We start from the raw sequence: 288,358 nt of genomic DNA, 5'->3' as shown, positions 1-288,358 counted from the left end.
GTGGCAGTCGGATCTCTGAGTTCGAGGCCAGACTGGTGTACATAGTGAGTTCCAGAAGACTCAGAGCTGTTACACAGAGAAACCCTGCCTCAAATAAATAAACAAACAAGTCTTTAAAGTAAACATGCTGGTTAAGCATTAGAAATAGTTTGAGGTATATAGAGGGTGGTAGACAAGGAAAATGGGTCTGATAATGAAGACCAACACTTGTTTCTGAATCTTTGAAGAGCTCTCCAACATGTCCCCTTGTCCGTGACCTTCTGTGGTGACCAGGCTTAGGCAACTCTACCACCAGGTGGTGCACTCATCATATAGTACAGAGTTCGAGCCTCCCAGCCTACTTGGACAAGAAAGATCCCAGTGAAGCAATACTGGGAATGGGGTGGGGAGCGTAGTGACCAATGATAAAAGAAAACAATGCATGTGTGCGCAAGGACCAGGACTCCATAAAGAATGTGAGACTCAGAAAGGGTCTGTGACTCATTATTTGCAAAGATAATCAATCTACAGTGGTGAAACACTAACAATTTAGTTTGCTCAACCTTCTATCCGGCCAACCATCCTGTCAGTGTTCACTGAGTGTCATCAAAGACTTAACAAGGTCACATTGCTGGTTGGTAGCAGACCCAGCTAGTGGAGGATAAGAATTCCTAGAGTGATAATGCAGTATTATAAAAGACTGACTTGAGCCTTTCTGACTCTTTCCGGGCGTCCAAGATGTCAGAGTGAGGAAGGACATGGTGGGTCCTCCAGAGTGAAATTCCGGATTTCCCTGGGTCTTCTAGTAGGAGCTGTGATTAACTGTGCTGACAATACAGGTGCCAAAAATTTGTATATCATCTCTGTGAAGGGCATCAAGGGACGACTGAACAGACTTGTGCTGCTGGCATGGGCGACATGGTGATGACCACAGTTAAGAAAGGCAAACCGGAACTAAGGAAAAAGGTCCATCCAGCAGTGGTAATTTGACAAGGAAAGTTGTATCGAATAAAAGATGGGTGATTCTTTATTTTGAAGACAATGCAGGGGTCATAGTAAACAATAAAGGTGAGATGAAAGGCTCTGTGATCACAGGCCCAGTTGCAAAGGAATGTGCAGACTTGTGGCCCAGGATTGCATCCAATGTAGGCAGCATTGCATGATTCTCCAGTATATTTGTAAAATATACTCATTAAAAAGTCTTTGCCCCCCCAAAAAAGAGACTGACTTGAAAACATGCTTTTCAAGGTGTGTGTGTGTGTGTGTGTGTGTGTGTGTGTGTGTGTGTGTGTGTGTGTATGCAGGCACATGTGCCTGCCTATGTAGACCGCTATTGGAAGGTGTGGCTTTGTTGGAGTGGGTATGGCCTTGTTGGAGGTAGTGTATCTCTATGGGGTTGGGTTTTGAGGTCTCCTATACTCAGGATACCACCCCGTGTCTCAGTCAACTACTTGTTGCCTGCAAGAAAAGGACTTTCATTGGGCAGTGGTGGTGCACGCCTTTAATCCCAGCACTCGGGAGGCAGAGGCAGGAGAATCTCTGTGAGTTTGAGGCCAGCCTGGTCTACAGAGAGATTCCAGGACAGGCTCCAAAGCTTCAGAGAAATCCTGTTTCCAAAAACCAAAACCAAAACCAAAAAAAATCTGCTTAATCTACACAAAGACATATAAAGGTATTTTCAGTTTTCCGGGTAATTCAACATGTTGTATCACATCATAATATAATTTGTATTTTACAGTCTCTTTGGGTCACCAGCTCATCTTGGAACCTTTAAATATAAAATAGGATAAAATAATTTAGGTAAAACAGTTCCTTATTTTAAAGATTTACATATTTATTATATACACAGTATTCTGCCTGCACATATTCCTGCAGGTCAGAAGAAGGCACCAGATCTCATTACAGATGGTTGTGAGCCATCATTGGTTTCTGGGTATTAAACTTGGGACCTCTGGAAAACCAGCTAGTGATCTTAACCACCGAGCCATCTCTCTAGCCCCTGGCAAAACAGTTCTTATATAACATTTTCCTATTCCCCTGACTAGACCTGCTATAGATCTGTATGTCCATTTGTTCACCTGGACCTGGGATCCTGATCTTGACTGTGTCTCACTTCTGTAGCTCAACTCTACCCTTGTGGTATTAGTGTCCTATCTACAGAGATTCTAGCATCCCTGCCAGTTTCTCAGCCCTGGCCTCTTGGGCTCCTTTGAAATCTCTTGCCTCTTTCACCCTTTGTGGTCATTCTTTAACACATGCACAAGGGGATACCCCCCCACACACACATACACAAACCATGTGTATATTAACCATGTAAGTTAAGACTTAGTGATTAGAATGGTATAAAAGAATCTGTGTTCAGCTCAGCCACAGCTGTCAAGCAAAGCCAGGGCATCTGGCTAATTGCTACCATGGATGTGCCCTTCTTGTGGATTTATTTATTAGTCAATAAATTCTGACAGTATGGAAAGACACAAACATGTTCATATACTGTGCTGGTTGGTTTCTTGTAGACTAAGTCGGGGTTATCTAGGAAGAGGGAACTTCAGTTAAGGCTGTGCCTTCATAAAACTAGCTTATAGGTAAGTCTATAGAGTATTGTCTGGATTAATGATTGATGTGGGAGATGCTACCCCATGGCAGATGGTCCTGGGTTGTAGAAGAAGGCAGACTGAGCAAGCTGTGGGGAGCAAGCCGGTACACAGCATTCCTCCATGCTCCCTGTTTCAGCTCCTGACTCCAGGCTCCTGACTTTAGTTCCTTCCTCAACTTCCTTCCATGATATTGGTTTTTTGTTTGTTTCTTTGTTTCTTTGTTTGTTCTGTTTTTTTTTTTTTTTTTTTTTTTTTCTGAAACAGGGTTTCTCTATGGCTTTGGAGGCTGTCCTGGAACTAACACTTGTAGACCAGGCTGGTTTCGAACTCACAGAGGTCTACCGCCTCTGCCTCTCAAGTGCTGGGATTAAAGGTGTGTGGCACCACTGCCTGGCCCGTGATACTGCCTTAGTTAGGGTTTTCTATTGTTTTGAAGAGACACCATGATCACGGCAACTCTTTTAAAATAAAACATTTAGTTGGGGTGGCTCATTTACAGTTTCAGAGGTTGAGTCCATTATCATCATGGTGGGAAGCATGGCAGCATGCAGGCAGATGTGGTACTGGCTACATCTTGGCTTGTAGGCAACAGGAAGTTAACTCAGACAGTGGGCAGAAAACCTCAAAGCCCCACAGTGACACCAACAAGGCCATACTGACTCCAATAAAGCCACACCTCCTGATAGTGCCTTCCCCTATGAGATAATGGGGCCAGTTATATTCAAACTACCACAGATACATTATAGGAGGAAACAATCCCTTTGCTTCAGTCTTAGTGGTTTATGACAGAAACAGAAAGCAAACTAAAACACCCATGCTTCTGACCCACTACACTAGCAATGGCAATTATAATCCTATTATAGTTGGATCAGTTCTTTTTAATCCAAATTGTGCAAAATTCAATGACTCTATTGGTATCAATATTCATATGCTATTTTATACCTTAAGAATTGGTGTTGGGGGCTGGAGAGATGGCCCAGTGTTAAAGAGCACTCGGTGCTCTTTGCAAAGGACCTGAGTTCAGTTCTCAGCACCCATGTCAGGTGACTTGTAACCTTCTGCAACTTCAGCTCCAGGAGATTCAATTCCCTGTCCTGGTCTCCACTGGCTTGCACATACACAGCATGCAATTACAGAGACGTAGACAACACACACACACACACACACCTAAAAAAGACAGAGAAAGAACTGATATTAGACATTCGGAATGGATACTGGGTGGGAGGACTTGGGTTGGAGGAAGATGAGAAGGTGGGAGTGACAGGTCTGTGTTATATACATGTTTGAAATTGATAATAAATAAGCTTAAATTTTAAAAGATGGGCTGAAGAGATGGCTTAGCGGTTGAGAACACTGGCTTTGTTTTTGAGGCAGAGTCTTATGTATCCCTGGTTGGCTTTGAAGTTGCCATGTTACTGAGGTGATCTTGAACTTCTGGTCCAAGAAGTTTTCAAAAATCACTTTATTGTAATGAACTCACAAATTTTAAAACATCATAGCTAAAGGTAGTGATTAAACAAATTCTTGGCAAGTCTCAGACTCTGTGCATCACAGCGTTAGGACTTCACCCTTTCAGTATCAGTTAACATTTTCAAAGATTCATTTTCCATTTCAAGCCTGTGTCTCTCATCTCCTGAGTGCTGAGACCAAAGGTATGTGTCACCACACCTTGTCCCTGTTACATTTTTTATGGACTTACCATACACACCAAACCAAAATACAAACAAACAAGACCTGTAACAGAGTTGAAAACAGGCCAGCAATTAACTTTATATCCTCTCTCACGGCTCTTGTGTCTTTTGCCTGCCATTGAGGATGGACCGTACCTCCTGTTTCCCCAATGACACTAAATGAGAAACATCAGTTTCTTCCTGGACCATCAAAAGCTTTGGTACCATCACCACTGGACTTAGGCACCTAAGGGCTGAGATGATCCTAGAAGAAGTCAGCAGTTGAGGCTCCACTCATTAAGGGACGGACCCAGGCAGAACAGCCAACTCCTCTTCTCTGTGCTTTCCTGTTTGTTTTGGTAGCTTGTTTTTATTTAAATAATCTAATTTTTTAAGATTTTATTTATTTATTATGTATACAACATTCTGCTTCCATGTATATATGCACACCAGAAGAGGGCACCAAATCTCATAACGGATGGCTGTGAGCCACCATGTGGTTTCTGGGAACCGAACTCAGGACCTCTGGAGGAGCAGTCAGTGCTCATAACCTCTGAGCCATCTCTCCAGTCCCATAAATAATCTAATTTTTTTTAATTGGCATATGTCCTGCTTTGCTTTTGCTACTGTGATAAATACCATGACCAAAGGTGACTTGGAGAAGAAAGGGTTCCTTCCTTCCTTCCTTCCTCTTTCTCTCTTGCTATCCTTCCTTTCTTTTGTCCCCCCTCCCGCCAGACAGGGTTTCTCTGTGTAGCTTTGGAGCCTGTCTTGGTACTTGCTCTGTAGACCAGGCTGGTCTCGAACTCACAGAGATCCTGCTGCCTCTGCCTCCCAGGTGGTGGGATTAAAGGCATGTGCCACCAACGCCCGGCTCCCAGCCCCCCTTTTTAAAAACATATCTGCATAATTTTATGCTGAATTTATTCCAAGGCCATAAATTGTCTTTGCTTCTTCAGTTTCTTTGGGATATCTTTTTCATCTGTGTACCCTCCTCTTCTGGCTTTGAAACAATTTATTCTTTTTTAGTGTGGATCATCCTCGATATGGCAGGCGGAGCTCATGTACGGGTCAATCCAGCGGTAAACTCTGTAAATTCATTGGCTTGTCTTAGGTGCTTTGTTCACCCAGATTTGCTCAACTAGAGAATCTACATCTAAAGCCTTAAGTTTAGCGTTACTCTCTGTGTTTTTAAGCACATGCATCAAAAATTCAGCATATTTTTTTGGCCACTGACCCTGTGTCCAGCTCCACTGTTTGGCCTGGGTGCTCCTACCGACTCCACCATTATCCTGCCAGAAGTGAACACTTGGTTTCTTTAAAGTGACATCTTTCAGACCCTTGGTGGCTTTTCAGATATGCCCTTCATGGCCTGGGCAGTTTCACAGGCGTACTTAAAATGAACATGAAAATTTGAACCTCTTGATGTGCATGAATTTGTAGTTTTCTGGGTCATGAGAGTAGCGGACCATCTTCACAGGTCACCTTAGGCCACTTACAGGAAGAACGAAGAGATTTATTCCATCTCACACTTTGAGACAGTCCATCAAAGTGGGAAGCCAAGGCATGAATTTGAAACAGAAACCATGGAAGGAATGTTGCTCACTGGCTTACTCCCAGGTTCATGTTTAGCTATCTTTTTTCTTTTCTTTTTTCTCCCCCACTCCCCTCAAAGGGTTTCTCTGTGTAGCCCTGGCTGTCTTGGAATTCATTCAAACTCAGAGATCCGATTGCCTCTACCTCTTGACAACTGATGTTGACTATAACATTCTACCCTTTGGCATAGGAGTACCACATTATAGCCTTTCCTGTCTTATTTATCCTCAAGATCTCATGAGAATATCATAATATAAAATATAGTATAGATTTCAAAGCCTCAGTCTTTAAACATTTCAGTACTTTAGAGCTGGGGATGGTGGCACATTGCTTTCAATGCCAGGACTCCAGAGGCAGAGGCAGGCGGTTCTCTGTGACTCTGAGGCCAGCCTGGACTATACAGTGAGTTCCTGGAAAACCAGGGCTATATAGTGAAAACTTGTCTCAAAAAGAAACATTTCAATACTTTCAAAGTCCAATATCTCCCAACCCCAAGTTCCTATCAACATCAAAAACAAGTTACATACTTTCTTATTCCAAGAGGAAAGTGAAAGGGGAAAACTAATAAAAGTCTAAAACCCAGACTCCAAAGCCCAAAAAGAAAACTCTGAGTTCCTAAAAGGCAGCCCAGCAGACAAGGTTAAACAAAGGTTCACAGGACTCAAGTCCTTAAACCAGATTTCACACACTAGAACGGTGTCCACATTCCTCTGGTCCAAAGAGGATCAGATATTTATCAATTGTAGAAGTCCCCAGCCCAGTAGAGTATAACGAGAAGTTACAGGTTATGATATCTTTATTCAAACAATACCGGCCAAGCACAAGCCAGAGCGTGCCCAGAGGCAGCAAGGTGGGGAGGCCAGAGACAGAGCCCCCACGTGTCTGCGGCCCTCTTAAGAACTCCATATGTGTCATCCTGAACCTCCCCTGACCATGCCCTGACAGGCGTGGTCAAGCACACCTATAGCTAGCTCCTAGGAAGCGTGGCTTCAGTGTCTCCCTACAGGACACAATTAACAAACTCATTTCCTCTGCAGCATCCTGCTTCATTGCACCGTGTCTGAAGTATACAATCTTTGTTCTGTCCTGTGTAGCCACTAAAGTTTTGTAATCTTGGGGCTTCCAGCCCGACAATTTTCCCTTATAAAAACACCCCTCAGTCGAAAGTGGGTACTCCATTTGTTATCAGTTGTAGAACGAATGGGGTCCTTGCTGCAGTTCGTATCCTCAAATCAATAAAGAAACCTTTGTCCTTGCATTCAGTGAGTCGTCTCCTTGTTGGCAGGTTCTTTTGGGGTTCCGAAATCTGGGCACAACAGAAAGAACTGGGGTTTAGGAATGATCAGAAAACAAAAACAAAAACAAAACAAAACAAAAAAAAAAAACACAAAAAGCCCCTAAACTACAGCAATGCAAATCAAATCCTGTACTCAAATCAAGTCTTGTAGTGCAGCATCTGGAACCCATCTTGAGTGGTGTGTTCAATGTTCATTGAGCCGATGTGGAGACACGGAAGAGGAAACTTCCACCCTGCTGGGCCCACAGTAGTTTTTTTAGAGTGGTAAATGTTGGCTGGATTTGTTTCTGTTTTTGTGACTGAAAAAAATAAAATAAAAAGGAGGAAGATGTACGTGACTACTCCTAAAGTATGGAGATTTTTACTGTAGATATAAGGGAGAAAGCAGGCTGAAAACTGCCAGCAGACTAAATTGGACCATGAGAGGAGAGAAGGGTAGGGAGAGGAAGAGAGGAGCTGCCTACCAAGATAGACACGGGGACCGAGAGGACAAGAAAGCCAAAATGGATGAGTTATAGAGGAAACAGAAGTTGGAGGAAGGAAGTGAAAGACCAGCCCCTTAGAGGGCGAGGTTTAGGGTTGGGGGTAAGGGTAGTGCTGGGAGGAGCCACAGGTATTGAGTGAGACTTGTCCCAGGTTTCTTTGAGAACTAACCTCGACAGTCTCTGCAGTCCAGAATAGCTGTGATCTTGAGTGCCAGTATCACAGGGGGGAATCATTCACGTTTAACTTCAGTGTTTTGAGTCCAGCATTTAAAGGCTACTGATGACAAAAAGTAACCAAGGCTTCAATAACGCTACAAACTGGATTCATAAATGTTCTGGGCTGTTTAAGGCATCACAACAAAACATATACAACTGAGCTGGGTATCACAATATTGCCATTAGGCAATTCTAATTTTGTCTTTGATAAAAAGAACATTAGCATAGGAAGAAGGCCCAAGAAAACACCAAAATTTTAGGGGTGACATCAGCTTGTTGTAGATTGGATTTGTCTTGCCTGTCTGTATGAGTCCACTTTTTTCCCCTAAGTGCATATGTAATAGAACAATGGAAGCAAACTGAACACTCATAACACACACGTGTTTGTTGTGTGAATCTCAGGATCACAAAGAAAGAAAAGCCACCGGGACACTACAGTCACTAAGTCCCTGAGCTGGCAGAACCTGTCTGACAGAGAACAGGTTTAGGGAGGACACTGAATTCTACTTTGTTTCTTCAGGTGTGAAGGAGGGTGGGTAGGGTTGCAGCTGTCCTCACAGTACTGGGGAAACAAAGCCCCCACAGCAGAACCTGGGGAGTCCTTTGGCTTAGGGATGGGGTGTGCGTGTGTAAGTGGCACACAGGGGTGGGGGACAAAAGCCTGTAGTCCAATAGGTTTGACGTGACAGCTTGCTTGGCTCCTTTCCCAAGGCAGCCTGAGCAACTTGCACATGGAAAGCAGTGTAAAGTCCAGGAGTGAAATCATAGTAAAATTGTTCTATGAAGAAACCTCCACAGGGTTTCAAGCGACCCAGTGTGGCCAAAAAAATAAAACAAAACAAAACAAACAAACAAACAACAACAAAAAAAAACCAGTTCTACTCTTAAGTGGCTGCAGCCCACAAAGCAGAAGGGAAGAAATGCTTACAAGGAGCCTGGAGGAATATTAATGTAACAATAATACTATTAGCAACAGCTGCCATCCACTGGGCTCATCATCTACCATACCCCAGTATTTGTTAAGATTATAAGTCAAGTAGTCTGATTTTGTCATTTGATATCAACTACAGCCTGTTGTTCAGAGGACTGACATTCCTCCCTAGCCAATGGCTCAGCTTCTCCGTAACCTCATAAGAAGGTCCTAGCCCTGGTGACTTATTCAAAGTATCGCTTGGCCACATTTTGGCACTGTACCAAGGTTGAACTGGTTCACCAGTCCTTGCTGAGATCCCTGTAGCTATTTACAGCCTGAAGACAATAATTCAAAGAGTCCACAGTGATACTTTCAAACAGCTTAAAGTCCTGGAAGCTGTGCTGAACAGTTCAGTGGCCAGAGTGTGGAAATGGTTTTGATTTTAAAGCTGTACTTTCATTTTTATTCTCTCTCTCTCTCTCTCTCTCTCTCTCTCTCTCTCTCTCTCTGTGTGTGTGTGTGTGTGTGTGTATCAGATATGTCTGTGTCTGAAAGGGTCAGAAGGACATTGGGTCCCCTGGAGCTGGAGTTACTGCTGGTTGCAACTTCTAACATGGGTGCTGGGACCTGAACTCTGTTCCTCTGGCTGAGACTTCTCTCTAGTCCCTGGCTGTGGTTTTGTACTAGACAGGTTGCAGGCAAGAATGGCATCATTGGCTATAATGCTAACACCTGACTCTATTTAACTTATTTAAATATTCTTGAACCCTGTGTGATCAGATTGCTATTTGAATAACGGAAGTGCCATCAAAAGGGTACGGGGAGTGCTAGAGAAACAACTCAACAGTTTAGAACAGTTGTTGCCCTTGCAGAGGACGTGAGTTTGATTCCCAGGACCCACATGGCAGCTTACAACCATCTGTAACTCCAGTTCTAGGGGATCCAATGCTTTCTTCTGACCTCTGAGAACACCAGGTATGAATGTGGCATACATAGGTACGTGTTGCCAAAACAGAGTAATAGACTTAATTTTTAAAAAACCCACAAAACAACAACAACAACAAAAAACAAACCAACAAGCAATTAACCACATAGTGCCAAAACCCTTGTCCTCTCAAAAGATGAACTGAGAAATTTTGCTACTTGAAGCTGTTTCCAAGCCTGGTGGTAGTGGCACACGCCTTTAATCTCAGCACTTGGGAGGCAGAGGCAGACGGGTCGATGTGAGTTTGAGGCCAGCCTGGTCTACAAAGCTACACAGAGAAACCCTGTTTTGAAAAATAATAATTGAGAAAATGAAGCTGTTTCCATAAAAGGAACATCCCGTGCTTGCTTTCGAGGTTGTGAGCCATGTGGGCTTCCGTAACAGTGTGGAGCAGCTTAGATTTCCAACCTCCTTTGGATCAGGTAAGGGGCTTTCAAATGACATAAGAAACACTGAGCTTAATTTTGTAGCTGTCAGGAGAAAACTGTGTGGCTTTGTTGGCAGTCAGACATGGTTTTCTATGTTTGTTTATTTATTCCTTTATTTACATTCATATGTTTATTCTCTTGTTTATTTGCTTTGTATGTGAGGTTAGAGGCCAACCTCTAGAGGAGTTGGTTCTGTAACATACCCCCAGACCTTAGCACAACTGACTCTATGATGGAAGTACCATTCAGGTCATAACACTCAATACATAGACAGTACCACCTACCAAAATGAAAACAAAGACCCAGTCCGTCAAAGTCCATAGTTGTGGGAACTATGTACTCTAAATGTACTAACCTTGCTTTTTGGCTTTCATATGTCCGCTTCTGGCTAACTGTTCTTGTTAACTGAGGTATGTCAACCCCGTATAAATGGAGTTTTTAATTGGTCTAGATAATAAAAACATGGAGTCAGATTTAGAGGAAAATGCTGAGAGATCAGAGAGAAGGAGCAAGCTACAGCCTCATCTTACCTCCTTAGCATTTCAGCAGAGTTTCTGTTTCTCTCTGCTGATATCCTGTCTCTGCCAAGCTATCTCACTTCCTATACAGATCTCCAGACCTCTATAGTGGCAAGCTTCATTCTCTGACCTTCAGACAGGCTTTATTTGTACAAGCAAGATATCACCACAACCCTGAACATGGTTTTTGTGCTTAGAAGCTCACCTGAGAAAGGTTCAGGGCTACACCAGAATCCCAAGCACCCAGTGTAGTTGCTAGCTGGCTGATAAAAGACTCTTAATTGGCTTAAACCATGTTGAGCAGTATTCTTTGGTGGATACCCCACAACAACAGTTCTCTCCTTCTATCACATGGGCTCCAGGAACCCAACTCAGGTCATCAGTGGTGGCAAATGCCTATATCTGCTTGATCATCCTGGCTCCCAGACATGACCTTTCTTCTTCTTCTTCTTCTTCTTCTTCTTCTTCTTCTTCTTCTTCTTCTTCTTCTTCTTCTTCTTCTTCTTCTTCTTCTTCCTCCTCCTCCTCCTCCTCCTCCTCCTCCTCCTCCTCCTCCTCCTTCTCCTCCTCCTCCTCTTCCTCCTCCTCTCTCTTCTTCCTCCTCCTCCTCCACCTCCTTCTCCTCCTCCTCCTTTTTCGAGATAGAGTTTGTCTGTGTAACAATCCTGGCTGTCCTGGAACTCACTCTGTAGACAGGGATGGCCCCGAACTCACAGAGATCCCCCTGCCTCTGTCTCCCCAGTGCTGGGATTAAAAGTGTGTGCCACCACTGTCCAGCCAAACATAAACTTTCTAACAGAACCTAGAACAGTGTTCCTGAGGGAGAGTAGCCAAAGCCATGTGACCCTTTAAAGTATTGCCCTTTGCCCTTTAAAGTATTGCCTTCTAGGCAGCAGCACACTTTGCCCCTGCTTCCTGAACTAAGATTCCTGGGAAATGTGACTTTGACACTGTCCTTGTTCCTAATGATACTCCATTGAGAGCTGTCCCTGCTCTCCAGAGTTCCAGCCTGACTCAGTGCCCTAAGGCCCTAATCTTGTAAATCCCTCCTCCTTCCAGGCTGGAGTGCTTCACCATGTGTGTTTCCTTCCCATCAAATTAATAACACTAGCTTCATTTTACTGTAAGCACACCCCCTTCTCCATTTTCTGTTGCTGGTAGCAACAACAAAAGGTGGGCAACTCACAAGAGACAAAAGGTTTAGTTGGTTCACGGTTCAGGTTCTGGGTCAAGGGGCTCCATCTGATAATAATATTCTTTCTGGACAGAAACTCTCGAGGTGGCACAGGGCATCATGTATGTGCCAAGAGATTGTCAGTGCTCCAGAGGCTTTGCCAAAACATTTTTTATGATTCACCGGTCTTTGAGATAACCCATTTATCTGTTAGCTGCTTGAACAAATGAATCCATTCTTGTTTGGTTTTTTGTGTGTTTTTGATACCAGGTTTCTCTGTGTAGCCCCGGCTGTCCTGGAACTTGCTCTGTAGACCAGGCAGGCCTGGAACTCAGAGAGATCCACCTGCCTCTTGAGTGCTGGGATTAAAAGCGTGCACTGACATACCCAGCTAATGAACCCATTTTAGAGAACGTCGTCAATGTCACATCTGGTCTCACTTTGTTTTGGACAAGGTCTTGCCCTGGCTGTCTTGGAACTCTCTATGTAGAGCAGGCTGGCCTTAAATTCACACATCTTTGTCTGTCTCTGTGTGCTCCTGGCTTCCACCTCCTTAAAAAAATATTAGAGTTTATTTGCTTATGTGTATGGGCTCAAATATACCAGGGTGTGTGCATGTAGAGGACAGAGAAAATCTCTCAGGAGTTGTTTTTCTCATTCCACCACCTGAGTCTCAGAGATTGAATTAATCAATCATCAGGTGTGGTGGCATCTCAAGAGTCCAGGTCTCATTTCTTAGTACCTCGTAATTCGAGTTAAATTTCAACAAGCGTTTCAAAGAGGGCAATCTGCATTCAAACCACAGGCGTATACTCTAGTGGCTTTTTTTTTTTTTTTTTTGGTTGTGTGTGCTTGTTTGTTTTGAGACAGGGTTTCCAGGGTTTCTCTATGAAATAGCCCTGGCTATCCTGGAGCTCCCCTGGTAGACCAGGCTGGCCTTGAACTCTGCCTCCAAGTGCTGTGATTAAAGGTGTGCTCCAGCATGCCTAGCCTTTTTTTTTTTTTTTTTTTTTTTTGAGGAGAAAAAAAAAAACATTTAATTTTGGGAATTATCACAAAAAGGGACCTATCTCCAGTGGACTTCATGTACCTAAATGGGGGCACATCTCAACTCTGTGACATATCATGCTGCTATCCTCACATTTAAGATAAAGATTCTGAAGCCATCTGTCCAAATCACACTGCTAACCATGGTAGAGGCTGGTTCTGCAGCCTGGCCACCCACCAGAAGGCTCATTCCTAAAGCCACTGTGTTAGGAATCTGTGTTGAGGGTAGAGTCTGGAATGTGAGATGGCTTTGGGAAGGTCAATACTCCAGGGGAAACAGTGCATCCAGCTGTCTGTCTGTCCATCACTGAGTGTAAAGGAATCCAACCATCAGGCAGGTTTCCATACAGATAGTTGGGAAGAAATGGTTGTCATTGGGCATAAAATTGACATGGATAGTTAGAGTTGTGACTTGAAACCTCAACAAATCACTAAGAAACACATGTCAAAATTTTGTTTCAAACTTGCTACAAGGTAGGAAGCGTTCTAAAAGAACAAATAAATAAATAAATAAATAAATAAATAAATAAATAAGAGCCAGGTGGTGTTGGTGCACCCTTTTAATCCCAGCTCTGGAGAGGCAGAGCAGGTGGATCTCTGTGAGTTGGAGGCCAGCCAGGTCTCCAGAGCGAGTGCCAGGATAGGCTCCCCAAAGCTTCACAGAGAAACCCTGTCTCGAAAAACAAACAAACAAACAAACAAAAACAAACAAACAAACAAACAAAAAGAGTAGAACACTCGAGGCCAGCTTGGTCTACAGAGGGAGTGCCAGGACAGCCAGGGCTACACAGAAAAACCCTATCTTGAAAAACAAACAAAAAAAAATTAGAAGAATACAGCCACTATAAAGTCCTATATCTGTGGTTGTGTTATTTCTACTGGACAGTACTGGTTTAGATAATCATTGTTAGGCTACAGACACCGTTAAAAAGCAGCCGAGGAATGTCTAGTTCAAGGTTACCACAAGCTTTCTAGGACTGGTGTTGTGCCAAGTTCATGAGACCCCCAAAAGACCACCAAGGAGCAGACTCACTGATGCAAACACACAAGGTTTATTGTTAAACTACAAGCCTCAGAAAGGACCCTGTCCAGAAAACTGGCACAACAGCTGCAGGAAAAGGGTGCCTGTCCTCAATTGTAAAAGGTTTATAAAGGAAAAAACAGCAAGCAGGGTGGTACATGCCTTGGCTGTTCAGGATTGGGTAAGAGTAGGTGACCTTTGGATTCATTGATGTGGGGCTAGGGAAAATTCAAAATTGTTACTAACAGTTGCCCACAAGGACAGTTGTGGTGAGAAGATGCTATCTATCAAAATTGTCATTGCCTGACAACCTTGATGGGGTCACTTTGACCAGGGTGGGCACAGTTTGGGTGATCCTTGGAACTGTTTATATTTCCTTGGCTGGAAATGAATCAGCACTGAGCCACACAGAGAATTTCACAAGGTGGCTTTTTCTGAAAATGGAGTTAACTCCACAATCTCCAGTTTACCTTGCTCTTACACTGGTTACAGGTCCTTGAGCTTCTCCCAGGACTGCAGATGGCAAGGGGAGCATCCCCTTAAAGGCTTCTTCAGTTCATCAATGCCCATTAAAATCTAGCCATACTGTTACATACCTGTAATGCTAGAGATAAGAGAATCACGGATTCATGGCTAGCTTGGGCTACATAGTGAGACCCTATTTCAAAACAAAACAAGTCGGGTGGTGGTGGTGTACGTCTTTAGTCCCAGCACTCAGGAGGCAGAAGCAAGTGGATCTCTGTGAGTTCGAGACCAGCCTGGTCTATAAGAGCTAGTTCCAGGACAGCCTCCAAAGCCACAGAGAAACCCTGTCTCAAAAACCAAAACCAAAACCAAACAAAACAAAACCAGCCTAGCAGAAAATTGTTCAAGTCCTTTACTAGAAGACAAAGGTCCCGTTTAGACCACAGAGTTCCACTCCGGTTGGGATTTGGGACAGTCTCTGGTAAATCTGTTGCCATGGGTTAAGGAAGGCACCCATTGCTAACCAGACTTCCCTCTGGGGCTTGCCCCTGCTGCTGCTCTGAGTTTCAGAAGCACTGACCTAGGAGTCCCTTGCAGTTGGGCATGATGTTCAACTTCTACAGGTCCTTGGGAAGTGGGAGCTGAAGGATCGGTAGTTCAAAGTCATCCTGGACACTGTAGTCAATATGGAACCAGTTTGGGCTGGCACAGGCCTTTAATCGCAGTGGGAGGCAGAGTCAGGGAGATCTCTATGATGCCAGCCTGATCTAGAAAGTGAGTTCTAGGACAGCCAGGACTGTTACATAGAGAAACCTTGTCTCCAAAAAAAACAAAACAAATCAAAATAAAACAAAAAAGATTGTAAGACCCTTGGAAAGCTCAGGCTTCCAGAATCTTAGCCTAGGACCGAAGCCACCCCAATCACAGAATGGAGGCGAAAGCTTGATGCAAATTGCATGAGGCTTTATTGCAGTTTAACGAGCTAACCCCATGTTAGCTTGGGTCTTTGAACCACCTGCCAAGTCGGATGGCTAGCAAAGACAGTTTGAAGCCGCTGCACACAGATCTTTATAGGGCAGCGTAAGGGGAGTGTCTAGGGGTATGCTCAGGCCCAGGATTGGTGTGCCTCCAGGCTTGGAGGGCTTGCCCTGTGTTGATTGGTCAATGGGTTGTTATGGCCCATAGGCCCTCCCAGGGTGGTTGCTATGCTCTATGTGTCATTGCTGTGTGCTTGTCCGTAAAGCACACCCAGAGCCAAAAAGCATAGCGCCACCAGCTAACTTCTGATTGCTTCCTTGTCACGAGGTAGGCATCTGACTTTCTAGTGTCTAGGACAAGATCATAGAAGCACGTGTTCGGCCGTTATTGCTGCCAAAAGGGAAGCTGGTCCCTTCAAGATCTGCTTGGGTTACATAAGACTCTGTCTCAAAAAAATAAAAAAAAAGTGGGAGGGGTTGCTGGAGCCATTAAGAGCACTTGACTGCTCTTGCAGAGGTCTTGAGTTCAACTCCCAGCAACCACATGGCGGCTCACAACCATCTGTAATGGGATCAGATTCCTTCTGGTGTGCATGAAGACACAGCATTCATATACATAAAATACATGAATAAACTGAATCTTAAAAGAAAAAAAAAAGGGCCAGCGTTGGTGGCACATGCCTTTGATCCCAACACTGGGGAGGCAGAGGTAGGTAGATCTCTGTGAGTTCGAGGCCAGCCTGGTCTCCAGAGCGAGTGCCAGGATAGGCTCCTGAAGGGACCAGCCCCCCATTTCAGCAGCCATAACAGCTTGTCTGACCTTGTCTTAGTCACTAAGGTCAGATGCCTGCCCTTGTCGGCAGTCATAACAGCTGAACACATGCTTGTTTGACCTTGTCCTAGTCACTAGAAAGTCAGATCCCTGCCTCGTGGCAAGGAACCAATCAGAAGTTAGCTGGTGGTGCTAATGCTTTTCGGCACTGGGTGTGCTTTACGGACAAGTGCATAGCAATGACACACAGAGCATAGCAACCACCCTGGGAGGGCGTATGGGCCATAACAACCAGTTGGCCAATCAACACAGGGCAAGCCCTCCAAGCCTGGAGGCACAACAATCCTGAGCCTGTGCGTACTCCTAGACACTCCCCTTACGCTGCCCTGTAAGATCTCTCAGGAGCCCCTAGGAGCTGTCTTTGCTAGCCATCTGCCATGGCGGGTGGGTGAAAGACTCGAGCTAACATGGGGTTAACTCATTAAAAAACAATAAAGCCTCATGCAGTTTGCATCAAGCTCTCGAATCTGCCTGGTGATTGGGGTGACTGAGGTCCTGGGCTGGGACCCCGGATACCTGAGTTTTTCCAGGGGTCTAACAATGTGATTCATATACATACATGCAGGCAAACACATACATACACACAAAATAAAAATTAAAAATCTTTGAAAAAAAAACTTCATAGTGTAGAGTCTCACTTTGAGTTAACCTTGACTTCCTATATACTCTCGCATCTCCCATGATCATTTGCAGCTGTAAGGGAAAACAGTAATGGCCTGTGATTCTCCCTTCACTCCTAAGAGGAATGTGTCAGTGACTCCGTTATCATCACCATAGACTAGCTATCACTGTATTTGTGCTGCTCAAGTAGTTGCCATGACTACTTGCCATGGTAATCTCTGCAGCAAAATAGCGTTATGTTCTGCGGACAGAAGCCATACTATGAAAACAAGGCACAGGATTTCACCCTGCTGGTCTCTCCATTCTGTATTATAGCCTATCTTGGCCCAGAGGAAAAGAAAATGGGCTTTCAGTTTAGATGGGTTTGGTTTGAATCGCACACTGTAGCTAGTAGTGCTGAACTTGGGAAGTAAACCCCTTGGAACATCTTTCCTTTTCCATCAAACAAAGCTAACAGTTGCCATCTTAGGGCTCTTGGGAGGAGTGGGGAGATCAGATGAGATAAACCAGTGGAATGAATTGGACAGCATCTGGCTTACAACAGGCCTCCAATTACTCCTAATTCTACAAGGTACATAGGTAATTATTAAGCTATCTTGCTGTGATAGGCATAATGAAGAAAATTGGCATGACTGGGGTAAACTAAGTGGGTTTATGCATCTGCCAAAGCAGAGCCTTATCCTGGGAGGTAGATAAGATGGTATGCACTGTTCTGCTAGAAGGTTAATGGGTAGTTACTAGTTACTGTTATACCCAGATCACAGAGTCCCCAGAGGACCAACAAGGAGACGGGGTCCCATACATAAAAGCAAAGAGCCTTTATTCAAACTTAAGCTTGGACTCTCCCTCTGCTCCACGCATCGGTTGAGAGTAGAGAGTGCCCAGGTGGGGTAGGGTTTTTGTCATAATAGAGGTTGGGGGTGAGGGGATTTTCAGGGTTCAGGACCCTGATTGGCTGACATTTGTCTAGGGGTGTCTTAGTGAAAGGGGATAGGTGTGTGCTGGGCTAAGGGACATTAGGTGATTGGTTGGAATGTTAGGAATTTCTTTTGGAACATTCCTGCAGATGGTTCGTTCCTGGGTGGTGCCCAGGTGGTCCCAGTTTGTGGTCTTTCCTGGAGTCAGGTGTTGCCCCAGGGCAAACTGAAACTTCAGGCCTACTTTCTGGTTGGTCTCAACTGAGCCTTGGCATGGCAGCAGTACAGCCAAGCCGAAGGTGTTGCCCTCAGGCCCACAGTTACAAGTTGTACACTGGGCCCTACACGGATCCAGGCCAGTTGAAGTTGAGTTTCCTGTTTATTCAACACTTGTGATGCCAACTGTTGAGATCAGGCTACCCTGCCTTAAGTTACTTTGTGTTGTGTAAAGCAGTGCCTGTCAGACTGTTTATTTTATAAACTTTTGACTCCATTTTGGAGACGGAGAATGAAATGAATAGCATTGATTGTAGACTTGACAGGGTGGTGGGAGTTAGGGTCCTCCGGACATACCTGTGGGGAGTTATCTTTATAACATTAATTGAGGCCTGGAGACCTGCCCACTGTGGGTGTCACCATTCCCTAGCTGGGATCCTGGGCTGTATAAGAGGAGAAAGGGAGCTGAGTAGCAGCATTTGGTCATTCACCACTCACTACTTCCTGATTATGGGTGTGATGTGACTAGCTGCTTCAACCTACTGCTGCTGCCTGACTTCCCTGCTGCGATGGACTGTGTGTCCCTGAACTGTGAGACAAAACAAAACCTTTCTCCCTTAAGCTGTTTGTCAAATCATCTTTATCTCAGAAAAAAGAAAAGAAACTTAAGACAGATGATGACTGAACACCTGAGTGGCACCACCAGGAATGTGGTACAGACTGATAGTTGATTATTCTTGGAAGTAGAGTTGGTGCCATCTTATAAATTTATTGGAGAAAATTGGGACAGTATGGGTGCATAAGTATATTAAAAACATGTCAAGAAAACCAGGCCTGCCAGAGAATTTATCAGACACATCAGCCTGAAGAAAGGTCATTCCCTTCCCTGGCCCCCTTAAAGAGGTGGACACCTAGTACTTCAATGGCAGTGAGCTCCTGATGTCCCAGGAGCCTCAATGCAGCTTGGTCCTGTTGTTGACATAGCACATTCAAACTGGAAATAAAATTTTGTTCCTATATCGATTTACCCTGTCCAATTGATTACCACATTGCTATAATTGGCCTCATCAACATTTCTCCAAGTTGTCCCTTCCCATTACCAGTCACACCCATCTCAAGTGTATTATTCAATGTTCATTAAAAGACAAAGAAACAAGCAGGGCATTGGTGGCGCACGCCTTTAATCCCAGCACTCAGGAGGCAGAGGCAGGCAGATCTTTGTGAGTTCGAGGCCACCCTGGTCTCCAAAGCGAGTGCCAGAATAGGCTCCAAAGCTACACAGAGAAACCCTGTCTCGAAAAACCAAAAAAAGAAAAAAAAAAAGACAAAGAAACAAAAAACAGGATTTTTTTGTTGTTGTTTTGAAATTTAGAATAGGCGACTTTCTAGGGAACTAGCCCTCATGATCACAGGGGCTGAAGGTCCTGCAATAGGCTGTCTGTATGCTGGAGAGCCAGAGAAGTGAAGAGATGGCTCAGACCAAGAAGCCAGGGGCTTCAGAACCAAGAAGGCCAACAGTGCACCCCCAAGTCCAAAGCCAAAGGCTGAGAAGCCAGAGGGTAAAGGGCACAGCAGGAGACATTACACCTTACAACAGATGGCAGTGCCAGAGTTTGCCCTTCTCCTTTCCTGTTCTGTTTGGTCCCAGCAGTTGGGTGGTGCCTGTCCACACTGAGCTGATCCACACACTGCCCTCTGGAAGCACTCTCACAGACACACGCAGAAGGGATGCTTTACTACTTCTCTTGACACTCCAAAGTAACATTACACCACGGCTGACTTAATGCACTGCTATTGTTTCACCTCATTACCTGTTAGTTTTCTGTTGTTATATGACAAATGGAACCACTTAGAAAACAATACCTTATTCCAATTACTTCTGTGGGTTAAGAGTCTGTGAGCATCTTAGCTGGGTGGCTCAAGCTCAGCATTGCCTCCAGTGTTGTGCCATCAGTGAGGACAGCAGTCTGGTATCAGAATTTGCTTCCAAGCCCATGAATTCCTCTTCTTGCTAGCTATTGGCTGAAGGCCTCAGTCAGTCTTTCCATAAGCTATCTTATGACAGCTGGCTTCTCCCCAAGCAGGGTGTGTGTGTGTGGGGGGGCTTTTGTTTGTTTGTTTTTCTAGACAGGGTTTCTTTGAGTAGCCCTGGCTGTCCTGGAACTTGATCTGTAGACCAGGCTGGACTTGAACTCAGAGACCCATCTGCCTCTGCCTCCCAAGTGCTGGGATTACAGGCACAAGCTACTATGCTTGGTGAAGAGGTCTTTCTTTGTTTTAAGTCGTTCACCTCATATATTTTGTCACAACTGACTAAGAGAATGATAAATTTCACTAGCACAACAGTCAGTCTGGTATTGTGGGATAGTTGTACAATGTGTGAAGATGTTTTGCTGTGATTGGTTTAATAAAAAGCTGAACAGCCAATAGCTAGGCAGAAGTATAGACAGAACTTCTGGGCAGAGAGAGATCTCTGGGAAGAAGAAAAGGCAGAGTCAACAGTCAGAGGAAGCAGGATGTGAAGGAGGAGAGATAACAACCACGAGCCACATGGCAGGATGTAGACTAATAGAAATGGATTAATTTAAGTGATAAGAACTAGTTAGAAACAAGCCTAAGCTATAGGCGGAGCTTTTATAGTTAATAGGTCTCCAGTCCTCATTTGGAAGCTGGCTGGTGGGACAGAGAAAGACTCATTACAACTGGCCTTAGTGGTAGATTCAAAGAGGAGTAGATAATTCAACTGAAAACAATGAGACATCAGGAAACATTTGACAGAGCTTCTGGAAAAGATCAAAGCAGCCTCAATGGAAAGGACTGGAGAGAGATTTACCAGTGAAGAGTGCTTGCTATGCAGTCATTAGGAGTTTGGATCCCAGCACTGGTGTAACAAGCCATGTGGCCCACGCACACCTGAAACCACCCTGGTTCCACAAGGGATGGAGACGAGGGTCATTTCAGCTTGCTGGCTTCCAGCCTAGTTGAGAAAACACAAGCCTCAGGTTCAGGGAGAGACCCTGCCTCAAAGGAATAATAGATAATGAGAGGAGGACACTTGACACCCTCTTCTGGGTTCCTCATGTGCATGCAGGTGCACACAGCAGCAAACACACATATGTACACTCTTGCATAGATACATACAAATAAATAAACAGGTTTAAAAAAAAAGAAACTTCAAAAGAACTCAGGAGAGGTTGGCACACACTGTGATTTCAGAATTCAGGAGGCTGAGGCAAGAGGATGAGATCAGGGGGAGGAGGAGCTGATGAAGCAAAGACAGCCCCAGGGTGAAGCTGATTTTTGTGGGAAGCAGAGGCAAAAGTGGGTGGAACCACTTGGACTCTAGATTAAGCCTACAACTAAGTAATCAAAGTTAATCCAAGACGGCTTAACCTGTCTGTAAAACATTCACTTACATTAGCGCTGTCAGTAGAACATTCACTTATATTAGCCTTCTTTTCTATGTAGGGCTGAGAGTGAGCAAAGTGCCTTGTGCATTGTGGCGAGTACTGTTGTAATTTAAAAAGTGGCACAAGAAAGAAAAACCCATGCATCAGAACTCACATGGAGGTGTTTTGTTTTTGTTTTTTGTTGAGGGAAGGGAATGGGAAAGGGGGGAAGACAGGAGGAGACTGGCATCTGGGGACAGGAACAGCAGAAAAGAGAGGCAGAGAGGATCAGAGAGGGAGAGGGAAGGGGGAGGGAGGGAGGGAGAGAAGAAGGGGAAGGGGAGATAGGAGGTGGACAGGGCCCCTTTAAAAGGGAAAATAGTGAATGCACACAGGTGGTGCTCTTAGTGCCTGCAGCTGAGGGTGTGTCCTGTCAGAACCCCAAGGACAGGTCAGTACAGATGCCTGAATAGTAACAAGCACTATCACTGTGCTAAATGTTCCAGCACCTTTTTTTTTTTTAACGTGTACCAGATTGTACTAGAATTATATTTCTTTACCTATAGAGTCTCTGCTGGTTCTGGCAACTGTCCCTCTCTCAGCTTTTTCCACCTAACATATAAACTTGATCATGTTATTTCCTTGTACAACACCTTGCAGCTTCTATTGACACTCCTTTGGTAGAGTCCAGGCTTAGCAGCATACCCTAATTAAAGCCGCAGCTACCTCCGCCTCTCATTTCTTCCTGTTTCTTGTCTTGATCATCGCTCAACTTTTATACCTCATATCCTTGTTGGGTGTGGTGGTACACACCTCTAATCCCAGCACTTGGGAGGCATGGAGAGGCAGACAGTGCAGGGCTGCATAGTGAGGCCCTGTCTTACAAACAAACAAACCCAATAAATATCAACACATACCTTATACCCTGCCCAAGAGGGACATTGACATGGAATTTGTGAGGTAAGTCATCGGTAAGACAGTAGAAACCATGAGAGAGATGATCATACTTTACCTAATCAGGATAAGCTTAGATACCTAAGACCTAGTTCCAGAAGTTGGGCCAGTTGTATGTTGCAATTAAATCTAGGCCTCAGGATGTTTCGGTCTGAATTTATATGTTTGGAACTTAATCCCCCCAGTGCAATCGTGTTGGGAAGTAATTGCCTCATGAGGACTCTTTCCTTGTGAGTGGATTGATGCTCATTATAAAATGGCTTGTTACAGAGGGATGTCATCCCTCTACCCTTCCATCTGCCATCCACTTTGAGTGGATGCAGAGGGTCCCCCCTTCCAGCATTTGGGGTACCATCTTGGGAGCAGAAAACAACCCTCAGCAAACACAGCCGCTGATCGCAAGCTTCCAGATTCTCAATCTCCCTGAGTAGTGAGAGATAAATGCCTGTTCTCATATGCAGTATTGTTACTACACAGGTGGCCTGAGGCACTGGCCTCTGCCAGGCTCTATGCTTCTGCAGGGCTGTGTTCCTAATGGCTCTCTGTGACCTCAGCAAGTTTTCTACAGAACTTGACATGTTAGTGTTTCTCCAGTGGAGTGGCTAAATTCATTCATTCTTAACCCCAGTCATGGATGTTTGTATTATGCCTGGTATCCAAACTCACCAGGGAGGAGGCTATGTAATTTATTGTAATGTCCAGGAAAAGTCTGTGGTAGAACAGCCCTTTTCTTTCTTTTTCTTTTCTTCTTCCTCTTCTTCTTCCTCCTCCTCCTTTTCCCTCTTCTCCTTCTCTCCTTCTTTTTCATTTTTTATTTTTTTTGAGACAGGATTTTTGGTTTTTCAAATTTTCGAGGCAGGGTTTCTCTGTGTAGCTTTGGAGCCTATCCTGGCACTTGCTCTGGAGGCCAGGCTGGCCTCAAACTCACAGAGATCTGCCTGCCGAGTGCTGGGATTAAAGGTGTGTGCCACTACTGCCTGGGTCATTCCCTTCTCTTTTTGTTCTACAGAAAGCTATTTTCTTCACTCCCCTTGCCCCTTTTCAATTTTTTTTAAATTTTATGTGTATGGGTGTTTTGTCTGCATGTACATGTGTGCATGCAGTGTCTGTCCTCAGATGCCAGGAGAGAGAGGCAGATCCCCTGGAACTAGAGTTATAGACAGTTGTGAGCCACTATGTAGGTGCTGAGACTCGAACCCTATCTTTTGGAAAAGCAGCAAAGACTCTTAATCACTGAGCCAGCTCTCTGGGCCCTTATTTTTGTTTTTAAGACAGTCTCACTATGTAGCCTAGTACATTCTATGTTGCCAAGGCTGGCTTTGAGCCCGCTCCAATACTCTGGTCTCTCCACAGGTGCTGGGATTGCAGATATGCTCCAACTTGCCCGGCTTCAGTAAGTCCCTTCTTCTGGAGGAAATGGAGCCCATGACTGGATATTCTGCTTTATTAACAGCTAGGATGACTGAATGAAAAAAAAAAAAAGAGAGAGAAATAGAAAGGAAAGGAAAGGACTTGGCTGCTCCTAGCTGTGGTGGAGCAGAAAGTTAATTGTCGATATGAGGGAGAGCAGAAAGGGACAGGGACATCTGGGAGAGTCTGGAGTGGACATGACCAGACTGATCTGGGCCATGTGGGGAGAAGCCGAGAGTAAGAAGAGGGAAAAAAGGGGGGAACTAGGTATGGCAGCCAGGAGGTCAAAAGTACAAAAAGGGCGGGTAACTAAAGTGTCTGGATTATATAGGAAAGAGCCTCTGGGGCAAGGATAGCCCAGTCCCTGGCCCAAAGAGTTTGGGGTAGGGGGCAGGCGGGATATGCCAGTCATACCCTGTAACAGGTAGGGACTAAAAGAATGCTGAGAGAACCTGTGTTCAGGTCCACATTGATATGTTAAATAGTCACCTCAGCCATTTGTCCTGGCTGTGAAACTTGGATAAATTCTGCTTGCGCCGGGCGTTGGTGGCACATTTCTTTAATCCCAGCACTCGGGAAGCAGAGGCAGGCAGATCTCTGTGAGTTCGAGGCCAGCCCGGTCTCCAGAGCGAGTGCCAGGATAGGCTCCAAAGCTACACAGAGAAACCTTGTTTCGAAAAACAACAACAATAACAACAAAGTTCTGCTTGCCTTGATCCTAGAATCCCTATCAGGGAAAGAACGATTAAGAACTGACCCTGAGTTGACAGGTCTACAGTGGTCCTGCTAGGAATTAGGTAAGGCACTGGTGTTCCGAAGCTTCATTCTTGATATCAAAGATGGCATTAATTCAGCAATTAATCAGTTCCTAGTGTTGATTGGCATGGTGAGTGGAGGAAGATTAGATCTAGGGCAGCATGGAGTATGGTTCTTTAAATAGAAAGAACCATTTACAGAGTTCATTGCAAAGGGGCATGGAGCTGGGCAGTAACTACGGTACTGACTGCAGCACAGGGAAATGGGGTTTCTTTTATATGTGCAATTTGGTATTTTTATTAGACCTCCACTTAAAAATCAGCTTCAGCCGGGCAGTGGTGGCGCACGCCTTTAATGCCTTTAATCCCAGCACTTGGGAGGCAGAGGCAGGCAGATCTCTGTGAATTCGAGGCCAGCCCAGTCTACAAGAGCTAGTTTCAGGACAGCCTCCAAAGCCACAGAGAAACCCTGTCTTGAAAAACCAAAAAAATAAAAAATAAAAAATAAAAAATCAGCTTCAATTAGGAAAAAATTATACACAATAAAATGTACCTATTCATACTGAATTTCATACATGTATAAATGTTCTGATCAAACTTACTCCCAATTCCTTTTCCTCTTGTTAGACCCCCGGAAAACTCAGGTATTGGGTTCCCAGGCCACGACTGCGGTCACCCCAATCACAGAATGGAGGCGAAAGCTTGATGCAAATTGCACGAGGCTTTATTGTAATTTAACGAGCTAACCCCATGTTAGCTCGGGTCTTTCACCCACCCGCCATGGCGGATGGCTAGCAAAAGACAGCTCGAACCCGATGCGTACCGATCTTGTAGGGCAGTGTAAGGGGAGTGTCTAGGGGGTACGCACAGGCTCACGATTGGTGTGCCTCCAGGCTTGGAGGGCTTGCCCTGTGTTGATTGGCCAACTGGTTGTTATGGTCCATAGGCCCTCCCAGGGTGGTTGCTATGCTTTGTGCGTCATTGCTGTGCGCTTGTCCGTAAAGCACACCCGAGGGTCGTAAAGCATAGCGCCACCAGCTAACTTCTGATTGTTTCCTTGTCACGAGGCAGGCATCTGACTTTCTAGTGTCTAGGACAAGGTCATAGAAGCACGTGTTTGGCCGTTATGGCTGCCAAAAGGGAAGCTGGTCCCTTCATTCCCCCATTTTCTTTTTAGGAAATTCCAATCATGGAATTGCTGTCTCTCTAGCATCCCCATCAGGGAGTGATAGATATTGGCATCCCCATGCAAAGGAGTCCCTCCTGACTTAGCATTTTAACCAGGGAAAATGGGCGGCGAATTCTTTTCCAAACTACTTCCTGCTGACTTTGGGACGAAGTTAGGGACCCCAGAAGGTTGAAATGCTAGTCAAAAGCAAAAAGGAATTTAGGCAATGGGGAATCCATCAGGGGCTTTTGGTAGACTCTGTTGCAGAGACGGGGGTGTCCACATCAGCTGGACTGGTTCACATCCACAGCAAGTCCATGGCTCTCAGTCTACTTAGAGCAGCCTGTAGTCAGCAACTGATACTCAGATGTCTGCCAGAAGCAGAAACCTGTTTAAGACATGTTTAAACTAGGAACAAAGGTTAAAACTTATTTACTGAAGCCCACAGTGCAGGAAAAGCAGATATCTGGATATCTGTTTAAACAGCAGGAACATATTTATAACTTTGAGTCCTAGCATAAACTACAGATTTGGGCTATAAGCATGTCCACTTTTCTTCTGTCCAGAGAGCCAGGTATGGATTGGACAGAGGTGCCTTTGGCCTGATGAAAAGCCCTTTAAGTTTGTACTTAGATGACAACCAAAATAAACTTGAAAATCTTGAGCTTGTGCCTGAACAGTAGATAGTCATTATTTTATCAGCTAACATGCTGACTAGAGTCTATAGTGGATCTGACTGTCTGATGCTGCCAAGTTGACAACCATTAATATTTCAGAGATCTGAGAAGGGTATATTTTATTGGAATCTACTAAAAAGTGACAGAAGCCAGTCCATATACAGTTAGCCACACCCAAGTTTCTCCGTTACCATTGGAGGCAGCTGTCTCAAAGAACAGCAATCTTCTCCAGGCCTATAAGGTGAGAGGTTTTTTTTTTTTTTTTTTTTCACCTCTGGAAGAGGGGCATGGAAAAGACTGACCTTGTTGTGTATAGGCAAAGGGGGTGCAATCAATTTTCCAGTGTCCAGAAGCTTTGCCCACAGTCTCGGCCAGGTCCTGGCAGGTGGCAGGTATCACATCTGAGCATCTCACTCACTGGTCCAAGTGCAGGAACTGGGGTGCCTCATAATCTTCTTTGGAGGCTTTGGGTCACTGTTAGGATCTGGCAATCTGTCTGACATTATAAACTTTAAAGATAACAATTTAAATGCCATATTCTGAAGATCTCTGAAACATTAGAGGTCTTAGTTACTTGCCTTAAGCACACAAGAAACATACAGGTGGCCAGGTAAGGTCTTATTTCTGTAATTAATTTCCAGCCTGACTGTAACTGGTTTTAACTTAGTAAAATATTTGAAACTTAGCACAGCTAAATTTAAGACTGCATAGGGTTACCTTATAGTCCTTAAACAGTAGCTACATGTACATATTTTAGCTGCTTGCTCAAATGAGAGAGTTTTTTTGTGGCTTTGGACCCTGTCCTGGAATTCGATCTGCCGGACCAGGCAGGCCTTGAACTCATAAAGATCCATCTGCCTCTGCCTCCCGAGTGGTGGGATTAAAGGCCTGTGCCATCAATGCTCTAAACTTAAAGGCGTGTGCCATCAATGCCCTAAACTTAACTTCTGAAAACACAAACTGTAACATCTTATAATAGATTAGCATCTTTTATAAAACAAGAACTTTACATTGTCAGGCTTTGCTTAAAAATAATTCTAAATTGAAGCTCTTTAAGTACAAACATTAATAAAAACAAACATTTAAAAAAACTGGTTTTAAAAAGAAATTTAAATTCCCTTAATGTCTTCTGTAATATATAGAAGCATTAACATTTTAAATCTTAACTGAAAAACTTGTTTCTAAGATGGTACCTCTAATTTCCATGCGTTCACCTTTAGTCAAGATGGCGGTTTAAGTATCCTTTTTTTAACTTTAGCAAAATGGCTACCAGTCAGCCATGTGACCAGTTTGCCATGTGGCTGGTTACAAAATGGCCGTAACTTGCACCCTTTGCTTAACTACATGCTTGTAAAAGAACTTAGGTTTATACCAGGAAACAGAACATTTTAAAACAAGTATACATAAATTACTTGAGAAATAAACAGGACTTTTTAAAAACAGAATTAGCTTAATATGGTTAAAATTTTAACTTATATTACCATTTTTAAAATTTACTATTTGTAGACATGAGAAACCATAGCACAGTTTACATTTTTTCTCTTTTTAACAGCCTTTTCTCTGACCTTCGACAACTTGCTTTAACTCTCTATAACCTTTTTATATACTTTTAGTTCATTTCTCTGACTTTCTTAGACATTCTTAGACAAATTTCCTTTTTTCCTTTCAGGCTTTGCTTACAGAAGGTGTGTACCAAGTTGCCCTGGGTTCTATAACAGATGGTTGTGAACTCCATGTGAGTGCTGAGACTTGAACTCAGGGCCTCTGGAAGAATAGTCAGTACTCTTAACCGCTGAGCCATCTCCAGCCCAATCACGTCTCAGCTAGGGGACTTTTTTTCTTTTGGTTTTCTTTTGTTCTGTTTTATTAGAAGTCAGAGTCTTACATATCCAGGCTGGCCTTGAACTTGCTATGTAGCTGAGAACGACTTCTGCCGAATTTGCCAAGTGCTCAGAGTACAGAAGCATGCCGCCTCAGCCAGCTTCCTTGTCTGGTTCCTTTTCTCCCTCTGTGTGTCTCAGTCTCTGTCTCTTCTCCACCTGCATTTCGTTTCTGCTTTTGTTTGTTTTTTATTTTTAAGTCCCCTGAGTGGTTTTGCTTTTGAAAAGTTTCATTTTTTTATATTTTACCTACAGAGAAGTTGGGGTCCTATAAAGAAGTGTCCAAGTTCTTGTAGCCACTGCCTGTATCTCTTGGTTACAACAGCTGAACCACTTACTTTTGTCCTTTTCCCAGTCCTTGCTTCCTGTGTTAATTATTGTGGCTGAGTTCGACAGACTTGTTTCGTAACAACCCAGTAAAGTATGCTGTATTGACCTACTTTTCACTAAGGAAATTGATCCTTAGGAAGGCCCAGAACTTTCCTCAAATCATAGATCCACTCTTCAATGTTGTCAGAGCTTACAATAGCATGTTGGACCTGAAACACCAGCACACACATCTGATCCTTTCTCTTGCTTTTAGATGACTGGTTCAGTTGCTTCCCTGGTGTGATTTGGCCTAGGAATGTCATCTGTCACATTGTGTAACCATTTACTATGCTTTGGTCTTTATTAGTGATTGCTTATGCTGAATTCATCTGTACCTTAGAGGTCAGAACATACAAAGATTCGAGGAAACTTGCAATTGACATGGAATGTTCTCATCTTGAAAGTGCTGTGAAGTTTTTAAAATATACATATTTATTTTTTATGTGACCTTGTATGTGTGTGGTGAAGGCTAGAAAAGCAGGAAGTACTCTTAACCTCTGAATCATCTCTCCAGCCCTACCACGTCCAGCTACTTCAAGTTGTTTTGTTTATTAAGATTTTAAAATTTACTCAGGAGGCAGAGGCAGGTGGAGCTACAGACAGATCTACAGGCTTAGTCTACAGATGTGGGGAGGCATGAATGGACTACAGAAAAAAGATTTTTGAATTGTGTGTGTATGGGTATTTACCTGAATGCATATCTGTGTTCTGTTACACCCAGTCCATTGCGCACCACAGGAAGGAGAGAGACAGCATTTATGGTTCCATAGATTTTAATAACTCACCTTATAAGCAGGTCACTGATTGATCAGAGCTGCTGAGCAAGGACTCAGGACTTTTTGTTTTTGAGACAGGGTTTCTCTGTGGCTTTGGAGGCTGTCCTGGAATTAGGTCTTGTAGACCAGGCTGGTCACAGAGATCCGCCTGCCTCTGCCTCCCAAGTGCTGGGATTAAAGGCGAGTACCACCAACGCCAGGCCGAAGCGGGGTTTATAAGCACAAAAATCACAAATTTGTTGCCCGGTTACAGTTACAATTTTCACCCACCAGAAGTAGAAGCAGTAGAGACTTTCCTAGTGTGTTCCGTCATTGTCAACCGACACAGAATGGGAGCTTTTCAATTTAACTAGATTCATTTGTTCTTTCTGTTGTAAGGAGCAGCCATGATGTTTTAAAGGACTAAGGGGCATGAAAGACAATTCCTGTTATTTAAGGAGGAGGTTGGTCAGCCATTGGAAAGTTCTCGGCTCCCCTAGGGCTTGGGAACTTGAACTGTGTTCCACCCCTTGGGTAAAATGGAGTCTTAGGTCAAAAACGGCAGATCTTAGGCCAAGGTGGTTTTGCCTGCTCCTTTCATGCTCCACATTCATGTAATGCCCACGGGGGAGTTACAGAGGACTGTCAATCCTGTGTGAGTGCTGGGACTCCACTATGGATCCTGGGTCCTAAGTCCTTTGGAAGAGCAGCCAGTGCTCTTATCCATTGAGCATTGTCTCCAGCCCCTACTGTTAAGGGTTTTGATATTCCCTTGGAGTAACTCCTTGAGAAAATCTTTCAAAACTACAGAGTTGGCCTCACTTCCAGGCTCTGCCACTTGCCAACCATGTGACTTTGAGCTTTGGTTTCAACTTTTCTTTAAGGGCCGGCTGACTGGTGTTAAGGAGTTGTATAAGGGCCAAGTAGGTTAATTAATCTAGCACTTCAGCTGCCATGCCGTCCCATAGTAAGATGAATGGCCGTTTTCATGAAATAGTATGATCGTTATTAAGATGCCACAGGATTTTGCAATTAGGTTGCAGGTGAACTTTGAGACCTGTTCCGGTGGGAAGGGCGGGCAGGCGGAAGCAGTGGGAGGTGAAGGAGAGCTTGAGAAAGTGGCATTCCAGAGAGTAAAGCCCAACAAACTAATGGCTCTGATCCCTGGGAGTGGTCAGGGGGCTTCATGGGTTAAGAGGAGCTTTATTATGTCAAGCTTTAAAATGGAAACTAAGTATATTTGAAAGTCCAGATTAATGTGGTTGTGGACAGGGTGGGACTGAGGCTAGAAACAGTCAGGTGTGTGCCTTTAGAGTCAAAGCCTTAGCTGGGCCTGGTGGTGCATGCCTGAGTCCCAGCACCTGGGAAGCAAAGGAAGGAGATTGGGAGTCTAAGTGATGCTTTGCTGTGGGGGAAATGTGAAGGGAGCCTGGACTGTGTGAGAGCCTGTTTCAGATACTGGGCTAGTGAGATGACTCAGCACATAAAAATGCATGCCATGTGAGCCTGATAAGCTGAGCTTGAAGCTTGATCCTGAAACCCACAGTGGAAGAAGAGAACCAATTCTAAAAGTTGTTCTCTGATCTCCACATGTATACTATGGCATCTGCATGCTTACACACACACACACACACACACACACACACACACACACACACACACACACACTAAAATAAAATTGTTTTAGAAATAGCAATAAGCCCGGCGTTGGTGTCTCATGCCTTTAATCCGAGCACTCCGGGGGCAGAGGCAGGTGGATCTCTGTGAGTTCGAGGCCAGCCTGGTCTCCAGAATGAGTGCCAGGATAGGCTCCAAAGCTACACAGAGAAACCCTGTCTCAAAAAACAAAACAAAACAAAACAAAACCAAAAATAAAAACCAAAAAAAAAAAAAACCCAACAATAAATAGCTGGGTGTTGGTGGCTCACGCCTTTAATCCCAGCACTTGGGAGCTAGAGGCAGGTGGATCCCTGTGAGTTCGAGGCTATCCTGGTCTACAGAGTGAGTTCCAGGACAGCCTCCAAAGCAATACAGAGAAACCCTGTCTCGAAAAACAAACAACCAAAAAATAGCAATAAAATAAAATAGAACAGAGCTCTTAGAGGTGGGCTTGGTATTATACACCTGTATTCCCAGCCTCCGAGAGGCTGAATCTAGAGGATTGTGAGTTTGAGGCTAGTTTGGGAAATTCTTTCCAAAAATGAAAGAACAAACAAAACTTCCTCTTCCTCTTCCCCTTCCCTCCCCTTCCCTCCCCTTCCCTCCCCTCCTTTTCCTCCTCCTCCTCCTCCTTCCTTTCCCCCCTCCTCCTTTTCCCCCCCTCCTCCTCCTCTTTCCCCCCTCCTCCTCCTTTTTTCCCCCTCCTCCTTCTTTTTTCCCCCTCCTCCTTCTTTTTTCCCCCCTTCTCCCTTCCCCTCCTCTTCCCTTCCCTTCCTTTCCCTTCCTTCCCCTCCCCTCCCTTCCCCTTCCCTTCCCTTCCCTTCCCTTCCCTTCCCTTCCCTTCCCTTCCCTTCCCCCTCCCCTCCCCTCCCCTTCCCTTCCCTTCCCTTCCCTCCCTCCTTCAATGAAGCAGGAAGCACCATGCTGGCTACTTTCCAACATGTCCTCTAATCACCCTACTTCCTGCTATTCCTGCCTGGGTCTGATCCCTGGCACTGAATAAACCAAGATTGGTGATACATACCTGTTGTTGGACCAGGGCTGACATATGCGAATGGTAGGTATATGGTAAAAGCGATGTGTCCTCACACACACACACAAAATGTATGCTGAAATAAATCCTACCCTTTAGTACCATAGAGAATATGGCCTTATTTAGAAATAGGGTCATTACAGAGGCAGTTGAGTTAAAATGAAGTCATTAGGGTGAACCCTGGTCCAATAAAACTGGTGTCCTTTTAAGAGGGGAGGACATTAAACACATTAAAGACAGACATGCACAAAAGGAAGATGACATGATAGCATTCTGAAGGGGCAAACCATTTGCTTGGAATGCTTAAATCTACAATCCAGGAATACTAAGGTATTGCCAACCAATACCAGAAGCTAGGAAGAGGCAAGGGAAAGCTCTGCCTAGAACTGTCATAGGGGAAAGACCCTCCAGACACTGAGTTTAGACTTCAAATCTCCCAGAACTGCAAAACACTAAGTATCTGTTGTTTGAATTCATGGTGTTGGTGAAAAGGAATACATACACTATGTTACAGTGCATGAAGACTTTGTCTTTGAAATTAGAATATAATGACTGTAGCTTCCATCTTAGATGCACTGTCTCTTGGAATGCTCCCTTGGGGACAGCCAGCTATCACACAATGGAGACACTCAGTTTACAGAAAGGTCTACGTGGACGAGAACTGACCAGCAGGGTTAGGTCAGCAAGGAACTGAGGTGAGGTGCACAGATATTCTGAATGAGCTTTGAAGGAGATTCCATTCTAGTTGAGAAACTGGATGAGACCACTTCACGGCAGAACCAACAAGTCACTACTGAATTCCTGAGGAGGAGAGAAATGGCAGAACAGCTGATAAGATAATGAGTAATCCTGGAGTGAAGTGGACAAGGCAAACTGAAGTCCTGAGGGACGTAATCAGGTGGCAGTTAACTTATGCATACCTGAGTGAGAGCTAGAGATCCTCTTTGGGGAAGGTAATCTGGCACCCATCCAAATGAGCCCCGCCCCCCCATGTACATTGTTGTTTTGCCTGCATGTATGTCTGTATGAGGACATCCCATCCTCTGGAACAGGAGTTACAGCTATGAGCTGCCATGTGAGTGCTGGGAATTGAACCTCGGTCCTCTGGAAGAGCAGCTAGTGCTCATAACCGCTGAGCCATCTCTCTAGCCCCACCCATCCTAGTCTTTTAAATGAGAGTAAAAAGTGGAATGGAAGGAGAGGCTAAACAAGAATTGAAATTGGTGTTGGTATGGAAATGTAGCTCATTTGCTAGAGTCTTTGCCTACATGCAGGAAGCTCTCGGTCTGATCCCTGGCACTGGATAAACCAAGATTGGTGATACATGCCTGCAATCCCAGCACTCAGGAGGTGGAGGCAGCAGAATTATAAATTCAAGGACTGGAGAGCTGGCTCTACCTTTAAAGACTAGATTCACAACCAAAATGCCAAGAAATTCAAGGTCATCTTTGAACCACGAAATACCAGGCCAGCCTGGGATATATGAGAGACACCCCGTCCCTCAATAAGTCAATCAATTGGTGTTGATTCATAGCAAACATTGACACCCAACACTATGCATGGCTCTGCAAAAAAATTTTAAGTTTTGTTAACAATTTCTGAATTACTGGGAATTGCTGCTTTCTATCTCTGCTTAAGAAGATTTTTTTTAAATGCAAGCAATAAATAGAGAAAAACAATAACATCAAAAATTTGTTTTTTCTCCGTGTAGTCCTGGCTGTCCTGAAAACTGCTCTGTAGACCAGGCTGGCCTCAAACTCACAGAGATCCGCCTGCCTCTGCCTCCAGAGTGCTGGGATTAAAGGCGTGTGCCGCCGCCGCCAAGGCAGCCACCACCACGCTAAACTCAGAAGATACTTTCAGGCTCCCTAATGTTAATCTGCTCTCCTTCCCATACATGCCTATGTCTCTTTCGCTGCAGCTTCTGCTGTACTTCTTCCATTCCATCCCTTTAGAGATGTTCTGTTATCTTGGTTCTTTGCACCAGCCCTACTTCTCTGGCTTTGGTGATAAGGGTACTGAACATTTGTCATTGTTGGTTTCTGTTTGGATCCCTGGGGCCCTTTTAGTACACAGGAGGTGGTCATATGATGGTCCTGTTGCTGCTGTTGTGACCATGGCCTAGGAAGTGCAGCCAGGAACTAGGGGTGGTTGGGCAGAAAGATTGTTTCCTCTTTCAAACTGAAGGGACCAGCTCCCCATTTTGGCAGCCATAACAGCCGAACAAGTGCTTGTCTGACCTTGCCTTAGTCACTAGGATGTTAGATGCCTGCCTCGTGGCAAGGAACCAATCAGAAGTTAGCTGGAGGGGCTATGCTTTACGGCTCTGGGTGTGCTTCATGGACAAGTGCACAGCAATGACTCCCAGAGCATAGCAACCACCCTGGAGGGCCTATGGGCCATAACAACCAGTTGACCAATCAACACAGGGCAAACCCTCCAAGCCTGGAGGCACACCAATCCTGAGCCTGTGCGTACCCCTAGACACTCCCCTTATGCTGCCCTATAAGGTCTCTATGCAGCCGCTTCGAGCTGTCTTTCCTAGCCATCTGCCATGGTGGATGGATGGAAAACTCGAGCTAACATGGGGTTAGCTCATTAAACTACTATAATAAAGCCTTGTGCAGTTTGCATCAAGCTTTCGACTCCACCTGGTAATTGGGGTGGCCTTGGTCCTGGACCAAGATCCTGGGGGCCTGAGCTCCTGGGGGTCTTACAAAACATTTCAGGACACCTCTGTGAGAGCCAGGAGGTGTTGTGGCAGTTTGTAATATCCTTAGCATGGTGCTTTTGTGTAGTGGCTTACCAGATGGCAGCTATCGCTATCTGGAGGGCTGGTGTGGAAGTGCATAGGCACCCCAATAGAAGTTTTTTCAGTGTTAAAGTGGTTCCCTATGACTGTTCCAATCAGGCCCCAGTGAGGAGACAAGACAGAGCCAGGCATTGAAGTTTCGGCAGATCACAGCTGAGTGATAATAGGTCTCCAAGCCCTTACTAGCAAATGGTGCCCCTCATCCAACCATTTAAATCAAAATTTCTCCCAGTAGGGACCTAGGCAGCAGGATGCTAGAAACACAGCTCAGGTGACACCGTCTGAGAACTGCCTCCAGATGGTTTGGTCACTGTGTGAACATCATAGAGGGTACTTACACAAGCCTTGATGGAAGAACAGGCGTGTGGGCTGCTGCAGTGTGGCATGATATGAAGTTACATGGTGCGCCAGTTAGTTTTTGTCCCCTTGACACAAACTAGAAGCATTTGGCAAGAGGGAACCTCCATTGAGAAGGCGTCTCCATCTGATTGGGGCGTAGGCAAGTTTGTGGGGTACTGTGTTATTAATGGTTGATACAGGAGGGCCTAGACCACTGTAGGCAGCGACACCCCTGGGCAGGTGGTTCTGTGTTGTTTAAGAAAGGAGACTGAGCAAGGCCTGGAGAGTAAGCCAGTAAGCATGGCTCCACCATGGTCTCTGCTTCAGTTCCTGCCCTGACTTCCTTTCATGATGGACTGTAAGTTGTAGGCTGCAATAAACCCTTTCCTTCCCAAGTTTTTGGTTTTTGGTACTTTATTACACTACTATAAAGTAAACTAAAACACATCTTTAAAAAATATCTTTAAAAAATAAGTAAATAAGTAGAGGCTGGGCAGTGGTGGTGCAGAAGACTGTATACATAATAAATTAAAAAAAAAAAAACAAAAAAAGTAGAGGTATACTCTAAACCAACAATACTCAATACCTAGTCTTTTACTTCCACGATCAAGTACTGTATACTGTACAGTACCGTGTGTACTTTCTGAGTGGCTGCCAGGCAGGCGTGTTTACAACCGATTCGCCACAAACATGTGAGGAATGCGTTGGGTGGGAGATGCTGTCCCGGCTAGGACACCTCACTAGGCAACAGGAATTTTCAGCTGCTGTTGTGTTGTGTGATGCTTTCTGTGTCAAGAAATAGGAACATCTGTTTACCTAAGAGAGAGGGCTCCAGTGAACTGAAGAAAGGAGTTCACTCAGCTCTAGCTTGGCAAACCAATGAGCTTGTTGGGTTACTTATGGGAGAATGTGTGATTCAAAGGCAGCTGCAACCAGAAAGTCTCCTTCCCAGTAATTATTTACTACTTGACAACCTTAGAGAGGGGCCTCGTGAGCTTCCTTCATCTGTCCATTTAGGACTGTAAATAGGCCTGATCCCCCGAGAGTCTCCTTGCAGGTGATCAACAGCTGCTCTTATTTGAGATGGCAATGTCTAACCCAGAGAAAACAGCGTTATCACAATCAGGGAGGGCCACCCTCACCTACTGTGGTCTACAGTTGACAGAAACGAAATGTCTATATTGTATGACCGTAGTGTTATGGCATTTTAAATACTATGTAGGTATTTTTAGTTAAAAAAAATCGATATTTAACAAGAGAAAGATAGGCCTGTCGGGGTGATTCTGAGTCAGAAACAGAACATTCTTATTTTCTTTTCCTCCTTCCCTCTGTCCCTCCCTCCCTTCCCTTCCTTTTCCAGTCGGTCTCATTATGTAGTTCTGTCTGACCCTGAACTCACTATGTAGAGCAGGCTGGCCTTGAACTCACAAATACTTGACACCTTTGTTTCAGAAGTGCTGGGGTTAGAAGGGTGTGCTACCATGTCCAGCCACAGTTTCATTTTTACACAGGGTCTCATTCATTCTGTATCCTAGACTGAACTCTAATACTTGGCCACCCTCTTGTTTCACTCTTCCAAGGTGTGGGGATTACAGGCAAAACCCTGAACATAACATTTTCAAATCCCCAAAGAAGTTATTTCAGATTTATTCTTTTGAGAAGTCATTTGGGCTGGAGAGACAGCTCAGTGGTTAAGAGCATGTACTGTTCCTCCAGAGGACCCAAGTTTGATTCTCTGCACCCACGTGGGGCGGCTCACAATGTTCTATAACTCTTAACTCCAGGAGAACTGGCCTCCAAGTACCCTTTTATCCTTGTGCCCATACCTACACATATACACAGAATTAAAATAATGAAATAAAAGAAACTTTTGGATAAAAAAAAAACTGGAAGGAAATGAAACGTTTCTTTTGTTTTCATACAGGTTCTCACTATGTAGTCCTGGCTGGCCTGGAAGTTGCTATGTTAGACCAGGTTGTCTTCAAACTCAGAGACCTGCCTGCCTCCAGAGTGCTGGGATTAAAGGCATGTGCCACCATGCCCATCTTGACTTTTTTTTTCCCCCTTACTGCTAGAATTTTTAAGAATCTGGTGATATTTAGGAAACTGTCAAAAAAAAAAAACAAATAAAACAGACTATCTGGGCAGAATGACTTGTTTCCTCGTGAATATAATAGTGTGAGGATGAGTGGAAAAACAGCAGACACTTGACTGCACATGATCATGAATATATTGAAACAGAGATAATGGAAATGTACACAATATAAAAAATACTTGTGATACCAAAATTAAATGCAGAAGGGTGTGCACATCTTGAAAATAGAATTGTGCTTATAGAAGAAAAACTAAATGCTTAGTAATGTTACTCCTTTGGAAGTTAGGAGTAGAGATTAAAAAAATTACATCTTTTTTTTCTTTTTACATGTATTAACAAGCTGGGTGGTGGTGGCATATGCCTTTAATCCCAGCACTCAGCAGGCAGAGGCAGGTAGACTTCTGAGTTTGAGGCCAGACTGGTCTACAGAGTGAATTCCAAGACAGCCAGGGTTACATAGAGAAACCCTGTGTCAAAAACAAACAAACAAAAAACCCAGTACTGAAAAAAATCTATGAAATTTAAAAGTAGGTATCCATAAGTTAAATCTGTTTCTAACACAGGGGCTTCTGGCCATTTACTTCTTGTTTAGGTCTACTGTCACATCTCAATGGCAGAGCTGAGTAACTGCATCAGAGATCATGTGGGCCACAAAGCCTAAATTATTTGCTGTCCAACCCTCTTCAGAAAATTATTTGACAAAGCCTAAACATTAGACTCTTTAAGGTGTTCCATGAATACTCAATCCAACTTGCCTTTTCAGAGTTGATTCCAGCTTTACTTTTAATGTTATTTATTTCTAGTATAAAAAATATCCTGAAGGGAAAATTATTGAAGAAAGAAAACACTCCCAATCTTATTAATCTATCCTCACCAAACTAATCTCTGGTTTTGAATTTTTAAAATTTTTTTTTAAGATTTTATTTATTTATTTATTTATTTATGTATACAACATTCTGCTTTCATGTGTATCTGCACACCAGAAGAGGGCACCAGATCTCATTATAGATGGTTGTGAGCCACCATGTGGTTGCTGGGAATTGAACTCAGGACCTCTGGAAGAGCAGTCAGTGCTCTTAACCTCTGAGCCATCTCTCCAGCCCTGGTTTTGATTTTTTTTTTTTTTTTTTTGAGACAGGGTTTCTCTGTGTAGTTTTGTAAACCAGGCTGGCTTCAAACAGATCCTCTAGCCTCTGGGATTAAAGGCGAGGTTTTGGAGACAGGATTTATCTCTTTGTTTTCTCTTATTGAGGGTTGAATACCAGGGCCTCACACATGCTAAGCAAGTGCTCCTCTACTGAACTACACCCCAGTTTTTTTTTTTCTCTGAAATAGAATTTCTCTGTATAGCCCTAGATGTCCTGAGACTTTCTCTATAGACCAGGCTGGTCTTGAACTCAAGAGATCTGCTGCCTCTGCCTCCCTAATGCTGGGATCAAAGGCATGCCCCACCATGTCCCAGGACTGGGGTTGTAATTTAAGGGTAGAATTTTTTTTAGCATGTGTGAGACCCTGAGTTTGATTTTGCGCCACCCCCAAATACTGTGATTTTCAAGTATCAGCACCTGCTCCTTGCCCCTTCTTCACTGCTGCTAGCTGGAACTCATTATGTAGTCACAAAGAACCTCCTGCCTGTCTCCGAAGCGCTGGGATTGGAGGCACGCTTATTCACCAAGCCTAGGTACAGTAAGCTTTCTTAGCAACTCCTACAGCTTCCGGGAGGGTGTGACCTGATTTCTGGGAAGAGGGAAGCTGCTAGCAGATCTGTGATATGTGGGCAATAAACTTTCTTTTAGTCTGTGATCTCTGTATCTTTTTTCCTCTACTAAATATATGTTATGTGCTTGGATGTCTTTGGAAAGGATACCCATGCACCTATAGAATGACTTGGGAGGAAAATGTTTATACAAATGCAGGTGTATAAGTTGTTCTCTCCCTTCCCCAGGCGTTTCCGGAATGATACATATTGTTTTTTAGTGTGTGGTGTAAGTGGATGTGTGTGGGGCAGAGGTTAAGCTCTCAGTCACCATCTTATATATTAGGGCAGGGTCTTTCACTTGATCCCAGAACTCAGTGATTCTGCTAGCCCAGCCAGCCAGCTTGCTTCAGCGACAGCATGCTGGGGTTACAGGTGGCCTGCTGTGTTGGGACTGATACTTTAGCAGGTGCTGGGATTCAAATTCCTGATTGTACAGCATCCCTCTTAACCACTAAGCCCTCTCTAGTAGGCTTTTAAATTTTTATTTAACAGGTATACATCTTGTTTTAAATCCATCTTTAACTTTTCACACTAAAGCTAACTATAAGTTTTTTATGGACCCACTGAAGCTGTTTTTATTTGCATCACTAACTGAAGTGAAAAGCTTATCCCATGAGAACAAATAAGGGTCCCAAGTGCTTCTGAGGTCAGAGGTAGGGTTGCTCTTCTGCTTCCTGAGCTACTAATTATCTCCTTGTAACCCTGACAATCTGTGACCCGATTCTAGGGACATATTAAAATTTAGATGATGCTTTGGGTTACAGATAAAAACATCAAAGAAGCCCAGTGCTGGTGGCCCAGGCCTTTAATCCCAGAACTCAGAGGCAGAGGCAGGTGGATCTCTGTGAGATTGAGGCCAGCCTGGTCTACTGAGTGAGCTCCAGGACAGCCAGGGCTACACAGAGAAACCCTGTCCCAAAAAACTAACAAAACAAAAACATTAGAGAAACTAGCCTTTTCACTACAATTGTCTTTTATTGCTAAAGTTTCTAGATCTCCCGCCCTTACTGGGGAAGGCAGGATGGAGTTAAGGATGTGGAGAGCTTCACTATGGAAACACATTTTCCTCTTCTGAATAACGGTTGACATTTTATGTGTTAGATTACAGAAAGAAACCTCAACAGAAAGGATTGGACAAGGGTCCGCTGGGTTGAGAAACAACTTGAAATCTTTCCCAGCAAGCCGAGCCCAAGAGTGGCTTCACTATAGGGCCGTTTCTACCCACAGTCTCAATCTCACTGTTTCATCATGTAAAATTCCTCCAGTCATGGCAACAATTCAGACTCAGCAGAACGAAAGAGGAATTCACTGGTGCCTCGTACACTCTCGCCTTGAAGCTCATTATAGTGAACAATTTGCAGGCCTGGTAGCTCAGGCCTGTAATCCTAGCACACTAAAGGCGGGGACAGGTGGATCTCAGCGAGTTCAAGGCTACACAGGGCTGCTTAATGAGACTGTGTAAATTAAATTTTTTTTTAAATAAACGGATGTTTGCGTCAAGCCTAGGTAATAATATTCGAGATAGCTATGAAAAGCTTTGGGATACATCTTTTTTCTTGTAACCCATAGACGCGTCACGGTGTATTTTCGGAGGCGCGGGCGGAGCGAACGTTTGCAACCACCGCTCCCCCACTCCCACCGCTCCCCCACCGACCACCCGCTGCAGTCGCCTCGGGGTCACGGTAGGGAAGCCCCGCCCCCCCAGGGACTTCCGGCTCTGCGGAAACTTCCGTTCTTGGCACCCACGGGGCGGTACCCGAGCGAGCGTCGGGAGCCGCCCTGGAAGTGACGCAGCGACGTTCCGTCCATTTTGTGCAACGCCCGAGCTGCCAAGTGCGTCAGTTGTGGAGAGACGTAGACGGGTTGAGTTCGGGTCTGTGGGGAGGCAGCCAGCTCCGTCGGTCGCCGACTACGGACCTCTCCGGGTCTCAGCCGCCAGGGACCCTGTCCGGTAGGTGAGGGGCTCGCTCTGAGGGCAAGGCTTCTCGGATGGAGGCTTCTTCATGGCCGCCCGGGTCGCGAGGGGCCGGGGCTTCGCTCTTTGCGGAGGACCGCGTCTAGAGAGCGCGGTTGATTGAGGTGGGCGCTGGGGCTCGTCTCCCCTCTGGCGTGGCTTGAGGGGGACACAAGGCGGAAGGGCGAGCGGCGGGGAGGGCCTCCGTAGGGGGAAGCGGCGCGCTTCTCCCCGCCACCCTTAGCTGCTCCGTAGCCGGCGTCACTACGCCCGTACGCCGGGACGCGGCCCTGCCCCGGGGCCGCTAAGGGGCTCCCTCGTGGGCGGCAGGCGCGGCTCGCCCGGGGCTGAGGACGGAGCTCGGCTGGCTCGCTCCTCCCCCGCCGCAGACGCCACCGCCATTTTGTGCTGCGAACGCGCCCGTCGCCGACTGCGCAAGCTCGTCTGTGGCGTCGCGAGATTCCGGCTTGTGACGCTCGGGGGAGGGGCGGGAGGCCGCGACGCGTGCGCGGCCGGCTGCTATTGGGCGAGGCCTTGCGGAGGGCGGGGCCGGCTTCGCTGGCTTTTTTTTTTCCTCTCTCGGCCTTTCCGAACTGCGGCAGATGGGAGGGGGCCCGGGAGCCGGGAACGAAGAGCGGCTGCGCAGTCTGGAAAGGTGGCGAGTGGGCGTTGCGGTTGGTTGCGGTGTGGAACCTGGGGACGAGGGTCGTTTGGGGAGTGGCGTTTCCATCTGAGTTTTGAACGTGAGGTGGCCCGAACTGTTTAGTTAGAGCAGTTGGTGAGCGTTATTTTTTTTTTTTAATTTTTTTCTTAAGGCCCTCTGTGCGTTTGGCCGCTTGACGGATGGTTCCCCTGGGCCGTCCATTGACCGTTGTCTCGGTTGATTTTTTTTTTTTTTTTAACTGCCTAATAGGAAACACTAGCCGGGCATCATGAGTGGCTGTCGAGTGTTCATCGGGAGACTAAATCCAGCAGCGAGAGAGAAAGATGTGGAAAGATTCTTCAAGGGTTACGGACGGATCAGAGATATTGATCTGAAGAGAGGTTTTGGGTTTGTGGTAAGTATTTCGAACTGGGTGAATTATCGGTCAAGGGGGTAACCGGGTGTCGGGGTCCGGTGGCAAGCTTGCTTGGGAGGCTGAGGCAGTGGATCTCTTTTGAGTTTGAGGATAGCCAGGGCTACACTGAGAAACCCTGCCTCGGAAAAACAGAACAGAAATGTAGGTAGAGCTTTTGTGATGGGCAGTGATTTTTAAGCTGATTGAGTCCATGTGTAATTTATTTTCTTCCAGAAAAATGTTAGTTGCAGCCTTGAGGTAGTGAATTCCATTAAGATAGGGTTAAAAGCCGGGCTTTGGTGGAGCATGCCTTTAATCCCAGCATTCGGGAGGCAGAGGCTAGTGGATCTCTCTGAGTTCGAGGCCAGCCTGGTCTCCAGAGCGAGTGCCAGGACAGGCAGGCTCCAAAGCTACACAGGGAAACCCTGTCTTGAATAAAAAACAAAACAAAAAGATAGGGTTAAAAAGAATAGCTGGCTGGAGCTCATTCCCAGTCACTCCCTGGTTAGGTTTATATGTAGTTGAATTTCAGATACGTCTCTTTATTTGTTTATTTTGGCTTTTTGAGACAGGGTTTCTTGGTAGCCTTTGAAGGCTGTCCTGGAACTCAGACCAGGCTAGCCTGGAACTCTGAGATCCACCTCCCTCAAAGGCGTGAGCCACTACCGCCCGGCTTATATATCGCATTCTAACACTGGTCATGATTTTAGTATGCTGTAGAATGCAAGTCCAAATGCTTCCACTAAGTGTCTTATCCCGCCCTGGGACAGGTACCAGGTGGACCCGGGACTCGCCCATAAGGGCATGGTGTAGGAAAGCCAAGGTGACGTAAGGGAAGTAAGGGAAGCTTCTTAAAGACAGGCTCGTGGAGACCTGAGCCCCCTTTTCTGGCCACGCTTGCTGGGTTCCTGTAACCTCACTCTGGCCTGCGTTTTGCCCCTGGTATTTTCTTGAATAAAGAGACTTTAATCATCAGTCTTATGTAATGTAATTGTAGGAATTTGAGGACCCAAGGGATGCAGATGATGCTGTTTATGAACTTGATGGAAAAGAACTTTGCAGTGAAAGGTAGGTATGATCAGTATAACTAGTTCACTCAGGATAACAGAGCAAGCTGTTGGAGTATGTACGTGCTCTTAGATGTAGTGTAAGCGTGTAATAAAGCAGTTTTTCATCTTTTCATAGGGTTACTATTGAACATGCTCGGGCTCGGTCTCGAGGTGGGCGAGGAAGAGGACGATACTCTGACCGATTTAGTAGTCGAAGACCGAGAAATGATAGACGGTATGTGGTGGGCAAGTGATGGCCTCTAGTGTTTAGGATGGAACTTAAATTTGTCTGTAAAATGTGTCCTGGCACATCTGACATGGCTTGTTTTCTTCTTAGAAATGCTCCACCTGTAAGAACAGAAAATCGACTTATAGTTGAGAATTTGTCATCAAGAGTCAGCTGGCAGGTTTGTTGAAATACAGTTTTGACTTATTTTAATGTGGCATTTAAAAATGTTAATGGGTAGTTAATGTTTTATTAATATATTAAAAGTTTTATCTTAACTTAATGGATGTAATTGAACTATACTATTAAACTTTAATTAAATGTAACTGGGGGAATGTTTCAGATTTTAATACTAGTGATCAAATGTAATTGTTTTGAGGTTATTTTTTTCATGTTTTTAAAAATCAATTTTAACCAAATATTAAACCCTTTATTTGCCAGCCTATCTGTGTCGTTGGCCTTATGACGAGGAGTGCCTGTGGGTTATCCTAATCGTTGTCTTGGTCACTCTTGGTTGGGCCTGGTTGACTTTGCCAGTCAGCTCCTACAGTGATCAGTTGGCCACCTCTAGATCTGTGTTTGCCGGTCTAGACGTAATCGGTGCACTTACTTGAAGTGCCGGGTTGCAGCGATCCCAGAACGTTGATAACGTGATCTGATCCCTAAGTTGAGAGCTGTCTTCCTGTAACGCTTCCGAATAAGAGGTCCTGGTCGAAAGAGTTGAAAGATACGCAATTAGTTGGTCGTTGGAATCCTGATCGCAGTAAAGTGGTCCTTGGTAACTGCACAAGAGTAAAACATGTCTGCATCGCCAGTAGTCTGCTAATAGGGAGGGCTGTGCGATTAAAGGCTTCCATCGATTGGGTAGTATCCTTCAAGTGGGTGGCGAAGAGCCAGTCGGGCCTATGTCATGAAGGTTTCTCCGACCGCTTAATGGTTTGCTGCTTGACTAGCCTAGGGAAATGTTAATAAAGGTAAAGTAAATTTTTTTAATGACATATGGGGCACAAAATAACTGGTGTCTTTGTAAATGTTTTTTTTTTTTTAAATATAAAACTTCTACTTTAGTCTTTAAAACATGTACTGTTCCTTTTTGGTTTTTTTTGTTGTTTGTTTTGTTTTTTGTTTGTTTTTTCCCCCTTTTGTACTGAGCTCAGTTAGACTAATACTATAATGTTAAAAATTGGAATTTTCCTCTAGCATTTTGCTTAAAAGCAATATGCTATTTGCTTATTTCGTGCCCTAGCATAATTTTTGAACTCTGATAGAATACAAGTGTGGTATACGCCATGTTTGTACTTTATCTAACAACTTCTCTTTCAGTAGTCTTGTTTTTATACCATGTGGTTGTTTGTCTGTCACTTTGCCCTTTCTCTCCTTAACATAATTGTCTTGTGTTAAGGATCTCAAAGATTTCATGAGACAAGCTGGGGAAGTAACCTTTGCGGATGCACACCGACCTAAACTAAATGAAGGGTGAGTATGCACTGGAGTCAATGGCCTTTTAATTATCTTGGGAATTTCATTGTGGCATTGCTAGGCATGTGCTTGATTGTGGTAGTTTTTGCATTTGGCAGTTTTATCACAAGGGCTGGTTGATACTGCCATTTAGTAGAGACCTGTCATAGTGCTGCACATTTCACAATAAATGGGAAGACACCTCACACTTCAGAACCGTGCTGTGTATCATCAGCGATACTGGAGTGAGCAGGAATGGACTTGTCTAGGTCTGTGTAGATAGTCTGCAAGGCTATTGGGTATATGAGCTTTAAAGGAATTCTTTTCCCTCCCATTTTAGGGTAGTTGAGTTTGCCTCTTATGGTGACTTAAAGAATGCTATCGAAAAACTTTCTGGAAAAGAAATTAACGGGAGAAAAATCAAATTAATTGAAGGCAGCAAAAGGCACAGGTACCCTATTATTATTTTTGAACCAAAAATCTTACTTAACTGGCTTTTAGAGCCTTGTCATACAGCTTAATTTCCTTTTTTTCTGTTTCCTCCCCATTTTTCATAGCAGGTCAAGAAGCAGGTCACGATCTCGGACCAGGAGTTCCTCTAGGTCCCGTAGCCGATCTCGTTCCCGTAGGAGCAAGTCTTACAGCCGCTCAAGGAGCAGGAGCCGGAGCCGGAGCAAGTCCCGTTCTGGTAGTAGGTCTCCTGTGCCTGAGAAGAGCCAGAAACGTGGTTCTTCAAGTAGATCTAAGTCTCCAGCATCTGTGGATCGCCAGAGGTCCCGATCTCGGTCCAGGTCCAGATCAGTTGACAGTGGCAATTAAACTGTAAATAACTTGCCCTGGGGACCTTTTTTTTTTAAAAACAAAACAAAACAAAAAAACACACAAATTCCCAAAAAACCATACTTGCTAAAAATTCTGGTAAGTATGTGCTTTTCTGTGGGGTGGGGTTTGTTTGGAGGGAGGTCGGGCTGGATTTCTTTGTAGATGTGGACCACCAAGGGGTTGTTGAAAACTAATTGTATTAAATGTCTTTTGATAAGCCTTCTGCTCACACTTTTGTGACTGTCTGAAGTATATAGTTTGTGTATATTGACAGAGCTCTTTTATAACTAAAGCATTTAATTTTTTGTACTAGAAAAACTTTTGAACATTTTAGTTCATTGTTCAGATATGTTAAGATTAGTTTAATTACTCCAATTAAACTAATAGCTTTGGACACTTTAAAAGAGCTCTAAATTTGCTTGTATATAAAGGCTTAATATGAGTTTTCCTTGTTAGGGTCAAGGGTGCCTTCTCACCCATTAACAGCTGTAGGACAGATTAAAGCAGCTGTTTGTTGTTGATAATAAAATATATCAAGTATTATAAACTGCTTTTGGTGTTTTCTCTCAAGTCCTGTATGGTTTATTATTTCATTCTGTGTATTCTAAGTTAAAAACTACACATGTAGAACCCTGAAGTAGTGTGGTGTGGGCTTTTAAGTATGTTTTGCTATTTGAAGTTAGTGAAAGAGGGGCTAACAGTAAACTGTTAAACTGACAACTAAGTTGAATGGCAGCTAACCTTATTTTGTTCCTTCCATGCTTGCTTTCCTATTGCCACCTGACTTGTATTACCCTAAGAGCAGAAGCGGCAGGGCTTTGGTATACACATAAGATGCAGTGCAGGTATTGTCTTGGTTTCTTGACAGATGTCACACATTTGGGATAGTCATGGTGTAATTTCTCAGAGATTGAGTTTCTGGTTTTAGTTCTGAGATATTTGACTATGCATGTTTTAGTTTATTAGAATTTTCCAGATAGGTTTCTGTGTAACCCTGGCTGTCCTGGATAGAGCCCGTGCTCTTGGTTATTGGGATTAAAGGCATGTGCTACCACTGCCTAGCTAATATGTGACTATTTCTTAATGGGAAGTTAAAAAAAAATGTGGCTCTCTTAGCAGCATGTATGTGTGTGTACAAATGGTGCAGGATTCCTTGGAATTCAAGCTCAAGACAGTGATTGCTGGGAATCAAACTCCAGGTCCTCTGGAAGAGCATCAAGCCTTAATGCTGAGCCATCTCTCTAGCATAACATCTTAACATCTGAGTGCTGAATGTTGAGTCCTCCAAACTGCATTACTACTTTTTAAGGGCTTTTCAAAGGACAAGTTAAGGGGTTAATTGTTAGGAATCTAAGTTTTTTTTTTTTTAATTTTTATGTATTTATGAGTGCTCTCTCAGCATATAGGACTTTATACCAGAAGAGTGGACCAGATCTCATGGATGGTTGTGAGCCATCATATGGTTGCTGGGAATTGAACTCAGGACCTCTGAAGGAACAGCCAGTGTTCTCAACCTCTGAACCATCTCCCCAGCCACCGTGCCCCCCACCCCCCCCAACCCAGAATTTCTGGTTCCAGTGATGCCTCAGGCATACTCATTCCTGCCTTGTGAAATAGAAGTAGAAAAAAGATTTGGGGGAGTAGGTTTGGGAAAGGTAAGAGCTTGCTAGGAAGCTGGCTACTAAGAGTGACCAGTGACCATGAAGTACTGCTGATCTTACAGCAGGCTAGATCTAGGATTTAGTGTGCTTGTTTACTTAGGGAATTTGCCATTACTAGCAGAACCTAGCATTCTCTGTACTGGCCATCTCCCCTGCCCTTTCGTGGGAACTGCATCAGGTTGAAGTTATATGCTGAACGCTAAGACCTGAGATTTTGAGAAGTTAGGAACGGTGAGATTCTTTGACACAAGATTTCACTGTGGGCCTGGCATGTTTGGGGCTTGGTATGTGCTTCCCTTAAACTCTGATGCACCTGCCACTGTCTTTGAGTGCTGTGATTTAAAGTGGTGCCTTAAGGGAGGTTTTAGGACCAGTTTTTGGGTTTTTCTTTATCTGCTTCTAAGGATAGTTTTGAAGTCCCAGTTCTGCCTTGCCTGAATGCTAGATTATTATATTAATCACATCTTGCATAGTGACAGCTGATTGTTAGAGAAGATATTGAACAGATGAACACTAAAATGTTAGAGATAAATATTTTGTGGTGAGAGTTGGTACTGGCTCTAGGCTGGCTTTCATCTGTGTAGCCGATAGCCTCAACTTGTCATTCTTTTGTGACCCCTAATTGCTGGTGTTAGACTGTCCCAACACACCTAACTTTTTGTTGAAAATTTGGGCTTGCTTTATAGCTGTGGCTTGTTTGGAACTGTAGCCCAGGCTGGCCTCAAGCCTGAGGCAAGCTACCTGCTGTCTTAGCAGGCATGTAAACACATGCTTTTAATGGCAAACACATATGCCATTTTGCTTTTTAAAAATAAAAACATGTAAACATGAGCCTAAATCCAAATGATCATTCTTGTTGTGGTACTGGGGATGCTTGTTAGTCTTGCACCTTTGCCGAACAGGTGCCCTAATATAGCTTTCACAGAAGTAGAGAGAGCCATGTTCAACTGTATGCAGTAGTTCATCTTTCTTGGTTTTTCGAGACAGGGTTTCTCTGTAGCTTTGGAGCCTATCCTGGCACTCGCTCTGGAGACCAGGCTGGCCTTGAACTCATAGAGATCCACCTGCCTCTGTCTCCTGAGTGCTGGGATTAAAGGCGTGTGCCACCAATGCCCGGCTTAGTAGTTCATCTTTCTGTGTTTTTTTGGCATGTGAGTAAAATGCAAAATGTTTTAGGTATAGAGAAAATAAAGGTTTAATTTTTTTTTTTTCTGTATAACTAGGTATTTTCCCCAAGTTTTCTGAGTGCCTGATGCCACTGACAGGTTAAACTGGTGGAGTGGATATGAAGTGTAATTGTGCTGGCTTTTTAAGAATTTCTCTTCTATTTGAAACCCTTTCATTATGGTAGTGGATGGTAGTTTTGTCCTGTCTAATTGCTTTTGTGTGTTTTTGTTTTTCGAGACAAGGTTTCTCTGTAACAGCTCTGGCTGTCCTGGAACACTTTATAGACCAGGTTGGCCTGGAACTAACAGATCTGCCTGTCTCTGCCTCCCGAGTGCTGGGATTAAAGGTGTGTGCAACCACCGCCTTTATATACTTGGTTATGGGGCAAAGGAAAAAGAATTAAGATTGGAAATTTCATAAGTTAGAACTATTAGTGCTATAGTTTATTTCATTTTGAGTACTTGAAACAAGTTGGGAATGTTTAATGAACAAAACACCAACGTTTATATTACATACTGCTGTAGAGAGAGCAGGGTGAGTGCAGGTTTGCTTCAGCCTTAAGAGTTCATAGCCACTGAAGAGTATTTTTGGTTTGATGGTCTTGGTTCATACCTTAAGATTGACTTTGTTTCTGAGCATTGAAATTATAAACATGAACCACTTTGCCTGGTTCTTATTTATTTTTTGAACAAGTAGCGAATTCCATGTTGGGATGGGTGAGGGTTCCTGGGTAGATTGCCCCTCTAGCTCAGGTTATGGCTTCATGATTTCTGCTGATAGGTTTGCTTTAAGTGCTATACAAACATTCAGGCAAGCTTGGTCTTCGGTTCTTGACTTCTCATTTTTCACATAGGCATACTAAATTGCCACCTGACCAGAATCCAGGCCATTGGGGGAAGGGCTAGGTTGTGTAGAAGGAATATTCCCATTGTGGGTGCCTTTTTCCAGAGTTTCTGGAGTAGCATCTTCAGTTGCAGCAGCCTTGTAGATGACTTTTGTTTTCTCTGTGAAGTTAAAATGGAGAAGGACTGAGTAATACTGTGGTTTGAAGGAATGGCCCCTATAGGCTGCTTTGAATGCTTTGCTTCTACTTGGAACTGTTTGGCATTGTTGGAGGTGTGTCAGTTGGGGGTGGGCTGTTGAAGTTTCAAAAGCCTACATGCTTCACCATTCCTAGTTAGCCTATCTCTGCCTGTTTGTGCTCTCAAGCAATGCCTGCTGCCATGCTCCCTGTCATGATTGTGAACTCTGAGCTCCCAATAAACCCTACTGTAAATTGCCTTGGTCTGGTGTCTCTAGTATCCCAGTGACCGAAAGAAAAGTAACTAAGACAAACACAAAACTTGTTCAAAACTCCGGAGGGTATGCACTAAGTAATAATAAGATGATTTTGCAGGCTTTTCATCATTGTAACAATTCATACAATGAAGCAGTAGAGAAAAGGAGGGTTTAGGTGATGACTTAAATTCTGAAGGAAGGGAAGGCAGGAGGATGCTTTAGGGGAATGTGATCAGGCATTTCAGACTGCCAACCCCTACCTTCCTCAACCTCATGTCTGTGTGGAGTGGTGAACTTTGAATGGGAGTTAACATCTATCTTCCATGCTCTCCCACGTAGTAGAAGTGGGTCGAGCTGTTTACGCTTAGTTTTGGTACTGGGGTCTTGACTGAAAATCCATGGAGTTTCCCATTGAAAGTTATTACTAGTCTTCTGGGACTACAGCTTTAAGCCCGGAACCTAATTGGCTCTAGAAGTGCCATCCCTTGCATTATTGAAAGTGTTATCTACTGGGTAATAAATGAGTTGTTTAGAGATAAGACTTAGACTTAGGTTCAAAACAAACAAAAGGCTTTAGTGGTTCTATAGTGTGATAGCATTTTCCTTTCCTTTTTGGCTTCTTGAAAACCAGGATCACATCCTACTTGAAAGGGATCATTGGCATTTGCTGGTTTGGTAATGGTGAACTCTACCAAGCAAAGTTTTGAATCTGTCTTGAGGTGCAAATCACAGTTGCTCTTGAGCTTTTGTTTAAAAGGATCTGGGGGTGTAACTAGGGGAATGCTTTCCTAGCATGCCAAATTCTGGGTTTGATATCAGCTACTAAAAAGATGCCTGGACATGGTACTTGATGTAATTTGATCTCTTGGAGGCTAGAGATTAGTTTGAGGATAACCTGAACTACATACAGAAAACAAAAGGGAGCTACTCAGTTCAGTGCCCAGTGCCACAAAAAATGGTACACTGATGGCTGGTGAGGACTCGGCAGGTGAAGGTGCTCACTGCTAAACATATTTGAACCCTGAAATCACATGGAAAAGGGAATTTACTCTGGAGTTCTGACTATATGGGTCTGTGCACATACCCATGCAAACAATTTAAAAAGTACTGTATTTACACATATGGGTATCACTGCATCTGTGTCTTTGTACTGCATGCAGTTTCAGTGGAAGCCAGAAGAGGGCAGCTTTGTGGGTCCCTGTGGAAGAGCAACCATGTGTTCTTAAACTGCTGACCCATCTCTCCAGTCCCTGCAAATGTTCTTTACTGTCTAACCACTCAGAAGCACTTTGGGGGAGGGGTTAAAAGTGCTCTCAGCTATGTGGTGGAGCACACCACACCTTTAATCCCAATATCGAGGTAGGTGAATTGAAGGCAAGCCTAGTCTACAGAGTAAGTTCAGGGCTACACAGGAATCCTGTGTCAAAAAACAAAGTGCTCTATTCTAGTAATGAGTGTAAATCATACCAGATATGTATTTAAGAAGCTTGTGATTAAATTACTGTGTAACCAGAGTGGACTCTTTGGAATCTGTGGTATTAGGGCTCTTGTGCTTTCCCTGGGGAGTGGGGATGCAAGGACTTGACTTTGTTAACAGAAAACTAAATACTTACTGTAAGAATGCTGAAGCTTCCCAAACACCCTAGAAATACCTTAGAGCTAATGTAGTTGTGTCCTATTATAGTGACAGTTCTCTTGCTTAGACAAGTAGTCCACTCTTCAGTCCCCTGAGAGAAACTCCACAACTTGATTTTCTCAACTTATGACAGTGCTATTGATATATTTTTAGTGCTACCCTGGGTCAGGTCCCTTTTGGGAACCTTTTGTTGGGAGCTCAGGTCCAGTGTGGCAGTATTCAAAGGGGAGATGATTCAGTACTCACCCTTGGGAGGCTTGATTTTCTCATAGCACCGGAAGATAATAATGAAGAGAATTGCTTCCCCAAGTTGGAAAACCATATAGAGAAGAGGAAAGAAGAACAGTGGTCCAATGACTTGAGGGGGGAAGGTCACGTTGAGGATGGTAGAACAGAGTTGGACATTTTGGAATCCTGTTTCCATGCTGATGGTGCGTCTGCACCTGTGTGAGTGGGGAAAAGTGCTTAACGGAGAAGATGGTTGGCAGCTGCTATGCCTACCCTTTCTTTCCCCTTCTAACTTGTAGTCCTATAGCGTTCAGTGTGGGAAGGTGGGGAGAAATTGAGTTGAAGTACACAATGGGTTTGGAAAAAGTTAACCTGATTCCTACTGCCAGTCTTAACTCTGAGAAGGATGGGGATGAAATGGTACAGAGTTTATAAAAGCTGTGTTGTGTGTGCATACATGCATGTGCCGGGGACCTTGTATGTACTAGGGATGTACTCTACCACTGAGCTAATTCTATCTGGCCCCAAGGAAGGCCTTTTTGAATTGCTTAGAAATCTGGATTGGTCCTCTTTTATAGAACTGCTAAATTAAAACTTGAAAGTAAATGGCAGATAAGTGAAACTAGGAGCCAATATCATGCATTAGCTTGTTATGATAGTCTTATATGACAGTTGCACTTTTGACTAGATAGCAGATTGAAATGTCAACTTATCTTGTGCCTGTTTGTTGCTAATGTATCTTTAATTCTAGAACTTGTCATTAAAAGCAAGCGTCAGCCTCACTATGTATCTTTGAAAGCTTTATTCCCTAATTTTGCTTTCCATTTTGTGGATTAGTGTTTATATTTGGTGAATACATATTCCAAGTGTGTTAAAGCTTTAGTGCAATATGAGAATGCTGGGATTACCCTTCGTGCTGTGGCCATTGTGATATGTAGCACTGTGGTCATGGGCAGCCTTTTCCCTTGAGTGATAGGTGCACAGTAATTTTATCTTTATCAACATGGCTATAATAGTGGATTTTGAAAACGAGCATCTCTTAGGGTGTAGGGTAAGATTCTATTAATGCAGTGGTTCTCATCTTGGGGGTTGAATGAGTCTTCCACAGGGGTTGCCTAAGACCATTGGAAAACACATTTCCATTATGATTCATAACAATAGTAAAATTACAGTTATGAAGTAGTAATGAAATAATTTTATAGTTGGTGGTCACCACCACAAGAGGAATTGTGTTACAAGTAGCTTCAGCATTAGGAAGGTTAACTACTGTACTATAGACTCCCACGTTAAGTATTTAGGCTAACAGGCCTCTGATGTTGCCACTGACCCTCAAGTTGATCTTTTACAGTGGCTGTATATGTGAGTTGGGTTCCACTATAGCTAAAGATCAGAGCTAGGAGTACAACTTAATGTAACTTCTGTCCTACATTGTTCTTGTCAGAAGAGCAAGAAGAGTGGACAAGGAGGAGAATAAGCAGTGGCATTAAAAGCTGCCCCAGCACCACAAATTGTCAGGCAGCTCCAGGAGGTGGGCTCTAAGCTGGGAGATGGTAGACTCCACTATTAGTGCAACACCTCCACCCCTACCCCCAACCTCAGTATTTCTCATTGTCCACAAAGTCCTTGTTCAGTTGGTGCCCCACTATATGCCAGGAAATGCTCTGCCCTTACAGAAAGGCCCCGAGGGAAATGGAACCTAAGAGACCTACCTTGGACTGAGCTGGAAGAGAGCAGAGAGAACATAGCCCAGCAGGAAGCCAGAGAAAGGCATCAGGCAGGAGGTGGCCAGTAATGGCGGGGTCATGGCAAACTTGATGACCTACCTTGGACTGAGCTGGAAGAGAGCAGAGAGAACATAGCCCAGCAGGAAGCCAGAGAAAGGCATCAGGCAGGAGGTGGCCAGTAATGGCGGGGTCATGGCAAACTTGATACTGTCGCCCACATTGATGACAGACAGGACTGTGACAGCCACACTGAGTAAGAAAGTGATGGTCATTCCTCCCTGGACGTGGGGACAAGAAGAGGCCATTAGAAGGGTGGGAGTGGACAACAGGAGTGGTAAGACACACAGGAATTGGGAGCAGAGGTCATTCTTATTAGAACAGGAAGGAGATACGAAAAACCTTTATCTTCCTTTTTTTTTGGATTTCTTATAAGTAGCTAGAAAACTTAAATATTTGCGAATATTTTAATAACTAAAACATAGCCAAGCACAGTCAGCTGCTTTTGACATAGCTCAGACTGCTGTGAAATTTTCAATGACTTTCTTTTGTGCTATAGCTGTGAGGAGATGAGATTCCCTGGTCCTACGAAACTGATACTTATAAGTGACATTTTCAGTCCATAAACATTTGCACAAGACTGTACCCAAATGTATTTTGGAGCTTTTCTCAACCTACATTACAGAGAGGAACCTCACTGTTTTAGGGCAGCACTTCTCAACTTATGGGTTGCACCCCTTTTGGGGGTCAAATGACCCTTTCACAGAGGTTGCCTAAGACCATCAGAAAACAAAGATTCACACAATAGTAGCAAAATTAGTTATAAACTAGCAAACAAAAATTTTATGGTTGGAGGTCACCACAACATGAGGTATTAAAAGGTTGCAGTGTTAGGAAAATTGAGAGGCACTGAACTGGACTTACGGAAATTGCCAAGAAGCACAGATGGTTGAACCAGGTAGCCTAATGATGTGTAACCCTAAAGAGAAACCAGCGCAGTTGTGTGATCTGGAAACAAGGTGGGAAAGTCCCAGGAACGTGTAATAGCATGATTATGAACTCTGTAAATCCATCTTTCCCACTCCAAGAAAGTGAGGTAGAAACATGTATTGGGGGCAATAGCATGTTTTTATCCTAAAGTTAACTTTGTAGTTGCATCTTCTATACACTACTGTGAACCTTTAATAGGTAGGTTCTAGTGAAATGACTGCTCAGGGTTTTCATTATGAAATAAAAGGATGTAAATTTTCTTCCATGCTCTTTGCGGTATGTTTCAAAATGGCAAAAATGTGTAAATTTGTCTTGGTTTTTCATCTTTTAAATAAAGAAATAACAAGGGGCTGGAGAGATGGCTCAGAGGTTAAGAGCACTGACTGCTCTTCCAGAGGTCCTGAGTTCAATTCCTAGCAACCACATGGTGGCTCACAACCATCCGTTATGAGATCTGGTGCCCTCTTCTGGTGTGCAGATACACATGGAAGCAGAATGTTGTATATGTAATAAATAAATAAAATGAAATCTTTAAAAAATATATAGCAAAATATTTTTCATTATCAAGTTATTTTGTAATGATTATGCTGTGACTTGGCTCTAGTTTCCATTTTATTCCTGTGTGTGATGTTTACTTGATTTTTTTTTTGTTGTTTTTAATGGGGAGGTGGTTTCCAGACAGGGTTTCTCTGTGGTTTTGGAGGCTGTCCTGGGACTCCCATTATAGACCAGTCTGGTCTTGAACTCACAGAGATCCACCTGCTTCTGCCTCCTGAGTGCTGGGATTAAAGATATGCGCCACCAATGCCTGGCGTTTACTTGATTTTTGTGATGTGTTCTCGCAGTGTGGTCCTGGCTGGCCACCTAGAACTTTCTGTGTACAGGAGACTGACAAGGGTTGAACTACAGGATGAAATTGACCAGTTTCATGTTCTTCTAAGGGCAAGCAAGCAATGATAGTACCCTCTCTGTGACTGCAGTGTTTTTTCAAACTTCTGTGAACTTACATCTTTCTGTGAAATTCTGGAAGTCTTTATGCTTCCCCTTAGTCTCTACTAGCTAGTTAGCCAAGGTTGCCCTGTTACCTCCTGTTTTCTATTTGGCCTCTCTCCATGCTTATGTAAATCCCAGCCTATGTATCTGGCTCAAGCCCCTCCAAGAAGCCTAACCACTCTGGCCTTCAGTAATCTCTTTTTTTTTCCCCCCAAGACAAGGTTTCTCTGTGTAGCTTTGGAGCCTATCCTGGCACTCGCTCTGGAGACCAGGCTGGCCTCGAACTCACAGAGATCTGCCTGCCTCTGCCTCCCGAATGCTGGAATTAAAGGTGTGCACCACCAATGCCTGGCGGCCTTCAGTAATCTTAAAGACCACCAGACTTGTTTGCCTGCTATTGTTGGATTTTATCCCTTTTTTGAATTACCTTTTTCAAATGACAAACTCTGGAGACAGTAAGCCTTCAAGGTGTATGGCAGAAACTTAAGCAGCAAAGAGGAATTATAGGTTTTTATTTTATTTATACTAGAAGGTGTGTGTGTTCATTTTTTCTCCCGATTCTTCAAAAGCATTTGTTCATATTACAATTTCATGAAGTAGTAGATATACCAAGAGTAAGGGTTTGGATGAGTGCAATCTCTACCCACCTCTCCACATGTCCATAGATACTGCCATAAAGTACTGTGGGCCTCAGGGTGGGAGCCTAACAAAAGGTTAGGTCATATCGGGCATGGTAATGAAAAGGGTTAGGGGTTTGATGCTGTCCTCTCTACTGGAATGTGAACTTCCCTTTGCCAAGTGACCCAGCATCCAACTAGAATCTCTAGGACAGTGAGTCAAAAACAAAACAAAATAAACAAAAAACCAAAACTCTAAGTAGCCTATGGTGGCAATTGCTGATATGCTTTATTTAAACAGGACCTTCAGTTCTTACCTTGATGATGTAAGGAACATACTGTGGCTTTTTGGTCTTGAGGAAGATCCCTATGCTACAAGGAATGAGAACCATGACCAGTGATATCATAATGCCTCCATAGGGCACCTTGTCCTTAAGATCTCCATCATAGATCCCTTTTGTGTAGATGTACAAGAGGAGAGGCATCATACCCAAGGCAGCAAAGGTAGAGCAGGTAGTCATCACAATGCTGAGTGGGAGAGAAGAACAAAGAAAAAGCCATTTAGATGTTTGAGTACCTTCTGTGTGCTAGACACTGTGTTGCATGTCTTATACCACTTTGTTGAGCAGTAAACGTGGTGATACCTTGCTTGTACAAATAAAGCCTGTCTGAAGATCAGAGAGGAGCAAGCCACAGCCACACCTTACCTCCTTAGCGTCTCAGCAGACAAGAAAGTGAGTTCCTGTTTCTGTTTATACCCTCTCTCCACCCAGCCATATCATTTCCTATTTTTGCCCAGCCATCTCAAAAGAAGCTGAATAAAAGTTGGAAGGGTTTTTGACTTATTCCAAGTAGCGCATACTAAGTGGCTAATAGAAGATACAAACACAGGCCTGTCCAGCTTCTTCTAAACCCATATGCTTTATCCAAGAAGATGCCATTCCAATTTAAATAAAATCACTTTTTCTTGACTAATGATTGAGTTGGAGGGCCCATTTCACTATGCATGCAGCCCCTGGGCAGGTGGTCCTGGATGCTTAAGAAAGACTGAGAAAGCCATAAGCAGCATCCTTCCATGGCCTCTGCTTCAGTTCCTTGCTGCAGGTTCTTGCCCTGACTTCCTTCAATGATGGCTGTGATTTGGAAGTATAAGTAAAAGAAACCCCTTACTCCTCAAGTTGCTTTTGGACATATTACAATATTAGAAACCATAATAGGATAGACACAGAAAATTAAAGATTCAATGTTAAAAAGTTTAGTACATCAACAATGGTAAATTCTAATTTTGAAAGTGATAGCTACTAAAAGTTTATCACTAAACAAGTTTAGTGGTAAACAAAAAGATTTCTTACAATAAATGGAATAAGACATTGTGTTATCACCTCTTTTATATATTACAGTAGACAGCAAGAGAAATAGTGGATAGGAAGAGAAATTTTTTTTTGTTAAGGATTGATTGATCATAGAGGAAAATTTCCATTATAACTAAAAAATTAAAAGGGTTATAAACATATGAGCAATATAAGATAATAAATTGGGATCAGATATGCTACTAATAGAAAAATGGTGATTTATTTTTATTTTATTTGCATTGGTGTTTTGTCTGCATATATGTTTGTACGAGGGTGTTGGATCCCCTGGAACTAGAACTATAGACAGTTGTGAGCTACCCTGTGGGTGCTGGGAATTAAAAACCCAGGTCCTCTTGAAGAGCAACCAGTGCTCTTGGCTGCTGAGCCATCTCTTCCAGTTCCTCAAAAAGTTTTTTTTAAGATGGCATTTGTAATCAAAATTATAAAATATTTGAAATAAATTTCAAGGAGGTGACAAGATTTTTTACTGAAGAAATTATCAAACATAATGCTGTTTAATAATTCTCTTGTAGGGCTGGAGAGATGGCTCAGAGGTTAAGAGCACTGGCTGCTCTTCCAGAAGTCCTGAGTTCAATTCCCAGCAATCACATGGTGGCTCACAACCATCCATTTTGAGATCTGGGTGCCCTCTTCTGGCTTGCAGGGACACCTGCAGACAGAACACTGTATACATAATAAGTAAATCTTAAAAAAAATAATCCTCCTGTAGAGTGTACAGATTTGCCACTCAAAGCCAGGCTTTGGTGGTGCACGCCTTTAATCCCAGCACTTGGGAGGCAGAGGCAGGTGGATCTCTGTGAGTTTGAGGCCAGCCTGGTCTACAGAGCGAGTGCCAGGATAGGCTCCAAAGCTACACAGAGAAACCCTGTCTCGAAAAACAAAAAAAAAAATACAAAAAAAAAGTTTTGCCATTCAAATTGGTTTAATAAAAATGGCCCATAGCCAGGCAGGAAGTGTAGGCGAGACAACCAAACCAAGAATGATGGGAAGGAGAAGGGCAGACTCAGAAGACGACAGTCAGTCACTGAGGAAGCGGGACATGTAGAAAAAATGAGGTAACAAGCCCTGAACCAACCACATGGCAAAGCCTAGATAAGAAATAGGGGTTAATTAAAATGCACGAGCTAGTTAGTAACAAGCCTGAGCTATTGGCCGAGCATTTATAACATATATATTAGGGAAGCAGCTGCTGGTTATTTGGGAACAGGTGGGGAGGAACAAATTTCCAACTACAACACCATAGAAAAGTATGGAAGAAGGCTGAGGGCGATTCTATATTCATGGCAGAATGGGATGGCAAGATTATAAAGGTGGTGAGGTGGTTTGGGTGAGAGATGTCCCCTATGTGCTCATGTAGTTGAAAACTTGGTCCTCAGTTGGTGGTGCTATTGGGGAAGGTTATAGATCCTTAAGAGGGAGAGATTTGATGGAAGAAGTATGTCACTGGGGCTGGGCTTTGAGGTTTTGGAGCCCCGCCTACCTCCTGTTTGCATTTACTACTTCCTGTATATGGATGATGTGATCATCCAACTTCCTGCTCCTATCATGCCTCCATTATGATGGACTATCTCTTTGGAACTATAAGTGAAAATAGTCTCAAAACTTGTGTGTAAATGCTGGGGTAGATGAGATGGCTCAGGGATTAAGAGCACTCGCAGCTTCTGGAGGACCTGGGTTCAATCCCCAGCACCCACATGGCAGCTCACAACCATTTGTAACTCCAGTTCCAGGGGATCTCGTCCTGTAAAGAGGACATCAGGCAGGCATGTGGTTCACAGAGATGCAGGTAAAACACACTCACACATACACAAACCACCCCCCCACACACATTCAATGGAAAGCTCATCAGAATTCTAGAAATTTTGTAGATTTGAAAGCTGATCCTAAAATTCAAGTGCAAAAGTAGAAAGGTGAAAAACTGTAAACATTTTCATGAAGTGACCTGTAAAGTCACTGTAATTAAGAAAATGCACTGACAGACAGCCACATTGACCAATAAGAGTCCAGATGAAAGCTCAATCTTATTTGACTAATAAGAGAGGTGATACTAAGTAGTATTGGAGGAAAAAAGCATGAATGGTGCTTAATATTTATTCAGATGGAAAATAAAGATTGGGTCACTTGTAAAAATAAGTTCTAAGTTGATTTAAGATTTCCTTGAGGGCCAGGCGTTGGTGGCGCATGCCTTTGATCCCAGCACTCGGGAGGCAGAGGCAGGCGTATCTCTGTGAGTTTGAGACCAGCCTGGTCTACAGAGTGAGTTCAAAACAAAAACAACAACAACAACAACAACAAAAAAGATTAATGTGAAGCCGGGTGGTGGTGGTGGTGCACGCCTTTACTCCCAGAGGCAGAGTCAGGGAGATCTCTGAGTTTGAGGCCAGCCTGGTCTACAAAGCAAGTTTCAGGACAGCCAGAGCTGTTACATAAAGCAACCCTGTCTTGAAAAACAAAACAAAACAAAAAAACAAATTTCCATGTGAAAGGCAAGTATTTTTCAAAGAAAATATAGGAAATATCTTTATAGACAGTATAGGATTTATTAAAGCTCTGACTAGTCAAGACAAAACAGTATAGAATTGACTAAGTTAGAAGCACTTACTAAGTGTATGATGATGACATTTTCAATATATATATTGAAGTGATACATTCAAATCACTTTGGAAATCAAAAAAGTTCTTTCAGAACAACCCCATAGAAACACAGTCCATCCCATTTCCAGATGAAAAAACCCAGTGATTCCAAATAGAATGATGCTGAAAAGTGGGGCGGTGGTGGTACACGTCCAATCCTAGATTTAAGTTCTAATCCTAGAATTTTGGAGTCAGAGGCAGGCAGATGTATGTGAGTTCAAGGCCAGTCTGTTCTACAAAGTGAGTGCCAGGACAGTCAGAGCTGTTATACAGAGAAATCCTGTCTCAAGCGTGCGCGGGAGCGCACGCGCACACACACACACACACACACACACACACACACACACACACACACACACACACCACACACAAAACCAAAAAACAAAAAACAAAACCCCCAAAACAAAACCAACCAACCAACCAAACAAACAAACAAACAAAAAACAGATTTCCAGGTAAGGAAGTGTGAAGTGGAACAACTCTGGAAGCTTCCTTGCAGATGATGTGTGATTACCATAATCTCCCATTCCTGCTTTTATTTCTCATGATCACACCTGGGAACAAGAAAGCCATGCACACAGGGCTGTCTATAGAAGCAGGCTATGGAATCAGGAATGTCTTCCAAGAGATAAGTGCAGCAAACCACACAGCAGTTTAAATACACTCGGTAGGTGTTTTACTGATATGCCTAAGTTAGTTTTGGTGTCAACTTGACACAAACTAGGGTCATTTGGGAAGAAGGAATCTTCATTGAGAAAATGCCTCCATATAATCGGCTTGTAGACAAGTCTGCAGGACATTTTCTTGATTGAGGATTGACATGGAAGGACCCAGCTCACTGTGTGTGGTGCCATCTGTAGGCTGGTGGCGCTGGCTGTCAAGAGAAAGCAGGCTGAGCAAACCATGAGGAACAAGCCAGTGAGCAGCACTGCTCCATGGCCTCTGCGTCAGCTCTGGTCTTGAGTTCCTGCACCAACTTCCCTAGACAATGAACTATAAGCTGTAAGGTAAAATAAACTCCCCAAGCTGCTTTTGGTCAGGAAGCTAAGACACCAGCTCTCAGAGCAAATTTGCCAAATGTATGATCTGTTGATATCAAATTTAAAACTTGCAAATACAGTAGATTATCTGTTGGTGCATGTAGTACACGTGGTTTGAAAATATCTTGTGCAGGGTGGTGATGGCGCACACCTTTAGTCCCAGCACTTGGGAGGCAGAGGCAGGAGGATCACTGTGAGTTCGAGGACAGCCTGGTCTACAGAACTAGTTCCAGGATAGGCTCCAAAACAATACAGAGAAACCCTGTCTCGAAAAACCAAAAAAAAGAAAAAAGAAAAAAGAAAAACAAAAACAAACGAACAAACAAAAAAAAAAAAGAAAGAAAAGAAAAGAAAGCAGGGCAGGGGACATGATGAGAGACGGTCAGTGGTTAAGAACACTGGCTGTTCTTCCAGTGGTCCTGAGTAACTACATGGTGGCTCGCAATGGTGTAATGGGATCTTGTGTATGAAGACAGAGCACTCTTGTACATAAAACATACAAATCAATACATTTTTAAAGAGAGAGAGCCAGGGCTGGTAATGGCTTTATACTTAAGAATGCTTGCTGTTCTTCCAAAGGACCCAAGTTCATTCCCAGCACCCACTTTGGGTGGCTTAACCTCCTGTAATTCCAGCTTCAGGAGTTCTGGAGTCCTTTTCTGGCCTCAGCAGGTATACACACACACACACACATACACACACACACACACACACTCACACACACACACACACACACACACACAGACTGAGAGAGTCAGGGATGATGATGGTAGCATGTAATATCAGCAGTCAGGCTGGGACAGGAAGATCAGAAGTTCAAGGTCATTTTGGCTACACAGTGAGTTCAAAACCAGCCCAGGCTACATGAGACTCTGTCACAACCAACCAACCTAAAACAAAACAATAACAACGGATGGGGGAAGTCCTTCTGTGTATATGTTTGTCTTATTGGTTGATAAATAAAACACTGTTGGCCAATAGGGAATCAAGATAGGTGGGACTGGGAGTCGAGGAGGATTCTGGGAAATGTAGTAAGGAGGAGGGTTGCCATGTGATCTTGTGAAGAGAGGATGCATGCTGCTGGTGTCCTCGATAAGTCTTTATAAAATATATAGATTAATGGTTATGATTGATACTTAAGACAGAGCTAGCAAATAAGAAATCCTAGTCATTGGCCAGCAGTATTGTAACTAATATTATTTGGGGCCCTAACATGGCGGTGGAACCCAGGCAGCTGGCAGAAAGAGTTATCGTTACAAATAACATATAAACAAAATTTTAAAAATGTTCTTGGAGTCCTGGGAGTTACACTCTTTGAGGTGTGTTAGAGGGAATGAGATAGAGAAGTGTATGGCGGCTTCTGTGTAAGCTATTGGTCTCTTTGTAGAAGACCAATTTACAAGTTGTGTGTTTGTCTTCCTGTCCAGAGATATCAAGCTTACTCTGGTTTTGTGTCAGGAGTTCTAGAGTGTATTCTGGGACTTTGTGTGCCTTGCCCCTTAGATGTGTAGAGCTGTGTTCCCAGAATCTCAGGCATTTTCCTCCACAATCACAGATACTGGTATCCATTCCCGACCTGCTGCCACCTGTGACTGCTGTGATCCTCAGTTTACCATGAAGGATCCCGATTGGGAGGTGACCTGCAGATTCTAGCTTCTAAGATTGGGACTATTGCAACACTGTGGACCTTGGGTCTGGTTAAGATGGGATGGCAGATTTGTGTTTCCAGTCTTCTTTCTTGTTTGTTTTTGCTTTTTTTAGGCAGGACCTTATATAACCTATAACTCCATGTGTAGTGGAGGGTGACCTTGAACTCCTGACACCTTCTGCCTTCACCTTCCACATGCTGGCATTACAGGCCTGTGCAACCACATCAGGCTTACTTCCAAGTTCTTTTATTTGAGACGGACTCTCAAGCATTTCCCCCCCTCAGCCACCTGCTGGGATGACAGATATTCACCACTGCTCCCAACCCCTTCTTGATTAAGAATGAGCTCATTGCACAGGCCCTCCTTTTTTTTTTTTAAATTTGTAAATTGGAAAGGAGTAGAAAGATCAGAGGCACAAGCTGAGGACCCTGTGAAGTGACCATCCAGTCCCCATGGTGAAGTGGGAAATGTGTAGGAATCACAATGGCTTCCTGTGTCATAGTGGGGAACTTGTAAGGATCCTGGGGTGGTGTCCAGGCCTTTTGTCTGCCTGGCCACTGGGCTCTGTTTTGGGACCAGCAGGTTAAAGGGATCAGAGGAGCTTGAGGATGGCAAGAGTCAAGGCTGTTCCTAACAAGTTCACTTCCTCTAGAAAGCTGTCATGCCTGGCTGTCTGGTGTCCCCCCTCAGACTTAAATCATTTTGAAGACAGAATAACCATGGGAGAGGGCTCTGACCCCTCTTTTGCTCAGCTCTTAGGAGATATTGGCAGGTTTCTTTACTTCCATTTCCTAGCAAGTAAAATGGAACAATAAGTCTTACCCTTTAGTTCTTTTTTGTTTTTTTAAAAACTTATCTTCTTATTTATGTCTTTACTTTTCTATCATGTGTATTGGTGTTTTGCCTGTATTTAAGTTTGTGGAGGGTGTCTGATCTCTTAGAGCTGGAGTTACAGACAGTTGTGAGCTGCCATATGGGTGCTGGGAATTGAACCCACATCTTCTGGAAGAAGAGTCAGTGCTCTTAACCACTGAGCTGTCTGTCTACCTCCTCACCATTTACTTCTAACTCTTAAGTAGAACATAGTGAGCTTAAATAGAGGCCTCAAAGTAGACAGCGGGGCCACATCTGGCCCTTAGACACTGCTTGGTTTGCACAGCCTTGTAGATGCATTCGGATGATGTTTGAAATTTTGGAGATTTCACCTAAAAATGGAGACTCAAAATCCACAGAAACAGTTGACCTGACCTAGTGAGGGCACAAAGACCCTAGTCATAAAGCTGGGGAACCAGCATTGGACCTAACCAAGCCCTCTGAATATGTGTGCCAGCTATGAGGCCTGGGTAGTCTATGGGACCTCTAACAGTGGAGCCAGTGTTTATCCCTAGAGCACAAATAGACTTTGGAAGTCCATTCCCTATGGAGGGGTAATATTGCAGCCCAGATACATGAAAGAGGGCCTAGACCCTCCCCCAAAGGATATGACAGACTTTGATGATTCCCCCATGGAAGGCCTCACTATCCTTGGGGAGTGAGTGGGGAGTAGGTTTGGGGGGTTGGTGGAGGGCATGGGTGGGAGGGAGAGGGAACTGGGATTGATATGTAAAATAAGATTGTTTCTAAAATAAAAAATATTGCTCAACTAAAAAAAAAAAAAAGGAGATTCAATCTTCTCTCAAGAAGCAGAAAGTGCCAGGTGTTGGTGGCTCGTGCTTTTAATCCCAGCACTCAGGAGACAGAGGCAGGAGGATCTCTGTGAGTTCGAGGCCAGCCTGGTCTCCAGAGCGAGTGCCAGGATAGGCTTCAAAGGGTGGGGGGAAAGAAGCAGCAGCAGAAAGCTTGGGGCTGGAGTGGTGGCTCAGTTGTTAAAAGCACTGGCTGCTCTTCCCAGACATCCAGGGTTTGATTGCCAGCATCCACATAGTGACTCACAACTGTCTATGGCTCTAGTTTCAGGGGATCCAGTACAGTCTTCTGGCCTCCATGTGCTCCAGGACATGCACACAGTGTGCTTATATACATGTAGGAAAATGCTCAGACATATAAAATAAAAAATCCTTAAAAAAGAAAGGCAGGGAACTGTGATGACTGCATTCCCCTCCTGTACAATACTCATGTCCGATTAGAGAGGCCAGCATCTTTGAGCCTGGCGGGCAGCCTCCATTCACTCAGTCAAGGAACAGGCTAGCTTGACAGACATGTGAGTAGATGCACCAGCTCTGCAGCCAGCCAGCCTGTCCAAAGGTGTTAAGTTCTAAGACTGTTTCCTCATCTGTGAATGTGGTCAGTTATAGCACTCCGCCTTGTAAGTACCCATCCACGTCTGCCACCAAAACAAGGACCACTGCAGGATGTATACAGTGGACAACAAGGGTATTAAGAGAATAAAATGGGACTTTGTGGGGGTGGGCTGCAGAGATGGCTCAGTGGTTATGAGCACTGGCTGCTCTTCTAGAGGACCTGGGTGTGAGTCCTAGAATCCACATGGCAGCTCAAAACCACCTACAATTCCAGTCCCAGGGGAATCCAGTGCCCTCTTCTGGCCTCCTTGGGCACCGAGTGCACATGTAGTGCAGAGGCATATATGCAGGCCAAACCTTTATGCAGGCATACAATAAGTTTAAAATTTGACTTTGCTGAAAAGAATGTTTAGTGCAAGTTCCCACCACCACTGTCATTGCTGTAATACATGTAGGAATTCTCAGGACAACTGGCATTCAAAATCTGGCAGGGCATGAGGGTAATATTCACACTCAGCCAGTGGGATCTGAGGCATGGTTAATGTGTATGAGTAGGGCAGGTTTGTTTGGGAGGAAGGGACTTTGACAGAAGGTGGCCATATCAACACCCATGGCTGAGTCTGGAACTTGGAACCAGAGGTTGAGCAAGCAGCAGAGCCCAGGGGCCATGCTCTTGATCTCACCACGAGCTGGGTATAGTGGGAGGGTCTCCCATCTTATAGAGCAGCTAATGTTGGAGAGGACTCAGTAGCAGCCACCAGTTGGTGAGAATGGGACCCTTGGTTACCCTTAAAAACTCACCCGTTGAAGGGAGGGAGAAGCGAACTGGGGTCGTCATGTAATTCAATCTTGTTTGTAATTCAAATATATAAAAAATATTAAAATTTAAACATAGAGTAAGGGATTACCAGCCTACAATCCACACTGCCAGAGAAACTAGTAAACAAGGAGGACCCTAAAAGACACAAACTTTGTCCCCTGGAGAAGGGGAAAGGGTCACGATCCCTTGAGCAAATTGAGAGCATGGGAAGATGGGGGAGGGAGCTACCAGCATGAGAAGGGAAGAAGAGGAGGGATGCAGAGGTCATGAGGGAGCAGAAAGGTTGAGTCAGGGGAAGAATAGAAGAAAGGATATGTGATAGGTAGGGTTTTAGTTGGGGGGGTGGTAGGGGAGGATGGGAGGGAGAAGGGAACTGGGATTGTCATGTAATTCAATCGTGTTTGTAACTCAAATAAAACAAAAAAGAAAAAAATATTAAATGGCACTAAACAAAATGCATTCAAGACCTCAGTAATAAAGGGTTCGAGGTACTGAAAAACAAAAACAAAAACAAAAAAAACAACTCACCCGTTGTCCTTCATGTGGTCCCCAGCCCCATTCCTGTCCTGTTCTGTCACTTCCACAGCTACACAGATCCCCTCAGAGTGCCCCTTCTCTGACTACTGTGACTCAAATTTCTTCTGCATCAGAGCTGACTTTTAACCTGGATTTCTTGGGACACATAGGTGTGACAAGCCTTGCCCCTCCCCCCAGTTGCACTAGTGTTGCCTCACTAGGAGAGGCTCCTTGGTTAGTTTTCTCTCTAAAGTTCATTCACAGGCAGGATGCACATGGGCCCAAGCAGATAGGCTCTGGGTTCCCTGCATCACCTGAGATTGAGCATCTCTACTAAGGACAGATTCAGAGGAGACTGGCTTAAGCTTTGCTTGGGCTAGTGAGCTCAGCCATGGCACGATGGCCCAAGCAGGCCCAGAGGGCCTCCTCTGGTAGGCATTGACCGCAACAGTCATACCTGTGTGAAGGACAGATAACTTTGCAAGCCAGAGGAGTCAGGCTGTTTGGGGAGGGACCTTGCTGGTTTCTGGTTAGGATGCTCTGAGATCAGGCTGTTGTTGGCTTTCTCTCTGCTTGTTAGACTGAGTGGGGCGCTGCCTAACCCGGGCAAGTGCTGGGACCTCATTTTCACCTGAGGTGTCTTCTGGTGGCAATCTCACTACATCTGACAACAGGATGAAGGGTCTCTGACAACTGGGTGAAGGGTCTTAGTATACCTCGTATACCCAGACACTGGGGGTGAAGGGTCTTGGCATACCTTAAATGGCCAGAAACTGGGGGAGAGCCTTTGGAGTCTCTTCTCTGCAGGGATTTGTGATGTTCATTTGGTCCCAAGTCACCTTGGTCTCCCTGGAATGTGCAGAACCCTTTATGTCCCTTCTAGATTTTCAGCTTCAGAGCCAACTCCCTGTCACACAGTTAGGTGGCTTCAGTTCTCAGAGACTCTGGTTGAAATCTGCATTCCTTTAAAGCAATCCTTGAGATACTTTTATGAATTCAGGGGTGTTTAATACCTCTGGACCAGCTCGGCACTTTTCACTTGGTACTTAAACCAAAGAGACTCCAGAGCCTGCCCCAACTTAGCATAAGCCTTTGACTATAAACACCAACCTTAATCCAACTCCTACTTCCCCCTTTCCTGGCTCCAGCCCAGATCTTCCCCAGATTATGACATCCCCTCCTCACCCAATCCCACACCCCTCCCTCCTAACCCCGAGTCTTACCTGAGGTTCATGTCTCCCTTCATGGCCAGGGTGAAGAGGTTGGACAGGTTTCCCCCGGGAGAGCAGCCACAGATGAGGATGGCCAGTGCCTCAATTGGTTTCAGATGGAAGGCCTTGCCCAGGACAAAGGCAGCGAGGGGCATGATGCCATACTGGGACAACATGGCAATGACCACCCCTTTGGGCTTCCACAAGTGAGCCTTGATCTTGCTGAACTCCATGGTGCAGCCGAGTGAGAACATGACAAATAGCAGCATGATCACTAGGATAACACTCAGCGCCTTGTCTGTGGGGCGGTGGCCAAAGCCAGGCGGCAGAGAGAAATTTAATGGGACCGTTACATTGTGTACCTCCATCCTCTGGCACGGCGGGGACCACCCTTGTTCTTTGCTGCTGGCCTTCCTTGCCCAGTGCTTGCTGAATGTTTTCTTTAGTTTCCTTTCAGGATAGAGTTTCTGGACAAAATGTAGCTGTGGGTAAATAAAAGATTATGCAATCTGCAGAACCATTGCTCTGGCTATGACTCCAAAGGGAGGAGAGCCACAGCCTTATCTCCCTGGATCCCCTACCTTGTTCAAGTTCCCTGACCTCTGTGCCTGCTGGGTGCCACTCATACCCAGGCCAGGGTTGATCCTCTCCTCTGACCTCTGCTGAGCATGCTTCTCTAGCTTTCTGAGACCTGCAACCAACCAGGGTTACCTTTCCCTCTTCCCTTCCAGCTCAGTTCCTGTTGCCTCAGGTTGTTTGCCTGGGAAGGTGCCCTCCTCGTGCCCAGTTAGTCATCATTTGTCCCCAAGTGAAAGGGACTGTGCTACCTTTGGTTCCCTCACATAGGCAGAGCCCGAGATCAGCAGGACGGTATAGGGGTATGTGGTGTTGCTGCCTCCAGGAGGGGATGTTTCCACAGCTTTTCCTCCCATGAGACTTTGTTTTGTGCCCATACCTGGACCATATGTGTCCTGCTGGGGTGTGTGTGTAGGGGGCACAGTGAATCCCTGAAAGGCTTCCTTACCTCCAGAGGGAAGAACTTTCTGGAGTGTGGTTGGATTCTTGGAAGACTGGAGACTATGCAAAGCAGAGCCCAGAGGGAACTCTGGCTGTGGAGATGAGCTGGCACCTAAGGCACCTGAGGCTTGAGAAACTTGTGAGTAGGAAGATCAGTCTTTTCTTGCTGAGCTCTTGGCGGCTCTACTTTTGGATGCTGAGCCTATGTGTCTCAAGCTGGAAGCCAGGTTTGAAGCATGCAATATCAGTAGCATCAAAGAGGTGGGTGTGGCTGTCCTGCACGACACTCCTCCCTCCCTCTCAGGGGTGGGATAGAGTGGGTCTTTCAGAAGCAGTTCTCTCTTGGCTGGTTGGAGCCCACAGGATCTGGTAGGGGCCTTGTACATTCCTAATTGCTGAGATCTGTGGCAAGGCTTATGGTCACTTTCTTTTGGTTTTGAGATAAGGTCTTACTATGTAGCCTACACTGACTTTGAATCTGTGACATTCCTGTCTCATCCTTTCCCATGCAGGGTTTATTGGTGCGAGCCACCACAACTAGTGTGATTAGGCCTAGGTTGGGGATAGTGACAGACTTTTGGCTTGGTGTAACTACTTGAAAACGAGAGTTCCTTCGTATACTACTTCTGTAAGGGTCCCAAGTTTGGTTCCCAGCATCCACGTTAGGAGGCTTAAACCACCTGTAACTCCAACTTCAAAGGATCTGATGCCCTCTTCTGGCCTCCACAGGCACCCATACTAACATGAACACCTCCCCATATGCATATTTTAAGTAAACTAAAAAAAAAAAAAAAAGACAGCGAGAGGCTCTTGGACAATGTTATTGGTGGCCTCTGGAATCCTGCATAGATGAGGATTCGAAAATAGTCCATACATCCCATATCATGCCCATGAGGCAGCTGCTCCGTGGAGCTGTGCAGTGCATAGAATGGTCACTGGCGTGGGTGACATGAGACTGACATCCTTTCCCCTTAGAGAGCCTTTGATGTGAATGCTTTCCTGATGTTTGAGTTGGACTGGTCTCAAGAGAAGGGTGGTTAGAGTGCTGGGCAGTGCATGTGGATACTAGCCATTCTGTGGGGATACTAGCCATTCTGTGGGGGGTGCTAGCCATTCTGTGGGGATGCTAGCCATTCTGTGAGCATGCTAGCCATTCTGTGTGGGGGTGTGTGCTAGCCATTCTGTGGGGATGCTGGCCATTCTGGAACATTGAGGGTGGCCTGAAGGAGGCTGCTTTCTCCCTTTGGGGAAAGCCAACAAACACAGACATGCCTTCTGCTTCCTGGCCGCCATGATTTGAGTGCTCTGCTTGCATTGAAAGACTAAAACCTTGGAAACTGTGAAATGAATAATTCTTCCCTTAAAAGATAGCTGAGTGCATCCCAGTTTGAGGGAGGGGAAAGCAAATTGCATCTCTGAATGGGAAACTGCACCTCTGCACCATCACTCATCACCTGGGGCTCCACCCAGAGTCACACAATTCTCAGCAGTTGCATGGAAAGCCAGCCACAGTGACAGAGGCACATGCAAATCACTCATCTGTTCAACGACCAGGAATGCAAAATTCCCAATTGAACATACTTAGACGCTAAAAGAGTAGCAAAGGCTAACAACTGAAGACTGCATCAGGAAAATGCCAGCACTATGCAACTGAATTTTAACACTGGTCACACTTTGATCTAGACCCAAATCAAATATCAGAAAAAAGACCACCTGATTACAGCCATCTAATGTAGTAATTGATGAAAGTGAACATTACCAATAGATGCTAAAACTCTTGGTGGGGGGGTGTGGTTGGTGATTAGGATGTTCACATGGGATAGGGTCTCCCCTACAGATAAATCATTAATTATAGTGGGAAGGTATGCACTGAGAACCTGGGCAGTTACTGTAACCAGTTTAAGTTAGGAATTACTGACTCTTGTTACGTGACTCCTATTATATGAAACATAAGACGTCATTACAGGCACAGTGTTGAATCCAAGTCTAACTAGTCTTTAAACCCAGCTGGAATTATAAATGCTAGAAAAAGGAAAGAAATGAAATATATGGAAATAATGAAATGAAATATAAAGAAACAATTTTAGATCACAGGGCATTTAATGAAAAATAATTGGAGGCCGGGTGGTGGTGGTGCACACTTTTATTCTCAGCACTTGGGAGGCAGAGGCAGGTGGATCTCGGTGAGTTCAAGGCCAGCCTGGTCTACAGAGTGAGTGCCAGGACAGCCAGAGCTATGCATCAAAACCCTGCCTTGGAAAATCAAAACCAAACCAACCAACCAATCAACCAACCAACCAACCAAAACTGGCATGTGCTTTTTAAGAAAGTAAAATGAATCCACTTATTATTTGTGTGTGTGCACATGGCATGTGTGTGGAGGCCAGAGGACAACTCGTGGGACCAGTTCTCTCCTTTCATGTCTGTGTGATTTCCAGGGGTCAGCCTCAGGCCATGAAGCTGGTGCATCAAATGCTTTACCTGTGACTTCACCTGCCCTCAACATGCGTTCTTGAAAATAGAAGGTCAATGAAACAAAATCAGGGGAGGCCTTTTCTAGAATAAAAGGAATTGAGACATAATCATTGAGTGGTTACTGAATTGAAAACGTATCTAAAAACATTCTCAGGGTAACTGTGGGTATTTGAATAATTATGGGTGTGTATTAACTGATTCATGTGTAATTCTTGTTGTGTAAGTATTGGTGTTAAGCCGGGCGTTGGTGGCGCATGCCTTTAATCCCAGCACTCGGGAGGCAGAGGTAGCTGGATCTCTGTGAGTTTGAGACCAGCGTGGTCTACAAGAGCTAGTTCCAGGACAGCCTCCAAAGCCACAGAGAAACCCTGTCTCGAAAAAAAAAAAAAGTATTGGTGTTAATGTGTTAGTATCTCAATGTTTCTGTCCTTCCAAAACTTGCATGTTGAAGTCTTACACCAGTGTTACAGAAAGTTGGCCTTAAAGTCTTCCCTTCATGAATGGGATTCGTGGCCTGGTCTCATGCCCCCCACCATGGGAGCAGCCCTTACCAGATGCCAAATACACCAGGTCCTGGACTTCTCATTCTCCAGGAACTGAAACCGTTGCCTGCCTCGTACATAAGCCTCACCATTAGTTATGCTTCCAACCCCGAGAATAAACATTGTAACTGTGAGGAAAATGTTGTTGGCTAACATTGGGTGAAAGAGGAAAGGAAAGGGAGAAGAGAAAGATGCACTTAAGCTTTCATTGTTCATTGTGATGAGCAAATAGATAGCTGCTTAACGATAGGAAAATAGAGATATCAATTCAATTACAAAAGTAATAAGTGGAACAAAGATTACAATATTCCAAAAGCTGGAACTGCATATAGTTCAATAGTAGGATACTTGTCAGTGTGCAGGAGGCCTCCATTGCCATCCTCAGTGTGCTGAATAGCTTTATGTCAGCTTGACACAGCTAGAGTAACTGAGAAAATGGCCTGCATAAGCCATAGGATCTAGGTGTAAGGCATTTTTTTAAAATCTTTTTTTCTTTTCTTTTCTTTTTTCCTTCTTTCTTTCTTTCTCTCTTTCTTTCTTTCTTTCTTTCTTTCTTTCTTTCTTTCTTTCTTTCTTTCTTTCTTCCTTTCTTTTCTGTCCTAGAACTCACTCTGTAGACCAGGTTGGCCTCAAACTCACAGAGATCCGCCAGCCTCTGCCTCCCAAATGCTGGAATTAAAGGTGTGCACCACCAACGCCTGGCATAAGGCATTTTCTTAATTAGTGATTGATGGGTGAGGGCCCAGCTCTAGGTTCTATAAGAAGGCAGGCTGAAGAAGCCATGGCATCTGCATCAGTTCCTGCCCCCAGGCTCCTGCTCTGTTTGAGTTCCTGTCCTGGCTTCTTTCAATGTTGGACTATAGTGTAGAAGTGTAAGTCAAATAAACCCTTTCCTCCACAACTTGATTTTTGGTTAGGGTTTTTCACCACAGTAATAATAGCACTAACTAAGACACCTCATACCAGGAAGCAGCTGACAAACCAATCAAAACTCATAAAAACCAGCAACCCTTCTGAAATCTGAGAGTTACTTACAGAAGCAATGATAATAGACCACATAGTTTTAGTTTCTCCAAAGTCACAAAACAGAAGGAGAAACACGATATTAACGTGACAAAAATAAGGCTAAGGTGCCTGTCCTATAAATAGATGCTGAAGTAGGCTTTAACTCACGTATCAAGAGAAAACAGACATATAGAATATATCTAAGTGATGCTTTCCTTTACCCTGGGATTAAGCAATTGACCATTTAAGAGATGTTTTCAGAAAGATTGTTTGTGTGTGTGTGTGTGTGTGTGTGTGTGTGTGTGTGTGTGTGTGTGTTGCTTCTGGCCAGGCTGACTGCAGAATTTTTTTTGTTTTGAGGTAGAGTCTTAATGATGTAGCCCTGGCTGACCTAGAACTCATTACCTACTCCAGATTCATCTGCCTCTGTCTCTTACATTCTGGGATTAAAGGCATGGGCCACCATGCATGGTCAAATTTTTTTTTGTTTTATGGTTCTGGGAATTGAAGCCAGGTTTTCTCATGTGCTAAGCATGTACTGTGCTACTTAACTATGCTCCCCGCTCTGCTTGTAATTTTATTATCATCTAGAGTGGAGATGAAGGGAGGCTTATTATAACCCAGTTAGCAATAATTGGATAAATGGTCTTCCGAGCATCAAATGACAAAGGGCAAAAGTTACAAAGTGGAAATTGTAGGAGATGCAGGGAAGCAAATGCATAGCTGGAGACGGGAATTCGCCTCTCTGACCAATGAGAGATCACTGGAAAAGTGATCGAAACATATTCATAGAAACAGAGAGGCTTGTTGTCTCCCTTCCAAAGAGCTTCACAGTCTCTCCTTTTAAAAAATTAATAATATGCTATATTAAAAAAATAGCTTTACATGGATGTATGCTTGTCTGCTTGATTTGTGTGCAGTGTGTGTGCAGATGCCCTTGGAGGCTAGAAGAGGGTGTTGTATCCCCTGGAACTGGAGTTATAGGCAGTTGTGAGCTGCCATGTGGGTACTGGGGATTAAACCTGGGCCCTCTGCCAGTACACACACATTCTTAGCAGTTAAGTAATCTTAGCAGGTTCTATAATTCCCCAAAGTGAGAAACAAAGGTGATATATTGATATATTATACACACTATATCATGTCTTATGTCATGTCTCATTTGGGCGCAATTGTCAACTGTATTGATTCTTTTTTTTTTTTTTAAGACAGGGTCTTGCTATGTAGCTCAGGCTGGCCCAAACTTGTGATCTTTTTGCCTTGGCCTTTAGGTGTTACCATGCCTGGATAGGATGGCTCTTGCGGTGAATCATACAGGGAAGGGCGGGGGGTAAATGGAGACTTTGAACAGTCACCAGAAAACGTTTAGATTTTAGAACACGTTTGACTCAGGACTTTCAGAGTAGGGAAGCAACCCTATTTGTTTTCACATAAGGGAAAAAGCGAAACATTGTGGAAATGGCAATCTCTGGGGCTGGAGTGTGTGAGAGTCAAAGTGAGGTGACCATTTTTGCAGGACTCACACTCCAAGTGGGGAGCTGGACAGGAAGACTCTGGAGCCATCTTCCAGTCTGGGAGAACAGAGTGAGACTGGCTGGGAGAAGGCAGCCAGAGAAGAGTCCAAGCACCGCCTCTTGGCTGTCTGTCAAAAGGAGTGCAGGCCTCTGCTGTGTGACTGGGGCATGCAATGAGGAAAATAGGTGAGGAGCTTTTCATAAACTCAGCCAGAACTGATCCCGTTCTACAGACAGTGTGTCATGTGCTGAAAGGTGGTCACAAGAGAGGCTTTGAATTTTGAGGGTCATTACTGGGACGGAACCAAGGACCTCACACATCTTGGGGACACTGAACCTTGTCCCCAGTCCTAAGATAGCTACCTTGTCCTTATATTTCCCATGGCTGGACACACTGCTCCTAAGGCACTTCTGAACCCTGTCCCATAAAATATTATGTACAAATGCCAGAGTCTAAATCCAGAAGGCTGGGGCCAACACCAGTTCAGGCAATTGATGGGGAAGTCCTTCTGTATATATGTTTCTCTTATTGGTTGATGAATAAAACACTGCTGGCCAATAAGGCAGGAAGATAGGCAGGGTTAGGAGATGAGGAGAATTCTGGGAAATGGAGTCATGTAAGGACAGGGAAGAAAGGATGCACCAGAAGTTTGCCAGTAAGATATGACCATGTAGAAATACGTAGTTATGGGTTAATAATTAGACAGATCTAGGCAATAAGAAGCCCAAGCCACAGGCCAACAGTTTTATTTGTTTATTTGGGGCTCAAGGGCAGTGAGACGGCTGCAGGAACAGGTGGGGCTACAGCAACAGGCAATAGTGTCAGTGATACTGATCATAAGAACATGGCCCATCTCTGAAAGCTGTCAGTCCAGCAATCCTGACAAGGCAGAGCGGGGCGGGGTGGGGGGCGGGGTGTCGGGGATGGTGGCTGGTGAACACTAGGTGTTGCCTGATTTGATGATTACCAGCTAGACGAGAGCCCTTTGATGCCCAGTGTACTCTGTGCCATGCGTCAGTGTCCTCTTTCCCATGCATAGGGCTTCCGAATGGCTATGAGCTGTTCTTTAATTTCATTCATTACCTAATTAACTAATTAATTAATAAGTGCCCAGGACATTGGACATGCCAAACACGTGCTCTTTCACGGAGCTTATCCCTTTGTAAAACTTCCCAGCCTCCTTGGAAAGAAAGTTTTAATACTTTCACTGAACAAGTTCTTGCAGTTATTCTGGAATCACCCCAGCTGTGATTATTGCCACACCCTGATCCTCCACCCCGTAGCCTGGAGGATGACCTTTCTACCTCCTGAATGCTGGGTCTTAGACAGGTGTGTACCCCCATGCCCAACTGGACAGGAGTGGAGGCAGCTTTCAAGGCCTGGGTCTAAGCTGGGGACAGTGGCATATGCCTGAAATCCCAGTACTTGGGAGGCAGAGGCAGGAGGACCAGGAATGTGAAGCTTGTTCTCCTGTGCCTTCCCCAAGGTGCTGACCAAGGCTGGGTCAGCAGAGGGGAGCTTCACCCTGAAGTGCCTTGACCCTCTTGCAAATTTCAGCAAGCACTTCACAGCCTGGCGGGAGCAGAGGTCATGGGGGTGGGTGGTTAGCCAGCTGCAAGACCCAGGGGGTCAGAAGTCCTCTGCAAATATTGATCTTCTCCCCTGGCTTACACAAAATGAGGTGGCTTACAGCAGCTGGGTTAGAGGCGGCAGAAGATAAGTATAAGTGCGACATGAAAAACACAAACCTTGCCATCCAGAAAGCTGTCTGAGTTTGGTGGTTCCAGTTTGAGCTTTTAGGAACACTGGGACTCTGAGGGCCTTCTGAGACTCTGCAAATTCGACTTAGTATTTAATAATAATAAAAAAGTGGAGATTTGGGCTGCATAAAACCACGCTAAGCAGATGCACAGGTGATCCGGTCGTGAGCAGCAATTCTGTAGAGACCACAAGCACGTGTGTCCCGCAGTCTGCCTCCAGTCCCATCTTGGTGTTTATTGCAACTGTCAACGTGCTGAGTGAGAAGGCTGGAGCCTGGCAATTGCCAGGCTTGCCTGGGTGCTCAGAATTTGCTCTTCTGTACATGTTACATAGTAAGTTTAAGCCAGTCTAGGCTACATAAGACCTTGTCTTAAAAAAATGAAAATGAGCTGGGCAGTGGTAGCACATGCTTTTAATCTCAGCACTTGGGAGGCAGAGGCAGACAGATCTCTGTGAATTCGAGGGCAACCTGAACTACAGAGAGAGACTTCCAGGACGGCCAGGGCTACACAGAAAAACCCTGTTTTGAAAAAAAAAAATCAAAACAAAACAAAACAAAAAACCCAAAGTGAAAAGAACAACAACAAAGCCCTTTTTTGGCCCAGGGGTGGAGGTTGGGGCATAGAGGCAGGAGGATCACCTCTAGTTCAAAGTTGGCTTTGTCTACATAGTAAGTTCTGGGTCAGCTTGGACTACAGAATCAAACCCTGTCTCAAACAAAACAGAACAGAACAAAAGAACACAATGAGGGTCTCAACAATGGTCTCAGAACAACAGCCGGTCAAGGGAGAGAAAGAAAATCAGATGACAGGGAAATAAGCTCTCTGCCTCCGTCCCCACTTTCCACTTGAGTTGGGGACAATAACCTGGATAAATCTGGGGACTCTGAGTGTAGAGGACTTGTTCTGTCAGGTATGGCCCGGGACCATTGTTTGATATGCCAGACCTTTAGTGGTCAGTCCTAGTCAGGTAGAGATGGACAGAGAGGTCCCTCCTGCAGCCCCCCTGGCACGCCCTAGGTTGGCTTTGAAGGGGCTTCCTAGCTGGAAGATGATGATAAGAAGGTTCTGGGATGACTGAGATTGAAAGACTATTCTGGAAAAACGGAAGAGTCATTGTGGAGGGCTTGGGCAGGGTTCATTGCCTAGCTTGATGACAACAAAGGGGGTGAGGCTTGGAAGTAGAGGAGGACAAGGAGCAGGTGACATGGAAATGGAGAAGAGACTAGATTTTATTCTCAGAGAGAGAATCAGCGAAGATTATGAACGACGGAAGTGATATCATCTGACTGTTCCACCCTGGCCGCCTGTATTAAAACTTCTTCAGCAGCTTCAGTTCTCCACTGTGGCACAGGATCAAGGCGGGGATTTTGGAACCCCATGTGGGAACTTCAAATCAGTCAGCTCTGTATCAGCATCTGTGTGGGAGAGAACGGAGACCGACCTGGGCAGCCAAGGTGTTGGAGTGGATCACAGGCCAGGGACCTGCATTTTCCCAAACTAGATGCACGGTTAGGTCCTGTGCATCTGGAGAAATGAAAAGATTGCTGTTCAGTGCAGTCTGTGGAGCCAAGGCAGAAGAGAATCTGGAGGTCTGAAGGGGTGGGAGTATGAATTATGGAAAATAACTTCTCGGATGTTGGAAATGTTGGTTTTGGGATTCAGGAACACATTGCTCTGGGCATCAAATATGACCCAGCATCAGGATCTATCATGGACTTCTTTGTGGTGCTGGGAAGGCCACGCTGCAGCATCAAACACAAGCACAGGACAGACTGGATTGGATCCAGACACAGACTCATCAATGGAAGCCACGCTCTGGTAGAAGGATGCCGGGACCATCATTCAGGGAAGACCAATTTTATAAAAGGCCAACAGGATTTTCCCAGAGGAAAAAAAACAAAGCAAAGCAAAAACTGAACAAAACAATCCTTCAGGAGACTTGGAGTTGAAGCTGAGGTGGGATAAAGGACTGTGCTCTGTCCACCCAATGTGGAGGTCCCAGCTCAGGCTGGACTGAACTGACATATGCTGTTGGTATAAAATGCACATTGAATGTCAAATCCAGTACACAAATAAGAAAATAAAATATCACAATGATATTTTAGCAATATAGAATACATGATGAAATGGTAGTTACCTGTTTTTTTCTTACATTTAAAAAACTTGTTTTACGTGCTCATTTGGAGGGTAAGGATATCAACATAGACACTGCTTTCCAGCTCAGTGCCAGCAGATGGTTTCCTTTGGTGACGTAAAAAAGGGCTGGAGCTTCCTATGGAAAGGTGTTGGGAATCTTTATTTAATCAACATGGGTGATACGAGGTTTTTTTTGTTTGTTTGTTTGTTTTTTCGAGACAGGGTTTCTCTGTGTAGCTTTGGAGCCTGTCCTGGCACTTGCTCTGGAGACCAGGCTGGCCTGGAACTCACAGAGATCCACCTGTCTCTGCCTCCCGAGTGCTGGGATTAAAGGCGTGTGCAACCAAAACTGTGATACGAGTTTTTTTTTTTTAAATACAGTCACAGCCCTGCTGTGCTAGGTGTTGCACACCTGTAACCCCAGATACACAGTGAATTCAAGGCCAGCATGGGCTACATGAGATACGTTTCTAAAAAATCAATCAAAACAAAGCAAAACAAAACCCAAGGAAAACCACAAATCAAAATCAAACAAGCAAAATAAATACAAAAAAATCAATGAATCATCAAAGAAAAATAAAGCCCCACTAAACAATAAGAGAGAAAGATGTATTCCAGCTAAACATATATTGCACCAAATTGAAGAGGTCCCAAGGGTGGTTGTCAGCGTCCCAGAAGCCCTGTGTGGTGGTTTGAAAGAAAATGGCCCCCATGGGCTTATAGGAGGTGAGGCCTTATTGGAGGAGGTGTGGCCTCATTAGATTAGAATGTGTGCCACTATCACTTCCTGCTGCCCGCCAATCCTTTGTAGAACTCTCAGCCACCTCTCCAATACATGTCTGCCCTGCCTGTGTGCTGCTGTGTTTCCTGCCACGATGATAAAGGACTAAACCTCTGAAATGTAAGGCAGCCCCCATTAAACGTTTTCCTTTATAAGAGTTGCCATGGTCATGGTGTCTCTTCACAGCAATAGAAACCCTAACTAAGACAGAAGTTGGTACCAGGGGCTGGGGTATTGCTATGATGGGTCGAATCATGTGTTTGTTTGGAGGAATATGGATTTTGGGATTTTGAATTAGAAAAGCAGTTAAATGCTGTAAGGGGGCCATACTTGAAGAAGCAAGGAAGACAGTGGTGCTGAGTGTGATTTGAACTGTGGGGGCCCAGCTCAAGAGGTCCCAGAGGAGAAGAGTATTTGTATGTAGCCTAGAGACCATTCTTGTGATATTTTGGCTAAGAATGTGGCTGCTTTTGGTCCTTGTCCAAAAAATCTGCCTGAGGATAAATTGAAGAGTTTTTGGATTAATTGCATTAGTGGAGGAAATTTCAAAACAGCCCAGTATTGACTCTGTCATGTGGTTATTAGCAGTTACTCTTGAGATTTATAATGAAAAGGAGCAAGCTGAGCAAGGGAAAAAATACAAAATGTACAGTTCAAGTAGAAACAGCAATCAGGAAGTGGCATGGAGCTAAGTCCCATGTTCAAGAAGATAAACAGACTAAAGAAAAGCCTGATGTTAAATGGACTAAGGGGAGTGGTGAACACAGGGCAAGACCACACTCAGCTTAACTAAGTTTAGAGCTAGGCAGTGGTGGCACACACCTTTAATCCCGGCACTTCCGAGGCAGAGGCAGGTAGATGTCGATTTTGAGGCCAGCCTTGTCTACGAATTGAGTTTTAGGACAGTCAAGCTTAGGCAGTGAAGGAGACCATTGAAAACAGAAAGCTGGTGAAGATGTAATTGAACAAGGGGGCCGTGTTCCAGCCCCAGAAAGCAGCAGAACTTAGGCAGCTTTGGCCTAAGCTTTAGAGTCAACGTAAAAAGAAAGGGATTATGAAATCCTCCATGACTAAGGAAAGCTGCTGAGGCCAGACAATGTGTCAGGGGTATGTTCCTGCATGGAGGCCCAGAGAGGTCGTTGCAGGAAGCTGAGAAGGTGAAACCTGGATTGCCTTGGAGACCCCAAGATTCTGGAGATGCTAAAAGTGTGGGATACTTGCTAAGGAGAGCTACTAAAAGGGAATGGAACCAGCCCAACAGAAAGAAGTGTGTTACAGTCAGCAAAGTGGAAAGGCGTTGGAGATCTGAAGACAACAGACACAGAGATGCAGCGTTTGGAGTTTGCCCAGCTGAGTTTTGGTCTTTCTTTGGTCCAGTATTTCCTCACTATGCTCCCTGTCCTCCAATTTGTAATGGTAATATATATCCTGCGTCATTGTTTGTTGGAAGAATGTGATCTGCTTTCCATTCTTGATTTTACAGGGGATTACAGTTAAGAGATTGAATGGGTCTCAGAAGAGACTTTGGACTTATGAAAAAGTTTGAGAGTGTTATAGACTATGGGGCCTTTTGCAGTGTGATAAAGCTATAAGCCTATGGGGTCAGGGAGAGAATATGGTGATTTGAAAAAAAAAAAAAAAAAAAAAAAGGTCCCCATAGGCTCATAGCCTTGTTGGGGTAGGTGCGGTGTTGTTGGAAGAAGTGTGTCACTGTCACTTCCTGATGCCTGCTGACCCTAATGTAGAACCCTCAGTTGCCTCTCCAGCACCATGTCTGCTTGCTTCCTGCCATGATGATAACGGACTAAACCTCTGAACTGTAAGCTAGCTCCAATGAAATGTTTTCCTTTGTAAGAGTTGCTGTGGTCATGGTGTCTCTTCACAGCCATAGAAACACAAGCTAAGACACCCCATCTCCATGTGGTTCCACGAAGGAGTATAGATTGGTCTGTCTCTGTGTTCAAGTAGCTCCACCATGGATGCTGTTAAATGGTTACACACACGGTGCATCCTCCACACACCAAGGTACAAAAATCGTAGCTGCTCTTATCAATTCTGCCACTAGATGGCGGCATGGCCCCACAGACGGATTTCTCCAGCCCCCCCCCCCCCCCCCCATCAATGGTGCGAAGGGGCAGGGATGAGGTTTAGAGATGGAGAGCCATGAACAGAAAATAGAAGATTCTGTTATAAGTACAACTCAATTTTAACAAGTTAATGCACCGTGAATAAACAACTTTCTTGTAATTTTTTTCTGTGTCTACACTCTGCCCATCTACCCATTTCTTAAAATCGTTTGTCCAGAGTAGTGATGAAATAATAATACGTCTCTTGATTGCATAGCTTAGACATTCTCTTCAAAACCCCGAGACTCTTTAATTCATTCGTTCCTTTAAGAATATGGCTTTCTTTCTTCCCCATTTGAGGACCCCCTTTAATGACCGAGAACCTGCCGTGTGCTGGGAATGTGAATATATTGAGTTCTTTAGTTTTCACACAACTTTGTGAAATAATGGCTGTTGGTCCAATTTTACAAATATGAAAACTGGGGTGGGGAGCAATCAAGCAACTCATTCCAGAACAAGATAGTGGCAGCATTGGTTTGAACTCCCAATTGACTGGCCTCCACATTCTCCTGCTTCTCATACCATTTCTCCATCTTGGCACTGTTGATATATACAGGCCTGGATAACTCTTTGTTGAGATGAGTGCTTGGACAGGGGTCCTCGGCCTTCCTGATGCTTCCACCCTTTAACACAGTTCCTCATGTTGTGGTGACCCCAACCATAAAACTATTTTGCTTCTACTTCATAGCTGTAATCTTGCTACTGTTACGAATCATAATATAAATATCTGATATGCAGGACACCTGACATGTGACCCCAAAGGGGAAACAACCCACAGGTTGTGAACCACGCACTGCTCTTGGCTATGTAGTACTGCAGTACTGTGGATTCCTTTGTCTCATAAACTGTAGGGATTCTCACTAGATTTGAAGCCATGTTGCAACCTACCTCCCTTGTATCTAGTCTTTCCCATTTCCAAGATGAAGCCTTCTCCTTTCCCCCTTCTTTCTTGACCCTTTAGGACCATTTTTCATATTCCCTGGGGCTTACACGAAAAACTCTGGATGGGTTTGATTTTGGAGGTTGTGGTGGAGGTGGGTGGTGGGTGGGAGCCAGCAGTGAAATAAAATGAGCCTGAGGCTTCTTCAAGTCTTAGACACTTCTCTACCTGCGTCTTCAGCTGCTTGGAGATAGTTGAAGCAGCTCACACTGGACCAACGCTGAGACCTCATTTGGCCAGTCACAAGCGGGATCTTGCTGCAAAGGCTCATCAATGCTTCCGCACGGCTGGAGCAGAGCTACGTGCTGCCAGCACTGGCCAAGATGCTCCCAAGGCTGGAGCTTGGAGAAGGCAGAGAGGTGGAAGTGAGGGCAAAAGGGCTTGGAAAGCCAGCTTGGTTTGTCACGGTCAACACTCCAGGGCTAACATTTGTGTAACATTTGCATATTGTTTTCATTAGCTGAAATTCATTCTTAAAGTTTCCATATTCTGGGAAATTTATACATTTAGTGATATAAGCAACGTGTGCAAAGCTTTCGTGTTTTGCTGTTGTTGTAAATCTGTGTGTGTGTATGTGTGCACGAACGCTCATGTGTATACTTGTGCATTGAACTTGGTGCCATAGCCTGTGCTCTGTGTATTTTCTGTTTTGCTAAGCTATGCTGGGGGTTGAATCTTTGGCATGTGAGCCAAATGCTCTGCCACTGAGCTATGCCCCTAGCAGCAACTGTGTATTTTTCTTTATTGACCATTTAAATTGAAATTTCAAGAAGGTTTACTATGTTAATTAAATTAAGCATTTGGCAGTTTATGCAAATTCTTACTCTGTTGTGGATCAATGCAAATATCAGCTGTCCAACTCATAGTAAATGGACCCAGGGCTGAGAAATTGCTCAGTGGTTGAGGGTGCTCGCTCAGGAGAATGAAGTAAGGGTCCCAGCATTCGAATAGCAGGCCAGTGTGCCCACAAACTCCTCTAACCCCATTCCCTAAGGAGCAAGGCCTGGAGGATTGCTGGGCCTAGCTAGCTTCCAGCCCAGCTGAGAAAACATGAACCCAGGTTCAGAAGGAGACCCTGCCTCAAAGAAATAGGTTGACAGTGATAGAGAACACCCTGCCCTCTCCCGTCTACCCTCTGAATCTGACCAGGCATGTACACGTGTGTGTGTGTGTGTGTGTGTGTGTGTGTGTGTGTGTACACACAAGTAAAAGAAGAACCATACAAAGTTTAAAGATAAATCAAGCAATAGAATCTGCCAAATGGACAAAACAATTTTCAGAGGTGAAGATGGAACTGAGGGCCTGGACTGTGAGCTGTCAGGTGCACATGGCACCTCACCTTGATATCGTATAGATACAGCTCTGCCTACATGTAAGCTCGTAGGTGTTGAGGAATAATTTTTTGGTACACTGTGAAGATGTGACTTTGCCAAAATGCCTTCTGATTGATTTAATAAAGAGCCGAATAGCCAATAGCTAGGCAGGAAAAGAGATTGGGGGGGGGAACTTCTGGGGACAGAGAGGCTCAGGAGAAAAAGAAAGGTGGAGTCTCTAGCCAGACTTGGAGGAAGGAGGATGAGCAAGATGGAGATGAGGTAATGAGCACTCGGAAGAGTGTGAATTAAAAAAAAATATGGGTTAATTTAAGTTATAAGAGCTAGTTAGAAACAAGCCTATGCTAAGGCTGAGCTTTCATAATTTATAATACGTCTCTGTATCATTTTTTTTTGTGGCTGGCAACCCAAAGAGAAAAATCTATCTACACATAGGCAGACCTGGGAACATTACTGACCATGATTTTAACTAGAGCAGATTGATAGTTACCTCAGATAGTGGAAGTTTGCTCTTCAGAGGTGGTCACAGACCAACATTCCTCCCACCTGAACTTTTCTTTTATGTTAAAAAAATTCAAATGGGAAATTTAAGACATATATAAAATAGAAAATATATACAAAAATAGAAGAATAAGTTATGAGACTCTGCCTATTGCTCAATAACCAAGTTTGTTCCCTACATCTCACCTACCCTTTCCTACCCCAGACTTATCCTTTTATCTGTAAATATTCTATTAGCTTTCTCTAAAAGTTAAAAAAAAGACTTAAAAATCTTAACACCATTTAAAATTTTTGTCATTTATTTACTCTTTAAAAGAGGGCTTATTTTTAAAATTTTATTTTTGCTTGCGTGCATGTATGTGCCCCCTGTGCATGACCAAAGCCTGTGTGGGCCAGAGGAGGGCACTGGGTACCCCAGAACTAGAGTTACAGGTGGTTATGTGGGTGCTAAGAACTAAACTTGGGTCCTTTGTAGGAGCAGCATGTGCTCTTAACTGCAGAGCGGCCTCTCCAACCCCTTTTATTATGTATGCATTTATTTATTTTATTTATTTATTTATTTATTTTTCCGAGACAGGGTTTCTCTGTGGCTTTGGAGGCTATCCTGGAACTAGCTCTTGTAGACCAGGCTGGTCTCGAACTCACAGAGATCTGCCTGCCTCTGCCTCCCGAGTGCTGGCTGGGATTAAAGGCGTGAGCCACCAATGCCTGGCGTATGTATTTATTTTGACAGGTTCATACATGTACACATGGATCATATTCACCTAACTCCTCCTTCCTACTCATCCTAGATATTCTCCCCTGGCTGTCCTGGACCTCACTCTGTAGACCAGGCTGGCCTTGAACTCAGTGATCCAACTGCCTCTGCCTCCTGAGTGCTGGGACAAAAGGCATGTGCCACCACCACCACCACCACCACCACCACCATCACCACCACCACCACCCTTGTCTTCTACTTTTTTAAACTGAAAAAAAAAAAAGAAACATTCTTCTAACCCAGAGTCCAGTTCTTCAGCTCTCTGGACACTGGCTGGTCTCCTTGCTTGATCTTGTGCAGGCAAATGAAGCTGCTGTGGGCTCATGTGTGCAATCGCTGCGTGTCTCACCGGGAAGACTGAGTTTCACAGCACTCCTCCCTGTCCTCTGTCTTTTACCTGCCTTCTGCTCTTTTTCCTTAGCAATGGTAGCAATGGGCACATTACTACAGATGTCCCATGTAGGGTGGGGCACTTTTTGTCTCCTTATTCTCAGCATTTTCACTAGGAATGAGTCTTTACATCCTCTACTTCCTACAGTGGAATGACCAATACTAAGAGGTACACTAATCTATGGGTATGAACACATACACACACCATTTAATTTACATGTTTGAGAGTTTTGCCCACATTTATGTCTGTGCACCATGCGCATGCCTGGTGCTGGAGGAAGCAAGAAGGTGTTGGATCTCCTGGGTTACATATGCTTGTGAGAGACCACGTGGGTGCTTAAGAAATCAAACCCAGATCCTATGGGGGAGCTGCCAGTGCTCTTAATCCCCGAACCATCTCTCAGGCCAAATATAAATATTTAGAAAGCAGTTTGAGACTCTATCCATTTAGCAAAACAGCAACAGCTCTACCCTAGGCCTGTGCTCTCCTGAGCGGTGGGCTTTTGGAGCTGGTTTGCAGTACCATATGTGGCTCATTCTGTGGAGGAGGCCTCAGGTGCACTCAGGAGTTGTTGCCCTCCTCCATAGCCTCTGTGCCACTATTGCACCAGTGGCCCATCTTGCCTGCCAAGTCGGCATTGTAGTGGTAGGGTTCACTGCTGGGTAACACCATTGATGCCATTGGTAACTTTCCTACCCAGTGGCCTTCATGGAACCTTACTAGCGGCGGTGTGTGTGTGTGTGTGTGTGTGTGTGTGTGTGTGTGTGTGTGTTCAGGTCCACTCCACCTTGATTTCTGTTATGCCTTGCAAGAAAAGTGCCCAACACTATTTTTACACCTAGATAAGTTAGTTACCACTAGTCATTATCAGCTGTCAGTACACATACACCTTGTTAACTGTTTTTTTCCAAGTTTATTGGGATCAGGGTTAGGAAAGGTATCCAGTGATTGTTCAATATGGCTCTTAGCAGGTATTAATCTTTAAGTTCCATGTCTACTTTTATTTCTTTCTGTCTTTCTATCTCTGTCTATTCTTGAATAAGCTATTTCTTTCCCAACTTTTTGCTGATTTCAGAGCTGTTGAATTACTTAATAAGTCTCTCTGTCTTCTATGCTTCTTTTAAAGTCAGGCTATTTCAGATATCTCTCTCTCTCTCTCTCTCTCTCTCTCACACACACACACACACACACACACACACACACTGCACATGCACTGCACACACACCTCTCTCTCAGGACTTCCTCATACAATGTGTATTGGAAGGTGCATAAGGTCCATTTCTTGTGTATGTGATACTGGTACCTGAGTCTTTTGGGAACAATCTTAGTAGTTTTTGAAAGTTTTCTTATTATCTATTACCATTTAGTATTTCAGATTTGTTTTGTACATTTCCTGCTCCAGAATTCCTTCTAATGGGAGTGATGTTTAGAGATCTCATTCTGTGTGTGAGTACCCATTACTCTTGAATCAGTTATTATTGCTAGGCCTTGTGTGGACAGAACTAGAATTTGGAACCACTGCAAGAGAAGCCAGTGCTCTTAACCACGGAGACATCTTTCCAGCCTCCTATATGACTTATAACCATCATTTGGGCATAAAGTCATGTGGAACTAGAGTTACAGACAGTTGTGAGCTGCCATGGGGGTGCTGGGAACTGAACTCAGGTCCTATGCCAGAGCAGCCAGTGATCTTAACTGCTGAACCATCTCTCCATCATTTGTTCTAAACCTTATAGTTAAATTATGCTTCATTTTTTTCCAGTACTTGTGCAGTTATCTTCCTAGTTATATTTATTTTCTGAGACTAACTTTCTAGTGTATTCTCCAGGAAGGGATCATAGCAAACATATTCCTGAGTTCTTGAACATTATTAAAAGTTTCTCTGTGGCCTTTTAACTTGAGGGTCAATTTAGCTGGGTATAAAAGTCTGTATTGCACACTTTCTTGGGTGTTTTGGTGTAAAGCATTGCTGTTGAAAGGGCTCACTTTCTTTTTCTTGCTAGTATTTTAGTGTTTCTGCTCTGATATCCCAATTGTACTGGTTGGTTTTTTATTATTAATTTGACACAACTTTGAGTCACCTGGGAAGGAAGGAACCTCAGTCAAAGTATTGCATTGATCATATTGGCCATGGCCATGTCTGTGAGTAACTGGCTTGGCTGATAGGATCTTGGAGGTCCCAGCCCACTGTGGCAACACCATCCTGAGGCAGGTAATCCTTTGGTATGTAGGAAAGCAAGCTGATCATGAGCCTGTGAGAGCAAGCCAGTAATCATCATTCCTTAATGGTTTATTTTTCAGCTCCTGCCCTGACTTCCTTCCATGATGGACTTTGATGTGGGATTACAAGCTGAAATGAACTCTTTCCTCCCCAGGTTTTTTTTGGTCATGATGCTTACCACAACAACAGAAAGCAAACAAGGATACCAACTACCCTTTTCTCTCCCTCCCTACCCCCCCCCCCCCCGCTCCCGTGTGTGTGTGTGTGTGTGTGTGTGTGTGTGTGTGTTTGCAAGCATGTGTGCGCACATGATACTGGAGGAGAGTGAACCCAAGGTTTTGTATACCAGGCAAACAATCATTCTATCATGGAGTTACATACTCAACTCTCTTCTACTTTTAATTTTTGAGATAGGGTCTCAAAAGTTGTTTAGTTTGGCCTTGAATGTACTCTGTAGCTAGGCAGGCCTTGAGCTTGTGACTCTTCCAGTCTCAGCTTCCCCTTCCAAGTACCTGGGAGTACAGGCTTGTGCCACTAATCCTGGTACATGTTCCTTTCTCTTGAGGACAGAACACTACATAAATTATTTTATATTCTTTTGCATGGGGGAATCTCAGTTTTCTTTCTAATTTGTATTATTTATTCTATAATTTATTCATACCAGCATAGAATTCTGACTATTTGCATTTTCAGTGAATGCAGTTACAGTTTATTTTGTGGTTCACATGGCTGCAGGTTGGGGTGCTGGGAGCTCTTTTAGTTGATTTGGGTTCCTTTGATCTGTGCCCATCATTGTGCAAGTGAATAGCTCTTTCTTGCTTTCTGACCTCCCTGTACTCTCTGGGTACCACTTCCTTCCTGTTTCCTTTCTTGCATAGATTCCATAGCCAGGAATTCCCAGTGTACTCTGGTCTTGCCACACTTGGAGAAGTGAGTGTCATAATCGTGGCCACTTTGATTTTAGAGACAGTTGAGCTCCCAGTGTGACTTGGTAAACTCCCATTCTCTGCTGTTGCCGCTTTCCCATACCCTTGGCAAGGGCTATGGCTTCCCAGTTCCCCAAGAGAATGGAGAACAACAGGGGCTCAGTGCCTTTCTTTGAATTCCAAAGGGAACCGGCTCTTCTCTCTACCTACTCACTCCCGGTCCTTCTCTCCCTTCTTGCTTGCTTTTCTTTTTTCTCATCTCAGAGAACATTTTTTTTTTTCTTGGCCATTCTCCTCATTAGGTCAAATCATCAGGAGGATGTTTTCTCTTTCCTCCTCTAGAATCTGTCTCATCAGTTGTCAGCTTTTGCATTTCCTCCTTCAATACTGTTTGCTTCTACCCACCTACGAATATGCATCTTTCTCATCCTAAAGGCAAACACACATTTAAACATTTGACAGGGCCATGCAGATTCTGTTTCCCATTTCTTCTTTCTCTTTCCTTCCTCCATTACACATCTGGAGAAAGCCAATTGCAACAGCTGGCTTTGCTATTGTCCCTTCTTCCTGCTTGCAAGCGTGTGTCCTTTCTTGCCACTTAAAGAATCACGCATTCACTAGTCTTTCCTTCTTCATCTCCCCCCCCCCCATTATCCTCCTTCTGACACTCTAGGGGTGAAGCCTCCTTTTACTGCCTCCTCCTTCCTCCCCCACTGCTTGTCTAGGTGGCTCTTCTTCAGGGTTGCCATCCTCTGTTCTGCTTGCCACTACTTTCTATCTGGGGAGAACAGAATTGCCCATCTGGCTTTCGCTGGATCCAGGTCCTTCTTAGACCTGTGAAGTCAGTCCTTCACATACTCAACCCAGGTTCAAAGCTGGATTTTATCAGCCTTTATTGAAGGAGGTTCTGGGAAGCAGGGTAGGTTCCGTGTTCCAATTCCCTGGTGGAGTTCAGGTCTTTCCTCCCCACCCCCACCCCTGAGTTTCACGGCGTGTATCCATCTGCTCACTGAATGCCTTCCCAGAGCCTCAAGTCAACAGACCAAAGTAGAAGTCATTCCCCCATCATCCGGCTCTGCAGCAGACCCCGCCCTTCTCTGCTTCTCTCTTCCCCACTCTAAGGCTGGAACCTTGGATGCCACAGGTTGACAGAGTGCAGCATGTGCTCTCCCTTTTCTCTCTTGAACACCCAGTTGGTGACACTGCCTGCCCATTGTCAAAGGCACCCCCTCTGCCCCACCCTCCCTGCTTTGGTTGCTTTGGTTCTGTCCAGCCCCCAGCATTTGAATCCTCATCATTCTCTTGTTGTCTGGATCCGAAAACTTCTTCAATCCAAAGTTCCCCAATTTTCCTTCTAGAAAACAAATGTCAAGGTCTTCTCGCACTGTGAAAGTCTCAGGGTGGCATCTAATACCTTCCTGCCCATGTTTCTCCAGGCTGGTCTATCGCCTCTCCTGTGATGTCTGTTGAAATGCAGATGCCCCAGAGCATCTGTGTTTTGAAGATACTCCAGGTGGGTTTTGATTTCTGGTGGTGTTTGAGAACCATGGCTCTAAGATGTAGCCCATGCCTTTTTTTTTTTTTTTTCCTTTGAGACAGGGTTTACTCTGTGTAGCTCTGGCTGTCCTGGAACTCACTCTGTAGACCAGGCTGTCCTTGAACTCAGAGGTCTCCCTGCCTTTGCCTCCCAAGTGCTGTGATGAAAAGTGTGCTCCACCACCACTATCCGGAGCCCTTGCCTTTTATCTGGCTATAACTCCCCCCCCCCCCATCTCTAGACACTTAATTTCCATGGATTCATGGCTACTAGATTATCAAGCTCAAGGAGAACTCTACAGGGACTAAGGCCTGCTTCTTGTCCACTGAAGATGCCTGATCCTTTGTTGCCTGTTGGGAGTCATCTGCTTGGCTCAGAGAAACTAAGACTCAGAATGGTTAAACACAATTGAAGATCCCAGAACTAAACAGGGGCAGGGCAGGAATCAAGCTCAGGCATAGCTGATGTGGGCATCCGAGCTCCAAAGCACTGTAGCGCGCTGATTGTAGAGACTGATACCTCCATAGCTAGCTAGCTGAGGCCCTGTACTACTTTCCCCTGTCTATGCCTGAGTTTCAGCTGTCTTCCTCCTCCTGAGCCTTCTCGCCAGGGGGTTCCCTCATTCCCTTTTATCTTCAATTTAAATGAATGTCTATTCTTCCTCCCCATCCACAGTCCAGGCCATTTCCTCCTTGCCCACCTCCTGCTATCAAACAGCAAAGGGGCCTAGGAATGGGAGGTGGGAGTGGAAGGAGAGGTAGAGCCAGGAGCGGGAGGGAGAGGGAGGCAGAATCAGGGCAGAGAGGGATTGGAGTGATGGAGTGTGAGCTGAGGGCCAGAGCCACAAGCCTTAATTTAATCGCAAGGCCCCATGCTCAATTTAGCAGACACAAGGGCTCCGCCAGAATGGGGTCCCTGTGTGGTGGCGGGGGTAATCAGTCCCTGCAGTTCCTTAGAAAGCATTAATTGCGGATGACAATGTGTAAACAGCAGGGAAGAATGGAGTGTGCAGGTGTGAGCTGCTGGGGCCAACCCTGGGCTGTTTTCACATGAGCCAGTGAGCTGCAGCTCCACTGTGGTCCTCTCCCAGACCCGATTAGAGGCAGCAGTTGGGACACTATTGAGGTGATGGAGGTTGGCTTGCAGAAGGTGCCTGGGAACAGTATGGGAGAGTCAGAGGGCCTGGGAGGTGGACTGTGAGGGCACCTTCCATGCCTTTTCACGCTCCCACACGTTCCTCTCATGCTATGTGTACGTGTGTTTTCTGGCTTACCCTCGTCAAGTCAAGGGGTCTCTAAAAGTCAAGGCTAGATAAAATAGAATAAAAAAAAAAAGATACGAAGTTGTCAGGTCTGTATAGTATGGGGCAGAGTTGGGTCTGCTCTCCTTGTGGGCCAAGAAAGCCTCATTGCTACTTCATAACTGTAATTTTGCTACTGTTATGAATCATAAACTAAATTTCTGATATGCAGGGTATCTGATATGTGACTTCCCCCCACCACCAAAGAGGTTGAGAACCTCTGTTTTATAGTAAGATTACTTATTTGTTTCCTCTGTAAGGTCCAAGTTTTTTACTTGAAGTGAAGTAAAAAACTTGAGTTGCCAGGTGTGGTGGCTTATACTGACCCCAAAACAAGGGAGTCAAAGGCAGGTGGATCACTGTGAGTTCAAAGCCAGCCCAGCCTACATAACTAATTCCAGGACAGCTGGGGCTACACAATGTGACTCCATCTCAAAACAAACAAAACAAAACAAAATCCAAAATATTGAGGTCGGTGTCAGACATTTGTCGTTTTGACCCCCAGACTTGCTTTGGGTAACAGCTCTCGAGTTTTGCGTGTGTGTCCCTCTCCCTGTCCCCTCATCAACCCCTGCCTCACAGCTGCAACAGATGGCAGGTATAAGGCAACCTGGGGGCTTTTTGTTCCTGGGGTCCCAGTGACTGATCATGTGCTCAGCCAGGAAAAATGACGTACAAGAATCCTTGGAAATGACAGCTCTGACCTGATGACCTCTAACCAGAGAGGACACAGTGGTGGCACTGTCACCATACTCTGCTATAAGCCTCGGATAAAGCAGAGTCTGGAGAGGACGTTACTTGAGTTCTAGGTCTACTGACAACTGAAGCAACTGGCTATATTTTTCTTCTCTCCTTAAGAAAAAATATGTTTATTTATTTTCAATTATTTGTATATGTGTGTGGAGGGTGGGTAGATGAGTGGGTGCTCATGTGACCGAAGCTACCTGTAGAGGTCAGAGAGCTTGGATTCCCCAAGGAGCTGGAGGGATGTGGGTGCTCGGAACTGAACTCTGCAAGAGCCGTATGCCCACACAGCTTTCTCCGGTTTTTGTATCTTTTAAATTTTAGGATGGTTTTAAGTTTATAGAGAGAACACAGGCAGTTCCCAGGTGTCATACACCTAGTTTCTCCTGCTATTAATACATCATGTTTGGTGTTGTACCTTGTCAGAATTAATGAAGTGATGTTGGATATTATTATTAAATAAAGTCCATCTTTTATTTGGATTTTCTTAATTCCCTCCCCATGTTCTTCTTCTGTATCAAGGTCCTCTTCAGGATGCACAAAAGCTCTATTCATCATGTGTCTTCATTAGGGTTTCTATGGCTGTGAAGAGACACCAAGGCCATAGCAACTCTTCAAGGAAAACACTTAACTGGAGTGGCTTGCTTGCAGTTCAGAGGCTCAGTCCATTATCAGCATGGTGGGACATGGTGGCATGCAGGCAGATATGGTGCTGGAGAAGTAGCTGAGAGTCCTACATCTTGCAAGCAACAGGCAGTAATATTGAGTGTCACACTGAGTGAAGCTTGAGCAAAGGAGACCTCAAAGCCCACCCCCACAGTGACACACTTCCTCCAACAAGGCCACACCCACTCCAGAAAGCCACACCTCCTAATAATAGTGCCACTCCCTCCTTTGGGGGCCATTTTATTTTGAACCACCACAATCATGCTTCCTTGGGTTCCTCTGGGCTGTGGCAGTTTCTACAGCTTTCCTTATTTTTGACTTTGACAGTGTTGATGAATGATAGCCAGAAATGTTGTAGAATGCCCTTCAATTGAGGTCTATATGTTTCTGCCTCATAATTGGACTGGAGTTGACTATTATTGGACGATGGCCAGAGATATTAGAGTCTCTTTACCACATCACATGAGCATGGCTTGTTGCTGCTGATGTTGGCCTTGGTCACATGGCTCAGCCATGATCTGTCATTTGTCCACTGTCATGTTACTTTGCCTGTGGCCTGCTTCATACTGTATTTTGGAAGGAAGCCACTGTGTCCATCCTGTTCTAAACCCAGTTCAATTTTTAACCAACGGGTGCTATGTGCCCCTAATTATTTGTCAAGCTTCTGAAAGGGAGATTTCTCTCTTTTGCAATATCATCTGTTTAGTTGTTTTTATGTAAATAAGTACTCCTGGGTTGTTTTTTTTTTTCCTTAAATTTTATATTTGTGGTATTTGGCTGGCATGTGTATCTGCACACCTCATGCATGCCTGGTACCTGTAGAGGCCAGAAGAGGGAGTCAGATCCTCTGAAACTGGAGTTAGGGATGATTGTGAGCTGCCATATGGGTTCTGGGAATTAAACCCAGGTCCTCTGGAAGAGCAGCTAGTGCTCATAACCTCTGAGTCATCTCTCCAGCCCTTACTGATGTCTTATTTTTAAGATGTATCCCAGGTTGTCCTCAAGGTTCCTGTGTAGCCAAGGAAGAACTCAATTCCCTGATTCTCCTACCTCCATCTCCCAAGCATTACAAGTAGCACCACACCCAGTTCATGGGGTGCTGGGGATGGAACCCAGGGCTGTGTGCGTGCTAGGCAAGCACTCTACCAGCTGAGCCACATTCCAGCCTGATCTTTGAGTTATCACCCAATGCCGCATCGTTCTTTTGCTCAAACTGTTCCACCTCTGAGCACTGACAGCGTCTCTGTGATGTGCTCCCACCAACATGGTCACCTAGAGTTTTCAGTTGACATGAGCAATCAATCCCTTCTTGTAGCTTATGGTAAGAGTTCTGCCACTTAAAACCAGAAGAATCTTAACGTATTTTAAAATAAGAGATTGTTTTTTGATGTATTACTTGTGAAAAACCGCACACATTGTTCACATCTTTCTAAAGTTAGTGCAGGTGAGTGACCATTTTGTACTGGAAGGCACACATTCCCTCTCAGGTCATAGTGAGCACTTGACTGGGCTCTCTAACAATTTTAGGAGTCTTGACACTGTGTGTAGCTCAGATTTAAGCCCATGATCTTGTAAGTCAGTTAACGCCTGAGTATATGGGGCTGACAAAATGGCACAGCAAATAAAGGTGCTTGCTGTGCAAGCCTGGAGACCTGAGTTGGATCCCGTGAAACCAAGTATAGGTGAAAGGAGAGAAGTGACTCTCCAATGTTGTTCTCTGACCTTCATACCCAAGTCATGCATGCATCTATTACCCCTATACATCATGAATACATACTATAATAATCAATTTTAAAGAGAGATGACTACACAATTGTGATGCAATCTGGTGGCTAAGAAGTGCTTACAATCATCCAGTGACTGTAAATAAATATCTACCAAGTCAGAGTTGTCAGATAAAACATATGGCACTCAGTTCATGTGGAATTTCAAATAAGTAATGAGGAATATATTTTTATTGTTTGAGACAGGGTCTCACTATGTAGCTTTGGTTAGCTAGGAATTCTCTACATAAACCAAAGTGGCCTTGAACTCATGGAGATCCTTCTGCTTCTGTCCCTAGAGTGCTGACATTAGTGTGTGCCACCATGCCTGACATAATAAAGAATTTTAAGCGTATCTTAAATATCGAGTGAGAACACTTTTTTTTTTTTTTTTTTTTTTTTCTGAGAGACAGGGTTTCTTTGTGTAGCTTTGGAGCCTATCCTGGCACTCACTCTGGAGACCAGGCTGGCCTCGAACTCACAGAGATCTGCCTGCCTCTGCCTCCCTAGTGCTGGGATTAAAGGCGTGCACCACCAACGCCCGGCTGAGAACATATTTTTATACTAAAAATCTGTTAACGGTTTATCTGAACTTCACATTAATCAGGTAGATGGCCTGTTCTTTCTCTTTACTAAACCTGGCAACCCTACCTCAATATTGTCCCCCGCTTTCTGCAGTTCCTCAGGACATACACAGGAAGGTGACTCTGCATCTCATTTTTTATGGATAACAGCACCACAGCATAGAGCAACCTGGGAAGAGGAGGACTTTGTGGTCAGATTGCCATGAGGCCAGTCCTTCAAGTGAGCATCTGATTCAGTTTTTATACCTGGTTACCTGGTGGGTTGATGATTCACAGATGTCATAATAACACTTTGCAGGGTCTAACATCTGGTGGGGACTTGGTCAGTGGTGGCTGCTAATGACAGCACCACTTATCTGGACAAATACATAGAAGGTCCAAAGAAAGTGAGGGAGGAGATTGATGGTCGTGGGAAGACAGCATCCTCACTTCTACCTGTCCCCTTCTTTGAGCCAGAGGAGATGCTGAGTCCAGAAGCGAAGGCTGTGCTGTAGATCTGGGAGGATGGTTCTGGGTACTCAGCGTCTCCCCAGGTCCTGCCTTCTGAGTAAGGAGTATGTATGGATGAGGGGGTCTGAAGGGGCTGGTCCTGAGAGACATTCTGGGGGAGGCTTATCCTACTCTACAAATGGTCCAGAGGGACTGGGAAGCTTGACTAGTGACATATACTCAGTAAGTGGGACAGTGTATGCCGCCACACGCTCAGTGCTGTGGATGGTGTTTACTGCGGCCCTTTGAGGATGCTGTGATGGGCTCTGCCACACACCTGAGGGCTCTGAGACTTATATTGTTTGCCCAGGGCTATAATTTTATAGGGGCCATGATTCAAATGTGAATTTCCATCTTGCAGATGCCTGGGTGTGTCAGGCAGGGGAAGGAGGCTAGGATGACCTTTCCCCTCTGTCACAGTCTTAGGAAGTCATGCAAGCGCCTGCCTCATGCCTTTGATTTGTAGTGGGGAACAGACTTAGATCCAGCTGTCAATTTGAGAAGCCACTTGAAGATTTGTTTTTTAAAAAATAGCTCTCTAAATTGTGGTATGGTTGGGGTGGAGTGGGGGCAACTGCCACCACCTAAACAAATCGGGGGAAACAACCTTAAAAAACAAAAATGGAGGAACGGGTTAAATCAGTTGTGGTAAAGCCCATGATGCTGTATTTTGCGGCTGTTTAAAAATATCACAGTTTCAAAGACTATGAACATACAAAAACGCCCCGATATAAATAAAGACAGCAGATAAAACCAGATACACAATGTGACTCCAATTATACAATGATAATTTTATTCATGACTTCTAATGCTCAAAGAAGACTAAGGAAAAATACTCTGCAAAGCTGAAGGCTTGCTTTGGGCTGTGACATTAAAGGCTATTTAAATTGTCTTAATTATTCTATTATGCATTTGCCAAATGTTTCACGAATCTGCCCCCTCTCAATCTTGGGGTTGAAAACCATCAAGGTGGCTTCCAAACAAGGCATTTTAAAGACGGGGAAACTGAGTTTCAGATCTGGGAAGGTGGTTCAGGCCAATGGTAAACCAGGTGTGTTTGCCGAGCTGGTCCTGGCCCATGCGAAGAGATGCACACGCGCCTCCGACAGGCATGAGGGAGCGATGGCAAAGGAACATGGGAAACCCTCCCCCAGGGGCACAGCTGGAGCGAAGTGAGGTGTGTAGCGTACCCCCCCCCCCCCCCCGCGCACTGGAGTGGGGGCTGGGTGGAAGCAAAGATTGGGGAACCTTTCAGAAATGGAAACCAGATGAGCCGTTCAAAGGGGAGCAAATTCTCCACGGCGCCCTCCTTTGTTGCGAGCGTGTGAGGCGGCGGCAGCTGCGCGCCTCGCCCCCAGCCCACGGCTCGATGGGGCGGACACGGATAACTGCATTAGATGCACTCAGCTCTTTTCAATAAAACGCCCTTGTTGGAGGCACAATAGGGGGAACGGGGCAGCAACCCCAGGCCGGGTTGGGGGCACCTTGCCTCCCCCCGGAGAGCGGAGAGCACACTCATTTTTCAGGCTCAGTTAATTGGCATTGGACCCGCTGTGCGGTTCCAAAGGAGAGGCAGGCTGCTCAAGTCCACTGTCACCGGAAATGGGGCCGCCGTCCATGTCCACCTTCACTATGGGTCTGCGGATGCAACTCAACCGTTGAGCAGCTGTACTTGCAGAAGGCTCAGATGGGCTCTCTCCTAAGGGCTATCAGCCTCAAACAAACACTGGGGAAAGAGGCAGGTGACAGCTCCAGGTGTCAAATGCAATTTCCGGGCTGGATGACTTCATGTGTGATGACCCAATTGTCACAACCTTTAAATGTAATTTTTTCTTTTATTCTTGAGACAGGGTCTCTCTATATAGCCCTGATAGTTCTGAAACTCTCTATACAACCATGCTGGTCTTGAACTCATAGAGATCTGCCTGTTTTTTGCTGGGATTAAAGTTGTGTGCCATCATGACTAGCTTTGAGTCTTTGAGTATACTCTTTTTTTTTTTTTTCCTTCAATCTTACCACCTCCAGCACAGAGATTGCTTTAACTACAAATGCAATGTTTACTCACCTTTACAGATGTGGGAACCCAGGCTGGAAAGGCTACCAACTCGCTGAGTTTGTACAGCTGGAGTTTAAACCCAGGTGTGGATGACTTTAAAGCTGAGTGTTTGGCACTGTTGACATTTTAGCTGGGATCATTCTTGTAAGGGTTGTCTTGTGTGTCTCAGGATGTTTGACAGCATCCCTGGCCTCTGCCCTTCAGGTGTGACCCCCCAAACATGTGTTCAGACATTGTCTAAGGCCCCCCGGGGGAGAGCTGCCCTGCTGGGGAGAGCTGCCTCCCTGGGGAAAGCCACTGTTTTAAAAAAGTCCAGCTTACTGCAAGTGCTGTCAAGCAAGCTTCTCCTGGCTCATTCATTTAATCTTTAAAGAAACAATGGGATACCTCTTGGATTCTAAAACTTCAGTCCTGTGGGTTATAGCATTTGTGGCAGACGTGTGGTCAGAATTAGACAAGGCTACATTTTGCACCGAATCCAAAGTTGTGTAGAATACAAGGCATTTTGAATTGGGTGGATGTCTGCATTTTAGGGGCCACATTGGTTTGAGAATGGCCACACAAACAGTCAGTCCCTCCAACTGTCCCCTCCATTTCTCTATTCTAAGACTGTCCCAAGTAGGGCATATTGGCCAGCATTGGCCACTGGAAAAGCCTAAGACATAAGGGAAAATCCTGGTGGAGTTTGCATGAAGGAAGTGGACACTACCAGGGCAAAATAGAGCCTCAGCCTGGCACTGAAATAAGTAGGAAGGGGACCTCATTTGGGGCAGCCTGTCACTGGCCCACCATGCTGGGAAGGACAAATGACCCTATTTTCATTTTTGACTGCAATTGAGCTGTTCCCCACTTCTCCACCTCCATTTCCCATCTCCTGTGGCTGTAACCTACTGGACAGTCCATTCTCCAGGTCCCAAAGCTTATCCTGGCCATTCAAAAGCCAGCCCCAGGCTCTAGGGCCACGCTGACTGGAGGCCTGCTTGAGTTCAGCTGTTTTATTTTCTTCTACACCACTGGGTTTCAATGTATTTACGTTCCTTATTTTGGAATTCATATTTCCATTCAGGTGATTTGATAGAAAGGCCATCCACTAAAGGCACTCCAGGGAGGTCCTTTCCACAGGGACTTGACAGGCGCCAGGGATTGCCAGGATGTAGGCTCCTCATCAGCAACCTCCTGGCTGCATCCTGTTGGGCTATGTTTGGTTGAAGGTGCTCAGGGGATTGAACCCTCAGAGTCCGGGAGGGCCTCAAAGAGAACAGGAGAGGAAACATGATAGCATTTCAGAGTGTGAAAGGTTAGGGTTTTCTTTTGGGGGGGGGTATCTCACAGATAAACGTATCCATACCAAAAAGCAAGCAGTACTTACACAGATGTGTGGTGATGTTTCCTGTTCTACCAAAAAGGTGACTGACAATCCGTCTAGTGTATGCAGGTAAAGCTGGTTGGTGAGACCTGGGCAGCTCAGGGTAAACTTTTCAAAGCTTAGCTTTTTACTTTTTATTTGTTTATTTATTTATTTGAACTGGGGGTTGACCCCAGGGCTATGAGAATTGTTTTGTTGTTGTTGTTGTTGTTGTTGTTTTTTGTTTTTTTGCAACAGCATGGTGTTGTGGGATATTTGATAACCCTGTGACACCCTAAGACTGTGTCAATGAAGTTAACCTTGAATTAGTGGCTATCTGACTGGGATTAGCCATAGAGAAGCCAGAAATATGAATGGAGAAGAAGAACAGGAAGAAGTAGGGAGGGACTTAAAGGTTTTGAGGTCTCTTCGATCTGGGAAGTGTGGAGAGAAGATCAGCTGGCCATTTTTCCGCTGCTTTTTTGATCTATCCGGTTTTCACCCCAATATCTGACTCCTCAGTCTTTATTGGTAATAGGTCAACTTAGATAAACACAACATCAGGGTCTCTCTATGGAGCCCTGACGGTTCTGGAGCTGGAGCTGGCTATGTAAACCAGGCTGGCCTTGAACTCCCAGAAATCTTCCTGCCTCTGCCTCCTGTGTGCTGGGATTAAAGGTGTGCACTCCCATGCCCAGCCCCTTAATCAATACTCTTGATTTTCTTTCCCCCCTTTCTTTCTCTGTGTAGCTTTGGAGTCTCATGGACACTTACTCTGTAAACCAGGCTGGCCTTGAATCACGAGATCCGCCTGCCTCTGCCTCCCAAGTGCTGGGACTAAAGGCGTGCACCGCCACTGCCAGGCCTCTTGATTTTTATAAATAACAAAACTCACCAACCCTACTCCCACCCAAATCTTGTGAACTCAGGTATTGTATGGTTTTATGGCTATAGAGCTAATGCTTTAGACCAGTGGTTCTCAACCTTCTTAATGCTGTACCCTTTAATACAGTTCCTCATGTGGTGACCTCTAACCATAAAATCATTTCGTTGCTACTTCATAACTGTGATTTTGGTACCGTTATGAATTGTAATGTAAATATTTTCAGAGACAGAAGTTTGCCAAAGGAGTGGTGACCCATAGGTTGAGAACCACTCCATCCTAGAACAGGGTCAATGGCTCAGGCTGCACAGGGCTCCGCAACTGACTTGGCAAGGTCACAGACATCTTGGTTTGCACTTCCTAATTGTTTATTTTATGTGCATTGGTGTTTCGCTGTGGGTGTTGGGTCCCCTGGAGCTGGAATTATATATAGACAGTTGTGAGATGCCATGTGGCTACTGGGAATTGAACCCAGGGCCTCTGAAAGAGCAGTTGGTGCTGTTAACCACTGGCCCCTGCCTTTTTTTTTTTTAATAAAACAAAACAAAACAAAACAAAAGGTGTCATTGTGTAACCCAGACTGGCCTCAAAGTCACTATCCTCCAGTTTAAGCCTTACGAGTGCTGGAATTACAGGTCTGTGCCACTGTCCCTAGTAGAAGTTTTGATAATTTAAGTTTGTCTTCATCGGTCTCTCTTCTCCTAATATGTTTATATACATAAAAGCCTGTATGTAGGTGCACCCTATATCACCACCACTCTCCTGTCAAACACCCTTGGTGAGTTTGCTGCAGAGCTTCTGAAGTCCCCTCTTAGGCTGTAGCGCACATTTGATGGCTGTGACCTCTCCAAGGACCATCTCACAAAAGGAAGACGCGAAAATAAGTGTGTGAGATTGTGTGTGTCCAACATGTGTAACTGCTTTCTTTTCTTCCCTTTGAGTGTCTCCCCTCCCCTGGGTGGTTTCCATTTGCCCTCCTTTTGCTGAGATAATTCACACTCTCCAACTTCATTAGCCACAACCCCCTCCTGCCCTGGGACAAAAAAACAGGGCCAAACTGTTCAAAAGAACACATGGAGACCCCATTAATGATGGCCCTAATTGTGCCAATTGAAACCCGTCAATAACTCTAATTAGAACCTGTCCTGTAGGAGGTGCTGAATGGGAACACAGCTGCTGCTCCAAACAATCCCATGGCTGGGCGAGAGGAAAAGAGACTCTGCAGAGAGTTTTGGTGGTGTTGTTATGGAAAGGGTCAATGAAGGGGAATTAAGACAGGGGCACAGTCAGAGTAAGGGACCTTGAAAAAGTCTTGATGTCAGGTCACAGTTTGAAGTCAGAAGACCTTTAGCTTTCCCCCTTAGATTTTCCCCTCACTAACCTCCCACCCCCTACCGCAGCAGGAACACCTGCAAACTGACTGCAAGGAACCATGGCCACCAGACACATGGACACCACAAGTTACTGAAACATCTGCAAGAGGGGCGGGGGTGGGGGGGTGGAGGGTGGGAGGGATCCTGAAAAAAAAAAAAAAAAAAAACCTCAACTAGTAGAGCTGCACACCAAAACAAAACAAAACAAAACAGAAAACCCCCAATACTCAGAGTTATCCCCTGCCCCAACCTGCTTCCAACTTTGTCTTTTAGGTTGCAGCTGCCCTTTGCTGGGCGCTGTAAATAACTCTGCAATTGCATTAATTGGTTGCATATTTGTTGACACTGAGACAGAAGCCCTTAACATTAGGAGAGGCAGACTGCAGCATTATTCTGTTTCTCTCTGTCTGATTTCAACCTCCTCATTTTGTTTTCCTGAATCAGAGGAAGTGGTACATTGACAGACCTGTTTCTGCATAAGTGCTGACAGCTCCAATCAGACTCATGCCTCATCTGTTGGCTATTCTTGGACCTGTTAACCTGTGGGGCTGATGAGTTTTGTCCTGCTATGGGAGAATTTGAGAAATGGATTTCTTTTGTTTGTTTGGTTTTTTGTTTTTCGAGACAGGGTTTTTCTGTATAGCTTTGGAGCCTGTCCTGGCACTTGATCTGGAGACCAGGCTGGCCTCGAACTCACAGAGATCTGCCTGCCCCTGCCTCCCGAGTGCTGGAATTAAAGGCATGCGCCACCAATGCCCGGCGAGAAATGGATTTCTGGTACCGATTGAAGTTTAATTTCTTCTGGAGGGTGGGAGTGTAATGAGCTTATTAATAAGCATATTATTTTGGACCAAGGGGAATCCGGTTGATGTTTGCTTGGATCCTCAGACCTAGCTTGAATTTTGGGATTGCAGACATCACTAGTATATGTGGAATCTGCATATGACACACAGAGCCATGTGCAGATTAAAACACTCATGAAATATTGCTATACCCACACCACCATCATCAGAAAAGATCCCTCTTGCAGTAGATGGCAATTAACACAGAAAACCATCACTGCACAGTGTGCAGAGAGTGGGAGACTTTGGAGTACTCAGTCCTAAATGGGGTGTCTTCATCAAACCCCTCCCCTTTTAGGGCTCAGGGATCCATTTCGAAGAGGAGGTGGAAAGATTCTAACAGCCATGGTGATGGATGACATCCAGGAAAATACCATCTTCCAGACACAATAGGACTGTTGCACAAGGGAACTCACAGACTATGGCAGCACCCACAAGACCTGCACAGGTCCAAACCAGACGGATGCATAGCACTGAGTGAGGATTGGACACAGGGTCCAACCTTAACCAAGAAACTATGTGCAATTGATACCTGGCTGGAAAAGGGAGAAAAAAACAACAAAAACCAGTTTTCTCCAACGCAGTGTCACTGCATATATTACCCACACTCGGGCCTCACAACCAGGGCAGAAAATGAACTCCACGTTTATTTATTTATTTGTTGTGGGCTTTTTGTTTCATTTTATTCTGACACTTTTGTCTTATTTTGTTGTTGTTTGCTTTCATTTGTGTGTGTGTGTGTGTGTGTGTGTGTGTGTGTGTGTGTGTGTATGTGTGTGTGTGTGTGTGTGTGTGTTTTGAAAGGGAAAACGTAAAGTTGGGAGAATACGATCAAAATATATTGCATGACATGGCTATGGTCTTTGGAGGCAGCACTGGGGTTAGATCCTGGCTCTTCCCGAGGATTTGGGGTCATTACCAAGAACCTCTGAGCATCAGCTCCTTGTCTGACAGTAATAATGCTCAGTACCTCATGGGACTACTGGGTGAATAGACAACATGTTTGTCTTAGGGTTTGATTGCTGTGAAGAGACACCATGACCACGGCAACTCTTATAAAGGAAAATATTTAGTTGGGGCTGGCTTACAGTTTCAGAGGTTTAGTCCATTATCATGGTGGCAGCGTGCAGGCAGATATGATGCTGGAGAGGTAGCTGAGGGTTCTACATATAGATCATCAGACAGCAAGAAGAGACAGTGAGCCACAATGGGCCTGCCTTGAGTATCTGAGACCTCAAAGCTTGCCCCCAGGAACACGTCCTCCAACAAGACCACACCTCCTAATAGTGACACTCCCTGTGGGCCTATGGGGACCATTTTTACTCAAACCAATGTTTGACAAGTGTTTTGAACAAGCCTTAGCACAATGTGCAGAACAGATAGATGCCACTGCTATCACCATTATTGTTATAATTTTATCTTGATCCCAAGGCCCTTCCGCCTACCCTTATCTAAGAGTATGTCCTGAGATAATGTGAGGTAGGTGGCAAAAGGGAGGGTAGGCTTTTATTTGGAACTGCTCCCTTAGCTCATCCTACTTTGGAAGGCGGGGGCCCTGCTTTGTGTGTTGCTCTGCTCTTGTGTCTTTGAAACTTGCACTTGGTCGTTAGTCACAGAGTCATGTAGATACAGAAGGACCACAAATTCCTCACCAATTTTATTCCCTCCACTTCAACAGCTGGTGTAGAAGGTCCCTGAATGGTATTTAGGTCATTATCACCTCAGTGAGGAATCAGATTCCAAGGGCAGACTAAATAATGTCCCCTTAGAGACAGAACAGATGAGTCAGGAGTACACAAGCCTAAATCTTGTTCTCTGTTTTGCTGTCAGTGGATATACCTCTCACTACGACCGAGTGCTGGCTTTAGGCAAAGGGACTGAGCAGACCATGTGTAGACCTCTGACTTCTCTTGCCTGACTATAGCTATTGGTCTATGTGGTCCCTGGATTTAATAACATCTATGACTGTAGACATATGTATACATGCTTATGTGCATTTGTGGGAACATATGATCTAAACGTCAACTTCAAATTCTGGCTTTGACATAGAGTGGTTTTGTGACTTCCTTTCCATAAGAGTAATTGGTGAGATGAGAAAGAACAGGGCAAGGGACTCTTCCTTTGGTGAGAGAGAGACCTACTGGGTGTGCAGAGGGGAGAGCAGTAGAGGGTAGTGACAGGGTCAAGGTCCCCGCATGCTCTGGCCTACTGCACACAATCGCACCAGCTGCTGCTCACCCAGAGCACAACCCTTCACAGTTTGCAGACCACTCAAGGCAAGCCTTTGGCTTCAGCTCAGCAGGAGTGGAGTGAAGGGTCAAGAAAGATCCCATCTAGGGATATGTTGGAGAAACAAAGAACTTTGACAAAGGGCCTTTAAGTGGTGATCACCATAGGGCAGCCTCCAGGTCAGATCATGCTCAGGGTGGTGGGGACAAGGAGAGGAGGACTTCTGTTTCTCTCTGAAGTCTACCTACATGACAAAATTGCTTATTAATGGTTAATCAGAGTGGCTCTTACTGCCTCGTGCAGTCCATACATCAGACAGTGCACACACCGTGGGTAAGTGTGGGTAGAAGCAGGCTCAGGAGGGCTGAGTCATCTCACCTGGGCTTTGATGTGATGAGTCACTGTTCTATGTAACATGAGGTGGGACCTTGACAGATCCTATGGCAGCTGAGGGACAAAGTACAGGCAGAACTTATGTGGGAAGTTTATTGGGGGAAGGGAAAAAAGGGGGGAAGAAAGAGAGGTGGGAGGGAGAAGAGAGGAAAAGGGAAAGAGACAGAGAGAAAGAGAGATAGAGACAGACAGAGAGACCTGTCTGCCTCTTCAGAGATACTACAGAAAGAGAGAACGGGAGTAGGCAGAGCCATGCACCCCAAGGGGTGGGACCAAGGTGTGCCTGGATGATAACAGCCACCGTGCAGTTGTGCTTATGGCTATCTTATTTAGGCTTATCCAATGCCCATCCTCACAAGATGGATAACCGAACAAGGTTCTTGAAAAAAAAAACTTAAAAAAATAAATATTAAAACTGCAAAAGAATATCAAATCATACCAGTGGTTGAGCTGATATTTTTCTAAATTCTCTTCTGACCTTTCCTTTTTCCACAGCATGAGGCAAAAACAACACTCTGGTAAGAAATGAAAACAAAACAGTGACTAAAACAAACTAAAAGGACTGTGTGTGCGAGTGTGTGTAAGGGTGTGTGTGTAAGAGTGTATATAAGTGTGTGATAGTGTGAGTCTGTGTGAATGTGAGTATGTGTGTAAGAGTGTATGTGAGTATGTGTGTGATAGTGTGAGCATGTGAGCGTGTGTGGGTGTGAGTGTGCGTTATCAGTATTTGAAGCCAGGACACTCTACTACTGAGCTATACCCTCAGCAAAATGATCTGATGTCTTCTTAGGACAGATTTCCTGCAGTGATGATCATTAGCGATGGGTCTTCTCCTAAGTAAACATTTTGCCTTGTCACTGAGTGGACACTGAAGCCACCATGGTTAATCAAACACATTTTTGGTTTTTGAGACAGGGTTTCATAATCTCAAGTTGGATTCAGATTTGCTAAGCCTAGGATGACCTGTTCTACCTCCAAAGTGTTGAGATTTAAGAAGCCACTGCACCCGCTAAGCGCTGAACCCAGGGCCTTGTGCTTGCTAGGCAAGCGCTCTACATGCTAAGCTACATCGCCAGCTCCTATCCCTTTAAAATTTTCGATGTGTTCTTCATGTAACATGCCCAGGGTTTCTAGCAGTATGAGATTTGTTTTTGTCTTTACTAGCGACATAGCACCTCCCTGTCCCCAAAGCATTTACTATAGTGCACAAAAATGGTTTACACCGTTGGTGTTTTTTTTCCCTTCCTCCCTGTATTTTAGCAGTATCTGTTTGGCCAAGGCACAGATGAACTCTGGTTCAGTATTAGTCGTCTGAAGAATGAGGGCTTTTACTGGAAGATCTCAAGTTCAAGGCTGGCCTGTGCTCGTTATCAAAACACTGTGATAACACAACAAATGACATAAATAATAACAAATCAACCACAAAACCCAAATCTTACTTTTCACTAATAACTGATTCATGATGATATTTAATTTGTACCTGTTGAAGATTTTCAGAGCTGTTATTCTGCTTATCTCTTACCAGGCAGTGAATAGTCTGATATGGAATAAAACGAAATTTCTCTAAAAATATCCTATTCATCAGTGTTTTACACAATCAGATTGTTCTCCCTGTGGTTAAGGGGGAAATAGAAACTTTTGCTAGAGCCTGGAATCTGTGTGGGGCAAGGAGGAGGCCCTGCTAAGCCTGTGCTGGAGGGAAGAAAGATGAGGGCAAACGGCAGATGGAGTGAGAGGGGTGGCTTACCAAGGAGTCCAGGGAGGGAGTAGAGAAGAGAGCAGAGCATGGAGAGGGGGCAGGAAGAGATAGGGTGGGTGGAGGGGTGCATTGTGGGAGGAAGGGCTGTGGGTTCACCCCATTCCCTGCTTCTATTAATACAATTAAAGTGTTGAAAATTGGATCTCATGTGAAGCTTTGAACATGAATTTTTCATTACAGCAGTGGGGGTGGGGAGGGGATGGAGTGGACAGGGAGGGAAGCAGTGGGGGAAGCCCATAGTCATGAGAGAGGCAGAAGGCCTCTAAGCCTTACCTAGACACACCCTGTGTGACACTTTCTTCATGGACCTCTGACCTCTTTAATTTTCTTTAGCCCTTGACAAACCCTGCTTCGTTGGCGGGGTGCTTGGCAGGCAGGTCCCTTGCTGCTGTCTCAGAAAGGCCAACCTTGCTGTCCACAGTGAGGACAGAAGGCTCCAAAGATATAGGAGAACAGAGACACCATTGCTAATACCATATGTCCAACACCCAATTGCTTAGAAACTTGGAGTGGAAAAAAAAATAGCTGAAGAGCTCTAGGCATTAAGGCACAATACTTTGATCCTGAAAAAAATGTGTCACCAGGCAAAGAAAAGTGTGTTGCCCCCATCAACAGGCAAGCCTGTCCTCCCTGGGTGGACCCTCCCTACTTATTTCAGTAGTCTTGGGAAACTCAAGGTGTCATGGCCAGTGCTAACTGTGGGGTTTCCAATGCTGAGTGACATGTTAAGAGACAGACATCCTGGGGCAGGTGAGACAGCCAGTGAACAAACCTGCTCCTTTCCGATGGTGTTAGATAGAGCAAATCTGCTTTGTAGCTTAGCTTCCACGTCTCTGATTAAAAAGCCAGTCACCGGCAAGTTAGGCCTAATCTTCCAGTTAGCAGGTGGGCTTGGGGTGAAAACCTAGACTGTACCCCCCTCCTCCCTTTTTGTTTTCCCTCCCTCAGGACTTCCTCTAGGATTAGGTTTGTTGTGTGGTCAATGAATTTGTTTAGATTGAAAACGGGGAACTTTTCATCTCTTGCAATGCTGGGGAGGGGTTTCCCCTGTGGCTTTGTCTGCCACCCCTCCCCCAGCTGATTGCATGATGGACCTGAGAAACTGAGGAGCAGGGTCCCATGGGCAGCCCTCTCCCTTATGCACCAACCTTCCCTGGGCAGTCTGTTCCCTGCAAGGGGACCTCCCCCAGCCGCCACTGCCTGGGGTTTAATCTCTGCCAGGCCCCATGCTCTGGGCTGCTGGTGTGTGGTCCTGCACACTGACGTGCCTCAGCAGCTGGAATCAGTGAAGAGGGAAGCAGGGACTCAACCCTGGCACTTCTCAAAACAAAATGAATGACTTCAGTTTCAATCAGGTTATGGCAGAGGCTGGAGAATTATATATTTTCTGGGGTGGGGGTGGAAGTGGGGTGGTCTTGCTGGGCAGCTTAGGCTGGCTTGGAACTTCAAGTCTTCCTACCACAGTGCTTGGTTTTATGTGTGGATAAAGTCCCTTCCAAGGTTTCTGAAATCAGAAGGATTTGTGTCAGTCCTTTAGGAGAATGGCTGTAGCGTCGCAGGTCAAGATGTTGTACCCAGGACTGGAGACAAGATGTAAAGGGCACAGATAAAGATTGGGTGTCTACTGGCCTCCTCTGCTGTGGAGTCAGGGCCCGGCACCCCCACTTCTATCAGAATCCAGAGGAATCGCAGCCTTGGAACCCATGGCCTATTCTAGTCTACTTTACATTGTCATTTCTATGCCAGAACATGTTAAGTTGCTGTTGACAGGCCTTCCACAGCAGAGAACCCCCCCCCCCGCCCCCGTGAAGCAGGGCACTTGGTCCCATCTCCCAGATCTTCTCTGTCAGTATCTTCAGATATGAAGCCATCTTAGAATCTATGGTTGTGCGGCAGAAGTGTACAGTACTGAAGAGTGAGCCAGGCCTCTGGCCTAGGATGGCCAGATTTAGCAAGTAAAACACAGGAGACTCAGTTTGGTTTGAATTTCAGATAAACAAGTAAATGTTTTTTAGGTTAAGTATGTCTCATGCTATAAAAGAGAGTTAGACTGTACTTAGGACACACTCCTGCAGCTAGATCCTTTCTGTGTAGCTGACATTCAGATGCTTTAGAACATCTTGCATCTGCCTGCAACTCTCCACTGGCCCTCTCTCTTGGTCAGTTGTTTTATTGTTACTGTGGCCAAATACCTAAGAGAACCAACTTGGAGGGAAAATGGTTTGTTTCCCTCATGGTTTCAGTCATGTGTATATGTGTGGTAGGGGCGGCAGAATAGAGCTTACACTGTGATGGCAGGGTTGGGTTATGGGCGGGTCGGGGAGAGAGAGAGAGGAGAGAGAGATGAGATATAAGGCGAGACAGAGACAGATGGAGACAGAGATTCTAGAGAGAGATGGACAGAGACAGAAATATAGAAACAGACAGACAGACAGACAGACAGACACACACACACACACACACACACACACACACACACAGAGAGAGAGAGAGAGAGAGAGAGAGAGGAGATATAAGGAGAGGCAGAGACAGATGGAGACAGAGATTCTAGAGAGAGATGGACAGAGACAGAAATATAGAAACAGACAGACAGACAGACACACACACACACAGAGAGAGAGACAGAGAGAGAGAGAGACAGAGAGGGGGGATGCTCATGAGGCTTGGCTGTCTCCTTTATTTCTTTGATTTCATCTGGCTCTGTGGGCTGGTGTGGCCCGTGGCCCATGTTCAGGTGGGTCTGCCACCCTTAGTTATTTCTCCCTGGAAAGCCCTCACCATAGAATGGCTTAATTAATGTCCTGCGGACTTAACCATCCACTCAAATTGACATTTATTGCAGTCTCAGGCGGTCTTTCCCTTTCTGTCTCCTTTAAGTTCTTTCTTTTTTTCTGGAGCACTTCCCATCATCTCGAGATCTTTACTCCTCTATATTTCTGTTTTCTTAAACCCCTCCTCTACATTCTCTGAGTTATTTTTTAGTTGGCTACTTTCTTATTCATTTGTTTGTAGTTCCTGGATAGGTTCAGGTTCAGCCTTCTGAAGACTAAAGACTAAAAGACTAACTGGGGAGGTAGCTGAGAAAGGCAATGGGGATAGTACCTGCTGAAGGCAAAGGGGATGGTACCTGCTGAAGGTGATGGGGATGGTACCTACTGAAAGCAATGGGGGTGATACCTACTGAAGGTGATGGGGATGGTACCTACTAAAGGCAAGGGGGGTGGTACCTGCAATTTGGCATTCCTCTTCCAGCTGTGCTCCAGGCACTGTTGTTTGTCTCACTGATGTCAACAGCATACCCTTTATAAGTATAAGGATGATAATTTTTTTCATTTTTTAAAATTTAAATTAGAAACAATCTTATTTTGCATATTAATCCCAGTCCCCTCTCCCTCCACTCCTCCCATGACCCCACTGATCCCCCATCCCATCCCCCTTCTGCTCCCCAGGGAGGGTGAAGCCTTCCATGGGGGATCATCAAAGTCTGTCACATCATTTGGGGCAGGGCCTAAGCACTCTCCCTTGTGTCTAAGCTGAGAGAGTATCCCTCTATGGGGAATGGGCTCCCAAAGTCCATTTGTACACTAGGGATAAATACTATTCCATAGACTTCCCAGGCCTCCTAACTGATACCCACATTCAGGGCTTCTGTAACAGTCCTATGCTGGTTTCCCAGCTGTCAGTCTGGGGTCCATGAGCTCCCCTTTGTTCAGGTCAGCTGTTTCTGTGGGTTTCTTCAGCCTGGTCCTGACCCCTTTGCTCATCACTCCTCCCTCTTTACAACTGAATTCCAGGAGTTCAGCTCAGTGTTTAGCTGTGGGTGTCTGCTTCTGCTTCCATCAGCTACTGGATGAAGGTTCTAGGATGGCATGGAAGGTAGTCATCCATCTCATTATAGGGGAAGGGCGTTTAAGGTAGCCTCTCCACTATTGCTTAGATTCTTAGTTGGGGTCAAGGAATGGTAAGTTCTTTTCTTTTCTTTTCTTTTCTTTTCTTTTCTTTTCTTTTTTTTCTTTTCTTTTCTTTTTTTTTTTTTTTTTTTTTTTTTTTTTTTTTTTTTTTTTTTTTTTTGAGACAGGGTTTCCCTGTGGCTTTGGAGGCTGTCCTGGAACTAGCTCTTGTAGACCAGGCTGGTCTCGAACTCACAGAGCTCCGCCCGCCTCTGCCTCCCGAGTGCTGGGATTACATGTGTGTGCCACCACTGCCTGGCTTGAAATGTGTAATTTCTAATTTACTATTTTAACTGTTTTCTGGAATGCAGCTCAATGGCATTAAGTAAGTCTACACTGTGCAGCCATCAACACCATTCTGAACTTTTTCAACTTCTCAAATTGAAACTCTGGATGCATGAAACCTATTCCCTTCTATCTTTGCAGGCTCCGACAGCCACCATTCTGCTTCCTATGTCTAGGAATTTTACAGCCATAGTCAATGAACATTTAGAATATTTATTGTTTTGAGTCAAGGTTGTTGTATGTGCTGTAATCCATCTCCTTCCCTTTAAAGGCTGAAGCATAGTCATTGCATGTACAGACCACATTTTGCTTCTCCATTCACCTTCCATTGGATCTTTGGATAATTTCTACCCTTTGGCTAGTGTGAATGAAGTTGCTATGCACTGTATGGTACAAATAGTGATTTAAATCCCTGCTTTCATTTCTGTTGGGTGGATAGCCTGCAGGGAAATTATTGGGTCATATGGTGATTCTGCGTTTGATTTTTCTGAGGTGCTGCCATGCTATTTTTCTTAGCAACTGTATCATTTTACATGCTCATCAGCAACACACAAGAGTTTCCCTTTCTCCACACCCTTGCCAACATCCTCTCCACCCCTTGGATGATAGCCATCCATGCATGGTAGGTAGAAATAAGGAAGGGACTTTTAATTACTGTTTTCACATGTGCAATCTGAGGCTCAGGGAGGTAGCATCAGCCAGCAAGTCAAGGGATGGTATTGGAATCAAAGGCTGCCAAACTCCCAAACTGGAGCTCTTAACTGTTACATCCCATTTCCTGTCTGGAATACAATTATCCAAGCACAAATTTTTTCTGTCTTTGGGTAGATGTCTAATTGCATAGGACATCTGGTAAAGGCACAAGTGTAAAGACAAAATACTTCTGAGGAGTTTTTGTGTATTCTTATTGAAGGTATGCCTCACACATGGGAAAACAGCAATGGCAGACAATTTCCCTTTAATTTTCATTTCCTTCTAGTAATTGAAAAAAATAGTCTGCTCAGTTGGGTCACTCCGCAATTCTCTATCTTGATGTCAAATGACCTTTATAATGGCCCATAGCTGCATCTGGACAAAGCTTTGACCTTGGGAGTATGAAGAGAGAATAGTGAAAGTAGGAGAGAAGATGTTTGCAGCCAGTTGGCCAGAGAGGTGTCAGCCCCTCAGAGGCATTACCCAGAGCACAGATGCAGGAAGCACCCATCTGCCAGGAGGAGGAAAGTTGACAATTTTGTGTGGGGGTACCCAGAGTGCAGGTGCAAGGACGGCAGGAAGCACCTGGCTACTGGGAGCAGGAAAGCGAAAAGCATGGAGGGGTAGAAAAGAGTTGGGGCAGCATCCTTCGGCCCAGGGGAAGGGTATGTCCTTGGCTGGGTGTACAGCCTGGCATGAGTCCGTAAAACACAGCCTGGCACGGATTTGTAAAGCACAGCCTGGACTGGGAGGCCCTGGTTAGTTAGCTCTTTCTTGAATGCTACTTTGCCCAGAGGCTATGCCCCCTATCCATTTGCTTCACTGACTTGGATTAAAAGTATTTTTTAAAATTTTAATTTATGTGTATGGGTGTTTTGCCTGCATGTGTGCCTAGTGCCCAGTACCCATGGAAACCAGAAGAGGGCACTGGATCCCTGGAATTGGAGGTACAGATGGTTGTGAGCTGTCTTGTGGTGCTGGAAATCCAGCTGTGGGTGCTGGAAATTGAACGTGGGTCATTTGGAAGAGCAGCCATGCTCTTCAGTGCTGAGCCATCTCTCCAGCCCCATGCTCCAATGACTTTGAGTGTAGCTCCAGTGGGAACAATCTGGCTCCTTCCTCTAGTGCCAGCTGAGTCCTTAGGGGGACTCTGAAGAAAAGCCCATCTCGTTATCTGGCTCCAACCGGGCCAGTGACAGGGTCAGGCACATTCGAGTTGACAATAACACTGCCATGGGAGCCTGTGTAGCCAGCCCCGAGAGACCGACTTAGTCTCTCTGTACTTCTGTTTCCCCAACTGAAATATGGGAGGGATATCGGGATAATGAGGTTGTCAGTGGAATGAAATAAGAAATTGATAAGTACTTCATATATTGTAAGTGTTCGCTAAGCAAACTGTTTAAGTCCATAAAAGTAAACCTTGTAGGAAACTACGAGATTTATAATCATTCCTCCTTGTTGAGCACCCCTGTAGGCTCAGCTGCGCCATCACGGTCAGTCTCTGTGGAGGATGATCTGCCTTGTTGAGCAGGAAAATGTGTCCCAGACGGGGATAGAGGCTGGGTAATGCAAAGTGAGTGAGTGCCTTTCAGGCACCCGCTCGGTGCTTGCTGAGTATTGGATGGGTCACCACTTTAGTCAGGATGGGGGGGGATGGGGGCTGAAGAGGACAGCAGTGTGACTTTGTCCCTTTGGCAAAGAAATGGCCCAGGAAAGGCAGTGAAGGAATCTTCTCTGGTGGAGGACAGAGCTGGGACAGGTTGATGAGTCTTCTGACGTTACTGTTGTGTTAGAGAGAAGATGCCCTCATTTGGCCAGGCACAGAGTGGGCTTCGCCCTTTGACTTGTGCCCTGGTTACTCAGCTCTCCAAATCTGCCCTGGTTCATTTACATAGCTGTCCCCTGGGTAATACAGCACCAAGAGGAGCAGGTCTGAACAGCCCCAGCTCTGCCACTCACTGGCCAGACACAGTCTCTCACGTTCCCTCTTCCTTCCTAGCATCTAGTTCTTCTTTATAAAAATTTGACACACTGTGTGTGTGTGTGTGTGTGTGTGTGTGTGTGTGTGTGTGAGAGAGAGAGAGAGAGAGAGAGAGAGAGAGAGAGAGAGAGAGAGAGAGAGAGAGAGAGAGCGCACATGTGTGTCTTTTTCTGTCTCTTTCTTTATGTGTGTGTTTGTATCAGTCAGAGGACAACTTGTGGGAGCAGTTTCCTTCTTTCACTGTGCAGATCCTGGACATTGAACTCTGGTCATCATGATTGATGGCAGGTGACTGTTACCGGCCAGGCCGTTTTGATGGCCCTCTAGACTCTTCCTTCCTTCCTTCCTTCCTTCCTTCCTTCCTTCCTTCCTTCCTTCTTTCTTTTCTTCCTTCCTCCCTCTCCCTCTCTCCCTTCCTTCCTTTCTTTTCTCCCCATTTATTTATTTTATGTGTATGCGTATTTCTATCTGCATGTCTGCCACAAGTGTGCCTGGTGCCTGAGGAGGTTAGAAGAGAGCATCAGATCCCCTGGAACTGAAGTTGTGGACAATGTGAGCTGCCTTGTGGGTGCTGGGAACCCCACCAGGTTCCTTGCAAGAGCAACAAGTGCTCTTCACTGCTGAGCCATCACTTCTTCATCATGACCAGACAGTTTAGTTTTCACAGATGCTTATCCCTAGATAGACCAAGTGTTTATGGTTTCAGAAAGCTCTGAGACCAAGTGTTTCAATACAAAACCTTGAGGGGCTCAGTTCTGATGGGGACCCAGTGAGAAAATTCCCTGCAGAATAGTGGGGTTGCTGGGTAATTTATCGATTCTGGTTCCCCATTGTGTGAGGGCACTTCTCACGTGTCCTATGCATGGGGTGAAAACACATTTGTGCCATTAGGCACAGAGGAGAACTCTTGGGATGAGGAGAAACTAAGACATGAATAGTGTTTTCTCAGGTCACATGAGTGATATTCTTTTTCCTAATTCTCCATTAGTTGTGCTAAGGCTATCTGGGTCTATTGGATCCAACTGGTGAATTTTTTTTGAGACACTGTTTCATGTAGCCTTTCTTGTTCCTATCTGTACATATCTTATGAATGGACCACAAGTAAGCTTTCCTTCCTGCCCATTGCATCTCTCCATCCCCTCACTGAGCTTCCCAATCTCCAAATCAAGAGCTTGTATAGGAACACTTTGTCTCAGAATCTTGCTCATATGAGAAACTTCACCAAGATGTGTGATAGAGCTCCACTCTCTGAATAAAATATCTTAGGCCTGAAGTCACTGCTAAGGATGTTCTCCCTAGACTGTATCCCCTCCAACTGTGAGCCAAAATAGACCCATTCTTCCTCAAGTTGCTTTTGCCAGATGTCTGCTCACAGCTATGAGGGAATGAACTGAGTCCTTTCTTACTTTCTTACTTTTGGATACTTTGCAGGATGGGATCTTAGTGATTTTATTCTTCCCATGTCTTAACATGACGTAGTTGTCATTTAAAAATCATTTCCCTTTACTTCTCAGTTATTCCCAGTGATGCCAAGAATTCTAAAATGAGAAAAGGAAAAGAATGATGAAAGCACTTACAATGTCATAAATGTACTTTGTCATTACAATTTGTATTATCTTTCAAGGTGTTCACTGTATTGCCTAAAATGTCATATTCTTTTTAAAGCATATATTCAATAAGGCTAAGTTCTGCTTTTTGGCTTTCATTATACAGAGTTGAGAAATTTGAATTTCTTACTTTCTGCCTGTTATGGGAAAGAGGAAAATTCTTAGAGGGGGGATTTGTATAAATATTAGGTTAACAATAGATGAATTCAAAGAGACAAGAGCTTAGATGAGAGAGGAAACAATTGATTATACAGGAGGATGGCCTAGATGATTCTCCTCAAAGTCAAGAAATAATGAATAAAGATTATGTTTTTAAGGACAGAGGAGACAAGTCTTCATCCAGCTTGTTACTCAGAAAGTCTAGTTCCATAATGTAAAGTTTTCCCACAAGAACATGACTGTGGGAGACAGAAGGTGAATCCACAGAAGCTCATGGGCCAGATAGCCTGGTACCCACATCAGAAAAACAGCAAGGAGACCCTGCTTCAGAAAGATGGAAATCGTGGTCAGTGGCACACATGTGCCTGCATCCACACATACTAAATAGTGGTAATTATGAGTCTGTCAAGTTCCAGGAGTCTTGTTTGAATGATACAGACAAATGATCACAGAAGAGCGTAGGAATGATTTGCTATTTGAAATCATGAGAGGTGCATTTGAAATCATGGTTTCAGGCAAAGTTTGAGTTAGTTGCCTACTCTATGCCCATTACTTAAAAAGTATACAAATTTGGTTTTATTATACTTAAGTTCTCATTACCATTTCTAATGGTGCTGGTTTTTTTTAAAAAATTATCTGTGGTAGCCAGGTTCTAACATGTTCCCAAGATCTGGTCCTCCTGGCACTGGTACCCTTGTTTAGTTCAACATTATTGATGGAATATGGAACAAGCGATGGAACTCTTGAAGACAGGTTAGAGGAGTCCTTAGCTCCCATCCTAGCTCTCTGTCTGTCATGTGCTCTGGGTGGGCAGACAGCCACCCTGCTGTGAGACCTATGTGGATAGGTTCTGTGGTTTCCTAGCAACAGCATGGAGGTACTGAGGTCTGCTAACCACTGTGTAAGTGAGCTCAGGGCAGAACCACTAGTTCTAGATGGCTGTAGCCCTTGTTGATAAGTTAATTTCAGCTGGTGCTGGCTACCTAATTTAGGGGTCCAGTGCTAAGTAGAAATAGAGGCTCCTTGTTAATGAGAAAAAATTCAAGAGAGCAATGGTAGACTACCAAGCCAAGTATGAAGTCTCTGTGATTATACAGTTGTCCTGTTCTGAAGTTGAACTTGACCACAACTTTGTGAGAACCCTTGAGTCAGAGCTTCTCAACGATGCCATTCCCACATTCCCGACCCACGGAAGCAGTGAGGTGACAAGAGCCCATGGTTTTGAACTACAAAGTTTTAGAAGTAAGTTGTTCTGGAGCAATAGATAACTAACTCACAATCCTTTCATGCCTACTTCTGTAAATTAGTCACTAAAGGACTTGAAAATGACAGTCAGAGCTGGGTTGTAGATGGTGATTCTGTTTTTCACGGGCTGCCAGTGGCTAAAGGGTTAGAGATAGCTCAGCAGTCATGGACATAGATCCGTCTTCTCCCATTTCAGTGTCTTTGCGGGTGGTGTTTGCTGTGTCCAGAATGTTCTATCCTTCAACACTTCCCTTAGCTTAAGTTCCAGAGCTTTTTGATCACAGCCACTTCTTCAGGAAACTTGTTACTAAACTTGTAGACCTTTTACACCGAAGTCCCTAAACACCCTGGACCTCTTTGCAGCCCTGTGGAAGCTTGCAATTAGTGATTCAGCTTTGACAACTGGTTGCCTATTATCTATCTTTCTACTAGACTGTTAACTCCTCAAAGTCAGGTACCTACTTGGTTCACATTGTACATGCAGTGCCTGGTGCACAGTAGGGTTTCAGTGGCTTGCCACATTGCAGATGAATTAGGACCGAATGATGGATTTAATCCCAGGATGTGGGAAGTTCCTATACAGGTCATCTTAGTAATTTTTCTACTGCTGTGACAGGACATTGTGAAGGCAACTTGAAAAAGAAAGTGTTTAATTGGGGTCTTGCTTACAGTTCAGAGGGTGAGTCTATGACCATCATGGGAGGGAGTGTCGTAGCAGGCCAGCAGGCATGGCATTGGAGCAGTAGCTGAGAGCTCACATCTGATCCACGGATATGAGGCAGAAAGAGTGAGATACTGGGCCTGTTTTGGGCTTTTGAAACTTCAAAGCCCACCCCCAGTGACACACATCCTCCAACAAGGCCACAACTCCTAATTCTTCTCAAACAGTTCCACCAACTGGGGATCAAGCATTAAAACAAAAACCAATGGGACTGTTCTTTTTTTTTTTTGTGACAGGGTTTTTCTGTGTAGCTCTGAATGACCTGGAACTCACTTTGTAGACTAGGCTGGCCTCCAACTCACAGAGATCCTCCTGCCTCTACCTCCTGAGTGCTGGGATTAAGGGCATATGCTACCACCACCTGGCTAGGTGTTCTTATGCAAACCACCACATTTCACTCCCTGGCTCTCAATGGCTTATAGCCATGTCATAATGTAAAATGTATTCAGTCCAACTTCAAAAGTCCTCATAGTCTTTCACAGTCTCAACACTAAGAGCCCAAAATCAAAAGTATCTCTTCTAGACAAACTATAACTCCCTTTAAAATAAAAATCAAAAAGAAAATTACAAACTTCCAACACATAATGGCACAGAATATGCACCACCATTCCAAAAGGAGGAATAAGGTCATATTGAGGAGACGCTTGGACCAAAACAAGACTGAAAGCCAACAGAGCAAACTCCAACTCCTGCTGTCTGTCAAAGGGCTCACATGGATCTTTAGGTCTCCCATTCCCTTCAGCTCTGTTGACTGTAACACAATTATTTTCCTGGGCTGCTTCCACTCCTCTGAATTTTGCAGTGCCATGGACTAGGTACTTCTAAACAATAGATACTTCTTAAAATTCTGCAGCCTAGGAATTCAAGACCAAGGTTCCAGCCTGGTTGGGTTTTGTTGAAGCCAGAGTGCCAACTTCTCTTCAAAGCCTTACATGGTGAAGATCAGTCAGTCTTGAGAAGCAAACTCTCCTATGATTTGTATGAAGGTACTAATCTCATTTCTATGGGTTCCACTTCTATGACCCCATTTAGGCCCAATGACTCCTTGAAGGTCCTTTTTTTTTCTACATGAAGGGGGATAGGGTTCCATAGATGAATTTTATGGAAGTGGCACACATTTAATACTCATCAGCCCGAGTTGAAGACCTTTCATCTGTCATCTAAGTATCACAATGTTGATAGCCTCTACTGCCAACTGTGTCTCCTTACTTAGTAACCTGTTATGTTTACCTGGATACCTATAGAGTTGTAGTCAAGGAAATAAAATACAGTGTAACTTCTGGTAAGTACATATTCTTCTTTCCTCTTTTTCTTTTTGTTCACTGGAAAACAGATAGGATGACTAGGACTTGAGCCCTCAGGTCTTTGGGGGGGCTCAGGTCTGTAGCACTAGTGGGGAACGGCAGTTTGAAATGTCTTGCTCTTTTGTCCTATTCAGAACAACATGCCGCTCATTCTAGCAAGCACAATGTTCATTGTTAAAGGGGCTCTTTGGACACACACACAGTCCTGCAATTTAACTAAGACAGGGTACAGATATGTACTTGGAGACCTATCTAAGAGTAATGCTTGCATTGTAAGGGGACTCAGAAAGCAAGGTGCTGTATATCTAACAGGCAGGAAGGACTCCTGAAAGCAGTAAGTCCTGGGGGAGTCTGGGGCAAAGTGCTTATATAGTGTCAATGATGTCAGATTTATGTTTGCTTCACTGTTGCAGCCGCAACCGAGCTAAGGTGTCCAAGGTGAGGACTTTTGTCAAAAGCACTTCTGAACTCAATCAGGAATTTGGAATACTAAGACTAAACTTACAGTTTGGTTAAGGTAGGTTATTTATTAGTCTTACTTTGCAAATGAGGCTTATCCACAGAACTTAACCTTACCAAGGTTCTTGCTTGAATAGAACAACAAGTAATATAGAATGAGCAGCATGTTGTTCTGAATAGGACAAAAGAGCAAGACATTTCAAACTGCCGTTCCCCACTAGTGCTACAGACCCGAGCCCCCCAAAGACCTGAGCTATGATATAAAGAAATTATTTTTTCTTCCATTAAAATATCCTCTTGAAAAGAGAAGTCACAAAGGGTAGAGAGTATGACTAAAGCCGGACAGATCAGCTGCCAGGCCAGCTAGATTTATTCTGGGGTCATAAACCTGGCTTCCACGGCAAGACAACTTGTCAACTTTACTTTTTTGCTTGGATCACAAGATTGAGCCCGGTTGGCAGAGAGATTCTGTTTAGGGCTAGGGGTTCTAAATGTCTGAGTCACTCTGGGCTTTGGAGGAGTTGGGAAAAGAAAATGTGTCATAAGAATGGCGACCAGAGTCATGACAGGCCCTGCATGCCGACCAGCAGGGAAGAAAATACTCACTGAGCAAAGTAGCTGGAAAGCAGTTGCTTGTATTTTAAATTAAGCTACATGGTTGAAGGCCAGCCCGATGTCGACTTTTGGACCAGTGACTATTTGGAAATGAGTTTTCTGGCTGGAAAGTAGCATACGGGGTTGGGGATGGAAAGCACTACTGCAATGCTCCCCCTGGGGGCTTTGTACTGCCAGATACCAGGGGCCATCTGAGCATGCTTGCTGACTCCAACAGTTTTCTCAATAATTCCAACACCAGAAGGCCGTGGATCAGCTCCATGGCTGCATGTGGCCAGGTGGCAGTCTGGAGAAACCTACAGACTGCTGCGCCCCTTGTGGGGAAACACTGAAAGTTCATGGGAACTGCCTAAGTGCCTCATGCACACTCGGGGCTGGACAAGTGAGTGTCCCAAGTCCAGCTGGTTAAATCACAAGGACTGTTCCAGGAAGGCCCGACCTTTGCTGCCTATGTCTTCCCCCCTGGTGCTTGTCAAAGCAGAGTCTCCAGAGAAATTCCCAGTGATACAGTGAGAGGAGACTGCACGTGACATAGATAGGATAAGACTCCAAGAGTCCAGCCTACAAAATTGGCTCTGTCATCTAACCAGATGAGGCCACCAGACAAGTCTATCGCATGCATTGCCCGCTGACCTGCCTGTAAAGTAGAAATACTTGCTCTATGTGTAAAATCATCCCAAGCACAAAGAAGCCGTGAAGTAGTAGGCCTTTTTTCTTCATATGTCATTATGAGGGCTTTGCTTACCCCATCTCCTTTAGTCTTGCCAATAACACCTATGGCCTGGATGCTGTTTAAATACTCCCATTTTACAGAGGGGGGAATAGATCTCAGATGAGTCCTGTTCAAGGTTTTACCACTAGATGGCAGACCTGAGACCTCCCCCCTGCCCTGCCCTCCCCCCCCACCCCGTGTTGGTGGTGGGATCTTGCTCTAGAGGCTAATCAAGGCGCGGGCTTCAAGCCTGAAAAATGACGCTTCTTTTTAGAGATGTTCTTTATTTTGTTCGGAGTAACCCTTTTTCTTGCCTGGGCATTTCTGTCTGAGGCCGATGGGGGAGGTGCAAAGCCTTTTGAGCAGAGTGGTGCGTTCTGGTTTGTTGTTCAGAAAGACGGCTGTAGAGTGAGGGTTGTGTGCAGCCAGACGGGTGTGTGTGTGCGTGTCGGCCCCTTGGGAAGCTTGCTCATATAACCGAGAAGGGAACCTGGAAGGGAGCAGAGCTAGTCTTTGTCAGGACCTCTCAGGGCAGTCAGGGAGCTGTGAAGCCTGTGTTTTATTGCACTCTGGTTGGAGAAATGGATCTCTCTCCACCAAGGGACGGGCCCAGACCGGTGGAAACCAATCACAGAGAACCGTGTTCCACATTTGGAGATAATCATGGGTCCCTTGTGAGGAAGGCTGCAGACACCTTGTTGGGTCGAGGAGCTGATGGGATGTAGCTGTGACCATGTCCAGGCTGGCCCCCGGGACCACTGCAGGCAGACCCTCCAGCTGGAGGGTCTGCCTAGGGCCAAGATATCCTCTCCTCTCCAAGGTTGGGTTCCTAGAAAAGATTGCTCCTTCCTCGGAGGTGTCTAGGATTTCTGCTCTCACAAACCACTCCTCCGTTTATGCCTTGTCCTCCTCCCCATAGGAGACCAGGGCTCCTCTGATCTTTTTCTCCAGCGTTGCCAGGCCACAGAGAGGCTAGACTAGAGTGGTAAAACGGGGTTCCCTGGTTCTGATCCCAGGTCACGTGGACCCTAGGGCCACAGGTGCGCATTATCAGACCCTCAGGGGGCCTCATTTTGCCTCTGTGAGACTTCCCAAGGCGGCCGCTGTGGAACTCGGATGCCACGCATAAGGAGATTTTATTTTATTTTATTGAAAGAAGTGAACATCCCCACTCCTCTTTCCAACGAAGGTCACAGCCCACGCTGTGGGCGGCACCCTGGTGGCTTCCCAGGTTGTCTCCTGGTGTTGTGGCCACCGGGAAACATTTCTCAAGGTCTTTGTGTCACTTGGAAAACGGAGCTATTTTCCCCTCCTTTCTGCACGGAGCTGTTGCTACAACTCAAGCAGACGAGCTAACCCGATAAGTGCTTAAGGCTTCCTTAATTAGCCAGATGACCATTCTGGAGGGGCTGAGTCTGCTGGAGCGCTCGGAGGTTCCCAGCGACTCGCCAAGAGAAAGTTGCTCCGTATCCCAGCCTCTTTGCTGGAGTCCACTCGGGCCGGGAAACCAGTGCAGCTCCAAGGTGGGGGGCTGACCACGAACCGCCCCTCTCGTCTCTCTCCCATTGGCTTCCACCTGCCGTAGGGTCGGCTGCTACAGGCCTCTCGACCCGTCAGTCAGCCCCGCCGGGCCCCGCCCCTCCCCTCCCGGGGTTTATAACGGGAATTCCCATGGCCCAGGCTCCGGCATCCAACCTGCTGTGGCCGCGGCCAGGCCGAGCGCAGCAGGCGCCACGCGCAGAGCACACGCTCGCGCTCCTGCTCTCGGACTCCGCCGTTCATGACCGTGACCCCCGGCATCCAGGCTCCTCCAGCCCCTGCTACAGGCTCTCTGGCCGCACCCCGCCGGCGCCAGGGTCGCCCCCGCCCCAAGCGCTTTGAAGCCAGCCCGCGCCCCCTGCCCGCTGCCCGCTAGCGGCTGCCTGGCTCGGCTGGCACCATGCTGCCCGCGCGCGTCCGCCTGCTCATGCCCCACTTGCTGCTGGTGTTGGTGCAGCTGTCCCCGGCCGGCGGCCACCGCACCACCGGCCCCAGGGTAAGTGCGTCTCCCGGCCGCGCGCCCACCTGCGCGGGGAGAGGGGTCTTTGGGCTGTTCATCTATCTACAGGAGGGGGAAGGGAGGTGACAGACCTGTCCCTGACTCTACTGTCTAGTCCCTTGAGGGCCTCTTGGAGAAGTTGCTGAAATAAAATTTCACTGCCCCTCCCTACCCCTGCTCCCCGCTTTTTTTTTTTTTTTTTTTTTTTTTTTTAGCAGCACGGACTCCCACTACCTGTCACCAGTGGGTTTTCTTCCCCCAACTCCTCCCGAATCTTTTCCCTCAAGAACCCCCCAGAGGCGCCTCCTAGGTCGGTGGGAGCTCGGCCTTGGCTGGAGCAGAGCTTCCCCATGGTGTCGCTGCACCGGTCCCCGCACTGGGCTGGCGTTCTTGGCAGGCAGAGGGTGTGTGTGTGTGTGTGTGTGTAGAGGGGGCGGGAGGGTACTCTGCCTAGAGAGTTTTAGGTTACTCGCGAGCCACACAAGGACCTTGTGTTGTTGTTGTTTTAAAAAGCAATTGCCACTCGTAAAACCCACAGCAGATAATTTTAATGCCCCCTCCTGCCGGCTTGGCCCTGGAGGAGTGGCAGGGGTGGGTGGAGAGCTGTGAAGTTCGGGAGGGAAAGCTGCGCAGAATTCCAGAATCTCCTCCCCTGGGTTGGATCGGTTGAACCTTGGTCTGATTGGAGTTTCTGAACCACACAAAATGTGCCAATTCTGTGCACAGGACGGATTGTCCAGGGCATTGTAAAACGGGAAACGGCAGCATTGTGTACATTTCTGGTCTAAATTATTGCTCTCCCTGCCCCCTCCTATTGGTCTAATAAAAAAATTTCACTGCCTTAAAAATGTATTTGTTAAACCACCTAGTGGTTCCTTTGACAATATGTTAGGGAGTCAATCTCTGGGCAAGCACCAGATCAGAGCCTGGACCTCCCGGTAGCAGTCTGCCCGGACCCTGAGGGGAACCACCCTGGGAAAGTAGCAGGGACCTCTGAACAAATAAGGTTGGCTTCTCAACCAAATTGTGCTTTCTTTCCTGAATATCCTCTGGCCCCATTTCCTGAACGGCTAGCCCCATTACCACCTGTCCCCATAGCTGCTTCTTTATTCCTGGCTTTTGCTATGCGGGAATCATCTTTATAGCTGTCCTGCATGGAAGAAAAGCTTTGCAAAACCTGACCAACTTAATGACTGCCCAGATGCCGGGCTGATTACATCTGAGCCCACCTATCACTGGGAGATCAGATTTGCAGCCACTTAGGAAAGAAAAGTGTTTGTCCCCGTGTTGGGCCGGCCCTTGCTTTTATGACCAGATGTGCAACAGCAGCAGTTAAAGTGCGGCAGATTAGATCCAGGGTGTGTCATAAATCCTCGACAGCATTCCCAAAGCTGGGGCAAGTCAGGGCTCCAGGAGCGACTTTTATGGATGCAGATGAGCATGCCTTTTAAATGAAGCTGATGGTTTGATATGAGGGCTCGAAGCTCTTAAATTCTGAGGTCAGGCAAAAGAGAGCCACGGCGTTCCCTCCAATAATTAGGAACAGTCAAGACAGAGATGCAGACCAGAGCACCCCGACTGCAATCTGGATGCCCGCCCACACGAGGGTCGAAAGGAGAGAGGCCCTCCGACAAATGGTGGGGGGCTTGCTTGTTGCTGGGCATGTCTAATGTCTCAAGCCATATGGCTTTCCTTCCCTAACTCCTGGAACCGGAGAAAGCACCTTTTAGGAGAAAGTTAGGATTTTAGGGCAAACAGGCTTTAAGTTTCCCGACAACTTCTTTTAGTTTGTTAATTTGACAAAAGGGATGGAACATAAGCAGGACTTGTAAATAGGTTTGCTCACCCTCTCTCTCTGCCTCTCTCTCTCTCTCTCTCTCTCTCTCTCTCTCTCTCTCTCTCTCTGTGTGTGTGTGTGTGTGTGTGTGTGTGTGTGTGTGTCTTACACAAATTTAGAATGTTCTAAGGAGACACAGCTCTTTTAAAAAATTGTTATTTTTAAGTTACACGTGTATGTGTATATCTGTAGGGAATATGGGCATGTGAGTGTAGCTGATCTCAGAGGCTAGAGGCATCAGATCTCCTGGAACTGGAGTCGTGGGATGCCCTACTTGAGTTCAGAGAACTGAACTTGGGTCCTCTGAAAGAGCAGCCAGTGCTTGTAACTACTGAGTCATCTCTAGACTGGAAGCAACACTCTTTAGGCATGTGTTTCTGTGAGCAACAGTTATTATGAGCAACAGTAAGAGCCACCAGTTACGAACATTTGGGCTTGGCGTTTTATGCAATCTCTTAAGAACAAGAGAGGTGGTCTTTTTAGACCCATTTTGGAGGCAAGGAAATGAAACACGGGGCTGACTGCCTTGTTTGAATTCCACATGGTGTATGTATGGCTCTGAGAGGTTTGCATGGACTAGTGTGGGCTCCCAGTTAAAGGGCAGGATGACTCTGTGAGAAAATTCTAAACCCCAACACACCAGGGGAGGTTGTGGAGGAATCTTTTTCTATCTGTATTGATAAAGGGTTATGTTTGGATTTAAACCCTGCCTCAAGAGATACCATCTCTCTTCTGTGGCTTCTTGGTGGCCCCAGAAACGTGGCTCTGGTTGAGAGCAGTGGAATCACAGGAAGAGCAGAAACATCTGGCTTGTTGCAGAATTCCCTTTGGGCACCCTGAGGTCTTGTCTCCTCTCTTAATCTTTTGAGTGACAGAGGCTTAAGGACTGCCATCTTTCCCAGCTGGCTTTCTAGGAAACTGAGAACATGCCCTTTTGCTTTAAGTATCTGACTCACTAATTGAGCTCCCTTGAGGCCTAGACCCCAGTCCTTGCTCCTGTTTCTGCTTCCTGCCTTCCTTCATAAAATTCCTGACATTTGTTTGACTCTGGAAACCACCAGCTATCAAGTATCAGATTGGAGGCTGCTCTGTAGGAAGCACCTGAGGCTTGGGTCTCTGAGGTCTGAGAGCCACTTGGCTACCTGGGAAGCTGGTCCGGGTTCTTTCAATTATGGAGCAGGCAGTCATTTCTTTCATCTTGCAGAATTTCCTGAAAATGTTTCAGGGGAGAAAGGGGGAAAGGGAGAGGCTGTCACGGGCTGATGAAGTCTGAGTGATGGGCAGGACAAGTGAATAGTCTTTTTAAATCTTCTGTCCACCCTTGAAGATAGGGTGTGGGGTAGGGGCTGAGACTGAAGCCATCTTGTCCTTCCATGTATCCAGAGCTCAATACAGGTCCCAGGCACCTGGTAGAGGTTCACTCTGTCAGTGTATGTGGAATGAAAACTAAAGAGAATGCAGATAAAGAATGTTTAATGATGATCCCTGAGCTCCTCTGGTGCTTGACTATGACCAGAGGCTGGAAACATTTAAGAAATGTGAGAAGCCGGGTGTTGGTGGTGCACGCCTTTAATTCCAGCACTCGGGAGGCAGAGGCAGGTGGATCTTTTTGCTCTACAGAGAATTCCAGGACAGCCGGGCTACACAGAGAGACCCTGTCCCAAAAAACCAACCCACCCCCAAAGTGAGAAATAGGAGACTATGGGAAAGTCAAGGGATGCGAGTCAGAAACTGAGTACATAATTAGTTTAAGTATATTCTTTGCTCCCTGCCCCCCCCCTTCATCAGGGTCTCCGAGAAGGCTTCTGCAGTTCTTAACTTTTGAGTCCTTCTACATCGAACATCTCCTCTTTCCCGGCACTGTTATCCCTTGGGCACTTCATGTCTGATCCTGTCTTAGAAATGAGGAAACTTGCAAGATCCTTGAGGCAGAACAGGGATCCAATTCATCTGTGAGCTGGTCAGACTGGCAAACAGTCAGCTTGTGGGCACAGAGGCTCGTCAGACTGTGTGGGGATGTTCCACTGTCATTTGAAATCACCCACTTACAAACTGGGCTTTCAGTTTTCAGGTTTTTGTTCTCCGCACATGCAGTGACTGTGAGGAGAATGGGGCGGAAGAGGCCGAGTGAGCATCTTGGAGGGAAACGGGCAACCTCCGTTTCTGTCTCCTACTTGTCAAAAGTAAAACAGCTTCTGGGCTGTCTCTTCCCACTGGACCATCCTACCTCAGTGTCTAGACTAGGGTCTTTGCTCCACTTAGATTTTCTTCCTCTTGTCCAGCCCTCTTTTCCACACAAGAGAATTCACCTGAGATGCTGTACCAGGGATAAGGCAAGAACTTGATTTAAACATTTGGGTAGAGCTGATATTTGATTCCTAAAGAAACCAAACTGAAGGGGTTAGGGGAGGGAACTGGCATCTAAGTAGTGCTAGGCACCGTAGCCGGGTTGCTGTCATCTGCCCTTCTGAAGCTGGGGAGTCACATTTGGTGTGGTCTAGCAGTTCTACTCCCAGGCATGTGTGCCTTAGAGAAACTCGGCTGAGCAGGCTGCAACTGTGTGCCATGGTGTTGTGATCACCACAAGCTTGGAAGGAGCCCAGCTGCCCATTAGTTGGTGGTGAGGGGGCGGGGGGATGAATAAACTGGGGTGAATTCACACCATGAAAAATTCTACTCAGGACAAACATAGGAGCAATAGCAACAAGTAAAATTGGTTAGGAGATGGCTCCGTGGGTAAAGAGCTTGCCATGGGAATTTGAGAACTTCAGTTCAAATTCCGAGAGCCCACATTAAGCCTGGTCTGGTAGTGCGTGCGTGTCTGTAATTCTGATGCTCCTATCAAGACATGGGAGATAGGCACAGGAGAATAGCTAGAACCTCTTGATTGGGCCAACTACTGAGGCATCTGTAGTGGCAAAACAAAAAAGAGAGACCCTGTCCCCCCCCCAACAAGGTGGAAGACGAGGACTGACAATTGAGGTTTGTTCTCTGATCTCAACATGTACATTTGCTCTCTCTCTCTCTCTCTCTCTCTCTCTCTCTCTCTCTCTCTCTCTCTCTCTCTCTCACACACACACACACACACACACACAACCACACACACATTGTACATCTACACAAAAGATTGAAGTTGATTTCTCTTAGCAATGTGATATTAAATAAAAGAAGCATACCAAAAGAGGCAGTGTGACATCTTTTGTAAATTTATAAATAACTGAACCTAGAAAAAACCTTTAAGCTGGGTGGTGGTGGCACACGCATCTAATTCCAGCACTCCAGGCAGAGACAGGTGGATCTCTCTGAGTTTGAGACCAGCCTGGTCTAGAGATCAAGTTCCAGGACAGGCTCCAAAGCTACAGAGAAACCCTGTCTCAGAAAACAAACAAACAAACAAACAAACAAACAAACCCAAACCAACCAATCAACCAACCAAAAACACTAACTCCCCCCAAAGAAAAACCTTTAAAGAAATACCTGTAGCTACAAAAAAAAATGAGTTAAACAGAAAATCAAAGTAACATAGATGCTGACTTGGAATGAAGTCATGGGGTGATGGGGTGAAATGGTTAATTTGGTGGGGAAAACATATGGTTGGCTTCAGTACTTTTAGTGAGGAGAAAGGGTGGGCTCCAATCTCTTCACTCAGTTATTAAAGTTCTAATAGCTGATTAAGTAAAAGGTAAACACAGCCCCGCACGAATCAAAGGATGTCATGAGCTAAGGGCTATGATTAATTCAGTTCTTTGCACCCAAGGTCAAATACTAGTTCTCAGGGTCTCAGGTCCTTCCTTCCTTCTGTTTCTCCCCCCTCTTCCAGATGGGCCGCTATCTAACGGATCCCACTGGGGAATGAGTGTTATCATTGATTCAGTTATTGACTGTTTAGACCAGAACAGGCCCAGCCCCCAGCACAGATATGGACATCAGCTGGTTCAGCCCAGGATAATTTTATTGTAGCTGAAGATATTTTTTTTAAAGTTTAATTTTTTTTTAGTAATTTATAAATTTATAGAAGATGCCATGGTTCCCCTTTCGGTGTGTAGGCTAGGATGGGTCTCAACCACAAGCATCTGAGCCCTTAGTTCAGCTGAGGAGAGAGCATCTACTAGCTGGTGTGGCTCCTGAGCTGCTGTCTCTGTGCAGTGGAGGCTGAAGGCCTGTTTCTCATTTGACTGGGACTTTGGGTCCCACCTCCTCCCTTCGCTCCACTTTAGAGGGGCTGAGTTGGATGTATAGCCCTGCGTACAGCAGGTACAGGGTGGCTTTTCTCTCCAGACCACATAAAGATTTATTGTTCAGGCAGCCAAGTTCTGGCACGGCCGCCAGTGGCAAGTCCTGTCAGTGTGGCAGGCCCCCTCCTTCTGTGTTTGTCACTGAGCTGTTTGGAAGAGGACAAGAGTTGAGTTGCTGATGAGAAAATTGATCGGAGCTGCTGCAAAGCCTGACAAACAGGGTTAGCATTGTGCACAGTATGTGCTCTGCACAGCTGCTAGTCACCAGGGGATGAGAGAATTGGGTCTCTACGAATGCTTCCAGTCGTTTCCATGAAGACACACACACCTCAGGTCATTCTATCAGAGAATTGGCTTTTCTTTCAGTCTGACATCATTCCAAACTCAATTGCTAGATCACAAATTAGTCTTCCCTGTGGCCACTGCCTTAGCTCGTTAGGTCTGGAGCTCTGTGGACTTCCCAGTAATGCTTTGGTTGGCTTCCACCTCCCTTTGGGGGCCCAGTGTGGGGCACCCTTCACTCAGCAGAAAAGACGGCTCTGATCTCAGTGGAGCTTTCTCACAGGCAGTATGTCAGGTGACTTGAAACCTGACCAATACCTCATATGAGTGAGCAACCTTGCCCCCCACCCATAAAATCAGCTTATAGGTGGAAGATAAGATTCTATAAGGTTGATATTTCTAAGGCACTGGCAGTAAGAAACCCAGGATTTGTTTTGTATGTGTGTATACACACAAGTGCACGTGAAAGCCAGAGGAGACAACCTTGGCTTCGTCTTTATTTTTTGAGACAGGGTCCCTCACTAGGTTAGAACTTGCCAAGTGGATTTGGCTGGCTGGCCCACGAAGCCCAGGGATCTTCTTGCCTCTGCCCTCCTCAGTGCTGGGGTTACAAGTCATCACCATACCAGGCTTTTTAAAACTGTGGATTCTGAGGGTCAAATTCAGGTCCTGGCTTGCAAGGCAAGCTGGTAGGAATTGAACAACCTGCCCAGTCCTGGGAGAATGGTCACAAGCATCTCTCCTGGACAGAGCCTAGGGTTTGAAATAATTGCTGTGGTTATTCATAATGTGTCTGCTCTCAAATCCCTGGTGTGGGGGAGCGAATAACAGTAGAAAATATGAGGTTGGGGTGCTGGGTGTTAGGAAAGGACAGAGCCACCCACCAGCTCAAAAGCCACGACTGTGGTGCTGTCCAATGGAACAGGGGTCTGACATTAGCCACACCTACAGTGGCTATTAAACACTTGAAATGTGGTTAATAGACCTGTGGAACTAGATTGGGTTTGAAAAACGTATAATAATTACACATAATGAACTTTATTTTGACATTTGCATACATGTATATAATGCATTGTGATCATATTTGCACCGTCATAGCCTTTTCTTGCTCCCCCCATTCCTGCTGGTCCCATTCTTCGTCCCCACTTTCTATGGTCACCCCCCTCCCCTTCTCTTCTCTTCTGTCTCTCTACCCACTGAGTTTAATCCGGTTATTGGCTTACAGGGGTTGCTTACAGGAGCCTGGACACCCTACCGGTGGCTACATCCTGAAGAAAATGTCCGAGCCACCCCCCAGCAGCCATTAAGGGCACTGGTATTTATATCTGTGGGGGGAGTGTGTACAGTCTTACCATCCTTTCCCCTTCCCTGTCCGAATGTTGCTGGGCCCAGTCTTGTATGGATATTTACAATCACGGAGCGCTCAAGAGTGCAGTGGCTTTGTCATGTCCAGATGGAAGTGATCTGTCACTCTCTGCCCCATCCTCCACCTCTTACATGATCTCTGCCTCCCTTTCTTCAGTGTTCCATGAACCCTGGAGGGGGTGACATAGATGTTTGTTTTTGAGACCGGGTCTCTTGTAGCCCAGGCTTTTCATGAATACCCTATGTATCTGAGGCCAGCATTGAACTTCTGACCTACCCATCTTTACCTCAAGTGCTGGAGTTGCAGGCACACACCACTATGCTTGGTTCTGTAATCCACTTTCTTGCCCCTTTTCAGCTTCTGGGAGCTGCTCACAGCCCTTGGTTCATGGTTCCTTCCACCTTCAAAATTAGCAATGATGGTCAAGATCCCCCCACCCCCACTGGGCCATCTTGCTCATCTGCTGCCTCTTGCTGTTTAATGAAGGACCTTGTGATAGTGTCAGGTCTCCTTGGATGGTACAGACTAATTTTTGGTTGTCCAATTAGCATCCTTAATTTCTTGCCACGTAACACAGCTGTATGAGCATCGGAACACAGGCATCCTGAGTGGGGCTTGTTCTGCCTGCCATACTCATTAATGGTCTAGTACAACTGCTGGTCCATGGAAAGCATGCATCAAATGAGGTTGTTATTGTGGCCTGGCCTGTGTCTGCAGTCCCTTATGGTAAAGTTGCTGAATTTTTTTTTTTTTTTTTTTTTCCGGACTCTGCCTTGCCCAATAGCAGGTGCTTAGTGAATGTTTATTGAATAATGGAATTTTCAATAAATGTGGATGGTTTCTTTCTTTATAAAGATATATTGGACAATTAAAAACAAAAGTAAACTGCAAACCAGAATATATGACTCTCTTTGTGCAAAAAGAAGAAAGTCGGTTCATATAGGAAGAGTTGGTGGGTTGTGCTGTGCAGGAAGAGTGCATTTTAGCAACGACTAGACCAGTTTTATGTACTATGAACATCTTTGAATCCTACAAGAAAATAATATGAATTAAAACAGGCATGGGATGAGACACCAGTGCCACTTCTCTGGACCCTCTGCCAAATGCTGCAGAGTCTGCGTTTGTTTGCTCAGAATGCTATCTTCCTTCAGCAATGTTCAAGCCTGTAGTCTTTCTCCTATCACAGCTGCTGGCTATCTTCCCCCTGCCTGCCTAGACCCCCTGAGCTCATGGCAGGCGCAGCAGTTGCTTCCTGTCCCTCTTGTGACTTGTGGCAAGTGTCAGTCCAGGCTGATTCATGGATAACCTGCAGATCCAGTCTACGTCGTTGTTAGCCATGCCCATGGCAGGTCTGCTTTTTAAGGCTAGGAACTATTAGCACCAGGTCTCCTGCTCATTTTGAGCAGGCTTTGAACCCACTCTACTTTAAAGGAGCGTTTTCAATTAATCTCAGCAGGACGTAACTATAAAAATTATTTATTGCTACTGGTGGGAATATAAATTAGTACGATCACTTTGTAGAATTACAGTTGGAGTTGCACACACTTCTTGACCTTGTAATTCTGCCCTGTTATATGCCCTAGAGAAATGCCCTTAAATTTCGTGAAGGGATGTGTTCAAGGATGTTCATAATAGATTTGGTGATAGGGAAACACTGGAAACTAGCTAAATGATTTATCAACAAAAGAATAGAAAAAAAGGCATGGTATAACCAAATAATGGACTATTATATGACACCAAACACAATGATTTAATGATTAAATTGATTAATTTCATTGTAAAAGGAGCTTGAACAATAGTGCAGCGAGGAAGAATGCATAGACCCAGCTACTATTTATATGAAGGTTGTTAAGGTTAAAGGTATTCGAGAAGCCATACATTGTTTAGGGGGTACAAATAGATGTGAAAATGCATGAGAAAAGTAAGGATAATTTTAATATAATGGTCACATTCCTGGTTCTCTAGGGTGAGAGGGTGAGGATGGAGAAGGCTATATTGGAGAGACATAGAAGAATTGCAAGGAATTGGTAATTCTATTTGTTTGTTTGTAATTGTGTGATAAGCACATGTTTTTTTTTTTTTTTTCCATGCTGTGGCTATGTGTTATAAAGTTTTTTCTTTATCATTTTTTTATTTGAATTAGAAACAAGATTGATTTACATGACAATCCCAGTTCCCTTCTCCCTCCCTTCCTCCCCTACCACCCCCCAACTAAAACCCTACCTATCACATATCCTTTCTTCTATTCATCACCTGACTCAACCTTTCTGCTCCCTCATGACCTCTGCATCCTTCCTCTTCTTCCCTTCTCATTCTCATAGCTCCCTCCCCCCTCTTCCCATGCTCTCAATTTACTCAGGGGATCGTGACCCTTTCCCCTTCTCCAGGGGACAATGTTTGTCTCTTTTAGGGTCCTCCTTGTTTACTAGTTTCTCTGGCAGTGTGGAGTGTAGGCTGGTAATCCTTTACTCTATGTCTAAAATCCACATATGAGAGAGTACATATCATGTTTGTCTTTTTGTGATTGGGTTACCTCGCTCAGAATGGTTTCTTCTAGTTCCATCCATTTTCCTGCAGATTTCAAGATTCCATTGTTTTTTTTCTGCTGAGTAGTACTCCATTCTCCATTGTGTAAATAGTACATGGGTTTTAAAGATCGATTTGCATATGTTCAATAACACATAGGAAAGTTCATAAAAGATTACAATGCATTTAGATTGATCACAATAAGTTTGTTTTGATACTAAAAATAATACTTAGAAATATCTTTTTGCCTGTGCATGTATGTGTGTGTGTTTGTATGAGAGTGTGTGATGCATGTGTCATAGTGCATACGTGGAGGTCGGAAGACACCCTGGGATGACGGCTTTTCCTTTCCCCCTTGAGACGAAGTCTCTTGTTTACCACGGTGTACATCTTATCTTGCTATAGAAGCACTGGGATTTTGTGCTCCATCAACTCTACCTTTGGCTGCCTTTTACATGGGTCCTAGGAATCCAAACTGAGGTCCTCACCCATACCTTGCAAGTGAGCATCTCTCTGGCTCCACGGTTAGGAACAAGAACAAAGGAAGGGGCTGCTGACTGATGGGGAGAATGCCTCTTCTCTCTTCCGAAGCAATGCACATCCAAACTTAAAACCTTTCCCCACCACATCTGCTGGCCACCTCCCTCGTACCAGGCCTGAGACTCTGAGACCACACCTCCTCTCTGGAGCTCTGGGTGGGTGGATGCTTTGCCTGAGAATTGGCATCCCTCCCTGCTCTTTTGTTGACTTGCTGGATTATTATGAAGGAGTCATTTTTTTTCAAACTTAACGCAATTAGTTTAGGAATTTCAAAGTTAGCAAGTAAAAATCCAAGATAGCTGGTTAAATTTGGAATCCAGAAAAACAACAGATAACATTTAATGTACGTGTCCTTCCTAGTCACTGTTCTACTGCTGTGAAGAGACACCATGACCATGGTAACTCTTAGAAAAGAGAGCATTTAATTGGGGGCTGGCTTACCGTTTCAGAGGCTTAGTCCATTATCATCATGGCCGGGAGCATGGCAGCACACAGGCAGACATGGTGCTGGAGAGGTACCCAGCCTTATCCTCAAGGACAGACAGGAGAGGGGTGTGTGTGTGTGTGTGGTGGCCTGGCATGGGGTTTTGAATCCTCAAAGCCTACCTGCAGTGACACACTTTCTCCAACAAGGCCATAACTCCTAATCCTTTTAATCCTTCAAATGGTTCTACTCCCTGGTGACTAAGCATTCAAATATATGAGCCTATGGGGGCCATTCATATTCAAGCCACAAGAGAAAAGCATGACCCAAATGAAAATTATTCCTCATTTGTCTGAATGCAAATTGAATTGGATGTCTACAGTAACAAAAGCTACATTCATTTGCTTTCTTTTGTGATTTCTCTGCCATTTCCCCTGACTCTTACCATAAGTCTAGGAATTATTATTATTAATTATCATTACTATTATTATTATTGCAGTGCTGGTGAGTGAGCTCAGTGTCTTGTACATGGTGGATTAGCACTTTACCTCTGAGTTATATCCCCAATCCAGTATATTTTAATATTAAAGGGAGTAATATGTTATTCTATAAGATCTGACAAATATCTGTGTTTGGGTATTTTATAGCAAACAGTTGTTTGCTATATGAAACCTTCACATTCCTACGTAAATAGTCTATTATTGTGGATCTCTGGCATCCACTACTAAGATCAGAGAAATTAGGATGAGTAAGTTTTTTTTTTTAAGATTTTATTTATTTATTATGTATACAACATTCTGCTTCCGTGTATATCTGCACACCAGAAGAGGGCACCAGATCTCATAATGGATGGTTGTGAGCCACCATGTGGTTGCTGGGAATTGAACTCAGGACCTCTGGAAGAGCAGTTGGCACTCTCAACCTCTGAGCCACCTCTCCAGCCCAGGATGAGTAAGTTTTTAAAGACTTGCACGGCATCGACAACAATCAGTATGTTATTCATGCATTTATTTAGTATTTTTTTGTGTCTCAACTCCTTATTTCAACCCTGTGGAATGCCTCTGGCTTGTGCTTCAAAATTTCCCAGTAGCATTTGAAAAGAAGGTATGTCATGCCATTTTTAAGCATTCTGGGAAGGTTCATATTTGTAAAAAGTGTGAATTGGCAAGCCAGTTGTCCTGATAATAACACCAGGACTTTGGTAAAGAGTTTAGACTCAGGCTTTGTCTTTGGGTTCTTTCTATTTGTTAGAGAAACTTTTATTTTTTTTCTCTTTTTTAAATGCAGTCGGGGAAACTTCTAAGTATACATAAAGAGGGTAGTGTGGTGAATCCCTGTGGAATGCCACCTAGCTTCGGTAATGGATCGCTCAGGGCCAGGCTTCTTTCTTTCACCATCTTCCTAGTCCCCAGTTCTGACTATTATGAAGTGAGTTTGACATCAAATTTTATCCTCAGCAAATATTTCACTGACTTGATCACCCAGGGAATGATCCACTTTAGAGTACTCTGTTACTAACTACGACTTTCAGTAGGCTGGGTGGGATGAATTCACATCCAAGTTACAATATTGTCTATTTACCATGAGTTTGTTGGGATGTAAGCTCCCCCATAAGACAAAGGATACTTGCATACCTTTTTTTTTTTTTTAAGATTTATTTATTTATTTATCATGTATACAGTGCGTGCCAGAAGAGGGCACCAGATCACATTATAGATGGTTGTGAGCCACCATGTGGTTGCTGGGAATTGAACTCAGGGCCTCTGGAAGAGCAGTCAATGCTCTTAACCCCTGAGCCACCTTTCCAGCCCCCTACTTGCATACCTTTAAAAGATTAGGATCCATTAATAAAATCTAATCGCAGAAGCATATCACAACCAAAGAGTGTTAACAGTGCTTTAGTATAATCTAAACAATCAGCATTCAGATTTCGAACATTATCTCAGAACATTTTTTTCCCTGTTTGTTTCATTCAGGATATGAATTAGGGCCACATGTTGTGTTCAGTGGCTCTGTCCTTTAAATCTCCTTTAACCTGTGGGTTCTTACCTGGCTCCTTCCTTCCTTTGTAACTTTTTTGGTTGAATAGCAGGTAGTTTCACCTTGGGTTTACTGCTTGCATTCCCACTGTGTTTGTACTTGTTTGTATTATTATTATTATTATTATTATTATTATTATTATTATTATTATTATTGGGTCAGCATCTTGCCAAGTAGCCCTGGCTCTGCTGTGCACAATAGGTTACTCTATGTTGTCTGTGATCCTCCTGCCTCTTTATCCAACAGTGCTGGGATTCAGGTGTGAGCCACCACCACACCCAGCTTCCCACTGTGTTTTAACTATGTCCCTTTATCCTTTATGTTACTTGTAAAATGGCAGATCTGTAGGCTTAACCAGATAAAAACAGGTTGGACATGTGTTTGGGGCAATGGTGTACACTTCCAGCAGGAGGCAGGTAATGCCTGCCACACACCAGTGCCACCCATCAGCATGGAGAGGCCTGTGTTTAGCGACTTTTATTAGAGTTATCGGAACAGGCTCTACAAAATGGGTCTCTGCTTTCGTGTGTTGCTACTGTCGCTTTGGCATTGTCGTGGAGGGGCAGTGGGGCTTGGTGCTGTTTTTCCCTTCTTGGTGGTCTAGATGGGCAGGCTGGATGTGACTTCAGAACTGTTAGAAGGAAGCTCTGCCTGGAGGTTGGCTGTGGAAAAGAAGCCTTCTGATTTCTGGGGGAAGCAGAGAGAGCATGGGGAAGTGAGTTTTTGTGTTCTCTGTTGTGAACTGGGAGGGCTCCAAGGTATGACTAGACCAGCTTGTGAGGTCTTGGGTTGGTTTGTGGGAATTTATGTTCCAAGAACCAGACAGTGTTTTTTTTTTTGGGGGGGGCTTGCTTAGATAGTAGAGGGATTAGCTCACAGTTGAGCTGTCAGAAGGCTCTGAGGTATAGAGGTATACCAGGTGTGGTAGGCTGAACTATGACTTCTACAAATCCCCTGAAGCCTCATCCCCCAGTATCAGAATGGAATATACTTAGAAATAGGACATTTTAATTTAATATTGATTTTAAATTTGTACGGTTTAATATTATGGTATATAAAGAAACCTGACATATTACCACACTAATATGAAGAATATTCATGTAACATTAATATCTTTATGCACCAGTGAAAATAAATGTAAGTATAATAAAATTTTAAAATGACAGAGGAACTTAGTCAAGTTAGTTATGATAAAATGTGGCCTTTACAAAGCTACTTAAGGTAAACCGAGCTGTTTACCCAGGCTCTCCAGAGATCTGAGTGGAGTCCTTATAGGAAGGGCTTAGTGGCTGGGCATGTAACTCATGGATGGAGTGCTTGTCTAGCTGCAATTGGATCCTTAGGAGTGAGGGCACATGCCTATAATCCCAGGACTCAGATAGAGGATCTGAACTTCAAGGTCACCTTGGCTGTATCAAGTTCAAGGCCGTCCTGGAGGAGGAGAAGAAGGAGGTGGACACACTGAAAGACACCAGGGCCACAAAAACCCTGCAAAGGGGCAGCCAATGGGCAGCTGTCTGTCAGCAAAGGAGAGACGTCCAGAAGCCAACTCTGCCAGAACCTTGATCTTGGATTCCCAGCATCCAGCACCGAGGGGAAATAGTTTTCTGTTGTTAAAGCTGCCCTGGCTATGGCCTTTTGTTCTGGCAGCACTAGCTGACCAGCACAGGGCTTTAAGGCTTGTTTACTTCAGCGGTTCCAGAGTGACACCGAATACTCTGGAGCCTGCCTCTCTCTCTCTTCCCTGCCTTCTGTGGAGCCCATTTTACCCCGAGTCTAGCATTTCTCATGGCTGCTATTTCTGGTGAGAGAGCAGAAGGGATGCCTAGGTCACAAGCGCAGTGCACATTTGGGTCTCTGTAAAATATAGAGGTTCATGGGTGGGGAGGGTGGACTTTGATGGTCAGGGCCAGCAGATGGGCTGTCCTCAAGAGTGACCGGTCCCACCACCAACTGAATGCAGGTTGAATGACTTCCACGGTTAGTCCTGGTGTAGACATTTCAAGGGGAACAAAACTAATGTACAAAGACCGAAAACTTTCAGACTACATTGGATGGGCCATGTGAGGCCCATTCCAGAAGTTCTGGGACAAGGAAATCATGTCCATGTAAGTCCACAGTATGAGGAATCTCATGGCTAGTTTTCCTTTTTGGCATGAGGCTAAGGACCATCCTGAACATTCATAGCTACTAGGGGCAGAACTCAGGACAGATACCCCCACCCCCAGGCCCTATTGCTCTGTCCACAACTGTTTCTTTCAGAGATGTCCGGGAACACTTAGAAAGTGAATGGGTTCCAGCCAAAGGGAGGAAATAGCTTGAATTTTTATAGGATATTGTGTTTCTGGGTTGCCTTTGGCTAGCTCGGCAATCTCCAGTGCTGGGTGACATGTGGCTGAAACCTCAGGACACACGGAGTTTTCACCGCCTCTGCCACCTGGCCAAACAGGCATTTTCAGTATTCTTGCCTCCTCCCTCTCTGGGGAGAGTTGCTGGTTTCTGCAAACACTGGGGGCGTTCATTTAGGGGCAGCTAGGTCAAGTGGCCAGCAACATGATTTGAATAAGTAAAACTGGATCTGGGTATCAGGCCCATAGAGCTTGCTCATAGCCAGGAGGTGGTGCAGACATACCCCCAGCTGACCTGGGCCGACAACACACCCCTGCAGCTGTGCTTAGGGGCTGGCACTGAGGCCTCCTGAGAGGCTCTTTTAAAAATAATTACCATCTTCCTTGATTGAAGTTAGGAGTGAAAACCTTTGTTTTCTTGCCGGGGGGGTCTGGAAGGGTCTGGGCTCTCTTAGGGGGACCCTTCCTGCCTCTCTGGCAATGACTTCAGTAAACCCTAATGTCAGGGACTGAACAGACGCGATTCATTATTTTCACCCTTCTCATCTTCTCCCTGCCTCTAACGGTCATAGGCATCTTTTTGGTAGTGTGATGCTAAATGTTCTCTACTGTTGATGCAGAGACTTAGACACCTCTCAGACTTAACAGTCACTGTCCTGTCCATCTGTGGCTGGTAACAGGTACATCTTCTTTCCTTAAGCCGCAGTGACACAGAGAAGGAAATGACCCTCTGATCTCATGGCTGGGCAGCTGGGCATCAGGGTGGTCTGATCCCCTGATTTTGACTTGGCTGCTTGCTTCCCAGCCCCTCAGAAGACAGTGGGACAGAGTGCATTGGGGCCAAAGTGACCTGAGATTAATTAGGTCACAGCTGTTCTGTTTTTCAGCGGTATGTTTTGGGGTAAACTAACGAAGCTGTAAGCCTTACCTTCCTTATCTGTACAGAGAGGATATTACTAACTTCACTGGGTCATTGTGAACTCAAATGAAGTCATGGCTGGGTGCTCAGGAAGTATTAACTATTCATAAAAATGATGGATGAAACAAAAACATGACTGATTTTCGTAAAAACTCCGTGTTTTGTTTCCTGTCCTTTAGAAATATATAATCAGTGGTTCTATTATCTTTTGCTTAAAATAAACCTCTCTCTCTCTTCCTCTCTCTCTCTCTCTCTCTCTCTCTCTCTCTCTCTCTCTCTCTCTCTCTCTCTCTCTCTGTGTGTGTGTGTGTGTGTGTGTGTGTGATAAATGGAACTCCTTCATTTCCCCGTCTTAGATGGGTCTAGGATATCTCCTTAGATGGAAATCAGCGGGAGAAGGATGCCCGTCAGCCCGGTCTTCCTCCACAGGCGGTGTGACTGTCTTTTCCCCTGGAAAGTACACATTCTGCCCTTCCCAATGTTGCCTTTCATTTTCATGTTCTTTGACTTCACAGGTTGTTTCCCGGATTCAGCATCTAAAGGCTGCTGGTGGAGTGGTGGCCACCTTCTTGATATTTTTAAGGTCTGGGAGACAGGCTGCCATTCTGAGGTCTTGTCAACTGTTGTACCCTCCTGGTAACTTCCAGGCTTGGAGATCTGGCTGGTGATCACCCAATGCACTCCCAGGAAAACTCAGGGAGCTGGATTGAGGAGCAGGGCCTCTCCTCCTCTTTGTTCCCCAGAAAGCCTGTTCTTTTGGGGAGCGGGGGTTAGGATGCTGCTGGCAGCAGCAGGACCTCCAGACTGCTGTCTGGGTTGGTTGCAGACTTAAACTGCTTCTGGAAGCATGACCTCTTGTAGGAATATTCCCAGAAAAGGTGACTGGGCCAGTTAGACCTACTTTTTTTTTACCTTCTAGAGACTTTTACTTGAGTGGGCATAACTGCCATTGACGGTGATTAGGTGACTATTGTAGGCCAGAGATTACCTATTGTTTGTTACTGTTTTCTACTTATTGGTAGAAAAGACCTGTTCCACGCTCTTTTTTCCCTACTCTTTCTCTGTTCCATGTGCTTCTAGTTGAATATTTTATATGATCAGTTTTCTCTGCCTATGTGTGCATGCATGTGCATGGGAGCTCAGGGGTCAATGTCCTGTGGTCTTCTTCAATTTCTTCCCCACCTTGTGTTTTTGAGAAGCCTCTCTCACTGAAACAGGCTTACTGAATGGCTAGCCTGGCTGGACAGCAGTCTCCGGAGATCCTTCAGTTTCTGTCCCCTCAGTGCGGGATGACAGGGCTACATCACCACACCTCACTTTTTAATGGGCTTCAAACTTGGGACCTCATGCCTGCCTTGAAAGCATTTTTACCATCTGAGCCATCTCTCCAACCCTCTCCTCTCCCTCCTCCTTCCCTCCCCTTTTTCCTTGGCTCCCGGAAATACACATGCTCATAGTTTCTTCTCTCAGAAGGCCTTGTTAAGAAAGCAGAATGCTCTGAGATGTTTCAAAGGGTCACTTTTCCTCTCTCTGCTGGAAATGCAAGGGAGATTTTTATCTGATATTACGGTGAGAGCTTGGTAAGGCTCCTGGAGGCAAAAACCAAACCAAACTGACTCACTGAAGAATAGATATCCCCATAAGCCTATGTCTCTGGTGTTTGAAGTCCTGAGCCTGTCCACACAGAGCCTCTAGCAAGTGGTGCATTGGTTTAGGTTTTCCAACCACACTGGCTACTGTGGAGGTCTCTGCCCTGTGAGCCGAGATTCTCTTTACCTGCCTGCCCATCTCTCTGGTTTTAAGGCTAGTGGTTCACCCCAAGACCCCCTTTCTCTGGAAGAGCTGAGAAGAGTTGCTGGGTTTCAATTCATTCAGACACTCCCTTGTTGCTAGGATGAATGGAGACCTTTCTCGGTTACCATGCTCACCTTATTGATCCAAATACACACAGAGAGAATGCTTAGCAGTGAGCCTCAGAGATGTCTTCCGCTTGCTGCTCAGGGGCTGTGCTTTGCAAAGGTTGTCAGTGTGGAGGGAAGTCTGGCTGCCTCTAGTGCCAGCAGAAGCTGCCACCCAACTCCTTTGTTCAGGGGGCATGGCTGAGGGCAGAGACTATGATGCACTTATTTTCTTCACATTGAAGCACAAAGCTGGGGTTTACTGCTGTCTGAATTAGACTCTGCAAACATCTATTGAGTTGTGTGTGATGACACTGGTTTGACTTTTATGTTACAGGTGCCCTTTTAAGCCCTTCACAGGCCAAGCCATTTCATTATGACAGCCTTATGAGGAAGGCCTCATTATTGTCCCTGTTTTACAGATGAGAAAACCGAGGCAGAGAAAACTTCATTATTCTGAGGTGTTCACCTTGGGTGTCAGAGGAAAGACTAGAGAGGCTAAGCATGCTTTTCTCCATCTTCCGTGACGAAGAGTCTCTCCTTCTGTTATACAAAACAGTGAACCACAGAGAACAATGTGCCCATATCCTCGTGTTCACCGTTACTGATAAGACACAGGACCATAGTCTCAGTGGCTCAGTCCTTCATGGACTCTGCAGTCATGTCAGCCTGTGGCTGGACAACATGAGCAAAATTTTGGCCCCTTCTCCAGGGAGCTGAAATAGCACTTAATGTCTTACCATATCTTTCACAGAGTGGCAGAAGAGCAGCCTAACTCTACAGGGTGAGAAAAGTGTACGTCTCAAAAGTCCCACAGGTGATTCTTAAGGCAATCAGCAGCATACGGCATACTTCAGGCTCAAACGGCAGAAGGGAATAAAACTTCCTGGGCAAGGTCTGCAATCCATGGCCTGTGCAAATGTGATTTGGAGGAACATAAACAACTACAGATTTCATTTGTTCTTGGCTGGGCATGGTGGTACACACCTTTGATACCAGTACTCAGGAGGCAGAGGCAGGTGGATCTCTGAGTTGGAGGCCAGCCTGGTTTATTATAGATAGCCAATGCTACACAGAGAAACCCTGTCTTGAAAATGAAACAACTAACAACTTTAATTTGTTCTTGCCAGTAGCTACTTACACACACCCAGACAAACTCCTAGGAGAAGAGCTCTGCTGATTGTAGGCTTACCCATCTACCAGTTCCCAAGTAACCAAAAGGGAGACTCAATATTAATTATAAATGCTTGGCCTGTAGCTCAGGTTTGTTACTAGCCAACTCTTATATTTTAAACCAACCCAAATTTCTTACCTATCTTCGACTATGTGGCAGTACCTTCCTTCAGCATGGCATGTTTATTTCCTGCTTTCTCTGCATCCTGCCTAGTCACTGGCCAATCAGCTTTTTATTAATAATGAGAACAATGCATATTTACAGTGTCTGCCTTTATCCCCAGATCTGATGTTCATGCCTTTGACAAGAGGAACACCTTGTTTGGGGGCCAGAATGATTCCCTCACTGATTCGAAGTCAGGAGTATTGGCTGGGTGGTCACAGCTCCACACTGTGTTGCCCAGTTCTGTGGAAGACCAACACACATCTGCTGACACTGTCCAGTGAGATTTAAAGTGGGAATCTCTTTTCTTAGCCTTGTCCCATACTGAGAGCGTGTGCTGGTGGATGGAGGGAAGTAGTGACGACCGTAATCCTGGGAGGCACAATCCCAAATGGCAGAATCCCAAATGGTGAAATCACAAAGATTAAAATCTAGAAAATCAGCATCTTGAATACAATTTGAGACCCTGAATGCTAATGTCTCGAAAGTGTCTTGTCTTGATAAACCACGGTTCCTGTTGGGGAATAAAAGAGGGGAAAAAAAAAAAGACCATACAGCAGAGGAGTGAATCAGATTCCAGGGGAAGGAAATCAGTGGATTGGCCATTGTATGCAAGCTAGCTGGTTGCATCGAGTAAGGTGGAGTGAATATAAAGCCGCTCACGTCGATGTTGGGTGTGTCCATGGTAGGATTCACAGAGAGATTGGTGTGTAAATCTGAGTGGGAATCCTGGTTCCATCCAGTTGATCAGGGCCAGAGAGAACAAATGCAGACAATGAACTGGTCTCTTTCTGAGAGCTGGGGCAGCTTTCTTGTGCATCATGGGTATCAGCAAGGTCCAGCTTTTACCATACAGGTCTGGAGCCAATGCCCTTGGTACCCCAGGCTTGTTTCATTCTGGAGTCTTCCTCAACGAATGATGTCCTTTTTGCATTATGTGTATTTATGAAAGAAAATAATTCTTCAAGGTCTTGGATTTTTTTTTCTTTTGGTGATTGTGGTTGAGGTAGTGACCCATTGTGATTTTTGATCGATCTCATACAAAGACATATTATCTACATGATATTTTATGAAGTTGGGTGCATGTGACAGCCTAGGCTACATAATGAGAACTTGTCTCAAAAAAAAAATAGAATTTCCAAATGGCTTTACTCTGAGTTATGTTTTTGAAATTTTGGCCTTTTGGGATTTTATGTTCTAGGGAGTTTAAACTTTAGGGATTTTTGTCTTTGAAGGTATCCATATGGCTTTTGTGATTATGAGCCTATATGTCTGCCACTATTGCAAACTACTTGAGCTAATTAATTTTCAAAGAGAAAGGTTTAGTTCATGGTTGTAGAGGTTCCAGTCTTGACTGAGAATATCTGTTGCTTTGGGACTCAGAAGGGAGTGTTGGATGGCATTGGGGAAGTGTGTGGAATAGTAGACAGCTAACCTCATGGAAGAAAAAGAGGAAAAGAAAAGAGAAAAGAGCTGGAGTTCTTCAATTTCCTTCAAGGCCATTCTTCCAAAGACCTGTGGACTTCCCAGGAGGTCCGACTTCCTAATATCATGTTGGAGACCAAACCTTTAACACATGGACCTAAGTAGGATACCTCACCCCAAAATATAACATGTCCAGACCTGAAGATAAGTTACAGTATATGGATAAGCAACAGCCCAAGAAGCAGCTGGATGGGTTTGATCTCCCAGGTTCATTGCTCCATGGAAAGTCTTTGCTTCAGGACCTGAGAGCTTTGGACTCAAAGTACAGCTATAATCAGGAAGAGTGTTGGGATTCATTCTTTCATTCTTTCAGGTTTTGTTGTTTCGGAGGGCCAAATTTCTGCAGGTTATGCTGTAGTATTTTGGGGGGATGTAAACATCTGAGGTGGTGGTGAGGAAATAAACTAATTTACTGAGGGCACAGATTTTCATCATAGTCTGTCACTTTTGGCACAGTCACTTCCACAAAATTGTATGAGTTGTCCTATAATGGGCTGTGGTAGGCAAGGGGGAAGTGGTGTTTGCTCTCCTCCAGGAAAACCACTGATTAAAAGACAAAGCATTCTGATTCCACTTAGGGTGGGGTGTCACAGAAGCAACTTGACAAATGTCTGAGAAAGGACATCTTTTGCCAGACACAAGAGTTGTGTAAGTGGGTGTTGCAAAAGGCTTTGTTCTGTGTCTTTGTTTCCAAACACATAACAAGTTATTCAGTGATGCACATGACACCCTGCTGGGTAACTGGGATTTGTCAGCTGGCAGAATTGCATTTCGAGTTAGGAGAGGGAAATTGAAGGCCTTCTGGGGTGGCTTTTGCCTTGTTACCATCTGAGAGGCCTATTGTAGGAAACATCTGTTGATTTGGCCTACTGAGCGTCTCTGTTCTCTTTCCTTCAGGGGACGTCAGGGGTCACCCTTCTTCCCTCAGCTTTAGTCCCCATAACTTCAATGGACATACTCAGACTCCCAGTTCCAGTGAGCACATGATCCAGGCTGGGTCAATTAGTGTCTAGGTCAAGGATGGTCAGATGACACAATGTAAGGCAGTGGATTTCATCCTGGTTTTCATTGAAACCTTTGGGATAAAGAAGCCTTAGGGCTGTTACACTCTGAAAACAGAGGTCTGGAGTAGTTGGTGGTCATTTTGTCACCAGAAAGCAATACTCCTCCTTGGCATAAAGCTAACCCAGCAAAACAAAGCTGGAAGAGAGAAGAGAGGCTTTCTAATCACATATTGTGAGCACCTGGCCTCAGCTATGCCCAAAACTCCTTTGAATTTCCCATTTGTATGGAGAAGTGACTTCCTGTGGTTAGTTAAATATGGCCACAATTCCTTCAGGGCACCTTTTGTCAAGAGGTGACATCTATTTCTTCATCTCTGGGTCCTAGCCACTGGACCACCACGGAGATGGTTATTTCTCCATCTCTGAATTTTAGCTGTCTTCCTGACATGTGATTATACTCATGGGCAGTGGTGAGCATAACAGTGTGAGTTATGGAGACCAGGCCTCAAAGCCCTTCCTGATTCAGCCTCCACCCTCTTTGTTCTCTTCCCTGAGACTACCAATCAAGAAAGCCAATGTAGCCTGCTGAAGCAGGGAGGGCCCTGTAGAGGAGAGCTGCAGTCCCCAGCCAACTGTCAGCATCAGCTGCCATACATGTTGGAGAAGCCATCTTGGACTTCTGGCTTAATGCAGTTGCATTGGTGAACCCAGATGGACCAGTGCATATACTATCCACAGATGAAGCAGTGCATGGACCTCCCAGTCAACTCTGGGAGCCAGAGTTGCTATTGGAAGCCAATAATCTTGAGGTGGTTCATTGCGTATCAATGAGTAACTGATGCTCCTCCTCCTCTCCTCCTCCTTCTTCTTCTTTGGTATAAGTTACTTTGGTTTTTCTATTTGGTTGTTTGCAACAGTGTTCTGACTGTAGTAAACTGAACCCCCAAATATGCTTTTGTAAACTTACTCTGGCCTCTAAATGAAATCAGCTGCTGTGTGTGTGTGTGTGTGTGTGTGTGTGTGTGTGTGTGTGTGTGTGTGTATGTGTGTGTGTGTGTGTGTGTGTGTTGGTACACATGTGGATGCCACAGGACAACTTGCAGGGGTTCTCTCCTTTTACCACATGGGTCCTAGGAATTGAACTCCAGGTCATTAGGCTTGGTGCCTTTACTCACTGAGTCATCTTGTTGATCACATCTCCCCCTTTTAATACTACAAAGAATCATGTCTTGGTTATCACTCAGATTTGCAAAGGGCTGCCTGTGATGAAGAGGACCTTTGCTGGTAGCAAATCCTTTCAAGTAGGCACATATTGTTATGGTGACCACAACAGTGATAAAATATAACCAAGTTATAATACATGTGATAATGTGTGTGAGGGAAACAGAATGGTGTTTGTCAGAGGTAAGGCAACAGGGAACACAGTTCAGCACCCCGCCAGTGCCCGAGGGGCTCCCTTATCCTTTACAAGCAACACCAAGGAAAGAGTGGCTCATGCTGTTCTGAGGGCAGAGTCAAAGCAGCCCTACCTGGTGTGGATTTTTTTACACAGAGTAGTGTTTTTATGAGAGCATGGAGAGGAGTTTTCAAGCAGAAGTTTCAGCGTGTGTGGAGGCATGGAAGAATAAAAGAACAATGTGGTATGTTCCAGAGACTTACAAAGTTCAGTAAACTGAGCTGGAAGCTGACTGTGAGATGTTAGAAGGATGGAAACCGGGAAGGGAAACTGGAAACAGACCAGACTTCAGCGACAGCGCAGCTGCATATCTCTGTAGGTAGTGGGCGTCACTGAAGGACTTGAGGCAGAGAATGATATGGGTATGAGAAAGATATAGTTGTAAGGGCTTTTGAGGGTCACAAGGCTAGAGCCTTGTGGACGACTCATAGATTTCCTATAGAAGTCCATCTAGAGATGATAAAGATATAAGTTCAGGAAGCTGAGATAATAACTGCCAGAGAAAAGAAAAGATGAACAGTAACAATATACTCTTAACAGGTGGTGGCCAGTTGGGTGTGGAAGGGTGATGGTGAAAGACAGGAAAGATGTGATGCCTGCTTTTCTTACCACCTAGGTGTCTTCAAAAATCAATGGAGTCATAAATCACACTGAAGATGAGAAGCACACTTGATGAGGCCCTAAGAAGGGCTGTTTTGGATATACTGAATTTGAGGCCCCTAAAAAATTAATACATTAGCATAGATTCTAAATGAGATGTACACCACAAATCCATGAATGGGAGTCGAAGTCATGTATGTGTGTGGATAAAGTTGGCCAGAGACAATGTGTGAAGAGCACCATCCCGCAATCAGAGTTTGAAGCATGCTACCATTGAGTGTAAGAGTCACGGAAGATTAGGGCAAGCTCCCTTCCGTGGTGTCACACCAATACCCCCCCCCCATGTATTCTACTCACAGTGCTGTGTTAATTCTCCTGTCTAGAAAGGTCTTATGTCTATTTCCCATGACAAGGATCATCACTTCAGTGGGGATGAATCTGTGAGTCTTGAGACTTAGGCAATATGAGAAGATACAACTCCTGCTTCTGGGATATCTGTTTTTGGAACATTGAGTAGAGGAAAAATCTGGGGCTTCCATGATTTGAAGAATTCAGGTCAAAGTGAGAAGCTCTGTGCAGGTGTTCTGGCCAACAGTCCTGCCAGAGGTCCTAACAATAGCCAGTATCAGCAGCTACTCGATAGCACTGTACTGGCAGAGAACTCTGTCCCCAGCTGTGAACTCACCCACAGCCTGTGAGCATTGTGGAGCAGGGCTAAGTCATCTCTTCTGTGTGCCTTCTAAATTCCTGGTCCACAAATTCTGTGTCATAAAACCTGCTTTTTTTCCTCCATTTTTAAAATTTAAATTAGAAACAAGATTGTTTTACATGTCTATCCCGGTTCCCTCTCCCTCCCCTCCTCCCCTACCCCCCACTAACACCCTACCTATCCATGCCCTTTCTGCTCCCCAGGGAGAGTGAGATCTTCCATGGGGGGGTCTTCAGAGTCTGTCATATCCTTTGGGATAGGGTCTAGGCCCTCCCCCGTGTGTCTAGGCTGAGGGAGTATCCCTCTATATGAAATGAGCTCCCAAAGTCCATAAAACTTGCTTTAAACGACTATGTTTTGAGGCAGTTTGTTACAGAACTAGATAAGAGGGACCAAAGAAACATCAAAAGAGGTGGGAGGATAATAGAGAGGGAGGGAAGCCTCAAGAATGCCTAGACAGCCAAGATCTAAGAGGCATCTACCAGATCCAGGATCAGGAATCCATTAGTGGCCTCACTGGGTATTGTGGCACTTTGCTGAGTATGGGGAGGTCTGAAGTCAGATTGCCATGAAGGAGAAAGGAGGAAACCGAAGACAGCATACTTTTTCCAAGTGTGTCCATGAAACCTGAGACAGGAAGGATGATGAGATAGTATGATGAAGGCTAAAGAATTTTCTTTGAAGGATGACAGGGAGAGATTGGAGACACCGAAAGGAAGGCTACTTATTGGAGGAATAGCCTGAAGGGTAGGGGAACTTATATGCAACTAATCACGCTGATGCCGAAGTGGTCTTGAACAACTGTGCTGAAGAGGGAAGGAGAGCTCCTGGGTTGTGGAGGCAATCGTTTCTGAGGTTGGGAGCCGTATCTGCTTTTACGTTTGCCTGGCTTCCGCAAGGAGCAAACAGACTCTTGACAACTGGAAGAAGTACTACTGTATATAATAGTAGGTGTGTGCATGCCTCAGTGCCTGTGGAGGTCAAAGGACAACCTGTGGTAGTTGGTTATCTCCCTGCACCATGTAGACCCTAGGAATTGAACTCAGGTCATCAGGCTTGGCAGCAAATACCTGAATCATCTCACTAGCCCAATAAATGGCAGTCACTGAAAATTTACATTAGTGCTTTGATAACCATAGTTAATTAGCTTCACTATTTATAAAATCTACTATAAGATAATTGTGTCTTGACTGTTTACTGATAAATTCTTTCCATAACATTCTTACAGATCATCTGTTGTCTTGCTTGGCCACAGAGTGAGTGCTCTCTCTGTGAAATGCAGTGTCATGTTTCTGAGTCTCCTCTCATTTGTCCTTGGTCTTTCTTTGGAGCTGTGCAGAACAGTAGAAGTCCACATCCCACTTTATCTTATAACTAATGTATGGAATGGGAATTAGAAGAGGATTAAGGATAAGTTTTTGCTAGACTAGGTGTCTTAGATCAATGGAGCTGCTATGACAAAATATCCCAGCCTAGTAGTTTATCAGCAACAGAAATTTGTCCTCACAGTTCTGGAGGCTGAGAGAGAAAGTAGTTTTAGTGCCTAGGAAGGTCTCTATTTCTCACACCAACTTCAGGTGGTGGAAGGGGTATGTATGGAAGCCTCTCCCAGTTTTCCTTAACAAGGACACTAATCCCTTTCCCAAAGGCTCTGCTCTTGTGATCTAGTCACTTCCCAAAGGCCTACTTCCTAATACTGTCACCTTGGGGATGGGAATTTCAAAGTGTGAATGGTGGAAGGACATAGATGTAGGACCACAGCAGTAGGGGAACAAGTTATGGCACAAAAATCTCTAAAAATCGGTTGTGTGTGTGTGTTTTAAAAGATTTGTTTTTATTTTATGCATTTATTTTTATTTTATTACATGTGTTTTTCTTGCATGGACATCTCTGCACTGTGTGTGTATGCATTGCGCACTGGTGTAGGATGGTGGGATCTCCTGAAACTGGAGTTATGGACAGTTGTGAGCTACCATATAGGTACAGGGAATTGAACCTGGGTCCTCTGTAAGAACAACATGTTTTTTTTTGTTTGTTTGTTTTGTTTTTTGTTTTGCTTTTTGAGACAGAGTTTCTCTGTGTAGCCCGAGCTTTTATAGAACTAGCTCTTGTAGACTAGGCTGGCCTCGGACTCACAGAGATCTACCTGCCTCTGTCTCGAGAGTGCTGGGTTGTGTGCCACCCCTGTCTGACTACAACACATGTTCTTAACAACTGAGCAATCTCTTCAGCCCCTGGGTTGTCTTTTTGACATGGATAAGTTCCTAACAGGCACTGTGTGGGAGAAAAAAGCTAAGTTACAAAACCGATTGTAGAGTCCCACTGTACACAGACAAACACAGAGAAGGCACGCAGGCACACTGATGGTGGGAAGTAGTATGATGGGAAGTTTAATTTTCCATGTTTACAAGAAAAAAAAAGCATTCACCGATCTGCATATTTGCTCAAGGATTATCTATGCATGCAGATAAAGAAGCCAAGGCAGCTGCAGCCCTTGCTGAAGTTGCACTGTTGTCCTGGTGGCTGCTGCTCTAGAGGGCAGTGGCAAGGGGACAGTCTCTGGTCACAGGAATGGCTGTGTTTAGACAAAGCCAAGGGGAGAAGCTGGCAGAATTCCCGAGGACCAGGCAGCAGGGCTGCCAGGCCTGGTCCTCAGCATCCTCTTTGCTCACTCCGGTTCTGCTGCTTCTTTGAAAACTGTGTATATCTTGGATGAGACTCTCCCTCCGACAGAGCTATGGGCTGTGTGGGTGCTGAGCTGGCCTGCCAGTGCCCTTTGACAGTTCTTCCTGTTGGTGTTGAAGGCTGGAGGAGAGGAGGACGTTCTGGCTTATTGTGGCAACCTCTGCAGCGACCATTAGAACTGAGGGCCCACAGAGGTCAGAAGCAAACAGCAGAGTTTTCTTGTTGTTAATTGCTGTATTTAAACATTCTTTCTCTCTTTTCTTTTAAAATTAACTATTAGGGTGTGTATGCATGTATGCATGTATGTGTGAATGTGTGTATGTATACGTGTATTTGTGTGTCTATGTATATATTTGTATTCGTGTTTCTGTGTTTATGTGTGTGAATATGTGTATGTATATTTGTATGTGTGGTGTGTGCACATGCATGTATATTAGTGGGTGTGTGTATTTGTGTATATATGTTGTATGCGTGTATATGTGCGTGCATGTGTATATATTTGTGGGTGTGTGTATTTGTATGTGTATGTATATATATTTTGTGTGTATATGTGTGTGTGCATGTGTGTATATTTGTGGGTATATGTGTTTGGGAAACTTATTTGGAAGAACTCTTCCCTATATGTTTCTTTGAGATGTCCCTATCTCCTCTTCAGCCCCTCCCTCCCTTCCTTCTTTCCCCCCTCCCTCCTTTTCTTTAGTTTTTACTAATGGAGATTGAACCCAGAGCCTCACAGATGTTAGGCAAGAGCTTTACCAGTGACTCTACCCCCGCCCCGGGACTTCATTTTCATCTGTGCTGAAGTCTCTATGGTGATGAATTCTTGTTCCCTATATATTTGTCTCATTGCCTTGTTAGGCTAAGGGTGCATTCCTTGAGAGCTAGGACTGGGTTGGCGGGGGAGAGTCGATGATGACGGACAGACTGTATTTCCAACTGCATCAAAAGAACTCAGAAGATAGTGCGTTGCCTTAGTGTCTGTCCCCCTGGTTTCAGCATTGTGTGAATGGTTATCTGTTGGTAATAGCATCAAGCAGCCTTCATCATACGGCTTCTCCCATGGGCCTGGCTCACTGCGCACTACTGTCTGGTAGGCTTTTACCCTGGCGTGTGAAATGTTGCCTTATGGTCTGAGTCTGTGACACAGTCCATATTACAGCAGGGATTGGTTGAACCCTTCCCTGTGTGGTGACTTCCTCCAAGCATATACTTCACCACCAGTGGCCTTCACTGTGATGTCACAGGCTGATACACCCAGTGCTTCTTATGAAGTCGCCATTGTAGTGTTTTTGTGGGGGAAAGTCTGGCTGAGGAGGGAGGCAACTTCAGCTCAGAGTGTAGCACTAGGGTGCACAGTTTCTGGTGGGAGCTATGCAAAGGTTTTGCAGAACCATGACTGTATCTTTAGTGGATGCTCTGTCATGTTATTTTGTTTGTTCATTTATTTATTTATTTATTTATTTATTTATTTATTTATTTATTTATTGTGAAGAGCTATTTTGCATTGTAAAACAATCTTGGATTTTAATTTATGTTGTGTAAAGTTTTCAAGGTCACTCTGGAAGGTAGAAACAATTAAAACACAAGAAAACTCTCTTCTCATTGGCTGGCCACTTAATTAAATGTTTATCAATTGTTGAGCCCAAAAGGTTTCCAAGTGGGCATGGATGACAAAGGAGCTGACAGAGCAGAGGTTTATGGGTCCCAGTACTTAGGACTGACCTGCCTTAGTTATTTATTACTCAAGTTCAAGGGAGCAGCAGGTGGAGACCAGGTTGAGTCTTTGCTCACATAGCATTTGAACCCATCTCCTGACCTGGGCAGGCAGTTCCTGTGGCGTCAGGCCACTCATCTTGCTTCTGTGTTAATTTATGGTTTCAGCTTTGCATAGAATGGCTCCAGATAGAGAAGATTAGGGAAAAGGAGGACTTAGTGTGACATGCATGTCTCAGGAAGCAAGACCTGGGTTAGATGTCCCACAGACTCTTATTTCTATCAGCAAGCTTGCAAAAGGGGCCTATTATCACTGTCACTTAAGAGTAGGCAAACCACCAGGTGGTGGTGGTGCACACCTTTAATCCCAGCCCTCGGGAGACAGAGGCAGGCGCATCTCTGTGAGTTGGAGATCTAAAAGCAAGTTCTACAAATACAGTTCCAGGACAGGCTCAAAAGCTACTGAGAAACCCTGTCTTGAAAAACAAAAACAAAAACAAAACAAAAAAGTAGGCAAACCAAGGTTTAGAGATGTTTGAAAATGCCCGGGGGCACCTTGGAAGAGTCTAGATCTGAACCTAAGGCTGTGTAGTTACAAATTCACCTTGACTTCCCATCAGCAGGTGGAAAACAGCAGCCAGAAAGGTGGCTTTCTGTGCAGGTTTTATGATTCTTTGAGCCTCTAGGGTGGAATATTTGATGGCAAGGAAGGAGGTTTGAAGCTGGCAGAGCCACCCTGGCAGCTACAAGATGCCATGTAATATGGAAGGAGGCAGAAATGATTTATGCTTGAAAGATCCCCCCCCATGTGTGTGCTGTGTGTGTGCTACAAAAATGCTCCTATTGTAATAAACCTTGGATTTTAATAAACCAGACTCAGCAGTTGTGTCAGGTCAAGGGACACAGATTGTGTTTATGCAGAGGTGTCAGGGCAAACGTGGCCCTGGTCAGAATCTCTCCTGATCAGTTGGATTTTTCCATGGCCCAACTTGCAGGGATTAACCTTGGACATTGAAAACTTTAGGGTACATTGTTCCCTGGGGGTCCTCAAGGAGAGCTATTAGGAAGCCTGAAACTGGGGACTTTGTAGGCATGGATCTGTTGATTATGTTATTGCCAGGGAGTTTCCAAGGACGGAGACTGTTATGTGCTATAGATTTAAGACTGACACATTGAACAGTATCCAGACTCCATTTTACCCTGGGCAGATCTTCAAGTCCTGGGAGTTGGGCAGCTGCAAAAGCCAGTAGCAGGGAGTCACCATGGAACTTGTTGCTAATGTTTATGCAGTGACCAGTATGGAGCAGCATACAATATAGTTATTGTTCTGGGTTTCAGGAGTGCCAAGAGTGGCTGGTGTTAAAATGTATCCAGGATTTGGACGGAGACTCCTCTCTGCCTACCACTGTATTCAGTTTTGGAGGGCCATCGGCCATGCCTGGGGATAAAGGGTGGGTATCGAGCAGATGGGATAGATGCCGAGAGTGGGCTCAAGGTGGCTTGCCTACAGGAGCCATGTGACCCAAGCCTGCTTTTCAAAGGGCCATTCTTTTAAAATATGGAGACTTACATATAGTAAATGAGGCAAACTCTCTGGTGGAAAGGTCTGTAGGGGTTTTTGTTTTTGTTGTTTGTTTTTGTGGTGCTGGATTTGAACGCAGAGCCTGGAGCATGCCTGGGAAGTGCTTTACCAAAAGCTATCCCCCCCCCCCCCCGCCAGCCCCTAGGTCTGTGAATTTTAACACATGCAGAAGGTTGTGGGAACTACCACCACCCAGATTCAGAACACTTCTGTGGCTGTTTCCCCACACCAGTTGTCCTGTTGCTGTTCCTTTTAATTAACCCGCCTTACCTAACACCTGATGGCCTGCAGTTTGTCTCCTGTCTCTACAGTTTGGCCTTTCCTACAAGAATGTCCTGTACGTGGGATTAGGTTGTCTTTGGAGTCTGGCTTCTTCAATGCTCCGAAGTGCATTTGAAGGCCGTCCATGCCATTGCATAGGTCAGATTTGCCCAAACCCTTTTTACCACTGGAGCTTGAACCCGGGGTCTTGTGTATGCCAATCAAGGGCTTCTCCATTGAGCCATATCCTCAGCCCATTAACTCACTCTTTTATCTTATTGGGTAGTAGTCTGTGATATTATATGTTATGATTTGTCTTAACTATCAGTTGAAAGTTGTTTGGTTCATTCGCAGCTTTTGATGATTCTGAGTAAAGCTATTAGCAACATCCATGCATTGGCCTGTGGGTGTGTGAGTGTGCCCATGTGTGTGTGGATGTTCTCAGGGTATGTTTGGGGGTGCACATGGACATGTGTGCATGAGTGTGTGGAGGCCCATGATTGATATCAGAAACCCTCCTCCATGGCTCTTCTATCTTACTCATTGAGGCAGGGTGCCTCAATCAAACCCAGAGCTCACCCATATGCCTAGTCCTGTTAGCTAGCTTACTCTGAGGATCCCATCTCTACCTTCTAGTGCCAGGTGAGCTGCTGGCATGTCTGTGGATTCTGGGGGTCTGAATTCTGGCCGTCTTGCTTGTAAAGTAACTGCTTTAACCACTGAGCAATCTCTCTAGTTCCCCTACCTCATTTTTTTTTTTTTTTTTTTGAGACAGAGTATCTCACTGAACCAGGAGTTTATCAATTCAACTAGACTGGCTGGGCAGCAAGCCCCAGACACCCTCTGTTTCCCCAGCACAGGAATTACAGGTGCCTAGTTTTTCACATGAGTGTTGGGGATCTGAATTTAGGTCTTCATGCTTGTGTGGCAAGCATTTTACTGATTGAGCCTTCTCCCCAGCCCCCAATGTACAGGTTTTTATACGAAGATAAGTTTCATTTCTCTTGTGTCAACATCTTGAGTGAGATTTCTGGACCACATGGCTAGTGTTTGTCTAACTTTATGGGAAACTGCCAAACTTTTTCAGAGAAGCAGTACCATTCTTGGTTCCTACCATTATAGATATAATTTCAAGCAACAATATCAAATGTAGAGGGAAGGGTAAGAATGAAGAAGAAAGAGGAACCTTGAGATATAGTTGATATCATTGCCTAACATTTTTATTTATACTTCTTTTCAGGGTTCAAAATAGGTATATTGCCATCTCACTGTGGTTTTAACTTGGATTTCTATTTAAATGTTTTTGATGTTTCCAAGTGAGGTCCACGTATGCAGTCACCGTTTTCAGGACTGAAAGAAATGGCCAGCCAGATTATATTGGGCTGTATTTTTGTATATGGAAAAAACATTTATCTGTCAAGTCTGTGTATTTAAAATTTACCACAATTTTGGTTTCCTTGTTGTGGTGTTTCTTTATATTTTAATATACCCTGAGCCTGTGGCATTTAGGAATGGTGTCTGGCTGCCATTAACAGATCCCAACCATGGAGGAGGCATAATTATACATAATTCACATAAAGGAATTCCAGATGTGGACAGCTCAGGGCTGGCAAGGTGGGTCCACAAAATCATCAGGGACCCAGTTTCTCTTCTCTCTCTCTCTCTCTCTCTCTCTCTCTCTCTCTCTCTCTCTCTCTCTCTCTCTCATTACTTTCCAGACAGAAGAGAGACTTGGAAGAGGCTCTTCCCATTTTTTTCTTATGGTAGGAAAGACTCCCCTCCTTGTATGTGCAGGTGCGCTCTCCTCTCTCTCTCTCTCTCTCTCTCTCTCTTTCTCTCTCTCTTTCTGAGCAGGTGCATGTGTATGTGTGCACGTGGAGAGGTTATTCCTTAGGGATCATCCGTTTTTTCTTCTTTATTTTTAAGACAGGGTCATCCCGTGGTCTAGAACTTACCAACAGCCAGGCTATCCAGGGAACCTCAGGGATTCCTCTACCTCCCCAGCACTAGGATTATAAACAGGCATCACCACACCTAACTTTTTTTTTAATCTTTCATTTGTGAGCCACGGGAATTGAATCCAGGTCCTTGTGTTTGCAAGGTTAACACTTAACTGATGGAGTTGTCTTCCAAGCCCGAGTCATGCATCCCTTCACCTTCTTCACTGTGATCTTGCCCTGGCTGTGGTTTATATTAATATCCAGTCCATCTGACTGCATTCTGCTTAGGGGAAATATCTGGGGCTTTCCTTAGTTTATTAGGAAATATCTAGGCCTTTTAATTCCAGTGGAAACTAGTTTGAAGAAGTGTGTGTCTTTAAGTTCATTTGAAAACTGGAAGCATCAAAAAGTTGGAGGAGGGATGGCTAAAAGCTGGCGTGTGGAGACACTGATTATGGGCAGTCTGTCAATGAGATTTGAGAACAAACTGGATGGAAGCCTAAGGTCAACTGGTGTGTAGACATCGGGTTCTGTGCCACCCCCCAAGCCACTGACATCGTGAGTGTGTAGGTTTAGCTTGATGGTTGTCGAAGGAGCCTGGTGGGTTTTCCTACCCACATCCCATGTTCTACGCCTGTATACACGTGTATCGTATACTCTTGAAAGCCTAGTTGGAAGATCAAACAAAGCAAAATGTGAATGCTTTGAGATCCTTATGTTAGAGTTGCTAGACAAAATACAGTACACCTAGTTAAATTTGAGTTTTGGATGAATAGTGAACCTTTTTGAAGTGTAAGCATATTCTAGATTGTTCATGGGACATCCTTATGCTCAAAAATATCAGTTGGTTGTCTGAAATGTAGATGGACTAGCTATTGTGTATTTTCTTTTGCTAAACTGGCCAACCATGGAGGGCGTCAGAAGGAGACGCGGTCATAGCAGCTACGGTAGAATCCTTTTAAGCAAAGCACTCTTGCTTGATCCAATGGCAGAGACACCTGCGGATCTGATTTAGCGCTAAATGTGGGCCCCTGATTCTCTTCTGAAGCAAAGAAAAGTTTCCCCCCTTCACAGATGCTGATAAGCCAACTCAGCAACTCTTTTTCTTGGGGACTGAAGGACCCTATGGATTACATGTTTCCTAATCTCCTTGGCACATTCCTTGCTGGCACAATCAATTTTTAGAGTATATACCTCATATTCATTTTAACTTTAATTCTGGAGTTAGGATGGACAAGTTCAAGTTCACTACAGAATCATGAATACAATGATATGTGATATAAGCACAGTAGGCTGGCACTGACATATTCAGCACTTTCCTCAATCAGTAGTCCTCAGAGTGTGGTCCCTGGATCAGTATCATCATCATCATCATCTGGAAATGTAGACCCCTTGGATCAGAAAGTCTGAGAGTGGAGCTCCGACAAGTCCTTGGGTTTGTGCAATTCGGATGCATCCCAAGGTTAGAGATGCTTAAGTGGACAGTCTGTATCCTACCCCCAATGCTGCATCATCACTTCCTCCAGTGGCACGCTGGACCAGTTCTACTTTAATTTCTCCTGTGTTACTTTCTAGTGGGTCTCTAATTCTCTGCTCCTTTGACAGGACCATTTTCTGAAATGACTTATTTCTCATGATCTTTTGCTTATCTCTTATCTCAAACATGAAGCAAGCTTTCTTATGGGATTGTCTTTGGATCGCCAGCCCCACATAACAGCAAGGAGACTTCTTATTAATTATGAAAGCTTGGCTATAGCTTAGGCTTGTCCCACTAGCTCTTAAAAATTAAATTAACCCATTTCTATTAATCTACATCCTGCCATGTGGTGTTACCTCTCTTCCATCTTGCATCTCCTGTTTCCTCTCCGTGTCTGTCTGGTGACTCCCCCTTTCTTTTCCCCAGAGCTTCCTGATAGTTCCACCTATACCTTCTGTCTAGTTATTGGCTGTTTAGCTTTTATTAAACCAATCACAGGAGCATATCTTTACACAGTGTAATAAAATATCTTGAAACACAAACCTATCAGGCTTTTTTCTCCACCATTTTCTTTTTCTGAGACAGCTTGTGTCACCTATTGTAGGGAGTAATCCCACATACCTGTAGCACTGGCCATCCCATGGGATTACTACCTACAACCTATGACCTCTGAGCTGGTTGTGCCAGTAGTCAATGTTCAGTGTTCTGGACCTGTAGCAACACTTGGTGTGGTCAATCCCTGTGGCTTCGTGAGATATGCTCCTTACTTTCAGGCATATCCCTTTCTTGGTTCTCTTCTGACCCCAGGATATTCCTAGTTAGTTTCATTTTCTGAATCATCCTCATCTCCTGCTTCTTCCTTGTTTCTTGGTTTCTTCTCATCATTCCCTTCTCTAAATGTGGGGATTCTGTCTTCTTTCTTCCACCATTTAAAAATTTCTACCTATCAATATTGGAGTTCCTCTGAGTTCAGCCCTTGGAACTCTCTGTTCCTTTACTAACTGTGGCTTGAATAACCTCTGTACCCAAAGATTTCAACCTATGTCTCTAATCAGAATGTTTAGTATGCATTCATATAAACACACTTTTCTTCTTCTTCTTCTTCTTCTTCTTCTTCTTCTTCTTCTTCTTCTTCTTCTTCTTCTTCTTCTTCTTCTTCTTCTTCTTCTTCTTCTTCTTCGTCGTCGTCTTCTTCTCTTCTCCTCCTCCTTCTCCTCTTCATCCTCCTCCTTCTCCTCCTCCTCTCCCTCTTCCTCCTCCCTCCTTCTTTTTCTTCTTTCTTGGTTTTTCAAGACTGGGTTTCTCTGCATAGCCCTGGCTGTTCTGTAGACCAGGCTGGTCTCAAACTCAGAGATTTATCTGCCTCTGCCTCCCAAGTGCTGGGATTTGATGTGGGATGTCCTTCTGTATGCTGTGAATATGTGTTGCTTTTATTGGTTGATGAATAAAGCTGTTTTGGCCAATGAACAGGCAAAATTTAGCTGGGCAGGCAATCCAACAAAGATACGGAGAAAGGGAAGTGGGGTCAGAGAGACACCATGTAGCCACCAAGGAGGCAAGATACAAGGGCATCACTGGTAAGCTGTAACCACGCAGTGATACATAGATTAGTAAAGATTGGTTAATTTATGAGATAGATAGGCAGTAATAATCCTAAGCCATTGGCCAAACAATTATAAATATATATTAAGTCTTTGAGTTGTTATCTTATAAGTGGCTGTGGGGACCCAGTGGGTGGAGAGAAGCTGGTCCAAGTGGGACTGGGCTACATGGAGAACAGTCACCTTCTAAAGGGATTAAAGGGCTGTGCCACTGCTGCCCAAATCATATTCAACTTCTTACTCAGATCTCTGTATGGATTTTTAATAGCACCAAAAGCTTAAAATGAAGCTAAAATCTCCACATCTTTTCTATCAATCACGCCAGACTTATTTTGTCTCCCCCAACTCCAAATCAACAGCTTCATCTTTACAATGGTGGGAAAGCCTTTAGAGCTGTAGAAGAGAGAGAACATTTCCTCTATGCTTAACGGGTACAAATTAAACAGACAGTAAGTAGATTGTTAGGAGAAAACAATGTATGGATTTATTACGTGCATAAGCTATATTGCAGGAAATAGATGCTAGGTAATACAGAAGCTTGTTTTCCCTCAGTGCAGTGTGTAGGCAGCTTATGACAGAGTAAGTGGCTTCTGGGAAAGATGAACAGGCACCCAAGAGAGTAGGTGATGGGCTGTGACAGATCTGGGTGCAATGTTTGCCTGTCCTATCTGTTCTTGTTTGTTTCATCTTCCCTGGTTATGGCAGAATTCATGACAATTGAGCTGCCTTTGGAGGTGCTGTCTGGAGATAAAAGAGCTTCAGCAGGGCAGTGGTGGCACACACCTTTAATCTCAGCTCTCGGGAGGCAGAGGCAGGAGGACTTCTGAGTTCGAGGCCAGCTTGGACTATAGAGTGAATTCCAGGGCAGAAAAATAAAAAAAGAAGTTCAGAGAAAGCCCCCTCCTGCACTGAGTGTTCCCGGACTGCTCTAAGCTTGAAGTAACATATTTTGTGGTGACATTTCCTGAATTCTTTTATTTCTTACATCTGAAACTCTCCAGAAGTTCTGCACATTAGAGGTTAAGATGGAGTCTGTGGAGAGAAACCAGGTTGGAAGCCGAGTGGTAAGAGGCTGGGAATGGGCCAGCCCAACTGTGCAGCTGGGTCCACTTCAGAAAGTGGTGCTGCAGGTGGGTTCCCAGCCGGAGGAGAATTCTCTATGGTGCAAGCAAACTGTTTACATAGAGGCATTTCTATGGAAACGAAGGTTAATGTTTGGGGCAATCTGTACTTTGTTTGTAGGGCAGCCAGCTGAGAGAGTTCTAGATGCTGGGCTCCAAGGATCTTCAACTGGAATAAGGGAAGGCAGGGACAACTGGGAAGATTTTCCAGGTGAACTGTCTGAGCAGCCTGGACATCAGCAGGCAGGAAGCTTGTCCATACATAATTTGTGATGATTTTCTAGAGTCCGTGTCTAGTTGTCCATCGTCAGCATCCATTGCTCCAAGAAAGGGTAGTTTTATTTTCAGTAATTCCAAGTCAGAGGGGTGGGAAAAATACTAGTTTGGAGGACCATTGTGGAAACTGGAAGAATTAAGGATCCTATCCTGTTTAAGGATAAATTAGACCTCCAAAAATGATGAATTAGTATTTTCATTTTTTACATGTGACTCATGGTGGGGGGAGAATTTAATATGGGTGCATTGTATTCCCCCCCAACATAGCTTTTCTCTTGATCATCACTCTCATTTATTTTTTATCACAATCACAATAGATTGCTCTTTGAGAAATAACTTTATTACCATTAAACTAGGCTTGATTATTTATAATATATAAGTGCTGCAATACTGATAATTGGCTGCAAGGACTCTTTTTACTGACATTTAAAAAAATCTCTCTCTCTCTCTCTCTCTCTCTCTCTCTCTGTGTGTGTGTGTGTGTGTGTGTGTGTGTATGTGTGTGTGTGTAAAGGTATGTCATGGAACATGGAGGTCAGAGGATGACTTCAGGTGTCCATCCTTGCTTTCCACTTTGTTTGAGACAAGGTCTCTTGTTGTTCAGTGCCTATGTATACCAGGTGATCTGGCCAACGAGCTTCCAGGGATTTTCTCTCTCTCTCTCTCTCTCTCTCTCTCTCTCTCTCTCTCTCTCTCTCATCGTGGGAAACTTCGGGATTACAATGTGTGTATTATAGCTTTATGTAGGTTCTGGGATTTGAACTCAGTTCCTCATGCTTGTATGGCAAGCACTTTATTCACCAAGTTTCTCCCGAGTCCTGTTGCCAAGCCTAGGACTCTTCAATTTTTGCCTATACAACTATAGATTTGGGGGAGTGGCTCTCTTCTTGAGGTTTCCCCTAATATCCGAGTTTCTTGGGCCTTCTAGGAAGTACCAAACATTCCTTACACGCACTTGTTAAGGCACCATGCATTGTGGGTACTTAAGGAACCTGAAGGGCATAAACTCATCTGGGGTGGTTCCTTAGAACTGTCTGCTAAGAAAATAACATTCTCGTCAAAGCCTCACTAATATAGCTAGTGTTTCCAGTTGCCTGTTAGCAGACTCATATTGAACTCATATAAATAAATTTTTTGCTGCAAAACAAGGACTCAGACTGATGGCCCCACAATCCTGGAGAGAAAAGATAAGGAGGGAAATCAAATGTCTCAGCTCTGCTTACGAAAGCATCCTTCTGTTGCTGTAACTCACATGCAGCTTAAAAGGAAAATCTTTCTTTAAAGCTGGGGAAACAAAGCAGGAAGAACCATTACTCTTCAAGCAAAAGTCTCACAAAAATTCACATCCCTTTGTTCATTGAATTCCATGTAATTCTTGTTCTGCTTGATTTTGAGTTGGTGGTTTTGTGAGTTGCTTTCTGTTAAAGTTTCGGAAATTCTTACTCAGCTCAATGGTGTGATCTTAAAGCAACCAGAACCTGACATTCCGGGGTCCTTGTCAGAGTATTTTCCGTGACTGTTTCTGAAGAATTGCAAATGCCATCAGAAAGAAATCAAAACCACACCTGGATGATAAACTCCCAGAATGGCCATGGTTAAAGATCTCATGAGAGTTCATTGTGAGTCTCCATCCACAAGGTCATTTGGCTTTTTGACCCACAACCTTTTAACATATCTAAATCATTAGATTTCTGGAACTTTGAGGTCAAGATTTGAATTTTTTTGTTATATCAGCAACATATCTGGAAATATAATTAAAAGAAATTACAATAGCACTTTTTTATATGGCTTCTCATATAATTTCTTCACTCTTACAGAATGAGATGGGCTATTTGAGCTTCCCAGAAGAGCCCCAAGTTAGTTCAAAATCAAGAGAGAACTTAACTTAGAATTTGATTTTGGGAAAGTGGTTTGAAATGCCAAAAAGGTTTCTAAGACCAGACAGAGGTCACTCTGTCTTTAATTTAACTAGAGTGACTTAATTGTCATTTTTGGACTTCAAGGTCAAATACAGAATTGTATAGCTATTGGAGAAAGCCTTAGTCTGTTGATAGAAATGAATTTTTTTAATCAAAGACTTGATAAAAATGTATCATGTATCACAGAAAATCACCACCACCATTATTTCTACCACTAACATTATCCACCACCACTACCGTCAGTATCACCACCACCACCACTAATGCCACCAATCCCCCCCTTCACCTCCACCACCACCATAATATTTGAGATAGAGTGTCACAGTGTAGCCCATGCTAGTCTAGAATTCACTATGTCACCCAGACTGGCCTCAGACTTATGGCAACCCTTCTGACTGAGCCTCTGAAGTGCTGGGAATGTAGACATGGGCCACCACACCTGCTGGAAAGTTAATTTTGATAGGACACACATAAAAACTTTATGCAGGTCACTCAACTATAAAAAAGAAAGAAAAAGAAATTTGTGCTGTCTATAAGATTTTTCATTTCATTGAGAACACTAAATTCTAATAGTTTTAATTATATACTATACTTTAAGTCTTAGTAGCCCTAATTATAAGTGAAAATATAAGAAACAGTTTGAAAATGTCATATACTAGCTCTTATGAATATATATTTCATAATTTCTAGAGATACATGCTTCATCATAGGACAGTTTTTCTTTATTAATGATTCAAATATTCATAGTTCCTTTTCAATAAGCCAAAGGTAGAAAAGTGAAGCCCTTTGTTTAGCAATTAATGTTTGAGAATTTCATCACATTTGGAAATGATGTCAATATCTGATGGATGTCTCTCAATTAATTGAACTTAACAAAACTTCAAAGGTGTGGTTGCCAAAGAGATTTGGCAAAAATTTCAGTAAACATAAGACATAATTATCATAGAGACATTCATCTGAAAACTTTTATCCCACTTAAGTCTTACTTGATTTATTTGTTCTTAACGTGCTTGGATTACTTGTGAACACTGTTTTCTCATTAATGACTTTGGAAGCTCATTCCCTGGGCAAGAACCCTGCAAGTAAACATACAGGTATTTCTCTCACAGCCCAGGGACACCAACAATAGTGAACTATCCTGATCTGCCCAAGTCATTGGAGTTAGTTCCTCTATTCCAGCAGTTCTACACATATTATTTTTAAGCAGATTTGAATTAAATAGCATACCTATCTATATACACAGACACAGACATAAACATACATGGACCCATAAGCATAAGATCTATAGCTTTCCTTTTAAAATTTTAGGCGTGAAGCAAGTACAATATAAAACACCCATTTATAAGAATAGTTGGATCCAATTTCTGGCTTTGCAAATGATACAAATTAAGAGAGCTTGGCTAAAGGTCTTTACTAGTACTGGTCCTATAAGGTTTTTTGTTTGTTACTTTACAAATAGTCCCTCTCTCTCTCTCTCTCTCTCTCTCTCTCTCTCTCTCTCGCCTCTCTTTTCTTTTAGAGTTATCTCCCTGAAGTTTGCAAATGGAGCATATTTCTAGGTAAGCTAGAGTTTCATGGGCATAGAGAAAGAATGCAGGGCATAGAGAAAGAATGCAGGTTTTCACAAGGAGTTTTGAGACTGTGTTGCCTATTAGACATCTAAGGTGTTTATTGTTTACGTTTTCCTTATTTTTAAGTATAGGAAACATTTGTTTCCAATAGTTTGAATTTCTTATTTTACGATTTCAGCAAGCCTTTTACCATGAGCAGAAGAGGTTGGAGGCCGACTTTAATTGCTTCTAGAAGCACATTCCTTTAAAGACTTAATTGGTGAGACAAGAACAGTTATTGTTAATTCTCCAAAGAATTTTCTTGCAGCCCGAAATGATATCAAGGATCGGATCCTTTTATGCAATCTTTACTTTGTTCCTTAATATTAGGGTGCACATTTCCAACTAAGGTGGAAATCGAAATATTTCTCTACACTAGAGTTCTAGCTGTTTATCTTTTCTGTGTGTGCATAGTTCTACTTCCACTCAGGAGCCAAGGCTTCTTACAGAAGTTCCCTTCATGCTTGGAATGACAAGTTCTAAGCCCAATGACCTGGGACTCAAAGGAATAAGCCTTTTATGGCTTTAACCACAGGTGCATGAAGCACCCCCAACTGGGGAGCAGAAAGATGGATACTGCCCAAGCACTCCCAGAGTCAGCCAGAGAATTAGACATTGCCCCTGAGAGATCCCTATTTGATTTTGTGTATTAGCCACAAATAGGGTGCAACCCAGATTTCCATCCAGCCCAGGCCCACAGTCTTTTGGTTGGTTACTTATACACAGAGACTCAGTAACACTCCTGAGCCCTGATAAGCAGAAAGTCAAGGGTCCCAGTAGGCTGGGTGTGTGTGGGGGTGCCAGGACAAATAAGTCCCAAATGGAACCAGGAACACAGTAGCTGTGTGTTTGGGGGTGGGTCACTAAGGGACGGGTACTCCTAAGCCAAGATAATCCTTACAAATGATTTGCACAGAGCACTGATTTGAATTCAGAGGAGGGGAACCCAGGGGATCTGAGAGTACTATAGGGTCAATGATAGAGAATAAAAGAGAGCCGAGAAAGTGGGTTTGGAGAGTTTTAAACTTAGCTCTAAATCAGGTTTCTTTTTACTATTGCTAAAGGAACCTTTAAGACCAGATCTTATCTTCCATTTGTGCCCTGCCCCCTTTCAATGTGATCTTCCTACAGATACTAATAAGATCTCTCTAAAACTTGTTTTAAAACACAGTAAACTTATTTATTTTAGAAGTGACTCAAAACATGGAAACACTGGGAAGAACTCCCCAGGTTAGAATAATATGACTGTAAAGTGCATTTCCCAAAGAGGATGCAGATGACACAGCCCCATGATCCAAAGCGTAGATAGATTAAGAAGGCAAAGGCCTTTGCCACCACTGGCAGCTAACAAGCATGCTTATGGAAACTGACTTTGGCCTCTCCTAGAATGTGGATCAAGCCACCTATCTGTCATGCTAGATAGGTGATACTGAAATAGGAGGCTCACATCACTAACACAGATAGGACATAAAAGGCCCTGTAGACTTCTTAGGAAGACCAGCCACCCCGAGGGCTGGCATGATGGTGAAAGAGAACACTGCACATCACCTTATATCTTGGGTTCCTTTCCTATTTGACTAACTGCTGAGGCAATGGACTCGTGTTTTTAGCTGGCAGAGACCATAACGAGCAGCCCCTCTTGTCAAATAGCCAAGTTTTCAGAATATAAAGCAGGACAAAAAGAGAACTCCATACAATTTTTGCCTAGTGGGACTGTCTTCGTTACTTTTCTATTACTGTCACAAGACAGCATGACTAATGCAACTTATAGAAGAAAGAGTTTATTGGGGGCTTGCTGTTTCACAGGGTTAGAGTCCATGACCATCATGGTGGGAGCATGGCAGACAGGCATGGTGCTGGAGCAGTAGCTGAAAGCTTGCATCTTGATTCACAGGTAGGAGGCAGAGAACACACTGGAAATGGCTTGAGCTTTTGAAACCTCAAAGGCCACCTCCAGTAACACCTCCGGCAACAAGGCCACACCTCCTAATATTTTCCAGATAGTTCTATCAGTCTCATTCAGACTTCTACAGGGAACTACCACAAAATTTGCAAGACATTGGTTAGGTGAGGACCACGAACTCAATGGCTTATGCAGTGGGCTTGAGTGACATGTGCCTGTGTTCTTGCTTCCATTTTTCTAAGACACATGGATAGGGATCATAGTTACAGGAAAACTAGGATTATCTGTGGGAGGAAAAGAAAATTAGAATATTCACATGCTTGAAACACTGAAGTGCCTAAACCAGGAGTTGAACTCATACAAATACTTTTTTTCTGCTAATCTAAATTTGTAAGGGAGGAAGACAAGGAGAGACTCTTAGCATCCTTACCTGATGGGGTGTATGGTGGAGAGTCAGGTGACTGAGCTCATAGGAAGTCTTAGTTTTTTGCTTCAGAGGGAAGAGAGTGATAAAACCCCCACCCCCCACAGCACACACTGCCATGACTGTAGGGTAGGAAGATGTTCTAGCTGCCCTGTTAGGGTGAGTCTATGATATAAACTAACAGTAAGTTGACAGGAGAATCCGTATGCAATTTTTTGTGTTTACAGCGACATGATAGAGAAGAAAAATGTAGTACCAGGGTGGTCTAGAAATGCATGATTCTTCTTTGGGGAGTAGGGACATCGATGACAGGGGTGATTCCTGGGATGGGTGAATGACACCCTGTGGCAAAGTCTGTCTGGTTGTGGCATCCATTAAACTCCTCTGTGATGAGAGTTTAATCCTTCCTACTCAGAGAGATGGAGAGGAAAAGGACTGTTGAAAATCAAGCTCCTTTTATGAGATACTGGAACTCAGAGAAAGCCCCTACTTGCATCAGCCATTCTTCAAGTGCCCTCAATTTGAAGTCCCAATTGTTGTATTTTGGGGTGTCCATTCCTGAGCTTTAGAGTCGTCCTTGACTCATCTCCATCTCTCATATCCCAAATGTATCCATCAGTTCCTTCTAGTGACTCTACTTTAGGACGACCCAGAATGTCACCACAGCTTTCTACATGCCCCCAGACCAATCTTTTGTCAGGATTTCTGAAATCCAAGCTACACTGACTTTTGTTCTTCAGCTTTTCCCCTGCACTCTGAGCATGCCATTCATAACATGGAGAGGCTATGTGCTCATCGGCTGCACCATATGAGGCAGCATCCACACCCACTTTTCCCCCTCTGTTACCTCAGGCATCTTACGGATGTTTCTCTTGCACAGGCTGCCTTGCTGTTCCCTGAGATTTCATTGCATCTCCCCCTTGGGGGTGTTTGCCCTCACTTTTCACTCTTCATGGAATATTTTTGTGCTTGTTCTCTCTCTGAAGGCTTTTGTTCAAATGCTGTTTCTCAGAGACTGTGCCTGACCAACCTGTAGATAAGGAGTGTTGCTGTGAGCTCCTTTGTTGTAGCTTCTTTGCCACCTCAGTTCTCCTCACCACCTGACTGATGGCACACATGCTCACTTCCTGGTTGTGCCTCTCTTGAATAAGGGCTCCCTGGAGCAAAGAGCGTGGATCTAGATCAAGGTCCGTGATCCTGACCCGCTTGCAACATGATGAGAGGATGAATTCTCATGCCTCACGCTTAATTGGTCTGCCTTACAGAGGTACAGCGGTTTTCCACATCTTTAAGTGCTAGGAAAGCTCTTTCCCAGACTAATTTGAAAGAAGCCTCAGTTTGTAGGACAGATATACGTGGTATTTAAATTACCTGACTTTATCTGATTGTGTGTGTATATGTGCTCATGTAGCTGTACATGTGTGGTGAGAAAGTGTAATCCACAGGTTAGCCTCAGGTGTCATTCCTCAGAAGCTGTTTTTTGAGAATGAGTCTCTCATTGAGGCCAGTCAGTACTCTAGGCTGCTCATCAGGGAGCCCCCACCCCCTGCCCCAACAGTGCCCAGCGATAGAATTTGCTGCTGTTGTCATTCTACCGAGAGGTAACACTTTGATGCTGTCCAGCTAGCCATTGGCTCCTGCATTGGGGAAACACGCCTTCTTTGTCCTCTCTGGATGACAGCATCGTGAGGGGTTTCCGGTAATTCTTGGGGCACAGAAACAACCAGGAAAAGAATACAGGCCTAGGAAATGGATATTTTTACGTCAACTTGACAGAAGTTAAAGTCATCCGAGAGGAGGGAACCTCAAGAAAATGCCTCCATAAGATCAGGTTGTAGGCAAGCCTGTAAGGCATTTTCTCAATTAGTGATCGGTGGAACACGGTCCAGCCCATTGTGGGTGGTGCCATCTCTGGGCTGGTGGTATTGGGTTCTATAAGAAAGCAGGGTGAGCAAACCATAGGAAGCAAGCCAGTAAGTAGCACCACTCCATGGTCTCTGCATCTGTTCCCGCCTCTAGGTTCCTGCTCTGTATGAGTTCCTGTCCTGACTTTATTCAGTGATAAACAGTGATAGGGAAGTGTCAGCCAAATAAACCCTTTCCTCCCCAACTAGCTTTTTGGTCATGGTGTTTCATCTTAGCAATAGAAACCCTAAATAAGACAGTGGTCCAGAATTTGGTTCTTGCTTCTGCCAGGTAAGTTAGTGTGGTATTTCTGTCATCTTGGACACTACACACACCTAGAGTGGGGGTGGAGGACTGTGGAATCAGGGTTATGATTTGTAGAGAGTGTAGAGAGTCTTCTCCTTAGGCTGGCATTGCCCACTGGGAAATTCTGTTGCTGTCTTCTGCAGCTAGGTGAGATCATGGAAGTGCTAGGTTTCTACAATTGCATATTGTGCAGTGGATAGGCACTCAGAAGCCCAGGACTTCACTAGCGATAGAGAATAATGCCCAGGTTCACGTCCAGCCAAGAGGCCAGCTACTATACTTCCCACATGCACTTTGAACCTTTTCCTTTTTGTACTTTAAATAATGATAATTTTTTATTTAAACCACAACAATGATTACTTCCATGCTAGTATTTACCAAGATCTAGAAGGTACCAGGCACACATAATATTACAACCTCCTTATGATGACTTGTGTTTCATGAATATGCAGAGGAACTGAGATACACAAGCCCAAGATCAGTTAGCTTGTGAATGGGAAGCTGGGCCTCAGCTTCGAATATCTTGAAGCTGTAACAGAATAGGTTGGACCTCCAAGGACCCTGCTTCATTCATTCTTCTGGCCCTAACAACACCAGTGGAAATCTGCCAGAAGTCCAGTCTTCAAAAACTTAATTTCAATTATGCAATTAGTCAACAATAAATTTGGATAACATAAAGTGGATGAAGATTGGCTAATATTAAATTAATAGAACCATCTGTTCTAAGTCATCCTATTAGCACTGAGTACCCCTGTCCCCTGCCCCCTGCCCCCTTGGAGTTGGTTTGAAATCTGTGCACACTTCGTCTTAAGTGAAAGTGGGTAGGGCCCTTACAGATTTACTGAGGGCAGGAGAAAGAGAAGGGCAGTGGGGAAGCAGAGTAGGGGGGGGAAGACAGCTAAACAAGGATATGGTGCTGTCATGTCTGGCCTGGGTCAGATCTACCAGAGGGAAGTAGTGAGTGCAGCCTCTGAGGTAGCCTCTGGTGGGTGGCTGCATCCTCATGGTGGTTCTGTGGAGAGATCTGAAGGACCTTCATCACCTGGAGATGGCGACAGCCTGCTGGAGGAGGGGAGCTGGGGGGATGCCCAGAGTCTACCACTGTTGCCCTTCCCTGGCAAGCTTCTCCCTCTCTTCCTCCCACTGCCTCTTCGATCCAAGCAAATAGCATACCATTCTCCCATTTGCTGACTTGTCCCAGAGGTTACTCTTGGTTCTTTCCCCCTTATTTCACCCCTGTCCTTTCTCCTTTAGGAATTCTGTCACATCTACCTTTAAGAGTTGTTTCATCTGCATGTGTTCTGTGTCTCCACTTTCACCCCTGTGATAATTTATCTTAATTGTCAGCTTGCTTGTAGTGAGGAATTGGATTGGAGATTAATGAAGCATACCTCCAAAGTGTGTCTGTGATGGGTTTCCAGAGACTGTTAGCTTACGAGGGGCTCAGATGATGTCTGGATGAATCCTGTGAAGGATTTGTAAGATGGCATTGGAAGGCAGTGACAGGTGAGAGATGGGGCCTAATTGGAGGAAGTAAGTTTCTGGGGGTGTGTCCTTGGTCCCTTCCTGTAAGTCTCTTTCTCTGCTTCCTGGATTCCATGATGTGAGCTACTTTGCTCCACGACACCCTCATACAATGGCACCCTCGCTGTGATGATGGACTGATACCACTGAAACCATGATGCTAAAGGAAACCTTTCTTAACTTGTTTTAGTGATGGGGTCAAGTCCACTGTCTTAAGCATGCCAGGCAAGTGCTCTGCTTGGAGATGCATCTCCACTTTTTAAGTTGTTTATGTCAGTATTTTATCACAGTGATAAGAAAATCAACTAATACACCATTCTTCTTGAAATTGCTAGTCCTAATATCCTATGTGTTGATTCTAGTTTTTTTTTAATTGACAAAATTTGCATATGTTTTTCATATGATATTTTGAAAAATGCAAGCATCACAGAATGGTTAAATTGGGTTACTAAGCATGTGCATTAAGCCACAAACATTTGGAAGTGACTCTAAGCATTTTCAAGACAATCCATTGTTATTTACTGTACTGTGCTGTGTGAGAGATGCCCTGAGCTTATTCCTCCTACCCAAGTGAAAGTTTACAGCCATTGATCACCTTCCACCCCTGTACTGTTTGCTGCTTTGCTATCCTTCATCAGCAGCTGGGGGATGTTTATGGATGAGATCAAGCACTCCATCCTTCTGGGTGCAGCTCGTCAATGCCTTCTCATGGTACTTGGGAATGAAAGTCCAGCTCATCACCAGGCTGGTATTAGTCCTTAACAATCTGTCTCCTTTATCTTTTCCTTCTGAAAGCAGGGTGTGCTTGAGTAGGCTGTGACTCATAGATTTGTGCCATGTTTTCTCTTCTGCCTGATCAGGAGGCAGTTGAGAAGAAGGAGCCATGATCTTCCCAGTTTATGTGTAGCACATTAAGTTGACATTCATGTATTTAAATGTTCTGTGTCCTGTAAAGGAGTCTTTCCTCGGACACGTGATCCGGTCATTGACTGTTCTGTTGTCCCATCTTATCTTCTTCAGCACACAGTTTCTGTCTGAAACTGTGTTGTCTATTGGTTTGTGTAGTTGTCAGCCTGTCCTGACTCCCCAACATATAAATTGAGACTGGGGACTTAATGTTTCTTGCTCATTAAGCACAATGGTGAGCACATAGTAGGCTCACCATTGTTGGCTAAATACTTGCTCCCTAGGAGAAGCAAATAGAGGCAGAGCTGTGAGAACCAACAGTTCTCTGGAATCTAGTGGGGCCCAGTCAAGTCAACAAAGCTCCCTCCAGAAGGTTAACTGTGACTTAGAGGGGTTCCTTTTTCAACTCCCTTCTTATCAAAACTAGCAGAACAGGAAATGAAGCCTAGTTTCCTGCTCATACCTCAGACCACCGGGAAAGATAGAGAACTCTGGGAAATGTTAAGCACACACACAACAGTCTCCTAGCTTCTTCCAGACTCCCATCCCCAGGACATGCTTCAACATCTTAAGAGCTCTCTGGACCAGATCCAAGGAGCTGGTGGTAAAGACGGTCAACTTCTGACTTGGCATAACAACAACTCTGATGGTGTGGAGCTGTGTGTCCAGGAACAAGCATCACTGAGCCATGTCCTGACGACAACTGGACAAGGGGAAGCAGGTTTTTCTTGATGGGATGGTGATGAGGAAAGGCCTCTGCCCCCAATTCCGGATCTTGTCTGAAGAGAAGGGGAGCCAGGAGGATGCTTATGCAGAATGCATCACACTCTGTGACTGGCTGTGTTGGTCCTCTGCATTTGATTCTGTGCAGGGGACCAGTGTGTCCTGGTCCAGAGCTTCAGGTCAGGCTGAGGGAAGGACAGACTTCTGGGCCTACCAGGGCTTAGATTCTTGGGAAGGAAGTGTAGGAAGCAGGGTTCAAGGGATCCAGCTGCTGTGGAAGAGACTAGATTTCTTCTCTCATGGACTTGGGTCTCTGTAGAGGAGGCTCAAATGCTCTTCTGTTCAGAGACAACCAAGTCCCATTTCTCTTTTCCCCTTTTAAAACATTTGATTGGGGGTTTCCTTCATGAATACAATATGTTTTGGTCAAGTCCACTTGTCCTGATTCTTTCCCCTACAAGCCCGCCCCCACCAACCCCACACCCATCCTCACCACCACTATTCCCTCTCCATCTTGTGTGTTCTCTATTTTTAACCTGTAGATTCTGTTCAGTCCTTTGTAGAAGTATGTACATGGGTGTAGGGTCATCTACAGGAACACAGGTAGGCTCCCAGGGACTGAATCCTCGAAGAAAACCGACTCCTCTGCCAGCAGCCAGCAGCTACTACTGGTTTTCAGATAGGGGTGGGATTTCCTGGCTGTGTCCACAGTGGGGTTTTGTCTGGCTTGATCTTTTTCAGTCTTGTTGTTACACTGCTGCAGAAAAAACTGTTTTGCTTTGTTTGGTTTAGCCACTACCTCCAGCTCCTACCAGCCTTCTGTCTCCTCTTCTGTGACGATGACCCCTAAACTTTGGGAGCAGGAGGTGTGATACAGATGTCCCACTTAGGGCTGACCACTCTGAAATTTCTTGTTCTTTGAATCTTGACCTGTTGTGGGTCTCTGTTATTTGCCATTTACTGCAAAAAGAAGCTTCACTGATAAGGGTTGAGGGATGTGCTATTCTGTGGTTATAACAATGAGTCTTTAGGAGTCATTTTAATACTCTGTTCATTTAGTAGAATAGTAGTGGGGACTCTTCTAAGGTTTATGACCTACATACCCTTGAGTTCTTGGCCCTGCTAATGGTACCAGGCATGAGTTCTGTCTTGTGGGCCGGGTCTTAAATCCAAGCAGAAAGTGGCTAGTTACTCCCATAATGTTTGCCACTATTGCACCAGTGGACGTTTTTCTTCCAGGTCAATTATTGTTATAGCTCACAGGTGCATGGCCTGTGCGTGGCCATATCTGTCAATTTGCTCTTTTTCTCACACAATCGATTCCTCACATGAGTCGGTACCTCCCTTGGTCACTGTCTTCTCCCCTGGAGCAGGATAGCAACCTAGGCAATAAAAACCCAGATTTGGATGCAGAATGGTGGGAAGTGTGCTGGAATCATTTGCCTTCACTGAAAAACGGTGTTCTAGAATTCTTTTCAGGTGTGTTCAATCTATGGCCTGCCATGCTGTGTGATCCCCAGGATAGCTTTGAATGCAGCCCAACACATTTGTAGATGATGTCATGTCTTAATGTCAAACGCTTGGACATCCCTTCAAGTTTACATGGTGACCATAGTGAAGTCACTCGACCTCCATAATACTCAGTTAATAACCCAGAACTGTTTCTGGGCTGCTTCAAGAACCTGAATGTGGAATAATTACAGTGATGACAATGACTAATGTTCCGAGAACCTAATCTATGCCAAGCATGATTCTAAGTTGTGTGTCTTTATTGGACTTCACTTTGCTCAGAACAGCCTTGTGGGGTAGTTCTTCTATTCCACTCATTTGCACCAATAGGCTAAACACAAGGAAGGCCACATGCTAGAGCTTGAGATGGAGCCTCTGCATTTGTTTCACATGGCACACTGAGCTATCTCTAGAGCATCCTTGCTTTGTCTATCCCAGACTGACTTCTGGTGTTTCTGCTTTATCCTGGAGCCTTCAGGGGGATTGGGTTGGTTTTGGGGAGCATCACCTTCTGAGTATTGGCTGTGTGTCCATGCTGGACCCCTTGATGTTAGACAGAAGGGCTTTCCCATTGCTGCAGGGTGTAGGGGGTTAGCGGGAGAGGGAGGTGGTATGGAAAGCCCTCAGAGAGGGTCTGGGTTTGTCTGGTATGGAGTTGCCCTCCAGTCATTGGTCTGACTTTTTGAAGGGAGGTGGAAAGGACCTGGTCTTCTATGCCTGCTCATATCTGAACAGAGCTCTTGGCGGAACTGAGAGTCCAGCAGGAGATTCCAAGCTATTTTAGCCAGGGGTAATATAGCAGAGTTCCCGTATATCATGTAAAGTGAAGCTAAGAGAGAGTCCTGGAGGAAGTAGAGCAGGGGTGGAGAGGTCAGGGCAGGAAAGAGAGGCTGGCAGAGGAACTGGACAAGAAGGGCAAGGAGGGATGCTGGGCTCTGTGCAGTGGAATTCCTGCAGGAGAGAAGGGCTTTCAGGAGCAAAGTCCAGGAGCTGAGGACTCTCTACCTGCACACACTCCACCCTGCCACTCTGAAGGCTGGTGCTGGCCACCTGCCTGTCAGGCCGGGAAGTAGGAGGTTGGGCTGACCCCGAGCAGTCCTCCTCCTCCTCCTCCTCCTCCTCCTCCTCCTCCTCCTCCTCCTCCAGGAAGCAGCCTGTGTCCAGCTCTGATTTATTTTGAGACTTTTTTTTCCTTGTCTGAATCAGAGATGGTTTTTCTTGGCAAATTTGAACTTTTTTTCTGAAAGAAAAATGCAGTCTCCTCATAGTCTGGGTCAGTGTAATCCCTTGTTTGTTTATGCAGGCTCAGTGCATTGAAGGCCAGCGCCAGAGCCAGCCAGGGGTGAGGGTCCTGCCCAGAGCAGACAGCATTATAGTGGGGCTTGCAAACCCCAGTTCTCTGAACCCTCTGACTCTTGTGGGTCGGGAGGTTGGGTACTGTAGGCTTTGTCTCTCTGTGTGAGACCTACCTTGGGGGTTCCTTTTGTTAGGCTCTTTGCCTTGTTTCTGGGCCCTTTATTTCAGACTGAAAGTGAAATAAGAGCCTGGGGGAAATCAAGATGAATCTAGAGTTCTCCCAACTTTATTTTGCCCAACTTGTGTGGCCAACTAAGCCAGAGATAGAACATCACATATTGTCAGGGCCAGAGCAGCTTAACCACTGTCTAAGTACTTTCTCTGTTTATGTTCCCCCTCCTTCTTGGTTTATATTTGAGACAGGGTTTCTCTGTGTAATCCTGCCTGTCCTGGAACTCAATCTGTAGACCAGGCTTGAACTTGAGATCTGCCTGCTTCTGCCTCCTGAGTGCTGGGATTAAAGGTGTCCATCACCACCTCCTGGCTAGTTTGCATTCATTCTTATTCTGCCATATTCATAAATTTCCTTAGACTAGTTAGGAAAACACATCTCTCCAGCCCTCAGGTGTTACCAGGGATGCTGGGGATACTGCACAAAAAGAAGGCACGGCTGTCTGAAATCTATATTCTGAAGGACAATTCTGGGGAGGCCTGGATCTCTCATAAGAGTCTCCCTAGCAGTGGCAAGTTGATAGGTCATACAGGAAGGGACCTCATGAGGTGGCATCTCCTGGCTTTGTAGCAACTGGCCAGCACCTGCTGGGACAGTGCTCCCTAGAGATTCTAGCCTGTGCAAAGAGGCAGAGGAGGAAGCCAGCTGGAACACTTCTGTGTCTTCCAGTTTCCCTCCTGTCTTCCCTACTCCTGTCTGCACCACTCAGTTTTCACTCAGGGCTGTCAGGGAGTACTAACAAACACAGCTACCGCCTACCCAGTGTTTGCAGTTTGCACATCATGCAGTTTCTCACCTGTCTTCAGGACCACGCCATGGAAAGGGCATTATTATTATTTTACAAATGAAGAACCCAAGGCTCAGAGAGTCTGGATGATTTGCCTAATGCCACCCAGCTAATGAGTGGTAGGACTGGGGCTTGAGGTTCTGGTCTAGTTGTTTCTAAAGGTTATGTTTTTGAATCTCATGCTACATTGGCTACAGAACTGTCTGAGAAATGGAGTACATTCTGGAACATTGGGGTGTTTGTTTTAAATAGATCTTTTGGAAGTCATGTGAAAGCTAATTCTGGGCTCAGAGAAGCCAGGGGATTGAGGCTTGGAGGTTTTCTTAGGAGCCAAGATCTCAAGGAAGAAGAGAGATTTGATTTTCAGGGCATTTTAGGTCTGAATTCAGCACAAGTGGGAGTCTTCTGTGGTAGTTGGAGATTGGACGGCAGGCCAATGGGGCTGTTTCCGGGCATGATAAGTGTGGGATCTTGGACAGATGTGTGTGTGGGGGCTGTTAGTGGGCATGGGCAGAGTAGGAGCTAGGACAGGCATGTGGGACTGTTTCTGGTGTGGTGTGAAGATGGGTGGTCCCTAAGTCACATGTTTTTAAAAACAAGAAAGCCCTTTTCTAGGTAAGCTGGGGTCAGTCACTGTTCACTATTCAAGTCTGATCTGACAGGAAGTTGATCAAGTTTATCACCACACTTGCGGAGACTCCCTTATTAAGGAGGTGGGGCCCAGAGCTGGGTACCCATTTGTATTAGTCAGGGTTCTTTAGAGGAACAGAACTGATAGAATGCCTCTATAGCTCTGTCTACATCTATACCCACCTAACTACCTACCTATATACCTAAAGGGTATTTATTAGAATGGCTTACAAGCTGTGGTCCAGTTAGTCCAACAATGGCAGTCTAGCAACAGAAAGCCTAAGAATCCACTAGTTGTTCAGTCCACGAGGCTGGATGTCTCAGCTGGTCTGCAGTATTTACTAAAATCCAAAGAAGTAGCCTCTAATGCCAGTTAAAGAATGGACTTGCCACTGAGAGTGAGAGCAAGTAGGCAAAGAGAGCAAGCGTCCTTCTTCCATGTCCTTTGTGTAGGCTTCCAGCAGAAGGTGTGGTCAGATTAAAGGCGGGTCTTCCCACCTCAAAAGATCTGGATTAAGAGTGGGTCTCCCACTTCGAATGATTTAATTAAGAAAAAAAAAATCCCTCACAGGTGTACCCAGCTGCATGGGTTTTAGTTAATTCCATATGTACCTACTCCATCCTCCAGTCTACAGCAGGGCATCCAGGAAACCCACCAGTGTGCCTCTTGCCTTATTTCTCCATCATTCCTGGTGCTGCTCGTTACTTCCTGCTACCTCCCATTGTCCCCACTGACTATACCTCTGATTAGGTTCACACTTCTCCAACCCTGTTTCTGAGCGATTGCAGTGAGTCTGACATGTCTGTTCTGGGTCCCTTCACTTGTGAAAAGTCTGTGGACCGTTTACTGTGCCTATTTCCTAGGCTTGATAGGTATGCTCTACTGTGAGTCAAGCCTGAGTCCTTTCTTGTGGAGAGTTATGTTTAAATGACCCGAAGCAAGCTGTAGTTTGAGCGAAGGCTTCTTCTTCCCCACAGCAGCCAACTCGGTGGTGCCAAGTGTCCAGGTGTAGCCACTTCTGGGTAGGTGGCAGTCCAAAGCTGGACTTACAAGGGTAGGAGGTCTGAAGAAAGAATCCTGGGGACACTGTGAAAAGAGTCAGGGTGTGATGTCTTTCGACCTCGAGAGATGGTTTGAGTGCAGCCTGCTGGCTGGACAGTGGGCTTTGGGAACTCATTGTGCTCACCGCCAGGGCCCAGGATGTTCTAGGCCTACGGCAGGGAACGAAGGAGGTGACCCAATTCCACTGCATTTACTGAAGTAAGCCAGAGCCCAAGAGATTTCCAGACTCTTCCACTAAGCCTTCTTCCATGCTGATGCTTTCTTTCCATCCTCACTGCCCTGGGCAGCCCAGGTCCCTGTCAACACCTCATGCTTGTGTTCAAGCCAGCGCCTCATCACTGTCCATTTTGTATGTGGTTCTCTGTCCTCTTTGGTTCAAGTCGTCCTATGTCTAGAATAAGAAGCCAGAAGCACCAGTTTTGTGAGTGGTTTTCTTCCCTCAGCCTCCTGGCTTGGGGACCTTCTGGTCCTTAGTCTTCTCCCAGAGTTTTGACTCTAGCCAGTCAACCCTCCTCTGCATCCTGTTTTCCCTCCCTTCTTCCTCCTCTCCCTCTCTCTTTTTTCTCCCCTTCTTCCTTTCTTCCTCCCCCTTCCCCTTCATCCTCTTTCTGTCTCTGTCTCCCCCTCCATCTCTCCCCCTTTCTTCCTTTCAGTTCATGACACTGTTCGTCAACGTGAACTTGCTCCTCTCAGCCACAGCGTAAGCCATGTTTATGCTTCAGGACGCAGCCCTAAACCCACTCTCTTCTTTGTGCCTCCAGCCCACTGCTGGAGCCTTTGGGCAGTTCGGTGATGAAGTAAGTAGTGTTTGACTCTTGCCTGTTGATCTCTCCTCTCTAAAAAGATCACTGGGTTCTGGATGGAGGAGCAGGTCATGTTCTCTGTCAGACTAAGACAAGACCTGGGTCAGGCTTCTAAGGCATACCCAAGAAATAATTGGTGAATTAACCAACAGGAAACAAGCTTAAATTATAGCACGAGGGATTTAGATTAGACTTACAGAAGGATTTGTAGGAAGCAGTCAGCTGTTGTAGGAGGTGGTGGCAGTGCTAAATAGGTCTTGTTTATGAAAAACATTCCTGCCCCCCTCCCCCCAGCAGCATTGTCAGGAGACACAGTGTCAGCCATAGAAGTGTATCTGTAAAAAGAGATTGGAGGACAGAAAGAAATGGAGCAGGTTTAATGTCCTGTGTGAAGATTCCAACATTTTAGATGGTTCCTGCCTTTCTATTTCATCAAGGTCAACGCCCTAGAGCCCTATGCTGATCCTCAGGGTCCCAACCCAGAGTGGGTTGCCCTGTTGCTGGGATCCCCATGTGATTCTTGAGCTCAGGCTTGGGTGTGTTGGGATGCTCAGCTTACAGGAATGGACACACCTCATCCCCAGGGTGCCTGCCTGTGGGCCAGGGACCTTTAAGATGGGCTTGAAAAGGTGGAGATGTTGGGGCCTAGGCCAGCTTCTGTGTAGCCTCCTGTGGAATGCCCAGAAGAGGGGCTGGGACACTGTTGCTCAGTGCCTTGGGTGTGGTTCCCAGTGGGATTCCTAAGGGTACCACTGAGGCACAGGTGGTGGTTTCCCCAGAGCTGTCATTTCTGGCAACCCTGTGCCCCCTTCTGTCTCCCTGGGTTTGGAAGAGAAAGGAGCCGGGAATTGAGGAACAAAGGGCTCCTTTGGGCTTCACAAGCCTCTTTGTTCACAGTTACAGCTCTCAATTGTTTTTCCAATGGCTGGATTAGGCCATTCAGGCTTTGGTTCACATTGTAGTAGCTCTGGTACCATTCATTTAAAGGTGGCTTTGTGGGTCTAGGAGCTTCACCATGTGCTGGAAAACGGAGAGAACTGTCAGGGCAGCGGTGGTCCTCTCTTGCATATCCCACCCCAAAACTGTGATGGGCTGGGATAAGGGTTTCAGTGTAAAGGCAGCCTGTTAGACTGGAATTGTAGGAGGTACCTGTGTTGTTCTGCTTCTGTCATCTCCCATCACCCCATAAGACCATCTGAGCAATTCTGGGATGAGATGTCAAGGACTAGTGTGGGGAGGATGGAGGAGATAGCTCTGTGGAAAAGTGCTTGCAATGAGATAGAGTTTGTGTACAAGCAAGTGTGATTCTCAGAAGCCAGACGCTGGTGGAACTGTAATGGTAAATATATGTTGGTGTGTGCATCAGGGTATGTAAGGAAGGCTTAACATCGAAACTGTTCTTTGAGCTTTATCTATAGCATAACCCAAGCAAAAAAAAGTTTGCTACAAAATATCGCCCCCCCCCCGTTTTGTTAGATAGGGAGGAGGGTCTTATTCTATAACCCAGGCTGGCTTGGAACTCACTGTGTAGCCCAGACTGGTCTCCAGCTTGTATAATCCTCCTGGCTCAGTCTCTAGAGTGTTAGGATTATAGACATGAGCCACCAAGCCTGGCTGCAAAATGCATCTTTAAGAGAAAGGCTTTTGCTTTTCCATGCTAGAGTTAGAACCCAGGGCTTCCCAGTGGTAAGTGAGTGCCTTACCACTGACTGACACACTCCCACAGTGAAGTTTTGTTATCTTAATTTTTACATTAAGCCAGAGATCCTTATGGGATCTAAAAATAAAAGAAAAATATTTAGGCTGGTAATATTAACTTATTTTAAGATTCGGGCAGCAATTGTAGGGCAGAGATAACGTTGACTTTCCACTTAAAAGTCATTGTTGCTGTGTCTGTGATACAAAAGTCATTTCCCACAATAGTTAGTAGTAACAGTTGTATTCTTTTTTAATTTGAAACTTTTTGGAACTTAAAATAGTTTCCACTCCTTTCTGCTACAATGCTTTCTACTGCTGTGGGCTGAAAATCCCTGCAATATGGAATTAGAAAGAAACATACTCACACAAATATGAACCACAGAGAAAACTGACCATTTCTTGAAATATTCAGAGCCAGCTTTGACTTCAGACCCATCCCTAGAATCTTTGCTAACTCTGGGGAGAGTGTGTTGACTATGGAACAGTTTGGAGATTCCGATTTGGTTGGTAGTAGCAGTCATAATATAGTTACACCTAAACTTTACTAGATATTTGTATGCACTGACACACATTTATGTCTTCAGAATAACTGTCCACTCTAAAACTGTTAGTGTCATTGTTTTAACAGATGGGAAACTGAGGCACATAGTGGGATGTATCCTGACTGAGGTCCAGGATCCAAGAACAGGATTTCAGGTCAGGTCTTGCTCAGAAAAGCAAACAAAACAAAACAAAAACAAAAACAAACCCCAAAACAAAACAACAACAAAAAACTCCCACATGTTTAACGTGTGCCTGGCATTTCCTACCAGCACAGAGTCTTCCTAATTGGCAACACCTTCATCACTGAGTCTGCTAACAATGGTTCAGAGGATTAACAATTAGGGTACTGGGTTAGTCTGACATCCAACCTTGCCCTGTCCCTGGCCCATGAATGAGGATGATCCCTTTCTTTCCCAGGGGAAACAGAATGGCGGAATTGACTCTGAAATTGTCTGTCATGTTGGAGGTCAGCTCATTCTGGAGACAGAGCAAACCCAGTCCAACCAGGGGGACTAGGGATGGGGCTAGGGGTGGGGGAGCAGAAGAGGTGGGGTGGGACTGGCTCACAGAGCTGGGAGCATTGGATCCCTGGAAAGTCACTGGTGGGATTCAAGTGTTTTGGTTTGAAAAGGACTCAGAATCATTGTTTCATCCTATATTTCTCTTTTGCACCCTTGCCCCAGAGTTTGGGATTATTCCCGGGGCCTGGCACATGCTAGACAAGGGCTGTACCACTGAGCTACATCCACAGCTTTTAGCTTTTTTTTTTTTTTAATATTTCCCAGACTGGCTTCAAACTCAGTAAAATGAGGCAGTCCTTGAGTTCCTGATCCTCCTGCTTCCACCCCCCATGTGCTGGGATCACAGGAATGCACTACCAAGTCTGGCATACTACCTTATCTTGTTTGGGGTGGATGATGAGGATGGGGAGAATGTAGTTGCTAGGGTTCTTAGCCATCTATCTTTTCTGCTTATGCAAGGCTATAACCATATCAGAATAAAAATTTGAAGCTACTGAGCCTTGTGTAGTCCAGGGCTGGGGACCAAGTCTCTTGGGTCCTACTTGGAACTCTAAGATCATGATGTAATGAAGTCACAGGTCTAGGTTTAAATTCTGACTGCTTTGGTCTTGAGTAATTGCTTGATTTTCCTTAACCTTTCAATCTACAAAATGTCATACAAAACATTGCCTTTGGTGGTGTTGGAGAGATGCCTCAGTGGCTAAGGGCATTTGTTGTTTTTGCAGAGGGCCTGAGTTCAATTCCCAGTACCCACACGGTGGCTCATAGCCTTCTGTAACTCCAGTTCTAGGGAATCCAACCATCTCTCTGATGTCTATGGATACCAGGCACTCATGTGGTGCATGATACACACTCAGGCAAAACACTCAGACATAAAATAAAATAAATAAATCTAAAAGGATTGCCTCTTGGACTGTCAGGATCTCTTAAAATCATTTACATAAAACACTCAGCCCTGCTCTTGGTGCATGGAAGGCATACAGTAAATCTCCTGAAAATTTATTTCGATTGTGACCTCTTTCTCTCCAGTTCCCTTGTAGAATGCTTTGAAATTTTAGTCCTGCAATTAGTTGTTTTATGGTCCAGGTCAGATAAATCCAGTCTCCTTTCTTGGAGCTTCCATACTGATGTGCACTGTGTGGAGGCTGTCTTCTGGTGGATGCCGACACCCGTGGTGGCCTCCCACCCCTATAGATTTAGGTCTGACATAGAGAATCTATCAAAACCAAAACTGCTTCTACCATGTATAACATTGTTAGGCATGAGGGTTATGTTCTATGGAGATAAATGGAATGTTTAAAAATTGTCCTTTTGAGAGGTTGAAGGGATGGCTTAGCTGTAGGACAGGAAACCCAATCAGATTCAAACCAAGACCTCCTTCTCCTCCTACCTCAAGTTTGGAAAAGTGTCTTCCAATTCCTAGCCTTGAATGGACAATTCATTGTTGGACTTGGGTGATCCTGAGGTGATCCTGAGGTGAGGGCAGACAGGACTTTGGAAATGACCCATATTAAAGGCAGCATAGGTCAATTTGCTTGGAGAGGTCTCTCTCACTCTCATCCTTATACAAAAGGCATGTTGTACAAAACTTGGAAACAACAGAGAAGTGCAAAGAAATTATTGAGCCCATGTGTGTTGGAAGCTCTGCTCTGACTTTTAACTTTGTGGTGTGAGCTTGCCCTGGTTAATAAAGTCTTGAGGATCCCCTCGGAAGCTTGAGAATCTTTAGGTCAGAGTCCTTGTGGTCACTGTATCTGGTATCTGAAAGCAGCAGAGCATAGATCCTTGGGAGTGGGTGGTCTTTCTGCAGGCTCCCCGAGCAGTTTCTGCTCACCTTTGCCATCTCCTCCTCCCAGGGCTGCTTGACAGGTGGGATCTGCTAAGTGCAAAGCTGATTTTTATCATACTGTCTAATCCCTTGTTTGTGGGCAACTGGAACTTTCGAGCTAACATACCTGGAACACACACACACACACACACACACACACACACACACACACACACACACGCACACACACACACAAAGGTCTTCAACAAACAGGTTTCCATTCTTCAAGGAAAGATGCTCTCTCTGGCCAAGAACTCAAAGGATTAGGATGTGGGAGACTGGTTTCTTCTCTTCAGGAGTGGGTTTGCTTTGATTTTCACGGTCACCCCCACCCCCACCAGTCCTGCCTGTAGAATTGGTCATGGTTTTATTTACTTTTCCTTGGCCCAGTTTGGGTCAACATGATTTCTCTCCTGCTCAGAACAGCCTCACACTTGTGTGAAGTAAGAGAAGCCCGGGCTCTGGACAGCTGTAATCAATCCTTGTCTGAGGACACAGTGGGGATTTTCAGTTGGAGATGATCTAACAGCCCCAGGTTTGCTGTGGCGCATGGCAGTTTCACATGGGCCAAATGGTTCCTTCTCTTTTGCCTCTAAGTGACTCTGAAGGCCTTTTGTGTCTGTGTGGATATGTGCACATGGATGTATGCACACATGTGCTCCTGTATTTGATGATCTGAAGCTGGGCTCCTGTACAACAGGGTTTTAAGATGATGGTGGGAATTGTAAGAGAAGAAAGCAAGAGTTACACTCATCCTCAACAGAATGCCTCCATAAAGCTACCAAAGCCTGGGATTTCCTCCTCTGTTCTCTTTTCTGCTCCTGCTCAGTGTCATCCTCAGGGCTCAGGGCTGGAAGCAAGAGGATTTCTTCAAGTGCTGTGGATAAAGCATATCCCCCTTGTCATTCCCCTTGATAGTGAAAATAATCCACCATGCAGTGGATATAAGGATGAGGCCTCTCTGTGTGCCTCCTGATCATGCTCTCGTAAAATGCACACCAGTGACAATCCCATGACACTAGATGTGTACCAGTTTCTCCATTCAGTCATGATAGAATCACGAAACCACTCTCAGGGCCTGAAAGAGTGTCACTTCTCATCATTCCATGTAGGATTTATTCAGGTCGTTTATAGTGGTGGGCTACAGTGGGCTGTTTGAGGGCCCTGTGTTAGAGAGGACAATGAGTGGTAGGAGAGGGACTTGTTCAGCTTGTGAGCAGACATATACCTTCTCAGGTCAGAAAGCCAACAGCAGCACTACCAAGAGTGCCAAGTGGTGGGCTTGAGGAGACTAAGGGCAGGCTGAGACAAGAGTGTATTTGAGGGTACGTGGCCCAGTCCACAGAATGCTGTTGGGTGGTTGCTGTGTTAGGGCTGGCAGTAGGAAGATCACAGTGTGGGGACCCACCTGGTATGGCTGACCCAGTGGAGAAGGGACCAATCGTGTCTGTGACTTCTGTGAGTGTCATGAGGGTTCACTAAAAATGATCTCTTTTCACCTTATTTGGGGACCATATTGCAACTTCAAAGGGTTTACATCCAAGGGCACAGATTCACAAGGACAGGAAGACAAATTTCCATCGCTATTGTTTTGGCAGTCCCAAAAGATTTTCCCTAAGCGTTTTGATTGTGTGTATGTAAGTGTGTGTGTGTGCGTGTGCATGCATGCATGCTTGCGTGTGTGTGTGTGTGTGTGTGTGTGTGTGTGTGTGTGTGTGTGCGTGAGTGCAAATGATCATACGTTCATAGAATGGCTATTCATATGCTTCAGCTTATGGACAGGCCCTTTTATTTGAGAGACTGTTTAACTCCTACTTCTTGCAGCCCTCCCCTTCCCACTCTGGACCAACCCTTATTAGCTTTCTTTCAGCTGTATTGTGAGTTACTGAGGCATTCTCTTTTCTAATCGTCCTGGAAGCATAACAACTATTTCCCATGTGGTCATTTTGGAGAGTTTATCTCTGCATTCTCTGAAGGATGGATTAAAAATGGCTCTGGCTTTGTGGATGGCTTGAGGATTTCCTACACAGGTCTCTGGCAAGTTTTTCCTACATTCAAGGATGCCTGTCTGAATTCCATAGCCTGCTAAGTAGACCTGTGCTCCTTGGCAACTGTTCTCCCAGCTGGCATTTCTAGCTCTCCAACTGTGGTTACGGCATGGCGCTACATTGACGCTTATTCCAAATGGCAATGATTTCAAGACCCTCAGCTGTTCAAACAATAAGTCCTCTTGTTCTTTACTTTAAGGCGGCTTAGACACTTCCACAAACAGGTCACCTTTCCCCTTCGCCCAAGGGACACTCATTGCTGGCTAAGTCATCATGAGAATGCATAGGTATATGCTAAAGGAACTACCTACAGCCGGTGCTAAAGCTGTTGATTCAGGTGCCAGAGTGGCCTGGACTTCCTGCAGAGGTGGGGACAGGGCTCTACATCATTTCTGTGTCTCTTTGTCACGCAGGCTGAGATAGCTCTGTGAGTGCTCAGGGTCTCTCAGTGGGTCTTTAATCTTTTCAACACCTTTAGGCTTCTACACCTCCCACTTTGCCCAGAATCTCATCTGTGTGTCCATTTCCCATGTAAACAATACTGTTTATTTCTGAATTCTCCAAGCTGCAGGGCTCATGCGATGCTTAGAACCCGGCAAGATTGGGATCAACCCCGGCCGTGGTCATTAGTCCTGACTAAACCCTTAGTCTCCCAGGTGTGAAACACTCATTACACATCTCTGTGATTAAAACACAATGATGGTAAAACACAATGAGCGTGGTGCTGCAAGGACAAGCAATGCTGACCAGAGGTTGCCAGCAGTCTGGATGCCCAGTGGCACAGTAGATATTTCTTAGTAATGCTCCAGGCAGTCTTGGAACACATCACTGGGCAGTGTTTGTGGAGGTTCTCAGGATAACCTTGTAAGGAGCCCTAGCCATGGTTGAATAAGCAACTCCTGCCAACTGGAGAGATAGTGCCAATTTAGCAATCCCTTATTGCCAGATGTGTGTCATAGGGCTGAAGGGCAGAGCACTTAGAACAAAGCAGGCCCCCAGGAATGCCCTCAATGTCTTCTTTGTCTCTGTACCCCAAAAGGCCAAGTCATCCCTTACATAATCCACAACCTCTTGGATGACCCCAAGTACACGATGGCCCCATGGCTCATACTATCATCTTCATCTTTACTTTCCTCCAGTGCTGGTGGTCTGATGGGATTAGAAAAATCTGGGTCCTGGGTTCTGGAGAGTCCTCTGTTTATTTGATTTGGAACACGAGTTTTTATTTATGCTGTTGGAAGACTGAGGGACAAGGAAGGGGTGGGCACATGGCTTTCTGCAGCTCTTGTTTCTTGAGTTCTGTTGGCTGGTATTTAGTGACTGGGGATTTTAACTAGGTAGTTAGTGACTGGGGATTGTGATCAGGAAACGAAAACAAATGCTCCCCTTCTGTGCTGAAAATGTTTGCTGCCCTTCTGGTGCACAGACAAGACTGAAACCCAAAGGGAGTTGAAGCTGTGAGGTTACATTCACCCAGGAAAAGGCAGGCTTCTAGCAATGCATCGTTCCCTTCCTGGCCTCATGGAAGCCCCACAGGAAATGATGGAAACATTGCCTAGGATGCAGCAGACCCTTCCCCTGCAGATGGCGGCTTAGATTCTAGAGCTCTTAGGATGACTGGTGGCTTCAGACCCCTCCTCGTTCATTTGCTTTTTAGCCTAAGATAACCAGCCCCCAGGGAGAAGGCAGCGTACTGGGCTCCAAAAAATCAGACTGAGACTTGGGCATTACTTGCTGTGGCGAGACCGCAGTTCTTGGAGGTTGCCCGTGGCTTCAGGTTTGCCATGTTTATGACATGTGACACCCATCCACTTCATGAGCCTAACTAAGCACACTCCCTTCTTCTCGTTTCTCTCCTTGGTCAATCTCCTTGTTATTTTTCCTGGCCCTGCTGGGTATTTCTAGAACACGAGTCTAATCTAGTCCTTTACTTCCCTTCCATGACTGTCAGCTGTTGAAAGGTGAAATCAAAAGACAGCTTTGGGCTTTTAAGACCCTGTGCAATCAAGAGAGAGAGAGCATTTCCACCCTCCTCCCCTTCCAGGCCCTGGTAGTCATTGATACAATTTCTGCCTGTTTTCCAGAACATCATAGAAGTAGAATCGTTTGCTATATCGATTTTGAGTCTAGCTTCTTTTACTTAGAATAATAACTCACTGTGACTGCCCTGTGGTGTGGGTTTTGGAGTACAGACATGGTAGATTTAAGTTGAAATGTGGGGTCATTTTAGATCCAGGGTCCTAGCTGCTTCCTCAGATCTGTTGAGTCCCACATCATCCTCCCTGGTGGCACCTGGTGAAAGTGTCTTCTCTGGCTTTGACAAGCCATCTCAGGGCTCTGGGTGGTCACAGTAGAGTAGGGAAACTAGCTGGGTGGGTGAAGTGACCATTAAATCCTTCCCTGGGGGAGGGGGTGGTAGTGGTGACAAAGGTCAGGCCTCTGCTGGCTAAAACAACAGAAGTGGTTCCAGCTGCCCCACAGCTGGAGGTGTGTGTGTGTGTGTGTGCGTGTGTGTGTGTGTGTGTGTGTGTGTGTGTGTGTGTGTCTGCTTTCCCTCAGCAGCGTGAAAAGCCCTTTAATGGTGGTGGAGGTATGTCGAGGAAGAGCAGACCAGCATGTTGCCAGGCCTCCCCTTCCCTTTGACCTCCCTTATCTCCACTCCGCCGTCTCCCCCAGGCCCACTCTGAAGCTGTGGGCCAGGGCCCTCCTTTGCACCTGTGTAAATGCAGTGGTCGTGGGGTCAGGGAACGGTGAATGCGAGGTGACTGAAGTGGGGATGCGGGTTTCCATGTGGATGATGGATCTGATAGTGGGCGGGTAGGTGAGTGATGCTTTAATGGAAACTGCTCTGTGTCTCCGTGATGCAGCTGGCCCGGGAGGAAAAGGCCAAGGTCTGCTGTCACAGATGGTAAAGCAAGTGGCAACTGGCAGTTGGTCCTTTGGTTGCAGTGGAAGAGACTGCAGCTGAATCCCACTTGGAGAATTTTGTATACTGTGTTTTGGTCATATTCACCCCCTTGCTCAACTTTCCCCAGATCTATTCCATACCCCCTTTTCTACCTACCCAACTTTGTGTTTTCATTTTTTTTTTAAGTCCATCAGTCCAATGTGTGCTGCATATACACCCTTGGATGTGTGGTTCTCACTGGAGCATGACCCACCTACCAGGGATTACACTCTTTTGTTTGTTTGTTTTCTTCTTTTTTTTTTTTTATTTTATTAGTTCAAATTAGGAACAAGCTTGCTTCAGATGTCAATCCCTTCTCCCTCTACCTCCCCTCCCCCCCAACATCCCACCTGCCCCTAGCCATCCCCCCTCCACTTCCCAGGCAGGGTAAGGCCCTCAAAAGGGGCTCCCCAAAGCAGGGACTGCACTCTTAAAACAAAAACCAAAATAAAACTCAATTGACTCTCCTCTTCCAGTAGCTATTAATTGCCAGTGACTCCTCAACTAGAGGGGTAACTATGCCCACCCCATTTCTTCATGCTGGGGTTTGGTCTAGCTTGAGTGTGCACAAATCTTGTACATGCTATCACAGCTGTTGGGAGCTCATATGTGCTACTGCCCTGCTGTGTCCAGAAAAAGGTTCCTTGTAGTCATCCACTATTTCTAGCTTTTCTTCCCATCCCCTCTTCTGCAATGATTTTGGAGCCTTGGGAGGAGGGAGTGTGATTTAGATGCTCCATTTAGGGTTGAACCTTCTCTGCAGGTTCACTAGTCACGAGTCTTCATGTTAATCACCATCTGCTGCAAATAGAAACTTCTCTAATGATGGTTGATAAATGCACTAATCTATGGGTATAGCTCCTACGTCATTAGGAGTTAGCTTAACACTATGTCCATTTAGCAGAATAATAGTAGTAGGTTCTCTTCTAGGGCCTATGACGTGTCTATATTCAGGTTCTTGGCCTGATAACGCTGCCAGGCATGGCTTTCAGCTTGGGTAGCAGGGCTTAAATACAGTTAGAAATACAGTTAGTTTGGTCACTCCCTTAATGCTCATGCCACTATTGCACCAGCGGGTATATCTTACCATGCCAGTTGTTATTGTAGTTTTTCAGGGTTCCTAGCTGGATAAGACTGATGATTGGTTTTGTCCTCTGGTAGCATGTATAGTACATTTCCATGCTATCAAAGCTAGCCAGTAGTGATAAAGCTTCCAGGTAAGTACCAATTTGATTTCTCCATGTTCTGTGACTCAATTATGTAATGTCTTCAGCACTAGGATCTTGCTGTCAAGTTCTGGAAGAAGGGCAATAGCAATAGCCTATAATATTTGGGGGTCTATGGGACCTTACTTGCCAATAGCTCTAAAAGAGGTAACTCATTGGGCTTTTATTTGTTAGCCCGTGATGTCTAGTAGGGGCATTGTTGCTCATTTATAGGGTGACTTCATTTTAGTGCTCTCTCTCTCTCTCTCTCTCTCTCTCTCTCCATATATAATATATATATATATATATATATATATATTATATGTGTGTGTGTGTGTGTGGTGTGTGTGTGTGTGTGTATATATATATATATATATAATATATATATATATATATATATGTGTGTGTGTGTATGGATATGTGTATATGTATATCTATGCTTCCATAGTAGTAGGCTTCTCTAACTTAGTGTCCCCCTGCCTTTTTAAATTTTATGCGCACATTTGTCTGTGCAAGAGTGTTGGATACCCTGGGGTTACAGATAGTTGTTAGCTGCCATATGAGTCCTGGGAATTGAACCCAGGTCTTCTGGAAGAGCAGCTAGTGCTCTTAACCACTGAGCCATCTCTCTGGTGTTTCCCTTTTTGCCCCTGGCACTCCAAGATTTTTTTCCACCATTTTTCCTTGTGGTAGCAAATTTACTACCAAGAAATGCTAAAATCTTGAGGTGAACTTTGAGGAAAACACTCCTCTTTTAGGGAAGTTCTTTTCTTTTCCCTTCTAGAACCTTGCCCTCTTCTCTCTGTGAGTCAAGAGCTCTTGCCCCTTGACCTGCCTCTGATACCTCTATGTTGAGGGTGGCAGTGGCGTGAGGTGAAAGACTCTGGGCCCCTAACATCAGACCTAGAGGACTATATTACTGACTGGCTTAGTTCTCTTGCACTCGGTCTCCTCTGTCATTCATCCACTCAGCAAATGTTTATGTAAGAACTGTGTGGGGCAAGGTTCCTGCTGCACACTGGGCATCCAGTGGTGTGATACCCAGATCTTAGGTTCTGCTTGTGGGGAGCTTTCAACCTAGTGTACAAAAAAGTGCAATTAAACCTATCATTTAATCATAGGCCAGAAGAGTTCATGAGATGCCCAAGGCAGCAGCATTTGCACTGGAAGGAGAGGAAGATTTGGGAGTCTGTGAGGTGGAGGCTTCAGGGAGCTTACTCAGCATGTGCAGGGTCTTGAGGCAGGAAGGAGCAATCCAGCTGTGCTATAATTGTGACGGGCAGGGTTTCTCACCTTCCTTTCGTCCCAAGAAGGTAATCTGGGCATTTGCAGATGCAGATAATTCACTGGTATTGACAAAACTGCATCTGAAGAAAAATGAATTCAGTGCATCAGAAAATGGACTTAAAAACGAATCTTTTTATCATCTGGCTGGTGTTCTCAATCAAATGCATGTGTCCAGGAGCTGTTAGAGAAGCCAGTGTGCTAATGATGTTGGCTGCACGATTGTCAGTTTTCTATCTTGACATATACTCATCTCAGGCTCAGCAACCAGAGGTATCTCAGGTCACGGTCCAACTTGAGGGCGAGATGTCGCACGCCCAGGATGGTGCCACAACTCCCCCAGGTCTCTATGAGGAAAGTGAGGCCATGCAACTGGAGCCTGAATTTCATGATCATCTAGTGACTACTGCTTTTTGGGACAGGCACACTATCTCAGTAGTACACACCTTATTTTCAGTGACTTGGGAGTTTTCCGTTTCCTTACATTTGTGGGGGAAAATACTGCTTTGGTATGAACTTCCTTACCTGGTAGATGTTTTGTAAAAGAAAGGAAAGAACCGTCTGCACATATGAAAGCTTTAAACTTTAGGTTAGACAAAGAAGCATCTCTTTTTACAGGAGCTTCCTTCCTCTTCATCCTTTCCTTGTCCTCCTCCTTGTTATCGTCCTCCTCATCCTCTCCTTGTCCTCCTCTTCATTGCCATCCTCCTCATCTTCTCCTTGTTCTCTTCCTCATTGTCATCCTTCTCATCCTCTCTGTGTCCTCCTCCTCCTTGTCCTCCTCTCCTTCCTCTTCCTTCTTTCTTCTTTCTTCTTTCTCTTCTTCTAGAAAGCGTTTATTTGAGACTTTCAGTTCCAGATGAGTAGAGTGACCATGTGGTGGGGAGCATGGTAGCAGGCAGGCAGCCATGGCACTGGAACAGTAGCCCAGCGCTTACGTCTGATCCACAATCACAATCTCTCTCTCTCTCTCTCTCTCTCTCTCTCTCTCTCTCTCTCTCTGGCATGGTGCAAGTCTTTTGAAATCTCAAAGCCTTCTCTCAGTGACACACCTCCTCCAGCAAGGCCACACATGAAAGGATCCTCTTATCTGTGACATCTTAGGTTAAGGCTTGATGTTTATCTGTTTGTTCTTCAGACATGTATTGAGCAACTGTTTTGGTTTAGACAGTGTGTTATGCTTTACCTATATAAAGAGAAATAAGGCTCAGTCTTTTATAGATACATAAGCTGATAAATGATAATGCAATCTGTTGAGGGTTTTTGTATGCTAATGCTTAAAATATGAAAGCATTTACTATTTAAAATTTTATTTTGTTAAAATGTGTTTATTCATATATGTGGGAGGAGACATGCTTACAGAGGTCAGAGAATAACCTGTGTAGTTGTTCTCGCCTTCCGTCATCTGGGTTCCTGAGATTGATACAGGTCATTGGTCTTGGAAGCAAGTGCCTGCTTAGCTCTCTTACCATTTTTTGTTTGTTTGTTTGTTTCTCAAGACAGGGTTTCTCTGTAGCTTTGGAGCCTGTCTTTGAACTCACCCTGTAGACCAGGCAGGCTTCAAACTCATAGAGATCTGCCTGCTACCCGAGAGCTGGGATTAAAGGTGTGCACCACCAATGCCCAGCAGCTCTCTTACCATTCTGTGTTTGAGGCTTACATGATAACTTCCGTGGCAGTGTGGAACTGCAACTTAATGGGAAGGGAAGGCTGGTGTCAGAGAGTCAGCCAGGTGACAGGTAAAGGACCGAGTGAGTCATGATGGATAAGAGAATCCTAGCCAGTCCACAACTATTCCTGACATCCCAGATAAGGTCAGCATGTAGAATCACGGTGGACATTCCAGCATTGGCCAAGCGCAGTCAAGCTCACTACTATGTGGAGCAGAAGAACCTCCCAGCTGAGCCCTGCCAGCCTGCAGAGTTATGAGAAACAAATTGTTCAAAGCTATTAAACTCAGCGGTGGTTTGCTTTCTAACAATAGAAAAAAAGGAAATGAAAAGGAGCTGTGCTATATGTGAATTCATGGGGAAAAAAAAGCCTCAAATCAGGTTGGATTTAGTTTGTGATTTTTGAGTATGCTATTACAAAGAGAAATGTCACTCCTATTCCATAATGCAGGCTTCATTCTCCCAAACCCACTGACTACATTGTTTAGTATGACTTCTGCTACCTCTTTAACAGCTGAGAAAAATAGAAAAACATCTCTATCTGTTATCAGATAAACAGCTGTTTAAAAACTTAGTTGGGGTACGAGGCTGGAGAGCTCAGTGGTTAGGAGTGCTTGTGGCTTTTCCACAGACCCAAGTTTGGTTCCTAGAACCCATACCGGGCATCTCACAACTGCCTGTAACTCCAGTGTCAGATGAACTGGTACCCTCTTCTGATGCACACACACCACAATGATGATAAAATAACAAAATAGCAGGTGGAAGCTAAGGCTAGAGAACTGTTTGTATTAGAAAGAATTGGACATCTCCTCCCAGATTGAGCCTTAGCTGTCTCTATTGTTTACTACATTGTCATGAAAACTTGGCAGCCGGTCAAATCTGACACAGCTTGTGGTGTTGGGGTGGTCTCTTTGTGCAGAAGCTGCATCAGGGTTTTTATTTATTTATTTATTTATTTATTTTTTAACTCTGCTCTGCTGGAGACCGAAAGGCAGGGATCAGTCTGTGCATTTTGGATGGAAGGGATTATTGATTCCGCCTTGATTTTTGTCTGCCCTCGTTCCTCCCCATGACAGAGGCAGTCCCTGGTGAGTAGCCTTTCTAATAGGGAGGGTGACTTGTTTATATGTATGTCAAGTGTCTGCCCTACTTTGCAAATGTGAGCACAACACAAAATGTTTGGAATTCTCCAGTCCCCAGGGAGAAGGTGTGGGAGAGACAATTCCAGCAGCACAATTGCTCTGGAGCCTTTGTTTGGTTTTTATGTTTTGCAATCATATTTAACATCATTATTATTTTGCTTTTCTTGTCTCTTGGTTAGGAAGGAGGGTTTTTTATTTTTTAAATAAAAATGTAGTTTTCATCCTTAAGGATATGACTTAAGTGTTTGGATAATTGGGGGAGAATAATTGGCCCTCCTGACATCACCAAAAATTCCTGCCAATCATGATTGCTTTAATTTTTCTGAGTTTTATCTGTGTGCTGTGAGCACTGACCATAAACATGGCTCCATTCAATGATTCCAGCCTGTACCTACTATGACTTGCAAGATGGGAGAAAAAATTACCTTCAGGACTTCATTTGGACTATGACAAAGTTGAGTTACTGTCCATTATCAGAATGCAGAAATTACCCTCAAGACCTCTCTTTGCTTTAGTTCAATGAGTCTTAGCCTGGCTCTAGGAAAAGCTCACTTAAGAGTGGATATGGCCATACACACATAGGAGATGAAAGCAGGCAGAATGCAAGGTCAAGGCCAGACTGAGTAACATAGTGAGACCCTGTTTCAGAAAGCAGAAACGAAAACTCAGTTAAGGACCATCCTCCTCCTCCTGACTTATTAACTTCATGGCTGGGCTATTGCATATGGTAGCTACGATTCACACATAGTCATCTGAAATTAAACACAACTACATATTTGGTCCCTTAGTTGCATTTGCTATATAATCACGTGTGTTCTGTGGCCAGTGTATTAGAGAGAGCATTCCATTGTCAGGAAAATTCGTTGGAACTGTGTGGCTCTGTAGTATTGCAAGCTTCTAAGATCATATCCCCTCTTGGTTTCCCGGCTCACATGTTAGTGTGGTAACTGCTTGCCTGGTGTCTTATTCTAGAGTGGAAGTTCACTGTGAGCAGAGTATATGTTGAATGCGTTTCTTCTTTCACTAGTGCCCCCTTTTATCCTGGCTTCCTGGCTACAGAATAAATGGGCAGATGGGAGGACCACCTCATTCTGAGTATTCAAGGATGAAGGGTGATCTCTTTTGCGAGGTCAGAGGGACCTTGCTAAAGCCCCATTTTATAGAGCTCAGCCTGTGTTTTGAAAGCAGTAACAAATACACGCAGTTCCCCAAACACACAACAACAAGGGTCTACAGTTGATTGAAGATGGTCTTTAGCCACCACCCTATGCTGTCCCCGAAGTTTTTAGCACCCTAGGGGCCAGTAAATTTGAGACAGGCATCTTGTGGGAGCCCTACCGACACTGAGACCACCTCCATGGGCCGGGAAGGTGTGGCTCTGAGACTCTGTAACCTGTCTGTCTGCGGACAGAGTGCTCCCCTTGTTGTCAGGCTAGTCTCTGGCACAGAGTCTCTTTTGGCTCAGAACAAGCCATTTCCAAACTGAATTTATGACCTGTAGTTCAATGCCACGGTGACGCCTGTAGCTGTCCTCTGTGAGCAGCAGAGCAGACAAGGCAACCTCTGCTGGTTTAAAAAGAAACTTTGTCTCTCCCTTGGTGTGTTGTCTTAAAAAGAAAACCACACTGTTTAAATTTCAAAGATGAGCAAAAACTTACAGATGATTTAGGCACTGTTAGCTAATTTGATCTTCTCAATAACACAAGGCAGGGCAATGTTAGTATCTTCATTATTGCAGACTAGAAAACATTGTCTCAGGGCCAGAAAACACAGGCAGCTTCCCCAAGACTCAACAGTGCCTGTGTGGGTGCTGGAATCTATGCTCATGGTCTGCCTTCATGCTCCCAACTGCCAGGCCACATTACTGCTCACACTACAGACCAACACAGTAAGCTGGAACACCCACCCTGCTGCGGAGATCTGGCTTCAAGTTGGGAGCTAAGAGCCTCAGACTCACTCACCCTACCCTCAAGAGCCTTCTGTTCTGAGGTGACATCAAGACAGGGAGCTCTGGGCCACCTCTGCCTGCTGTATTGCCATGGAGACATTGGAGGAAAAGACAACTAAGCATCTAAGCACAATGCTGGACTGCTTGACTATTGTGGAACAAATGTAGGGGTACTTCTCATGTGGACTTACCAGAACTGAGTTGTATAGTAACAGGCCTCCCAGACTGCCATCAGTAGGCTGTGAACCCTGACTTCCTCTAGCCATGTCTTTTCCTTCAACCTCTTAGCTACAAGTTGGGGATCCCATTGTCAATCAGGTCACATAAATAAATTCATGGTCTCAGACCATACAGGAAGCATGAATTGTGAGAGATTGTGATGATGACTGTCCTCACCTGTGGGAGTCGGAGAAGCCTGGGGGGGGGAAGGTAGGAGCCCAAAGGCAGAGCGGGGTGAGAGCAGATGGAGGAGGGGCACATCTGGAGGCCGGGGGGGGGGGGGGAATGGAGCTGGCTAGATGATCAGAGAGGCTGTGTAAACAGTGGTAAGCAAAGGGCACAGAGATGCCATCACTGAGGCCAGGGAGGGGCCTGGGGTCACACACTGTCAACCTGGAACACTCTTGATCTGGACACCTTGAGAGTTTTAAGCAGGGATCCAGGACTGAGGCTGGTATACAGAGGTCAGGTTGATGCTCTCTCCATTCCCATTAAGGCACCCTCAGTGTGGCAATCATAGGCTTCTGAGAGACCAAACCACACTGTCCCTCCTCATTGCTACCTTCCTGCACTGAGAATCCTGCCTTAGTACAGGGTTTTACTATGCTAATGTTAAAACCCTTCTTTTTATTTAGAAAGAAGAGAGGAGATGATGGGGGAAGTCCTCCTGTGTATATGTTTGTCTTATTAGTTGATAAACAAAGCACTGTTGGCCAATAGGGGAGCAAGTTAGGTGGGACTAGAAGAGAAGGAGGATTCTGGGAAATGTAATAAGGAGTGGTCATGTGATCCCAGCAAGAGAGGACGCATGCCGCTGGCATCCTTGAAAAGATAAGTCTTTATAAACTATATAGATTAGTAGTTATGGTTGATAATTAAGACTGAGCTAGCATGTAAGAAATCCTAGTTATTGGCCAGCAGCATTGTAAATAACATAAGACTCTGTGTGTTGTTTGGGGGCCCTAGCATGGCAGCAGGTTTCGGGAGGCTCGTGGAAAGAGTTATCATTACACTCCATAGCTGGGGTGTGCTCTGTGGAATAATGGGCACCCTGGGGTTCTTCAAATGTATGTGGTGGGCAGTTGTTTCCAGCATTTTCTTTTTGTGGTTCTGCGAAAGTGTCATCAGGCTCTTATCTATTTGCTTCACACAGTGGGACTACAGTACATCCCAGATAGACCTGTACTCACACCTTCTACCATCTGCCAGCCTGGGGCAATTATACTGTCATCACCAACAGTGCCCATGGCCACAAGTGTGCTCATGACCTTGCCAGGCATCTTGTCTTCAAGTCCTACTGAGAGAGCTTACAGTAGCGGTTCTCAATCTATGGATCATGACCCCTTTGGGGGTTGTATATTAGATATCCTTCATATCAGATATTTACATTACAATTCATAACAGCAGCAAAATTGCAGGTATGAAGTAGCAACAAAATCATTTTATGGTTGGAGGTCACTGAAACATGAGGAACTGTATTAAAGGGCTGCAACATTAGGAAGGTTGAGGACCACCGGACTGCAGTGTCTGCCCAAGGCTTGGCTGTGGGTCCCACCCAGTCCTAGCCGGCTTCACTAGGGGCCACTCAGTAGAAAGAAGTTCACAGGTTGTACTTGAGCAATTACAGCTGTTAACAGTGGTTCCCTGACAAAGGGGGTCTCTGGTTTGATAAGTCTGGAAGATTTATTGTCAAGTATGCTTCTTAGTCTTGCTACTAATTGCTGTAGGGCACAGTCACAAAATGTGCCAGCTCTAAACAGTGGATTAGCCCCAGTTCTGTTGCAGGACTGGGCTCAGCTGGGTGGTCCTTCTCATTTTCATCGCTGATAGCTGCAGTCAGTTGACAGCTGGATCACACTCGTCACAAAGCTTTTTCACGCACGATTCCTGTGCCTGGCATATCTTTTCTTCCTGTGCTTTGCACACATGCTGACCATAGAGTGAATTCTGCAAGAAGCTGCAAGAACCTAGGTATGACTTAGTGGCGTCTCTAAGTACTACTTTTAGTTTTTAACTGGTCAGATAAATAACCGAGAGCAGTTCAGCTTTAGATTTGACTCTACAGCTCAATAGGAGAAGTGGTGAATACTTTGTAGTTAGTTACCTTTCAGTCCCCGTAGGACTTGGAGGGTAACCGTGCATAAAGGTTTACTGAAGGTGTCTGAGAATTACGATCCTGAAGAATTCTGTTTGACTCCGTGTTTCCCAAGCTGATCATTATCATTGACAGGTTTGAAATCAGGAAATAATTTCCTTATAGAAATTCACTAAGTTTATATGTATTCCCCTAGAGAGTAATGGGCAGGCAATAGATCTGGAGGGTTCAATGGTATTCTTTAATATATAAAGCTTTCCACACAGAAGTTGGAGACTGAGTGCTGGTTTTAAGAAGTCTAAATAGTGGTTGCAGTAGCTGTCCCTGCGGGTGGAAAGGATGACTATCTTGTAGGTTAAGGCTTTGATTTTATTTCCCATGGATTTAGGCTTGGCCTGAGATCCCCACTCTTCACAGCTGTGTGACATTGGTCCAGTCACACCTTTCCAGGCTGTGGTTTCCTTATCTACAAAGTCAGGGGTTCTATTTCACAGGGTAGTTGTGAAGACTGACAAGATCCATGTGTATCACTTGGCACAGCCTGTTTATGGTCAATAAATGGACTCCACTATCCTTAGGGTGTATACAGGAAGCCTTCCTTAGATAGACTTGGTATCTATTTGGTTCCTTCATCTCTAGGGTTTTATAACTAAGAACAAGCCAATACTGTAAGCCATGGGTTTCTCACATTTTTTTTTCTTGCAAAAATAACCTCTGTGTCTTTTCATCTTTTTTTTTCTCCTAATGTAGTTTCTAATAAGTGACCGTGATCCTCAATGCAACCTCCACTGCTCCAGGACTCAAGCTAAACCCATCTGCGCCTCTGATGGCAGGTCCTATGAGTCCATGTGTGAGTTCCAGAGAGCCAAGTGTCGGGACCCAGCCCTGGGTGTGGTCCATCGAGGTAGATGCAAAGGTGAGTGACCCACACTCAGCCAGCAAAGGCTGCTGGGGCTGCAGCTCCTGAACCATCATATGCTCTTTGGAGCTTGAATGCTTTTGGCTTACTCTTCTGTTCCTGTATGCGTTCCATCAGTGTGAAGGAAGGAAGAGGGCAGTGCCTGAAGAGAACGCTTCCCTGCTTCAGACACTGCCACAGGGAGGAGCCAGGAGCTCTCTGGCCAGTGTCTTGTTTGTGGTTTTGTTTCAAAATGGAGACACAATACATTACTGCTGGCTCTGGAATAGGGATTCCAAATTGTTGATTCTCGGAAGTGTTTTGTTTGATCTGCTTTAAAACATGAAAAATATTTGAGATAACATTTAAAAATTGGGAGATTCGACCACCACAACAAATCTGGCTTTCTGTTCCTCTCTTCCAAAATCGTCAGTCTGGTACTACCAGGTTTGCTGGAGCAAAGTGACACAGCCAGAGCTGAGGAACCTCCTCCAGCCCCTAAAGCAGAGCTTGTTTTCTGGTTTGTTACAATCCCCAATCCTCCTTCTGGCTTCTAAGCACTGAGCGTGGTTTTTCTCACACAGTTGCTTTCCTGAGTCTGTAGATATATGAGCTTGTGACCCTGGATTGCCTAAAGCCGTCACAGGAAATGCAGGAGGCTAGCAGGCTGTCCCAGACATTTGGGTGTTTCAAGAAAGTGCTAGCATTGTATGTAGCCCTAGCTGGCCTGGCACTCGCTCACTATGTGGCCCAGGTTGACTACAGACAGTCCCTTAGCGCCTTCCTAGGACTGGCATTAAAGGTATTCACCATCACACTCTTTTTTTTTTTGCAGTTCCCAGAATTATTAGTTTTAGAAAAGCCTGGGAATAGTAATGGAAACCACCCATCACCCCATGAGCATTTGAGAGAAAAAAAAAAAAAAAAGAGAGAGAGCGCCTGGGCTTCTCCTCTAACTTTTCTAAGTATAGCATTGAGAGGAAGGTGAGCCCAAGCAGCCATCCGTGGGCACAGGGACTGCTCTCACTGTCCATCAGCCTGGTGGCATGCCGCCCCTCCCTCGGGGTGGAGGGTGTTGCTCATAGTTCCTGCCATGGGGCAGCCATTTTGGGCGCTGGCTTCTGTGTGGAATCCAAGGGAAACATACGATGTACTCCTCTCCCGGTTTAGATGCTGGCCAGAGCAAGTGTCGCCTGGAGAGGGCTCAGGCCTTGGAACAGGCCAAGAAGCCTCAGGAGGCTGTGTTTGTCCCGGAGTGTGGCGAGGACGGTTCCTTTACACAGGTGAGGCCTCAGTGGGTTTCTTGGGTCGCTTGCTGGACTGAGGAGAAGGGTGATGTCCAGAGAGCACTAGGGTCGTTGGGCACCTTCACTTTCTGGGAAAGGGCTCCCCTCTGCACCGCCTTTCCCCATTCTGGGCCCTCCATGCCACTCCCTGCCAACTGGCAGTGGGCCGTGACAAGACGCATAGGAGTCTGAGCCAGGAAACTGGCATGGCTGGGTCCTCGTCCTCCCTGCTGGCTGTCTTTTCTGAGGGCCAGACCTGCGTTTTTTTTTTTTTTTTCTCTTCTGTCCAATGTGGGCTGATTATTTTCTCTTTTCCCTGCCAGTTTCCACAGGCAACCCCAGTATTCCCTTCACTATTTGTCGATAGCCACACGGCCTCCTTGAACGAAGCAGCGCCCTCTTAGAGTGCAAAGTGTACCACGGCTCCCGAGCACAAAGTGTGTGTGTGGCCCTGTGCATGAACTGAGATGTTTAAATACTCTTTCAGTAGTCCGGCTCTCCTGCTCGGTTTTCTGGCTAGTGCTTTTGTACAAAAGCAGGGGAGGATATGTTACATGCTGGCAGTGGTGGGACAGTAAGGGGCCTCTTCAGAAAGCTCCTAGGGCCCAGGAGATGAGAGGCTTCCGTGAGTCCGGACGTGTGGCAGGTGTATGAAGATGTCATTGTGATAAAGAGTAGGGAGAGTCACAGGACATGGTAAGCTTAGCCAGGTTGGGGAGTATCCCCGTGCGTGAGAACGCTCCTATCCAGTAGAACAGCATTTAGAGGGAATCTACACTTTCAGAGATGGAGGTGACAACCTCAGGGTTTTAAAAGCTGCTCTGTAATTCTGGATGAGGGGATGCCGGGTGTCTATTGGTCAAAGGGACTTCAGATTTTATTTCCCGGTGAGGTCTAGGACATTCCTGATTTCAGACCAGTGCCCTCTTGGGTAGTAACACAGAGGGATGGTTGGTGGGGGATTGGACTTGGGTGTTGTAAATGTTTCTCAGTTGACTCAAACTTGCAACCAGGCTAGAGAGCAGAGGGATGAAGTGACCTTGGCCATCGGCCCAGGGGGGAGGTGCTTGTTTGGATTTCCAGTTTAAAGCTTTGCACAGTCATGGGGGGTATTGTCATTATCCCTATTTACGGAAGATGCATGCACTGTCATGCCTTGGAGTGGAGAGCTGGGTTCAAGCCCAGAGCACTCCAAAGATCCCTATGTTCTGCTGTTCTCTGAACTGGTGTGCACTAGGAAGATGCAGGCTAGGGCTGTGCTTCGTGCACTCTGCCTGGTTGGGGCTGACTGTCTGGGCTTGAGGCCAACCCCACACAGGCAAGTCACCTCGATTCCCAGAGTGCTTATCTGAAAAACAAAACAAAACAAACAACCAAAAACAAAAACCAGAGACAATTATCTTTATGATTGTCTTGTTATACATATGTGATACATTATTATGATGTCATAAGCATTACATATCACTCTTATGTTATGAATGACATATTACTATTATTAGTGATTATTATTTCATTCACTTCCCTTATAAGGCTGTGATGAGGATTAGACAAGCTAACACCTGTGAAACTCTTGGGGTGTATGGGCGCCATGTAAGCGATTACCAGCATCTTCATTGCAATTCCCATCTCCACTGTGGGTCTCCAACTTAGACCTACCTAAGGTCTGATGGTGGCACTACTTAAGAGTGGAGGGAAGGCACCCAAAGCCTTTGGGTGAAACTTGCCAAGCTTATAGATTCATGAGTCCTCCCTCCTATCAATTTTTAAGTTTACTACTTATTCTAGTAAAAATAATGTGATGTCCTTTTCTGTATTTGAAAGTGCAACTGAGCAGCCATACCCTCAGAGGGGAAATCAGACCTTCCTGAAGTTCATTTTGGGCTGAGACCTAAGGGAGAAAGGTGACAGGGAGGGGCAGAGCCTGAGGCAGCTGTTTTCTTCCTTCTGCAGGCTTGTGTAGTCCTGAATGTGTTGCTTCTGAGAGTGGTTGACCTCTGCCCTCCTGATTCTGAAGTGTTTGCTGTCTCTTGACAGACAGCCGCTGGCCAGCTTTTGTTCTGGTGAGGCCAGGCCCAACCAGGTGGTGTTTGCTAAAGGAAAGGAACTTCCAGATTAGTCCAGGCTGACTTGCTAAATGAGAGTGCCCTGGAGTGCAGACTGTCAGGTATCCCTTGCTCCTGTGACAGGCTAAGCACTGCCAGGTGTCCACAGTTTAGGCTGGCTTGGCTTGGTGGGCAGCTAGACAGCCAGTCAGTAGATCATCCCGGCTCAAATGGTTAAATGGAAGCATCACACCCCTCCCCCCCATCAAAGATGTGCTGCAATAACTTCACAAAACTGCCACTCTGAGTGCGATTCAGTCACTCTGATGCGTGGCCAGAGTACTGTGAGATAGAATGCCTGCCTCCTTCCCCCATGGCCCATCATCACTCAGCCAGCTCTTTTTATCTCCCTAAGGCCCAAGCTCTAATATTCCTTAGAATATTGGCATGTGTGCGTCCTGGAGTTAGTAGCATTACTTAGTCCTGGGAATTGCTACAGATGTCGTTCTCCTGAAGAACAAGGAGAGAATGAAGGGGACTCTGTTGGGATTGGCTTTATCTGGCATGAGGCACAGCTGGAGGCCACATGACTGAATGAGCTGTAATGAGGCTCATGTGGGGACTTTGCTGGCTTCTTCCTTTTTTCCTTTGTCTCCCCCTGTCCTCTTTCCTCACCACACCCAACCTCAACTCACACAGGGATGGCTCGTCTTCATTTACAGCAGAGGTGTTGCTTGTACATCACTGAGGTCACAGTACTTAGGGCAGACTATTAAATCTGAGGTTTGCATTCAGACACAGGTATTTTGTGTGTGAGCAGGTATACATGCATGTATGGTTGTACATGTGCTTTTTGTGTTTGTGCATGTGCAAGCACATGTGTGTATGGTTGCACAAGTACATACGTGCATGTGTGTGTACAGGCCATTGGAAACCTCGGGTGTTGTTCTTTTTGGAAATCTCCACCTTGGGTTTTGAGGCAGAGTTTCTCATTGGCCTGAAACCCACCAATTAGCTTAGGCTGGCCTGTAAGCCCATGGATCTACCTGTCTCTCTGCCCCTACAGCCCTGGGGTCATAAGGTCCTATCACTGTGTCTAGTCTTTTTATGTGAGTTCTGCGGTCAAACTTATGACCTTGTAGTTGCAAGATGGAAGCACTTTATTGAGCCCTTTCAGACAAAGGTATATTTTTAGTCTTCTCACCCCCAGGGGTGATGTCAGTATTTGTTCAAAAATTCAAACCTATCTTGGAAGGGCTTTGTCTCTCCGGTTTCTTGAATGCATTGTTGAGATGCTGTGGTTCAGGTGTTTGGGTACCTGAAGTGAAGCCAGTTGATCCGGGCTTTGTCCTTCAAGGTGGTGGTGTCTGTTTCTTCTCTGGATACCAGGGACATAAGTCCTAATATATGTTCTACTAAGGTCTCTGCCAAGTGTTTGTCTACTGCCCAAGCTGTTTAGCTGAAATTTCAGCTGTGGTGACTAGGAGTTGAATGGCCACCATCAGGAAGGGCTGGCGGGAGTTTGTCAAGCATCATTCATCACTGAATGACAATGACGGTCACTGTTGAGTGTGCTGGTGCCAGCCAGAGTTTTATTCCCACTGATCTTCACTGTAACCTTTTCTACGTAGTTATTAATGGCTTTGTATAAAGAAAAGCTGAGTTTCAGAGGGGGTGAGTAGCACTTTGAGGTTGCTGAGCTAGAAGGGGTTTTTCCTCAAGCTGATTAACTTCGGGGCTCGTGATGTTTTTGTGCAGAAGTGGCCCTGGTGCATATGCATTTCATTTTCACCACCATTGTTATCCCAGAAGTTCCCTCTCTTGTTGCCCAATCAATCAAACACACATTAAAAAAACCCCTTTGATTATGGAAATTTTAAAAAAAGTACAAAAGAGTAGGCATAATAGTATAATGAGCTCCATGTACCCATCACCTCTTTCAACAATGATTGACACGTGGCCGATTCTGTTTCATCTTTGCCCCATTTTTGTCTCCCATCCCAAACTGAGTTTCTTCAAAGCAGTTCTCCAGACACAATATCTTTTTATCCCAGGCAGGCAGGCGTTTTGAGCTCTACTGTGTTTTGGACTATGTGCTCGTTGCTATGAGGGATTAAAAAATGTGACCCCTGCCTTATGCAGAAAAGATAGCAAGACACTCCACAAAGTAGCTGCTTAAAGATTGTGTATGTGTAGCTGGAAATGCATGTTTCAAAGCCCACTTAATGAGTCTAATGGATAGAACTCAGGATGCATTTTGTTAAGGAGAAAACAAACACAAATGTAAATTTTGATTATAAACACCTTAGGCTGAAAGCAAGTCATACATATTAACCTTAACGACAAAGAAGCTAATCTTCTTTGTATCTCTTACAGTTTGGAAGCGAATAAAAAGCTAGTAAAATGTGGTCAAGAGATGCCAACAAGGAGGGCATAAGTGACGCTGGGGACGTAGCATGGTTACAGGGCATTTGCTCCATGCACCAGGCCCTGGGGTTCAGTCCCTGGTACCATCAAAGAAAAAAAGGATGAAAATGGCCATTATATGAATATGAATCCGAATGATGTAATCTTCTCTACTTATTAAATTGCAAAATTAAAATTAATATTATGTATTAAATTATATAAATCTAGATGATCATGGTGTTGAGGAGGTGGCTCAGTGAGCAAAACACCTTAAAAGCGTGAGGACCTGAGCTTGCTTCCAAGAACCCATGTAAAAAGCTGCATGTGGCAGCGTGTTTGTGATCCCAGCCCTGGGGAGGTAAAGATAAAAGGATGGCTGGCCAGCCCCACCCACTCAGCAAGATTCTGGGCAACAAAAAACACTGTCTCAAAAAACAAGGCAGAAGACATCTGTCTTAATTAGGGTTTCTATTGCTATGAAGAAACACCATGACCAAAACAACTTGGGGAGGAAAGGGTTTATTAGACTTACACTTCCATAGCACTGTTCATCATTGAAGGAAGTTGGGGCAGGAACTTAAACAGGGAAGGAACCTAGAGTCAGGAGATGATGAAGAGGCTATGGGGGGCGGTGCTGCTTACTTGCTTCTCATAGCTTGCTCAGCCTTATAGATCCCAGGACCACCAGCCCAGGGATGGCACCACCCACAATGGTCCAGGCCCTCCCCCATCAATCATTAATTAAGAAAATACCCTACAGGCATGCCTACCGCTTGATCTTTTGGATGCATTTTCTCAGTTCAGTTTCCCTCCTCTCAGATGACTTTAGCTTGTGTCAAGATGACATGAAACTATCCACTACAGCATCTGAGGAACAACACTGGCTTGACTCTCTCTCTCTTTCTCTCTTTCTCTCTCTCTCTCTCCCCCTCTTTCTCAGACACACAAATGATGATGAATCATTTTGCTTGTCAAACTTGTAACAGGAGAAGATGGTGGCATTCAGGGTTAAATGGAGGGAAATGGGTTACCCCTATTACTATTGGGAAAGTCAACTGGCACCTGTTTTGTAATAGGACACTTTTGCAATAGGGTCAAAAGTCTTAAATGGGCTCGCATTGGAACTTGCAATTTTACTTCTAGGAATTTATTCCAAGGAAATAATTTTATCTAAATTTTTTCCCCAAGGAAATAATTTTAAATATGTAAACATGTTTAGTGACAAGGATTTCCAATTTCGTTTTAGCAAAAAATTGGAACTGACCTAAATATTTAATAATAGAGAATTGTCTAAACCAATTATAGCAGAGCACACACCATGTGGCCACCAAAATATGTGTTGTAGAGGTTTACTTTACATATGTGTATATGCATGAATGTTTATTTTTCTAAAAGAATTCTTTTATAATCACTTTATAAAAGAATGTTTAATTCTTTTCTAAAAAATAGAATTTTTTTTAGAAAATTTATTACACTGTGAAAACTGATGACATAGAAATATATAGGGCAGGAAGATAAAATGAGAGATCTCTTTCCTCCTAAAATAGGAACTATTAAATCTGTGACCCTCTGGATCTTTTTGTGTATGTAGTAATTTATCATTATTTAGGACAAAGTAGTATAATAGTACATGTTATTGTATACATTTCTTGAATCGTATTGTAGGCCTCTTATTAGTTAAGTTGCATATGGTTGCCTTTTTAAAAAAACTGCTACATTTTTATTTCTTTGTATAAAGGAATGAATCCTGGAAAATCGGGGGTGCAGGGCTCACTGTTGGGTAAATCTGTTGATGGCTTTTCTCTCCCAGCAGACAACACAGCAGCTTTCAGCACTATGGAAGCTAGCCAGTAGGGAGGAAGCTTCGAAGTCAGTTCCAGATTCATTTCTCTGTGTTCTGCAATAAAACATTTCAGCAATAAAGTAGTTATTTAGCAAACAAACAAACAAACAAACAAACAAAAAACAAAAAACCACCCCCCCAAAAAAACCAGTACAATAACGCATGCTATTTTATAACATCACCTTTATATTGTGGGCTTGTTTTCAGTTAAGCTACATATGTTTTTATCTAGTTAAAAAATTGCTACAATTTATTCCATTGTATAAAGGAATGGATCATGAATCCTGGAAAACTGGGAATCAAATTTTAGAAGGCATGTACTGGGCCAAAAGAAGCTCTAGTCATCTAGTTTTGATGAGCTACCAAGAACAATGACCAGAGCCTGTGTTGTTTTGGGGGATTCTGAGGGCTCTGTGGCCAACAGTTCACAGGGCAGTCTCCCATGAATGACACTGAGATTTACATTTAAAAACTCATGTTTTCCGGAGAGAGCATTGTTTACCTATGCAGTCTATCTTATTTCAAATTCCTAATATGTATAAAATTGGCTTGCAAATTAATAGGTTTCCATAAGGCCCTTTTATACATCTTAGTTTTGGTTAACCCACTCTAGTACTCCCCCATCTTACCCTACTACCCCACTCCTATCCCTGCCTAAGCCTTTAACTCCCAGGGTTTCCCCTCCAAGTGCTTTAAAAAATATTTATACTTTGCTGCACGCATGTAAGTGTACTGTATGCATGCCTAGTGACCTCAGAAGCCAAAAGAAGATGCTGGATCCCCTGGAACTGGACTATAGACCATTATAAACCTTCATGTGATGCTGGGTACTGAACCAGGTCCTCTACAAGAGCAGCAAGTGCTCTTAACTGCCAAGCACCCCTCTAGCCCCAGCTACTTTTATACCACACGTTTCCCATGATCTCTTCCCTGTCTTAAGGCTACTTCCCTTCCCTGCTTGCCAGGGCCCTTCCTGGTTTTCTGACCTCTACAGACACTGAAGGTTAAACACATGACTCTTAAGTATTAAAAGCTAGGGTCAACACACGAATGAAAACAAGCAGCATTTGGCATTCTAAGCTTAGGTCACCACACTTAGTCTAATATTTTCCATTTCCATCCATTTCCTGTAGAGTTCATTTTTTGTAATGGCAGAATAAAATTCCATTGTAGATACGTACTACATTTGCATTATCCATCCAGTAGCTGATAGACATATAGGTGGATTTCATTGCCTCTGCTGATCATGGTCAACAGAAAAGGAACAGACATGGCTGTGCAAATATTTCTGTATGGGGCTTAAAGTTCTTTGAGAGTATGTCTGGAGTGGCATAGCTGGGTAGTTGTGGTAGTTGTATTTTTAGATTTTTAAAGAAACCTTGACACTGACTTGTATCATGGTTGTACCAGTGCATACTACTACCATCATTACTTGTCAGTTGTTTTCTTGATGATAGCTATTCTGACTGGCTCAGATAGAATCTCAAAGTAGTTTTAATGTAAATGTAAATGTTGAAAACTTTCTGAAAGTGTTGCCAGTGGCATTTCTCCTTTGGGGATTCTCGTTTAGTCCCACAGCTCATTATCTGATTGGGTTGTTTGTTTTCTGGATGTTTAACTTCTTGAGTTCTTTCTACACTCTAGTTACTAAGCCCCTGTTGTATGAAAGGCTGGCAGAGATATTCTCCCATTCAGAGGGCAGGTTCTTCGTACAACTGATCATTTCCTTTGCTATACAAAAGTGTTTTGATTTCATGAGGTCCCGTTTTCTGATTATTAATCTTATTCTGAGTTATTGGAGTCCTATTCAGAAAAAAAAGAAAGGGAAAGAAAGAGAAGAAAAAAGAAAAGAAAAGAAAAGGGATGTTGGATTTGCTCAGAATTCTTTTCCATATCTATTGAGATGACCATATGTTATCTGTCCTTGAGTTCACTTGTGTAATTTATGACATTTATTGACATTACATATATACAAATCATCTTTATATCTCTAGAATAAAGGCAGTTGATCATGGCAAATAATCTTAGTTTCAGGCATTTTGTTGAGAATTTTTGTGTTTATGTTCATCAGGGAAATTTTCTTTTCTTTTTCTTGGCTTCCTCTTTATGTGCTTTTGGTACCAGGGCAGTCCTAGCTTTGTAAAAGAGAGTTTATCAGTGTTTCTTCCTTTCCAGTTTTATGGAATAGTTTGAGAAGTATTGGTGTTAGTTCTATGAAGGTCTGGTAATGTTCACCAGTGAGTCCATCTGGATCTGACTACTTTAGTTGGGAGATTTTTAATCACTGCTCCAATCTTATTTCATGTTGTAGATCTGTTGAAATTGTTCATCTCATCTTGGTTTCACTTTGTTATTTAGTAGCCAGCTAGATATTAATCTGTTTCTTTTAGAATTTCCAGTTTAGTGGAATATGTTTTTTTAAGGTAAGAGCTAACATTTCCTAAATTTCAATGGTATCATTGTAATGGTTCCCTTCTTTTTTTTTTTTTTTTTTTTTTTTTTTTTTTTTTTTTTTGGTTTTTCGAGACAGAGTTTCCCTGTGGCTTTGGAGGCTGTCCTGGAACTAGCTCTTGTAGACCAGGCTGGTCTCGAACTCACAAAGATCCACCTGCCTCTGCCTCCCAAGTGCTGGGATTAAAGGCGTGCGCCACCACTACCCGGCCAATGGTTCCCTTCTTATCTCTAAATTTATTAATTTGAGTTTTCTCTCTCTTCCTTTTTCTTAGTTTGGCTAAGAGTTTGTCAATATTGTTTATATTTTCAGAGAATGGATTTTATTTCACTGAGATTTGAGTCTGTCTATGGTTTGTTTCTTGCCTTTCATTGATTGCTGCCCTGATTTTATTGATTTCTTTCTACCTACTGATTTGGGGTTTGGGATACCTCTGACCCACAACTGGTAGGAAGGTATTCCATATCTGGCACTGATTTTTATTTGTCAGCCTATGGCTTTTGTATGAACTGAACCCTCTGTGTGGGGTAACTCCAACTAAAATATATTAAATATATGTGTAATTTATTCAATGTATGAAGCTTATAAAATATGTTTCTGAATGGCTTTCTCAAACATCCTGAGTTCATACTTAAAACCCCTTTCCTTTCACTTTGCTTTCATCCCCTGTATCCTCTGTGTTATATTGTCTCCACTCCCTTAAAGTCTTCCTTCCCTTTTTCCAGTGGTTCTCAACCTTTCCCTTGCTGTGACCCTTAATACAGTTCCTCATGTTGTGGTGACCCCCAACCATAAAATCATTTTGTTGTTACTTCATAACTGTAATTTCATTACTGTTACGAATTTTAATGTAAGTATCTTATATGCAGGATATCTGATATGCAACCCTTCAGGGGGTTATGACTCACTAGTTGAGAACCACTGCTATATATATAAAGAGAAAATTCCATGGGCTTCCAAGAAAAGTATGTTATCTGTAGTGTTCAGATGGAATGTTCTATAGACGTCTGTAAGTCCATTTGATCTATGATGCCATTTAATTAATATATTTCTCTTTGGTTATTGTTGATACGACCTGTCAATTAGAGAGAGTTGGAGTACTGAAGTACCTACTACTACTGTGCTGGGATTAATTTGTGACTACATGTAATAGTATTTGTTTTATTCAATTGGGTTCTGTACATATGTGTTTAGAATTGTAATGTCCTTTTGATGGATGCTTCCTTCACCAGTGTAACATGACCTTTTCTGTTAGCTTTTTTTTTTTTTTTAAAGTCCATTTTTTTTTCAAATAGAACAAGGACACCTAACTGTTTCCTAGGTCCATTTACTTGAAATATTTTTTTTCTACCCTTTCACCCAAATGTATTATCTATCTTTTGTGATAGGACCCATTTCTTGGAGGCAGCAAGTATATAATTCTTGTTTTTTAACCCCATCTACTAGTCTGTGTCTTTTGATTGGGGATTCAGACTATTAATATTCAGTATGATTATTTAATATTTTTGTCATTTTGTTGATTCTGTAGTGTTTATTCTTTCCTGTGGCCCCATGAATGGGATTGTTTTTCTCTTCACTCTGAAAGAGTCAAGTATCTTACGTAGAGCTATCTGAGTGTCATGAATTCCTTTAATCCATGTTTTAATCATGGGAAATTTTAAATTTTCTTCAATTATGGCAGATAGCTGAGCTGGGTATAGTAGGCTGGGTCAGCTGTTGTTTTTCAGAACTTGAAATACATCACTACAAGACCTTCTTTTCTTCAAAGTTCCAGTTGAGTAATCTGGAGCTCTTCCCATGGGTTTCCCTTCTGTGTTGCTTGGTGCTTCTCTCTTACAGCTTTCTTTGTTCTGTATACTTAGAGTTTTAATTACAATATAATTCTGTTCTTCCTTGATTCATTCTGCTGCTGAGGCTTCCCATGAAGGTTTTAACTTTTACATTTTTTTTTTTTTTGCTTTTGATATTTTAGATAGTTTTTTCCTTCAGTGTTTCTCTGGTTGAATTCCTTTTTAGGTCTTACGTGGCTATCATTGTTTTATTCAGCTGTTTGCTTTGGGCTTATTCCTGATTTGGAGCTTATTTTCCTCTTTTTATATCTTTACTGATAGCCATTATTTTGAGTTCTATGTCTGGGATTTAATTTATCTCACTCTTATATGCAATCACTATTGAATTAGTAATTTTTGGAGGAGTTATGCTTCTTTTTTTTTTGTGTTTCTTATGGTATTTTGTTGGGATTTACATATTTGGGGGTATTTCACTGCTTGGTTTTCTTTTAATCACCTATATTCTTTCAGTTGAAGTATTTGCAATGTTCAGTTGGGACTTGGATTTGGTATATTTGATAATGTAGTTCAAAAAATAATTTCCTGAGATCAGGAGCTCAAGGTGCCTACTGTGAACTCTATATTGTCCCCTGGATAGAATAGTAACCAAGAGCAACCATAGCAACTGAATATTACCTCTCTGCAAATGTTGGTAGTCAATGTTTGTTTATCCTGTTGGAAGATAAATAACAAAGGGTAGCATGGAGTAGTTTTAGATTTCTGTTAATAAGATTAGGATTGGGATGGAAGTAAGATGAATGACAACAAGGCTTAAGCGTTAAATCGACTCTGAAAAAATAATAAGGTGGGTCAAGTAACTAGGAGGGGAAAGTTGGGATACTGTCAGGATTTCCAGAAGCTATGGGAGGTTATAACTAAGAAGTAAAATGAGGAGGACATAAGGATCCAAGGAATAGGATGAGACGTAGAGAATAGAGTGCAAGTCTCAGATATACGGATGGATAGTAAAGAATGCCTTGAGGTAGCCCCGGTGGAGAAACAAACTCAGCAGTCCTAAAACCTGACTAGGCAATGGATAGACAAAAACAAAAGCATTACGAGACACTTATGCAAGAATGGAGATTAAATTATAGAAAATAATAAACTAAGAAGACTTACTGAGTTAGTTGTTGGCTCAGTGTCAGGAGTTGAAAGGTGAAGGTGCCAGGCCCTTCTTAGTGCTGTGTGTGGGTGAATGAAAGGGAGCAGTTAGTTTTTGTAGCCCCTGTGATCTGTTGTGTCAGAAAGGGGAAACTGAAAATTCTTTCTGGTAGTTCTGGGTCTGGTGGGTTTTTTTAGTTTTGTTTTTGTTTGCTTGTTTTTTTTTTTTTTTTTTTTTGAGTCAGCTTCTTATGTAGCCCAGGCTGGGCTTGGAACTGGATACGTACCTGGGGATGACTTGAACGGATGACTTTGAACTTCTGAACCTCTTGCATCTACATCAGGAGTGGCATGCTGGGATTACAGGCATTTGCCATCACACCTGTTTTATGGGGTCTTGGGGAATCATATCCAGGATGTATGCATGCTAGGCAAGAACTCCTAGCTACACATCCCCAGTCCAGAACATTTGCTCTTTAAGCCATTTAACACAACCATCCCAAATTGCTTTCTGTAAATATTCAGCAGAGATGTGGCTGTTAGGGATAATTATCAGGTTTAGTTGTAAGCTATTTAATTTTTTGTGTTGATTTTATTTCTAATATAATTAAATATGAAAACCTTGCATTATGCTGCTTTTAGGTGAAATGGCGTGCTACATTTCTCACCTTTGAACTCCTTGTTTCAGGAATAACTTTTCTTGATAAGTTCCAGAGACTACTTTCCTCATTTTCACTCATTCTAACTACCCCTCTTCCCACCAGTACGTGTATAAGCTACATAAGTGCATTATAATTTCTTCTTGGTGATTGCTTTGTTCTGAAGTTGGAAACAGGTTCCCTTGTGATTTCTTAAAACACCAGAAGATACAACACTTGAGGACCTAGAGGTTTTCTTCCTTGTTAGCACCCTCAGCTACACCCACTGTTCACACCATTTTTCCTAGAGACCAGCTCATTCCAGGAGCATGTGGTCTCCCATTTTCCAGACTCTTAGAGCCTATTGGAGGTATCAATCTATCATATGCACTGTGATCCATTATTTACCTGGGTTGATTAAACACTGGCAGTCTGGAGTGATTAGCCTCCTTGTGGACAGGGTTTGCCTAATCTTAATTTTTAAAAGATGCATGTGAAAATTTTGTTCACATGTATGTGTGGACATTATATGCATGCCTAGTGCCCTCCATGGTCAGAAGAGAGTGTCGAATTCTTTGGGACAAAGGTTATGGCTTGATAAAAGCAGTCATTTGGGTGCTGGGAATCAAATCTGGACTCTCAGAAAGAACAAGTGATCTTAATGGTTGTGCCATCTCTCCAGCCCTGATTTATCCAATCTTTGATGAGTCTAGAAGTCCTAAAAGTCTGGAGGCAATGGTCTATTGTCTTGATGTGGTGAGATATTGCAAAGAATAACCTTGAGGGTTTCTCCTCAGACCATGTGTAGCAATGCTATAGCTAGAGGGATGAGAACAGAGTATGTCTGTAAGCTGGCTCTTTGAGAGCCTCTCTCTTTCTGTTTGTCTCTCTCACCCTCCCTTCCACTGCTAAAAATTCATATCTTTCCTTTATTTTTAGATAGTATAAATGGTAATTTGAACATTTATAGGTAAGGCCTTCTACAACTCATTTTAAGTGTGTGTTTATTTTGCATTGCTTTTGTCTCAAGAAACCCAATATTACACATAAATAGTGTGTACATATGTATATCATAGTTGCTGATGAACAAATGTTAGTTGTCCTCCCACTTTAGCTTTCAAATTGGTGAGATGTAATTTAAGAGAGTCGGGCTAGTCTAGAGGTTGGCAAAGTGATCTATAGTCTCTCTATTATTGTTCTAAAAAAGCTCTATTGAGCTACAATATGCACACTGTAAAACTCACCTCTTTGAAACACACAACTGAGTGATTTTTAGTGCATTTACAGGGCTGCACAAACATCACCATAATCTCATGCTAGAGCATCTTCATCATCCAAGAAGAAATCCAATGCCCATTAACAGTTACCCCTAGCAAGAGCCCTCTCCTCAGTCCTTAACAGCCACCAGTCTACCTTAGATTGTTATGATTTGCACATTCTGGACAATTAATATAATGTGTAGTCTTTTGTGAATGGTTTCTTTTAGCCAGCACATTGTTTTTAGGGTCCATCCATTTTGTAGCATGAGTTGGGTCTTCATTCCTTTTTATTATCTGGTAATAGTCGATCATGTGGCTGTACCCCATTTTCTTTATTCATTCATCAGCACATGAACATCTGAGTAGTTTTGACTTTTGAGAGGTTATAAATAACACTATTGTGCACATTGGTATGCCTGTTTATGGGACATGTGCTTTAATAATCCTAGTACATACTAAAAATAGAATTGTTGGGTCATTCACTTCCTCATGTTCATGCTGTTGAGGCATCACCAGCGTGTTTTCTATGGTGGCCACCATTTCACACCCCCACCAACAACACACGAAGATTTTCACTTCTCCACTTCTCTGTCTATACTTGATACCCTCACTCTTCCTTATGACTTGATATCTTATTTTATTCTTGTAACTAGTGCTGAGTCTCTTCAGTTATATATAATGTCTGCTCAGTTGCTGTCCCCATTTCTCAGTCCAATTTTCTTTTTAGTATTTAGTTGTAAGAGTTGTTTATATGTTCTATGTATAAAACATAAGTTTAATTGACCTACTTCTTTCCCTTCCTCCCTCCCTCCCTCCTTCCCTTCCTCCCTCCCTCCCTCCTTCCCTTCCTCCCTCCCTCCCTCCCTTCCTCCTTCTTTCCTCTCTCCCTTTCTCCTCCTTTGTTGTGATACCATTGAAGCTATTTTCTAATCCAAGGTAACAAAGATTTACTCTTCTATTTCCTCTATGAGTGTTATGACTTTTGCTCTTACATTTACGTCTCTGATCTCTTTTATGTTAGTTTGTGTGGGGGAGGTGGGACCCACTACACTGTTCTGCATAGGTGTGTTCACTAACCTCAGGATTACTTAATGAAAAGACTGTTATTCTCTCTTCAGTATCTTGCTGTCCTTGTCAAAAATCAGTTGACCATAAATGTAAGGCCTCATTTCTGGCTTCTGGCTTCTATTTTGTTGATCTTCGCATTTAGTGTTGTGTCAGCTGTAGCAACCTTTGAAACGGTCTCTTTCCTTTGCAAGTGAGAGTGAGATGAGTGTTCTGCACCATGTGTAGGCTTGATGCCAGCTCCTCACCCCAGGCCTGTGTATCTAGAATAAGGATGCTCCGAAACTTGTAGCCTATGCTGTAGTCTAAGATTCTATGGCAACCCAGTGTTCTTGGGTTAGTATTTCCAAGGGACAGGAAGCCTCTTGGGTGGGGGGAAGACAGAGACAAAGAGGCAGAGAGAGAGAGAGAGAGAGAGAGAGAGAGAGAGAGAGAGAGAGAGAGAGACAGAGAGAGAGGGAGGAAGGGAGACAGAGAGATGAAAATTAGGGCAGGAGACACCGAACTTGAGACTGTATCTTTAAGAGATCTTGGTATTGTTAAACTAGTTATTTCTTCTTTGAATCTACTAGCAGAGAAGAGATTTCTATTTAAATTAGCAAGTATTTTGGTTGCAGCAAGCCTTGGTGCCTTTGAAGGACATTGTTCTGATTAGTTTAATGTCAACCCGATACAAGCTAGTGTCATTTGGGAAGAGGGAATGTCAATGAGAATATGTCCCTACACATTAGCCTGTGGACACATCTGTGATTCATTTTCTTAATTGATGATTGATATGGTAGGGCTCAGATCTCTCTGAGGCTCTGCAACCCCTGGGTTGGTAGTTCTGGCTGCTATAAGAAAGCAGATTAAGCAAGCCATGGGTGCAGTCCAGTAAGCACCACTCCTCTATGGCATCTGCTTGAGTCCTCGACTCTAGGTTCCCATCCTGAGTTTCTATCTGGACTTTCCTCAGCGATGAAATGGGGCCTGACAGTTATAAGTTTATTTTGGTCATGGCATTTCATCATAACAATAGAAACCAACTACACAGGCATGTTTCAGCCTGTTCAAGTAGAGCATGGGGCTTGTGGTGGCTCCTCTCGCTACACTGGCATATACTCTTCTTGCTAAGGTCATTAGTACATGGAGATCTGAGAAGACGCCAAATCCGTGGCTTCCCTGAGAAGCAGACAGCAGCCAGCTTTCTGAAGGTAGTCTTCCATCTTCATGTATGACATCTAGGTGGCACATAACTTGTAGTGGGTAAGCCATCTAAGTTACATACCTATGGTGACAATACATTAACATTTGTAAGTGGTGACAGAACAGTGCCTGATCTGTTCTTGTGTAGCAAGGGTTTGCCCAATCTTCCTCACAGGTTATAAGCCACCACACTCATCTTTTCAGTGGAGAGCTGGAATTCCTGGTCACCTGTCAGAGCAGATTTGTGCAGAGAGACCAAGGAGATGGAACAAACAATGTGCTTGGAGTACCTGTGTCCACTTTGCTCTGTGGGACCTGCCTGCTCCAGCCTCTGTCCTGCCCTCTTCATCACCCACTAAATGGCTGTGAGGCATCCTCCTTCAGATTAGCAAGCAGGCGGGGTTTGGGTACTCTCTGCCTGGCATCAGAACTCCCCAGAGTTATTGGGGAGTTCTTTTATATCACTTGTCTATTTTGCAAGAAAAAGCAGGCAGCTCTGGAAGGTATCTTCAGCTGCCCTTCTGTAGGCGACTGGACTTGAGAGCAAGAGAAAGATGGAAGCTGCTTCTCTAGCCTTCCCAGTGCCTGTAGGGGAGCAGAGGCTCTGTGATGGGAGTCCTTGGTCACTCTCCCCTTTTATTTCTTTTTCAGACAGCAGCAATCATCATCAGTGATAGAACCATTTTCTTACTCATATTGCATTTATCCTGTGCCAGACTGTGTTGTATGCCTAACATAGTAACGTATTCCATACTCACTACAAACTATGGAGCAGACACTCTTACAGTCCTGCTTTAGAGACATGGGGCCTGACACCCAGAGAAGCCATGTCATACAGCCTGCAAGAGGTGGAGTCAGTATTCCAACTGACGTGGCCTGGCTCCAAACACAACTCCACACTGCCTCCACAATGTTGCCAAACCAGGAGCACACTCAGGAGCATAACCAGGGCGGGGGGTAAAGTCACAAAATCATGTGAGGGATACTCAGTGAAACCAGAGATGTTTAGTACAGAGGCAAGAAGAACCAAGAATAAGTGGAAAAGAGATGAACAAAAAGGTGTACAAGAGACAAAATTTTTGTCTGTAAATGACAATAGTCTTTGGTATAGCCCCAGAAGTGACCCAGAGGTGAGATATCTATCTATGTATGTATCCATATATCTGTCTGTCTATGTATCTATCCATGTCTCTATCTAATCTATCTACCTATTTATCTATCTTTCTAATGTATATGTATTTATATCCATATATATGAATATTTTGACTCAAAATAGGGGAGATGTTTTTGCAGGTTGAGAAATGCATAGATGGAGAGATAGACGTAAAAGGCCCTAACTTCTCATCCTGGGTCATTAGCAGACAGAGATCCCATGAATATCTCACAGAGATACAGAACTACCATCAGGGGCTGAAAAGAGCCCTTAAACTGATGACCTCAGAGGGATTCCATTTAGATTCTTAGGATTTTATGAGCTAGTAGCTAATATTCAGTGAGGTGGCTATATACACACAGAGTAGGCCCATAGCTAACATTTAAGAATGTTCTAGATAAAGCCATCATCTCATACACACATACATTTAGGGCTATTGCTGCTTTACTGTGAGTTTGAATAATATGTTAAGACAGGTGATCCTATAGATTAGTAGACTTGCAAAATGGAATGGGACTGAAATGTTTTCCATGTTAAAGTAGAAAAAGGTCAGAAAAAACAGACACAAAGTGGGAAGGCAGGAAAGTTTAATTAAAAGTCAAGTCAGCCAAGAGAATAATGAATGAGCTCTCACTTTTGCAGCTCACCTTTGACCTATCACCAGCCAGATGGTTCCGTTCTGACCTGAACAAAGCCCCTACACATGAGAGACTTTCTTCTTGATTATTTTGGAAATGTACAAATATTTTTGATATTTTCCTGCTAAATGCAACAGAATTTAATTGAGTAAAAGGTATATATTGGCCATTTACAAAATGTGGGCTGTTCTGGGCACAGCACAGAGGAGCAAGACTAGAAAGTGTGAAGTTTCTTGGGTCCCTGAACTCCCAGTGTGCTCTTAGAAAAAAAATTTATATGTGTGCAGGAAAGATATGTTCAAACTTTCTGGAAGACGCCCCTAGAAAAAGGTTCATTCCTTGTGGACCAGGAAGAACAGTCTCAACAAGTGTCCGTTATAAATCTACACCTTTTCTAAGCAATAAGAGTTTGTAGAATTCTGGGTCCTTTCAGATAAAGGAGACCACAGAGGCGTCTGTGTTGTCTTCTTTCTTTCCCATCAGGCCCCACCCATGCTCCATTCCATTCATAATTACCAAGCAGCAATCCACCTTCTGCTTCGTTGTCATCTGTGGCAGGAAATTATATTCTCTCAATGACAAAAATTCATAATGTGCATTGAGTGGCTGTCAAGTGGAGTGGCCTTCACAGGCAAGCCCTTTGTATTGATTTGGGAATTCTCTGTTATGATTTCAAGCACACAACTCCATTTCTGTCTATGGGACTTACATTCCAGAAATATTTGAATATGGGCACCATTATATCTTGTGACATTAGCCAACAAGTATTCCTGTTTGCCCTGGAAAAGTCTTAACCTACCATTTCCATGCTGTAGGGATGTATGTCTCTTTCCTCATGTCTTTTTCTTCTGAATCCCATCTGCATGGCTCTTCTGATAAAGCATCCTCTCCCGAAAACTAAACACAGGGTTTCAGATATGCTTAGAAACTTGGGGTGAGTGTGGGCGTTGAAAGTGGCGTTGTCTTGTTCTAACTAATGTCATGTGGGCAGCCTTGACATATCATCAACACACTAAAAATGTGGTCAACAATGACTTCCATATTTGGAAGGATTTGAAATTAAGAATGACCCTCTTTGCTTCTTCTCTTAAATTCTGGTGGATGAGGTAAATACTCTAAAAGGGAAAGTCTTCATTCCCTAACAGATAATCCTCCCTGGACTTGGAATAGAGTCAAAGACAATGTCTACAGCCAAGGAATAGTGGTGCTTTGAGGCTGTAGTCTACATCTTTCCCGTCAAAGGAAAGGGAAAAGGACAAAATCCACATGGGCCAAGCTCATCCCCAATACCAACAGACACTGTGCTGGGTGCTTTGCAGGCCCTGCTATTGTCAGTGAGGTGGGGGCTGGGGAGTAGGGGGATGGGGAGACTTTTGTCTTCTTGGTAACCTACGGGGTGATACCTTGTTTGATAGATGGAACTCAGAGAGTAAAGTGCTAAGTGACTTGGATTAACAGGCAGATTAAAAGGAAAAACAGTCATATTTCCACTGTCAAAGTGAGTTGGGGAATTTCCACACACTTTGTTCATTCAGTTCAATTTTCCCAGGAGGAGACACTTATATCAGAGCCATAGCATCATCACAAGTTCAAGACTGATGAATCCAGCTCATCTCTTTGTATATGGTCTTTTTTCCTATTTTACAAAAGAGGAACAAGAGATAGTTGGGAGGAGGAATTAAGAGGGAGAAGATCTTGTGTGTTAGGGATCCCAGTGAACTTTAAAAGATGCTGTTTGAGAAAGTCTTATCATGGCAAGGATGGGGTGGGGGGTGGAAGGATGGGACTTGTTGGAGTCAAAGTATTCCTAATATCCAGAGTGTAAGAAGTAGGGTTTGATCAAAACAAAGACACAAAGCCAAGGCCCATGGTTCATTACACTGCTCTGCCTGCTAATAATCCAGAGTAGGGTGCTGAGAACACTGGTGCCATCAAAGGCTTCAACACAAAGATCAGAGGGAAGGCCCCGATATAAGAAGATTAGGAATTGCTACGAACATGATCTTCATTATACAGATGAATTATCCACCAAGTTAAGACTAAGAGGAATTGGATAGCAGCAAAGTCTTCTGATTCAGTTTATATCAATATTTCAAAAGCCACTTGACCAGAGAACACCTTGGTCTGTGGTGATTTCTGTTCACATCCCATAGTAACCATGTTCATCATTACTCCTTCAAGGCAGGAGGAAAGGTACTGGCAGCAGTATACTGTTTCTGTTGGCATGCTCCAGAGAGAGTAGGTACAGGTTTCCCAGAGATGTGGGTGTGTGTTAGGAATCAGGGCAGAAAGGCCAACAGCACAGGATCCTCTGGGTTGTGAGGTCCCACCCTCCTGAGAGGCTTCCAAAGTAATAGCTGGTGGCCAGTGGGCGTGTAGGTTGGCTAGTTTTATGTCAACTTGACACAAGCTATAGTCATCTGAGAGTAAGGAGCCTCAACTGAGAAAATATCTCTGTAAGGTTGGGCTATAGGCAGGCCTGTAGTAGGGTATTTTCTCAATTAGTGATTGATAGGGGAGGGCACAGTTTGTTGTGCATAGTGTCAACCTTGGACATGTGGTCCTGGACTCTATAAAAAAGCCACCTAAGCAAGCCAAGAGGAGCAAGCCAGTAAGCAGCACTCCTCCATGGCCACTGCATCAGCTCCTGCCTCCAGGTTCCTGTCCTGCTTGAGTCCCATCTTGGCTTCCCTCATGGACTGTGACTTGGGATATGTAAGCCAAATAAACCCTTTCCTCCCTAAGTTGCTTTGGGTCATGGTGTTTCACCATAGCAATCGTAATCCTAACTAAGACATCACAGAAGCTCCAAGGTATTACCCAACCTCCACAAAATCCCTCTCCTCCATACTGGAGGGAAATGCTCCTATCTAGCCATCCTCTCTATGAGAATCATTGCCTCCATCTGCCTCCATGCCCAAAGAACAACAACAACAAAGACTCAGATCCCTAGACACTAGCAGCTATAAATATCTCCTTTCTCCTTCTCCCCTAGACTGGAGTAGGGATGGGGACCACATGTCTTTGTCTTTGGGCCTCTTTGTATCCTCACTTGTAACATGTTTGGGCTAAAATGGTGAACTCTAAGGGTTTTTCTGTGGTTCTGAAATGTTATGAAGACTGGGATATCAGGGCTCTAATTTCCTGTCCTGTTACTAACTAGTTATAGAATTTACATAAATAATTCTCCTATCAAGGACTTTCCAAAGAGAATAACTTTGAGGCCCAAATGAGGTCATGCAGAGACCACTAGGGACTGAAAAGCTGTTGTCAAAGTTGAAGGTGATATTTTCCACTTGGGACTTGGCATCCGTGGGTGATGGTTGCCATCTGCCTCTCTATTTTTCTCCATACTCTCCTCCCACTTGTTCCTATGAGCTGTGTTTTCTCTACCCACTGGTCACTCATTTGCCTTTGTTGCAAGTGCTGGCCTCCCACATTCTCACTGGGTGGTCAGGAGTTGGACTGATGTTGATGTCTTAATTTGAATGGAGGTTGAACTGCAATATACCTCTGGCCTGTTTATGCAAAAAGACTTTTTGCCAATGATATTAAAGCATATGAGTCAGAGATGGAACTTATTTATCTAGGAGCACAGTGTTTTAAAGTTGCTGGAGGAATACCAGTCATACCCAGCAGGACCCTGGGAGTAGAAGCAGGAAGTAGCCTTATTTTGGATGGTGTACACGTTGTCTCCAAAGGAGGACCCTCCAGTTGACACTTCAGCCTCTGCAGGATGCTCTAGAGTGGGGTGGGAGCCATTTTCTAGACTTTTATCTATTTGTGGGGCTGGGACAACCCTGAGTTTTGACATCCATATGATATTAGAAATGGCCTTGTCAATTTCTCTTTGCCTGGGCATATCCTATTGGTTAAAGGTCAATTAGAGATTCTCAAGAAACAGAGTATTTTCAAGGGGAGCTAAACCAGACACACTGTGTGCTTTGATTGTGTCTAGCTAACTCAGTTCAACAGAACTTATATCTGACTGCTTCTCTGCCAGGAGCTGTGTTTCTCTGGACCAGAATTCTAAACTTCCTGGGCTGTTCTAAGTAGTTGAAAGATTTGCATAAATAATTCTCCTATTGAGGACTTGCCAAGACAGTAACTGAATGCATTGCAACTATTTCTATATAAAATGAACTTCCTCCCTCTGCCCAAACTTTCTCAAACTTTGTTGATTTCAGACCTTTCATTTTTCACAGGCTAGTCAGTGTATGTTCTTTGGTTCTTGACTTTTAAAATGAACGGGTAGTTTGCATATATACATTAAGTATAGGAATAAACAACTAAGTATTTTTTCATGTTTATATGTGCACCATGTATGCCTGTTTGCTCACATGTGCACGTATGCACATACGTGTGTGTGTGTGTGTGTGTGTGTGTGTGTGTGTGTGTGTGTGTGTGCTTGTGTTCATGTGTAGATTTGATGTCGATGTTGGGAGTGTTCTTTGGTCACTTCTCCATTTTATTCATTGAGGCAGAGTCTTCAGTTGAACCCAGAGCTCTCTGATACAACTGGTCTAGCTAGCTGATTTGCCCTGGAATTCTCTTTCTCTGCTTTTGGGTTACAGGTGGGCTGCCCTCCCCACATATGGACATGAGTGTTGGGGCTCAGAACTCTGGTCTTCATGTTTGCTGCTTATCTGGCAAGCTCTGTAACCACACAGCCTGGAACAGCTAGGTTCACCTGGTCCTTACTGCCAACATCTGTGCTTTATTCATATTGCCTCATTAGCTCTCCCAACAACTAAGATGGGTGTTATTACCATTATTTCCCCCTTTAAAGTGAATGCAGTTATCTGAAGCTTAGACAAATAGAATAGTTGCAGACTGCAAATACTCCAAGGCAACTTACAGCCTCTCAATTTGGATCATGGATAATCTCTTTATGGTTTCTTCAGCAAAGAGGTCTTGCTTAGCCACTCCAACAATTCCCCCAATCTGAGACCCCACTAGAGTCCCTATGACCTCTTTTGTTCCCTCCTGCCACCCCCTTTTAATACAGCTGGGGCAGGCGTGCCCAAGGCCTCAAAGGAACTAGGCAATAATTCCTCATTGGGTTTCAGTGTTATGGAATTTGGAAGCAACTCCCAGCCTGAAGATTTTGGTATTTTGGTGTCTTTTCCTTGTAGCATGGTTGGAAGAAAAAGCTGAGGACTCTGGGGAGAAAGGAGTTGTATTTGGTTCTGTGGGCCTCGCCAGGGCCCATGTGCACATAGGGAGACAATGGGTATACTGAGTAAGAATGTGGCCCGTGGACCCCTGGGCCCTGAGGTCAGATTTTATCCCCTGAAACAAAGCTCTGGGCCTTGCTTTTTATTCATGTGTCCCATTCTGCCCTAGTAACCTTAGGCGGAACTCTGTGCATACCCTGGGAACAGGGCTCTCAAACAGCTTGGTTCTCTGCAGCATGCTCCACCATAATGTCCCTCCTGCAACATGCAACATCTGGCCTGAGGCATGGCCTTGGATGTTGCCTGGTGCACAGTTCTCATGTGAGCAACTCAGCAGTGGGCTTTCAGAGCTTAGGAGTGAGTCAGCTTGGCATCTCAGCCCTTGGGACAGTTCCCTAGAGGTGACTATTGGCCAAAGTGGAGAAAGCAGCCAGCCAGATCCCATTAGTTCCATTTAAATGCTGTCCCTGGATAGGAATGAGCTCTAGGAAGCATCCCCTGCAGGGCTTATGTGAGCTGCAGGTGAAGCCAAGTTTCCAGAGTCACTTTCCACCCACACCTGTGAAGGTTACTAGAGGAGGTCTGGCCTATGGGGAGACACCTGGCAGGTATTGCTGGTTTGACTGAGAACAAAGTAACTGCTATGACCACTCTGTAACAGCTTTCACCACATGCCAGATGTAAGACTACCTTACCAGGGCCCTTCAGCTTAGATAGTTATTATCCACATTACATAGAGGAGGCTCGAAGAACTAGGAATGTGCCTTATCTGTAACTGCCTAGACTAGGATTCAATCCCTGGCCTGTCTTGACTTTTTTCTATCCCACCATTGGCCTCACTAGGAAGTAGTGCTACCAAACCTGGGATGTGGTTGTGGGTGAGCATCTTGGTGTCACAGTGCTATAAGATGAAGAAGCACAGTGTGGCTTGGGTTCTGTGCACTAGGCTGTGTCCCCACAGAGATGTGAGCAAGTGCTCCATTTGATAGCAACCACGGGAGGAACAAGAGACTATTTTATTCTACCCTGGTATCTGTGGACAGGCTTAGGGTTAAAAAACTTGTTTTTTGGGGGGATTATAGTGTTTGATATGCACACAAGAATGCAATACTTTCCATAACTTTTTTTTTTTGCCTTAGTGCTAACTAACTTCTGGCTCCCACCAGGCTGCAAGATTTCTCCTTTCACTATCTCTATACCCCTCTACTCAATGTGTATGCAGTAACTGCCTGGCCTCAGTTCCAATATGTCCTTGATCCCAAGTGGCATATTTTTTCACACTTTAATCTCTTTTCAATTGGCATACACATCTTGTCATTGAAATACACACTTCATGCGGTATGGCTTTTTAAAATTGATGTTGCATTTTGGAGTTGATGGGAGACCTAGAATGGAGGAAATATGGGAATCCATGTCTTCACTCAACCCATCAGTCACCTGCAATAAGATGTCAGCCTCCTACTAGATTCTGGGGACTCTGAAATAATTACTTTGCAGTCCTTAAAGTTATAATGTAGAGAGACAAGATGGACCCACCAGATGAACAACAGCTCGAGATCACTAGCTTGCCATGGGAAGGCTTCTGGATTTGGGGAAGGGTTTAGAGAAACTGTGACTGGCTTTGAGGAGAAAGTGTATCACGAAGAGATTAGGAGAAGGTTAAGAGCAAGTGGCCTGAGATGGTGTTGTGTAGAAACTGAGTGGTTGGGGCCAACAAAGGCTCAGAACCAAGAGAAATGAGACTGTGTCTGGGGACATCAAAGGGTGCGTTGTGACCTAAGCGGAGGGAGTTTGTGGGGCCTTGGGTGTAAAAATGACACCAGGAGAATGGGCAAGGACAGATTGTTGGGGACCTTTAATTATCATGGAGATGAGTTTAATCTTTGAGTCCAAAAAACGAACCATTGAGGACTTTTACACAAGGCAATCTGTCTTGATAGGTGTTTACTGACTGCAGAGAAAACAGATGGGAAGAGGCAATATGTAGGACAAGAGAAGGTAGGTAAGGTAACAGCTATTGGAGGAGAAATAAAACTACTCTGGAAGATTAAAAGAGAGCCTTGCTTTAATTAACCAGCTCTGATCCTACAGGCTGGAAGATAACCCTGTGGTCCAGCAGGGCTTCTATCAGAAAATCCTACAGGCACAAGGGGGCTCTGACCTGGTCTCGGGAGAGCTGTGTTCTCACCAGGCAGGCTTATGTTGCTTATGCCACTATGTTGCTTATGAGGAAAACTTAAGATTTGTCTCTACTTGTTCAAGAAGGGCCCTGGCCCTGTCAATCCCTAGTGGTGACTTTCCCACAGATACTTTTCAAATTGGTTCTCTCTCAGACTCTTTTACAGTTGGATAGGAGCATATGCCAGCTCTGGGAGAAAGTACAGGTATTTGAGTAATGTATCACGGGGTAACTGCAGTGGACCTTTCCCCATAGGCTGGCAGATGCTAAGTCTTTGGAGTTGTAAGAAAGAAGCAGGTAATTGCTGTGGTTGTACACAGGGGCCATAAAGCAAACATGGCCTTGATGCTGGAACTGCCTGACCGTTCCACCTGTGAGAGATGTCCTGGGATGGATGTGGGAGGGGGAGGTGGAGGGAGGTTTTCTGATGGACGGATGCTTGGGAAAGGGATGAGGGGGCGATTGAATGTGACCTGAGACTTATGATTCTCCTCCTTGTCCACTTCTCCGAACAGGTGCAGTGCCATACTTACACGGGGTACTGCTGGTGTGTCACCCCAGATGGGAAGCCCATAAGTGGCTCTTCTGTGCAGAATAAAACTCCTGTATGTTCAGGTACCGTAGGAAGGGGTGGGAGGAATGAAAAGTGTTGGATGGAAAATGTTGGTAGGGCTCTGAATCTTTCAGGAAAATCTTGAAAGGGTTGGTGTGGTAAATGAGCCCTTTCCCAGATCAGAAGGGTTCTACCTTACGCTTGCTCTGTAGTCAGCTTGATGAAAAGTGTCCATCAGTGACGCTGTGTGTATATTTATTTATTTTGAGTTATGTTTCTGGTCCACTGCTCTTTCCCTAAGCATTGGCTACACTCCCTTAGATCTGAGATGACATACATCTAGGATTTTGTTGTTTGCTGCCTGTAGTGGGCTTTGCAGTGCATTATTGGTATTGATTTTGAAGTTGCATGAGAGTTGAACACCAAAGGCTTCAGTGGTTAATTAGTGATGTCTGTCATGGACACAGGTAAGGGGAGTCTTAGCTTTCCTCTCACATCTTTGCCATCCTTGAATATTGTAATGAACAACAGTGGAAGATGGTTTTAACAGTGAATCGTAAGTCTAGCTGGTCATCTGCAGTGCCTGGGAGACTAAACAGACTCCAAGTGTCAAAGCTTCTCTTTGAATATTTTGGCTAGTAGGTACTAAATCTGGAATGGACCAGGAATCCTTTGTCTTTATGAGACTTTTTTGATAATTGGACAACTTTGATAATGATCCATTGGGTGGATCTGTAACAAAGACTGTATTTTCTACTCCTAACTTTGTAAGCTTACAGTTTGCTGGTAGGTTAGTTTTGTGGGATTCACACAAGTCCCATGTTTCCCTCTCATTGGTAACCCTCTTAAGGACTCCCTTAAAACAGCCAGTCTCAACCCATCCACTGTGTGTAGGGGTGCATCTTTACTTATCCCCAATTCTAAGTGCAAGCAAAGTATAAAACTTTATGCTGAAACCTAGTTCCAAAGGCCTTCAGTCCATATTAACTTTTTGCTGGTTTTTAAATTTTTTAAAATATAATTTGTTCTCTTAAAAAACAAAACAAAACAAAACTTGCCCTTCTGTTTAAGAAGGAAAGTAAGTGGCATGGGTAATAGGAATGTATATAAGAAGGTATGTTAAGGATCAAAATTTACAGGCCAAAGGGGAAGTTTAGTTTATTTGTGGTTTATATAGAAACTGGAAACCTTAATTGGGTTAGGGTGAGGAGGACTTGGCCTTCCTTGCAAATGACCTGGAAGGCTTCATTTAAAGCAAACAAATGCATTAGACACAAGCCCCATGCAGAATAAGATAACAGAACTCATAGAGCTGATACATGGAGAAGGAGTGTAATATGGGCTAGGAAAGTCAGAATTCTCAGGCTCTCTACAGAGTTCTTTCTGTGGAGTAGGTTTTTCCCTGCACATGAGACATTCGGCTTTAAGGAGAAGGCAGGTGTCACAGCGCCAGGCCTGAATGATGGGTGCATGTGACATCCCAGAGGAGACGTGGCAAATATTTGGCCAGCATACAGGTTGCCCCCTCCTTGAAGAACAGGCTGTGTCTAGAAAATTGTTTCCATGCCTCAGACTGTTTGGCCCATTCAGTACAATTGGGCCAACAATTTTCTACTTAACTCAGATGGAAAATCACCCATTTCCTGCCCTGACCAGCAAGGGATGTCAATCATTGCATTTTCAGTAAGAGGGGGTTTCTTTTTAGTTGGCCCTGGTGACTGGATGTGGGTCAGAGCATGGAGCTGGTGAGAAGAAGAGGTCTGCAGAGGTATATATGTGGGGGACGAATACTGGAATGTTTGAGTTACATGGATGTGGAATTTTATAAAAACCCAGGCAAGATTGGTTCCAGGGAACCTGGAAATCATAGTTCATCTCAAAACAGTCTGGGTTATCAGTGACATTGATGTTAAACAAACCCCACTTGACATGCATGTGCACACTAACTTTGTATATAATATCCCCGGTGTGTATACAATACATATATACATGACCATGTGTTCATAACATCAGGCTTTGCCAAGTGTTTGATGGAAACCAACCACAGTCCGATCTGAACCTTGTGCTTCTGTCTCCTCTTTTGCCCAAGGTCCAGTCACTGACAAGCCCTTGAGCCAGGGTAATTCAGGAAGGAAAGGTGAGTGGAGTTTTATGCTTTGTCTAAATGTTTGCTTCAAAATGCAGCATAAGCAGGGGTTCTTAGCTGAGAGAGCAGGAGCCTGGGGTGAAAACTAAACATGCTTCACATTTCCAGTTTCCTCACTGAAGCACTAGAGGTAAGGATGGCCCAGACAGTGGTGATAACCCAGCTGTGATTGTTCTGAGGAAGGAGTGAGAGTGTGGGGCACAGAATTGGGTAGGGACCCTGATGTGAGCCCCATGGATCTCTGCTCTCTGGGAAGTTCAGTCAGACAACTACCAACATGCCCAGCATTCACCCAAAGAGGAGGATCAAGGTAGAGTACTCACGTCTACTTTTGGCCCTCCTGATTGTAAACTGAGTGTCCTCCCCTGCCATTTCCTTGATAGTGTTCTAGTGCATCTAGAGTCTCTTTCTGAGGCCAGGCTGACTTCATGGGTGTGCAGCCAGAGCGGTTGTCCTGACACCAAGAGGGTGGTGGAGTATACACAGGGGCAGAGGAGATACATGTCCTGTGAGCGTCTGCGGCCAGGCCTTTGTTACCCTCAAGCATCACATAGTTTGTATGATGCTACCATTTGGCTCCCACAGCAAGCTTAAGGCTTTTATTTTTTTGTTTAAACCTAGAACACTAAACAGCAATGTAAATGCTACCATTGCAAATCAAGAGAGAGGGAGAAGAAGAGAGGGGGAGAGAGAGAGAGAGAAAGAGGAAGGGAAGGAGAGAGAGAGGGAGCAGAGGGAGGGAGAGGGACAGACTGTGGTAGAGAGGGTAAAGCTGTCTATTTTAAACTTCTAATGATAATTTTTGCCCCTTCCCTTTAACAAAGGACCCACCTATTTTATATATCTGGTATTTGTCTGAGGGCTTTTTAGTAGACCCTGGCATGCAGAACTGGTCCCTGCAGTAAGTGGCCCATCCTTTCTGGCTTGGAAGACAGTTTGAGGCCTAGGGCTCAGAATTGCTAGCTCCTGGGACAGCACGCACAGCGACCTGGAAAGCAGCCGGCTATCCATTTTGTCTCAAGATCAGGTGTGGCCAAGCTTCCCTCTACCTCAGGCTGAATTTGAGGCTTCTCATCTACCTAGGCTCGTGAAACTACATGCTCATAAGAGTTCCTGGTGGGGAGGGTACCATGAATCAGCGAAGAGTTCACCGTGTGCTACACACAGCCACATGGAGACCAGGGCAGTCACTGACTTCTGCCACTGCACTGAGGGTAGGAGTTAAGGATCAGAGAAACTGTATTCCTGAGATATGGTCCTCCAAGAAGTGGAAGGTGGTATCACCATTGACTGAAACAGTGGGCCCACAGGTGGGGTGGATTCTCTTCCCCTGAAGAAGGAAGGTGGGAAGAAGGGAGCAGATACCTTTCCAGGTCCTTCCCAGATCTGGGGATGCAACCAGGAGTGCCATGGTGGGAAAGTGGGGATGGGGGCAGGGATGTCTCTGTAGAGGCCTGAAGTCACCAGGGCTTTAGGTGGCATGTGCTGGAGGGTTTGGCTTTCATTCCACTTGCTGCAGGATGGGATGCTTCAGGAGCCTCTCCTTTGTTTCTGGGTGTGAGGACCTCTTGGCAGAGAAAACCTGTTAACAGTCATGTCAGAAGGAATGGCGGGGGGAAGCCCCCCAGGTGCTTATAGAGCATGGGATTTGAAAAGGCTGACTGAGAGATTTGCATTCTTTTTCTGGATAGCAAAGGGCTCTCCTAGTGGCTGTGGCCTTGCACCCCATGGGTAACTTGTGTCTACCCTGGTTCCTATTGAGTCAGCTGGACAAGGGTAGGTGGACTGCAGATAGCATTTAGGGAAGACAGCAGTGAATAGCCTTTGTCCCCTCTTAGACCAGCCAGCATCAGCCAGGAGGGATCAGGAGCCTGACTCCTGGAGGGTAATGCAAAGAATGAAGCCTCCCCCTAGGGTAGTGGTTCTCAAACTTCCCAATGCTGCCATCCTTTAATACAGTTCCTCATGTTGTGGTGACCCCCAACCGTAAAATTATTTCATTGCTGCTCCATAACTGTAATTTTGCTACTGTTATGGATTGTAATTTAAATATCTGATATATAGGATATCTTATTTGTGACCCCCAAAGGGGTAGTGACCCACAGGTTGAGAATTGATGCTCTAGAGGGAGAGGTCACTGTCAGCTCCCGCTCTTTGCTTCCTTGTCCTGATAGCTGGCTTACTTACTCCCGCAGGGTTCCATGGAGGCAAAGGGCAGGACAAGTGGGAGGTGGCTGGGTGGGTGGTGTGTGTTTGGTCTCAGTCTCCCCTGGAGATCTGAACTCTGCCTAGGGGTCTCATTTTCCCTCCACTTGGAGGATCAGTTTAGGTACAGGATCCTCTTTTCTTTGGCCACCTGTAGGAAAGGCCACTTGAAGTCACACCTGCCTAGGAAGCCAGAGTTTGAATGGGGACAGAGTGTGAGAGGGCATTTGTAATATCCTGTGTCGACCTGCAGAGGTTCCTCTTTCAGCTTCACTTAAGAATGGAATGTGCTCTGCAGGGCAGCAGGTGGGACCACACAAAGGCCCCTTGTCTGAGCTCATGCCCACATGCGCCTTCTCCCAGAAGGCATCTCTCTAGAGTTGGGCCTTGCCAGCCAAATGATGTTGGCCTGGCCCCTGGGAGTGCAAAGAGTATGGTTGGAAAGGAGGTGGAGCCATAGGTCTGTGGGTGCGAGGGATGTGGGTGCAAGGCACGGATGGGACCCAGCTTCTCTCTTCCCCTAACTCTGGTGCCTTATTGAATATGCCCCACTGATGGGCTGGGAAGGATCAGTTCCCTCTGCCTGGAAGGAATGAAAAGACGTATTGTGTGACCCACCGCTCAGAGTCTGGTAGCCAGCCAGGAATTAGGCCTTGGAAGGAGAGGAGGAGAAAGGCAGAGTGCAGGGAGTTGGGGGGTGGAAGACCAGAGAGATAGCAGAGGGAGGGAAGCCAGGCAGCAGCAGGTCATTGCTGCCTGGCCAGGCTGGGGGGTCTGGGTTGCTGTGGTTCCTGGGTTCACAGGTGTGGGGCCCCCCGAGGGAAGAAGTGGGGGAGGGGGCACTGTTATCTTCCTCAGATGCACGTGCACCAGAAGGGGGAGGAGGGTCACAACTTCAGACTATTTACTTAATCCCCTGGAATGTCCTCTCTTTGCTCTGTTCTTTGTGCCCCTTGCGTTTAACCGACTCCTTTATGGGCACATGTGTGGTAATTAACACATGCAGTGTAGGTCCTGGGCCATGTGTTTGAGTTTCAAATATCCATTGATCTGGGGCAATCCCATCCTGCTGCTCCCTCCTCTTCTCTGGTCCTGGTCCTTGAAGACAGATGGGGGTGGGGTGTGTGTCTGGGGGTTAGTGCACATATGTGCTCACATGTGTTTTATGGATGCCATGGAGGCATATCTGAAGAAAGGAAGAGGATCCCAGGCAGGCAGCCCCTCTAGCTCCGAGGCTCTACTGCTTGAACAGTTGAAGGCTGCGGGAGTTGTGAGATGGATGAGTTTGGGGTTTTCATTGGTGTACCCCAAGGAGCAGTGGCTGGGAAGCAGGCTGTGTTGCCTGGACACTGACTGATCTGGAGCTGCTGGTGTAGAAGCCTGTGGGCTTTCCTTTTGGGGCTGAGATGGGAAGAGCTCTAGGTGAGCTTGTAGGTAATACATGGGGACTGCCGGGCTACACTACCTGTGAGGTCCCAGGATAACAATTCTCAACCCCTCAGAGGGGACTGGCAAGTGATAAAGAATGGTGGATGGCAGGACCCCAGACTATGTGTGCATGGTGGTTTTTAGTGGTTCTCAGGAGTGCCCCCGCCCCCCAAGGCTTAGCATCACATAGTCCTTGGGATTGATGCTGTGACAAACAGCAAGTGAAAACTGAGGGTCATCAGAGAAAGCTTCCTGAATGTTCTCAATTTCCTGTAAGAGGTCTGGGAGTTTGCTGTTTAAAGAACACAAGAAAGAAACAAAAGCATGGAGATTCTCTACTTTAGTCTTCCTTTAGGAACTTCTGTATTTGTCAAGCCACTCTCAGAACAGGATAGAACTCCCAAAGCCTTCCTCATCTTTAATTGGCAGAGAATTCTTTTTAATCCCTTACTGGCCACTCCACAGTGTGTATCTTGAGTTAAGAGTGAGTCGCATTTTTTCCCCAAGGTCTCTGCATATGTCTCCAGTTTTAGATGTTCTTGTGGGGTCTGGCCTGCAGAATGATGCCATCCTGGGATCTGTGCCCCTCAAGAGGTGGATCAGAATGTACTGAAAGGTGATTTAGGGGAGGGGTGATAGGTGGCAAGTATTCTAGGTAAAAAGAACTCTGCAGCCTCCAACCTTGGCTTTACAGTTGGGGGCAAGGGTGGTGAGCACACCAGCAGGAGGTGTGCTCCAGTGCCCCGAGCCTGGCTGAAGTGTATCAGGTTGGCTGTCCAGGGATGCCTTACAGATGAAGCATCATCCTTGTGCATATGATTTTAACCTGTACTGCATCTGAGTGGACACAGGCAACAGATGATCTGCATACACCCATGCTGATACCATCCTGCTGAACAGAACTATGCCTCCTCATCTCCAATGCGGGGGAAGCAGCTCTTGGCTCTTTGTATGCATGTTGCTGCTGTGTTCTGTGCTCTATGCTGCCTTAGCAGAGCTGGGACATATTAAATACCAGCTTCATAGAGCTCAGTTTCAAATGTTGTGCACAAGTGAGCATGAATAGCTATGCACGTACAATGCCTGTCTCCTTATTACAGTTGGCCCCAGTCTTGCCCCCTGCCCCATAGCTCAGCCCATGCTCCAGATGGCTGAAGGAGAGCTGTGTGAGCAGTACTAGACTGAATCTGAACTCTGTCATAGCACATTTCCAAGGACTGGAAAGGAAACGGGTCTTCGGGATCCGAAAGGGCTTCACAATCAAATGAGTATTTCAGTCCTTGGTGATAATAGTAACTTGAAATTTATGCTTCTTTTATTGGGTAAATGTTTATTCAGAGCTTGCAAGACTCGTGTTTGTTATAGCCACTGAGGCTATAGTCATGAGTGAAGATGTTAAGAACCCTGGCCTCGCTTTGTGAGACTCACTAACATCAGGACTATTATGTTCTCAGCCTTTTGTGAAGGAGGCACTCCTCAAGTGGACATGGACCTCCAAGGGACCAACAGTTTCTAGGTTCTTAGAATGTGTCACTTCTCCAGGGAGGAGAAGGTGGGTGGCCTCTAAACAACTCTGGCTGTGGTAACTGTTTTTGTCAGAACCTCCAAGGAAAGCCCCTGAGAGGGCAGCCCGGGATGAGTCTAGACCATTGACAAGTTCTTGCACCCTTCATCTGCTACTTACCGCTCTTCCCCCATTCTTCCCAGAGCCTCTGAAGTCCAGGTGAGAGAACTCAGGCCAGTGGGAATAAGCTTGTTTGCTCATTGTTCCTGAGTTAAGTTTAAAGTTGAGAACACCACTTCAGAGACAGCCAGGAATGAGACTATGTGCTTGGATTTGTCTTAGGGCCTTTTCTTATTCCTTAGCCCCAGCTCTGAGAGCCGCACAGTTCCTGCAGTGAAGGTGGATGAACTGTTATTCCCAGGTCTCACTGAGCTAATTCTGTACCTGCAGGAGGATAGAGATGAGATTTAGGACTGCTTATCATCAAATATCTATGCAAAGGAGATAGAACAGAGTAGCTAAAACACTTTAGAAAAGGTGGGGAGAATAGTTTTTATTTTAAGACATAAAGCTATGACAATTAAGACAGTGAGGTGTTGGTGGAAGGAGAGACACACCTAAGTCAATGGAAAATAGAGAACCCAGAAAAACCTACACCAGAACAGATGTTGGACAGACAAAGACAATTCAGGGCATGAAGGACAGTCCACCCAGCCAAGGGTACTGTAGCAACTGGCATCCACACTATAGAAGAACAGGGGGCTGGAGAGATGGTCCAGCAGTGAAGACTGCTTGCTGTTCTTCCAAAGGACCTGAGTTCGGTTCCCAGAACCCACATCAGGCACCTCATAACACCTGTAGCTCCAACTCCAGCCAATCAGAAATTATCTTCTGGCCTCTATGGACACCTGTCTGACACAGACACATGCACAGATGCCTAATTAAAAATAATAAAACTAAACAAACAGACAGAAAAAATAACCAGAAAATTCTTAAAATAGCCTAAATGGTATGCTTTATAAAAAATTAATCCATAATGGATCATAGTCTGCACCATAGAAAGTAAAGCTGTTACAACTTTTAAAAAGAGTCCCAGTGAAAAATTTTTCCACTCACGATGTGAGGAAATATTTGCAAAGCTTATGCCTGACACAGGACTTGTGTCAAGAACATACAAATAGCTCTTTAAACTCAACAGTTAGAAACACTTTAAGTTAACAAATGGACAGGCTATATGTGCAGACACTTCACAAAGCAGACCTACAGAGGCACAGAGGTTGTGCAAGATGCTCAACATTATGGGAGATGCAAGTAAAGACTGGTGAGCTGACGTGATTAGAAGGATTCAAAATGGCCCTCATTCTAAGTGTTGATGAGGTGACAGAAAAGCTGCGTCCCTCATATACTGGTGGTGAGGATTTAAATGGAATAGTCTCAATGGAAAACGCTTTGGAAGTCCCCCCTTCTCTCCCTCTCCCCATCTCTCCTGTCCCTTCTCTCTTTTCTTTCCTTCATTTATTTGATAGAGTTTAGCTATGTAGCTCAGGCTGGATCTTTAACTCAGGATTCTATGGCTTTAGCCTTCCAAGTGCTGGGATTAAAGGCATGAGCCACCATGCCTGGCTGGAAGTCTCTGTAAAAGAAAAAGAAAATCTAAGCATATACTTAACCCTAATTTATCGATTGTATTTCTGAACAATTATTTTAAGGAAATAAAGGTCCTTAGGATCTTTATTCTAAGGATCCACAAAATCACTCATATTTAATATATAGCAGCTTCATCTATAATGTTAAAATGAGATGACCCAAATGTCCTTCAGCAGGTGAAATGAACCATGTGGAATCTACACCACAGATGATACTCAGCAGTATATGTAACCTCAACTTGGAAAGGTCTCAAGGGTATTATGCAAAGTGTGTGTGTATATGTGTGTGTGTGTGTGTGTGTGTGTGTGTGTGTGTGTGTGTGCATGTGCATTCGCGTGCACACACACAGCCAATTTCAAAAGATCAGATACTGCACAATTCCATTTATACATATTCTAGAAATGACAAGATTATAGAGTTGGAGAACAAGTGTGGTGTTGCCAGTTGTGGAGGAGAGAAAGCATGACTGTAGAGAGGAAGCCCATGGCAGCCCCTGAGGTGATGAGATAGTTCTGTATGACTCTGATGTGACATGAACCTGTACATGGATAAAATGTGTCAGAGCCGCACACACACAAACAGGTGCATGTGAAATTACTGGGCTCTGGATAAGGATGGATGATGCCAATATCAGCTTTTTGATTTGTGCTATAATTTTGCATCTATATAATTATAGTCATCCTTTAGTATCCATGGGGGGGGGTTGTAGACCTCCCCTATGTATCCCAGGCTAGCTTTGAACTTCTGATCTTCCTGCCTCTCCCTCCCAAGTGCTAGGATTACAGGCATACACAAACAGACTTGGTTTAGGCAGTGCTTAGGACCAAACTTAGGGCTTTGTGATACAAGGCAAACACTCTACCTAGCCTAGTCCCTCATAGGAAGTGGCATATGACATTTATTTGTATAAACTTAGGCACATCTTTTCACGATAAAGTTTTTAAAAAGTTAGTTCAGAGATCCCTGTGGATCCAGTCTTCAACCAATTCCTGTGTTACAGGGGCTACCTGCTCCACTTCTTCCTCTCCCTCCTCCCGTCTCTTTCCTCTAACTTCCCCTTCTTCCTTTCTGTCTACCCCTCCTCTGCATTCCTAGCTACCCTTGGGTTTTCCTTCTTATTCAGAGGGATGCATGACTTGAGGACATGGGGAAAATGCTTGCAAAGCCAGCTTTAAGCGTGTTCTTAAGTTGAAGAGGAAGTGTTCAGGTGGATAGAAACAGCTGTACAACAGACTTCTCGCTTTCAATCAACCTCGAAGTGCCCAGATGCGTTCTGCTTTCATGGGTCGGCACAGGGACAACTTGAAGGCAGCTTAAGAGCCTCATTAACTAGGGACCGTGTATCTCAGGAGATAGCGAATCTAGCCAGAACTCCATCTTGCCGGTGTGATCTAGGCCAACTTCCTAAGAGACTTCTGTAAACAGGATGCCTGAAGAAGTCACCTTTACTTCTACACTGGACCTTGAATCACATACATTTGGTCCCTTCAAAAGCAAGAACTTCTAGTTATCCCAGGCTTTAGTTTATTCCCACAAGAGATAGACAGTGGTGTCGTCAAAGAAAATAAAGGAGAGTCACATAGTTGACGTGGTTTGAGATGACTTCAAGGGAACTTGGGCTTATTGAGGAACCTTTCAAATCTCAGGTTGGGGGTGTGGAAGTTGCTGCCCCCCCCCATTGCTCAACACTCCACCCTGGGGGAAACCCCAAGAGATGCCATTAATACAGATTCCTCCTCTGGCCCCTTTGACACACTTGCTTTTGAAGGACCTGGAAAAGAAAGCTCTTTGTAAGTGGCCAGAATAAACGCATTGTACACCCAGACAATTAACTCCTCAATGGACTTGCCAGTGCTTCAAAGGGCTAGCCCTGCTTCCCTGGATCTCTTGAGCTCTATTCAGTCCCTTAAGCACACCAATGTTTTGGGGTTTTTATTTTGTTTTGTTTGTTATTCTGAAAAGTCTTTCCTTGAGAATAGTCAGAGTGGATCAACATTGTTTCCAGCCCAGCATTTATCTCCCCTCACCAGAGAATGTCAATCAGAAATCAAAAAGCCAAACAGAGGAGGCTTTGAACAGTGTCATCGGGGGTCGAAGTGACTTCCAGCTGTCTGTGCGTGGGCCAGGCCTTCTCTCAGGGAAGGAATTGTGCTGTCACACACACCCACTGTCTTTATAGGCTCCCAGAGCTCATGCAGGGGCCGCACCTGCAAGGACGAAGCATGAGTGGGGGCTGGGCAACCTTGGAAGGCCAAATGCAACGACTCTGGGGCTGGGCAGTTTCCAAAGCTGCTCACTGGCTCTGAGGCCTGGCTCACACAGAAAGTCACTTCCCCTTTCATCTGCCTGAAGGCTTCCTCCTCCCTAGCTGATGGTGCAGATGGGAGGAGGGAAGCCACCTGCCAGAGCATTGCAAAATATGATAATGGGATTGTGATTGCCTATCTTAACATCACCTTTGAGAAATTCTCTCATTTGCCTTATTTGTTTATTTTTATTTTCAAATTTGTATTTCTTCTCTCTCCCTGTAAGAAAAATTGTTTCAAACCCTCCTCTATTTGAAACACTGTTTCTCTCTCTCTCTCTCTCTCTCTCTCTCTCTCTCTCTCTCTCTCCCTCTCTCTCTCTCTTCCTTAGTCTGAAAGAGTATCTTGACGTCAAGGAGAAATAAAATCTTACTATTTGAGGTTCAAAAAAAAAATCACCCAGAATAAGCACCAGTGAAATTATCACACACACAAAGAAACTGAGATTTGGATATACTTATCTCTAAAATATATGGATGAATTCTCTCCCTCTCCAGTTTAACCACTGCTCTAATAACTAGCCGCTGCCACTGGGTGATTTTTCACTAGTGACTCTGCTACTCCCTCATTTTGGCTCAAAGAGCTTTAATTGAAACGTAACCTACCAGAAAAACAAGCAAACAACAAGCACCCCACTCATTCTAAATGTAAAATCCAGTGAATTTAGCAACTTCCTAGAGTCACTCAACTATTACCAGAGACAATTTCCATCACTTCCCTGTAGAACCTTTAGCTTGTTTATAGTTTTACCCTTTCCCAATCCCAGACTCAGGGTATTCATGGAGCTGCTTGCTTTCTCAAGGCATCTACTTTTATAAATCTGTGCTGTCTAAATGTGTCCTAACACAGGCAACAGTTACATCTCGTTTCCCATTTGTTATGTTTTTGAAGAGCATCAGGTATATATTTTCATGTTTAGTTATTCCTCTCTATGGCTGAATAGTATTCCTTTATATGGGCGTATTATAATTTATATGCTTACCAGCTGATAGACATTTGGATTACTTAAAACGTAGAGGCTTTTTGAGTCAGTGAGATGGCTCAGTGAATAAAGGGGCTTGCCACCAAATCCACAACCCAAGTTCAATCCCTGGACTCACATGGTAGAAGGAGAGAACAGACTTCCCATCAGTTGTCTTGTGACTTCTACTCAGGCATTATGGCACACATGTGCCTTCCTCTCCAAATAAATAAATAAATAAATAAATAAATAAATAAATAAATAAATAAATAAATCCAAATTAGAAGCTTCTATATTTGGTATATTTGAGTAATCCTGCTGCAATTGTGTACATGTCTTTTCTAGAATATTTCTCTTTAATAAATTTCTAGAACTGGAATTTGGGAGTTGAAAATTTAATTTGTGTTTAGATTTTTAAAGAAATTGCCAAATTTATTCTTCAAAGTGGCTGCTCAGCTGTGTATTTCCACCAATGGTGAACAAACGGTTCTATTTTCTCCACATCCTTGCCAACACTTGTTATCATCTGTCTTCTATTTTAGCTATCCTTGTGGGTACTTAGTGATAACTTGTCGAGTTTATTGGTTTGTTTGTTTGAGACAGGAACTTGTAGTGTAGCCTTGACCAGTCCAAAATTCACTATGTATCACAGGCTGGCCTTGAACGTGTGGTAATTCTCCTGCCTCTGCTTTACAAATGCTGGGATTACAGGCAAGTACCTTCATTGTGTAAATTTGTACCTTCTAATGATGAATGACACTGAGCTTGATTAGCGTGTTTATTGCTCATCTCTATGTTTTGTGTGTGTGTGTGTGTGTGTGTGTGTGTGTGTGTATGTGTGTATAATGTTTATTAAAATGTTTTGGCAAGTTTTAAAATAAAGCTGTCATCTTATTGAACTGTAAGGTTTATCTAATTAAAAAACTTTGATAGGATCTTAATTTCGTAAATCCAGTATTAAAAGTAAGTAATTGAAATAAGATGGTTAATACTCAGAGTTGAATAGCTTCTTTAATAGTATTTTAGGATTATTCACACCTGCAGAGTGCCAGTGTCCTGAAGCTTAGTAGGCAGGCATCTTTCATGTTTAGCAGATGATAATGCTGCCTAGACAAAGTGAGCGGTTTAGGTTAGGCAACACATGGATATAAACAAGGGCCAGTGTGAGGTCCCACTAGGGATTTGGAAGCCAAGGGCACAGTAGAAATCCAGGGCCCAGTGTGGGGCCTGGTGCTTCTCCAAGGATTGCCAGGAAGCTGAACGGCTGTGGACCTTGGACCCAAGCCTTGGACCTATGTTTACTAAAAAAGAAAAAAAAAATTGTGCTTATTTGGTGTGTCAGAAGCCAGGTGCCCAGGTGCCCGGAGATGATGGTTGGAGGGTTCTGTTGGATTTGGCGTGGCTTCCTGGCTTTGGGGTGTGCTGCATTTCACAGGTGGCTCCTGGCAGCAGGGTACCTTGACTTTTCTCACTCCATAAAGCTTTCCATCCTCCCTGCACAGAGCAACTGGACCTCTTCACCCTCAGTGACCCTATCCAGCAGGAAGACTCAACCCCCTGCCTCAGCTTCATGCTCTGTGGGCTCTGTACCCAGGTCTGAGTTCCCCCACCAGCAGATGTGCAGATCTTTCCTGGGAAGCCCCCCTTACTCTCTGTAGATCTTTTCTGCTGATGGCTAGCCCAGGTGGTCAGATCCAGGCTTTCATCTGGATGCCAGGAGAAGGAACGGACTAGTTTTAGTTATCGTGCTCCAGACAGAGAGGTAACTCTCATGTAGACATTTTAATGCCTATATCAAATGTGAAATATTTCATAAGCTGTTAGATCTGGTCTCTCACTGTTGGCTTCTGACCTCTTGCTTTTCCTTTGTTAGCTCTCAAGGCTCCTAAAGAGAAGCCATCCTGTGAGGAGGGGGCTGAGTGCACTGTGCTGAACTATTCACACTCAACTCTGCATCTGGCAGAAGTGACCAGACAAATGTGCACTGCAGCTGCCAGGGGACTCCATTCAGTGACTTGTTGAATTCAATGGAGAGAGGTGTTAATAGAGTTGGGGGAAGTGGTGCTATTTTAAAAAAATGACATTGTGTGGCTCGATTTGGTGTTTATTCTCCCTCAGTGACTTCCAGATCAAGCTCACACGGTTTGCCATCAAAAGATACTCATTAGGGGATTCTGTTTGGGGCAAATAAGATATCTAGTGTAGTGTACTGAAGCCTCACTTTCTGCTCTGTCTCGTTTCTTGGGATGGTTGTCAGATAGTCTGGGATTGCTTTGGCTCCACTGAGAGTTGGGTCTTGGTGTCAGCACATGACAGTGATACCAGGCTCAGGTGTCCCAGCACTGCCAGATTGCTGGCCTCAGTCTCTAGAGAGATCCACACCCTCTGGTCTAAGGGTTGACACCAGCAAGAGATCCGAATTACTCTTTCCTTCCTCTGATAAGATGCAGGGAGATCAGGGAAGGTACCAGAGTTCCAGATGGTGGGGCACTGTTATTATAGATGGTCTGATTGGTGTCTCATGGATAATCTGAGATCGAGGCTTCTCTATAAATAGTTAATGCCCAGGGAACATAGTGTTCCATTCTAAATGATCCCTGGGGGGGTCTTTGGAGGAGAGCATGGTGTAATCATCAAACTGGCTGAAACAATAGTTCCTAATCTTTCTGTTCCTACTGAGGAAGAAAACAAAGAGAAGTCTCTAAATTATTCTCAAGATAAAGATAACCCCTTCCCCCTTACTCAGGGGGGTGGAATAGTGGCTTTTTGGGGACTGAGAAACACATACTCTTTTTGCACATATAGCACAAATGGTGTACACAGTACAGGACTGTTTATTATTTTCTATCCACTAATATTTTCTTAAGAAGTGATTGAAGAAAATGGTCCAAAAGTCCTCCTTCAATGGGCAATAATGAAAATGGTTGCAAAACACTTCTCTAAGCTGAGGGTTTGGGGGCTTTGATAAAAGCAGAGTCCTGGCAGGTAAATAAAGTCTCCGCTACTCCTGACACATGGAGGTTCTTGCTCTGCCAAAAGAGCTGCCAAGGGTACTGAGTGATAAGCACTGGGCCTTCGCTACTGGGAGCACCCTGCTCCCATCATCATCTGCGATAGGGATGTCACAGTGAGGCCTGGGTGATCTCAGCAATTTCCCGTGTTGTTTCCCTTCCTGTTCGACAACCTGCTGCTGGGGATTTCAGCGTGTGCTGCCTCACAGTGCGAAAGTTCAGTGGGATGCTGCTGACTCTTTCCAGTGTTTGGGAGACAGCAGTGCTTTGCATCTCCTCTATTTGAGGCAAGGATTGAAAGGCAGCTGGGAGTCTGGAAGGGAGTAGCACCCTGCTCTAAGCTTTTAAACGAGGGCCATTAGGAAAAGGTTTAAAACTGTTTACCTTGTGCTAGAGGATGGGAATTGAAGTGGAGTCACCAAGCTTTCATTCCACAGGCTGCCAGTGTTAACCCACCTAGACAAAGCTCAGGGCTGCTGGGGGAGAAGCTTCCCACCCTACTCTGTTGTGGGGTGTGGTCGGCTGGAAGAGTCCTCCAGCATCCTCAGACTTAAGAGAATGGAGCCTCCATTGTCCTGAGTCCTATCTCCTTGTGAGCCCCTGCGATGAGCACACACACACATGGATTTGCTTTCTTGTGTCTCTCTCTGGCTCTGCTTCCTTCCTCTGCCTCTTCCTTCTTCTTCCTTTTTCTCTGACCTTGTACAAACCCCAACCATTCAACAGTTCTGGAGAGTAGATAGTATTTACCTCAATAATGGTAGTCTCTTTTCGTTTCTTTTTAACCCTCAATTCAGATGACGGCTCTAAGCCCACACCCACGATGGAGACGCAGCCCGTATTCGACGGAGATGGTGAGCCCCCATTTTACTTCCCACTCTTACTGTCTCCACCCATGTTCAGAGTTGGGCAAGACAGTAGCTTTATGTGTTTGCTTAAGTTCCATTATTATTTTTTTTCTTTTTTAATTTCAATTTTTTTCCCAGCACAAGCTGGTTTGTCCCAATCTTTTTAAAAAATGTGAAGCCTCCAAGTAACTGGTACAACTCTCTTCTTCTGGAATGGTCCTCTCTTCTTCCCAGGCTTCCTGCCTGTAGCCCAATGTCCAACAAAAACATGGCTTAGACAGACCCTCCAAGCTGCCAAGACCAGGGAGCCATGGTGAGAAAGGCTGGTGAAGGCCGTCAATCTTCAGCAGCACGTGACTCAGCACTTACAACTGTCCACTCTGTGCCTAGGGTGGCACAGGGTTTCTGGGGTGTGGGGGAGGGATGAGAACGAAGTAAATGGCTGCCAGTCTTCCTCTCACTGCAACCACTAGAGAGCTCCATGAACTAAGTTCTAGGTCCTGGTCCTATCAACGTGATAGATGCTTATGGAAGAGAGAGTTGACATTGTTCTGGGAAGAGATGGGAAGGCAAGGGACTTGAGCTGGATTTTGCAAGCAGAAGGAAGAAATCAGGGTATTCCAGACAGCGAGGACTGGCCAGGGACAAGGAGGGAAAGTTGATGGGTATGGGCCACCATTAGGGAAGCAGGAGAAAGAGATTGGCAAGTGAGGCTGGCTGGGCTAGGCATAGGGATTTGGGGAGTTGAATTAAGACATTTGGGAGAAACATTCTAGGTCAAGGGCAATAGTGGATGGTGACCAAATAAAGGCCAGGGATCCCTGGAGACAAGGACAGTGGATTGGAGGAGCTGGGGTGCAGAAGCCTGGCCCCTGTTCAAGGTGGGGGAACCCTTGGGCTTCCGTTCTGCAGGAACTTTACCCAGTGCTCCAGATTCCTGTGAACAGGAACAGGAAGTTTGGCAGAATAAGGTTTTCAGAAAGTGTGACAATGAAGTTCAGCTTTCAGTGTAAAACATAGAGCAAGATTTTAGCAGTGCTCAACTGAGTGTATCTTGATCATAAGACAGTGGAACAGAGAAATAAAACAAAACCATGTCATGGCACCATGGCTAGGGATGTTCCTAGCATAGGCTCAGCTCAGTGAGAGCTGAAAGGTGAGATAAGAATCTACAACCATCCCCTTTGTCATTAGAAAACATGAGTCCTAGGGGATGGGGGGAGGGTGAAGATGAGGACATCTGGGGATGTCCTGCTGCTGTCATTGAAGACTTGGTTGCTGTATGGTATGTTCAGGGTGACCCCACAGGATTCCATACCCTCAGTCTTCTTTGGTGACCCTGGTACTGAGAGCCTGAAGACACCCTGGGGTGCGCTAGATGAAGGTGTTTGGTGTTCAGCTTGACTGGGAAAAGGGGTTGGAAATGTGTTAGACTCACTTCTTTCTTCCCCACACGAAGCAGAAACTCAGTGGGCCAAATCTGCTGTGCTTCAGCTGTTTCCTCTAAAATGGTCTCTGCGGTGTGTTTGGCATTCGTTTGTTGATTTATCCCTTTTAAATCTTCTCATAGGGAAGCGGCTGAGAGGGACTTGGCTTGGCCATGTTCCTCACCTCCTGGGATAATATTTTTATTCCTTGATGGAGTGGCTTGGTGCCTGCGGATTCTGACTACTCTATGTCCCAGCACAGGATGCTCTGGTTGTCCCTTAGAAGCTGGTGGGGAGAATCACTTCCGTCACAAGGAAGAGAGAGTGTGTTGGCACTAGGATGAGGTCAATATGCCAAGAAGGAGATAGCTGAAGCTTTGATGTGTAGTCCTCTAAAAAGCTTATTACAAGTCTGGGTTACACTCCATGTCACTAACTTCTCTTTGCTCACATAGGCACACACATTTTTTTTTCTCTCTCTTTTTTTTTTTTTCTAGAAATCACAGCTCCAACCCTATGGATTAAGCACTTGGTAATCAAAGACTCCAAATTGAATAACACCAATGTAAGAAATTCAGGTAAACAATCTTCCTTGGATTATATATGTATTCAGCTTTCTGTCATGGGTCCCCCAAAGTTGTTCCATGACTACTCATTGTGTGGGTTTGTTTTCTTTTGTCTGTTTCCTTCCTATTCTCTCTCTCTCATCTGCCTTTCCTTCCCCTTCCTCTTCTCTCCCTCTTCTCCCTTCTCTTATTCCTTCTCCTCTTCTGACTCCTTTTTGAGACAGAGTCTCATTATGTAGCCCAAGCCGATCTTTCTACCCCAGCCTCCTGATCCTTGGGGTTGCGCCACTCCATTCTGCCCAGCTTTACAGTGTAGTTTGGTGCAAGTCATTTAACTTGTATCATCTTCATTTTCTTCAGCTGTAAAATAAGGAGACCTGATGAGTTGTGTCTTCTAGTTTTTATTTTCTTCTTTTATCATAGCCAGGATCAACTTTTATGAGTAGTTGATCTGTTTGGATGGCAAACTTTGTCAAAATGTTTTAATATTTTGATTGACTTTCTAAATCCCACGCAGGAGAATTTGAAAGAAGAGGCATACAGAAGTTGAACTTCAAGCCCCAACTGACTTAATTCCTCTGTTTTGAGGTTTTCACACTGCTTACAGTCATGCCCTTCCTGTTTTGATCTTTTGAAGTCTAGGGAATGGTCAGGTTTTGGCACTGACTTGGTAGAAAGGTGATGAATTTTGAAGAGGGAACACATTCGTAGGATTGACTTGAAACATTACTTGTCACCAACAAAGTTCAAAGCCAACCGAGTTCACTGACCATCAGTAAAGACTAAACATTCACCAACAGAAAATGTGGTAACAAACAAGAGCCGTGTTATTGTTCAGGAGGATCATTCTTTCACTTAAGGCATCCTTATGAGAACTAGCAATTGGCATAATTTATGTTGTTGGCTGAGTTTAATTTAGTGACAAGGACAAAGGGTTCCTGTCTTTGAATGGCCAGGCGGGTTTTATGTGATCATTGTGTGTGTGTGTGTGTGTGTGTGTGTGTGTGTGTGTGTTGTCATTGGCTCCTCTATTTTACTCCTGTAACAGTTCTGTACTATAGGTGACAGTATGGAGGCTAGAGTTTGGGGAATGAGACAAAGACGTGAATGATGGGATTTCTGTATGGCTTGGGCTGGTCAGTGTTTCTCCTTGTGATTGGCTTGCTATTTCATATAAGCTGGAAGTATGGGATGGCGACACAAAAGAGGCCATGTGACCTACCTTGGGCTTGTGTACGGTAGAATAGTATAGCAGTTAAAGCACAGGCTTTGAAATCAGCAAAATTTAGAGTCATACATAGTGAGTGACTCTAGTCAAATAAATTCCCTGGGCCTCAGTTCTTACCTAAAGGATGGAATCATGGTCTGTCCCTTAACAGGCACACTAATGTCTGTGTGTTTCTTGACTGATGGCTGGCTAGATGAATAATTGCTAGGGGTGTGTACTTATTATTATCAACATTGGTGATAATAATTTGAGGGTTTTTTTTGTGGTGGTATGCATGTTTAACCCTGTGCATGCTATGCAGGCATTCTACCACCCATCTATATCTGCAACTCTTGATTTTTGGGATAGTGCCTTGATATATAACCCAGGGTAGCCTGGAACTTATAGTCTTCTTGCAAACTTTCTGAGTGCTAAGATTACAGATGTGTGCCACCGTACTTAGCCAGTGACAGTGCTTATTGTGGTTAGACTGGAGGAAGCCAGTGACACATGTCTTTCTCAAGTGTGCTCTCTGAGTGTAATAAAGTGATGGGGTCAAGTTCCGAATCCCACCCCTACAGGTTTATGTAGTTTTCTATTTGTATGATCATAGGGTCATGTTGAGAAATTGTTTCTAGGCAAGTACAACTATCTTTCTCTCGTTGTAGCGATCCAGCCACCTTTATTTTCCATAAGGTTAGTATACAGGACAGGATAGTTGCAGGAGAGCTTATTTTTCTTTAGAGGAAATACATCAAGGAAATTATTAGGCTTTGGTTTTAGTAATTGCTTAACAGACTAGAATATTCTCTATCATTACTACCTGGCTATACTGACTGATAACTGTCAATCTCATTGATGGAATCATGTATAAAAGACTTGGTTCCACAGAGTATTTAGCAGGTAACAAGTGGCCACATGACTGTTTTTGCAAATAAAGTTTTATTGGTACACAGCCAGACTGTTGTTTATGACTGTTTTTCACCTATAAGAATAGGCTTGAATAGCTGTCCCAGAGCCTGTATGGCCTGCAAAGCTTAAGATATTTACTTTATGATCTTTCACAGAGACAATTTTCTGGTATGCACAGTTGAATATGGCATTTTAGTGGAAGGTACGTGCATAGGGTTGTTGTACTCAAGTTTTTTGGCCCCTTCATAGAGCAAGCAGAAGTAGGAACTGTGGCTCCTGAGAGGCCCCGTGATGCTCCAGGTAAGCCTGTACCATCCCAGGACCTCCTGGGGCCACAAGATTGTCATCTCACAGGGACCATTCTTAAGCTTTACCATCCAGTTCCAGTGCATGCTACTGTAGCTGGTTGCTAAGGAAGCATCATGAGTTCTGGATTTTCAGGCAGTGGGATAGGGAATCTTTTACACAGGAGGTCAAAGCATGGACTTTGGAATGAGATGGATATGTAGACCTGGTTTCCCAGACTGGCTTTCCTTGCTTTGGAAAGTCAATCAACTTCTCCTAGTCTTGTTTTCCTCATATGTAAAGCAAAATTATTGCCCTTAAGATTTTGTGAGGCTTCAGTTTTAGACTTGTAATTCTGGGCACTTAGGTTTACCATAAATGATTTAAAAACAAAACAAACCAAAGGAGGCCTTTTTGTGCTATGTTACACATTCAGCTAATGATGAGTCAGACACCCTTTGATGAGAACTTGTGTCTGGTCCATTCGCTCTTAGTGAGGACTGGGGCCTTAGAGTTAAACACCTGAGGTCATTTTTCATTTGAGTTTGATGGAAGATTCTGGGCTCAGATGAACTTCAGCCACATGCTTGGGGACGCTGGAGTCAGACTCTGTGAAGTATGCCCGGGTGAGAGCTCATCTTTTCAGCCTTCTCCCAGAAAGAAAAAAAGGCAATCCCAGCTTCTTTTACACCCCAAACATCCTCTTTTCACACTCAGACCCTGTGACGCCAGGTTTGTTTTCTGGCCTGGGGACTGTTGATGTTGGAATGGTTCCACTGGACGCCTGAAGTTGTGCAATAACATGACACACGCTCCTGCTGGCTATCCAGTCTTCTCCCCTCCTGGAGGTTCTGGCTCTTTCTGGAAAGCTCTGCCATGTGTCTACATGGCTGCTGTGGCCTTTGGAGTCCTTGTCAAGTTCAGCATATCCAGATGGACCTTTCTGGTCCCCTCTTCCCTGACCACCTCCCTCATACCTCACTTCACAGGCATCCGTGGCTCAAGGAATCCTTTCTGTATCTGGGAAGATGTTGTTCCCAGCCAGCTAACACCCTAGACCTTAGGAGCAGTGTGTCCTAGAAGACTGCTGGCCAGAGCCTGGGCTGCTTTTCCAAGGAAATGTGAACTCCTGCTGAGGGTTTTTTTTTTTTTTTTAAATCCAGACATTTCTTAAAATACTTGACATTTAAAATATGCTCAAGCCATCTCTATTCATAGAAGAAGGTAAAGAGATAAGATAAATAACAAGAACTAGCCTTTGTCTAATCATTTTCACCCTCTGGGTCTAAGCTGACTATATGAAGATACTGTATACGTCTTTTTGTCTTGTTACGATTTCTGTCTTTTTGTGTCTCTTTGGCAAAATACCGTGCTTCCTCTTCTGAGAAAGTGCTGTCTCTCAGGACCTGGGATCATGGTTGTGGCCACCATGCTCTTTGTGTGCCATGGCAATGGTCCAGGGCTGCAGCATGTTACCATTTGCCCTGGTGCCCCTAGCCTCTAGCTTTGTGTCTGCATCCATGTCTTTTCATTTCCTTTCTTCTTGTCTTTCCTACAAAAGTCTTTCATGATGTGATCAGGGATACAAGAAAGACCCAGAATCTGGCCCACATGTTGAATCCTAAAGCCTTTCCTCCCTTGCCTCCATGACCAGCATGTGTATAGCTGTAGATGAAGCATCTTATGGTCACTCTGCTCCCTGGGGACAGAACTACCATTAGGGACCCAAAGTGGAAACACATTTCTTCAACATTTTGCAGTGAAACAAGATTCCCATTTCTTCTTGCATGAGAATGTCTGTGTTTGCTCAAGGCATGTACACACGTCACAGGTAGGCCGGTTGACAGTATTCTTGCCCTTTCTCATTTGGATACGTTTTCCTTGTAGGCCAGCTTCTGGGCCACTCATTACAGTTGAGATTGCTTTTCTACCCAGGAAATTTCTGCCGGGATAGCTGCTATGACTGGGGTTTGGGGTCACGGAGGCAATGGCACCTCCTGGCTGGATCCCCACCCCCACATGTCTATACTCTTTGCCCAACTGGAAACCGTGGGCTGATGTAATGACCTGAGGCTGGAAAAATAAACAGCTTGCAAGGAAACTGGTGGTAGCCTTTGTAAGCAAATACCCCACAGCCACCTGGACTCTCACACATGACGCGATCGGGAGGAAGAATGAGTAATCTACTAGCATTAGCAACTGGGACGGGTCTGGGCTTGTGGGCATTAAAATATCTATATGAAAACACATCCTGTTACAGGCCTAGGCTATCTGCCCTTTGAGATCATGAAGATGCCTTGGCTAATCCTGGCCAATAGAATTGAGATGAGGATGGGGCCAGATGGGCTTTCCCAGGGCTTCCCCTGGCAGCAAAGGCTTTTCCTTTTCTCTGTTTTTTTCCTCTGCTGAGAGGAAAGGTGATTGTTATTGGGGGCCCGAGAGCCAGGTCTGTAGACCAGTTTGACCTTGCTTTAACATCGGCTTTCTTGGTTACATTACTCTGTCACCCCGTTGTCTGCTTCTGATAGAGTTGGGCTGGGAGGTGTGTAGTCACAGGAGTGGCTGGGACGGGTGTAGTCACAGGAGTCAGTCTCGGGGAGGTGTGTACTCACAGGAGTCAGTCTCGGGGAGGGGTGTAGTCTCAGGAGTCAGTCTCGGGGAGGGGTGTAGTCACAGGAGTCAGTCTCTGGGACTCCCTTTACCAGCAAAAGTTTTGTTTCTAGAAGTGAATTCATATGCAGTTTCATGTTCAATAGTAAAGCCATGTCCCAATATTTTCCTTTTGCCCTCAATCACTAATAAGCTGTAATCAAAGAGCCTGCCTAGGTATTGTAAGTGGTTCATTCCACGTTTCTGAAAGTCAATGACAACTTTGGCTTTAGTTTGAGAGCCTTCATTATGTGTTTATAAAATGACTTGGCAAGTGATCATGCTGTGAAGCTTATCAACACACACATGATATTAGCATTTTGGGAGGAGGAAGGAATAGAGGTATACTTAATTTTTACAAATTAGAATAAAACTCTCCTTCATCTTCTCTCCTTGTCTCTAATCCTTTCTTTCTCTCTTGCTTGAACTTGAATTTTCTATAATTTGATCCTTCTAGTACAGGGCCTGCAGGGCAGGGTCAGTGAAATTACCAAGAAAAACTGGGAAGGGACAGGCTACTATTTCTTGGTACTTGTCACTGTGGAACAACTGTGAAGTATTTCTTAGTCCCTTTGGAGGAAACAGTATCTCCCCTGGCTTTGTGGCATGAGTCAATAGGGATGAGTCAGTGATGCTTTTGGGGGGATGTTGAGAAGAAAGATGTCCATGTCCTAACTCGGGGCACTCCTTCCCAGAAGAAATATACTCTGTGGAATTTCTATCCCCCTCCCCAGGAGCTCAGTGTCTGTCTGTGTGGGAAGTGGGTGTTTACCACTTCAGACCGTGGTGAGCCATGCATGGCCATTTTAGGTTCTTCAGAGAATCTATTTACACAGGCCGGTCATGCTGTTTCCTTATTCCTCTTCACCCATGACGATTTATCCTAAGAGCATGTTTACCCCTGGGGAGTGCTGCTCCCAGCCAGCACTGGGGATGCGGGATGTTAGTTCTGCCTGAAGGTGGAACTTTGGAGGCACAACAAGCTAGCTATGGCTCATGGGCCACATAATAGTATCTCAAGAAGTATGAGGTACAAGGAAAAGGCTAAAAACTCCAACAGGCTTGCTCTCAGCCCTTCAGAGTGTTCTGTTTCTGGTGACTTGGGCAGCTAAGTCTGGATTAGCATCCAAGCCATAGGAAGGTATCCCTGTTCCTGTCTGACTGTAAGTGTATGGGCTATTAGAGGGAGAAGCACCTGAGAAGTTTCCAGCACCATCACTGACTTTGCAGTGAGAAAACAAGAGTCCATCTAGCTGAGGGCTCATGCAGGGCTCTAGGCCCATCAACAGTTGTGATGCACTAAGGCTTCAGAAGGTGGGAGAAGCAACACAGTGAGCATTTAAGGAAAGGCTTGGTCACTGGGCAGTAGTGTACCAAAGGCAGGGCAGTGTTGTGCTCCAGCAGAGATGAGTGTTTGGTCAGTGATGATGTTTTGAAATTCTAGAAGTTACTATAAAAAGCAGACAGACTCTTTGTGATATCTAAATGGAGCTAGATAGAGATGTATACATTTCCTCTGTAGACTGTAACCCTTTATTGTGTGAACCAAGGCAGACTGCTCCCATAACCTGGCCATTACAGGCCAATTGAGGAGCCAAGTTGAACACAGACCTAAGAAGATTAGCTACGATCCACATGTAACTGAGGACACTGTACCTTCGACCATCTTCACCTTACTGTAGCACCAGGTTAAATGTTGTGCATTTATTTTGTGGTGTTAGGCATCTATATCAAGGCCTCAAACATGCTAAGTAAGCACTCTATCACTGAGCTACAACTTAAGTCCATATACTATTACATCTTATCTTCGTAAACACCCTATGGGCCACCTATAGGGGCTACTCTACTTTTACAGATAAGAAACCTGGGACTTGGAGACTGTCCAAGGTCAAGAGCTATGTGGGAGAAACCAAAAGCCTATTCTCTTGACTGCTGTGCTACACTGCCTCTATCCTGACTGCTGTTGACGTCTATGGCATGTCCCTTGGATAATGTGCACAGGAGTTGGAGTGATGCACACTTAGTGTTGCTTCAGCCACAGGGTCATGGAAGGTCTCCTTAACCCTGTCTTTAGCTCCTGGAGCATTCCATCTGAATGTCCCAAGTTCCTTCTGGCTTTGGGAAGCAGTTATCCAATTGAGACCATACAACATCCCAACTTCTCCCTCTAGGGAAGACCTGAAGGTGGCCCTTTCTTACCGAGTTGGCCCATCAAGGCTCCTTCTCCAGAACATTCTCCAGTCCTTACCAAGACATGACTGAGGGATGATGTTATTTTTTTTTCACTTCCTTTTGTGGCAAATTACGCAAAAAGGGGCATTTTTTAAGATAAGGATGAGGAAACCTATTGCAGTGGAAGAGGTGATGTTATTAAATTCATGCAAATTCAGTTTCTGACTCCTCACGTCTATCCATACTGGCCCTCACAACCAGAGGCTGATTTTATTCTGTTAGTAGGTGACTTTCTGCTTTTCCCTTGCCCCAGCTGGGCCAATCTTTTGAGCCTTATCATTTTTTAGCTGATGGTCAGTCCTGGGAGCAGTGCCTTTGTGAAATCTTTTTCTTTGTGGGGTTCTCAAAGCCACATAGATGACTCCAAGTCACATGAATATGAAGAATTGGGAATCAGCTGTGGCCAAGTGGCCCTCACTGACAGAGGTGATGGAAAACCCATGGTGAGAGGGCGGGGCTAGCTCGGCAAATGGTGCTTGGAAAAGTTATCCTCTAGGGGATACTTAGCCCCTCCTGTGAAAAAATTGCAAAGCACACAGTAAGAAAATAACCTATTCACATAATTGGCTTGAAACCATAGGTGCCAAAACCCCATGTGGCTGAAATAACAGCAAGAGTGGCTAGTGAAGTTCCATAAATCATTCCTAAAGATCATGACTCAAGCAAGCCCCCCAGCACCACACCTCCAGTCACCACACCAGCCCTTTCGACAGTAAAGTTGGCCCCTTAGAGCCCTTTCTGTCCTTCTGTAGTCCCCCTCTTCATCAAATCCTCTGGTGGTCCTAGTTCCAGACATCCATGTATTCTCAGACCTGGAGAAACCTGCGGTGGGAGCCACACCATTCCTTACGCCCCTGGAATTTCATGTCATTATTGAGAAAGGTTGTTTGAAATATACGGTTTGTTATTGTGGGTTATCGTTCAGCATTTTATTCATTTTTGATAAGAGGCAAGATGGGCGGGAGGTATTTGAAGAGGTTTCAGGGTCGCTGTTGTCGGCACAAGGCCAGTGTTTTCCTTAATATTCTTGGCCCAGCAAAATGATTCCTTTTGCAATGAAATATAAGCAAGCTCCTCTCATTTTCTTGGGCTGAATCACCCTTTATTGATGTTTATCCCCATAAGAAATCCAGTCTTGATGGTCTGAGGGTTGAGTGTAGCATTTCCCAAGATGAGTTGGGGTCACAGATTCTTCTTGTTCTAGCCCCTGCAATCTCATACCCGATGGACTGGCATTTGTTCTGCTGTTAGTGGGCCCCTTCTCTGGAGCATTGGCCAGAACAAAATTCTTAGACTAAATAGCCTTCATGGGTTCTTTCTCTATGAGAGTCCCTGGATCTCTGAGTGAGGAGCAAACCAGAGATGGGGTGGGGAAGTGGCAGGCAGTAAAGGTAGGATGGATCCTAGCTCTTAAGCACTTACCGTTGGTGAGGTCAGAGTGCAAAGGGTAAGGGGCACAGAAACTCAGCAGGAGCCCTGCTGCGCCTTAGCCTCCCTCCAGGGAAGAGCCCCCATTCATAGCTTCAGGGACAGAGAAAGACCTTGAATGGGGATAGGCTGACACACCATGGTTAGTTTTTCCTGATTGATGACACAGTTCTCAGAATTTTCCTGGCCTTTTCAGGGCCTAATGTGCTAACAGACTAAGGTGCACATGTATCCGTTGAACAGCCCAGCAATTCTTTCTAACCTCCTCCTGAGCCCTAGAATGTTTTTTTTGTCACCAAGAATCTTGCATTGGGGTCCTCTTCTCAGGACATTGTCCTGAATCTTGCGAGTATCCTGTTGTCTTTCATTGTCATCACTAGGGCTGATGCCTTTGGGGCTGCAATCGGAACCAGCCAAAAAGCCCCGGATCCATCCCTGAGTAGGGGAGTGTGGATTGGGAAAGTTCCAGTTACCCAACGATGTTAAGGACAAGACAGAGACATCTTGTCATCTCAGGAGGGCTTACAGTCCATACTGGAGACACGGTTTATTGAAGCATACTCTTAAATAGCTTTCCAAAAGTGGGAGTGATAGCAGAAGACATCTATTATCATGTATAAAGCTGATATCAAATAGTTCTTTTAATCCTAGAGGCAGTCCTAGAAGCACGTACACAAACCCTCAGACATTCTACAAGGGCCCCAGCCTTCTGGTACCAGGCATGTTTCACTAGCCCTCAGAATAGGTGTGGGCCCACCCAGGGCCTAGGTCTATTGCTATCAAACTAGGAGCCATTTTCCACCTTGGCCAGGCCATCCAGAGGTAACCAGCCTACACCTAAAAGACAATGGGAGATTCAAGCTCCTGTAATTGAGCTGAGGTTTGCACCAAAAATATCATAATCAGTCTTCGGGGCCCGACACTCTACCATGAAATCCCCCTTTTCTCTCCCCACAAAGCTCACAGTGAGGTCAGCCCTCTGGTCACTGATGACTTGGTCTTCAAAGGTGCTTAGGTGTTGGTTACCCAGGAGCGTCAGCTTCCTCCTCTGTCCCCTCTCTCAGATCTTCCTTCTCTGGAAGTCAATAACCTAAAAGGAAGACCAGCCCAAATCCTGTAATGTCTGTTTGTTGGCCATTTTGGCTTTTAAAACTATGTAAAAATAAAGAAAAGATGAAGAAGGAGAAGAGTCTTGGAGGAGAGGATAAACTCTGGGCTCCAGTGCATATTGGGGATTAGCTGAGATTTTATGTTATCCATGCGCCCCTCTGCTCCTAATTACCACGGGTAATAGTGACACACACAGACCTGAGCCAGTCCTAGTAGACAGAGATGTCCTCTAGGCTCATCCCATCTTGGCTGACACATAAAGACTTGAGCTCTGGGCCCACAGACAGGGTGGGTTTCTGTTCATCTGGTTTATCCTGGCCTTTCCAGCCCAGTCTCCAGCTTTGCTCACTGCTCTTCTCCTGTGGTCCCCTCTCTGCCCTACCATGTGTGACCCGGGAAAGACACACCCTGTGTCTTCTGATGGCAAGGCCAGGACTTTGTGCATTCCCTACATGAGATGCTTTTCTGTTGTGTGTCTTCTTTGAGTCAGGTTTCATTGCTGGTACCGAGCTTTCACTGCTCAGCGTCATCTCAGGCAGGCTTGGGAGGGGCTATGTGGAAGTGTACAGGGTGTGCAGTACTATCCCGTTGCTCCCTCTTCTCTGGTGTGGGTTGTGTCTGCAAGGCATGTACAGGCAGCCCTGGCCTGTTCTCATAGTTCCTGGGCCATATCCTCCCATCTTATCTCTGTTTCCCAAGTTTTCCTAAGCAGAGATGACATGTTTCAGAGTGGCATGCTTCTGCATCAGCAGAGCTCCTTGCTCTGTGCGTTAGTGACCCTTGAAGTCAATCCTGGCTTGCATGCTGTAAGTCAGCCTTTGAGAAAACTCATTTGGGAGGTGACTGAGAAGGGGAAAGGGTGGCTCCATGGATGGACTGGCTTCTGGGTCTTCAGATATGTAGTGAGTCTACTCCTTGGGACTTTCTAATTAGTGTTTGTATGACTTTCAGGGTGTTGATTGAAGGGGCTTGAAGGGGCCACAAGAATCCTCTTGGCATAGAGTGACAAAGAATTAAGCAGGTCTAGCTAGATATTTGGTACCCATTGTTAAATAACGGGCTAGCTGAAACCTACAAGTGTATCAGGAAAATAACTTATTCTTGCCATGTACCTGTCAGTTGACAGAGAGGCTGTCTCACTAGCTTTACATGAGTTGGCTCCTGAGCTCATCCAAGTGGAGGATCAGTAGGGTGGGAACATCCACACTGACCTCAGTCATGTTGCTAGAGGCCGAGCCATTTCTCTTTTCCTCTTGTGTGGCCTCTGCTCCTCCAGCAGTCTAGAGTAAGCTACCTTATGTGGTGCTGTTAGGGCTCATTGAAAGCGAAAGCAGAAGCCATAAGACCTGCAAAGGCCTGGGCTACTTCTCCAGCGTCATCACACTGTTCTTCTGTAGGTTAAAACCAGTCAGACAGAGTTCATGTAAACTGGCCAACACAAGGGCACAGAGACACAACCATTGCAGACTTTTTGGTGATCACGTACTGTGAAGTAAAAGAGAAGTATAGAGTGGAATAAAGCTTGGATTCGCCTGTAGCAATGAAAGATGTCACTGTAAGAGGTAAAGAACACACACAGTTGGGCTGGGCTGGAATTCCACCTCTGCTTTATCCTAGCTCTCTGATCATCATCATCATCATTATTATTGTTATTATTATTTTAGATATGGCTTTGTGTATCCTAGATTTGTCTTCTGATCTTCCTGCCTTCATCTCTTGAGTGACGGAATTGCAGGCATGCACCACCATGTCCAGTTTATCCAGTGCTAGGGATCAAAACTAGGATTTCTGTCATGCCAGACAAACACTGTGCCAACTTAGCTACAGCCCCAGACCCCCAATTCATAATCTTGATCAAATCATTTAGCCATTCTGTGTCCCCGATGTTGATACCTATCTTCAGAGATTGGAAATAGTGTGAATACAAATAGAATGCCCATCGCCACCCTAACACTTACTAAATACTCAAATGATTGTCTTTCATTCACTGTATAGATATATAATGGTGGGTGAGATACAAATTTGGCTTTTGGTTTTCTAATTCTGAGACAAAGAGATGGAAATCCTGAGGGCCAAGCTTCGTGTGCCCAGGCTGAGTGGGTACAATTGGTCAGAGGGAGCTATGTGTGTGAACACATTTGCTCTTGAATGGAGCTTTTGGGGAGTCCATCAGGTGCCTGACCCGGAGGAAGAGCAGGTAGCTAGAAGCTAGCAAGGTGGCCTGGATTGTCCGCAGTCCTCAAGCAGAATCCCAGCTTCCTTCTTGGAGTGAACTTGAGAAAAATTTTGTGCTCTCCAGAGTTTGTTCTCTTCTTGTTTACTAGAAACAAGTTTCTTTTACATGTCAATCCCAGTTCCCTCTCCCTCCCCTTCTCCCCTGTCCCCCTCACCCCCTTTCTGCTCCCCAGGGAGGGTGAGGCCTTCCATGGGAGATCTTCAAAGTCTGTCATATTATTTGGAGCAGAGCCTAGACCCTCCCCTGTGTGTCTAGGCTGAGAAAGTATCCCTCTATGTGGAGAGGGCTCCCAAAGTCCAGTGTACTAGGGTTAAATACTGATCCACTGCCCAGATCTCCAAACTGACATCCTCGATCAGGGGGTCTGGAATAGTTTTATGCTGGTTTCCCAGATATCAGTCTGGAGTCCATGAGCTCCCCCTTGTTCAGGTCAGCTGTTTCTGTGGGTTTCTCCAGCCCTCAACCCTTTGCTCATCACTCCTCCCTCTCTGCAACTGGATTCCAGAGTTCAGCTCAGTGTTAGCTGTGGGTGTCTGCTTCTGCTTCCATCAGCTACTGCATGAAGGCTCTAGGATGGCATATAATGCCCTTCCTCATTACTGGGGAAGGGCATTTAAGGTAGTCTCTTGACTATTGCTTAGATTGTTAGTTGGGGTCAAACTCATAGATCTCTGGACATTTCCCTAGTACCAGATTGCTCTTTAAACCTATAATGGCTCCCTCTATTATGGTATCTCTTTTCTTGCTCTCCTCTATTCTTCCCCTGACTAAATCTTCCTGTTCTCTCATGTTCTCCTCGCCTGTCCTCTTCTCCCCTCTCTTTCTTCTAGCTCCCTTTCCCCTTCCCCATGCTCCCAATTAGCTCAGGAGATCTTGTCCCTTTTCCCTTCTCCAGGGGACCATGTATGTCTTTCTTAGGGTCCTCCTTGTTTCCTAGTTTCTCTGGAGGTGTGGATTGTTGGTTGGTAATCCTTTGCTCTGTGTCTAAAATCCATATATGAGTGAATACATACCATTTTTTTTGGTCTTTTTGTGATTGGGTTACCTCACTCAGGATGGTTTGTTCTAGTTCCATCCTTTTTCCTGTGAATTTCAAGATTCCATTGTTTTTCTTCTTGTTTACAAAGCTGGGGCCATAATAGTGCTCAGAATAGGTGGGCCAAGAGGCTAGAAAGGCAAAGCCCTTCTTCTGTTGTCCAGTGATTGTCAGTCAAGGAATATTTGCCCCTATCATTAGTTCTCAAGAGCCATTTTAAGGAATTTTTTTCCCTTTCTGGAAGACACACTGCATACTTCTCATAAATGGTTGGTGCACTCTCTCTCTCTCTCTCTCTCTCTCTCTCTCTCTCTCTCTCGTGTGTGTGTGTGTGTGTGTGTGTGTGTGTGTGTGTGTGTGCACGTGCATGTGTGCTCACTTGCACGTCTATGTGATTTGGGGTGGGGTACACATGTATATACCTCAGTGTGAAGGCAAGAGACTGAAGCCAGGTGTTTTTCTGGATTATTCTCTGCCTTATTATTATTTTTTTGAGACAATGTCTCTACTGAACAGCAAGCTCGTCTGGGATGACTGGCCAGTGAGCTCCAGGGATCCTCCTATATCTGTCCTGTCCTACTGATTGGTGGGACTATAGAATTGTGGTACCCAGCCCATGCCAGGCTTCTTATATGGGTGATGGGGATCTGAACTAACGTTTTCATGCTTGTGTGGCAGGCACTTTACCTAATGAGCCATTGCCCCAGCCCAGCTATTCTGCCATTCCTGTATTTTCCTTACAGGGTACCCAGACTTTCAGAGTGGATGCTCAAGTGATAAATTCTGTATTTAGTCTTCTCTTTGATTCCATACTGCTCTGTATTTTTCTAGATTTGAGAGCTTCCTTTTCTTTATGATTTAATTCTCCATTGGTCATAGAAGCTGACTGTAAACCTTTAAGAATTTCCAGAAAGCCATCCACGAGGCCCAAGTCACAGGTCTGCTCTTTTTTTTTTTGCCCAGCTCCTGCCCCGACTCCCCAGGTTTCAAGCCCACTGAAGTGAAGTTAGGTTCACCATGCCTGCTGCCCTGGAAGTGGGGGAGGTGTTCTCTTCCCCTTTGCATCTTGCTGTGGTCTGATTTATGGCTGGAGAGGCTGGCCTTAGAGAGTCTTGATTTAAAGCCCCTGTCAGAGGTCATTACAAGAACGTGGTGCCCATAAAAGCTGTTTTCCTTTGCCTTTGTTTCTTGGTCAGCTCTTTCATGGCATGAAATATGAGGTTGGAAAATGAGGCTACCAAATTGGAGCTGGGAGAGCTATCCCAAGCCTCTGGTGTAATCCCCTTGAAGTTGTATTGGTGTTTGTCTGACAAGATCTAAGGAACGTGGGGGGGTTACCTTTGGGGGCCATATGGTTTGTACACATCAGTGTTGTTTGTGATAAGGAAACAAACGCAACATTTTATCTTCTAAATAGTTAAAACAAACAGAATTTTAAAATCAAGCAACATTGCCTACTCCCCCCCCCCCCAATAAAGCTGCCGGCCAAACAGAGAAAGGAGAAATCAGGAAGAGAAGCCAGGGTAGTTTAGTGGGCAGGGTTTTCCAGTGAAGGGTCCTACAGGAGTGAGGCTTCTGTGGTGTGACTGCACCTGGCATAGGGCCCTAGTTACTGTCTGAGTCTGGTTGTGGATCTGGAGAGGCTTGGTTTGGCTGTCTGGACATGTTCACATGGTCCTGCAGCTACCAACTACAGACACCCTTCTGCCTCTACTGTTTCTACTCCTGTCTGATGGAAGAATCTGCCCATTAACTTTTTTTTCTTTGTCTACTTATGTTGGAGGGTGAAAGAAGCCAGGACTGGCTCTTGTTCTCACTTGGGTACAGAACATCACCCTGCATGAAGATGGTAGTCTGTGATTCTGTCCTGCTAGGCCTGAACTAGGGATAGGCATCCCAGCATCTGCTTGCAGGGTTGTCTGCCTACTGCCTCTCCTGATGCCTATAGACAGCGTGTCTGGACAGGGACGACTCTGGAAATGGAGGAACATTCCAGCTCCAGAGCAAACTGCTGCTTGGAGAAGTATCCATGAAGTCCTGGCTGGCTTGTTGCTACATGAGAACCTCTTTGGTGAAAGTGCTGATGAGCCCCTGGCAGTGTAGACGGCCAGAGGGAGGCTCTGGCCCTCTGGGGCTTTCACCTTGGCAGCATGCAAGACATGGTTGTCTGGGATGATTCATCCGTTCCTTGGGGGCAGGCCTGGTCCTGGCTATTTATTACAGATTCTGGACAGAAGGAGGCATAGCCATCACCAGAAGCTGCATCTTCTCTTACAGAGAAAGTCCATTCTTGTGACCAGGAGAGGCAAAGCGCCCTGGAAGAGGCCCGGCAGAACCCCCGTGAGGGCATTGTGATCCCTGAGTGTGCCCCAGGTGGGCTCTATAAACCTGTGCAGTGTCACCAGTCCACAGGTTACTGCTGGTGTGTCCTAGTGGACACAGGGCGCCCGTTGCCCGGGACTTCCACACGGTAAGCCCTCTTCTCAGAGCATCACCCAGAGACCAGTTCCTGGTTATGCTGTCATTATTGTTGTCACTGCCCTGCTTCTTCTAAGTCAGGTCACAGGAGACTGAGGTCTCCATTCCAAAGCAGGCGAGGGTGTAGTAGAAGTGCCTGGGAACCTGGATTCTGATCACAGACCCATTTCTTTCTAGCTGTGGACATTGGAAAACCACTCAATCTCTCTCAACCTCAGTTGCCTGATGAAAAGCTTATTGTACTGCCCAGGTTACGAACGAAGTCCTATTTGTAAAAAAGAGGTCCTATGTGCAGATTGGAGATGGCATTTTTATCACGCTTGTGTGGCTAAAATGACATGTCTGAACATGTCTCAATGGGAGCATTTATGCTGATTGTCTTGTAGCTTCTGGACAGTTCAGGGACTGTTTTGTTTTCTTCCCCGAGGGCTCTCAGCTTAGAGATTACATAGATCATTCCTGGGCAGTAGTGGCTGAAGAAGACTCAGTTGCCAACCCCACCTCCTTTTTCTGTCTCTCCTCCCAGCTATGTGATGCCAAGTTGTGAGAGTGATGCCAGAGCCAAGAGTGCTGAGGTGGATGACCCTTTCAAGGACAGGGAGTTGCCAGGTAGGAGACACTGCTCTGCTGGTGCTGACACCTTCACTTCCTTGGGCTTCCATCCCCTCACCATGCAGAGGCCACTCTCTCCTTTACATCTGCTTCCCCAGTTGACAGAACAGAGCAATGAATGCTGGGAAGGCCCATCACAGGAGCACAGACCTGGAAGCCATAGAATCTACATCCTGAATTAGTCCTGTGCCCTTGAGAACATTGCTGGACTCCCATGCTTTTCCCTCCTCATCTTAAAAGTGTAGCCACGGCCTTACAACTCTGTCCCTGGAATTTCATGGTCATTCTCCATGAAATCTCAGTGAAGTAGGGATGATAATTTAGGGTCTGTGAAGCTAAGGTAACTTATAAGGAGTGGCTTCCCTGAGGGATCTGGGTGGCGTCTGCCACCTGTTGTGTGGAATGCTTCTATGATGGTCCTTGGTGACATGGGATGGCCACTAGAGGTGACATGAGACATACTAGCAAGAGCCTAGGACCCGCCCCCCAAATTGCCACTGGGTTGGGTTTCCCCTTACTTACAGCAAACTAAGCATCACAATAAGGGGATATGGATTGTAGACTCTCCCCTGTAAATCCTTGGCAAGTCCCTCTTTTCTGTGCACCACTTCTAAAAGAAGCCCAAGCACAGGGACGCCTTCGCACAGGTTACCCTGTCTTAGATCTACATTCACATACAGGAGCATCGCTGGAGAAACACCCCCACACCTCTGCCGAGGTATGAGCCATCTAAGTTGGTGCTCACTGACAGTCTTTACTCAGTACAAAATTAGGTCTGTACTGGTGAGAGCTGGTGCCACCTTTCCAAAGTGAGACGTGAAAGCAGGCAGTCCCACAAGTCCCGTACTTTCCTTGTGAGGTTAGTAGAAGTCACTGTGTCATGAAATTGGAGGTAAGGAAGCCAGGGTGCCTTCTTCCAGCCACCCTTGACAGGATAGGGATAGCTACTCTTCTTCATGCCAGGTGTGCTTTCATCTAGTGTTCAGGGACGTGAGGGTCAGAGTAGAGGAGACAGCCATATGAAGGTAAAGGAAGGTGTGCATATATGTAGATTCAGGACAGGTACCCTCCAGAGAAGAGTGCGGCACTGTGAGAATGACAGTAAGAACTTACTTTTAGAGTCTACACTGCTCTGAGAGGCCATATTTAACTTGAGACCTCAGGGTTTGGAAAGAGAAGGACCTAGCTGCTGCATGGGTAGGCATGGGGTTACAGCTGTGCGGAGGGCCTCCTTGGGGCAAGTGAGTAGGGCTCCCATCTCTGCAGTGGTAGGGAGTGTTTCTCCAGCAATGCCTGGATCTGGGACAGGTGCACCTGTGACAAGACTTACCCGTGCTTGTCATGAAACAAGAATAAGAACTTGTGGGACTTCATGGAGGAGTCTTCAGTTATCATCTCGGCTGTGAAAAGATGGGCAAAACGAGGAGCTTTTATGATATGCCCACCCACATCAGCTTGCACCAGGGGGATTCTCTCCCTGCTTGCTGCTTCCTCAGCATCTGGTTCTTTGCCCCTTGAGCAGTGTTTTTCAGATGAGCAGTGCCTGTCTGGTTATTATCTTGAGTACATTGGCCCAGTGAATTATTGTGAAGTCTGTGAGGCCAGGGACCTCATCTGCTGTCTCCCTAGCGTTTCCGTAGTGCCTGCATTGGTACTCAGCAGGACTGGAAGGAAGCCGAAGCATCCTTAGCCTTTTGGTCTAGTGCTTTGCTGTGGATTATGCAAAGAGGAATGATGGAGGAGATACACAGTATATGAACTGTAGACTCTCCCCAGTCTTTGGCTGGACAGACTCTGAAGGGATGGTAGTCGAGGAAGCTATTGCCTTGCTAAGTGACCTGGATTCTGCCTTCAAAAATCTGCTTTTCTCTTAGGCTGTCCTGAAGGGAAGAAGATGGAATTTATTACCAGCCTGCTGGATGCCCTCACCACAGACATGGTTCAGGCCATTAACTCAGCAGCGCCCACTGGAGGTGGGAGGTGAGAATGTGAGCAAGACTCAGCTGTAGTCCTGGACTCCTCAGATACAAGGGAGGCTGGGAGAGAGGCCAAGGGCTAGAAGTCTGTCCTTCTCCGGAGCATATGCCCACAGCTTTGTTCTACTTGTTGGTGAAAATTTCTCTGCTTCCCGGTCTCCGGAAATTTTGATCTGTTTTCCTCTAGCTTTGGCAGCAGGGTTTGCAGGCCTACTGGAAAACTTAACGATACTTTACCCAAAAGGGTAAAATGAGAGTCTGTCCCGCAGTACTGGGGATTGAATCCTGGGCCTCACCTATGCCAGGCAAACGTTCTCCCTGAGATACATCCCCAGGACTGAAAATCCTTAATGGCGGGAAGGGTGGTGGGCACCTGCTGAGGGCAGGGCACCCAGGCAGAGCAGGGAGGACCACAGGGATTTAGTGATTTCCTTTCTCTCCTGAGAAGTCAGGAGCCATGTGTCCCTTTGTGATTACAATCCTGGCAATCACAAAGAGCTTCTCATAGGCAAAGCAGACTTGTTTCAGAAGTTAATATGATAGCTGGGGTAGTCACAGAGCTGAAATACACACGCTCTCTGGTAGCCAGACTCCTGGAACCAACTGATTTGGGACCATTGTGTCAGTAGTTGGAACATTCATCATGCTTGCAACCCTCTTCTGAGTACCCTTTGAATAAATCCAATATGTCAAGACCTTGACCAAGGACAAGGTATCCAGGGATAGGAGGCATGTCTCTCCCATTAAAGAAGGAAGATGAGTGGTGTACTAGACCATAGACAGATATTAGAAATGTGTAATGTATGGTAAGTGTAGTTTAGTATGGTAGGGTTGGGGGATAGAGAAAGAGGAAGAAGGATGGGAAAAGCAGAAGGAAGATGAGTGGATGGTAGTGAAGAGATGGAAGAGGGCAGTCAGATCCTGGTCTCAAGGGTCTGTGAGACCCCCTAAGTAAGACTTGCAGTTGTAAAGCCAGAGAGAAGGCATAGCAGGGCCTGGAGGCATCAGGAAAGGGAGGTGAGGGTGTTTAGGTTCCTTAAAGCAGCTGAAGGGGTATCAGGGCATGACAAAGATGGGCAGCCTGCTCTGGGTTTGTGCGGCTCACCAAAGGGGACCTTATTCCCCAGCGTCTCCCTGGAAGCAAAGCTACTGCAAAGAGCCATAGTGAGTAGACAGGCCTAGGGCTCCAGCCCCCTTTGAAGGAACAAGTGTGGCAGTGGCCCCTGACTGGGGTTTAGGATGGGGACTTGGACCATGAGCACAGCTGTAATGGTTTTGCAGCCTCAGCTGGACAAAGTCAGTCAGGTTCAGAATTCTCTTTAAGTTGTATCTGAGTTATAGAACTCCTAGCCCTGGTGTGTAATAATCTAAGTTCCACCAAAGAATTAGTTAATAAGGAAATGTGGTATGTGCATGCAGTGGGGTAGTTTGTTTTTCAGTTTCAAGAAAGCAACTATGTCATATTGAGGACAAAGTGAAATAATCCTGTCACAAAGGGCAAATAACCATGATTCCACTTACATGGGGCAAATGTAAAGAGTCGATTTATAGAAATGTGTTTGTCAGAGCTATTGAAGACAGAAATGAAGGGTTCATTTGTTCATTTTAATCAGTTTTAAACAATGTCTTGCTATGTTGTTACGGTGTTCCAGTTCTGCAGCCCCCTCAAAGCCCCCAAATAACATATGAAACACTATATTAGTTATTAAACTGTTGGCCAATGTCTAGGACTTCATATTGGCTACCTCTGACTTAATTTCTAACCCATTTCTATCAATCTAAGTATATCCATGTGGCCTTATCTTACTGGAGAAATGTTTGGAGACGTGTTACTCCTCTCATATCCTATATCATGACCCTCTGCCTACGTTTCCCAGAATCCTCCTCATCTCCTACACCCCCATTGGCCACAGTGTTTTATTCATCAACCAATAAGATAAACATATACAGAAGAAGACCATTCCCCATCACTGTGTAGCCCTGAATGGCCTTATGCTTGCTGTGCTTCTCCTGCCTCTGCCTTCTGAGTGCTGGGATCACAGGTGTGTGCAACCATACCTGCTGAAATGGGGACACTTTAGTCATTAGGCATCACAGTTCACTCTAGATAGTTAAGTTGTCATCCTGATGGTGCATGGTACAGTGTTGTGCTCTTCCAATCCTGTTAGGAGCACAGAGTTTATGCTCTGGGTCTTCACATAGACACAATCTTTAAAAGAAAGGAAAGGAACAAAACAGCTACACTAGCTATACTTTTTGAAAATACTTGTTTGGATGCTTAATCTGAGCACTTCAGGGTCCCATGAGCTCAAGGCTGGTTTCTGGTCATGGCTGATTCCTCTTACCTGGGGCATGCTGGCCAGGCCTCCCTCTAAGGAAGTACAACACAAAATCTGAGAAAGATGGAGACAAGGTCTGACAGGCCATGCATGAGAGCTGCTTCGAGGCTTCCTACAGTGCTCAGCAGCTCAGCATCTGAAACACAGGCAATGCACCCAGGTGTCAGGAAGAGGGGAAGGGTGAGTGTTGCAAATGTACACTATCACGTGCAATTGCCCAGAGCTTGCTCAACAACAGCTGTTTGATGAAAACCCAGGCATGAAGTGCAATAGCCCTATTTTGTCTTTTGTATCACTTTTTATGATTTCAGTTGTTCACAACCAACTACGGACCAAAACAATTAACTGGAAAATTCTAGAAAGAAAACAATTTATAAGCTTATTATAATCTTTATTGCAATGTTTTGTTATAGTGATCTTTTTTGTTATAGTGATCTTATTATTAAGCTATTGCTGCTAATTTCTACTGCTTAATATGTATACATTCTTCATTTGTAAATTAAGCTTTATCATAGGTATGTATATTAGGAAAACAGAGCATTTAGAGTTCTATATTATCAGTAGTTTCAAGTTTCATGGGAATCTTAGACTGTAGAAGGGAGAACTACTGTTTTTATGTTGTTTAGAAAAAAGGGAGTAAACATAAATAAGAAGAAGGCGTGGGCACAGAAATCTCAGGTCTGGGTGAGCCCACCCACCATCTCAGGGATTCTGGCTACAAGTTCTGCCTTGGTCCTGTAGAGACAAGACATTAACACCCCTCCCTCAGGCCCCCATAGGAAGGGGATCATAGACAGGTCCTACCACCACCAAGGGAAGTTAGGATTGGTGCTCTTGTGTCACAGGACAAAGAGATTTTCATATGCAGTAAAAAAACTAGGAAATTTATAACATCTTTCATACCAATGTATCCTTAGGGAAGGGCATGAAAAAAATTCCTTTTTTTTTAGTTGTAATTTAGGGTCAGGGAAGTTTAAAAAAAAAGCACTTTGTTTTCATTTTAAACTTATATTGGCTTGACAATGCTTGGTTTTGATAGGGTTGAAAGGTTTGGACTGTTTTGGGTAGATGTGTTACCCAAGGGCTGGACTTTTAATCAACAGAAAGACAAGATAGATCAAGAAATAGTTTAAAAATCAGGCAAGAGAGTGGAGTGAAGAAGGAGAGAAAGTGGGGAAACATTGTATGGGAGGTTCCAGGGTTGCCAGCCTTCCTGGGCTCTCCTGGATTCTCCCATTACATCAAGCAGAACCCTGACTTGTACCTGAACGGCCCCCAGGAAAGTCCTGCTGGCCTTTTGCTCTTCTAGTTTTCCCTCCTACCATCATGCTCCAGTCAGTGGCCATTCCAGCTTCCTTCCACATGTTACTATGGCTGTCCTGGGACCCTCCACTCCAGTTGCCCCTTTATTCTAGAATGTCATTCCTCCTTTTCTGGTGACTGTCTGGTGTAGTGACAGACATCTCCTCAGAGGTCTTTCCCTGCTGTGAATTTAGATCCCACAGTAGACATTCAACACATGCTGGTGAATGCATATCCAGAAGGATGGTAGATGTGTTAACAGAGGGGTAGATCTGATAGCCCAGTGATTATTGCAAAACTAGATGGAAGGATGGATGCAACAGGGAAGTTCATTGTGATTCTTTTGTAAGTAGGGCCCTCCAGCACTCTGCCTCCCTCTGATGGACTTGGGATGCTGATAGACAGATGCTCACCAGCCACTCTTCTGTGATGCAGGGACTGGGTCATGGGGCTCCTGGAGATTGGGCAGCAGATCTGGAATAGGGCTGATGAAGAGAATCAGGATATACAGAGTTTCTGGGTGTCGGACTTGGGTTTGGAATTGAGATCTGGGGTCACAGGCATGAGGGTAAAGAAGCCATGTCCAACCATTCTGACTCAGGGTTTAACAACTAAAGAGGGACGTCAATAGACACCAGTGGGAAGCAGTCCCACATGGAGACTGTGGGAAGAAGGGAGAGAGCATGTTTGGGCAATGTAGAAAGTTGATCATCCCCTTCCCTACTCCTCAGACATGGTGATTGTCACACATGGCTTTGCACTGACTCTCACTTCTTAGCCTACCCTTGCTATAAGCTCTATGCTTCCTCCTGGGGGACATCTGAAGAAAAGGGCACTGTCCTGGCATGGAGGAGGAGAAATACATACCCACGAGATTATAGTACAAAGGCAGTGTGATCACAGAGGCTGGTAAGAGGTTCCAGGACTAGGGGTAGGGAGGGCCCTGGAGAGCTGACAGGAGAGGGACTTTTCACTTACACAGGGGGAAAGGCCCAGCCCAGTTGTACCATGAATGGGGACTCCTCAGCAGGGAAACAGGGGCAATGAGACATGAGCAAGGGGTGGCATAATGGGAGGAATGGCGAAAGGGGTGTGGTTAAGTCTGGGGTGTGGTGTGGACAAGTAGGAGATGAAGCTGCAGAGCCGGACAGAGCCCAGGTTCTGCTGGGCCAACTGAGTCAATGCCAGAGACATTAGGGATCATGGTGGTTGAGAGCACTTTCGAACGACCATCCTGATGGCATTAGGATGCAAAAACAGGCAAAGTAAAAAGGGGGAGCAGGAGAACAGTTGTCAACAAGAGGGTGATGGGAGCACAACTCAGTAGCGAGGGATGATTTACTGAAGCATTCTGCATGAAATAAATAGATTCTCAAGACAAGGTAGATGCAGGGAGAGGGAGAGAGGGAGGTGTCAACTTCACTCTCTGGCCTCCTAGCCTGATTCAGTGGCCAAAACCAGTGCCGCTCCAATCTAAAATTAGACAGTGTAGAGCTGGGTGTCTGTGGAAACATCTGTGGCTGGAGCATGCGCGGGGCACTACAAACCTCTTTAGATGACAGCCTTCCTTACTGAACCCTTGCCGGATGATTAACTTATACCCTTGGTTCCTTCCACTAGAGCTCTAGAAGGTAACACTCTCATTTGGATCAGCAGTTACTCATCAGCTAGACTGTCAGTCTAGAAGGACGGCTATCTACCTAGGTGTCAGTCTCTAGGGCACAGTCTGTGTGAGTCTCCCACTCATTCACATGCTTCCTAAGGAGAGTCTGCCAGTGGAGTGGCCTCATCCTCCTGGTTCATTGCAGTTAGTTGCCTGTTGATGGCTTTGCAAGGAAGAGTCTGGAATGTGGCTGACTTGGCATTTCCCAACTCCACCCGCTCAGCTGGTGGGGCTTGGACCCAGCTCCAGTTGGGGCTCAGTCGGTCTGCTTGGCTTGGCTCAGGCCTCCTGGCCAGTCTTCCTTACCTTCTCTAAAACTGCTTAGGACAGCAGAACTGGGACCTAGATCTTGGCCAAAGCAGGTTGTGGTAAATGGGCTTGGCTCTCCAGCTATGTGTTACAGCCAAAACCTGCCACAGCCAAGGCCACAGAATCAAAACTGAAAGTGCCGCAGAAGGATGGCCTTCACCTTCCCTAAAATTGGGAGAAGGCTAAGTGTGTCTGTTCATGGAGGGACCTAGCTCTGGTGGGTTTCCCTATCCCTGAAGACAGAAGTTACTAAAATAACCCAAAGGAACAGTCACTGAACTATTATATTCTGAATCTAGAATGAGGTATCATTTGGATGTAGCTTTTCCACACTACATCTGAGAAAACTTGGGCATTCTACCTACCCAAGTATCCAATTTAGAACTTGAGCCATGAAGGGGTCTTTATAGACATAAGTAAATACAGTTGATCTTAAGAGCCATTGGTCCCTCCAGCATAGGGTCCCAGCTCCAGTCTGAAGGACAACTTTGAACTTAGCAGTTCTTGTCCCCAGTAGGTAGGTGTGTGTGTGTGTGTGTGTGTGTGTGTGTGTGTGTGTGTGTGTGTGTGTTTGCCATTGTCAGCCTATGCTGTGGTACCAGCTGCAGATGTCTGTAAAAGGATGCCTCCCGAGAGCCTTCAAGATGGCTCTTTGAGTGAAGGTGGCTTGCCACCAAGGCTGATGATCTGAGTCAGATCTCGAGAATCTATAGGGTGGAAGGAGAGAACTGACTCCCATGGGTTGTCAGACTGCCATGTGTATATCGTGGCAGTGCCCCCTCACACAGGTACACACACACACACACACACACACACACACACACACACACACATGAATGTAAAAGAGAAAAATGTAAAAGGATATTTCCAGAGAGCTGTGAGAACTGGAGGAGCCTGTGGGACATGACTTTGAGGTCAGGGTATAATGGCAGGAGTCTGTGATGCCAGGGTCTCTGACAAAGATGGATTGAGAGGCTCCTGGAAAGTCTGGGGGGAGACCTTATGTTCTGCCTCACCCCTATCTAATCACACCCCTGCAGGGGGGATCTCAGAACTGCTGAATTCACAGAGGTCTCTGGTGTTTTCTCTTGCACATGTTCAGTGTTGGTTTGGCTATTCAGGACTGGTGATAGGTCAGAAGTATAAAGGTTCTTGGAGTTTGTTCTGGTAAAGGTGTTGGGTTCCCAAGTATGGCCCTGCTGTCACCCTTTGAGGTAGAATTGAGGCTTTGTTGTTTAAGGGGACTTCTGGAGATCAAAGGGGTTCAAAAGCAGAGCCTGTGATAGCTGGGATGGAGGGGAAGGGTTGGGACAGGGTAGGCTGTGGGTTGGGGGGGGGTTGGAAGGAACTCAAAAGGCCCCTCGGGAAAGGAGTCCTGTCTTTAGCCCAGCATTCTGCTGTGGGCTAGCCGCAGCAGACAGGGCATGCAGGCTAGCCATGGGGAGTCAGGCCTGCTCTGTACTGGAGGGTCTTGATGGGAGAGCAAAGAGGGGGCAGAGGAGAACTAGGAGGGCAGAGGGCCCAGGTGATGATCAGCCTGTGGCCAGCTCAGAGTTCGCAAGGTAGGAAGAACTGCTTCTTGGTGCTAAACAGCCTGAAGGCAGGTAAGGAGAGCTCTGACCACAGAGAACAGACAGGAGGGCGCTCCAGGAATACATGTTGGAGGGAGAAAGCCTTCCCTGGCAGGGCCTCTGGGTGGGATGACCTCATCCCTTCCCGTCTCAGCGACCGAGACTTTATTATTCCAGCCTTTAGGTAGACATGACGCTATGCCAAGCCTAAAGGTTAAAGGAAGAGCTGCCTTTGTCTTGGGGCACTCACCGCTCCCTGACTGCCTCCCCTGAGAGAGCCTTCCTTGGGAGCTCTTGTCTCCTCCAGAGCTTGGGGCCTCCCTAATGTTCCTCTTCCTGCACCCTGGCCGTCCCTACAGAGGTTTGGCCTGCCAACCCTGTGTGTGCTGCAGGGGCAGCCATGAAAGCGGGTGCTGCAGCTAATAAAGGAAGGGTAAAATTACACTTTGACACAGGCGGTGACACACTGCGGAGAATGGAGAATGTCAGCCTGCTTCAGACTCCCTGCACCTGGTTTTCATGGCAGAATAAGCAGATTCCCCAGCAGTCAAAGGCCAGTGACAACTCAGTGGCCCTGTCACATCTTCCCCAAGGTTCCCTCTGGGTGAAAGCTGTCAGGATGAGGTCCTACTGACATCCTTCTTAGAATCCGTGAAGCCACCTCATTAAGAATGGACTGGACAGCTACCCGAGAGAACTGGCTTTTTTTTTTTTTTTTTTTTTTTTTTTTTTTTTTTGTGCAGCTTCCTTTTGCTTAAGCTTCATGTCCCTTGGGAGTCACTGTGAAGTAAGATGGGGGTTTTCAGCTTGTTCTTGGGCAAGGATGAGAAGTGGTCCCCTCTCTTCCAGACTGTAAAGCAAACCTGAAAGGGGTGTGGGGTGTCATATCAGCAAGTGCCTTGGACATTTTTTTTTAACCAGGTGTATCTTCAGAGTGTACTAGCAGGTCCTGATCACTTGATCTAGGATCCCTGCTTACCAGTGAACTCCTGCAGTCACAGACCCTGCACACTGGTCATTTGAAATGTATAGGATCTCCACATCAGCCTCATTCCTCTCCTCAAGGGCAAGTTACCCAGGCATTTGAATATGGATCCTAGCTCATAGTCAGTGTTAAGGCTCCAGAAATTAATCAGGGTACTCATGTGTTTCTTTTCTTCTGTTCAGAAACTCCAACCAACCCCTCTGCAATTGACCTATCACTGGCTTTAATCATTGTAGATATTAGTATCACCCTGACTCTGAGTAAAGATGATACATAAGTAATTAATGAAACAGAGAGGAAGACCACTGCATGTACTTATACATGTAGCTGCTGGCCTTGTAACTTTGAAACCCAGAGATATTGACTGTGTCAGATGTGGTCATCACTGTGTATCTGGGCATCAAAGTGTGTTCCTGGTCACTCTAGTTTCTCTAAGAATTGGCTGGGGCTCTGGTTAAAATATGATCTCCTAAGCCCACCCAAGACCTCCTGAGTGGAAACCTTAGGCTGTAGAGACTCACCCCAGCAGGTCTAGAGTGTGCTTGCTTTAGAATCTGTTTGGAGCTGGGGCTAGGGATGCGGGTAGGGGAGGGGAAGGGTATGGGTCAGCAGTCAAAGTGTAAGCAGCAATCGTGAGAATAGATTCAGGTTTCAATGATTACTGTAAATGCTGGGAGCACACCTGTAATTCCAGCACTCAGAAGGTAGGCACAGAGCCCCAATGAATCGAGTGATGATCAAGGATGACTCCTTACATGAGCCCCAAACTTCCCCTTGTAAGCACAAAGCCACAGATCATGGGGAATACCACACACCCCATATGGCAGTCTTCCTATTTTGGGCTCTGCTTCTCTGAGATGGTGAACATCTGGAGGCTAGGCTGACATTTCCATTTCCTGCCATGGGTCCCATACACAAGTTCAGGAATGCATCCTGTTTGATAGTGATCTGTGGGTCAAGAGATGGACAGTTTAGATCCTAGCCATGGTTTGCTCAGGTGGACTAAATCTACGTAGTTTGTCTTGAGTGCCTATCTGCACAAGAAATGTCCTGGTTGTTTCAGAGGGCGAGGCAGGTCAATGAAGTAATGATCACTTAGAGACCCCTAAGGAAAGAGCTGTCGCTGCCTGATGTCTGGTAGCCCAGCATGAAGATGGTCTCGGTTTGGTCTCTGTCACTGCAACAAAATTCCCTGGGCTGGGTAATTTATAAAGAAAAGAGGTTTATTTTGGTTCATGGTTCTGGGAGTCCAGGGGCATGCCAGCATCCATTTGGTTTCTGGTGAGGATCTCTTACAGCTTCAACTAACTCATGTGGAAAGTAGAAGTAGGAAGTACTTACAAAGATGAGGTGGGGAGGGGCAGATACCTGCTTAACAGCAGCCTACTCTTGGAATAACTAACCCATTTCTGTAAGAACTGACCCACTCTCTTAAGAAGGTAATTAATCTCTCTGTAAGGGTCCACCCTCACTCCCCAACACAGACACATTGTAACTTCAGTATGAGTTGGCAGGGACAAATGCTTAACTGTAGCAAGTACCCTGATGTTTGGCCACTTGGGAGAGAATGGGTGGGTGGCCCTGCAAGATACTGAGTAGTGTTCTCTGGGGCCCGGTTGTCTGTCCATGGCCCAGGTTCTCAGAGCCAGATCCCAGCCATACCCTGGAGGAGCGGGTGGCACACTGGTACTTCAGCCAGCTGGATAGCAACAACAGTGATGACATTAACAAGCGGGAGATGAAGCCCTTCAAGCGCTATGTAAAGAAGAAAGCCAAGCCCAAGAAATGTGCCCGGCGTTTCACCGACTACTGTGACCTGAACAAGGACAAGGTCATCTCACTGCCTGAGCTGAAGGGCTGCTTGGGTGTTAGCAAAGAAGGTGAGTCCTACCTGCTGTGTGCCTGGCCTCTTAATACCTTCCCAACCCAGGGGCAGGGACCAAGGGCCGTCCTGAGGAATGAGGTCCTAGACATCATGTATTCACCAGCTGTTTACTGGGAGTGGGCTGTGCTTCAGGGCTATTGCCTACTGCAGCTGTAGAATTGACGGATAAGGTTCTTATTCTTACACAGTCTACTGAGGAGACTTAATAGATAGTTATTCACATACTTTGTGATTAGTATTAGTTAGGCAGGCTAGACTGCAGGAAGTAACAAATAGACTCTCACATATTGTAACTCAACCTAGCAGAAATTGTTTATCTTTTATCTTGTCCATAGAGTAGGACAACATAGTTCCAGACTCTGTGTGTTCATGTGTTGTATGTAGTATGTATATATAGGTGATAGAACAAGAATAGGGACTCTTCTACATATCTCAAGGGATTGAACTGAAAATGATCCAGCTGCCTTCATCAATGGGCCTTTGGGGCCACTGTGGGGTCTGATTTATTCCCATCCACCATATAGAGTAAGCTTGGTCTTGTGAGGCAGTTCTCTGGAACAGTCTTAGAATTATGTGACCTGCACAAAATTTCTCATAGTTGACGAACTGGAACTCTGTTACTGAGCTGTAGCAACCGTAGAGAGGATGACAAGAGGCAAAGGAAGGCTAGACAACTCTTCACTCAAGTGGGGCCTTCATATAGCTGGCAAGGAGCCACTGCATTGGGAAGGCCATATTTGAAAGAGACTGCCCAGTGCTCATCCCAGGCCTATCCAGGGACACTCGGAGCTGAGTAAGGATTGTTGAGGCCTGACCCCGTCCCACTGCATCTCCCTTTTGTTCTGGGAGCTCTGGTGCATGTAACACCCAAAGCCAAGGCAGGGGAGAGTATGTTGACTTGGTCTACTGAACTGGGGAGCTCCCCCCGCCCCTGCCATGGAGGCACCAGTGACTGCGAGTCCCAGCTGACACACAGGACTTAGAGGAAGCATCCAAAGGAACCTGTGCACTGGGATGCAGGACTTAAGGACCACCACTCATCTGGATGCTCCTCCAAATTCAGCCAGAAGCCGGCTGTAGATTTGAGTCATCTGAACAGTTTTTCCCAGAGACCCCTGGGTGTTTCCTGCTTCTTGTCCAAACTACCTTCCTGACTGCCCCCCCCCCACTTCCAAGGTGGCTGGAACACCTGTGTCTGCACATATGATTGTGACATGTCTGTATGCAATTGCAATGTGCATGTATTTCTCTGGCATGTCTCTGTGAACATGTAGGTACTTGCCCAAGGGCATCTCTATCTGTGTGTATACACATGTGTGCATGTCTATGCCTGTCTTTAAAAATTACATTTTTTGTATGTGTATGAGTGTTTCCCTCAATGTATGCATGTGCCTGGTGCCTGCAGAGGCCAGAAGAGACCCTGTTGGAACTGGAATCACAGACAGTTGTGAGCCACCATGTGGATGCTGGGAACTGAATCTGGGCTCTCTTCCAAGTGCAGCCAAGTGCCCTTAAGGGCTGAGGTGTCTCTTCAGTTCTTTATGTCCTACTTAAAATATATCTATGTATGCATGGCTATACATGTGTGTACATGATCTCTCCCTCCCTCCCTCCCTCCCCCCTCCCTCCCTCCCTCCCTCCCTCTCTCCCTCCCCCGTGATGGAATGGATGAAGTAGAGCATTGAGTTAGGAAGAAGAGGCAGGTGTAGAGTTACCATTATGGTTGGGGTGGGGAGCTTTCCACTCCATTCCTCCATACAGCCTCCATACCCAAATACTTCTGTTGCTTTGCATTAGAAGAGTCTGGACTAGGCAGAGGGGTCATGATTTGCACTCACAAGGCAGCCATGTTGCCAGTGCTTGGCTCACCCATAGGATTTTGAAGTCTAGCTTCTATGCCCTCTATAAGGGGACTCCAGAGTGAAGAGAAAGCGTCTTGTGAACAGGCCAGCCTTGTTGTCTGGGCAAGTCAAGAGAGTGGTTAGAGAAAAATCCAGGGCAGTGGGGTGCAGTTATAGTTTTGGAGCTCTATGAGAAGAGGCAGGGCCTACTGGGAGCTGTGTGTCCAGTACCCTGACAAAAAAGCCGGTTTTCAGGCATATGGTGCCAGCAGGGGGACCTTGGAGAAACCTAAGGAGGAGTGAGGACCACTGTCTTGACAGAAGTAGGAATGTGAGTATGAACAGAGGCCCTGAAGTCAGGTCGACTTGACTCTTAAATTCCAGCTCTGTCCATTCTGTTATTTGACACGTCACCTCTCTGGACTTCAGTTTCCTTCTCTGCCAAACAGAGGTAGTAATGTCTACCTTGGGTATTTGATATGAGAAGTTAGCAAGATAGTGCAGGTGAAGGGTGAGGCAGAGTCTCACAATGAACACACAGAAACTGTTGGTAGCACAGGAATCTACCTATGGGCCAGAGGTGCTGCTGGCAACCCCCTGGCCTCTCTCCGCTCTGGGGAGGGGGCACACAAAGCCACTTGACTGGGTGGTATGTGGGAGGCCAGGAACAGGGCATCTGGTATTGTGTGGTGCCCTCTGGTGGCCTGAGAGGGGCCTGCATGCCAGGTGGGGGCCCAAGGTGGGTGGGGAGAGGATGTGGGTCTTGAGGAATGTAGATTTGGATTTGAGGGGCCAGGATTTTGGAGATGCCACATGCACACCACTTCCTTTTCCTCCCAGAACTGTCACTGGCGAGCTGAATCCCCTGCCCAGCATGGAAAGCCTGCTGACGTTTGGAGGCCTGGGCCTCTTTATTAACTTGTCTTTTCCTAAAGCACAGGTGTCAGGATTATCGCTGCCAACCTAAGGCGAGCAGCATGAGGACTAGGTCTTGGTGGTTCCCAGGAGCACCAGCTTTCCCTTGGGCTGAAGCTTCTCTCCCCGCTCTGAGTCCAGAGCACAGGTGCCCTTCTGGTTTCTTAGCCTCATTAAACGGGATAATTTCATTTCTCCTTTATATAAATGTGTGGAGGTACAGGGATGTGCTCCTGGCTTTCCACTCTGTTTTCTGGATCTCGACTGATGAAGCAGGGCCAGGAATGCCTTAGGCCTCCTCTTTCTGTGTACAATCTCTGTGTTTACCACTGAGAGCAGCAGCTGCAGAGTGGAGCAGAGTAGATATGGAAGCTAAGGTCAGGCAGCCCGGCTCTTCTCTTTCCCACCTGCCCACCTTTGGTCTGCTCCTTTTATTGTCCTGGATTTGTGACCCCATCTGCAAACTTGGATGTACCAACATCTACCCTTATTTTGTCTCTCTTGGGTCTTAAGGAATGTTGACCTGTGGGGTCATAAGATCTATAGGTAAGCTCAAGCTCAGCAGGGCTGAACCCCCAAACCTCCAGGAATTCATCAGATCCTTGGGGCAGTCAAGCATGGGAGGCAGAGTAGAAGCAGAATAGGTGTTGTCCTAATCCATTTTCCAGTCCCGTCCTAGGAGGGCCACAGGCATGCTCAGAGACACAGGAAACTGGCCCGGCTCCTAGTATGTTCCTCCTTTGGGAGACCAGGTCTTGATGGAGCACCATGGCCAGTTTGCTGATCTTCTCAGCAGCCTGTACACAGCAGTAGATGCTAACAGACTGGGTCTTGGACCTCGTGTAAGTCACTCTGAGCCTTTGCCTCCAGATTTGGCAAGTGAAGGGGCTCAGGTCCCTCCTACCTCTGACATCATAGGACCCAGAGATCCAGAAGAACCAAGAAGATAATGGCAATAGCCACTGCAGTCTATTAGCTAATAGCTGAGGGGATTCCAAAGAGGCATCTCACGTAGGGTTCAGTACCACAGTGGGAAAAGGAAAGTGAAGAAAACTGTTTATTCTGTATTCTATTGGTGCCTGCCGATATGAGTTCACGGTTACAGAAAGGCTATGTCAACAAAAACAATGATATCAGTATCAGCAGCAATAAACCAGAGACATACCTCAGCTTACCTATAGAAAAGAGGTGGTTTAAAGGTTAGCGGACAATGGCTTACCAGGCAGAACATGGCAATAGGCACCCGCAGAACAGGGAGCACAACCATGCCACTCAGGCTCCCTCCCTCCCACTCCCGTCATTTCCGAAGGCACAGGGGATAGGGGCTCAGATACAAGAAGCTCTGCCAGCTCTCTGGGTCAAGGCCACTCCCATGTCATATGTTCCTATTTGTTGCAGGTGGTAGCCTTGGCAGCTTCCCCCAAGGAAAACGAGCAGGCACAAACCCATTCAGTAAGTCGCTTTCTTTCCGGCCCTTCCCTTTCTCCTCTATGCTGAAGCTGTGGTTGCACAGCAGTGAAGCAGTTGGCCAGATCACTTAAGGGTCCACACTTGGTGTCTGGTGGGGGCTTAAGAGGAAGATGGCATCTGTGCTAAAAGGATTCTGTCACCCCCACCTGTAGTGCTCTTTCCTCCAGGCTGAGGTAGTGTGATCTGGTTAGAACACACCCTCACCATGTGCTTGTCTGGCAGAGTCAAGGTTTTTGCAATTCCAAACTGACTCCAGATACTGTGAGCTGACATTCAGGTCAGAACACCTAGGCAATCTGTGCCCCACCCAGTCCACATCCAGTGTGCAAAGGCTGTCCTCGTGCAGAAACTCACTTATGTAGCTGAATGTTTCATACACCCAGCTCTAACCTCTGCTTATGTCACTTTTTTTTTTGACTCTTCCTTTTCCCCTCCTAGTTGGACGCCTTGTCTAAGGAGCAGAAGATCAAAGGGCCAGTGGAGAGTCCAAGGAGACAGGACCAAGCATCAGATACCGAACCTTCAGCACTGCCCATGCCCAGCCACAGCCCATGTAACATAAGTGGTGCCCGCCATGTTTGCACTTTTAATAACTCTTAATGTGTGTGTTTTGTTTCTGGTTTCATTTGTAAACACCGGTTATCTAATACCACAGCGGGAACAGGAAAGGGAAGAAAAGCTGTTTATTCTCTCTTTTAATGTTAAGTTTTTGGATCTGCTACTGACAACTTTTAGGTTATTGGGGAGGGGTTGTTACTGGGATTGAGAGGAAAGAGATTTATATACTGTATATAAATATATATGTAAATTGTATAGTTCTTTTGTACAGGCATTGGCATTACTATTTGCCCTCTCCCTCCCATCTCCTTCCTCTGGACTCACAGTCCAGACTTCTCAGACTGTATCCTCAGCTTACCTGGGTTTCACTGAAGATGGACTCTGCATGAGAATAGATGCCGGCTCTGGGTTTGTGCTGTGGGCACCATCAGCTCTCTTCCAGTGGGCAGAGTGTGCTGTTCCATGCCATTAGCTGTCAAAGTCTAATTGCTTGGCCATTGGGAGGGTGGTGGCCAACATGGACTCCAAAATTCTCCAGTGGCCCACATACCCCTACTATCCAGATGCCTTGGCAGGCTAGGACAAATAACTGAACAAATTTTGCTTGAAGAGGTTGAATTAGGCTACTTTAAACATTTCCACCCATGTTTAGCACCTACCCCATGTAGGACACCAGAGAGGACACCCGGAGGTTGTGAGGAAAGGACACCCAGAAGGGCTCTCCTTCAGCAGGTGTTTGGCATCTGACAAAATGGTGAAGATGACAGGCCTTCACCAGCCCTTCTGCAAACCCGTAAGAGAGGCTCCACAAGCATGTCTCTCCCAACAGTAGCGTCAGACTGGGTTTTACTTCAATGCTCTCCCGCCATCTCTCACTCTCATCCTCACCGATTGGGTCAGCCCCCAATACTGGAGTTAGTCCTCTGGTTTCTTCAACTTTCCTCATGGACTTCCAGACCTGTGGACCAATTCTAGAAGTGAAATTCATATGGTGTCCCTTACTTCTGCTTCCCCATGAGGAATAGGAGGGACAATACAGCTACAGGAGAATCTAGGTTTTTGCACAGGTTGTCACCCGGATTGCCGAGTAGCCATCCAGCCTTCAGGACAGACAAGCAGCTTCTTCTGTCTCAGTGCCATGATGATTCAGATGGCCTTCAGTCAGAGCAGCAAGTGACACTTAGCAGCTGTTTCCATAGTCAGCCATGGTGACAGTGAGGGAGGTCAGGAGCTCAGGGCTGGTGCTCTGGTTGGCTTGCCCTGGGCAATCTGGCCTCGCCTGCTTTTCCATCTCAGTATCCCGGAAGCACACCCACCTTGGTAAACCCTATTTATTTTGGGTCTGGAAGACATTGGCCTCATACAAGTTGCCCAGATGTGGGGAACACACCCTTCTTGGGACTTGATTGGATGAAGGTTTGGCTATAGAAGGTGCCTGCTGTTCTGCAGAAAGTCATACATGATGACCAGTGACCCTAGTAAGATGGAAAGGAAGCCCTTTCTTGGAGCCTTGACCAAAACCAAAACCAAAATAAAACAAAACACAGTGTGTTGGAGCTGGATCTGGATGTCCCTCACAGCAGACTTCAGGCCCGTTTCCTGGCCTAAAGGAAATGTACATAGAGAAGCAACCACCATGTAGGAGCTCAAAACCTATCCAGCCATCTTCTCTCTCACAGATGGGTGCAGGCTGTGCTGTGTGGGTTTCCCTTGGGAGGGAGGGAGCAAGGAAAAGTGTTTGTAGCTTGTTTCATAAAAAATAAAAAATGGGTAAACCTTGGCAGCTGATGCTTGTTTCTCTGAGCGGCCCCTTCTGAAGGAAAAGCCCTGTTTCCTAGCAGGTTTCATGGTGTTCTTGGCCTAAGTGCTCAAGCTCTGATCCTGGCAAGGCTAGGTTGCTGTTTGTGGGACATCAGCAGGGAGCACAGTGGCCTCGGGGTGGTATGTACTCCCTGTGAAGACGCCTCTGGGTCCTCTTGACCCTTGCCTGCCAGTGTGTATGTTTTAATTCTCCCTCTTACCTTCACCCTTGCAGATGCTCTAAAGTACCCCTATTCTGGGGTCTTTCCCTTCGGCTACAACTGGAATGTAGCTGAAGGAGCTTTGGGGGCAGGATGTGTGGCATACATGTGTGAGGTGGCTGGTCAACCCTCAGAGCAGAGGGCTTTGGGATAGCACTTGATGACATGTCTAGGGCCAGGACAGGGGCCACATGCCTGGGTCTTCCATGAGTGGGGTTATTTCCTTTCACTCTCTCCCCATGCAAAGGTGTCCTTGGAAATAAATAACCTTTGCAATCACCCACTTTAATAGCTTTTCTGGATTCTTTTGGATGCACTTTGGGCCTTTGTCCTCTACGGATACACAGAAGATAATTTCCCTTGAACCCCTAGACTAACCTTTCTTCCCGCTAGACTTCCCTGGAGGATTCAGAGTTGACCTGGCAGAGAGCCAGCCTGGGGTAGAAAGGGGCAGGTCTGAGCTTCAGGGGGGTGGATGCTCACTCCCAGCCCCCGCTCCTCTGCATTCTCCCAGACAGTAGCATCAAGAGTCAAGGAAAAGGGACAAGATAGGTCCATTCTGTTTTTGTCTCACCTCAGGGTTCAGAGCCATGCTCTACGTCTGCAAGGAGGGAACACTGGAGACATATTCAACGGAAGGTCTAGAGGTTGCTGGGGCTGCCCATTTTCTCAGGACCACTCAGTGCTAACAGAGGATGGGTTTCCAGGTCCCTGGGGTTGCTTCACAAGGGGTGGAATCTGACAGCCCTAACACTTTGTAGAAAGATGGATGGATGGATGAATGAATGAATGAATGAATGAATGAATGAATGAATGGACAAACAGAGAAATACAAAAATCAAAATTACAAACTATTCGGAGACAGCTAAGTTAGCTTTCTGGCCATTTATCCCCAAAGTTCTAACTGACCTGCAAGATCATGGGTATGCCACTAAGGAGGTATTTCCTATGAGCCTTGACCTTTTCTTGCTGCACACGTGGGGACAGGGGAAGTGAGATTTTCATGAACTACCACCAAGCCCTTTGACCCTTAAACATGCGTTTCTGTTATTCTTCTATGACTTGCATGGCATGCCAAGAAGGCCCTAACCTTTATTACATCCTGTCTACCACTGGCCTCCTGGGCTGGGTATGCCAGCCCTATATCTCTCGCCACTTCTCGTCAACACAGGGTAGATCAATCTAAATGATCCTGGTGCTTGCTGCTTCCACCACTAACAGCCACCTCAACATTGTAGTCTCGGCACTCTGCTTTGCCCTGTACCATTTCCCTTCTTAATAGAATTTCCACCAAAGCCCTTTTCCCCATATCCTCTTAAATGGACTATTGATTCTAGTTAATGGTTGATGAACCTGTAAGTTGTAAGCTAGGCATGTCCCCAAAGCCAAGGCCATCCTTAAATAATCTATACACTTGATAGAAGGGCGAGCTGCACACTGGGGCATAGCCTGTCTGTAATCTGGGTAGTTGTTAGACTGCTAACGTAACTCAGTCAGAAGAGGCAAGGATGAGCTGCAATAGCATATATTCCTCATGACTTCTGTGGCTAAAACACAAGGGGCAACCTAGACCTAGTGTCAGATGGGATCCTCAGACAGGGATCCAGGCCAAGGAGACTCCATTCTTCGTGATAGTAGAAGCAGAGAGAGACATGGTAAATTGCACTCTGCTTCCTATCCAGAAGTGACATATATCACTGTTTTAGTTTGCTTTCTATTGCATTGATGAAAACCATGCTTAAAACCAACCCGGGGAGGAAAGAGTTTATTTGGATTATGTGTTCCAATTACAGTTTATCATTGAGGGAATTGGGGGCAAGAACTCAAGCAGAAGAGACAGAAACCATTGAGGAACAGTACTACTGGCTCCATTCTCCAGGCTTGTTCAGCTACTTTTCTTATACATCCAGGACCATCTACTCAGAGGTGGCACTGCCCACAGTGGGCTGGGCCCTCCTAAATCAATCTTCAATCACGAAAATGCTCCCACGGACCTGCCAATCTGGTGGAGGCAGTTACTTCAATTGACATTCCTTCTGCCCAGATATGTTCTAGGTTTGTGTCAAGTTGACAATACTAACCCTTGTAGTCATATTGCTCATGCTCCATGACTAAAGAAAATCACAGGACCCCACCCAACTCCGCAGCAGTGAAGAAATAAAATCAGAAGTATTTAGTGAAAACTCTGGTATCACAATTGTAGATTATCCTAGTGTGATTGTTAAAGGTACAGTGTTTACACTGTCTAATAATAAAGCCACTTGCTTATCCCATATTGCACAATGCATTTTGCCCATGACTTTTGACAGGTTTAGCATGTACATGACAACTGCCATTTTCCCTTCTCAGCAAAGTGGGAAGGTAGACACACCATGTCCCTTCTGTGAGAATTCAGTACCTCCACCTACAGGCTGTCTCTCAAGCCCTGTAGGAACCCTGCCACCCTCGTAGTGTGGGAAGGAGAAGAGAAGTTGGAGGGGGAAGAGCAGACCTAGGTAACACTGGAGAGTAGTTAGCTGAAGAGTCCAATGCCCTGTGTTATGCATGAGAAACTTCTGTGTCTTCTGTAATCATTAGGTTGATCCCCACCCTATTGAATCATCTTCCATTGTATAGTGGGTTCCTTAGTGATAGCTGGGGTTTTCCATGATGTTCTGATCACTTCAACTACTTACAAGCTCAGTTCCAAGCAACCATACAACTCAATATCCAACTTGCTTCAGATTCTCCTCCCCTCCCTGCCATAGCACAGTGTTCTGGTCCATGACTGCCAGAAAAACAGTGGAGCTACGGTCTGGCTCCAGGCCAGTCACTCTAGTGCTTTATAAGTCTTTGTGATGGAGTCAGGAGGAGGGAAAGGAAGAGAAACCATGAGGGTCCCTGAGCATTCATTGTGGCCTTCTTAGTTAGGGTTTCTATTGCTGTGAAGAGACACCATGACCACAGCAACTCTTATAAAAGGAAAAACATTAATTGAGGTGGCTTACAGTTTCAGAGGTTTAGTCCATTAACATGGTGTGACATGGTGCCACGCAGGCAGACAGGTGCTGGAGAAGTAGCTGAGAGTCCTACATCTTGACTTGCAGGAAGTGATCTATCTCACCAGGTGTGGCTTGGGCCCACCCCCTACAGTGACACACTTCTTAATAGTGCCACTCTCTTTGGGGGCCATTTTCTTTCAAACCACCATACAGCCACATCTTGGTTTAATACCAGCTTTCCTTTCCCATTGTGCCCACAGAGCTCATCTGGGGCACATGTTAGGTCCTGGAGAAGGTTTCCCTATTGTACAGTTTGACCTCATTGTTATGGGCAGTTGAGCTTTGGTGTGAGCTCTTCAATATTTTCCCACATGAATACACCCCATGCCAGCTTTGATCTAGGGCCCCTGCTTCTGCTTTCCTACTGAGACTGTAGCTGTACCAGGCTCTTCTTCTGGGGTGTCCATTCACCAGTGGGAACCTCACCCATCCTAGCCCAGCCAAATAAAATCCTGAGCATGCAGGATGCTCTTCAGCTGCTTCATGTCTTGGTTCTTCATCTCCCCACTCCCCTTGAGTGTATAAATAGGTTGATCACCAAGTCTGCTGCATGTGGGTGGTGGTAGTGGTGGTAGTGGTGGTGGGAACATGAGGTGCCAAGCTTGCAGCTGTGACTGTGCATGTGCAGAGCTGGTGGTCCTCCCAGGAAGCTTTTAAAGAATTTCTCCCATGGTTCTGGAGAAGACTGGGGTCGTAGATCAAGACCAAGTGGCAGCATGATATTCAGCTCCATTAGGAGCTGTAAGGGTATTGGTGGGGAAGGGCTGAAATCAGGTCATTTAAATTACCCAAGCAGATCTGGGTCCCTTACCCCACAAGCTATAAGGTCGGACTTTCACAGCAGCATCCCACCTTCAAATTGAAGAGATACAGAGAGAACAACCCAATGAGGCCATGGATGCACCTGTCGGCTGCATAAACAGTTGGCTAAGATTCTCATCGTGACTGTTCTGTGCAGCTGTATTCCCTCTATCTTATACATTCTTTGGGAATTTATAAACGAGAAGGAAAAACCCCCATAATCTTAATTCAAGAATGCCTCTGTGCAGTGTGCCAACCAACACCATTCAGACCTGGACAGTGCCATGCTCTAGCACTATTGGGGATGACCCTCTGTCCTGGCTGGTTTTATGTCAACTTGACACAAACTAGAGTCATATGAGAAAAGGGAACCTCATTTGAGAAACCGCTTCCATAAGATTCAGCTGTAGGGCATTTTCTTAATTAATGATTGATGGGACAGGAACCAGCCCATTGTGGGTGGTGCTATCCCTAGGCTTGTGGTCCTGGGTTCTATAAGAAAGCAGACTGAGAAAGCCATGGGGAGCAAGCCAGTCAGCAATGCTCCTCCATGGTCTCTGTGTCAGCTCCTGCCTCCAGGTTCCTGCCCTGTTTGAGTTCCTGTCCTGACTTTCTTCAGTGATGAACAACAATGTGGAAATGTAAGCCAAATACATCCTTTCCTCTTGAACTTGATTTTGGTCATGGTGTTTCATCCCAGCATGTAACCCTAACTAGGACACCCTCAAAGACTCTGATGAATGGAAATCTCAGTGGACAGGTCCACTTTGGCCAGACTTATAGATCTAATTATGAACTCATTTAATAGCTTGGTAAGTGGCTAAGTGCTATATTCTGGGTGTTTGTCCCTTCCAAAACACATAATCCTCAGAATTATATCAATGCTATTTGGAGTGATGCCTCTGGGAATTGCTCAGAATTAGATGTTAGCAAGCAGTGGAAGCAATGTGTGCGTTAGTGGCCTCATAAGAAGAAGAAAGACAGGAGATAATAAGTTTATACTGTTTCACCATGTGATGCCATGTCCCACCTTAGGACTCTGCAAAGTATTCCCATCAGTGAGTTGGCTCCCATCAGTTATGGCCCTTTAACTTTGGACTTCCCAATCTCCAATAGTGGAATACATTCTCTTATATTTACAAAATATCCTGTGTATGGTGTTTATTAACAGACTTAGAAAACAGACTAAAATATGAAGAAATTTGGGGTAGGTGTGAACTGAGATCTATGAATAATAGTGCCCCCCCATGAATGCCTACCTGTAGGGGAAGCTGTAGCCACGCCTTCTTAGGGGCTGGCTACAGGAGTACCGGAGGGCTTGTGAGGGCGTGGTCAGAGTGAGTAGGGGGACTGCGTTTTCGGTTTCGGTTTCGCTTTGCTTCTTGCTGTACAGACTACCACCGGCTGGCTGGTTCGCTCTGTAAGTAAGGCTTTTCCCTATTAAATACCCTTATATTTCTACCTGACTCCGTATTGGTAATTTCTTACTATACCTACCAGAGAACATCCATAATGCTCTATGTTCTCAATGATCAGATGGATCACATGAGCCATGGTCTCTTTCTTTAGCTACCCTGATACTTGTCCAATGTATCAAAGTATGAAATAGTAGCAAGTTGGAGGTTGCACTTTCATCATAATGAAAGAATAAATAGTTACCATGCAGTATAGAAGCAATTCCATTGTCAAGCAGTTGTAAAAAAGATGACATAGTGACAACCAGCTCACATGGAGGTAGAAAAAAACTTGGGACATAGCAGAAGGAACTAAGATCAAAAGCCAAACTCTACACATTCTGAGGCATCAAAATAGTTGACGTTGGGTCAAGCCCTTTCCAAAAATTTTAGGAAGAATGGCACATCCTCCTTCTGAGTACATAAAAAATGAAATGGCATCTGTATTCCAAGGAAACATCTTGTACCTATATCCATTGCAAGATTAGTCACAATATCCAAAATATAGAAATAGCCTAAGTGAATGTTGTTGAATAAAGGAATAAATAAATTAGTGGACTATTACCGTGATAGTTATTAATTATCAACTTGACACAACCTAGAATCCCCTGGGAAGAGACTATCCAAATTGTCTATTGGGTTGTGTTGTGATCACGTCTGTGAGGGATTGTCTTAGTTACATCAATTGATATGGGAAGACCCAGTCCACTGTAGGCAGTACTATTTCTTAGGCAGGGGCTCCTAAACTGCACAAAAATGGAGAAATCATGCTGAGCACAAGCAAGCAAGCGAGCAAGCAGTATGCATTAATTTCTTTCTGCTCTTGACTTTGGATGTAATAAGGACTAGCTACTTGAAGCTCCTGCCTTGCTTCTCCACGATGATGGACCGTAGTCTAGCGTAGTCTAGGATTATAAACTAAATTAGACCCCCTTCTCACCTAAATTGCTTTTTGTAAGAGTATTTTAATCACAACAACAGAAACATAGCAAAATCTCAGCCTTAAAAAGAAGGAAATCTTGCTATGTACAATGTGGAGGGACTTAGAAGAAATCAGGCTAAGTGAAATAAGCACAGACAGACAAACGGTGCATGAGCTCACTTATATACATGGAATGTTCATGAAAAGTCAGATTAGTGGAACAGAAAATTCAAAGAGCTCCATCAGTGCCTGGGGTTAGAGGTGCAGGGAGGTGCTGGTTAAAGGGCCCAAACTTGCAATCATAGATGTGTAGGTTCTGCAGACCTAAGGCTTGGCAGATGACCATTGTTAATAGTGTATGGAATGTAAACTTCAAACTCTCTGAGAGTAGAGCTGAAGCATTCTGATCATACCAAAGGCGGCTATATGAGGTGATATATTTATATTTATATGATATATATGTATATATATAATTTTAACTTGATCACAATAATTTCATAGTGTATACATATATCAATATATGTAACACATTATATGATTTATCTATACTTTTTATCCATATGTTAAACTCATAAATGCATAATAAAAACAAAGGAAGGGAAGCTTTATGTTCATTTGGAAAGGCTAAATTCACTTTTTATAGAGTCAGTTTGAGTCTCTCTGTTATGGTTTGGGCTTTGTAGATGATCTGTCTCTACCAAAGTGTTTTTTGCCTGGTGAGGATTGAACCCAGGCCCTCACACATGCTCGGCAAGTGCTCTACCACTGAGCTACATGCAGCCCATAAAACTGACAATGAGGTTTGAGTCCTAACATAACAGTTTATGGGGTGCTGATAAGACCTTTAAGAGGTAATTGGGTGGTGGGTGCGCTCTCATGAAGGTATGGGTGTGGCTCTTGTGGTGGTTTGGGGGAAAATGTGAGTCAGTTCTTTGGTTCCCTGTGTTCCCTCCCCCCATGCTTCTTTCTTGCACAAGTTTGCTTGCCCATTTGTTTCTCAGCCATATTGTGACACATGATAAATCCCTCAGGAGAAGCTAAGCAAGTGCCAGCACCATGGTTTTGAAACAATAGAAACGTGAGTTGGATACTTCTACTCAGGACCCAGGAATTTTATTATAGCAACACAAAACAGGCTAAGACACACCCCTCTGAGCATCATGTGACATACTTGCCAGGTAATTTTCCGGGAATCCTTTTGAATACCATCGCCCCTCTGCCCAGGGCCAGAAGACTCTCCATCTTTAATGATCAATACAAATGATTTTATCAAAGCGAAGTTTCACTTGTCTGCCCCGGTGCTTTGCAGGTACATTACCCTAACCAGTGCCTCATTCAGTAAGGATGAGGATGAGGTAGGTGAGAAGACATTGTGGAAGGACCAGAGAACTAATTGCTGGCTGGCTTCTCTTGTGCTCTCAATTGCCAACTGGCTGCCTCTCTGTGGGCTTCTTTCACTGGCTACATTCAGCCTCCTGTAATTGTAGCCTCTTGCCATCCTTTGTTCGGGTGTTTGTTACAAGAGGTCATGATATTCTGGAACAAGCAATCTGAGCAAAATTTGGAATCAGACCTGTGTTTCTACCTGAACCGTACTCTCTGTGTTCTCCGGGCTAATCATATAACCACTCATACCCTGCTTGACAAAAAAGAATAATATCTGTCTTTTGTGGCTCTTATCAGACAAAGATGATGTATATTAAAGGGTTTGAAAACTGCACAGACATAGGTCACATTGCTCTTGGCCATTAATATTAAAATATCTGTCCTTAATCGCAAAGGCATTGTGGCAGGACAATCATTTATTACAAAAGACCCTTTTGCAGTTTAGAGAGGTGACAAGAGAGTGACTGCCCAGCTAAGGACTACATGTCACAGTCTCCTTTGCATCTGAATGAGTAAAAGTGACTAGCTTTCACTAATTGGATGCGAGCAAATGTGGCATTGCTTGGGAGCCAAGGCAGTTAGATATGCGCACACCACCTCCAATTTACTTCCCATTTGAGATGAGTGGAGAGGGCATGCAGAGACTGGCACTTAATGAAATAAAAGAAACCAAGCGCCTTCACCATCATGCGGAAGAGTGTTACCTGCTGACGAAGAACGTCTTTCTTAAATCATTGTGTGAATTGGGAAGGAACTTCATTTTCTCTTAAGCCACTGAAATGCTGGAGTTGATTTATTATGATAGCAATTATTCCCTGAAAATAAGTGAGATAAAGGGATGGGAGTGTCCACTTGTGCACACTGGCTGGCAATGTCGTCTTTATACTGACTGATGTACAGTCTGTGGGACCAGGACACCCTGAAGGGATGCCTGCAGTGGTGCTGATTATGGCTGTCAGACAATTTTATACATCACCTTGTACACCCCCACCCTCCATGCACATGCTCTAGAGTCTCAACTTTAGTGCTGGAAGTAATAGGCTTCAGAAGCCTTCGGCTGAGGTGAACCAAGAGAGGTGTTCACTCAATCCAGAGAGCTAGTTGTTGTGTCTAGACTCACACTAAGGTCCTTCCTCTCCGTGGACACCAGTCTCAACCCTCCTTCACATTTACTAGGGTTCATCAGTAAATGAACCTCACCCCCTCTCTACAAAGTCCAATGTCTGGGTGATCTACAAGTGAGCGCAAATGGAGTTTATGCCCTGTCTTTCCCATGGAATCAGCTAGAAGACATTTATTTTTCATTCTCAACTAGCAATGAAATAGAATAGTCTTTAGCCCAGATCTTTCTATCTATCTATCTATCTATCTATCTATCTATCTATCTATCTGCCTACCTATCGTCTACCTATCTACCTATCATTTTCTAGTTATCACTTCCTTGAAGGATTTATGTTCTCAAACCTGCTTTCTTAGCCCCAGTTGGCCAGAAATTTAAGCCTAGAAAAAGACTAAACTCCATAATGCAAAAAGATAAGTGGTATTTATTTATTCATTTTGGTGGTGGTAGAATTTTCTTTCCATCCCTTTTCTTTCCTTTTGCCTTTAACACAAGACCATTCCTTGGCCTTAACCTTTCTCAATTACAGAAGCAGGCCACAGCTAGCATCCACCTGCATTTCTCCTTCTAGAGCTCCACAGCATGGTCCCATCTGGTTCCTTTTGTCTGTCTTCCAATGCTGAGTCCTTTTACCAAAGTAAATGATTATATATTTTGCTTTAAGGTCACATTCTCAGTGAGGTTCTTCTCAATTCTTCAAGACCAAGTCCATGTTGTTACCACTGTGTTCCATGGCCCTCTATTCATACCATACTGAGAGCACTTGTGTGTGGTACAGGGCCCTTTTTTTCTTTCTTTTTTTGCACCCAATTGTTCACAAACCATAGGCTCCTTCTACTACTTAGCTTTCGGAAGGGGCACTAACACACACACATGTAATTCCTACTTCCTCACTTGCTCTGGCTTGTTTGGGACTGGAACGGGCTTAGTGCATAACTACCCATCCACACACTCCTCACTTACCGTTTTGCATGCTCTCTGTCTCTCTGTCTCTGTCTTTGTCTCTGTCTGTCTCCCTCCCTCCCTCTCTCTCTTTCCCTCTCCCCCCCCCTCTCTCACACACACACACCAAGATATCCTCTGCAAAGGTTTCTGTCTTCTGGAAATGCCCTTCTGGGTATGGGGAATTAATTGTATTTTCTTGATTGAGAATTTGTTCTCAGATCCCCAAAGAGAGCTTCTGTTAGTTCTGTGGAGTGGAGTTGTGAGGCTATGAAATCACATCAGGGCTGTCAACTGAGCTGGACTGTAGGGCAAGCCAAACCAAGGGGACCCCCCAGGGAGACAGGGTGTGTGGGGGAGGGAAGCAAGGACTGGAGGGGGCATGTGGATGGGAGGCAGGGAAGGCAGTATTGGTTTTTCAGGGCTTCCTGATCTGAGTTTCACAGAAACCCTCCCCGACTGGGCATCCCAGTACTGCCCACACTGTTTCTCAAACCGTTTCATTGGTTTCTGTCTTTCAGAACTCCAAAACACTGTATTAAAAGGAATTTTATTTCACTTCCTGGATCGTGACTTTCTTGTGGTGAAGAACTAAATCTTCGTTGTGTCACCAGAATGTAACTGAGGATGTAGAGGGTGTTCACTGCAGGATTGATTTTTGAATGAGTGATGAGCACATGGATGCTGATGCTGAGTCTATGTGGGGAGCACTGGCTAAATATGGTTTCCTAGCCAAGTCCTGCCCTGCTGTGCTCTTCTGGTACAAAATGCCCCCTGGTCTTCATCAGCACAATTCTTATTATCTGTGTCTTCCAGCTTCTTTAAGTCTGGGTTGTGACAGGCAGCATTTCCCTGAACATTTTTTGCTTAAAAAAAAATACTATGTCTAGCACATTGACACTTGAATATGATGGGAGATGACACCTTTGAATCAATTGCATCTGCTTCAGCAGATTCCCAAGACGGCTGGTCCTTGGACTGCTCATTGAAGAAACATGGGTTGTGTGTAGAAACATATAAGTAGACCTTTTACTTTTATTTATTTATTTTTTTGAACCAACCCAACATTTCCACCGGCAACTGTCAACATAGTTTAGGACACAAACATTGTTCTCTTTTTTATTTTTTTCTTAAAAAATGTGTTGAAAATTAAACAGGTGTTGTTTTAATTTCATTATTTCTCTCTTAGAAAATGTATTTATGTCAATGCAGAAAGCCTCAAGACCCGTGGGCAGTTTTGGAGTGTGTGTGTGTGTGTGTGTGTGTGTGTGTGTGTGTGTGTGTGTGTGTGTGTGTGTGTTAAAGCCGGGACTTTTCATATACATCAGAAAAAAGTCCAGGAGGTGAGGGTGTCAGTGTGTCAGAACTCATTTTCTATGAGCCTGGGCTCCTTGGGAATGTGATGACTTGGGTTCTTGGGGAGGGAGGGGGTATAAGAAATACCGCACAGGCTGGGAAGAGAACTTTCTGAGGTTTAAAAACAAGCAGGAACATGGGGAAATGAGAGATTCCAGTTCCTATCTTGTGAACATGCTTTCAAAAGTGGCCTGAAGGTCAGGAGAGGAGGAAGGAGGCCCCTGTTCTCTTACAAGCCTCTAAATTCTCACACCACTTCAAGCAATCTCCTTCGCTTTCTGGGTATGGTGTATTAGCGAGAGGGGTGCACCCCAGAAACTCTATATGTGATCCACTCCCTTAGAGAGCCCCCAAACAGATACCCTCTTCTCTCCCACCTCAGAGAGAAGAAACCCCAAACACTGGAGAGGTGTTTCCCCTTTGTGTCTCCAGCTGCCCTTGCTCAGCAGGGAGCACTCTTCTTTCTGTTCCCAACCATCAACTTGGCAAGTTTCTTGTGGGAGGGCACACATACAGGCGCTGACACACAACATAGAGAAGTACAATGACCTCCACAAAGAAGCCTGTGATTGCTCTGTGGTTTGGGTGTGATGTCAATGCAAGCAGACGAAACTCCTCCTGCACCCTGAGTTGGAGCCAAGGGACAGCTGTGGCCTTGTGAGAGCAGGAGGGTGTGTGTCAGCAAGTCCATGCCTCTGTCTGTCGCTCAG

The 288,358-nt window shown here is 45.0% G+C and overlaps 3 protein-coding genes and 1 pseudogene across 4 annotated transcripts; 3 read left to right on the top strand and 1 right to left on the bottom strand.

Moving 5' to 3' along the window:
• The window catches only part of LOC100764530, a 5,957-nt pseudogene extending 4,815 nt beyond the window's left edge, over nucleotides 1-1,142 (top strand).
• A 39,656-nt stretch (nucleotides 1,143-40,798) lies between these two features.
• Nucleotides 40,799-46,122, top strand: Srsf5 (serine and arginine rich splicing factor 5). Of its 2 annotated transcripts, none has more exons than XM_027418413.2 (8): nucleotides 40,799-40,956; nucleotides 41,873-42,017; nucleotides 43,015-43,085; nucleotides 43,203-43,301; nucleotides 43,404-43,473; nucleotides 44,695-44,768; nucleotides 45,091-45,201; nucleotides 45,311-46,122. In XM_027418413.2, the coding sequence occupies exons 2-8, from the start codon at nucleotides 41,892-41,894 to the stop codon at nucleotides 45,567-45,569; spliced, it is 810 nt and encodes a 269-aa protein (XP_027274214.1). In that variant the 5' UTR covers nucleotides 40,799-40,956; nucleotides 41,873-41,891; the 3' UTR covers nucleotides 45,570-46,122. The 2 variants fall into 2 exon arrangements, with proteins under 2 accessions (XP_027274214.1, XP_027274212.1); XM_027418411.2 differs by having other exon boundaries at nucleotides 45,308-46,122.
• A 5,427-nt stretch (nucleotides 46,123-51,549) lies between these two features.
• On the bottom strand, nucleotides 51,550-67,713 carry Slc10a1 (solute carrier family 10 member 1). The gene is made up of 4 exons (XM_035445175.1): nucleotides 67,358-67,713; nucleotides 56,181-56,391; nucleotides 53,366-53,544; nucleotides 51,550-51,757 (listed from the first exon to the last, which is right to left on the bottom strand). Exons 1-4 carry the CDS (start codon nucleotides 67,711-67,713, stop codon nucleotides 51,550-51,552), a joined length of 954 nt encoding a protein of 317 aa, XP_035301066.1.
• Nucleotides 67,714-121,405: 53,692 nt separating this feature from the next.
• Nucleotides 121,406-274,118, top strand: Smoc1 (SPARC related modular calcium binding 1). The gene is made up of 12 exons (XM_035445868.1): nucleotides 121,406-121,501; nucleotides 196,604-196,769; nucleotides 197,922-198,034; nucleotides 223,520-223,619; nucleotides 225,647-225,694; nucleotides 239,563-239,619; nucleotides 241,538-241,618; nucleotides 256,979-257,171; nucleotides 257,706-257,788; nucleotides 259,666-259,771; nucleotides 269,572-269,816; nucleotides 273,976-274,118. The coding sequence occupies exons 1-12, from the start codon at nucleotides 121,406-121,408 to the stop codon at nucleotides 274,116-274,118; spliced, it is 1,431 nt and encodes a 476-aa protein (XP_035301759.1).
• Nucleotides 274,119-288,358: the final 14,240 nt, after the last annotated feature.

The sequence above is a fragment of the Cricetulus griseus genome, chromosome 5 (assembly GCF_003668045.3).
Source record: "Cricetulus griseus strain 17A/GY chromosome 5, alternate assembly CriGri-PICRH-1.0, whole genome shotgun sequence".
Taxonomy (NCBI): domain Eukaryota; kingdom Metazoa; phylum Chordata; class Mammalia; order Rodentia; family Cricetidae; genus Cricetulus; species Cricetulus griseus.
Note: the sequence above shows the minus strand (reverse complement) of the source record. Positions and strands in the feature narration are given on the sequence as shown.

Bases quoted from the DNA above. Each gene is read 5' to 3' on its own strand.
- Srsf5 (XM_027418411.2), top strand. From the start codon at position 41,892: ATGAGTGGCTGTCGAGTGTTCATCGGGAGACTAAATCCAGCAGCGAGA. The intron at 43,302-43,403 runs GTATGTGGTGGG...TTTTCTTCTTAG, and splicing joins AGACCGAGAAATGATAGACG to AAATGCTCCACCTGTAAGAA. The intron at 44,769-45,090 runs GTGAGTATGCAC...CTCCCATTTTAG, and splicing joins CGACCTAAACTAAATGAAGG to GGTAGTTGAGTTTGCCTCTT.
- Slc10a1 (XM_035445175.1), bottom strand. From the start codon at position 67,713: ATGGAGGTACACAATGTAACGGTCCCATTAAATTTCTCTCTGCCGCCT. The intron at 56,392-67,357 runs GTAAGACTCGGG...TCTCCCACTCAG, and splicing joins AAGGGAGACATGAACCTCAG to CATTGTGATGACTACCTGCT. The intron at 51,758-53,365 runs GTAGGTCATCAA...CCACTCACACAG, and splicing joins CTCTTCCAGCTCAGTCCAAG to GTGCAGACGCACCATCAGCA.
- Smoc1 (XM_035445868.1), top strand. From the start codon at position 121,406: ATGCTGCCCGCGCGCGTCCGCCTGCTCATGCCCCACTTGCTGCTGGTG. The intron at 196,770-197,921 runs GTGAGTGACCCA...CTCCCGGTTTAG, and splicing joins CCATCGAGGTAGATGCAAAG to ATGCTGGCCAGAGCAAGTGT. The intron at 198,035-223,519 runs GTGAGGCCTCAG...TTCTCCGAACAG, and splicing joins AGGACGGTTCCTTTACACAG to GTGCAGTGCCATACTTACAC.